The 288,358-nt window shown below is 44.0% G+C and overlaps 4 protein-coding genes, 3 non-coding genes and 1 pseudogene across 13 annotated transcripts; 4 read left to right on the top strand and 4 right to left on the bottom strand.

The window, feature by feature from the left end:
• Positions 1-16,590: 16,590 nt before the first annotated feature.
• Positions 16,591-28,476, top strand: EIF4G2 (eukaryotic translation initiation factor 4 gamma 2). 3 transcript variants are annotated; one of them, XM_027563277.1, is made up of 22 exons: positions 16,591-16,847; positions 18,197-18,323; positions 18,635-18,700; positions 19,326-19,466; positions 19,957-20,059; positions 20,735-20,866; positions 20,952-21,018; positions 21,588-21,739; positions 22,105-22,215; positions 22,372-22,455; positions 22,544-22,642; positions 23,081-23,222; positions 23,312-23,472; positions 23,864-23,977; positions 24,568-24,693; positions 24,857-24,961; positions 25,049-25,264; positions 25,343-25,601; positions 25,921-26,125; positions 26,283-26,494; positions 26,576-26,697; positions 27,643-28,476. In XM_027563277.1, exons 8-22 carry the CDS (start codon positions 21,656-21,658, stop codon positions 27,706-27,708), a joined length of 2,106 nt encoding a protein of 701 aa, XP_027419078.1. In that variant the 5' UTR covers positions 16,591-16,847; positions 18,197-18,323; positions 18,635-18,700; positions 19,326-19,466; positions 19,957-20,059; positions 20,735-20,866; positions 20,952-21,018; positions 21,588-21,655; the 3' UTR covers positions 27,709-28,476. The 3 variants fall into 3 exon arrangements, with proteins under 3 accessions (XP_027419078.1, XP_027419076.1, XP_027419079.1); XM_027563275.1 differs by having other exon boundaries at positions 16,596-16,847; positions 26,283-26,697; positions 27,643-28,412; XM_027563278.1 differs by lacking the exon at positions 23,864-23,977 and having other exon boundaries at positions 16,616-16,847.
• LOC113906075 lies at positions 24,030-24,181 on the top strand. Its single transcript, XR_003514770.1, has one exon. It is a non-coding gene; the product is annotated as a small nucleolar RNA SNORD97 (small nucleolar RNA).
• A 17,471-nt stretch (positions 28,477-45,947) lies between the features above and the next one.
• On the bottom strand, positions 45,948-70,962 carry CTR9 (CTR9 homolog, Paf1/RNA polymerase II complex component). Its single transcript, XM_027563274.1, has 25 exons — positions 70,729-70,962; positions 69,302-69,400; positions 67,231-67,470; positions 66,590-66,707; positions 65,603-65,692; positions 64,489-64,637; positions 63,299-63,406; positions 59,877-59,984; positions 59,534-59,770; positions 59,228-59,317; positions 58,994-59,122; positions 58,700-58,883; positions 57,145-57,233; positions 56,106-56,291; positions 55,938-56,025; positions 55,651-55,799; positions 54,010-54,126; positions 53,725-53,870; positions 52,168-52,239; positions 51,529-51,664; positions 51,234-51,380; positions 50,718-50,875; positions 49,608-49,704; positions 49,286-49,398; positions 45,948-47,016 (listed from the first exon to the last, which is right to left on the bottom strand). Exons 1-25 carry the CDS (start codon positions 70,771-70,773, stop codon positions 46,590-46,592), a joined length of 3,522 nt encoding a protein of 1,173 aa, XP_027419075.1. The 5' UTR covers positions 70,774-70,962; the 3' UTR covers positions 45,948-46,589.
• An 8,780-nt stretch (positions 70,963-79,742) lies between these two features.
• LOC113904875 lies at positions 79,743-80,057 on the bottom strand (annotated as a pseudogene).
• A 27,951-nt stretch (positions 80,058-108,008) lies between these two features.
• On the bottom strand, positions 108,009-108,081 carry TRNAG-CCC. The gene has a single exon. It is a non-coding gene; the product is annotated as a tRNA-Gly (tRNA).
• An 11,328-nt stretch (positions 108,082-119,409) lies between these two features.
• MRVI1 (murine retrovirus integration site 1 homolog) lies at positions 119,410-245,721 on the top strand. 5 transcript variants are annotated; one of them, XM_027563270.1, is made up of 21 exons: positions 119,410-119,814; positions 168,233-168,390; positions 183,917-184,017; positions 185,125-185,195; positions 187,538-187,711; positions 188,773-188,850; positions 189,559-189,611; positions 189,817-189,861; positions 191,277-191,894; positions 193,745-193,823; positions 202,426-202,549; positions 211,554-211,584; positions 213,930-214,070; positions 214,529-214,660; positions 217,022-217,163; positions 223,188-223,237; positions 224,270-224,377; positions 226,384-226,448; positions 234,315-234,434; positions 235,764-235,898; positions 242,183-245,721. In XM_027563270.1, the coding sequence occupies exons 1-21, from the start codon at positions 119,748-119,750 to the stop codon at positions 242,424-242,426; spliced, it is 2,736 nt and encodes a 911-aa protein (XP_027419071.1). In that variant the 5' UTR covers positions 119,410-119,747; the 3' UTR covers positions 242,427-245,721. The 5 variants fall into 5 exon arrangements, with proteins under 5 accessions (XP_027419071.1, XP_027419070.1, XP_027419073.1 ...); XM_027563269.1 differs by having other exon boundaries at positions 119,415-119,814; positions 189,814-189,861; XM_027563272.1 differs by having other exon boundaries at positions 119,787-119,887.
• TRNAG-UCC lies at positions 200,581-200,653 on the bottom strand. The gene has a single exon. It is a non-coding gene; the product is annotated as a tRNA-Gly (tRNA).
• A 3,550-nt stretch (positions 245,722-249,271) lies between the features above and the next one.
• LYVE1 (lymphatic vessel endothelial hyaluronan receptor 1) lies at positions 249,272-264,195 on the top strand. The gene is made up of 6 exons (XM_027563268.1): positions 249,272-249,501; positions 254,410-254,581; positions 254,688-254,827; positions 260,776-261,081; positions 262,171-262,249; positions 262,788-264,195. Exons 1-6 carry the CDS (start codon positions 249,417-249,419, stop codon positions 262,972-262,974), a joined length of 969 nt encoding a protein of 322 aa, XP_027419069.1. The 5' UTR covers positions 249,272-249,416; the 3' UTR covers positions 262,975-264,195.
• The last annotated feature ends 24,163 nt before the right edge of the window (positions 264,196-288,358 follow it).

Here is a 288,358-nt window from a genome sequence, read left to right as displayed (position 1 = left end):
GTAGGCTGGCAGGCTGAGACTTGGGTAAGAGTTGCAGTCTGGTGGCAGAATTTCTTGTTTCAAGGAGATCAGTCTTTGTTTTAGTAAGACTTTCACTGCTTGGGTGAGGCCTACCCACATTATGGACAGTAACCTGCTTTACAAAGTCCACCAATTTAAATGTTAATCTCATCCAAAACACACCTTCACAGAAACACCCAGAAAAATCCAGGCAGTGTGGCCTTGGCAAGTTAAAGCAAAAAAATCATCATCATCATCACAGCTGCTTTGATGATATTCAGACTCAGGTGGATGGTTTAGTGGCGTTAAACAAATACTATTTTTTAAATTATCTTAATTCTGAACACTTTATATTCTATTCAGAGATAAAGTATAAAAAACAACCACTGGAATAAAATTTTTAAAAAGATACGCACGTTAGTTAGCTTCCCCAAATCTCAGCTGCCTCATTTTTTCCTGCAATGAAAACATTGTTTAAAGTGAAAACTTTCAGTTCAGTTCAGTTGCTCAGTTGTGTCCGACTCTTTGTGACCCCATGAACCACAGCACACCAGGCCTCCCTGTCCATACCAACTCCCAGAGTCCACCCAAACCCATGACCATTGAGTTGGTGATGCCATCCAACCATCTCATCCTCTGTCGTCCCCTTCTCCTCCTGCCCTCAATCTTTCCCAGCATCAGGGTCTTTTCCAATGAGTCAGCTCTTCGCATCAGGTGGCCAAAATATTGGAGTTTCAGCTTCAAAATCAATCCTACCAAAGAACACCCAGGACTGATCTCCTTTAGGATGGACTGGTTGGATCTCCTTGCAGTCCAAGGGACTCTCAAGAGTCTTCTCCAACATAACAGTTCAAAAGCATCAATTCTTCGGTGCTCAGCTTTCTTTATAGTCCAACTCTCACATCCATACATGACCACTGGAAAAACCATAGCCTTAACTAGACGGACCTTTGTTGACAAAGTAATGTCTCTGCTTTTGCATATGCTATCTAGGTTGGTCATAACTTTCCTTCCAAGGAGTAAGCATCTTTTAATTTCATGGCTGCAATCACCATCTGCAGTGATTTTGGAGGCCAGAAAAATAAAGTCTGACACTGTTTCCCGTCCATTTGCCATGAAGTGATGGGACCAGGTGCCATGATCTTAGTTTTCTGAATGTTGAGCTTTAAGCCAACTTTTTAACTCTCCTCTTTCACTTTCATGAAGAGGCTCTTTAGTTCTTCTTCACTTTCTGCCATAAGGGTGGTGTCATCTGCATATCTGAGGTTATTGATATTTCTCCCAGCAATCTTGATTCCAGCTTGTGCTCCATCCAGTCCAGCGTTTCTCATGATGTACTCTGTATATAAGTTAAATAAGCAGGGTGACAATATATAGCCTTGATGTACTCCTTTTCTAATTTGGAACCAGTCTGTTGTTCCATGTCCGGTTCTAACTATTGCTTCCTGACCTGCATACAGGTTTCTCAAGAGACAATCAGGTGGTCTGGTATTCCCATCTCTCTCAGAATTTTCCACAGTTTATTGTGATGCACACAGTCAAAGGCTTTGGCATAGTCAATAAAGCAGAAATAGATGTTTTTCTGAAACTCTCTTGCTTTTTTGATGATCCAATGGATGTTTGCAATTTGATCTCTGGTTCCTCTGCCTTTTCTAAAGCCAGCTTGAACATATGGAAGTTCATGGTTCACGTATTGCCAAAGCCTGTCTTCAAGAATTTTGAGCATTACTTTACTAGCGTGTGAGAAGAGTGCAATTGTGCAGTAGTTTGAGCATTCTTTGGCATTGCCTTTCTTTGGGGTTGGAATGAAAACTGACCTTTTCCAGTCCTGTAGCCACTGCTGAGTTTTCCAAATTTTGCTGGCATATTGAGTGCAACACTTTCATAGCATCATCTTCCAGGATTTGAAATAGCTCAACTGGAATTCCATCACCTCCACTAGCTTTGTTCATAGTGATGCATCCTAAGGCCCACTTGAGTTCACATTCCAGGATGTCTGGCTCTTGGTGAGTGATCACACCATCGTGATTATCTGGGTCGTGAAGATCTTTTTTGTATAGTTCTGTGTATTCTTGCCACCTCTTCTTAATATCTTCTGCTCCTGTTGCTGCTGCTAAGTCACTTCAGTCGTGTCCGACTCTGTGCAACCTCTTAGACGGCAGCCCACCAGGCTCCCCCGTCCCTGAGATTCTCCAGGCAAGAATACTGAAGTGGGTTGCCATTTCCTTCTCCAATGCATGAAAATTAAAAGTAAAGTGAAGTCGCTCAGTCGTGTCCAACTGTTAGCGACCCCATGGATTGCAGTCCACCAGGCTCCTCCGTCCATGGGATTTTCCAGGCAAGAGTACTGGAGTGGGTTGCCATTAGATCCCTACTATTTCTGTCCTTCATTGAGCCCATCTTTCCATGAAATGTTCCCTTGGTATCTCTAATTATCTTGAAGACATCTCTAGTCTTTCCCATTCTATTGTTTTCCTCTATTTCTTTGCATTGATCACTGTGGAAGGCTTTCTTATCTCCCCTTGCTATTCTTTGGAACTCTGCATTCAAATGGGTATCTCTTTCCATTTCTCCTTTGCTTTTTGCTTCTCTTCACAGCTATTTGTAAGGCCTCCTCAGACAGCCATTTTGCTTTTTTGCATTTCTTTTTCTTGGTTCCTGTCTCCTGTACAATGTCACGAACCTCCGTCCATAGTTCATCAGGCACTCTGTCTATCAGATCTAGTCCCTTAAATCTATTTCTCACTTCCACTGTATAATCATAAGGGATTTGATTTAGGTCATACCTGAATGGTCTAGTGGTTTTCTCCACTTTCTTCAATTTCAGTCCGAATTTGGCAATAAGGAGTTCATGATCTAAGCCACAGTCAGCTCCTGGTCTTGTTTTTGCTGACTGTATAGAGCTTCTCCATCTTTGGCTGCAATGAATATAATCAATCTGATTTCAGTGTTGCCCATCTAGTGATGTCTTTGTGTAGAGTCTTCTCTTGTGTTGTTGGAAGAGGGTGTTTGCTATGACTAGTGCGTTCTCTTGGAAGAACTCTATTAGCCTTTGCCCTGCTGCATTTCGTACTTCAAGGCCAAATTTGCCTGTTACTCCAGGTGTTTCTTGACTTCCTACTTTTGCATTCCAGTCCCCTATAATGAAAAAGACATCTTTTTTGGGTCTTAGTTCTAGAAGGTCTTGTAGGTCTTCATAGAACTGTTCAACTTCAGCTTCTTCAGCGTTACTGGTTGGGGCATAGACTTGGATTACCATGATATTGAATGTTTTGTGTTGGAAACAAACAGAGATCATTCTGTCGTTTTTGAGATTGCATCCAAGCACTGCATTTCAGACTCTTTTGTTGACCATGATGGTTACTCCATTTGTTCTAAGGGATTCCTGCCCACAGTAGTAGATATAATGGTCATCTGAGTTAAACTCACCCATTCCAGTCCATCTTAGTTCTCTGATTCCTAGAATGTCGACATTCACTCTTGGCATTTCCTTTTTGACCGCTTCCAATTTGCCTTGATTCATGGACCTAATATTCCAGGTTCCTATGCAATATTGCTCTTTACAGCATCAGACCTTGCTTCTATCACCAGTCACATCCACAACTAGGTTTTGTTTTTACTTTGGCTGCATCCCTTCATTCTTTCTGGAGTTATTTCTCCCTTCATCACCAGTAGCATATTGGGCACCTACCAACCTGGGTAGTTCATCTTTCAGTGTCCTATCTTTTGCCTTTTCATGCTGTTCATGGGGTTCTCAAGGTAAGAATACTGAAGTGGTTTGCCATTCCCTTCTCCAGTGACCACATTCTGTCAGACCTCTCCACCATGACCCATCCATCTTTGGTGGCCCCACATGGCATGGCTTAGTTTCATTGAGAGACCAGGCTGTGGTCCATGTGATCAGATTGGCTAGTTGTCTGTGATTGTGGTTTCAGTCTGTATGCCCTCTGATGCCCTCTCTCAGTACCTACCGTCTTACTTGGTTTTCTCTTACCTTGGACGTGGGGTCTCTCTCCACGGCTGCACCAGCAAAGTGCAGCCGCTGCTCCTTACCTTGGATATGGGGTAGCTCCTCTCAACCACCGCCCCTGACCTTGGACGTGGGGTCTCTCTCCATGGCTGCTCCAGCAAAGCACAGCCGCCGCTCCTTACCTAAAGTGAAAACTTTAGCACTTTACAAAATATTATCATATACATAACCTACGTGCTGGACATGTGTACTTACTGCCCTCAAAAATATGATTAAATACTTGGTTTATTGCCCTGAAGTGTCTATTTCAGATTGATAATTTGCATTTTCAAGAACAGTGATTCTTTAACTGCATTGTTTTAGCATACTCTTTGCCATTAGTAGTAAGATGTACTGTGAATAAGTATCATCACTAATAAAAAAAGTATATAAAGTACCAAAGTTTGCAAATTATTTCCTTATTTAAAAAATTAGAGTGGATGCAATATTATCACTATAATAACATTCTTAGTAACTTGCATTCATATATGCTTTTTTACTTTGGAAAGAAAGGAATACTAGGAATCGCACATGAAGACTGTATCATCTAAGTTGCCATTAAGAATTTCTTTGGGCCATGCCACACAGTTTTCATGATCTTGAACCTGGGCCACTGCAGTGAAAGTATGAGTCCAGGGAATTCCCAACTACTAGTAATCTTGATCACTTTTAAGTAGTTTTTCTTGCAGGTTAACATTACCCATTCTCTAAATGTATTCTTTCTAAAGTAAATTATGGGGAATTCCCTGGTGGTGCTGTGGTTAGGACCCCATAGTTCCACTGCAGGGGTCCCAGGTTCCATCCCTTGTTAGGGAACTAAGATCCCTCAAGGCACCGGCATGCACCCCCCCAAAAAAAATTATGAAATACAGTGAACTGAAAGTATTAGTCATCCTCCTCTACTTAGAGATCAGGTGTGTCTCTGGCCCATCTAATACAGAAAATTTTCTCCTGAAATGGGCTTCCCACTTCCAACTTACAAGTCCAATATCCAAAGGAATACAAGGTATCCATTTTGACGAAGTTAAACGTGGGCATCTGACATGCTACTATCTATCCCTTTAAGAACTTTATAAACTAAACACTAGTTTAGACTTTTGACATAGAAAAGAAGTGGCAAAGGGAAAAATATTAACAGACAGGGTCTTGGTTTATTTCATTCTGTTGGCCTAACAATATGCATCATAAGTAAGACAATCACATACCTTTACCTGGTATAGTTGTAGTTTATGCCCTGTCTCCCAACACAGTCATTAATGACACCCTTTCTTACCCAAAGCATAAAGTGCTTACAAGTGTTTATTTATATATAATCATCAACACAATGGATATGAACTTGAGCAAACTCCAGGAGATAGTGGAGGACAGGGAAGCCTGATACGCTATAGTTCATGGCATTGCAAAGAGTCAGACACGCCTTAGCAACTGAACGATAATGACAACCCAATTTCTAGTACCATATACAGCATGCATTATATGCTCGCTAAATATTTATGAAATGAATAAATTGATGATCCAAGTAGAGAATGACCTGTGAAACAGAATTCCAAGAATTTAGCTCTGCACTAAAATGCTTTGAGCACTGAAGTGGGCTGAATGGCAGTCCCAGAAGGTATGCCCATGTATAACCCATGAAACTTGTGGATATTACCTTATGTGGCAAAAGATATAAAGTTTAGGATCTCAAGAGAAGGAGTGTATCCTGAATTATCTGAGTGCAATCGTTTGTATCCTCATAAGAGAGAATCAGAGGGAGTTGTGTGACATGCACACAGAGCAGGCAGTGTGAAGACAGAACAGAGAGAAATGTAGCCACAAACCAGAAGCTGGAAGAGACAAGAGATGGACTCTCCTCTAGAGCCTCCATAGGACTAATACAGCCCTACCGACACCTTGGTTTTGGACTTCAGACCTACAGAACTGTGAAGAAATTAATTCCTGTTGTTTTAAGCCACCTACTTTGGGACAGTTTGTTATGGTATACACAAGTAACTAATGTAAGCACCTTAAACACTGCATGCAAAAGTCATTTTTAAAGTGGAATATCCCTATTCCTATTATAATTACTCATGTTGCTATAGGAGGGATCTTGATCTATTTGGAAAAGAATGAGATTCTGCCACACACTAACAATTATTTTGGAAAAGTTACTCCTTTCAATTTCCCTATCTGTAAAATTGGGAAAATGACACTTCCCTACTTAACCCCACATGACTTGTACTGAGACTCAAATGAGAAAAGTATATTGTATTCAGTAAATATTTATTGATGGCTATCATATGCCAGGAACTATTCCAAGCAGTGTATATAAGGGATGTAACAGTGAACATGACAGACAAGTTACCTGCTGTCATTGAGCTTACATCCTAATGCAATAAGCAGATAATATATAAGAAAGAATGCAAAAAATTATTTCAGATAGTGATAAGAACTATGTAAAAAAATAAGCAGAGTAATGTGGTAACAGTGCCTAGAAGAGGAGACATTACATTGGGTGATCAAGGAAGTCTTTTCTAAAAAGCTTATTCAGCTGAGACCTAAATTTTGAAAAAGACCAGCCATGTGAAAAACTGGAATAAGAAATTTTGAGACAGTGGTATTTGAAAAACAAGTAGCCATATCCTTTGTATGTTTGAGGACTAGAAAGCTTTGCATGAACTGAATGTGTTTGAAGAATAGGGGAAAAAAAGCCAGTGTGACTGAAGCAGAGAGGTCAGACAAGGTCAGAATGATGGTCAAGGGCTGGATCATGTAAGGCTTTGCAGACCACAATGAGAAGTTTGGATTTTATTGTGGATGTAATGTACATCCATGATCAAGGGATCATGAGTGTGGTATTATCTGATTGACATTTTTAAAAAGATGGTATACTTGTGGGTAGAGAATGTAACGGAAAGCAAGAGATGAAGTTGAGAGACCTGTTAGGAGGCTATTGCAGGAATTCAGACTAGAGATAATGGTTAGATTCAAGGGAAAGCCATGTAGATCAAGAGAAGTGGACCAACTTAAGATATATTTTGGACATAGAACCAACAGAACTTTTGATGAATTGGATATGGGAGATGAGAGACAGAGGAATTAATTATGATTCGCAGGTTTCTGGCCTTAGCAACTGGCAGATGTTGATCAATGGAGGAAAACCTGTTCTGAACATGTTAAATTTGAAATGCCTATTATATATATCCATGGGGAAATTTCAGTAGCCAATTTGATATATATCTGTAGCTTGCATGGGGGGAGGGGTGAATCAGAGATGGAGATATGAATGTGGAAGCCATCATCATGTAAATGGTATTTACAGTCATAGGACAGATTACTTAGAGGGAAAGTACTTAGAGGGAAGGGGCATCCCAGGTGGCGCTAGTCTGCCAATGCAGGAGATGGAAGAGACGCCGGTTCGATCCCTGGGTTGGGAAGATCCTCTGGAGGAGGGCATGGCAATCCCACTCCAGTGTTCTTGCCTGGAGAATCCCATGGACAGAGGAGCAAAGTGTCAGACACAACTAAAGTGACTTAGCACACACGCATGCAATCAGAGGGAAGAGAAGACCCAGAATAAATCCTCTGATACTTTAATATTTAGAGGCCAAGCAGAGGAGGAGAAGCCAACAGAGACAGCTGAATTTGTGAGGCGTCAATGAGATAGAAGAAAATCCTGGAAAGTGTAAAGCCATGAAAGCCAAGAGGAAAAGGAACAAATAAATGTGAAAAAGATAATATGCACAAATATTTTCTCAGCTCCTGCTGTGTGCAAAGAACTGTATAGAAAATACAAGAGAAGTGTTCCCCATTTCAAGGACCTTACAGTTTTGGAAGGGAGATGAAAATATGGCCCATAAAAATAATACACAGTACATAGCCTTCTAACTGATCCATCTCCAGGTTTGCCTTTCAATTGATTTCCATAAGCCACAATGTTAATTTTCCCTAAAACAGCACCCTGGTCAGTTAAAAGTGATCAGTTTTAAACCAAAACTAACATGATCACAAGAACTTTCTTTGCCCGTGTTCAGTTCAGTTCAGTCGCTCAGTCGTGTCCGACTCTTTGCGACCCCATGAATTGCAGCATGCCAGGCCTCCCTCTCCATCACCAACTCCCGGAATTCACTCAGACTCACGTCCATCGAGTCAGTGATGCCATCCAGCCATCCCATCCTCTGTCGTCCCCTTCTCCTCCTGCCCCCAATCCCCCCCAGCATCAGAGTCTTTTCCAATGAGTCAGCTCTTCGCATGAGGTGGCCAAAGTACTGGAGTTTCAGCTTTAGCATCATTCCTTCCAAAGATCCCAGGGCTGATCTCCTTCAGAATGGACTGGTTGGATCTCCTTGCAGTCCAAGGGACTCTCAAGAGTCTTCTCCAACACCACAGTTCAAAAGCATCAATTCTTCAGCACTCAGCTTTCTTCACAGTCCAACTCTCACATCCATACATGACCACAGGAAAAACCATAGCCTTGACTAGACGGACCTTTGTTGGCAAAGTAATGTCTCTGCTTTTGAATATGCTATCTAGGTTGGTCATAACTTTCCTTCCAAGGAGTAAGTGTCTTTTAATTTCATGGCTGCAGTCCCAAAACATCATTCTAGCATTCAAGAAAGGAAGGCCCCAGCTTCATTCCCCATTATTCCCTTAATAAAATCTCACAGCATTTTGTCCTGGTTGTTCAGTTTAGCATTGATTTGATCCTTTCCTGCTCTTACATGTATTTGGAGTATGTATCTTTTTTGTCTAGATCGTGAGCTCTTTGAAAACAGAGATTAAGCCCAAGCTCCTTGCCTAGCCGTTAGTAGATTAATTTATTAGCATTATTTTCTCCTGCCAAGTAGAAAAAGACCACGCAAATTTGGTCATATAAAATACAGAAGATGGGTGAAAAAAAAATACAGAAGATGGGTGTTATAATGGAGCAAAATTTGAGTACCATAGAACTAGATTATGAATAACGAAAAATGGAGGAAGGATATGTCCAGGAACAGGGAAGTAGTCTGAAACCAGATTACAAAAGGAATTTAGGCCAAACAAAGGGGTCCTGATGCTAACTTAGGGGAAACCTACTGCGGTTTTTCAGCAGGGTTCTTAAATATTTATACCTATATTTCAGAAATGAAATAGTAAAGGGGATAAATAAGAATGGCCTCAAAATTACAACCAATGGAGCATTAGTGGGAATGAATTTTTGGAGGCAGCAATACCACCTGAACTGGCTCTATGAGAGATGACTGAGTGGGAATGGTGAAAAGGCCATCAGAAGAGGTATGATAGGGCCCACATATGAAGGGTTTGAAAGCCAGGCAAAGGCATTTGAACTGGGATCCCTAGGTTTTAATGCCTATTTCCCTACTTTGGCAGACTCCTTAATTACTTGTAGAACCCAGTTTCCTTTTCCTAGGGTTTTCTTTAATTTCATGCAGCCATGAAATTAAAAGACCCTTGCTCCTTGGAATAAAACTATGACAAACCTAGACTGCATATTAAAAAGTAGAGACATTACTTTGCCAACATAGGTCCATATAATCAAAGCTATGGTCTTTCCTGTTTGACCACTTCCAGTTTGCCTTAATTCATGAACCTAACATTCCAGGTTCCTATGTGAGATGGCAAGAGTGAACATTGACATTCTAGGAATCAGCGAACTAAAATGGACTGGAATGGGTGAATTTAACTCAGATGACCATCATATCTACTACTGTGGGCAGGAATCCCTTAGAACAAATGGAGTAGCCATCATGGTCAACAAAAGAGTCCGAAATGCAGTACTTGGATGCAATCTCAAAAACGACAGAATGATCTCTGTTCGTTTCCAAGGCAAACCATTCAATATCACAGTAATCCAAGTCTATGCCCCAACCAGTAACTCTGAAGAAGCTGAACTTGAACGGTTCTATGAAGACCTACAAAACCTTTTAGAACTAACACCCCAAAAAAGATGTCCTTTTCATTATAGGGGACTGGAATGCAAAAGTAGGAAGTCAAGAAACACCTGGAGTAACAGGCAAATTTGGCCTTGGAATATGGAATGAAGCAGGGCAAAGGCTAATAGAGATTTGCCAAGAAAATGCACTGGTCATAGCAAACACCGTCTTCCAACTACACAAGAGAAGACTCTACACATGGACATCACCATATGGTCAACACTGAAATCAGATTGATTGTATTCATTGCAGCCAAAGATGGAGAAGCTCTATACAGTCAGAAAAAAACAAGACCAGGAGCTGACTGTGGCTCAGATCATGAACTCCTTATTGCCAAATTCAGACTTAAATTGAAGAAAGTAGGGAAAACCACTAGACCATTCAGGTATGACCTAAATCAAATCCCTTATGATTATACAGTGGAAGTGAGAAATAGATTTAAGGGACTAGATCTGATAGACACAGTGCCTGATGAACTATGGACGGAGGTTCGTGACTTGTACAGGAGACAGGGATCAAGACCATCCCCGTGGAAAAGAAATGCAAAAAAGCAAAATGGCTGTCTGGGGAGGCCTTACAAATAGCTGTGAAAAGAAGAAAAGTGAAAAGCAAAGGAGAAAAGGAAAGATATAAGCATCTGAATGCAGAGTTCCAAAGAATAGCAAGGAGAGATAAGAAAGCCTTCCTCAGCGATCAATGCAAAGAAATAGAGGAAAACAACAGAATGGGAAAGACTAGAGATTTCTTCAAGAAAATTAGAGATCCCAAGGGAACATTTCATGCAAAGATGGGCTCGATAAAGGACAGACATGGTATGGACCTAACAGAAGCAGAAGATATTAAGAAGAGGTGGCAAGACTACACAGAAGAACTGTACAAAAAAGAGCTTCACGACCAAGATAATCACGATGGTGTGATCACTCACCTAGAGCCAGACATCCTGGAATGTGAAGTCAAGTGGGCCTTAGAAAGCATCACTATGAACAAAGCTAGTGAAGGTGATGGAATTCCAGTGGAGCTATTTCAAATCCTGAAAGATGATGCTGAGAAAGTGCTGCACTCAATATGCCAGCAAATTTGGAAAACTCAGCAGTGGCCACAGGACTGGAAAAGGTCAGTTTTCATTCCAATCCCAAAGAAAGTTAATGCCAAAGAATGCTTAAACTACAATTGCACTCATCTCACACGCTAGTAAAGTAATGCTCAAAATTCTCAAAATCAGGCTTCAGCAATACATGAACTGTGAACTTCCTGATATTCAAGCTGGTTTTAGAAAAGGCAGAGGAACCAGAGATCCAATTGTCAACATCCACTGGATCATCGAAAAAGCAAGAGAGTTCCAGAAAAACATCTATTTCTGCTTTATTGACTATGCCAAAGCCTTTGACTGTGTGGATCACAATAAACTGTGGAAAATTCTGAAAGAGATGGGAATACCAGACCACCTGACCTGCCTCTTGAGAAACCTATATGCAGGTCAGGCAGCAACAGTTAGAACTGGACATGAAACAACAGACTGGTTCCAAATAGGAAAAGGAGTACGTCGAGGCTGTATCTTGTCACCCTGCTTATTTAACTTATATGCAGAGTACATCATGAGAAACGCTGGGCTGGATGAAACACAAGCTGGAATCAAGATTGCTGGGAGAAATATCAATAACCTCAGATATGCAGATGACACCACCCTTATGGCAGAAAATGAAGAGGAACTAAAAAGCCTCTTGATGAAAGTGAAAGAGGAGTGAAAAAGTTGGCCTAAAGCTCAACATTCAGAAAACTAAGATCATGGCATCTGGTCCCATCACTTCATGGGAAATAGATGGGGAAACAGTGGAAACAGTGTCAGACTTTATTTTTCTGGGCTCCAAAATCACTGCAGATGGTGATTGCAGCCATGAAATTAAAAGATGCTTACTCCTTGGAAGGAAAGTTATGACAACCTAGATAGCATATTCAAAAGCAGAGACATTACATTGCCAACAAAGGTCCGTCTAGTCAAGGCTATGGTTTTTCCTGTGGTCATGTATGGATGTGAGAGTTGGACTATAAAGAAAGCTGAGTGCCAAAGAATTGATGCTTTTGAACTGTGGTGTTGGAGAAGACTCTTGAGAGTCCCTTGGACTGCAAGGAGATCCAACCAGTCCATTCTGAAGGAGATCAGCCCTGGGATTTCTTTGGAAGGAATGATGCTAAAGCTGAAACTCCAGTACTTTGGCCACCTCATGTGAAGTGTTGACTCATTGGAAAAGACTCTAATGCTGGATGGGATTGGGGGCAGGAGGAGAAGGGGACGACAGAGGATGGGATGGCTGGATGCCATCACTGACTCAATGGACGTGAGTCTGAGTGAACTCCAGGAGTTGGTGATGGAGAGGGAGGCCTGGCGTGCTGCAATTCATGGGGTCGCAAAGAGTCGGACACGACTGAGTGACTGAACTGAACTGATGATCTTTCCAGTAATCAGGTATAGATGTGACAGTTGGACCATAAAGAAGGCTGAGTGCCAAAGAATTGATGCTTTTGAACTGTGGTGCTGGAGAAGACTGTCCAAGAAGTCCCTTGGACAGCAAGGAGATCAAACCTAGTCAATCTTAAAGGAAATCAACAATGAATATTCATTGGAGGGACTGATGCTGAAGCTGAAGCTCTAGTACTTTGGCCACCTGATGTAAAGAGCTGACTTATTGGAAGAGACCCTGATGCTGGGAAAAACTGAAGGCAGTAAGAGAAGGGAATGACAGAGGACAAGATACTTTGATGGCATCACCAACTGAATGGACATAAATTTTAGCAAACCCTGGGAGATGGTGAAGGACAGGGAAGCCTGACGTGGGGTCACAAAGAGTTGGACACAAGTGAGCGACTGAACAACAACAACAGTTTTCTTCAGCTGTACATGTTTTCATTTTCTATAATACTATGACCTGTAACGGTGTTTCTCAAACCTTGACTGCACACTAGTCACTTGAAGAGCTTTAAAAGCTGTTGATGTCTGGATCCTACTCTGAGAGATTTGGTATGTCTAGTCTTGGATGCAGCCTGGACTTGAAGAGTTTTAAAATATTCCCCCAGGAGACTGCTGTGCAACCAAGGTTGAGATCAAACTGATGTAGAAAATAGTGAAGCACTAAAATTCTTTTAAGAATGATAATAATACATTGTGTTGTGGTGGGGAGTGTTTTAAAGGAGACCAATATGAGTACACAGCTAAGAAGGAAAAGATTCTAGGAGAACAACTGGAATTTTTCAATCATTCAGGAGGAACAGTTGCTAAGGCTAACCTTAGCATGCATGCAGTGACACTGTAGGAAAGAAGATGAATGTAGGAAGATTATTATTTAGAGGGAAGTAACACAAGGACTTAGTAATTGAATGTCATACCTGATCAAAGGGAAAGAGAAAATGTAGAGTCAAGTTTCTAGTATAGAAGAATCCTTAGCAAAACTAAAGTAGTTATGAAATAGTTGGATAATCAATATTATTGATAATTTGGTAACTGACATTATGTAATTACTACATCAGGGACTATGCTGTGTGCTTTACATACATTATCTTATTTAATCTTTACAACTCTGTAAATACAGCTATTCCCACTTAATAGATTCAGAAACTAAGAAGAGAGAGCAGTTAAATTTGCCCAAAGTTACACAGTAAGTGGCAGAGAAGATATTTGTACTAAATGGTCTATTCCTTTTCCTTTAATAGGAAGATAATCAGTTAATACCAAGTCTGTTGCATTTGAACAAATAACAAAAAAGAAAACTGGCTATAAGAGGCCATGAATGCATGTTCAGTTGTACTGTACTGCCAGGCTCCTCTGTCCATGGACTTTCCCAGATAAGAATACTGGAGTGGGTTGCCATTTTCTACTCCAGAGGGTCTTCTACTTCAAGGGATCTTCCCAACCCAAGGATCAAACCAGAGACTCTTGTGTCTCCTGCATCGGCAGGCAGATTCTTTACCACTCTGCACAACCTGGCCTATGAGTGAATCAAGTCAGTTTCACTGTGGTGGAATTTCAGGCCAGTATTGCCATATTTTAAGATTTTTTTCATTAAAATATGGAAATTTAGATTTGTATGGAAAAATCTCATAAAATTTCAATGTCAACTAATGCAAATGTTTAAAATTACCATGTGGCCTAAACTAAATATGGCTACAAGTTTGTGTTTCTGATAAACAGGCGTTAGAAACTCAGAATTCTAATAAGAGATCTGAGCTAGGGATGTATGACTGGGGAATCCTTAAGCACAGAGAGGATAGCAGACACTTTAGAAGTTAGAATGTTATAATAATAAAAAACATTTGATATTATTAAAATAATGCAATTATCTGTAAGTTAACAATTCAGGACTCTAAGATCTTCTCAATCTTTAGAAAACTAACATAAAATATAAGTGTTAAAACTAGCAGATTGAAGTGGGTGTATTTAAAATTCAATTTCCTATAAACTGAAAGCTAAATTCCAGATGACTTGAATTTTCATACATCCATGATGTGATGGAAACATTTCAAAATATGAATGTCTTATGTCTCCCACCTATTGAATATTGAAAGGTAATTTAAAGATTATATTTTATCCATATTTCTACTTTACTCCTCTTAGCCCAGTTTCTACATACACTTATCCTTCAAAGCCCATAGCAAAGGTTCACAATCAGCACAGATTAAATACAAGATTAAGTAAAACCTCTTTTACATTTAATTATTGAGTTTCAAGTTCCTCAATTAAAAGACTATCCAGTGACTTCCCTGGTGGTCCAATGGCTAAGACTCTGCACTCCCATGGCAGGGGGCCTGGGTTCCATCCCTGGTCAGGGAACTGGATTCCATATGCTGCAATTAAAAGATTCCACATGCTGTAACTAAGACCAAGTGCAGACAAATGAATAAATAAATATATATATATTTTAAAAGACCATCTATAGGCTCTAGGCTTCGGTATATTATTCTCTTTGAAGTCTAATCTAGTATAGTGTTTTTAAACACTATTCTATCAGATTAATGTCATGAAGAATGTAACCCAGTTATGTAAAAAAAAAATCAAACATATGAAAACATTTTTGCAAACTGTAAAGCCCTATAGAAATTATTTTGAAATATTGTGTTATTTTGAAGCTAAAGGGTCCTGATCCTATTTGAAATACAATTTTTGTCTTTCCTAAAAATAGAGTTTATTTTTTCTTTTAACATGTAACTAACTCCAAGGGTGGGAATATCAAGTTGTCAAAGTTCAAGTGAAATTAGCTTAATAGCAAAATAACTTTAGAAAAATATGAAGGGGAATGATCAGCCTAATAATATATGGCAAAGATCTAAAGATGTTACAAACGTTCAGGGCCCCACCGCACCCTTCCATATTCTGGTATAAATGCCCTAAGAAAAAAAGGCACCTCTCTTGAAAATCATATGAAGGACTAGGTACTTTCAACCCCAAAAGCTGTTTTCACATGTCAAACATGTTGGAAACCTTGAAAATCCTGGTTTATTGGACTTTCTTTAAAGGTTATCCATGTTAAACAAAACAAAACATATATATATGGTTTCTCTCTTTAGATTACACATTGTATCAAGAACAAAATTCAAAATGAAAATGGGGGCATTTTTGTTGTTGTTTGAGTATATGGAAACATGACTCCATTTTTGTATAGCTAAAATGTCGCATACGACGGAACACTTCATTTTACCCTTCCTCTCACTTAAAACATTAGCTGAGAAGTATAAATAGTTCAGCCTGACGCCTTTGAAAAGCCTAATCCTATTTGTTAGAGTGGACCTTATATAAAATGGAAAATACAGTCTTCAACGTGCTTTAAAAAAACAAACCAGGAGCTGGCAATTAAAATCCTCCAGACGCCCGCGCTCCGCAAACACTACTTCTGAAGAATTCTGGTATATTCTGGGTCTTCCTTGACTGTTGGACGGACATTCCTTTGGGAAAAGCTTTCTCCACAGTGAGGTACGAAGACTATAAAGCCCTTCCTTTCATCCTTTTCTCATTCACTCAGTAGGGGATGGAATAAATAGGGAGCTGAATAAAGCTTTCTTAACGCACTGAGTTGCACCGTCCAGTCTCCTGAACCCTACACTCAGGGCTTCCCTACCCAAAGGCGAAGCCGAGCACCTGAAAACCAACGATTCCCGGCGCTGCGCCCCAGCGGCGCCAGGCCTTAGCACTGCAGGCCAGTCCCAAGGAGGCTCAGCCTGCGAGGGGCAATCTCGGCTTCCCGGGGGCGCCAGAAAAATCAGTGCTCGCACACGCCAAGGACGGGAATCGGGCCGGGTGGAAAAGCGAGTTTCCTTCCCACATTCCCTGTGAGAAAACGAGGTGGAGGAGCTGAGGGCTGCATATCCCGAACACGGGATACGGACCCCGGGAACAAAGAGACAGGAGGAAGACGAGGCAGCCACACCAACGCAGACTCAGAGGATTCTACGAGTTTACGCAAGCGAGCCGCATCTCGACCGTCCCCAGTTCCCCTTACGCCACTGGCTTGGTCTCAGAGCCTTCGCGAATATGGCTTTGCGCACTGCGGCGGGGCTGCACCGCAACCGAGCTTGGCCCTGTGGCTCCTCCCCGTCGCCCTGCGCCGATTGGCGGTAGGCAGCAGCCAGGCCGCTGATTGGGTGGCGAAGGAGCCATTCGGGGTGGCTCTGGTGGGTTCGGCTGCCCTAGAGTGATAAGTTCGGCTTCAGACACGCCTCAGCGCCAGCAGCGAGTCGGAGCTCTATGGAGGTGGCGGCAAGTATCGGGTGGTGGTTGCAGCAGCGACTCTTCTGAGCTGTTTCAAGCCTGTTCCGACTCCTTCCTCCCCCTTCCCTCCCCCTTTTTTGTTTTCCGTTCCCCCTCCCCCTCCCTTCCCCGTCCCCGACGACCGGATCCTGAGGAGGCAGCTGCTGTAGCAGCTGCTGAGTTCTCGGTGAAGGTGAGTGGAGCTACCGCCGGCGCTGCCGCCGAGTGGAGCGCTCTAAAATGGCCGCCGCCCCTGGCCGCTTCTTCCCGAGCAGTACAAAATGGCGGCCACAGGCGGAGCCGGGCGGGGCGACCCTTTTTTAGCGTTTCCTCTGGGCTTCTGGCACTTGGAAATTCCTCGTCTTTGTTCTCCATTCCCGTCGCTGACGGAGTAGGAGGAAGTTGGCCGCCCTGGCGGTCTACGGCCGTCTTCGTGGCTGTCGGCGGCCGTCCTCCGCGGGGCCCGGGCCGGGACGGGCCAAGGCGCGAGTGTGCTCGGACGTGGAGAGAGCGTGGCCGGGCGGCGCGCGCGGCGGGGAGGGACGCGGGCCGGCGGGGGCAGGGGGCCCGGCCGTTGGCGCGGGACCAGCCGAGGCGGAGGAGTCCCGGAGCCCGGCCTCCCGGCGGGGAGGAAGTGTGTGGGGCCGGTGCCGGCGGGGAGCGGTGGGGCTGCCCTTCGTGGGGGAGCGGAGGGCCTGCCCGGCGAGCCCCGCCTGCGACGGGAGAAGGGAGGGAAATGGGGGTTTCTGAGATTTTGTCGATTGGGCAGGGAGCGGCGAGGCGGCTGTCAGTCCCTCGGGGATTTATGGGTGGGAGGGGGCCGCTGGAGGCGGCGGCGGGTGGGAAGGAGGCCGCCTTTCTGCCCGAGAACAAAGAGCCGGGCGCCTAGCCGCGGGGGCGGCCTCCGCTCCTCCCCGAGGTTTGCCGCCGGCGGCTTCGGTAGGAAGCTGTCGGAAGCACTTCCCTAACTCGGGCCTGGGTGAGAGGAATCCACTGCTCTTTTGTTCCCAGGAAGGGGAAAATGGGGCGGAGGTTCCTGCTGCCATGTTGTGGCCCTGGTTTTCCGCCTGCCCGATGTCAGCCGCTGTGTGCCTCACGTCTCCCTCTCAGGCCCTCTGCGCCCAGTTAAGGGGTGGACAGTGGGAAAAGCCGTCTTCAGTTACCCCTTACTCAGTGTTGCTCGTCGTTGAGGCAGCAAAATATTACAACGTTTTCACATGGTGTGCCCGTTTGCTAACATTTTTCCACTATTGATCTCCGTACTCAGCTGTAAAGGAGGCAGAAAGTGGCTTTTTCAAAGATTGATTCTATCGCTATGTAGTCACTTGCTGCGTCCTTGAACACAAGTGAATTTCCAAGTGGCCAACAAAATTTTACTGTTCGTTTGTGTTTTGAGTACGTTCTATTTTAGTCTTACGGGACCTGCAATGCAGTGTAAGTTCAATCAACTGCAGTGTCAGACTGAAATACATTGTAACTGAAGGAGGGTTTACAAATTTGTGTGTTAGCGGTGACTAATTTTGGTACTCTTTCTCATTCTAGGTTTTTCATTTCTCCCATCCTCTTCCCTCCCCACCCCATCCATTAATATTATTCTTTTGAAGATTCTTCGTTGTCAAGCCGCCAAAGTGGAGAGTGCGATCGCAGAAGGGGGTGCTTCTCGTTTCAGGTATGTGTAGATTTTGTTTTGGCAATTATTAGGACCGAAAGAATAACCACACCAAATAGTTCTGACTTAATTGTGCTGCAGGATTAATTTATAATGAGCATGTACCTTTCTTTAAAGCCCTTAAATTTCCACTGTTTTCTGTTAGCTATCTGAAGAATAAATGTAATTACTTGGCTTTCCATTGGGCCTAAGTTCAGTCTTCATCTGTGATGTACTGTAATGCAGAATAATTAAAGAGATCCTATATCTGTTTTGAGTGAAACATACTTGGGGTGTACTTTTTTTTAAAAAAAAGTTTTTCTTTTCAATAGTGCTTCTTCGGGCGGAGGAGGAAGTAGGGGTGCACCTCAGCACTATCCCAAGACTGCTGGCAACAGGTATAGTAAACAGTGAAAAGAGTGACTTATATAACAGGTTGAGGTTAAGGGTCTTTCTAACATTACAACATATAGTTCGTAGGACATCAGCAATCCTAATATTAATGGGCTTGATTTCTGCTACATATTTTAAATATAGACTATCAGTTCTTGATTATTCTTTAGCCAAATCATCTAATAAGAGTTGAGGCTCTCAAACTACTCTTTTATTCTCTTACTCTGGATTATTTTCACTGATGTTATTTCTTCAAACATTCACACCAAATTATAGTAATAAATCTGTAAGTGTATAACATGGTCATGAGACATTAGAAAATGTGGGTTTTCGCTATGTAGATCCTGGACCAACATCACTGGCATCACCTGTGAGCTTACTAGAGATGGGAATTAATCAGGTCTTACCCCAAGCCACTACAGCAGAGACTGAGGTGGGCGTGGGAGTTCCTTTAACAAATTTCCTCAAGTTATTCTGATGCACTGATTAAGAGTTGCTTAGTTGTAAGGGAGTTGAGAAAACCTAAACTTTTTTTCTATTTAGAAGGATTTTTGATCTGTATGATACTTGATATGTGACTGGATGCTGTGCTTAAGTTGTCTTATTTTAATTCTCTTTAATTTTTACTAGCGAGTTCCTGGGGAAAACCCCAGGGCAAAACGCTCAGAAATGGATTCCTGCACGAAGCACTAGACGAGATGACAACTCCGCAGCAAACAACTCCGCAAATGAAAAAGAACGACATGATGCAATCTTCAGGAAAGTAAGAGGGTAAGTTTATTAGGTCTGTTTTGTCTTTTAAAAAGGAGGGGAGACTGTATTAACTACTTCTGTGAAATGCCAATGTTGACAGTTTTAAGCTGAAAATCAGCACATCACTGTTTGGGGCTCAGTTAGTTGCTTTCGGTCATTAGATTAAAATGCAGAAACCTATTGTGCTGACATATTCTGTACCTGGTGTGTGAGCCAGTGATGGCAAAATATAACAGTTTAGCTCCTGTATCTAGCCTCGATATTAAGGAGGGAGGCTCTTGATCTGGGTTTTGAGAATGAGATCTTTTGCTCAGTAGCTGGGAACCCCCACCAGTTAGATAGGTGTTCTTAAATAGGTTTATTTCAACACTGCTTTGGTTAGATGGGTAAGAAAAATGTCTTGATGTTAAAGGGGAAAGTGATGAAAGGGAAAAAGCATAATTTAAAGGCTATTTTTTAACTATAATTTTGTATGTTGGTGATACCTAGTCTGATTCCTTTTTCATAGCATATTAAACAAGCTTACTCCTGAGAAGTTTGACAAGCTATGCCTTGAGCTCCTCAATGTGGGTGTAGAGTCTAAACTCATCCTTAAAGGGGTCATACTGCTGGTAAGTTAAATGTTGGCTTAACTGAAAGGAGGAGGAAAATACTTTCAACCCAGGTTGGGTTTTGAGTGGTTTTCTGTTGTTTGCTTTTGTTTTTATACACTTCATTGTTATTTCTAAAACTGAGGTGTGAGTTAAGTGTATGTATATTTGAACACTGTTGTTGCTGTTGTTTTTAATTACTTTTGATGGTATCAAACTTAAGAGGTCAATTTGAAATGGTATATACTGTGCTTGGGTTAATTGGATTATCAGGCTCTTGGGGGCTGGGGGTTGCTTTGGTTTTCAAAATACCACATTTTGAAAAAGTTAGTTTTATGGTGATTCCATTTTTCCAAGGTAATTTCAACTCCTCAAAGGGGAGAGGGTTTTATTAGTACGAGATACATGTAATTAGACTTTTTTGGTACTCTGTAATACCTAACATTTAGTGCTTACATTTTTCCGGCCTGTGTACTGGGCACTTTACATACCTCATCTTAAGTTCACGTAAGAAGCCTTCCAAAAGAGATGTGCTTATTTCCAGGTTACCAGTGAGGCATTTGTATAGGGAATTTGTCAGAAGTTTGTTGTGCGATTCAAGATCCTTAAGACTACAAGGAAGTATTAAGTTATAAAGAAAGGTTTTTCCAAAAGTTGTCATATTTAATTTTTTTTTAAATGGCATATTTTCTGTAGATTGTGGACAAAGCCCTAGAAGAGCCAAAGTATAGCTCACTGTATGCTCAGCTATGTCTGCGATTGGCAGAAGATGCACCAAACTTTGATGGCCCAGCAGCAGAGGGTCAACCAGGACAGAAGCAAAGCACAGTAAGTGGGCGTGTGTGCTTGCTTATTTTAAGTTGATTTGGAAGGTTTTATTATCAAACCCTGACAAATGTCTCGTTTCTTACAGACATTCAGACGCCTCCTAATTTCCAAATTACAAGATGAATTTGAAAACCGAACCAGAAATGTTGATGGTAAGAATTTAATACTTAGTAGTACAGGAGAAGGCAACGGCACCCCACTCCAGTACTCTTGCCTGGAAAATCCCATGGATGGAGGAGCCTGGTAGGCTGCAGTCCATGGGGTCGCTAAGAGTCAGACACGACTGAGCGACTTCACTTTCACTTTTCACTTTCATGCAATGGAGAAGGAAATGGCAACCCACTCCAGTGTTCTTGCCTGGAGAATCCCAGGGACGGGGGAGCCTGACGGGCTGCCATCTATGGGGTCGCACAGAGTCGGACACGACTGAAGTGACTTAGCAGCAGCAGCAGTACTGTGTAGGGCTTCCCTGGTGGCTCAGATGGTAAAGAATCTGTCTGCAATGCAGAAGACCTGGGTTTGATTCCTGGATTGGGAAGATCCCCTGGAGAAGAGAATGGCAACCCACTCTAGTATTCTTGCCTGGAGAATCCCATGGACAGAGAGCCTGGTGGGCTATAGTCTGTGCAGTCACAAAGAGTAGGACATGATAGAGCAACTAATACACAGTACTGCGTATGTTCAACTTAATTCTGAATGTTGTTTTTATTCTTCTTTTTAGTCTATGATAAGCGTGAAAATCCCCTCCTCCCTGAGGAGGAGGAACAGAGAGCTATTGCCAAGATCAAGATGTTGGGGAACATCAAATTCATTGGAGAACTTGGAAAGCTTGATCTTATTCATGAATCTATCCTTCATAAGTGCATCAAAACAGTAAGTACTGATTGTGAATTTAAGCTTTCATTAATCATCACGTACATCATTTTTGGGAGATGAGTCAATTACAATTTTGCCATCTGAGACTTGGTGTGCTAGTTAAATATTTTAGATTGCTGGCAAAACTGCTATTTAAATGTTGTAAATATGGAAGTATGCAGTATATTTTGCAAGATAGGGATAGAACTGATTCCCTACTTAGGTTTAAATTGCTCAATTTGGAGAAATTTCTTGAACAGAACCAGGTAAGAATAGTATGCTAGACACTAGGAACTGTATGCGTTAGTGGAAACTTATGGAAAAGTGCTACATCTAAACCAAGAAGAATTTGTAAACAACATGGCATTTATTTCTTTTGGTAGCTTTTGGAAAAAAAGAAGAGAGTCCAACTCAAAGATATGGGAGAGGATTTGGAGTGCCTCTGTCAGATAATGAGGACAGTGGGGCCTAGATTAGACCATGAACGAGCCAAGGTATGTGCGTTGCTGACAGAAATAGTGTAAATAGCCTGTCATAATTGTATTAAAATCAAACAGCTTATTTGGTGATATAGAGGATTGCCTCTAGTCATTTACTTTGATAATATCTTGAAGTCTTAAGCAGTACACATTTTTATTTTTCTCTTTTAGTCCTTAATGGATCAGTACTTTGCCCGAATGTGCTCCTTGATGTTAAGTAAGGAATTGCCGGCGAGGATTCGTTTCCTGCTGCAGGTAAAACTGTTTTCTTTAGGTGTGTTGGCAAGCTGACTCTTGTTTACTGTATTGAAATAATATTTATTAAAAACTTTTTATATTAAAGGATACCGTAGAGTTGCGAGAACACCATTGGGTTCCTCGCAAAGCTTTTCTTGACAATGGACCAAAGACGATCAATCAAATCCGTCAAGATGCAGTAAAAGTAAGTTTTGCTTTACTTTTTAATCATTAAGTGAGTTTTATGTTTATAATGGCACAAAAACCCTATTAAAACATCTTTATTTGAGACTTGTCTTGTCTTAACCAGTAGGGCTTAATGTTTTTGCTGTCTGTATTCTCTTTTGAGAGCAAGTTGTTTATAGAGAATGCATCAGTGGGGACTTCCCTGGTGGTCCAGTGGCTAAGACTCTGGGCTCCCAATGCAAGGGGCCCAGGTTTGATTCCTGGTCAGGGAACCATATTCCACATGCCTAAACTAAGACCTGGTACACTCAAATAAATAAATAAAATTAAAAAAAAAAAAGAATGCATCAATGGCACTCTTATCCAGAGAAGTATTTCTGATTTTCCCGTTGTAAGAATTTTCACTTTATATAAAATAGTGTCTAGAAGTAAGTGTTTATTCACTTTATTTCTGAAGGATCTAGGAGTGTTTATTCCTGCTCCTATGGCTCAAGGGATGAGAAGTGACTTCTTTCTGGAGGGACCGTTTATGCCACCCAGGATGAAAATGGATAGGGACCCACTTGGAGGACTTGCTGATATGTTTGGACAAATGCCAGGTGATTTTGAACAAAAGATAGTTTGGTTGCATTAAATAATGAGTTTAACAGTTTTAATGGTAAAGAGTTCTTCGTGTCTATATTTTAAGGAAGCGGAATTGGTACTGGTCCAGGAGTTATCCAGGATAGATTTTCACCCACCATGGGGCGCCATCGTTCAAATCAGCTCTTCAATGGCCATGGGGGACACATCATGCCTCCCACACAGTCGCAGTTTGGGGAGATGGGAGGCAAGTTTATGAAAAGCCAGGTAAGAATACATTTAAGGATGTTTAGGCAACAAGTAATTAAATTTTGGAATACATATGATTAGTATTGTGTTTTTGTTTTTGTTTTTTTAGTGTAAATGTTTTAGGTTTAGAAAACCTAAAAACAATGTTTTTCTAAACCAAATTTATATCTGTGACAGTTATTTCAAACTGGGTGAAATGATTTTATTAAGATTAGTAAAGTATTAGTAAAATCACATCACTTTATTTGACAGTTAGGTTAGAATTTTATTCTTCTGTTTCATCTTTTACTTTCTCTGGGCAAATGCAGTTAAGCTTTCTTGTGGCTTGGCCTCATCACTTTGGTACTTGATTACCATAATTTGTGGACCCCTTTTTATCTAGACTTTTCTTTCTCTCTTTCTGAAATAGGGGCTAAGCCAGCTCTACCATAACCAGAGTCAGGGACTCTTATCCCAGCTGCAAGGACAGTCGAAGGATATGCCACCTCGGTTTTCTAAGAAAGGACAGCTTAATGCAGATGAGGTACATTTGCCTATGTTATTTATATACCATAGTTTGTCAATTCAGAAATCTCTTGCCCGATGATTATAAAAAAAAGACGCATTATTAAGAGGACTTAATGCTGGAATTCTTTATCTTTACCTTCTTTCTCTCTTTTCTGTACTACTTTTTCTTTCTTTGAATGTCCAGCGTCCTATGAGCGAAGATTATGAGATATGAGGGCAAGTCTTCAGTTAGAGTAAGGAAAACGGTTGTCAAGATTTTGGTTGTGACTTCCCTGCAAATAGAATGACTCAGGATAAAGTAAAACGTTTTTTAAGCTCTGATTAAATTTTCTGGTTTTTATTTTCATGTTTTATTGATGCTAATCCTTGGAAAGTTGTGGTATAAATACAAGATTTATAGCCATGTTGTATTTTTGTCTGGATCAGATCTTTAGTTTTCTTGCTATAAATTAAATATGACAGTAACATTTTTAGTCGTTTAACTTAGATTTCTGCCACAGGTTCCATCATGTGTGTATATGCTGAATTAACTTTAGAGCATTGCAATTAATGTTAGTTTGCTGCTTGTTAACTTGGATATCCATTTTGCTTTGTTTTTGATTCTAGATTAGCTTGAGGCCTGCTCAGTCTTTCCTAATGAATAAAAATCAAGTGCCAAAGCTTCAGCCCCAAATAACTATGATTCCTCCTAGTGCACAACCACCACGCACTCAAACGCCACCTCTGGGACAGGTATGGGATGTATGTAGTAGGACATTTTCAATCGTTCTGGTAGCTTTTGAAGATGTCTGAAGACTGCTTTTTAATGTTTGCTTTCAATTTCATAAGCACTTTTTTTTTTAACGATTAAAAAGTTATTAAACATTTATACTTAATCATTTTGCTGTTCTTTTAGACACCTCAGCTTGGTCTCAAAACTAATCCACCACTTATCCAGGAAAAGCCTGCCAAAACCAGTAAAAAGCCACCACCGTCAAAGGAAGAACTGCTTAAACTAACTGTGAGTTTCAGACAATCTCATCGTTTAGCTCATGGGGGTGTACTTGAGGCAGGAAAACTAAAGATACTTGGATTTCGTTCTTTTCAGGAAACTGTTGTAACTGAATACCTGAATAGTGGGAATGCAAATGAAGCTGTCAATGGTGTGAGAGAGATGAGAGCTCCTAAACACTTCCTTCCTGAGATGTTAAGCAAAGTAATCATCCTGTCACTGGATAGAAGTGATGAAGATAAAGAAAAAGCAAGTTCTTTGATCAGTTTACTCAAACAGGAAGGGATAGCCACAAGTGACAACTTCATGCAGGTAGAACACTTTCTGATTCTATAAGAACTCTTAAATTTGAATTGACTATGAACTGACTATGTACTACATTCCTTTCAGGCTTTCCTGAATGTATTGGACCAGTGCCCCAAACTGGAGGTTGACATCCCCTTGGTGAAATCATATTTAGCACAGTTTGCAGCTCGTGCTATCATTTCAGAGCTGGTGAGCATTTCGGAACTAGCTCAACCACTGGAAAGTGGCACCCATTTTCCTCTCTTCTTACTTTGTCTTCAGCAATTAGCTAAATTACAAGATCGAGAATGGTTAACAGAGCTTTTTCAACAGAGCAAGGTCAATATGCAGAAAATGCTCCCAGGTAAGAGAATGCTGGGGATTTTTGTTTTTAATACTAGATCTAAAAGTCCTTAGTACTTTGGGTGAATTTATTATATAGGTCAGTGTGATTATCTTGTCTGGATAACAATAAGCATTACCACAGATAGACTTCACCTTTATAAAAAAGTTATTATGATGTGACTATTTTCATTTGGTCCAAATACAAAGTTTCCTTTGCTCAGTTCTTTCATTATTTTACATAAATCTTGTGTGTTTGGAAAATTGTTTGTAAAGCAGTTTTAAGAGGCCAACTGAGTAAAATGAACTACCTGATGATGGGAATGGCTTTGTCTCTTCAGAAATTGATCAAAATAAGGACCGCATGCTGGAGATCTTGGAAGGAAAGGGACTGAGTTTCTTATTCCCACTTCTCAAACTGGAGAAGGAACTGTTAAAGCAAATAAAGTTGGATCCATCCCCTCAGACCATATATAAATGGATTAAAGATAACATCTCTCCCAAACTTCATGTAGATAAAGGATTTGTGAACATCTTAATGACTAGGTAAGATAACAAAGTTGTGCTTTTCTGCATCGAAAACAGTTAGCCTGTGTTTAGTTTACTAGAAAGAAAGTCTACAAGGCAAGGGATTGAGAATTATCTGTTTCTTGAATTAGAAATTTTTCATTTGGAGTTTGTAACAAGATCTTTTTCTGTACAGCTTCTTACAGTACATTTCTAGTGAAGTAAACCCACCCAGTGATGAAACAGATTCTTCCTCTGCTCCTTCCAAAGAACAGTTAGAGCAGGAAAAACAACTGCTTCTTTCCTTCAAGCCAGTAATGCAGAAATTCCTTCATGATCATGTTGATCTACAAGTTAGTGCCCTCTATGCTCTTCAGGTGCACTGCTACAACAGCAACTTCCCAAAAGGTGAGAGGACTAGCATCATAATTACGACAAATGGATGGGCAGTTGTTGCACTAAATAATGGGGTTACATTTTGTCTTCTAGGCATGTTACTCCGCTTTTTTGTTCACTTCTATGACATGGAAATTATTGAAGAAGAAGCTTTCTTGGCTTGGAAAGAAGATATAACCCAAGAGTTTCCAGGGAAAGGCAAGGCTTTGTTCCAGGTAAATCTTGGAGAAATTTGTTGTGCTTTTTCCATTTTAACTGGTATTACTTTCATGAAGTTTTTAAAGTGAGATATAAGCAAAATAGCCCTGGTAATATTGCATACCATGATTTTCTAACTTAAAATGAATTCTAGCCCTGAGGAAAATTTTTATAATGTCAGGGGATTCCACAGCATACATCAGTACATCAGTCACCTGGAAAGTAATTTTCAAAGGAAGTTTCAGGTCTGATTGTAGACATTCTGACTTAGGTCTGCGTGTGGTATACAACTCAGGAGATTCTCGTACTACTATTCCCAGGGGCCAGGCTTTGAGAAATGCTAGTCTGTAGTAGTCTTCAGGAGGATCACCGTCACAGTGTTTGTCCTTAGTCTTGTCCTTGGGGAATCTGGTCCTAAAGTTCTGGGTGGGACTAGAAATTACTCTTTTGGGATCTTCTTGTCCCCCTCCTCCCTCCCCAGCATTGCTAACATTTAAGTTTGGGATGAGCCACTGTCCCATATTAAAACAGTTCTGAAGTGTGATGGGAGTGGTGTCAAAGAATTGACACCCGCGTTAACTGCCCATAAACAGCTTGTGTCAATTGTTTATCACTCAGTTGTGTCTCTTTGTGACCCCATGGACTGTAGCCCACCAGATTCCTCCGGCCATGGAATTCTCCAGGTGGGATTACTGAAGTGGGTTGCCATTTTCTCCCCCAGGAGATCTTCTCTACCCAGGGATGAAATCTGCTTCTACATTGACGGGCAATTCTTTACCCCTGAGCCATCAGGGAAGCCCCAAAGAGCTTGTATGCTAGGTTCTGAACACTGCTTGCAATTATAAGATGTGTGGTACTGTCTAAAAACTTTTGTTCTTGGGGCAGTTGGTTGGTTGATTGGGAATACTGCTGTTCTGTATATCTTCTAAGTACTACTTATTTTGTTAAATTACAAATTACAGGTGAATCAGTGGCTAACCTGGCTAGAAACTGCTGAAGAAGAAGAATCAGAGGAAGAAGCCGACTAAAAGAACCAGCCAAAGCCTTAAATTGTGCAAAACATACTGTTGCTATGATGTAACTGCATTTGACCTAACCACTGCGAAAATTCATTCCGCTGTAATGTTTTCACAATATTTAAAAGCAGAAGCACGTCAGTTAGGATTTCCTTCTGCATAAGGTTTTTTTGTAGTGTAATGTCTTAATCATAGTCTACCATCAAATATTTTAGGAGTATCTTTAATGTTTAGATAGTATATTAGCAGCATGCAATAATTACATCATAAGTTCTCAAGCAGAGGCAGTCTATTGCAAGGACCTTCTTTGCTGCCAGTTATCATAGGCTGTTTTAAGTTAGAAAACTGAATAGCAACACTGAATACTGTAGAAATGCACTTTGCTCAGTAATACTTGAGTTGTTGCAATATTTGATTATCCATTTGGTTGTTACAGAAAAATTCTTAACTGTAATTGATGGTTGTTGCCGTAATAGTATATTGCCTGTATTTCTACCTCTAGTAATGGGCTTTATGTGCTAGATTTTAATATCCTTGAGCCTGGGCAAGTGCACAAGTCTTTTTAAAAGAAACATGGTTTACTTGCACAAAACTGATCAGTTTTGAGAGATCGTAAATGCCCTTGAAGTGGTCTTTGTGGGTGTGAAACAAATGGTGAGAATTTGAATTGGTCCCTCTTATTATAGTATTGAAATTAAGTCTACTTAATTTATCAAGTCATGTTCATGCCCTGATTTTATATACTTGTATCTATCAATAAACATTGTGATACTTGATAAAGTTGTGTGACATTTAAAGTATGTTCAGTTGCTCAGTCATGTCCAACTCTGCAACCCTGTGGACTGTAGCACGCCAGGCTTCCCTGTCCATTACCAACTTCCAGAGCTTGCTCAAACTCATGTCCATCAAGTCAGTAATGCCATCTAGCCATCTCATCCTCTGTCATCCCCTTCTCCTGCCTTCAATCTTTCCTCGCATCGTGGTCTTTTCCAAGGAGTCACTTATTTGCATCAGGTGGCCAAAGTATTGGGAGTTTCAGCTTCAGCATCAGTCCTTCCAATGAATATTCAGGACTGACCTCCTTTTTCTCCAACACCACAGTTCAAAAGCATCAATGCTTTAGCACTCAGCTTTCTTTATAGTCCAACTCTCACATCCATATGTGACTACTGGAAAAACCATAGCTTTGACTAAACTTTGAAGTAGTACATACAAATATATGAAGTGACAGCTTTTGTTTTGAGCTAGGACTTAGGAACTTTAAATATACATTAGGAAATTCAAGGTGGTCGTTGCTCCTTATTTCAGGTTACTGTAAGTAACCAATATATAGTTCCTGTAATCAAGAACAGTGCTGGGAAGTCTCCTGAATTGGGAGGGACATTACTAATGCATAGCAACAAAACTTGAACTCGGCTGACATCTTTTCATCGTCATACTGAAATGCATGGTGAATGCATTCTCACTGATTGTCCCTCCCAGGAAGTTCCTTGAAACCCCACAGTAACCATTAAAACTGTCTGCCTACTCTTAACTGAAGCTAGCTTTTTCCTGTATTCTAGCAGACTTCATTGAAGTTACAACATTTATAGTTTCTGGTAGATAATTTTTAAATATGAGATTAAAACTAGGCGTATCAAGAAGCTGACTTTACTAGGCTATAGATAAAAATGGCATTCCTGGCACCTCTATTCAACCCTCCCCAAGGGGGAAACTTAGCAAAGTATTCAGTTGGCTTCATTTACAACCAGAATTCTCCCAATTCAGCTAGAGAATTGGGCCAAAAGAAGGTCCAGAGTTAAATCTGGTGTGCATTAGTTTGTCAGAGGGTACTTTGATACCTCCCTACCCTGATGCTTCAAGAACAAATACCTCTTAAAGAGTAATATTCCCATCTTGTGCGGGGGGGAAAAGAAAACAGCATTTTACAACCTGCCACACTATGGAATGACGGTATTTACATGTTTCTTGTATCAAGGACAGTGCTTTGGTATCAGTGTACAAATAGTTACATGTAACAGTTACATGTCCAAGATTCCACATCATACCCAACTTTGGTGTTCCTTTATGTATCAGCAAGATAGGTGGTCTTCGTTTTGTCAACTCCTTCACATTCTCTAACAGGCTGCACTTCAGTCCTACACCAGAACTTTGTTGAGATCACCAGTAACTTCAGAGCTGTTAACTAGTAGGTATTCATTATCCCATAAGCAGCATTTAACAATTTCTTGAGACTTCAGAACATCTCTTTTCCTTCTTGCTCTGATCTTTCTTAATCTCCAGTGGCAAGTGCCTGATGTCAAACCCAATGTCCAACTATCAAATCTTGTTGATTTTCCCTTCAAAACATTAGAAATTGAACAACTCCCCTCTTCCACTGTGGCTCTCATTTCTCACCTCGGTACCATGCCAGCCTTTGTTTTCACTCTCCTTTTAGTCTCTTCAGCAGTAGCCAGAGGATGAGGCATCTTCAAGAAAAATACCACTTAGCACAAAATCTACCAAAGTGACTTCCCACCTAGATTTTTAAATCAGTATTTAAAATTGTTCTACACGGCCCTAGGTCTGATTTAGTGTCCCCCACTCCTCCCTCTACCCACACTATTTCTCTGATCTAGTTTTCTGCCACTGACTCTTGCTCATTCTGTTCCCACGCCCTTGGCCTCGTTGAGGGTCCCGGGATGTGCCAAGCACCGGAGGCTTTCTGTTCCTGCTACCCTGTGGATAACTGGGTGATGGCTGTCTTCCCCTGCCAGGTCTTGGCTCAAATATCACTTTATAGGGTCCACACTGTCTATCTTAAGTATAATCTTGGGCATACTCTTCACCTCTTTCCTGCTGTAGGTATCTCCCATGTCTGCTGATGTTTTGTGATATGCTGCTTATTTGCAATTGACTATCTCCAGAATGTGAGGAGCATGACATTTTTGACTGTTCGGCTCACTGCCGTATCCCCAAAACTTGTTACTGCCTAGCACACATAGGGTTTCCTTTGTAGCTCAGTTGGTAAAGAATCTGCCTGCAGTGCAGGAGACCTGGGTTGGATCCCTGGGTCAGGAAGATCTGGAGAAGGAAATGGCAACTCACTCCAGCATTCTTGCCTGGAAAATCACACAGACAGAGGAGCCTGGTGGGGCTGCAGTCCATGGGGTCACAAAAAGTCGGGCATGCCTGAGCGACTGACCCTTAGCACACATAGGCATCTCAGTATTTGTTGAACAAAATCACCAATTATCCTACATTGGCAGGATTTGGACATAGAGGAATAGAAAGAACACAGGCTGGATGGTGTTCTAGATTGAGGGTTGGTTCCTATCACTAGCAATGTGGCTAGGCAAAATACTTGAGTCTTGACTTCTGTTGAAAATGAGACTAATGCTTAAGTATTGCCGTAAGATCTAAGTAAGGTGGTTACGTGGAAGTCGCTAGCAGAGGCCCTCACACAGCAGTCCTTCAGTGTACACGTGAATGACCTCAGCAGCTTTTCTACAACATGAGAACTGCTTCCCGCCTGAGCTTACAATCACCTGATCAGTCCAGTGGGCATTTCCAAGTCTTCCTGTTTGACATCAAAAGCATTCAATGATTGCTCGCTTTCCTATCGTTTTCCTCTCAGGCTTTTCCTTGGTCTCCTTTAAAGGTGCTCTTCTGTAGCCTGGTTCATGAGTGTTACTGTTCTGCTTTCCCCTCTGAACACTGCCAACTCACCCCAGTAGCTCCAGTTACCACCTATCTGCTGACACCTGTATCTTGAGTCCAAACGTCTTTCCAGAACATCAAACCAGCTTCTGGATATTTTATCTGAGTGTACCACAAGCACTTCAGACTCAACATGTCCATCACTAAACTTTCCCTCAAAGCAACACTTCCTCCTCTCCTGGCTCTCAATGATACCCCATCCAAGCCAAAAACCTGAGTCATTTTTAGCCCCCTCTTAGTTTCAACCAATCACCCCCCAGGTGCCCATCTTTCATTACAGCTCCTGCAGTCATTCACTTCCCATTTCTTCACTGTACCACCCTAGTCCAAGCACCAACATCTCATGGGTGAAGTGCTGCAATAGGCTTCTACATGGTCTCCCTGCCCTTCATCTTGCTCTCTCTCTAGTCCATTCTCCACATTATCCTCAGAGCAGCCTTTCTGTAAAAGTCTGATCCTTCCTCTGCCCTTCAGTAGCTCCTAGTTTTCCTCAGAATAAAACTCATATTTTCTAATAATCAAGGCTCCAAGTCCTCCTTTTGCCCGCTTTTGCATTCTCTTCATTTTCTTTCTCAGCCTTTGCACAGGCTGTTTCCTCTGCCTGGAACGTTGCTGTCACTGCTATACCCACCTCTTTGTGCCCCTTCATCTATCTTATTCATCCTTTAGGTATTAGCACAAAATCCCCACATTTGGGGAACCTGATATTTTCTGCCTAGGCTTTTAGGAGCTTGTGCCTGTCAGGGTTCTTGGTTGCAAAGAGAAACTTACTATGGACAAACTAAGAAGAAAAAGAATTGACTATAACTCAAGGGATCCACAGGAAGCACACTGCCTTATGATCCAGCAATCCCACTGCTGGGCATACACACTGAGGAAACCAGAAGGGAAAGAGACACATGTACCCCAATGTTCATCGCAGCACTGTTTATAATAGCCAGGACATGGAAGCAACCTAGATGTCCATCAGCAGATGAATGGATAAGAAAGCTGTGGTACATATACACAATGGAGCATTACTCAGCCATTAAAAAGAATACATTTGAATCAGTTCTAATGAGGTGGATGAAACTGGAGCCTATTATACAGAGTGAAGTAAGCCAGAAGGAAAAACATAAATACAGGATACTAACGCATATATATGGAATTTAGAAAGATGGTAACAATAACCCGGTGTACGAGACAGCAAAAGAGACACTGATGTATAGAACAGTCTTATGGACTCTGTGGGAGAGGGAGAGGGTGGGAAGATTTGGGAGAATGACATTGAAACATGTACAATACCATGTAAGAAACGAGTTGCCAGTCCAGGTTCGATGCACGATACTGGATGCTTGGGGCTAGTGCACTGGGACGACCCAGAGGGATGGTATGGGGAGGGAGGAGGGAGGAGAGTTCAGGATGGGGAACACATGTATACCTGTGGCGGATTCATTTCGATATTTGGCAAAACTAATACAATTATGTAAAGTTTAAAAATAAAATTAAATTAAAAAAAAAAAAAAACCGAATGGGGGACTTCCCTGGTAGTAGAGTGGATAAGAATCCACCTGTCAGTGCAGGGGACACAGGTTCGATCCCCGATTCTGGAAAATCCCACATGCTGCGGGACAACTAAGCCCGTGGGCCACAACTACCAAGTCTGCCCTCAAGAGCCTGCAAGTCGCCAACTACTGAAGCCCCTGGGCCTAGAGCCTGTGCTCCACAACAAAAGAAGTCACCACAATAAGAAGTCCTTGCACTGCAGCTAGAGAGCAGCCCCCACATGCTGCAACTACAGAAAGCCCACATGCGGCATGGAAGACCCAGGCTACCCAAAAATAAAACTTTAAAAATGAATAGACTAAGGGAAGGTAGGCAGTCCTGTATCAGAGAAATAGCCTGTCTAGGGCAGTGCTGTAAAACCAACCCTACAGACTTCAGAGCATCCCCTGCCTGTATCTGAATGAACTGCCTAGTGACACCATGTCTGGGTCAGAGGCCTGGGCAGAAGCCTGCAGTTGACTTAGGTCATATGTTCACCCCTTGCCACCTTGGTTTCCTTTAGTAGACCAAGGATCTGGCTTTTGCGTCAGGCAGACCCCAATTCCCAGCAATGCTGTGTGTGTGAGGGGGAAGGGAACTCTGGGAGAGATGTGGATGGACAGCTGGGGAAAAAAAGGTCATTGTCCATTGGGAGTCCTCTCTATCCCACTTCTCCACCTAGAACTTACTACACTGTATTGCGACCACCGCTTGCTGCTTTTCTTTCCACTCTCTACTCCAAGAGGAGGTGGGGAATGTCTCATTCGTTGCTCTATTCCCAGTGCCTAGCACAGTGCCGGGCAACATTCAGTTCAGTTCAGTCGCTCAGTCATGTCCGACTCTGCGACCCCATGAATCGCAGCACGCCAGGCCTCCCTGTCCATCAACTCCCCGAGTTCACTCAGACTTAGGTCCATCAAGTCAGTGATGCCATCCAGCCATCTCATCCTCTGTCGTCCCCTTCTCCTCTTGCCCCCAATCCCTCCCAGCATCAGAGTCTTTTCCAATGAGTCAACTCTTCACATGAGGTGGCCAAAGTATTGGAGTTTCAGCTTTAGCGTCATTCCTTCCAAAGAAATCCCAGGGCTGATCTCCTTCAGAATGGACTGGTTGGATCTCCTTGCAGTCTAAGGGACTCTCAAGAGTCTTCTCCAACACCACAGTTCAAAAGCATCAATTCTTCGGTGCTCAGCCTTCTTTACAGTCCAACTCTCACATCCATACATGACCACAGGAAAAACCATAGCCTTGACTAGACGGACCTTTGTTGGCAAAGTAATGTCTCTGCTTTTGAATATGCTATCTAGGTAACATTAGGGATCAATAAATAGGTATGGTGTGCAGCATGAATCTAGGTTTTGTGGAACCCAGATTTTATGCAGTTAAGGGTGGAGGAGAAGTTGTGGCTCTTACAGAATACAAAATTGGGTTCAGGGTCCATAGGAGTCCTATGTAAGGAATGGTCTTGAACTGTGAGCTTTGTTCTAGGCCAAACTTGGTAACTCTAAGTGAGAGACTAGAGTTTATACACTACATTATAATAATTTTCATACCTATTTGTACCCAGTAGGCAGAAACTAAAAACGGTGTTTATCAAAACTCCTTGTTGAAGGGACTTGACATTTTCTCATTGGTGACTGCCCTGGCCCTCCTGGGCTTCCCAGGTGGTGCTAGTGGTAAAGAACCCACCTGCCAATGCAGGAGACATAAGAGATGCGGGTTCAATCCCTGGGTTGGGAAGATCCCCTGGAGGAGGGCATGGCTACCACTCCAGTGTTTGCCTGGAGAATCCCAAGGACAGAGGAGCCCGGTGGGCTACAGTCCATGGGGTTGCAAAGAGTCGGACGTGACTGAAGCGACTTAGCACACATCGCACGGCCCTACCATTTCCCAGTGCTTCCAATCCAATCACAAAGCACCCAGTTCCCAACATCCCATTAACTTATTCATTTGTACATGCAAAAATAAGCGCCTCATTTGTGCCAGCCGGGCACCCGGGGCTGGAACATAGCATGAGTAAGATGCCATCTCTCCCCCCAAGGGAGCCCACAGTCCAGCAGGGGAGCTGACGGGAGCAGACCCTGTGGCCATGGGGCAGGCGCTGGACACACTGAGATGGGAGGATGGGACCTCCTGAGGGGCAAGGAGGAAACATCCAGAGAAGCTGAGACTTCAAGGAAGAATGGCTTTCCCAGCAAACATCTGAGGGAGGACTTTCAAAGGCACAAGTGGAGAATCCAACTCCACTTGTCTCCTGGCTCCACAGAGCTTCACTCTCCCTTCCACTTGACACCAGGACAGAGTCCACTTCCAAATGAGGGGATGTCTTTCATCTTCTGCTGGAGAACAGCAGCTGTTCAGCAGGGCCAGGAGGACAAGGAATCACAAAGCTCTTCACATTTATCCCAATCGATTTTGAGACTTCCAAGAAGCATCCTCCAAGGAAAACCAGAGCTCTTGCCAAGGGGACTTCTCAGCACGCAGCAGAGAGGAGCAAAAACAGGATGCTGAAGTCACATAGGCTGCCCAGACTTGCAGGCTGTCCTCCCAGCCTACATCACCTGGAGTTAGTCCAGAAGGATGGGGTAGAGCAAGGCCACCTATCAGGATGCTGTCTCTATCGCACCCTCTGCTGAGCTCCCAGGAGAAGACACTCCTTCTTGGCAGAAAGATATTGTATCCTTGTCCCCAAGGAAAGGCCAAGACCTGTTGGACATGCTCTTCAGTGGGAGAAGAGACAGTGAGAATTTTGGCCTCAACGCTAGACGGTGTAACAATGTGACTAATAAGCACTGAATCCTTGAGGGCTGTTCAGGTCTCCATGGGACATACAGAGTAATAGACCAGAGCCTGCATCCCAGCTTCCCCATTAATTAGTTCTGTGAGCTTAGGTCAATAGCTTTACCTCTCTGGGCTTCATTTTCCTTAAATGTGAAATAATCCTTGGTGTGTCCACCTCCTAGGGTGGTCGTGAGGAGACAGGCAATGAAAAACGGTGTTGTTCAGGTATGGGATTGCTCTCCAAGTCCACTCATCTCATAAATATTTATTGAGTCTCAGTTATGTGCCAGGCACTATTCCAGTGCTAGATATACCAGCAAATGAGGGAAAGTCTTCTTAGGAAGCAAACACTCTAGGTGATAGGAAAGAGAGAGAGCAAACACCTATATACTGTCAGTAGTGAAGAGTGCTTTACGTGAAGAAATAAAGACATAAGGAGGTACACACATGCTACTTGAAACAGGGAGGAAGTGACCTTTGAGCAAAGATCTAAATAAAGCGAGGCAGTGAACTATGCAGATATCTGCAGGAAGTGGGGAGGAAAGCCGCCAATGGCCCTGAGATGGGAACACTGGTGGAGTGCCTGCGGGTCAGTGAAGGGATCAGTGTGACGGAACAGACCAGGGGCCTGAGGCTGCAGAGGGGCAGGGGTGACCTGTAGAACTCGTAGGACATAATTATGGCTTTAGGTTTTTTTCTAAGTGGAGTGGACTGTCTTTGGAGGATTCCTATTATTATTTATCAATGATGTTAATAACATTAATACTATCCAGTGCTATGCTATGGCATATTATTATGATGATTCTAACTAATGGGGCTTCCCAGGTGATGCTAGTGGTAAAGAACCTGCCTGACAATTCAGGAGACATAAGAGACATGGGTTCAATCTCTGGGTGGGGAAGATCCCCTGGAGAAGGAAATGGTAAGCCACTCCAGTGTTCTTGCCTGGAGAATCCCATGGACAGAGGAGCCTGGCAGGCTATAGTCCACAGTGTTGCAAAGAGTCAGACGCGACTAAACGACTAACACACTTTCTAGCTAACATTTCTTGGGCATTTAGCCTATGCCAGGCTGGACTAGGTACCATTTCATCTTCCCGACATCCTTGGGGCAGGTACTGTGCCATTTCTATTTCACTGATGAGGAAACGGAGGCTCTGAGAAGTTAAACACCTTACTCAAGGACTTTCCTTTACTCAGCCCGTGGTTAGGAGCACCTTCTTCATGCTCTTTTGAAAGTTTGAAGTCACGGAGCTGTGATTTGGACCCTGCATCGCATCTCAAAGAGCCAACCCTCACCACCACATGCACGACTACATGTTGAGGGGACAGAGAAGGGGTAAGAAAGTAGAAGATCCATCCTGGCAGCAGTGAGCCCTTCCTCCCTGGGGGTGCGCAGAGCTGGTGTAGCACTTCTGAGGGCTGGGCCACAGGACAGAGGCGAGGAGCAGTCAGCCTCTAAATCCCCTGGTTATGGGGTTCAGTTGTGACCCCTCAAAAGATATGTTGATGTCCTCACTCTCGGTACCTGCCAGTGTGACCTCATTTGGAAATCAGGTCTTTGCAGATGTCATCAAGTTGTGTCAAAAAGCACAAAGAAATTTAACACAGATTTAACCATTATTCCTGGGGACATGATCACACAATCCAAAGAGTTAGGAAAAAAGGTAAACAAGCCATTTTAAGGATCATTTTAAAACTCCGTACTCTAAACAGAGTTGGGAAATACCCCACCTACTGGACAAAGGGGAAGGTGGAATATCCCCATGTGATGCTGACAGGCACTTGTAACTCAGGTGCCAGGAGTAATGCTGCTCCTGTAAGCCTTATGTTTCCCCCGGCAATGATGCGTGTATTACCAGAGCTGCAGGAGACAGTATCGTCCAAGGCCCTCCATGCAGCCTGAACTGGTTGCCCATCTTCCCATTGGGCCTCACCCCCTCCTCAGTTCAGCAGAAACCTGAAGCCCCCTGACATCCACCCTGGACCCCCCGCCTCTGAACTTCTCCATACATCTGCTCATCTACCCCAATTCAATGCTCGCCAAGCCCTCACTTCATACCCTCTAGGTCCTCGCCCCTGTTATCTGCAATCTCTCTCTGAACTTTCCTGCTACTTGTTCTGAGGGAAACTCAGCTGTCCCCGATGCCATCACTTCCCCTACTGTCCCCTCCTCTCAAGCCAATGGCCTCGGGGAGGCCAGTATCCACCTCGCTTCCCACGAGCTCTTTCCAACCACTTCTGCCCTTCTTTCTTCCAAACCCCAAGATCCTTTGAAGTTTGTACATAAGACATCACTAGCTCCCTGGCATGTTGACTTCACTGTTCTTCAAAATAGTAATAAAATAATCTCAAATCTTCTCCTCCTTCCCTAAGCTATATCTGAGTCTTTCCTCCCCTTCTCCATACCCCAGCCCTAGCTGGTGAAACTGCCTTGCCAGGTTTTTCAGCCCCAGTGGGAAAAAAAAAAAAACCACCGTGGGTGTTCCCCTGGTGAAGACATATTTAGACATATTTGTAATGATACACAACCTCGCTACTCCAAGTAGAGTCTTTGTTCTAGTATCACCTGGAGACTTACCCAGTCTCACTCCAGACCTACTGGATCAGAATCCCCATTGAAGTTTGATGAGCCTCGATACATAACCTAATAGAGCACCCCCCACCCCTTGCTGACCACCAACCTGTGGTGGCCTGGGACTCAGCTTCTAGTTCATTGAGAAGCAATTCTAGTCCTTCCAACTCTTCGTACCACTGAAACTATCGACTTGCCAACAATTGTCCCCATGTGACTCCCTTCCTTTTACTATGGATCAAAGGTCCCAGATCTTTCCAAAAGCCAAATCATCTCCCCATTCTTGGAATCCATTCCCTGGGGCCAAATAACTATAAGGCACTTGCAGTCCCCACCACAGGAAACAGGGCTCACTGGTCACAGCACGACTGTCCCTTGGAGTGCACTGTCAGCTCATACGACAAGTGAGAGCTTCAAAGTTGATTTGAGTAGGGGTTTTGGACAAGATCAGCCATTTGCAGTGTGCAACTCCAGCAGGAAGTGTCCCCGAATCAGTCTCCTTGGAATCAGAAGAGTGGAATACTGACTTCTGCAATTTCTGTGAACCATAAAAAAGAAAGATGCTTGCGACTCCAATGACGGGAAACTCAGACTAGACCAAAAAGAGGGTTGCAGGTGCTGCAGCAAGGTTTGAACATCCACTAAGCCAGCCCCAGCGTTGGTCCTTCCCTAAAGTGCTCATGGCCAAGGGATATGATGGTGCTGCCTTCTCCCACCTCCTTGCCTCGTTCCCATCGCTTCACTGCCACTGCGGGCTGGAAAGATAAGCAAGGAGCGTGTCTGCACCCAGCAGTGGGCTGCAGCAGGAAATGAAGTCTCCACTTCTTTCCAGCCACGGAAATTGGAGCACTAGTTCCCACTGGAGAAATCAAAGCAGCATTGTTTCAAAGAGCAAAACTGCCCAAGAGAGAACAAAGGTTTTGGCATTGAGCCCTTTCTGGAGAAGATGCTATCATGGACACTTCACCTCACTTAGAGGAACCCAGTCTGGGACTAAAAACCAACCCACAGTTTTGTTTATTATGCTCATGCTCAGAGGAGTCACCTTTTGGTATGTTCACTAGTGTCTGTGCCTTCACAATTGTCAAAATGAGAACAAAATCTGGTGAGCCAGATAAAGGTTTCTAAGAGGACTTCCCTGGTGGTACAGTGAATAAGAATCCATCTGCCAATGCAGGGGTTACGAGTTCAGTCCCTGTCTGGGAAGATTCCACTTGCCTTGGAACAACTAAGCCTGTGCAACACAGCTACAAAGCCCATGCTCTAGCGCCCAGGAGCTGCAACTACCGGAGCCTGGGCAATCTAGGGCCTGCACACTGCAACCACCGAACCTGTGTGCGGCAACAAGGAACACACTGGATTACTGTCCTACTAATACTTAGGAGATAGAATTGACAAGAAGGTAAATTCACAAATTTAGTCACCTTTGGATAAGAGGCATGAAAATCCAGCATAATGTCTTTTTACCTAATAAGTGTCCACTTCACTGCTTAGCTGTGGACTGCATTAAAAAAAATACAGATTTGCTCCCAGCAGTGTTGCCTTAGTGGCAATCTAGAATTGATCAACTATGTCAAGAAAAAATGCATTAAAAAGATATTTTTCAAAACTCAATATTTTTAAAATGAAAAATGTTACAAAACAGCTTTTGCTGTAGTAAACAGAATAAATAAAAGCAAAAGAGTAAATACATATATTTCATAAGCAAAACCTAAAAATCTGTATTGATGGAAAAGTTAGGTTTGAAATAGCAGACTTGATTTCCAATTACTTGACACAGAAAAACCTTAAGTTACTAATGCAGTTGACATAGACTAGACAACCTGTTTAAAATTTTCTGCAATGACCCTGGAATGTATAACTTTAAAGGGTCTCAAGAAAACAACAAAATTCTGTAAAGCAATTATCCTTCAATTAAAAAATAACTAAATTTTTTTAAAAAGGGTGAGCCTCAGACAACTTTATATTTTAGGTAGGTAAGGATACTGAAGCTGAAAAGTCAAGCATTTTGTCACATTAGTAGGGATGACAGTCAGGCTGGAGGCCTGGGAAGCCTTCCTATTGCCGGAGCTTGATGCAAAGTGAGTCTCTGATGACAAGCTGATTTGCTCCACCCAAATCAGTGGACACCCTGAGATCTAGATGAACTGGATTAGCCTGTAGCGTATACAATTTCCTGTGCTCCTGACATTATATGGCGAGCATCACAACTGACCTGCACTGCTCTAACATACCCAAACGACCAGAGCAGCAGAAACTACCTTTAGGAAAAAGTTGCTCTGCCCATGCTCCAAATTCTCATTTTAGGAGCTGACTCTAATCTCCTTTAAATAGTCTTTCCAGACTCTATTGGCTACCTACTCTCCCAGGGAATAAATTATTCATGCGTGGGATCAAAACAAGGGATACTTTAAAATCTCCAGGAAAGTCATATTTCCTGGAGATTAAAAATATTTTTCTCAACAGGAACTAGGAAGAAGCATGCAATTTTAAAAGGATGACCTTCGAAGGAGTAACTGACCCAGTCCCCCCTTGGACTGAACAAGCATCTGTGAGTTTGATGAATATTGTCAGACATTCAGAATTGATTCAGTGATAGCGAGGGCATTCCTGGGAATTCACCATAGGTTCATCACTGAATCTAACTTTATAATCCTCACAACAATCCTGTGAGTTAGGTATAGACCTCTGCTATATTGGAATAATTGCCCAGTTAGGAAACTTCATGTTATAAACATAGTAACTCCAGTGGAGGAAGTGAGTTAGTTTCAGAGTCAGACTAACAGTGGTTTTTCTTACCTCAATTTAAGCGAATTTTATTTTAAAGTTTAATAGCTCAAATAACGGTTGTGGAACTTGGTCTGATTCTAACCGTTTTTTGTTTCTTTTGGGCGGGGGGGGGGGGGGGGGGGGGGGCGGGGGGGCCACATCGCACAGCAGAACTTCCCTGACCAGGGATGGAAACTGTAACACCCTGCATTGAAAGGGTAGACTCTTAACCACTGGACCACAAGGCAAGTCTGGTTCAGTTCCGAAGTTGCATCAAAGTCAGTGTAAATAGCATTCTCTAATTGTGACAGATGCAGGTGAGGCTTTCAAAACATACAGGGAGAAGAAACGGCTTGTTAGACAGAAGGTGACTACAGGGAAGCAGCTTGCCCCAGGCCAGCGGCACAAACCGAGATTCCAGGGCTCCTGGACTGCAGGATCTCTGCTCTTCGGAACTATTCCCTGCTGCCTTCTGCTGACACCAAGTTCACTAAGAAAAAAGGTGTAACAGTCCCTCAGTCATGTCTGACTTTTTTGCAGCCTCATGGACTGTAGCCTGCCAGGCTCCTCTGCCCATGGAATACTGGAGTAGGTGGTCATTTCCTTCTCCAGGGGATCTTCCCCACACAGGGATGGAACTCTGGTCTCCTGCAATGCAGGCGAATCCTTTACCGTCTGAGCCATCAGTGAAGCCCAAGCCATTTCACCAATTCACCAAGTAAAATAGAAGATGAAGATTCCAGTTCAAGTAGGGGACTTGAGGGGTCTTGAATTCTTTCCATGGGTGTGCTGAATCTACAGCTACCTATGGAACGATTTTCTCTGGAAAAAAAAAAAAAAACACCCTAAAAACTAGCAGAACAACTCCTTTGTATTGGGTACATGAGAAAAAGACCACATTAAACTGGGTGGAAAAGGCTGAGACACAATTTCATTATAAACCCCCAACCCACAATGGGAAGGGAACTCCAACCCAGAGCTCATCCCTGAGCAGAGGGTTTGGACTCCACATTGTGCAACCCAACCTTTAAGACCTGCTCCTAAGGCAAGCCCCCAAATCATCTAGCTTTGAAAACCAACGGCTCATGCCCCAAAGACCCGTGGGGCCGTGGCATACTGAGAAGTGTCTCCTAAAGAGTTCGCATGCAGACTGCTTCACCCCAGGGTCCCGCAGAGAGCAGACTCTGAAAACTGCCCAGACTTGACGTGAGCAAGGCTCATTTGCTGATTTTAAAGCGTTGGACTGAGGGGCCCTGGCCTGCTGGGGTACTCTCAAGGGATGGTGGCTGGTGGATCCTTCAGCACTCCTTCTGCCTTGCTAAAGCCAGCAGGAACCCTCTTTTTCTTTTTATCTTAAAAAAAAAAATCCTTCTTTTAAAATCCTTTTTTTTTTTCCTGTGAACGCCAGCCCTGAACCTCTGCCGCCGGCCTCGCTCCAGCTGGACGCCATCTTTGCTCCCTCGCTGCCCTCCAGAGCCAGCATCTCCTGGAGGGGAGCTGCTACCCTCGTCTGGTGCCCGGGTTTTTACATCTGGTTCGCTGGCCCCCAACATCTGGTGACCCAGTTTTTACAGCTGTAGCCCAGGGGACGCCTCCTTCATCGCCTGGTTCTGGGGGTGGGGTTAGTTCCTGGGGCCCAGGGGGCTGTAACAATCAGATAAGTAGTTATCTTTGGCACACATCCACCCGCCCTCATTCCCACCCCCAGCGTCACAGACAACAGATTGAAACTTACCCCCTCTTTCTGGTGAAAGATGCCTATTTTCTTGCCCAGGAGCTGTGGCCTGAGGGGCAGGCACACTTCAAGGGCCATTCTAGGGAAGCTAAGGCCTGACGCCATTTTTGCATTCTCTCTCCGCCTTACCCCAGCTCATCTGTATCTTAAATACCTTCCACTGAGACACTGACAGGTGTCAGCAGACCCTCCCCTGCTAGGATCTATTAAAAATGAAGCAGGCTTGGACAAGCACCCAGGTTTGAGAGACAGCCAAGAGCAAGGGCAAGATTAACGATAAAGTTCATCTGTTACCCTGTATCATTACAAAACATTTTTTTTCCTTGTGATAAGAACTTTTAAGATCTCCTCTTTCAAATATGCGTTACAGTATTATTAATTATAGTCTCCATGCTGTACATTAAATCCCATGACTTATTTATTTTATAACTGGAAGTTTGTACATTTTGACTTCCTTTACCCTTTTACCCACATTCCCCCACACCTGCCTCTGACAACCACCAATCTGTTCTCTGTGTCTATGAGCTTAGGTTTGTTTGGCTTTGTGTTTTAGATTCTACATATAAATGATCATAGGATATTTTTCTGACTTATTTCATTTAGCATAATGCCCTCAAGGTCCACCTGAGTCGTTGTAAATGGCAAGACTTTTTTTGTGTGTGGCTGAGTAGCATTTCATTTTGTGTGTGTGTGTGTGTGTGTGTGTGTATCACATCTTTATTCATTCATCTGCTGATGGACACTTAGATTGTTTTAATATCTTGGCTATTGTAAATAATGCTTCATATTTACAATATATAACATGTGTGTGTGCTAAGCTAGTTCAGTTGTATCTGACTCTTTGTGACCCTATGGACTGAACCCTGCCAGTCTCCTCTGTCTGTGGTATTCTCCAGGCAAGACTACTGGATTGGGTTGCCATGCCCTTCTCCAGGGGATCTTCGTGACCCAGGGACAAAAGTGTGCTCCTGAATTGCAGGCAGACTCTTTACCGCTGAACCATGGGGTGGGGAGGCGGGCAAAGCGCAGGAACCCTTATATATCATAGTGAAGACATACATCTTTTTGAATTACTGTTTCATTTTCTTCTCATAAATATGCAGAAGTGGAATTTCTGGATCTGTATGGCAGTTCTATTTTTAATTATTTGAGGAATATCCATATTGTTTCCATTTTTGTAACAACATCAGATGACAGATGTTAGTTAGATTAAATGTGGTGATCATTTTGCAATACAAATATCAAATCACCTAAAAATAACATCATGTTATATGTCAGTTACACCTCAAAAAAAAAAAAAAAAAATTAGGAAGAAGGCTGATCCAGACACACAGGCTCCAGGCAGTTCAGCTGCTCTGAGTCCCGGAGAGCAGCGGCAGAAGAGCAAAGGCAGCAGGTCAGTCAGGTTTCCTTTGTCAGAAGGGTCTTCCCCATCCTCAGGGGCACCCCCTGCTCCTTGGTCATTTCCGTCATCTCCAGGCTCCTAACTAAGACCAGAGGGAGCTGGACCTGAAGAAACCACACGGTGCTTTCTGACATGAACAAAGTGACTGCAGAGAATATTCCTGTTCTGCTGATCTGAGGGCTTCCTGATGGAAGAAAGAGCCATCTTAAGTGGAACTGACTTAGACGTGCAAAAGTGCTTTGTAACTGCACTCCAAAACACCATCCTAGCCAAAACCTGCAGTGGGCAGTGGAATATTAGGGAAATCACTCTCATTAGGTTAAATCTCTCCATAAACGGCTCTCCAAGGGAACTTCTACCAATAGACTTGAGTTATTGCTTGAAGTGAGTCATCATTTAGGAAGTGATTACCCAGTAGTTGGATTTGTCATTTGGGGATTAACTATGTCACCCCAAGTTACACGTGACATATTGGAAAAAGCAGGGAGTAGACAGAGGACCTGGAGTATAGTCTGAACCTCACCTTTGCTATTATAGATTCTGAATCTCAGGCTTGTCATGTTTCACAGGGGGTGGGGTGGGGTGGGGTTGATAGCCACCTTTCCTCCTTTAGTTATTCTAGTTCCTAGAGTTGCACATGCAGAGAACACCTTCCTTAACTCTCCACTGGGTGAGTTGCTTCAAGTTGCTTCAGGAAACCTTCCCTTGACTTTGTTCTCCCTTTGCTCCCATAACCTGTGCAAACATCACTCCATTTGAGAATAGGAAAGACATTTGATCTCTGTTCTCAATGCCTTTTATAATGCATTTCATACTTGCTAATTTTAGTTCTTTTTACAAACTGTTCAGTGCTACATAAAATGATGATCCTTAAGTCATTAATCACAAAAGGTACTGAAAATAAAAATACTAGCATCTTGGTCTTACATATTAAAACATCTTTTTCTTTTGAAGTATAGTTCATTTACAATACTGTGTTAGTTTCAGGAGTACAACAAAATGATTCATGTATATGAATATATGAATATGTATATAATTTTTTAGATTCTTTTCCACTGTAGTTACTACAAGATCTCAAATATAGTTCCCCATGCTATACAGCAAATCCTGGTTATATAGTAATGTGTATCTCTCTTAAATCTCATACTCCTAATTTATCCCTCCTCTCCTTTCCCCTTTGGTAACTGTTTTTTACGTCTATCAGTGTGTTTGTTTTGTAAACAAATTCCTATTACTTTTTAGATCCCACCTATAAGTGATAGTGTATATTTGTCTTTCTCTGATTTATTTCACTTAGTATGATAATCTCTAGGTCTGTCAACATTGCAGCAAGTGGCAATATTTTTTATGGCTGAGTAGTATTCCATTATATATGCATTATACATACATCTTCTTTATTCATTCATCTGTTGATGGACACTCAGGTTGCTTCCATGTCTTGGCTTCCATAGTTTTTTTGTTTTTAATTTTTTGGCTGGGCCACACTACATGTGGGACCTTAGTTCCCCAACCAGACACTGAACCCACCCCTACTACATGAGAAGCCCAGAGACTTAACCAGTGGCCTGCCAAGAAAGTCCCTGTAAATAGCTTCTTGCATCTTTAAAAACACTCCAGAAATCTACAAAGAATTACAAAACTTTTGAGTAAACAGCCTTGTTTAATTCAGGTTCTTCCAAATATTTACAGTTTACTGATACTAAATTTTCATATACAAATGTACTGCTCCCCCCCTCCCCAAATGACACAAAGTTTACACATAAAAATTGGTAAAAGAATTTTATTATGTGGCTTAGGTAGGTCTTTGCATTCTACTAACAGAAAAGCATTTTTCCACATCTTAGTCAACCTAACGATATATTTGTGGTTTTATCTACATGGCTGCAGTATTACCCTATCGAAGAAACCTTCCTTTCATTTGTACTTTGGTGCAATTATACAGTAGATACCTCTTTCTCCAGAAAATAAAAATATTCTTGATCTAAGCTTGAAATGGAAAAAGACAATAACACCAAGTTTCTCACACCACTTGGTAAAAGATTGTAATAGAAATCCAAACAGTGTACTGCTTAACATACAAAGATGACACGTGTGCCACTGATGTAGGCACTCAAAACTCTGTAGGAATGCTTCAGCACGTGGGTTTATTTTTCTGGGGTTTTCACATGTAATAGGTGGAATTGTACCATAATGAAGAATAGTCACCTTTTGCTCAAGAGACTCAAATATTAGACTCTAACACGGGAAATATCTCTTGCGGTCATAGTAATGTACGAATGGATAGGGAAAAAAATTGCCTTAGCAAAAATTTCACCACTGACCAAACACCTGAAATGTTTTTATCACAGCTTTCATATGTAAAAAAAAAGTTTCCTGCAGAGATGAAGCATATTCATGAAATAAAGCCTAGTCGCTATCATCTGAACCACGTTCTGAGCCCCTATCCGAGGCCTCGTTGTTGGATCCCTCGGGTTCAGATTCATTTCCGGAACCTGGGCCGGAGCCCTCATTGTCAGATGCTCTTTCGGAGTCGTGGTCCGACTCAGCACTTGGGGACGCGGGCCGGGAGTCCATCTCAGAGCCTGCGGAGCGGCTCCGCCCAGACTGCAGGGATTCGTTGTCCGACTGTTCGGAGCCTGAGGGCCTGCGCTTCCTGGCCGGCTGGTCGCTGTCCGAATCCTCATCGGAGTGGGATCTCCGGGACCGCCGGGGGCTGCCGGCCTCGCTGCCGGACTTGTTCTGGTTCTCGTCAGAGTCGCTCTCCGAGGAGGCACCCTTCTTCCGCCGCTCGCCCTCATCCGAGTCGCTGTTGCTGTGGCTGTTGCGGGGATGCCTGGCAAAGAGAAATGCTTGTTACAGGCCAGGTCTCCGGACGACAACACCTGACAATCGGGGGTTGCCCTTTTAAAAGAGAAGGGCAGAATATTCTGGACCTGATCGGTGTTTTTACTGTAATATTTCTTTGGTGTACGTTTTTGCAAATGAGATGTTGTTCATAATAAAAAGGGGAGTACGTAGGCAAAAAGAATAAGGCACATTAGCTCTAAGACAGAATAAAAACAGTGAAGGATGACTCTCACTGGTCATACCAGGCACCTTTCATCAGAATGAAGCATTTCTCAATTTCACCTGTAAAATTATGTAAGGAAGGACTACATTTATCTTTATAAGCAAATCCATAGCAGCAGAGGTAAAACCTAGGACCTGACTTGGCTGCAGAGACTCTGGACATGAACCCTCTCCCAAGGGTTGGCCGAGTGGGGCTCCCCTGTCCCATCTGTGTAGGAGTCGGCCAAGGAGCCAAGTCACCATTCCTATTCTGGGATTTGCTTCTGCTCTGATGCCCTCTGACAGGACTAGACTTACTCTGCATAGGAAGCTGTGCTAAGGGGGTTCTGCTGCTTGCTTGTTTACTTTTGCCCAAGTTTCTCCTCTACATATCAGATGTTAAAGGAAAGGGACTAATGCTCGGGATGGTGGTGGCAAGGTAATCTTGGCTTCCTACAGGAACAAACGTTCCCTTAACCACTGTGACAGCTGCTACCTCCCCCCAATCCCCCACTGCACTGCGCTCACCAGGAGGGACATGCTTCTCCTCTGGCATATTCCTTGGTTTGGGTTTCCATGACAAATATACCAAGAAAGGAATATTAAATCCTACAGGGTCAGTCTAAGAAGGGTGATGGAGGTGAAACAGACTACTCTCCCCAGCAATGAAAACATCCCTGCAGACTGAAGAGAGGCTCTTTGTGCTTACATCTGAAAGAAATCTAGACACATATCATGTAACTCAGGTCACTCTGAAAGGATGTGAAGCGTGGAGAAGAGGATGCTGGATATTCCTTCTGTATATACACCAAGTACCAGTGGGCCCCTTGAATCTAATTCACTCCGTTCCATCTGGCTAAAGAAGGAAACACTTCCTGAGGGTTTAACCATCATGCCTCTAATCAATGGACTAGGATAACATTGTGGGCAAGGACCAGTGGAAAAGCAATCCAAATCTGTGTCAACCACTGTCTTCAGAGAAAATGGGAACCAAACATCTTCACAGATGCTTTACCATACCAGGCTAGCCACCCCACCCCCAGCCGCAGACCCCTAGCCCCTTCAACATGCTAACCTCTCACTGCTGCTTCACCTCTAACCCACCAGGACTCCCTCTCTTGCTTTTATTTTAAAAACTTTTATTATTTATTGGTTTGGTTTTTTTTTTAGAAGTACAGGTGATTAGGACTCTTTATTCTTCTAAAAGACTTAAACAGCCTTTTACAAAATTTATCTCAGTAATTACCCTCACTACTTCAACTCCAGATTCATTGCTTGCTTGTCCCTGGCAAGCAATAAATGGAAAATATAAGTGATAACACTTTCCCCAGTATACTGTAGTTTTGGTTTATCTGTCATTCTCTACTGTTTCTAAAGCACAAATTCCTTTGGGCGGGGTCAATGTCTTTTTCCTCTGCATCTCCAGCACTTAGCACTCACTTCATAACATGGATGTTCAAATATCTGTTGGATGAATGAATGAAATGATGGCCATCAGTGAAATGATGGCTATCAGTGAAATGGCCATCAGAAGAACAAGGCGTAGTACGGTATTAAGAGTTCTAGTCTAGGAATCCAAATGTGGAGCTTCAGGGGCAAGTTCAGGACAAGTACAACAGAATACTGTTTGACCAAGTGGGCTGTAAGCTAAAGGACTGCAGGATAAGCCCTCCACAGGCAGGTAGTGCTAAGTCATCCCTGCCTGACAAAGGACGGAATGGTCAAGAAAGTGCCTTTCTTCCTGTGACCAAGATCCAGCTACTCCTACTACTTTAAGCCAGTCAATGGCAGTGTAGCCAAATGATACATTTTGTGTAGGAGGATGTCATATAGAAAATTTCAACTAATATCCATGAAGAAAGAAGGTTTCAAAATAGGTTTCCTCCTGTAAGGGACAAATATTTGGTAGACAAAATGACAAGATCAGAATAAGGTGTGTGATAAGGTGTCTTCCAGTTCTAAGATTCTAAGAAACTACAGAGATGACATTCTGTCACAGTGACCACTCTCGGTTATCTTTCATTAGGAGAACACACCAAGCAAAAAATTCCTACCCTTCATCAGCAATTTTCAGTTTATCTTCATCAGACGAATCATCACTTGATGATATTATGGCTTTGGATTTTATTTTTCCCTTCATTGAAGGAGGCAGACGTTCTGGCTTGGGCTAAAGAAAGAACACACATAATAGATTAGTGAGGACTCTTCCGTTAGGATGTCATGTTAAATTGGGTTTGCACTGCAATGATACAATCAAACGGCAACCAACAAACTTCAAAAACAAGCGTCTGTGCTTGAAGACACTGCAGGAGAAGGATGTATCTAGCAGACATCTTTCATGCCTACCAGGGACAGAAAAACGTGTTGGACACTTACAGCCTTCTTCTTCTCTGCTCTTGGTGGACGGCGCTTTTTCGGTTTGGGGCCATTTTCTGTTTCATCATCATCAGATCCTTCATCTCCCTTCGGAGGTCTATAGTGAACACCAAAAGAACGTGTGTCAAGATTCACTCATATGCCTATAAAGCCCAAGACTTCTTCGCCATTCAAATAGTACGAGTCATTCTCAACGCCCTCCTCTACGGGTGCTGACTGCAACCAGACTGTGGGGCCACAACGTGCAGCCGCTGCACAAGGCTCAGCAGTCTGCCACACAGATAAATCATGGATTTATGCAGTCTGCTGACCACATGAGTCACTGCTGAGCCCTCTTAATGAATGTAAGATAAGCTCAGATCTTGCCCTGGGTGAGTGACAGAGGATGTGAGAAAAGATCCAGGCTCCAGACTCAGCATCCTCCCCCTCCTCTTCCTTCCTTCCCAACTACTCATCCTAGGTCTGCTAATATTCAGCCACAGCTTCAATTCCACAGGTCAGTGTGTCTGATTGAATCCCACAAGCAGAGTCAGCCTCGGTTTGGGAAGAACAGGCCTAGGTAATCCTGGAGGTTCCTGGACAGGGAAGCACCGTGAGAGGAGTGGGAGAGTTCAAGGGCCCCTCCAGGTAAGAGGGGACAAGGCACCACTTGTCCTCACAGTGGATGGCATGGGAGGATGAAAAGCCCTTCTTTCAGCTAAATTCACATTTTACACATCCTGTAAAACTTGAATTGAGCGATGACTCTCACCATTTTACAGAGAGAAACTGAGGTTTGGGGCTTTTGTAAGGTTATTAAGATAGACAGTTGGCACGGACCCACTAACTCTTCTCATTCTAAATTGCATAGGTTTTCCAATTAAGTGTTGCAATTTTATAGACGTAAGAAAGGCAATTATGACTGACTCATAGCTCTCAGAAGGAAATTTGTAGTGTTTGGTAATTGGGGTCCATTTTAGGATTAAAGCAGGAAGCAGGAGCATGAAAGGTTTCTGTCTGGGTGCATCAAGAGATTACCAGGTGTTCCCAAATTCTAGCCCTAAGATTCAGAAGGTGAGAGGCGTTCCCCACTTTCATGAGGTGATTGAAAAGGTTTTCCCATGATGCTACCTTCTCCTCTTCTTCTTCTTTCTCTCGCCGCCCTCCTCTTCCTCGCCTTCCTGCTCACTACCACTGCCCTTCCTTCGCTTCTTCTTTTTGGAGACAGGCAGGTCCTCATCGGTGTCATCATTGACAAATTCATCGAACTCTCCTCCTTTCTTGGAACGCTGAAATCCAAAGAAGACCACAGTCAGTGCTTTCCTGGCTGGTAGAATATGGCTGTATGAAATAGGCCTCATGCCACCAGCCCTCCGAGTCACACTGAAGAGGTGCATGGTGAGGCCCATACTTTAAAACTGCTAATTGGGATGAATGTTTCTCATAGCAAAGACCATCAACTGCAAGGTTGCTACAAGATAAACTATACTAAAACTAACACTGAAGTGCATTTCTAAAGACTAGATACCATTTAAAGCATTCTCTGTGTTGAAGACTATCCTTTAGCAAAGGAGGAAGCCAAAGCATGACTAAATATTGAGTGCATTTAGTCAGTTAACTTCATTTCCAGCTGGAGTCACATCTTACCCGTCCACCACCACCACCTCTTTTCTTTTCTTTTGTTGCTTCAGTCTCTCCAGTAAACATAAGAATATTTTTGGTCTTTTCTACATACTGGGCCCGCTGTTCCAAAAGTTTCTTTTGCTCTTCTTTTTCTCTGAGACGTTTCTCTTCCTATGAGGAAAAAGGGTAGGGGAAAATCTCATCAAAATGTTCTTATGACCATAAAATCATGGCTATCATCAAAAGAACTTTTGATGAACATACAAAGTGTATGTATGCCCACCTTTAATTCTAGTATCACCACAAACACAAGAAATACCTGTTCTTTGAGAAGTTTCTGCCTTAGCAGTTCTTTCTCTTGTTCTTGTTTGGCCCGCAACTCCCTTTCTTCTTCGTCTTGTTTGCGTGCCCGAGCCACGTGGTATTGCGCCTGGCTCAGTAAGTCAGAGCATTGCCTAGAACGTTCCCAATTTCGAGAAATATGAATGTAGCTAGTACACTTTTTATTTAAAAACTCAGAGCATTTACATTATTTACACATATTTAAAAGTTTGAAGCAGGATCATAGAAGTCTTAATTAGCAAAATTAACTTAATTTCTCATAAGCCAATACTGTCAACTATTTTAAGTTTCCAAATCATAACTGTCTTCCCAAAGCACAGCTAAAAAGATTCCCAACAATATCTTCACATGTAACTCAGCATTGGGAATTGTGTCTTGATTCTGAATCAGAAAAGTCTTTTCCCATATAATTTTAGGACTTAAACTAAATTAACTTTGGCATATTCCCCGAAAGAACCCTCAAGAAAAAGCCTTAGCCCAGGGTGGAACATCCCAGAGAGGAGTGTGAAAGACTGATGCCTAGAAGGTCAGAATCCCTCACTGCTGTGTCACTCTCCCAGCCCATATGGATATCACTACCTCACCCAAAGTCACCCTCCATAAACAGTAACATTACCTGGCTTCTGTAGCAGCGAGGGCCAAATCAAATCTCATTTTATCTCCCACTTTACTCAAGTAACTGAAATATCTAAATGGAATGAGAAAATAAAATACGTAAAAAAAAAATTAATGGAACAGACCCTTTAGATTAAAAACAGATTAAAAATCTGTTTTCAAAAAAAGTTTCAGAGAAGGCTTACATACTGACTGAAATTAATGAACACTTAATACTTAAATGTATTCACAAAGGGCTGTCATCTCAATAGGAAAAACACATATACAACTCACTTAAAAAGAACTCTCAACAACATACCACGCAATACCAGCAAGTTCATGAAGATAAAGTTATATTTAACATTATCAGTAAATTCACAAACAACCAAAAATCAATTCCAGCAACTAATATTTACTAAACACCAAGTTTACTAAATATGTCAGCATGGAGGTTAGGAGGCTTAAGCCATGAAAGCACATATAATTTATTAGCCAAGGCAAGAAATACTTAAAACAAGAACTCAAATAAGATTGGATAAAACCTGAAGAGATGTAAGATTTTAACTTTAACATACACTGAGTTACCAACTAAATACTATAAAGTTACATAAATTGCTGCTAAGTCGCTTCAGTCATGTCCGACTCTGTGTGACCCCATAGACGGCAGCCCACCAGGCTTCCCCATCCCTGGGATTCTCCAGGCAAGAACACTGGAGTGGGTTGCCATTTCCTTCTCCAATGCATGAAAGTGAAAAGTCAAAGGGAAGTCGCTCAGTCATGTCCGACTCTTTGGGACCCCATGGACTGCAGCCTACCAGGCTCCTCTGTCCATGGGATTTGCCAGGCAAGAGTACTGGAGTGGGGTGTCACTGCCTTCTCCCCATACATAAATTGAGTTGAGCCAAATAAACTTATTCAGTCATTTAAGAGAAAAGGCCTTAATCTTAGCTCGAGGAAAACTCATACCTCAAAGAAGACACTGGTATAACAGGTAAAAACAACATACTGCTACTGCTGCTAAGTCGCTTCAGTCATGTCGGACTCTGTGCGACCCCATAGACAGCAGCCCACCAGGCTCCCCCGTCCCTGGGATTCTCCAGGCAAGAACACTGGAGTGGGCTGCCGTTTCCTTCACCAATGCATGAAAGTGAAAAGTTAAAGTGAAATCGCTCAGTCGTGTCCGACTCTTAGTGACCCCATGGACTGCAGCCTACCAGGGTCCTCCATCAATGGGATTTTCCAGGCAAGAGTACTGGAGTGGGGTGTCACTGTCTTCTCCAAAACAACGTAAGTGGAGTCTAAAAGTTTCTAGTGTGTAAAATGCTGGGTCATATTACTCTCAGATTAATAAAAAATCTAGGGCAAGCCTGTAAAGCTAGCCAGTTATAGGGGTCGGACTATAGGATCCAATTCTAGCAGGATCCTAGCTATGGTTTGAAGTCACCTAGTGGCAGCTGTCTGCTTTGGTTTAAAAGTTGCCAGAATGATTCTACTAGAGAATGATTCTCCTTTGAGACATATGAGTTTAAAGAAACAAACAATTTCAAAGGTTGTTTGGAAAACAGGTACAAAATCTTACCTGTGTGCAAGCTCCAGTTCCTTCACAGCATTAAGTACTTCCTTCAGATTACTCTTTTCATCTTTCAGGACAGAGGTAGCTAATCTTTGTAGGACCAAGGCCACATTAAACATAAGAACTGTATCACTGGGTGCCACGTGTCTAGCCTATAAATAAAAACAAAGCAAATTTTTCATATGTTATAAAGACATGAAAAGAATTTTAGTTAGAGTATTAGGCATGTAAGCATGTGTAAAACAGAGTAAAAAATACAAACCAGCACAGAATTGAGTTCTCTTTTTTTACCTTCAGCAGGGTTTGTTTGCATTCCTGTAACTTGCCACATTTGAAGAGGGCCCGGGCCAAATATAGCACAACTTCTGTGTTCTGGTGCTTATAAAACTTTCTGAGGCAGTTTTCATACTACAAAAAGAGAAAAAGTTAATTAAAGCACAACAACAATTATATACTATTATTTTATAAGAAAATTTCAAGCGATTTTAAAGCTATGTGAAAAGCTTTAAATTAGCTTTAAACCATCTTCTGGATGGTTAATTTCAAAGACTAAATTGAGACTGATTCTTGACATTCACCAGCATACATTTTCACAACATAAAAACCTGGTAAGAAAAATTACATACTCGAAATAGTCTTTCCATTTGAAATGTGGACCAACACTGACAGGTGAAACAGATGGAAGGTCTTTTTGTATCTTTAGCAATACAATCTAGACAAGACTTAATGATGATTTATCAGAAGTCATACACCTGGCTCCTATGGGGCTCTACCACCTTTCTTTAGGGCTGGTGGAACCTACTGGCAATCAATATGAGAAGCCTCACAGTTCTGGTTGTTAATCTCTTAGTAAAACTAATATAGCAATACTGGTATTAATTTTGCCACGAACAAGTCAGTTTCTGACCATGCAATATCAGGAGTGTCGTAGGCAAGTTCTTCTCGGTGAAGACGGTTAGATGGTTTTTCCCTGATTATTCCTAGCAATTGATTTGCAGACCAAGAAGGCTGACCTCCAAAAATACAACCTCTGAGACTACCATATGCAATCAAGGTTCTGTAAGTCCTTGTGACAAGTTACCTTTCCAATAATACTACTACTACTCGTCCTTTTTAGAAAAAATGGTTAACTACTTCCCAGAGCCTGGACTGCTCATATCTTCTACCTTGGGTCAGAAACTTGTTTTTTTCTGGCCATAATAATTTCAATAAGAGCATTTTTCCTTTTTCACTAGGTATGCTAAAGATGCTCACTATGCTAAAGATGCTGGGCATGACTCTTTTACTTCAAGTAATCAACAAATATGAAAAGTATAACAAAAATCTCTAGCTATGAAAACTTATCCCCATGGAGGGAGTTTTTTCTTTTTAAATGTCTTTTAACCTTTCTGAAATGCAGTTCTCTCATCTGAGAAGGAAGAGGATAAAATGAGCAAATAATTGCTCAATCGTGCCCGACTCTTTGCGACCCCATGTACTATACAGGCCGTGGAATTCTCCAGGCCAGAATACTGGAGTGGGTAGCTGTTCCTTTCTCCAGGGGATCTTCCCAGCCCAGGGATCGAACCCAGGTCTCCTGCATTGCAGGAGGATTCTTTACCAGCTGAGCCACTAGGGAAGCCCAAATGAATAATAAATCCCACTATCTTCTGGCACTTACTGCTATGCTAGGCAAATTAGTGCCAAGTATTTTTCATTCTGGATCCGCATAAAATTCTATGAGATTAAGGTTACACGTATTTCTGTCTTATAGAGACATGCCCAAGACGTGCAATTAATGGTGGAGCCAGGACTCACATCTCTGTCTGGACATCAAAGACTGGTCTTAACCTTATAAAATTATAAACCTCTAAACAGACGAGGCCAGAATGGTTAAGAAAACTGCTCAACGATGACCACAAAATAAAAATATTTTGAAAAATAAAACATTACCATCTGAACAGCGCTGATATATTGCTTTTGTTCCACGTAGATGTGTGCTAGGTTCAGCCACACATCACTGATATCTGCTGTTGCTTCTCTTACTTGGGCAAATACATCACGAGCTTCACGGAAATATCCTTTGTGGGCCAAAACAGCTCCTAAAGTTATAAAAAGGTTCACAGAATTAGAACTTCCTATTTGTAGCCAGAAAAAAAACTAGAGAGAAAATCTGATCTATAAACATCCTTCCAAAAGCATTTATTTCACAATTATGGATATCCAAATCTTATAATTACCTATGCCATTAGCAGCGTATAGATTCTTTGCATCATTTCTGAGTACTTGTTTGTAGATAGCCAGAGCACGATCCTGATGACGCTTTTCCTATAAAAAGATTATTAAAAAAATTCAAATAAGAATCAAGTAAGAATCAACTTTGTTTTAAAGAAATGAAAAGAGATTACCTTTTCTCTATCTCGGGTGGGCTGATGCAAAGTCTGAAGCCAGACGTTGCCAAGGGCCAGCATAGAATAAGTGTCACTCTGAGTAGCTGGTTGTTTTAATATCCTCTCAAATTTCTTCTGGCCTGGACCCCATTCTTGTTTTGCTAAATGAAGATTACCAATCAAAGACCAAGCATCTGGATGGTCCTAAAAACACATATAAAAAGAAGCAAGATCTGTAATTTGGATTCTTTCCACAATAGGTGATTCCTGGAGAGGTTTATAGGCTACGTTTACAACAGTGTTTTTCAAACTGAGAGCTGAGATGGATTAATGACTTGTAAAATCAATTTAATGTTTAGTTATCAGCATAAGAAATGCAATAAAATGGAATACAGTAAAAATATCAATGTACTGTCTAGGACAATATGATTTTACAAATCATTATTAATTTATAAAACTTTGATCTCAAGTATAGGGATTACTAGTTAGAAAACCTGATCTCTTTGTTTGTATACACGTGTGTGTGTCCTAGGCTGTGACGTGAAATCTAATTCTTATTGTGGGCCACAATCCAAACATCTAGATGACTCTACACCCTTTGAAGTGAAGTGAAAATCGCTCAGTTCTATCTGATTCTGCAACCCCATGGGCTATACAGTCCGTGGAATTCTCCAGGCCAGAATACTGGAGTGGGTAGCTTTTCCCTTCTCCAGGGGATCTTCCCATCCCAGGAACTGAACACAGGTCTCCCTCATTGCAGGCGGATTCTTTACCAGCTGAGCCACAAGGGAAACCCAAGAATACTGGAGTGGGTAGCCTATCCCTTCTCCAGCGGATCTTCCCAACCCAGGAATCAAACCAGGATCTCCTGCATTGTAGGCTGATTCTTTACCAACTAAGCTCTCAGGGAAGCCCTTTAGTATCTTTAAAAAGTAAATGGGAAAAAAAAAGGGGAGGGAGATGCCAACCTAGACAGCCATTAAAAGAAAAAACTGATTTACTGAAGGAAAATGGTGAAGTAATTCTTTTTTCAAACCCAAGAGTTATTATTACCAACCTGATTAATCTGAAGAGCCTCCTTAAACCAATCTGAAGCCTCATAAAAGTTTCCTTTATCTCTAGCCATTGCTCCTAGGCGCAGATAGCCTGAAAATGCACAAGTTTTTATGTTTAAAATATTAGCTATAAAGTAGGATCATAATTTTAAAGTTGTACTTTTAAAATAATTGCTTTCAATTAACACATCACAGGTGAAAAAATATCAAGCACTGATACAGCTAATTAAATATCTAATAAGTTAAAGTACAACTTCAATACCATCAAACCTTCCTGTTTGAAATCTCAGATTCTCCCTTCTACTCCATTCCTCAAGCTGGTACTCTGGATCAAGTCATTATCTCAAGCTAAGTTATTTTAAAAGCTTGTCATCGTTTTGTTTCCAGTTTCTCTCTGATATACAGCACTGTGCTTGGCATATCACACAATAGTGAAAACACAGACTACTAAGGGATTATTAGTTAGAAAACCTGACCTCTAACTGTGTCTCTTTACCTTAAGTAATTTTAAAAGTGAAAGTGTTAGTCACCCAGTCCTATCCAACTCTTTGTGACCCCATGGACTGTAGCTAGCCAGGCTCCTCTGTCCATGGGATTCTCCAGGCAAGAATACTGGGGTGGATTGCCTTTCTTTCTTCAGGGGATCTTCCCTACCTAGGGACTGAACCCAGGACTCCTGCATTGCAGGCATATTCTTTACCATCTGAGCCACTAGGGAGTGCCACACAAATGTCAAATTGTTATTTGTTCCAGAAAATGTCACTCTCTCAAGAAACCAACAATGGTTTATAATTGCCTATCAACTCAGTTCAGATTAAGCCTGGAATTCAACTAAAATCTTATTTATTTTAAATCACTTTTTTATTCATAATAGTATGACAGGGGTCAAGTTACTAGCCCTTGATTTGACCAGAGTCAAAACATCATAGCTTTAGGTTCTTTTAAGGGAAGTACAGCATATAAATGATTTTTAGTTAGAAACTTTCCAAATTTCACACTGTTCAGGTTGCAAAAACTCAAGGTAGGACATTTTTAGCAATAATTATTTACAGGAAAGGCCCTGTCCTTTATGACTATTAAAAACACTGTAAATCAAAACAGAACCCACCATAAAGATAAACCCATAACCAAATACGTCAAGGAGTTGTTAAAAGCCTAGTAGAGGTAGCTGACCCATTGAAGATGGACTAGTCTATAAAATATGGTCCCACTGGTTTTCAGTTGTTTCCTTCTGTTTCCAGGATAAATTTAAGTGAAGCTGCATTTTTTTTTTTAAGGCCACAAATTTGCTTTGAAGAAAAGGTATAACCTTTAGAACAGTTGTTTTGTTTTTTCAATAGTTTTTTTTTTTTTTTGCTGCACTGTGTGGCTTACAGGATCTTAGTTCCCAGAACAGGGAGTTAATTTCCAGTGGAAGCAAGAAATCCTAACCACTGGACCACCAGGAAATTCCCTAAAACTGTTTATTATTAGTTCCAAGAAAGATTTTTTCCAGGCTAAATTTTTGCTGCTGTTGTGAGCATTTAATACATAAAAAATAAAGTTTAAAATTCTTACAGTCAACATAATTAGGATGTTCCCGTAAGATGTTTTTATATAGTTTTTCAGCTTCATGGAATTCACACATTGCTTCATACAGCCTGGCTAAATTGTATGACGTTGTAACAGAAATGGCGTTATAATAATGTTCATCATGCTCGGCTTCTGCCTTTGCACGATCCAAAGATGCCAAAAAGTATTTCTAGGAGAAAGAAAAGAAAATTACATTGTGAAAAGACTTGGTTGACACATCTAAAAAAGCATGCACTGAACTTGATAGTTCAAAAGAAGGAACTAGTCCTTCGTTCCTACCTTTGCCTCACCCAGATTTCCAAGTCTGAAATGAAGGGCACCCACATTATTCAGAATCTCTGGGGGGACATCAGCCTGCACTTTCTCCTGAAGGATGCGTGTTGCTGTTCCGTAGGCTGACAGGGCACCCTGTATTTTCATGGTGGACAGAATAAGGTGTAAGTGAAAAAGAGAGAAGCACTATACCAGGCTTACCAAAAACACATTAGGTAGATGAAAAATGTGATCAAATACCTGTATATCAGTCTGTTCTAAGATCTGTGCCAACTCAATCCAAGCTTCAACATCATCAGGATACTGTTCTGTGACCTTCTTCAAATGGCCCTGGGATAAAAAGAGATCATTAAGCTAAGGCATTCCAACTCTAGGCTATGAAAGTAAAATGTGGTAACTACTCTACCCTGTTTAATGTCAGTTGTTATTTCAACTGGAGCAAACTCAGCTATCAAAACCGAGTCCAATGTATTTCTATAAGCAATAACAAGAAATGAGCATCTAGGGATAGCTACCAGAAAATAACTAAGACTTTTAAAAGCGTACCTTGGCAATATCTCTTTTTTCTTGGTCTTCTGAAGCAGCATATAGAGAGCCAAGAATTTTCATAGTTTCATAATTATTAGGATAAGCTTTCAAAACTTTCTCGAAGCACTGAGATGCATTCTCTTTGTCACCTCGATAAATGTACATTTGTCCCAAACCAAAAAAAGGCAGCACAAAAGAGGATGAGGCAAACTGTGTAGCTTGATAGTAGTACTGGAAAGCTTGGTCATAATCTTCCTAAAAAATGAAAATAAAACAAGACCAATAATACATATAACAGTTTTTAAAAGACTTGGAAAACCATTAAAGAATTAAGATACTCCAGAGTGTAAAATTAACTTACCTGGACATGGAATGATCTAGCCAACTGATAGCAACTTTCTGCTTGCATGGCCTCCACTTCTGTATTATGGAATGCATGGAGAGCCAAGTGCTGGACTTTACTGTAATCCTGAACAAGGAAGACCCAAAAATCAATGGGTAAGCTCCAACAACTCTACTGGTCTCAGTCATAGGGTTCCTCAAATTTCACTTTAAAAATTTGTTAACTGAATTAACAATAACAGCACTGTACCCATATTTACAAATCACTCTCCTTATTCCCCTTGCTGATAAACTTAGGGAAGATGGGAACTAACATTTGTATAGTACTTAACATTTGCTCAGTATGTCTATTACTTCATTTAATCTCCACAATAATCCTTTGAAGCATCAGGCCTATTTTTGTGATGAGAAAACCCAAGAGAAGTTAAGTCCCTTATTAACAGTAATGGGAGCAGTTACAATTTAATAAGAACTATTATATCCAAGGGTTTCTCTTGTGGCTCAAATGGTAATCTGCTTGCAGTGTGGGAGACCCAGGTTTGATCCCTGGGTTGGGAAGATCCCTCGGAGAAGGAAATGGCAATCCACTCCAGTATCCTTGCCTAGAGAATTCCATGGACAGAGGAGCCTGGTGAGATACAGTCTATAGGGTTGAAAAAATCAGACACAACTAAGCGACTACACTTTCACTATATCCAAAGTACTCTGCTGCTGCTGCTAAGTCGCTTCAGTCGTGTCCGACTCTGTGAGACCCCATAGATGGCAGCCCACCAGGCTCTGCCGTCCCTGGGATTCTCCAGGCAGGAACACCGGAGTGGGTTGCCAGTTCCTTCTCCAGTGCATGAAAGTGAAAAGTAAAAGTGAAGTCACTCAGTCGCGTCTGACTCTTCGAGACCCCATGAACTGAAGCTTACCAGGCTCCTCTGTCCATGGGATTTTCCAGGCAAGAGTACTGGAGTGGATTGCCACTGCCTTCTCCAAAGTACTCTGCTAGGTATACTTATATTAGTTCTAAGCTTAATCAACCTTCCCTGGAAAGTATGTCATTATTACCATTTTATTGATGGGAAAACAGAAACTTAAGTATTAAGTTTGTTATCCAAAGTGAAAAGCTAGAACTCAGTTTACTTTCTTCCCCACTCCAAGGATATGTTCTGTCACATGAAGGTAACAAGTACCAGTGCCTGGACCTGCATTCAACTCTATTTGAATGCATGGGTCATGACCTTTCTACTAGATTTGACTTTCCTTTTGATTATTCTGCCAAGTGTCTCAGAGTTTATACATCAGGGGTAGAAACAACGTTTCAGTTTTAATAGGAAATGTGTTTTATTCATCTGACCAGAAATCTGGTCTGATGTAAAGTTTTTGACATTTTTAAAATATTATAAATAATAATGGGATTGCAGCTTTTAACACGGACTGTTTCCCATTAGGTAAGTATGTAATGTGGATATTACATTTAACAACCCTAACTACCACCCCTCAAATCCTATAAAGTAGGTATTATTACTGTTTTACAAGTGAAGCAATTAAGGTTTAGGGAAATCAGTATATTGGCCCAAAGCCAAAGAACTATATATAATGGTGATGCCAGAATCTGAACTAAGTGATTCAAACTCCACAGTTTTAATTACATGATACAGCCTTTAGCTAAATTTACATCTTGTTCACTGGAATGAGGGTTTGGAAATAGCCTGTGTACCTTCTAGAGTTGTTTTAATGACAAACTGAGAAAACATATGTAAACATGCTCTGTAAACCTTACAGACATATTCAGTGCAAGAGGACCTCATGACACCTGGCACAGCACTGATCATAGATCAGGTATTCAGTAACACTCAAATAGACTCCCTTGATTTACATATTTCACCTAGGTAATCTTTAAGGTTCTGAAATACGAATTGTGCTCAGTAGAAGCAAGTCTGTATCTTCAGCAGTGCAAGGGTGACTAGCATTGAAAATTAAAAATGCATTATTCTCATTTGGTTCAAGGAAGCTGTCCTAACATTTGTAAGCACTGACTACTAGATATGCACTCAAATATTTAGAATCATTAGTCCTCTGTTTTTTGTTGTTTTTTTCCCCAATAAAAACCAATATAACTTGCTGCTAAGTCACTTCAGTCGTGTCCGACTCTGTGCGACCCCATAGACAGCAGCCCATCAAGCTCCCCCGTCCCTGGGCTTCTCCAGGCAAGAACACTGGAGTGGGTTGCCATTTACTTCTCCAATGCATGAAAGTGAAAAGTGAAAGTGAAGTCGCTCAGTCGTGTCCGACTCTTTGCGACCTCATGGACTGCAGCCTTCCAGGCTCCTCCATCCATGGGATTCTCCAGGCAAAAGTACTGGAGTGGGGTGCCATTGCCTTCTTGTGCTAATGTTTTATCGTAAAACAGTAACACTTCATTTACTTTTAAAATACATTTCCATCTTCTCCCTAAGTAGTTGCCTTTTAGTACTGTAATAGTTATAGCATAAAGTTTAATTAATAATTCACTATGAAAGGGGAGTATGCTTCTATAGCCAGGGAGAATAAAGCACCATGGTTAACAGCTGTGTGACCTCGGGGTATTAACTCTGCTTCCATGATTCATCCACAAAATTAAGAAAATATTACCTACCTCAGAGGATTGTTTTGAATATTACATAAATTCATGGCATGCACTTTTAACAGTACTTGGCATTTAGTAAGGATAGAATGCATACCAATAGCAACAATAACAGCAATATAGCATCTATTACTAATAAGGATCGATGTAGTTTTGTGAACTTTTACTTAAATTGCTATTTAATTAAAAGTTCTTGGTATAATTTAGTACCTAGTTGCAAAATGATTAAACTCATGCTTACCAACTATATAAAAACTTTTCTAGTATTTGAGAAATCTAGAATGCCATTGTTCTACAGAATTAGTGGCAACTTTAAAAATGACATCATGATCAACATACAAAAATAAACAAGCAAAAAACTAAGACTATTTCATACAGCTGTGCCTCTCTTCTTTCAGCTACCTAGTGATCGTCTTCTAAAAACGTAGCTCAAGAGCGTTTTCCTTCTTGGTGGTAAACACTTTTCTTAACCACTTAATCATTTCCTCTTTCATTTCTCTGCCACAGCAGGGTAGAGACCTTTATTTTTACATTTACATTTGTTCACATGTCTGGGTTTTCTATGAAACTCAACTCCTTGAGTGTGAAAACTGTCTTACTGAACTTCACACCTCCATCACAATATTGGGTATGGTATACAGGGTCAATAATTATTAAATGATTGAATGAACAAACAGACATACCTAGATACTAATACAAACTCTAACTTGAAAAAAACTCTCTTGATTAAAATTTCTTTTGAAGTTAAAAAGATAAAGTGTCAACTACAGTGCAGAAAAGCAAAGATAAGGATTCAACATTAAACAACTTTAATAAATGATTTCTCCTACCTTTTTAAAGAAAAAGTGATTTGCTAAGTGGTTTAATACCATAGGGTTGCTAGGATCAATTGTATAGGCTCTGGAAAGAAGCTGGACACCATTTTTGATGGAATCAGCCTAAAAGAAACACAGTGATGGCAGGGATGAGTGAAACATTACTTAAATAGCACTTTTTCAAAGTTTCCTTTCTAGTCTGAAGAAATAAGATTATACAAATCTAAGTTCAGATACCAAAATATCGTTCTTTTTAACTTTCTCACCAGCAATAACAAGTTTCAAACTGTGATGGTGGGATTATAAATTGGCACAGCCACTAGGAAAACAGCATGAAGGTTTCTCAAAAAACTAAAAATAGAACTACCATACTACCCAACAATTCCACTCCTGGGTACACAGCTCAAAAACCAAAATATTAACTGGAAACACTACCTCAAAATACACGGCACCATTACTTATAATTGCCAGGATATATAACCTAAGTGTCCATCAACAGATGAATGGATAAAGATGTGATACACACACATATACATACAATGGAATACAACACAGCCATAAAAAAGAATAAAATTTTGCCATTTGTAACAACATGGATGGACTTGGAAGGCATTATGTTAAGTGAAATAAGTCACAGAACAAAAAATGCTGTATGAATCTAAAAAATACAACAAACTAGTGAATACAACGAAAAAGAAGCATACTCACAGATATAGAGAACAAACTACTGATTACCAGTTGGGGAGGGGAGGGACAATATAGGGGTTGGGAAGTGGGAGGCATAAACTATCAAGGTGTAAGAAAGGTTCAAGGATGTAATGTACAACATGAAGAATATAGCCAAGATTTTGTAATAACGCAAATGGAAAGTAATCTTTAAAAACTATAAAAATTAAAGGAAAAATAATAGAAATAAATTCAAATAGTGAGTTAAACTTTCAGAATTTAGCTTTCTTAACAGACTTAACTGCAGAAACACTGCCACTGGAAAGCATTTCCTGCCCTTTGAAATTGGTTGAATGTAATAAATATACCTGATATCACTGTCTTAAACCATTTACTGCTAATCCCCAAGGCAAATAATAGAAAAGACTCCATAAGATTGCATTTTTCAACAGCTCTGTTGAGATATAATTCAATATATAATTTAATACTATTCACCTGACAAAACGGTCAGAAACTAAACAGTTTTTTTAATCACACACCTCTTTATTATTGAGTTCTAGAACAGCCAGTCCCACCAATGCTCCTACGCACTTGGAATTGAGTTCCAGGGCTCTGCTGAATGCCAGACGAGCTTTCTCCAGTTTGTTAAGTTTCACAAAGCAATGGCCCATTCCTAAACGAACTTCCGCTACAAAAATAAAATCAAGTTATTTAGTCTGTCAAACTAAGGCATTCTTGGGTTCAAATTTTTTTAAATGCTTAAACACTATTTATAAGTTGCAAAATCCCAGAATTAACCTCAATATAATCCCACTATAAAATTTTTGGGTATATCACAATCTTGGCTTCACTGGAGGTCAGAAAAATAATGTTATTTTTCTTATCTTCCAATATGCCTGGCTATACTGTACCTTCAAGATCTAATTTTTAAAGAGCAATTTTTTAAACAGAGAGCTTCATTATAGGCTTAAATAAAGTGACTGGCTACATGCACATCTACAGAACTAAGCTTATAAATGCTTCCCAATTTCAAAGCCATGCCAAAAGTCAACCATGTTCTTATCAAAGGCCAACCTCTCCAGTGCTCATTAGATGTTACCCCTTCTCATCTAAGGTCACTGCACCAGCAACCCTCCCCTTTTTCCTGCATCATCAAAATTTCCCTCTCAACTAGATCATTCTCATCCATACACACTCCTATCCTTAAAAATCCTCTCTTGATTCCATTTCTCTTTCCAGTGTCTCTTCATTCCTACTTTCCTTAGAAAGTCAAGCTCATTAGACTCTATACTTGCTGCCTCCAATTTCTTTCCTTCCCTTTTCTCTCTGGACTCCACTCCGATGAGTATCTCACCTCTACCATTCCAATAGAACTGCTTTTATCAAGGTTACTAATGATTTGTACGTTGCCAGATCCAATGAGCAACTTTCATTCCCTATTTTACTTGGCCTAACAGAATTTGACACAGTCTGACACCCTGTCCTTCTGGAAACACTTAACATTTAATTTCAAAATTTGCTAAATGAATGTGATTTTGCAAAGGAAAAAAGTATAGGGCAAATACTAAGAACTACTTCTGTTCAGCCTTTGAATCAAATATCAATATTTTAAGTTGGATCATATACAGCTTAGACTTGAAGTTTTTCTCTTACCTGGACAACCTGGGTTAGTCCTCAAGGCTTTCTTATAGTAAGCTAGAGCGCCTCTGTAATCCTTCTTGTTAAACGAAATGCAAGCTTTACCTGTAATGATTTTTAAAAATAAACATGCACTTATTAAAGAACTCAAGTGTTATATACTCTCCACTAACTCACCTAGATCGAATATATCTCCCAGTAAAAAACGGTCAAAAATAGTAAAAACGATTTCATATTTAAACTTGCTTTCCATAAGGATGTATTAATCTATGTCTATAAATAGAACAGTCCTATATTTATGTGAAATGTTATAAAACAAAAATTAGCTTAGAGCTGTCCAAATAGGTTGTTTACTGATTCTCTAGAAGTAGATTACAAATTATGCTTAACTGGTATATATTTTATTTCTGTAATTTCAACAGAAATGATGATCTACTGCAATAAGTTTTTTCATTTTTGTTTTTTTGGCCACACTGGGTGGCCCTGAACCCAGGTCCTTAGCCATGAAAGCATGAAGTCCCAACCAATGGACCACCAGGGAACTCCCTGTAAGAGTTTCTTTGTTTTTTAAAATGTTATTTATTTTTAGCTGCACTGGGTCTTTGTTACTGCATGCAGGCTCTCTTCTAGTTGCAGTGAATGGGAGCTCCTTTATATGGTGCATGGGCTTCTCACTGTGGTGGAGTCTCTTGTTGTGGAGCACAGGCTCTAAAGCACTCGGGCTCAGTAGTTGAGGTACATGGGCTTAGTTGCTCCATGGCATGTGGAATCTTCCAGGACCAGGGATTGAACCCATGCTGCCTGCACTGGCAGGTGGATTCTTAACCACTGGACCACCAGGAAAGTCTCCTCCCCACCCCACAAGGGTTTTATTTTTACTAAGGTAAAGCTCTTCTACTTTGCTGCCCAGCCCAGTTACTAAGGAGCTATCAACAAAGAGATGTATTTTAGGCACATGCTGAAAAATAAAGATTCCTAAGATGGTTGCTGAAAATGACTTACCAAGCAGTGCTGGAATATTATTTGGAGACTGGTTGAGTACAAAATGAAACTGTGCATCAGCTTGATCCATTTTGTCACCTTCAAGAAGGCAGAAGCAGGCTCTTCCCAACAAATGGTTCTGAAAAAGTAACGTACCATTTTACACTTGACTCTACCCAGGACTAACCATGATAAGACAAATGTGTAATATGAAAATCAAAACCATACAGGAGAGCAGTCAAGCATCACACAAATTCCTCTATCACTATAGTGTGTTTAAACCATCAGTAATCACAAATTGAGAAATCTGAATCACAAATTGAGAAATTATCCCAAAATGCAAGCTGTCTGTGCCAGGAAAAATGACAAAAAGAAAAGTTCAAACTCCTTAAAATACATAAAATACATTTGAAATTCACCTGAGGATGTTAGAGTTATCAACTCAACATGTTTATAAATTTCTATGCTAAATCTGCCCATATTAATTCAACAGTATAAGAAATTTCTATTTTAATAAGGAACGCTTCTCCCTTTTTTACTGTTCTTATCAACCATATAAAAAAAAGTTTTTTCAGAAACTCTGTTGCCTATTACACACATTTTACTTTCATGTGGCAATTTTTTCCTCTTTCATAAATTCAAAGAAATCTGACTTAATTTACCTGATCATACATAATAATTTTATCTGCCATTGTATACAATAGGGTTGCCTGTGTAATAAGATCCTTCTTGTTGTCCTTATTCTTTTCCTTACGAGCCTGTTGAACATAATAGGCCGCCAATGTATCCAAGCAAGTCATCTGGTCTTTTTCATGGTCTCTGTAATCCAAATTGCCATCTATACGTGCTGCTTCCAACAACTTGACAAACTCTTCTGTTTTCCCTTGCTTGTAGTATTCCAGCTATAAGGCAAATAATTAAGTTAGAGTTATTGTATGTCCATACAAAACACTGTACACAAATGTTTACGGAGGTTTTATGTGTAATAGGGCCCAACTGGAAACAACCAAACTGTTGATGAAAAGGTGAATGGGCAATCCATGGTCTATCTGTACAATGGCTACTGCTCAGCAGTAAAAAGGAGCTACTGGATATATGCAACTACGTGAATACATCTCAAACTAATCTTCTGCGACAAAAAGCTGATCAGGGGTTGCCTGGGCACTATTTTGCTTTCATATGGCATTTTTTTCCACTTTCATAAATTCAAAGAAATCTGACTTAATTTACCTGATCATACATAATAATATTAATAAGTGCCTGGACACTATGGGAGGGTGGGGAAGGGAGAGTTGGGGGGAAAGTTTCAGGGGTGATGGATATATGTATTATTTTAAATATGATGATCATTTCACAGGTGTATATATGTGCTAAAACTTCTCAAATGTCTGTGTTGTATTCAGTAGCTCAGTCATGTCTGCAGTTTACTACAGTGAATTATATCTAACCAAGTTGCTTAAAAATTAAAATCATTACAAATGTTTCCATCTCCTTACTCAGTAATAATTAACTGATTTCAAAGTAAATCAGAGCCAAAGAGAGAAAGAAATAGTGAGAGGTATAAAGAATTCCAAACAAAAAACTTGGGTTCTAGTTCTAGATCCACCAAAAATTATCTATGACTTTGCGCCTGTTGAATAACTTCTGTGGATATTTGTTTCATTTGTTAATATTATAAGGAATATCCATCATTAGCCCCTTACTTTGGGCCACAAACAATGCCAGGAGTTTCATAGACATTATCTCTAATCTGTACAACTATCTTTTAATTCAGTGTTAACAACCCCCTATTTTAGATAAGGAAATAGGCTCAGAAGATAGATCATTTGTTGAAGGTCACGGAATTAGTTAGCAGCTGAGTTGGAGTTTAAACAAAGGCCTTTCTAATCCCAAAGCCTACATTCTTTCTTGTTTTAACAACCTGTAGCCCACAATGATTCATAAATTTATCTTACTACAGGTGTCATGCTAACCCTGCAAGACTCCAATTTTCATATAAGTGCTGTGAAAGGAGGCATTTGTACTAAAAAAAAAACTTAAGTTCCCTTCTGGTTTTAAAAAAATGAGTGACAAGCATTAATGGCCTGTTCTCTAAAGACTGAGAAAATTTAGCACTTAAGTCAGGAAGGCACTGCTTGTCACTGATAGTACCTCTCTGTAAATCCATGCCTAAGAAACTCAAGAGTTAGGCTTGAGCACTGGACACAAACCTAATTCCAGATCTATTTCTCTGACTATTCAAGATAACATTAGATGCCTTGTTTATATCCTTACATGAAAAGTGACCTGTGGCAAACTTGCTTAGGAATAATGATTAAAGTATTCACTGTATTTCACTACTATAATCATTTCCTATAATGTTCCCACAAAAAAGAAACATAATCATGCAGCTAGTACTGAGGAGGGTAGAGGGTGCTGGATTGTTTACATCGTGGCACCTTGTTTTTTCTCAGTTTATCCACAAATCATAAGCCAGTCCTCACTGAATAACCACTAAATAATCAAATGTTCAATACTGAGTACTATTTGGCTTAAGTGAATTTTGCTTTTACCAACATATTCTAATTTACCAGAGGCCAGCAGACCACTTAGGAAACTGGACTATAATATAATTAACTTCCACATACACGGTACTGTCATTCACCCAAGCTGGCTATTACTGTATCTGAAAACAGAAACCACATATTTTTTTCCAGTCGACATATAAAAAGTATTTGTTACACAAATACTCACCGCCAAAGCAATCCATATGTGCAGTTGTGTGTGTTCCTGTTTCAGAATACTAATAACTTCATCTCCCTCCGGTAACTGATCAAAATCAAGTTCAATGACCTAAAATACAAAATGTAGGTTTTAACTCTTATTTTTCTTTTTTTTTTTGGCCATGCCACCACAGCATGTGGGATCTTATATCCCAACCAGGGACTGAACTTGTGCCCTCTGCAGTGGAAACGCAGGGTCTTAACCACGGGGTGCCAGGGAAGTTCTGTTTCTCTTTTTGAAATTCATGTGTCTCCTCGGACTGCTCTTTTCCCAGAGATTAATGAGGCTGGTTATACGTAGAATTTTTTTTTTTTTTTAATACATAGGATTTGTGTTCACTTTCTGTAAGGCTAAAACAAGTATATGTTAAGAAATGTTTAAGGAGCATATGCCAAATACATTATATGGAATAGTAAAGTAAAAGCATAGCAAAAAAAATCCTGCTAGCTGTCTTCAAATCCCTAGAATTATAAAAAGCTTTGAAAAAAATGAAACGGAACTCTGCTTAATGCATAATGCAGGTAAAGTGTAGATAAGCACCCCAGACACTCTGGTGTCATTGGTCTGACAAGAAGCACAATCCTAGAAGCAAGGCAACCGTGAGTTGCCACTGCACACATTCTTCATGGAGGCAGCATTTGTGTCATACACATTCCTGACTGTGGCACAAAAATAACAGTAGAAAAATTTTCTAGAATTAGATCGTGGTGGTGGTTACACTGCTTTGTGACTATTACTAAAACCACTGTATTTTATGGTAAGTGAAACACATCTCAATATTGTACCTCAATCAAACAAACAAATAAGAATATGAGATAGCCAATAAGACAACAGCAATTCTGAGAGCTTTACTCAGACAAGCTATTGGCCATCCATAAAAGAGGAGACAAGGGAGAGGGGGGCAATTCTATCAGCACACAGCAGCGGCTTGGGGTCTCTATTTCGCTGAAAGAGCCTTGTGCAGCGACACTCGAGTTTCTAAGGGAGGAAGGGCGACATCCTACATATTCCCGGGGAGAGATACTTAGTTTGAGCAGCAGAGAGAACACAGTGACATCAGTGTCCACCTCTGTGGTCTGTGAGGTGCCTAACATTTGATCAAGCACACTCACACTCCCGCGCCTCTGAACTAGGAAGAGCAGAGTACTGTCAAATACGAGCAGGTTGGGGGGGAACTTTCAAGAACTCCTTCTCGGGGTGGCCTCAAGGTTTCGGGGACCTGATGCTCCCAGCCTGGGAGGGTGCCGGGGCTGGGGAAGGAAGTGGTCGGAGCTTCGGTAGGGGAGTTCGATCTGGGAGAGACAGTGTTCTTACTTCGGAAGCGAAGTTGGGAGAAAGGGGGAGGGGGAGATCGTCCAAGTTCACGGCCCCCACCCTCCCCCATGCTCGACACTTACCTCGTCAGTGTCCCGAAGGGGAATCTCAATAGAGCCCCGCGACATGGTGAAATCAGAAGGAGAGCGGGCGTCGGGCCCCGCCTGTCCACAGCCGGTACTCCTGGCTTACAGCTCGTCCGGAGACGAGCGGCGGCTCGGGCTCCAGTTGTGACTGCAGCCCCGCAGCGCCGCCGGAGCTTCGGCTTCTCCTTCCCGTCAGCCGCTCAAACAACGAACAGCAGACGGCGACCGGCGACTTCCGGCAGCCCCGCCCCCTGCCCCGGAAACTCTCCCCGCGGGAGGGCCTGTCCGTTGGGAACGCTCCTCCTGTGGTTTAGGTTCCCCGATTTTAAAGGCGGGTTCGGAAGATTCGTAGCCCCACCTGGCCGAGGGCCTGAGGCTATTGAACCTGAAGCCGCCCAGGAGCGGGGGTAAATAGGTGGAGGGCGTATCCGCCCCGCCCACCTTGGGGACGAATGAGGCTCGGATTCGGGGCCTGGCCGCTGACTGACGTGTGTGAAGTGAAGTGAAGTGAAGTGAAAAGTCGCTCCGTAGTGTCCGACTCTGCCAGGCTTCTCTGTTCATGGGATTCTCCAGGCAAGAATACTGGAGTGGGTTGCCATTTCCTTCTCCAGGGGATCTTCCTGACCCAGGGATCGAACCCAAGTCTCTTGCATTGCAGGCAGACTCTTTACTGACTGAGCTACAAGGGAAGCCCTTGTCGCCCGTGACTGGCATGGGAATTCTGGCCAATTATAGCCATCCTTTCCTGAGCCCGATTCCGCCCCCGAGCCCCGGATTTATCCTCTTCCAGGTTGGCCTGGCCAGTCTCATTTTCTACTCTAGATTACCATGAATGAGACAGTCGGTTCATTCCTTAACGCAAATTGGTGGTTCAGTTAGCAGCTACTTTTCGTTCGTCGTATCTGTGCTACCTTTGTGACGAGCTTAAATAGAAACGTTGCAGTGAATTCCGTAATCATTGTGCTAGTTCATGTATTTTGTGTGGGTTTTGTTTGGGGTTTTGGGGGGTGGGGGGTCTTTGAAGCATATGAGAATCTGCTAGATTTGTGATTTTTAATAAAATTGTTGAAGAATTGGATTAAATTTGTAATCAACGTTTTGATTATAGAATTTGACTAAGGACATTTTAATTAGTGTTTACATTAAATTATAGAATGTGATTAGATTAGCTTGTAATCACTGTTTTGAGTGAACAAGAAAAGAAACTGATTAAATAGATTTGTAACACCGTCAATTTTACCTAGTGCCTCTTATGTGTATGGGCTTCATCTCCACAACCTCCATTCTAGACCAAACCAATAGCCTCACTTTCCTGGAATAAATTCCTGTTTTATCCAGTATGTCATCCACTCTTGATCCCAAACTCCAATCCAGCTTCAGCATGTTACACATCTATCTTTAAAAAAAAAATACTAGTTTGATATTTGCATTTCCTCCCACCTCCCTCAAAACCTTTAAGTGGAAACTTCATTAAATTTATGTTTTGATTAGTTGTCCAATATAGACATAATACTGGGTATGTAGGTAATTTAAATTTTTCCACTGCTGCTGCTGCTAAGTCGCTTCAGTCGTGTCCGACTCCGTGTGACCCCATAGATGGCAGCCAACCAGGCTCCCCCTTCCCTGGGATTCTCCAGGCAAGAACACTGGAGTGGGTTGCCATTTCCTTCTCCAACGCATAAAAGTGAAAAATGAAAGTGAAGTCGCTCAGTCATGTCCGACTCAGCGACCCTATTGACTGCGGCCTACCAGGCTCCTCCGTCCATGGGATTTTCCAGGCAAGAGTACTGGAGTGGTGTGCCATTGCCTTCTCCATAAATTTTTCTAGTAACCACATTAAATAAATAAAAAGAAGTAGATGAATTTAGTTTAATAATACTGTTTTACCCAATATATAAAAAATATAGCTTCAATGTATAATCAATATAAAATTGAGATAGTTCACATTATTTTTCATAGTAAGTCTTGTAAATGCAGTATGTATTTTACACTTATATACTTAATTCAGTTGCTTAATTTTAATTGGAACTATTGGACCTGTACTTAAATTTCATAAAATTTGGCATTGAAAAGAAAATAGATCCAGGGAATTCCATGGCAGTCCAGTGGTTAAGACTTGATGTTTTCTTTGCTGGGGCCCTGATTCAATCTCTGGTCAGAGAACTAAGATCCTGCAAGCCCCACAGCACAGCCAAAAAAAAAAAATGATCCACATACTTGAATTTTCCAAACAAATTTATAAGTTTTCCAGTAACTGAATGAATTATCAGTTTAAAGTTAAAATTTTATGTTAATTAAAAATAAACAAAATTTAAAGTTCAGTTCCTTAGTTGCATTAGCCATTCCTTAGTTTCAAGTGTTCAATAGGCACATACGGTTAGTGGATTCTGCATTGTATTTTCAGGAAATACTGTTTAATACATTTTAAGGTTTATAAAGTGAGCATTAGACAAAAGTAAACTTAGTGATGAATGTTATTATTCTTGCCCAAACCCTCCTGGCCTTAAAGACCCTAGCAACACATTTGAGTTGGTGTTTCAGTTACTGGCAATCAACAGCATCCTAACTGACAGTGCAGAACACTATCATTGAATAACATGAGAGCCTGATTTAGAGTGGAATTTGAAGGAAGTGATATTTAGGTTGCCACTGGGAAGAAGAGTAAAATTTGGCTAGGTAAAGGCTCAAGTGGAGTGTATGCGAGACAGAAGGGACAGTATTCTGGGGAAGAGCTTTGTGAACCTGAAAGTCATATTGCTGGAATTCCAGTATGCTGGAATGTAAAAAGTGATGGGGAGAGTAGCATGAGTTGAGGCTTGAAGACATAAGAAATAGCCCAGTCATGCCCATGTAAAGCAAAACTGGTGCCTTGCCCTGTTTCCATGTAAGTATAGACGTCACAGTTAGAAAAAAACAAAACAACTGCACTCTGAGGTAACCAAACAAAATCTGTGTCACACTCTCTGTAGGTCTCCAAAGTGAATGAAACCTTCAATGTTTCCCATGTTATTGATTCCCTAACAAAAACAACTCAATTAATGACCTTTGCGTGGCTGACTTTTGCAAGTCTGAAAATACGCAAGAATTTGGGGGAATATCGAAGTCGTATGAGAAAACTGCTCTTCAGTCATGAATCAGCTGACTGTAAACCTTATAACCTTGGGTGCGGGGAAGAGTGTTTGATGAACCAGTCCTACTAAAGCCTTAACTCACTTGTAAAGTTTTGCAAGTATTTTTCTAAGGAAATTCTTTTTCTAATGCATGTGTCCATGAGACTTCTTTTGACATAAAGTAGGTTAAGGAGTTTGGATTTTATCTTAGGTGCAATGTAACTGAAAGTTTGAAGTGATGTATATGTATCATTGAATAGGTGTCTATGAAAGAGAATTGTTTTGTGGTTTTAAAGATTGTCTTGGCTACCTTGTGGAGAATGGATTAGATAGTGCTTGAGAGGATGTGGGTAGAATACATAGAAAACTACTGTCCGAGTAACATGATAAATAGCTAGGAATAGGTTTAAGGTGATGGAGGTGGCGTTAGTGGTAAAGAACCCACCTGCCAATGCAGGAGACATACGAGACGCTAGTAGGGAAGATGCCCTGGAGAAGGGCGTGGCAACCCACTCTAGTGTTCTTGCCTGGAGAATCCTGTGGATATAGGAGCCTGGTGGGCTGTCATCCTTAGAGTTGCAAAGAGCTGGACATGACTGAAGTGACTTAGCAGGCAAACAGGCAGGTGGTGGTAGATATATATAAATATAATCTCTTCACTTTTCTCCATTTCCACATGTGTATGTGTGTGTCTGTGTGTGTGTGTAATCTTGTGGTTCAGCTGGTAAAGAATCTGCCAGAAGTATAGGAGATCTGGGTTTGATCCCTGGGTTGGGAAGATCCCCTGGAGAAGGGAAAGGCCACCCACTCCAGTGTTCCAGCCTGGAGAATTCCATGGACTGTATAGTCCATGGGGTCGCAAAGAGTTGGACACGACTGAGTGACTTTCACTTTCACTTCTTTTGCTAATGAACTGGATACAAGGGTCATTGAAAAAGTAGTGTCAGGAAGCACTTCCAGGTTTCTGGCATGGAAAACTGGATGAATGAGGTGCCATTTTCCAAGATACATATGATTAGTGGAGGAGCACATTTGGGCAAGTGCAGATCCCTAGTAGGGTTTCAGGTGTGTTGCCTGCCCTGTCTCTGACATCTCTGAGACAGATATCAGACAGGCTATTGAATATACAGGTCTGGAGCTTAGAAGAGAGTTTCTAAGAACTGGAGAAATAAGTCTGAAAGCTCCTAGCATATAGATGAAATTTAAAATTATGGGACAGGTTGAGATAAACTCAAGTGAGAATGTAGAGTGACAAGGGAGGGCCCAGCCCAAGCTATGAGGAACTGTAGCATATGTAGTAGGCAGGTAGGGGAAGAAGTTCTGTAAGGAATTAGAAGACTAGAAGGAGAGAAAATCATGAGGCAACCATTGGGACTTGATACAGAGAGTGACAGGCAGCCTTTTGTTTTCCCCTAACCATAGCAGACATGGGTGAAATTCAACTTTTTTTAAAAGATGTATTTATTTATATATTGGCTGTGGTGAGTCTTCATTGCTGTGCGCAGGGCTTCTCACTGTGGTGGCTTCTCTAGTTGTGGAGCCGGCTCTGGGCCCGCGGGCTTCAGTAGTTGTGGCTCACGGGCTTTGGAGCCCTGGCTTAGTAATTGTGGCGCTTGAGATTAGTTGCTCTGTGCCATGGGGGCGGCGGGGGGGGGGGGGCGGTCTTCCCAGATCAGGGATTGAGCCCGAGTCCCCTGTACTGGCAGGAGGATTCATAATCACTGAACCACCAGGGAAGCCTAAAATTAGACGTTTTTAACCTGCAGATCTAGTTTGGTAGTGAGTACAGAGATTTTGCTTCAGCTGACATGAGTGTGCAAAGTCCGTTCACAAATGCTGTGTTCCACATTGGGCTTGAGTGGCCCAGATCAAGGTAAAGTAGTTAGTGTATTTGGTCAGTGTAGGTTTTGTTGAGTACGTATTCCAAATAGATTGCTAAGATTCTTCAGCTTTCTGATGTTGATTCTTTCTGTGGTTGGTTGTAGTGTTGGTAAACATGTATATTTAACCATTCTGAAGAGTGAGCTGTTTTACATGTTGATCAAATATAGTACTAATTGAAATATTTGATCTTTTGGTAAAGAATATTTGAGATCTCAAATTAGATATCTTTTATTTATTTATATTTTCTATTATGGGAGTATGATTGTTTTACAACATTGTATTAGTCTCTGCTGTACAACAAAGTGAATCGGCTGTATGTATACATACATCCCTTCCCTCTTGACTCTCCCTCCCACCCTGCCCCCTAAATAGCAGGACACAAAGGGGTATATATTTTAAGTAGTTTGTATATATTATTAAGAAAGAATAGGAATTGCATTCATTTGCTAGGGCTGCCACAAGAAAGTACCACAGGCCTGGTGACTTAAACAACAGAAATTTATTTTCTCATAATTCTGGAGGCTCAAAGTCCAAGATCAAGGTGTCTGCAGGGCTGGTTTCTTCTGAGGATTCTTCTCTCTTTGGGTTGTATGTGGTGTCTTCTCCCTCTGTCTCCACCTGGCCGTCCCTTGGGTGTGTGTGCCCTAATTTTTTCTTCTTTTAAGGAGGCCAGTCATAATTGGATTAGGACTAACCCTAGTGACCTCATTTTAACTTAATTACCTCTTTCAAGATCTAATTCCAAATAAGTCAAATTCTGTGGCACTGGGGGTTAGGATTACAACATCTGAATTACGGGAAGACACAATGCAGAGCATATCATAGGATATGTCTTTGCAGGTGAATTTTTATTTTTTAAAGATTATTTTTTATGAGGACCATTTTTAAAGTCTTCATTGAATTTGTTACAATTGTTTCTGTTTTATGTTTTGGTATTTTTGGCCATGAGGCATGTGGGATCTCATTTCCCTGACCAGGGATTGAACCCATGCCCCTTGCTTTGGAAGGTCAAGTCTTCACCACTGGACCATGAGGGAAGTTCCCAGGAGAATTTTTAAATTGTGCTTTTCCTTGTCATTTTTAAAAATAAGGCTTGTTTCTGTAGTAGTGGGACACCTGATCATTAGTAAAACTTTTTAGGCTTATAGTTTGTCATTACATTTTTCTGGGCAGTTGTTTTATGATCTATGTCACAGTTTCCTTTAGGTTTTTTTTTTCCCCCCTTATTATTCCCCCACCTCTAGGTTTTTAATAAACTTTCATCTCTAAAACATGAGCCTATTTTCAGGAATTTAAAACTATATAAAATGCTCCTTTAGATAAGAACTGGGAATGTAAAGATCAACAGAACTATTAATAATTTCATTGTCAGTAAAAAAGAAAAACTATGATAGAAATCTTAGTTCTGGCAAACTAAAATAACCAGAAAATCCTTCTGCTAGACATGTTTAATATGCTGCTAGATAACCTAGATATACTGAATTAACAAAAAAAAAAGCAATGAGAACATTATAGTATGGCATGTCCTTGTAAATGCACAGCTGAGAGATCTACTGATCTGAATGACAGAAACTAAAGCCCATGCTAAGACTACCCAGATAGTGGTGGGTAAAAGTAGGATTGTTTCCCATTACTTCAAGGCATTGAGTTTTAATGCTCACAGAGAGGGAGAATTAGAGGTTTGGGGCTTATGCTAGAATCCTTAAGAGGCTATTCTCTAAGTAAAAGAGGGTAAGGAAAGAAATCCCACCAATACAGATAACAGTCTGGTCTCAGGGTATAAAATTTGCAGTTGGTAGTGGGAGAGGGGTGGGAGAATCTCCCTCAAGAATTTGCAACCACAGAGTCTATATATCAGGTAGATTGAGTATCTGACATTTTCCTCTTGGTCTGGGAATTCTCAAGGCAAGACATTAGCATAGGAATTATCCATAAGTGTGTGGTGTCCCTGGCATGACTGGGCAAGTTACTTAATATTTTTGATTGATTGGCCCTTACTTCCCCTGCTGCTGCTAAGTCGCTTCAGTCATGTCCGACTCTGTGTGACCCCATAGACGGCAGCCCACCAGGCTCCCCTGTCCCTGGGATTCTCCAGGCAAGAACACTGGAGTACTTCCCCTACTAGAAATTAAATAGTAGTAACTAAGAGGTACTGAATGTTTGCTTGTTCCATTACTTGAAATGCCAAAACTCCTTTAATCTTCAGAACAGCTTTATGACATGGGTACAGTAATCTGTCAAAGGTATGGAGGCCAAGGCGGGTGGTCATATCTCTCTCCTGGGATCAGTGTGGAAATAAGATGAGGTATAAAGTGATGGGCCAACATGCATGTGACTCTACTTTGGAAACCACAACCATATGCTCTATCCCTTGGGGTTTTCTACTTCAGATCTTCTCTTCTTATTGTCCCCAAAGGTAAGAAGCACAAGGTCCCTTCTTATTTTAAGGACGTTATAGATTCTTGTTGAAAGAAGAAAAGAAGATGGACTTTGAAATGGGTAGGATTTGAATAGGCAGAATGTGGGAACCATTTCAAGCAAAATCTTAATGGCAAGAATAACACTCTTTAACGGCCAGTGACAAGTGAGTACATCCCAGCATTGTTGTTCTTTAGTTGCTAAATCGTGTCTGACCCCATGGACTGTAGCCTTTCAGGCTCCTCGGTTCCTTGGATTTCCCAGGCAAGAAGACTGGAGTGGGTTGCTGTTTCCTTCTGCAGGGGATCTTCATGACCCAGGAACTGAATTTGAGTCTCCTGCATTGGCAGGCAGATTCATTACTGCTGAGCTACAAGGGACGCCCACATCCCAGCATTAAAACTTACCAGTTCTTTGACATTCATTATGTGTATGTTGACAAATATTCAATTAAAAGTCACATTAAGAAGAAAAAAGAGGATTTTATTTGGGCCAAACTGAGGATTAGAACCCAGGAGACAGACTCTCAGAAGCTCTGAGACCTGTTAGAAGTTGAAGGCAAGGTCATATACATTCTTGAGACAAAGGATCGTACATCAAAATGATAGACTGATATATAACATTCACCAAAAATACATAGTCCAGGTAAACATGTACAAATTGAGCAGTAAGTTCCTACGACTGCCTACAGACTTGGGAAGGAATGTGAATCTTTTGGGAAGTTATGTTGCTAGCATCAGAAGAAAGAAGAAAAAAAATTGATGTTTAAGTTCGAGTAGGAATTTCCATCTTTGAGGAGCTCTGGTTAACTTGTAATGCAGATAGACCCACACTGCACATTAGGGAGGAAGGGAAGAGGCCCAAATGGAACAGAAAGGCAGAATTTTGTTTAAATGTTCTTGCCTGCCTTAAAATATACATTTTATTTCATGTCCCATCTCCTCCAAGAAGCCTTCCTTTCTAGCATCATTCAAGAAACTCTCTCCTTTCTATTTGTCTTATTGTCTCCAAAAATAGCTTGGCATTGAACTATATTCAGTTTTGTTGTTCAGTCGCTAAGTCCTGTCCAACTCTTTGTGACCCCACGGACTGCAGCATGCCAGGCCTCCCTGTCCTTCACTGTCTCCCGGAGTTTGCTTAAACTCATGTCCATTGAGTCAGTGATGCCATCCATCCATCTCATCCTCTGTTGCCCCATTCTCCTCCTTTCTTTTTGGAAAAAAGTATGTATCACAGTATACTAATTTATTTTTTTACATTAGAAAAATTGAAGTATAGTTGATTTACAATGTTTTGCTAATTTATACACACACATATATATATTCTTTTTTAAATATTCTTTTCCATTAAGGTTTATCACAGGATATTGAATATAGTGCCCTGTGTTATGCAGTAGGACTTGTGTTTATCCATCCTATATATAATAGCTTGCATCTGCTAATCCCAACTTCCCCTCCATCTGCCCCCCAATCCTCTCCCCCTTGGCAACCACAAGTCTGTTCTCCATGTCAGTATATCACAGTATATTTAAAATACTTTTTTTTTTTTTGAGGTAAACAATCTCAAACTTCTACTGTCTTCATAATAAAACTGTGAAGCTCAGAACGGGATCATTTGCCTCTTTCTCTTCTTATCTCCTCCCAGCTCAAAATGCTTGTACCTCTTTTTAGCCAACATTCTCTTGTAGTTGGGCTTTGTGCGTTCGAGCTGCAGCACAATCTTCTTTGTAGTTTTAGCCTTTTTCCGGAAAATCGGCTTAGTCTCGCCGCTGTAGTCACTCTGCTTCCTGGCATAATGCCGCTTTTCCTAGGCAGGCAGAGAATCCTTGCCCTTCCTGGCGTGTGTCACTTCATGCGGTTGGTGCTTGCCACACTTCTTATAGAAAGTCTGGTGGGTTTTAGAAACATTCACCATGTTTGTGAGAGCAGTGTCAGCATGGAAAGAGGCTAAAATACCAATTTTGTTTGAGTGGCAGGTGAGATCTTAATTACCCAACCAGGGAGCAAACCAGTCATCCCTCTGCATTGGAAGCACAGTCTTAACCCCGGGACCCCCAGGGAAGTCCCTAAAATACCTATTTTGAATGCAGTCTTTTCTCCCCTCCAACTCTTCCTTTCCTCAAGGTCAGAATACTTTTTGAATACTCCCCTCTCCCAGCTTAAGGAGCCTAGACGTTCTCAGTACATAAATAGATTTTAAACTGCTTGGTAAAAGCCACAGTTGGATGCACAGTAAAGGATATTCCTTTCAAAAGCAAATGTGCCCAAGGAATTTGGGTGCTATTGCTTTGTGTAGATGAAGCTTTCTGCCTGACTGTTTAAACAAAATTCTCAAGATAGTCTCAGAGCTTTGAAAAGTGAATACTTATCTTTGCATTCATTCCTAAAAATCGTGAGAAACATTTCAAATTCAAGAAAAAATGGATTATTTTGATGGAATTATCCTAGGTTCTGTATATTAAAAGATCCCCTCTGTTTATAAAATGAGTTTCAGTTCAGTTCAGTTGCTCAGTCGTGTCCGACTCTTTGCGACCCCATGAATCGCAGCACGCCAGGCCTCCCTGTCCATCACCAACTCCCGGAGTTCACCCAGACTCACGTCCATCGAGTCAGAACTGTTTAAAAATTACTTTAACCTGATTCTTTGTCCAGGTTTATGTATATGATAAACACATCACTGAATTCTGGGACTTGTTCAGGCAGAGAAAAAGTTAATGTGCACTCCACTGAGAATTCTTGTTACTTACCCTCGAGGTGACTTCCCGTCTAGAGAAGCATCACAGTTTAAGAAATTCTTTTCCAACTATTCTGCTGACTTACCCCCTTTATGAGTGTGGAAAATCAGCTCAACTGTGTAGTTCATGATTGGTCAAATTACTGGTTTACATGGTGTAACCAAAGTAAGTCAATTGATCAGTGCTTTTTGGCTGAGGGCATGCTTGCCAAGCCCAGGTCATACTGACATGTTTACTCCAGAATGCAGATGACTCCTGCCTGCGAAACCTGCTTACAAAGGCAATTGCCTTTTAAAAGTCATTTGGATCAAGATTTCAGCACTAATTTTATTTTATGGTGGAAAAAAGAGAACTTTTCAAGTTTTGGAGAGATTTCCCATTCTTATGTTTCAGAGACAAGACTGTTGCTTAGAGAACTGCTTTTCAAAGTCGTTCAAAGTCTTTAGTGTAATAAGCATCACCTGGAGAGCTAGTTAAACCTTAGATTTCTGGGGCCCAATCCCAGTTTCTGACTCAGTAGGTGTGAGGTGGGATGGAGAGCTTGCATTTCTAATGAGTTCCTGATGCTTGTGTTCTTGGTCCAGGGACCACACTCGGAGAACTGCTGCTGAGACACCCTGGGGTTAGAGAATCCTAGAGTTGGACCTCTGAATGTTGATATTAGGTCAGATACTGTCCAAGCCACTTTGTGTCTGTTAACATCTAATCCAGATGACAACCTTACAAATTGGGAACAATTATTGCTATTTTATAAATCAAGGAACTGAGGCTCAAAAAGTTAAATTGGTTATCCAAGATCACACAGCTTGTAAGTGGAGGAGCCAGAATGTGAACCCAGGTTTTTCTGTCTCTAGATGAATGTTACTTCTGTTAAAATATACTTTTTTGGAGGGGTGGGGTGGGAGGGAGACTCAAGAGGGAAGGGATGTATCTATACTTACTGCTGATTCACATTGTGGTGCAGCAGAAACTAATACAACATTGTAAGGCAGTTATACTCAAAACAAACAAACAAACAAACAAAAACAAGAAAGAAAGATGCTTTTTTATCTAGATTAAAGATCTTCTAGTCCCAGTTTCTTCCTCATGTAGGAATAATTTCTCTAACATCCCTGATCCATGACTCTTCAGCTTTTGTCAAGCCTCTCAGGAAGGGGCACTCACTGCTTCACAAAGGAGCTCTTATTGGGGACAGGCCCCATTTCCACCTACCATCCCACTGGGGGTTAGAACTATGTATGTGAATTTTAGGCGGGAGGAAATTCAGTCCATAGCAGTACGGCTCTGCGATGGGAGGGCAGAGAAGTTGGCTGACTGGGGCAGGCCAGAGCTGTTCTGGCCTCACTGGACAAGCTTTCCTACCTCCTGGAACGCAGGAGGGGGCATGTGTCACGAGGGTGGATGGTCTGGGGCCCTGGCTTAGGGAGGAGCCCTTTAGAATATGTGGCGGGGCTCAAGTTTTTGAGTTTTAAGGGAAGGTTATTCTACATAGGCTAAGGCTGCAGGGCTGCAGAGGGACAGTGCTCTGGGCCATGGCTGGGCAGGCTCTAGTCCCCACACCCACCTCCAACCCTGGAAATGACAGGAAAGCCTACTCTCTCCTGCGGCATCCCTCCAGTGCACTCAATTAAGAAAGTTTTCACATCCTGCTCACTTTAAAGGAGAAATGCTTAAAGGGATCCTGTTGTTTAGCACAGCACACGAAATGAAAGGGGCATTCGGAACTGAGGCCGTAATTCATTACAAACAGTTGAGTGCCAAATTTTTAAAAAGTGTTAAAAAATAATATAAATCCAAGGTGAAACTTTTCAAGTCCTTCAGCTTTACTCCAGAAAACACGAAAATGGAGAATCTTGTTCCTTCCCTTCCCATCCCATTTTCTCTCTTCAAAGGTAAAAAGCATAGTTTCCTATGATTCCTTCCAGAAAAAGATGCACTTACCCACTTATGTGTCAATGCCAAAAATTATACAAAAGGGATCATTCTCCTCTACAGAATGCTTTCAATAACAAAAGAGAATTAATAATTAAATAAAAGTAATTATTAATTAAAAATTAAAATATTAAAAATTAATATATTAAAAGTCTTTCCCCATTGGCATGTCCAGAACACCCATATTCTTGTTAATCTCTGCACAATATTGCTTCATCTGGGGAGGGAGGTGGGAGGGATGTCCAAGAGGGAGGGGACATGGGTAAACCCATGGCTGTTTCATGATGATGGTTGGTAGAAACCAAGGCAATATTGTAAAGCAATTATCCTTCAATTAAAAATAAAAGAATATTGCATCATGTGAATGATGGATAATTTATTTTCTTCCAGTTGTATTGAGATACAAGTGACACCAGTTCAGTTCAGTTCAGTCGCTCAGTCATGTCCAACTCTTTGCGACCCCATGAATCGCAGCACGCCAGGCCTCCCTGTCCATCACCATCTCCCGGAGTTCACTCAAACTCACATCCATCGAGTCGGTGATGCCATCCAGCCATCTCATCCTCTGTCGTCCCCTTCTCCTCCTGCCCCCAATCCCTCCCAGCATCAGAGTCTTTTCCAATGAGCCAACTCTTTGCATAAGGTGGCCAAAGTATTGGAGTTTCAGCTTTAGCATCAGTCCTTCCAAACAACACCCAGGACTGATCTCCTTTAGAATGGACTGGATCTCCTTGCAGGTATAACCATATCTAAATTTTTTGCTATGTGAAAGGATATGTGCCTTTTAAATTTTGGTATTTATCAAACTTATCTGCAGTAAGAAACTGTATCAATTTGCACCCTCCTTTCCTTAAAAGTCGGAGAAGGCAATGGCACCCCACTCCAGTACTCTTGCCTGGAAAATCCCATGGATGGAGGAGCCTGGTAGGCTGCAGTCCACGGGGTCACTAAGAGTCGGACATGACTGAGCGACTTCACTTTCACTTTTCACTTTCATGCACTGGAGAAGGAAATGGCAACCCACTCCAGTGTTCTTGGGGCGGGGGAGAATCCGTTCTTGAGTGTTCTTGAGAATCCCAGGGACGGGGGAGCCTGGTGGGCTTCCGTCTATGGGGTCCCACAGAGTCGGACACGACTGAAGTGACTTAGCATAGCATTCCTTAAAAGTGAATGAGAGTGTTGTGTGCCTGTGCTCAGTTGTGTCAAACTCTGTGACCCCCGCGGATGGTAGCCACCAGGCTCCTCCGTCCATGAGATTTTCCAGGCAAGAATACTGGAGTGGGTTGCCATTTCCTACTCCAGGGGATCTTCCTGACCCAGGGATCAAACCTACAGCTCTTGCATCTCCTGCACTGGCAGGCAGATTGTAGACACTACAGCCACCTGGGAAGCCAGAGTATTAGTTTCTTCATATCCCTCCCAGCATCTGAAAAGTCTTGTACTGGTTTGATAAGGGAAAAAAAAAAAAGTTTTCTTGCCATTTTGATGTGCATTTCTTTAAATATGTGTGAATTAGAGCATCTTTCCACATGTTTATTATCTTTTGAATTTGCTTTGTTTATGAACTCTTTCTATCCTTTGCACACTTTTCTATTGAGCTATTTTTAAAAATATTCATTTATATCAGTTCTATCTAAGTTAAGGAAAAGAGTTCTTTGAATTTGTTTTCCCTGTTTTGAAACTTAGCCTTTCATTTAAATTTCAGTTTCTGTCATTATTTTCCTTTTTTTTTTTCATTCCAAAGTTACATTGCTACCTAGAGAACTTGACTAATTCTTCCCCATATAGTTTCTAGATTTCATAGTCTTTTTAGAAAAGCCTCTGTCTTAGATTAGCATTTAGTTAACATGCTTTTACGGATATTTTTTGAGTTATTTTTTACAATTCATATTTGATATATCAGAATTGGGTATAAGGAGTAAGATCCCAGCTGTGTTTTTGTCTCAATGTATACAGACGAGTTGTGCCATCACTACTCACTTTTATTCACTAGCCTCTTTTCCCCAGCATTTTGAAATCTCACTTTTCCATCTTTACAGTAAATTCCCTTGTGCATTAGAGTTTATGTCTTATGTTTCTTAGGTTTCATTCATTTATTCTCATATCAAACTGCTTTATTAATTGAAGGCTTGAAATATATTTTGATACCATACAGAACTAGCAGTGGACATGCTTTGGACAGGGTAAACAGAGAAGGTCTTGCTGGTGGGTGACATTTAGGCTGACATTTGACGGATAAGAAGTCGCTAGCTTCATGGAGATGAAGGCAGAAACATTCAAGGTAGAGAGAGCTACATATCCAGAGGTTGGGAAATAGAAAACAGCTTGGCTTATTTGAAGAAGCTATTAAAAAAAAAAAAAAAGACCAGTGTGGTGAGCACAGCAAACACAGAAGAGAAAGACATGAGATGGGGTTGGAATGATAGGCCACATTTTGTTGGAGAGCTTGGTTTTGTCTTCAATATAAAGGAGCGCACTTAATGGATTTGAAGTAGGAAAGTGACATGCTCCAGTTTCCCAGGGTATAACATCGTCACTGGTTGTTATGTGGAGATTGGCAGGAGGAGAACAAAAGTTGCAACAAAGAAGTGTTGTTTTCCTCTTCGTGCAAGTAGCTTCTCCTTATTATATTCTATCCCAGCATCTTATTTATTCCTTTTTAGGGTAGTTTCTCTCTTAGTCCTTTTTGTGTCCTTAGGGTTAATACAGAGTTTAGCAAGTAGCCTGTGATCAATTTTTGAATCATGAATGAATGAATAAGTAAGCCCTTTCGATTTGCATCCTGGCCCTATGAAGTGAGAGTTTTAAATCCCATACACATTTTAAAAAATTAATTAAGCATTTGAGTAGCGATAAGTGGGTTAAATATTGGTTAGTTATATTCCAGCAGCCAGACTAAAGAGGATTCATCTTTTAAAAGAGTTGATTCCTGGTTGCAATGGCATCCCACTCCAGTACTCTTTTTTTTTTTTTCATTTAACACATTCAATAAATATTTATTAATGCAGTTCTAGGTAGTTCAAACAGTTTTTAAAAGGGGGGAATATTTTTAAAAAATTGAAACTGAAAACATGGTAACAATACCAAAGTTTTGAGTTGGAATTTAGTTTGCTTCCTAAGAAGCAAGCGTGCTTTGCCTGTTGTGTTTGTAGAAGAAAAAATAATATCCATATATTACATGCTTCCTTTGCCTAAATATATATATCCATATATATATACAAAAGAACAACTTCAGATAAATAATTACAAAATAAACCTTCAGGATTTAGTCATTAAGAGTTTGTCAAGATACTTTTTCTATGTAATCTTTTTGAATGGAAGAGATAAGATTCAAGGTGATGTATTCTCTAAATAGCACTTTAAATGAATTTTTGTGTTTATTAAGTTAAGTACTCAAGGACTTGGTTTGAAGAGTCCAAGAGACTAAAAGTCTGCTTTTCAAGAGCATTATGATCTTCCATCAATGGAGAGATTTTGGCATTTCTGTATTCTAATAGTTCACGATCCTTGCTTGACGTCAGTAACTCACTGTCGTCTACTCCAATAGCCGCATGTTCCACCAGAATACTTGCTTGGTATGCTCCAACTGGCAGCTCGGGCATTCCAACATAGTCATGATCCGCCACTACTGAACCGGGTAAGAGATGGAGACTATCTTGTTCACCCGATTCTCTGACATAGGGCTTCAGGTGGGACATCTTGATAGGTCGTTTAAGTCTAGCCCCAGAGCTGTCTCAAAGAACAGTGCCCCCGTTCTCCATAATGTAGTCTATGACACAAGGGCTGACCCATTCAGACCGGAAGCGACCGTCCTTCCACCAGTTTTTCCTCTGCCTTAACACTTCATTACCCACTTTCAGATGAAATGGATTTAGTTGCTTCGGTTTCTTTTTAACAATGATTTTGCTTTTATTTAGTTCATTACAATTGTTGTTCTCCATCTGGCCCACTAAAGTTGTCTTATTCTCCATTATTTTATCAGCTTCTTTAATTGCATCTAGAATTTTGGCAAACATACTTGTATTATCACCATCCACTTCATGAATATCTGAAGATTCAGGCATGTAAAGATTTCGATTAAACATTTGAAAATATGGTGTATTTTTAGTAGGTTCAAAGTGAGTGACATTGAAGGCGAATGAAACAGCTGGCAGGTGGTCATCCCAGTCGTTTGGGTAGTCCGCACAATGTTTGGAAAGAAAGGTTTTGATAGTGCTAGGTGTACTTTCAGCTGGATTAATTGTTTGGGAGGCATGAGAAATAACAATTTGCTTTGTGCCAAACAATTTATAGCTCTACATTGATCTGATGAATGAATTCATCTCTTTGGTCCATTATTATTTTCTGAGGAGGCCCATATAAGAAAAATATGTTGATACTAGCTTTAGAAATTTCTGATGCTGAAACATCCCAAAGAGGCAAAATCACAACCCATTTTGTGAACAAATCTGTCATGATTATAGCATATACATGACTTCTGTTACTTGTATGAAATGGGCCCATCAGATCAACAGTAACTATACTCCATGGATTCTCCACTTTGAGAAGGTGCTGTTTAGGTGCTAGAATAACTGTATTTTTTGCCACTTGGCAATGCTGACAAGCATATACCCACTGTTTGACATCATTGGTCACAGAAGTCCAGTAGTAACTGGATTCCACTAGAGTAAGGGTTCTGGATATGCCATGATGGGCTCCAGTGTCATTTTCATGACATTCTCTTAGGACTTTATTTTTTTCTTCTTCTGAAACAATTACCAAGCGATCCTGTTTTCTGTCTTTTCCAACATAAAACAGCCTCTTTTCTTTGAAGAAAAATTTTTTTGCTGCTCTTCTTATGCCACTTCTCTCACTAGGCAGTGTAGTTGGATGATATTCACCAGTTTGTTTGTAATATGCAATCTCTTTAAGATGAAGGTCACCGTTTTTTCCACTACGAACCATCATGAACCGAAGTGGTCCAAAAGGCTACCGTCAAGATTTAAGCTTCTTCTCGGGACTTTTGTGGTGCTGCCGAAAGCGGAACTATCCACGTGGTGGTTTACAAGGGGCGTGTTTCTGCCCCACTCCAGTACTCTTGCCTGGAAAATCCCATGGACGGAGGGCCTGGTGGGCTGTAGTCAATGGGGTCGCTAAGAGTCGGACACGACTGAGCGACTTCACTTTCACTTTTCACTTTCATACATTGGAGAAGGAAATGGCAACCCACTCCAGTGTTCTTGCCTGGAGAATCCCAGGGACGGGGGAGCCTGGTGGGCTGCCGTCTATGGGGTCGCACAGAGTCAGACATGACTGAAGCGACTTAGCAGCAGCAGCAGTAGCAGCAGCAGCAGCAGCAGCAGTGAATTCCAGGGCTGTGTAAGCAAAGCCCCAGCAGAGGGCAGTAGAGGGCCGCACATGGTTGTGGTTCTATGGTTGTGGTTCTGCTGGATTGGCCTGGCCCGGGGGATGAGGGAGGTTGGCTAGGCAGCAGGCAAGGCAGCTAGACCCGCCCCAGACTGGGGCTTGGGGAAAAGGTGACGAAAGTCACCGGTCCTTCATGGGAGCCTAAAGTGTGCTGATGAAGAGCGTGAGGCCATATTTCTGTGTTTAGACTGTGCTGCTTCTTATCACAGAGTATAATGAAGCTGATTCACTGTGGCCCGGTTGCTGCTGCGAAGGGCGGTCTCCCAGGCCGCAGTGATGGGGAAAAGGGGAAAGGAGGAGAAAGGAGGAGGGAGGAGGAGAAAGGGCCCTGAGGTGAAATGGTGAGCACAGATGGAAATTTTGGCCTGGGCTGCACGGGAACAGGTTTCCTGGAGACTGTTCGGCAAAGCAGGGAATTAGACGTGTCTCAGTCGCAGCCACGAGCTGGGAAGGAGCAAAGGCAGACAGCGCCTTGGGGTTAACAGGAGGTAATTATTGGCTCCTCGGTGGACATTGTCAGAAATAACTTTGAATATTTCTTATGCTCTCTGAATTGACTACTTTTCCTTTTTGTTAGTATAGTTTTCAAAATGTCCAACCTCTCAGCTGTACTTAGGGGTAAAGGATTTCGTACACAATTGGCCAGAGGGTCCCGGAGCGGGGCGAGGGAGGGGGGGGTGGAGGTGGGGGTGGGGGGGGTTGGGTGGAGCAGGGGGTGGTGAAGGGGAGCGTAGTGCTCCTTAGTGGCCATCAAGATGGTAGCGGCAGAGATCAGAGTGACAGGCCCCAAATAGAAGCAACACTTAATCTAGACTTGCCTGGTGGCTCAGATGGTAGCGTCCGCTTGCAATGCAGGAGACCTGGGTTCAGACCCTGGGTGGGGAAGATCCCCCAGAGAAGGAAATGGCAACCCACTTCAGTATTCTTGCCTGGAGAATTCCAAGGACTCCGGTGGGCTATAGTCCATGGGGTCAGGGTCACAAAGAGTTGGACTGACAGCAACTGAAGGACTGAGTGAGTTTCACTTAACCTGGACACTTGGATTTCTCAACACACACGTTTTGCATACACACATATATATACACAATTGCATAGCATACACACACTTTAAACTTTTCCAGTTTTATTGAAATATGATTGACATATTTGTTGTTCAGTCTTTCAGTCATGTCCGATCTTTGTGACCCCACAGACTGCAGCATGCCAGGCTTCCCTGTCCTTCACTGTCTCCCAGAGTTTGCTCAAACTCATGTTCATTGAGTTGATGATGCCATCCAACCATCTCATCCTCTCTCATCCCCTTCTCCTCCCACCTTCAATCTTTCCCAGCATCAGGATCTTTTCCAGTGAGTCGGCTCTTCCCATCAGGTGGCCAAAGTATTGGAGGTTCGGCTTTAGCAGTCAGTCCTTCCAATGAGTATTCAGGGTTGATTTCCTTTAGGATTGACTGGTTTGATCTCCTTGCAGTCCAAGGGACTCTCAAGAGTCTTCTCCAACACCACAGTTCAAAAGCAACAATTGTTCCACGCTCAGCCTTCTTTATGGTTCAACTCTCACATCCAGTACATGACTACTGGAAAAACCATGGCTTTGACTATATGGATCTTTGTTCACACAAGTGATGTCTCTGCTTTTTAATATGCTGTCTAGGTTTGTCATAGCTTTTCTTCCTAGGAGAAAGCGTCTTATGATTGACATATAGCACTGTATAAGTTTGGGTCTTCCCAGGTAGCTCTAGTGATAAAGAACCTGCCTGGATTGTTCCTTGGGTCAGGAGGATCTCTTGGAGGAGGGCATGGCAACCCATTCAAGTATTCTTGCCTGGAGAATCCCATGGACAGAATCCCTGGTTGGCTATAGTCTACAGGGTCACAAAGAGTTGGACACAACTAAAGTGACTTAGCACGCATGCACACAATGTATAAGTTTAAGGTGCACAACATGATTTGACTTGTATATGTTGCAAAATGATTACTAAGCATCCTTACACTTATAGACACACATCTCACACACAAGCTCACACAGACGCATCACGTACACATAGCACACTCATACTTTACACACAGTGGCATATCAAACATGTCACACACAACACAGCATACCTGCACCCACGCTGATAAAGGGGTTTTGTAGCAGATACTGTGGTGGCCTCGCCATCTCAGCATGTATAACCACCATGTGGTTTAAGTCAAGGGTCAAGCCAACTTTTGGTTTCAGGGGTAGGTTTCAAATGGCCTAAGTCATCAATCAACACAGTCCCAACCCTGTTGGCATAGGAGTGGGCATGCAACCACATCCATCTATTAGCTGTGAATGAGGAAGCGTGTCACCCTGGAAACTGGCAGCAGCCATCTTGCTACCCCAAGAAAAGGCTACTTTGGAAAGAGCTGATGGGGGAGGGGAAGAGAGAGGGGAGAGACTCATGGACAAACTGGGGTATAGACCCCCACATATTGGGAGCCTCTGAACAACCCATGCTAGAGCTCACCCTGTCTTTGGATTTTGTGAACCAATAAGTCGTCCCGGTGTTTAAGGCCTTCAGGTTGGGTTTTCTGTTTCTTATATCATAAACCTCAGAACAGAGCAGCTCCTCCCCGAAGTCCTCTATAGGAGGCTTTGGAGGAGTTCAGCCTCTGCTTTAAGAAGGAGACTGTTCCTTTCTATCCCCTCTTGGCCTCTTGGTCCTCTAAATGATTACTGTGGACCTGGAACAGTTCTCAGAGATTTTCATGGATAACAGAGAGGAAAATAGTACTTAAACCCAAGACCATCTGTAGCTTTTTTGCCTTCGAAGGAAAGTGACACAATTCTGATTTGTGCAGAAATAAATCTCTAAATGGATCTGGTCCCTGGCAGAGGCTGAGATGAGATTCAAGCCAGTGTTTTTGAATTTCAAAGGGTAGGCAACCTGGCTGACAACGTAGATTTTGTATACACAATTGGGCCTCTGAATCTGCTGGATTTTGCAGCTTCTGATTCAACCAATTGCTCAACCCTTGGTTGGATGAATCCATGGATAAAAACCCCATGGATACACAGGACTGACTGTATTGATTATCCTACACCATTTTATTTAAGAAACTTGAGGATACGTGGATTTTGGCATCCGAGGAAGCTCCTGGAACCAATTGCCTATGGATGCAGAGGCAAGACTGTATACATACATGTTTAGTCCCTTTAACCACCCTATGAGGTGGGTATCATTTATCCCATTTTACAGATAATGAGGGGCTCAGAGAGAGTGTCCCCTGCCCAGTGCTACACAGAGGTGGTGCTGGGCTACCAACCCAGGGCCCTTTGGCTGGAAACCTCTCGGTCTCCCTTACAGGGCAGCATACCACCCACCACACCCCTGGCTGCCTCCTGTGTATGATTCAGTCTGGGTGGGTCTCCAGGGGATGGGGCTGCAAAGAAGTGGGAGGAAAGTTATCCTTGTACATTTAACATTTCACAGGGGCGGTGGTGGGAATGGGGAGGATAGAGGACCTTTTACACCAGCGTTCCATTTGTGCTGGGACGTATCCTGAAATGGACCTTGAAAAGTCGGCCTCTGCCAGGGAGGCAGTGCAGCATGGTGCTGGCCACCCAGCTGGACCTGGGGTCAGGTCTCAGGGTCAAAATTATACAAGTTTTAGGTGTACAACATAGGGATTCACAGTTTTCAAAGACTATACTCCATTTACATTATTGTAGAACATTGGCTGTATTCCCCGTGTATATTCATTGTGGGTGTGTATGTGCTCAGTTGTATCTGACTCTTTGCGACTCCATGGACTGTAGCCCACCAGACTCTTCTTTCCAAGGAATTTTCCAGGCAAGAACATTGGAGTGGGTTGCCATTTCCTACTCCAGGAGATCTTCCTGACCCAATCCATGTCTCTTGCATCTCCTGCGTTGGCAGGCAGGTGCTTTACCACTCTGCCACCTGGGAAGCCAACAGTATATCATTATAGTTTTTTTTGTTTTTAATTGTATCCATAGAAGGGACAAGATAGGGGTAAGGGATTAAGAGGTACAAAGTACATCTGTTTACTAATGACTCTCAAATTAAGGGAGCTGGCATAGATGGGTTGACTTTCAGAGAGCCTGGTGCCTCTTCTGGTATCTGGCCTAGGAATCAAGCTGGAGGTGGCACCATGTGATTCCACATGGAAATCTCACCATGGTGTCCAGCCAGGACCTGTTTCCAGATTGTCAAGGCTGGGGGAGGAGTACAGGTTAGTCTCTCCTGGGAGGTGGCTGGAACTACGATGAGGCGAACAGAGGACTGAGTGCACAAATATTTAAGGAGACACTCACTCCAGGGGCTGACCTTGCATTTGCATGAGCCATAGAAGTGCCTCTTTCAGCTTTGGGCCTCTGGTGCCCATTGTCTCATTCCAGTCCTGGCTCTGCCTGGGGCCAAGGAGTAGGGCACCCATGTGTGTGTGGCCCAAATTACAAGGATGAGTGCTCAGGAAAGAGTCCCTACCTGCTGGGTAGGCCCAGTGGATCCTGACTGTGATGGACTCTCAGATGTCTTCCCTTGGATGGATGATCAAACCTCAAGGTGTGAGGCAAAAGAGATCTAGCGGGGAGCCAGGCAGAGGCCAGCCCTTTGCTGCTCCTGCACTTTCTGCTGGCACTGCAGCTGAGAGGCTGACTGAGCTTTCTCTGCAGGCATGAGTAGACATCCCGGGGTCCTGCCACAGTCTCATAGATGCTGGGAGGCCCAGGATTATGCATTTTGCCGCTGGCCTTGTAGCAGGAGCAGTGCTGATCCTGGAGCAAGTGGCTTCCCTGGTGGCCAGGATCTTCTTTGGAAGACTTTACTGCAAGCTCAACCTAAAATCTTTTCTAAATTCTTCCTAGTAGTCCTGTAAGACACTTAATATCCTGTCATAAATCCCTTCTTGCTTAATCTAGCTTGAGTGGATTTTGTTCTCTTCAATTCACCAATACAAACGGGATGGAGAGACTTTTACTGCCGGCTTCCTCTTAGCAAAAGATTGTGTGTGTGCTTTGGAAGGAGGCCTTGAGAAATCCTTGGAGATAGGGTAGTTCTCTTCTGCCACCAACCCTCGCCCCACCCACACCCCAGGCCTAGGTTTCAGCTGGACTAAGACCCAGGAACTTTTTGAGTTGCTTCTGAGAAAGAGGAGGAAAGAGACAAAAGTGTGGTGAGAGGGCACAGGGCTGGCAGAAGGCCAGGTGCTGTTTAATATGACTGCATCCCAGGAGCCGTTCTCCCGTATTTTGGGAAACCTGTGTGTATAAATTCTTGGTGTGATTGAGTTTTTCTTGTGCAAACCAGATGAGTGGCTGAATTTTGTGTTGGGGGAGGGGGTGTCCTAAGGGGACAGAAGTGGTGTGTGAGGAAGCTAGCATTTTGAGAGGTAGGAGGGCCAAGAGACTGAGGTCCCCACAGGGAACCAGCAGATATGCTGGAGAGGGCGTGGAACTCCTCGGTCCATGGGATTCAGAAGTCCAGGCCACCGCACTTGGACATCAAGGCTCAGAGGCCCTCAGCAGATGTCTGGAGGACATCAGAATGCATTTAGGACGGGCTCCTTCATGTTGTGCTTGACTCTTTACCTTACAGCTTGATCTCTCTCCCCCAGGAGCTCTCAAAATACTTAAACGCCACAATCCTCCAGAGCACGCGTAGCTGTCTTATCCTTATTTCTGTGCATTTCTGTCCTCTCATTTACGTTCTCTGTGGGACTCTTAGCTTCTCGAAGGCCTGTCTCTGACATTACTATGTGCACCGAATGTCATGTGTATGTGCTTGTGTGCATTTTTCTGGGGAGAATACCTAGAACTTTAATCACATTCCGAAAGAGGCCCAGGACCTTGGAAGCTGCATAACGAGGTCTTCTGGGGACACCTGGTCACAGATTCTTTACTGCAATTCAAAAAAGAGTCCTCTTTCAAAAGCCAAATCCGTTTCGTCCTCTTGCTTGTCTCCCACCGAGGCCGAGCACCCATGGAGATCTAAAGCGTACAGACTCTGCAGGAAATGTAGACTCGTTTCTGGTTTCAGGATTCTGTCAGTCAGGGGCTCAACCAAGTAGTGTGTGTTTATTGCCTCTTGCCCAGGACGCCTTGCCCTGCACTCAGAAAGGTTTACAAGCCAAGCTGACATAGGGCCAGTCCCACTGTGGGTGGGATCCATGGGTGGTGGTGTGGGCTTTCCAGCCAGAGCTATAAATATTTATCAAATGAATGTGTGATGTCAGTCTCTGAAGAGTATCTGGAGTGGTGTGTGTATGTGTGTGAATGTCTGTAGTGGGGGAGCCTGCTAGAGAACGAGAACCCCGCTGAAGCTGGCACGTGATGTCGGTACATTAATGATTGAAAACAAGAGCCGTAAAAACCCATTGCAAGTCAGCATCTCTGCAGCCCAGGACTGGGGGGAGGTGAACTCTGCTCTAACTAGCACATCCCAGGTACACAGCCCAGAAACCACGGGTAAACATCAGTTGCTGGCTTCCTGACAACTGCTGAGTTTATAGACTTTCTAAAGATCCCACATTTATCTCTTAAATGGATCCAGCAACACTTTCACTTGGCTGACAGCTTTGCCTGTGTGGATGGGTTCCGTGAAGGAGACAGTAGAAGACTGGAGAGGGCCAGCTTAAGCTTTTTGTTGACATTTCATGGTTTTTAACTTGGAGCAACTGGTTGTTAAAATGAAATGGCTTCACTCCCAGCTGTAGTTAAGGCTCCAAGATCCTGGCACTTTGCAAAGGCAGATCACCTCTGAGGGCCTGCAAAGGGTGGCCCCTCCCTCATTTAAGGATATGAAAGGGTAGAAGTTGAGGTGATCAGCAGACACAGGAGGGAGAGTTTGAGGCAAACTGTCCCTATGCTCTGAGTTCTTCTACTCCAACTCTAGATGAGGTTCTGGAAGGCCTGAACATTTTCTACTCTCAGGAATCAATAGCTGTCGCTCCAGAACCATCCCACACTGGCCACAGTCTCACTAGCAAAAAAGATGCCCCTCTCTCTGCCTTCTCTGGACACCCATGAGCTAGTGTCTGAATGCTGAGGCTGCTACCACACGTGCTGCAGAAAAAGCAAATACCTCCACACAAGCTTGACAGCAGAAATAGTCAAAGGGATGGGAGCTTGGCTCATGCCTGATTCCTGCCCTCTACATCATGTTTGTGAACCTTATGGGAAGAACCTAAACCCTATCCAGAGCGCTGCTTGCAAGGAAATCTGAGAAAAATAGTTTTATGTTAGCAGCTCCTGCAGTATCGGGAACACTGGAAGAAGGTTGCAATGGGGTTGAGCATCAGCTCACCTGATCTAGTACATTCCTACTCACACTGCGAGGCCCACATCAGATGCTACCTCCTTTCAGACTCTCCCCTCCCATGGCCTTCCCTCCCCAAGAGAAAACGTTCTCTGTGTTCCCATGGCTTAAGTAATCCAGGGTGACTTGTCAGTCTCCTTTGTTGAGCTGAAAGCTTCTTGATGACAGCAATTTCTTTTTTAATTGTGCATAGTTGATTTACAACCTTATATTTCAGACATACAACAAAGTGATCCAAAATTTTTATAGATTGTACTCCACTTAAAGTTATTATAAGGACTTCCCTGGTGATCCAGTAGCTAAGACTGCCTGCTCCCAATGCAGGGGGCCTGGGTTTAATCCCTAGTCAGGGAACTAGATCCCACACATGCTGCAAGTTAGAGTTTGCTCACTGCAACTAAAGATTCTGAATGCTGAAGACTGAAGATTCTGCATGCCACAACTAAGACCCGGCACAGCCAAATAAATAAGTATTTTCTTAAATTATTATAAAATATTAGCTATATTCCCTGTGCTGTTCAATATATTATTGTAACATTTATTTTATACATATTGGTTTATATCTCTTAATCCACGATTCTGAACTTGCCTCCCCTCCCCCTCCCCACTGGTCATCACTAGTTCATTCTCTGTATCTCTGAGTCAGTTTCTATTTTGTTATATTCATTCATTTTTTTCTTTTTCAGATTCCACATATAAGTGGTAAAATGCAGTATTTGACCTAATAAGTCTCTTATTTCCCTCAGCGTAATGCCCTCCAAGTCCATCCATGTTGTTGCAAATGGCAAAATTTCATTCTTTACTGTGTCGGAGGAATATATTTTATATGTATATAAATATGTATATATACATAACTTTTTGCCTTTTTCATACCTACCAGGTTGGTAGGTGAACAATATGCTACTGAGGTAGGGTGGAAAAAGTAACTACAGAAAGAATGAAGAGGCTGAGCCAAAGTGGAAACACTCAGTTGTGGATGTGACTGTGGTGGTGAAAGTAAAGTCCGATGCTGTAAAGAACAGTATTGCCCAAGAACCTGGAATGTTAGGTCCATGAATCAAGGTAAATTGGATGTGGTCAAACAGGAGATGGCAAGAGTGAACATCAACATTTTAGGAATCCGTGAACTAAAATGGACAGGAATGGGAGAACTTAATTCAGATGACCTTATATCTACTACTGCAGGCAAGAATCCCTTAGAAGGAATGGAGTAGCCTTCATAGTCAACAATAGAGTCCAAAATGCAGTACTTGGGTGCAATCTCAAAAATGACAGAATGCTCTTGGTTCGTTTCCAAAGCAAACCATTCAATATCACAATAATCCAAGTCTATGCACCAACCTCTAATGCTGAAGAAGCTGAAGTTGAACAATTCTATGAAGACCTACAAGACCTCCTAGAACAAACACCAAAAAAAGAGGTCCTTTTCATCATAGGGGACCAGAATGCAAAAGTAGGAAGTCAGGAGATATCTGGAATAACAGGCAAGTTTGGCCTTTGAGTACAAAATGAAGCAGAGCAAAGACTAACAGAGTTTTGCCAAAAGAATGCACTGGTCATAGCAAACACCCTCTTCCAACCACATAAGCGATGACCCTATACATGGACATCACCAGATGGTGAATACCAAAATCAGATTGACTATATTCTTTGAGGTGAAGATGGAGAAGCTCTATATAGTCAGCAAAAACAAGACCTGGAGCTGACTGTGGCTTAGATCATCAGCTCCTTATTGCAGAATTCAGGCTCAAATTGAAGAGAGCAGGGAAAACTGCTAGGCCATTCAGTTATGACATAAATCAAACCCTTATGATTATACAGTGGAGGTGGCAAATGGACTCAAGGGACTAGATCTGGTAGATAGAGTGTCTGAAGAACTATGGACAGAGGTTCATAACATTGTACAGGAGGTGATGACCAAAATCATCTCCAAGAAACAGAAATGCAAGAAGGCAAAGTAGTTGTCTGAGGAGGCCTTACAAATAGCTGAGAAAAGAAGAGAAGTGAAAATCAAAGGAGAAAGGGAAAGATATACCCAGCTGAATGCAGAGTTTCAGAGAACAGCAAGGAGAGATAAGAAAGCCTTCTTAAGTGACCAATGCAAAGAAATAGAGGAAAACAATAGAATGGGAAAGACTAGAAATCTCTTTAAAAAGGCTGGAGTTACCCAGGGAACATTTTATACAAAGATGGGCACAATAAAGGACAAAAATGGAAAGGACCTAACAGAAGCAAAAGAGATTAAGAAGAGGTGGCAAGAGTACACAGAATTATACAAAAAAGGTCTTATGACCCAGTTGACCTTAATAATGTGGTCACTCACCTAGAGCCAGACATTCTGGAGTGTGAAGTCAGTGGGCCTAAAGAAGCATTACTACAAGCAAAGCTAGTGGAGGTAATGGAATTCCAGCTGAGCTATTTCAAATCTTGAAAGATGATGCTGTTAATGTGCTGCACTCATTATGCCAGCAAATTTGGAAAACTTAGCAGTGGCCACAGGACTGGAAAATGTCAGTTTTCCTTCCAATCCCAAAGAAAAGCAATGCCAAAGAATGCTCAAATTACGTATAATTGCACTCATTTCACATGCGACTAAGATTATGCTCAAAATCCTTCAAACTACGCTTCAACAGTACATGAACTGAGAACTTCCAGATGTACAAGCTGGATTTAAAAAAGGCAGAGAAACCAGAGAATAAATTACTAACATACTCTGGATCATAGAAAAAGCAAGGGAATTCCAAAAAATCATCTATTTCTGTTTCATTGATTATGCTAAATCCTTTGTCTGTGTGGATCACAACAAACTGTGGAATATTCTTAAAGAGATGGGACTACCAGATCACCATACCTGCCTCCTTAGAAACCTGTATGTAGGACAAGAAGCAATAGTTAGAACCAGACATGGAACAATGGACTGGTTCATTGTCACCCTGTTTATTTAACTTCTGCACAAAGTACATCATGTGAAATGCCAGGCTAGATGAATCACAAGCTGGAATCAAGATTGCTGGGAGAAATATCAACAACCTCAGATATGCAGATGATACCTCTCTAATGGCAGAAGGTGAAGAGGAACTAAACAGCCTCTTGATGAAGGCGAAAGAGAAGAGTGAAAAAACTGGCTTGAAACTCAACATCCAAAAAACTAAGATCATGGCATCCAGTCCTGTTCAGTTCAGTTTGGTTCAGTTCAGTAGCTCAGTCGTGTCCGACTCTTTGCGACCCCATGAATCGCAGCATGCCAGGCCTCCCTGTCCATCACCAACTCCCAGAGTTCACCCAAACTCACATCCATCAAGTCAGTGATGCCATCCAGCCATCTCATCCTCTGTCGTCCCCTTCTCCTCTTGCCCCCAATCCATCCCAGCATCAGAGTCTTTTCCAATGAGTCAACTCTTCGCATGAGGTGGCCAAAGTACTGGAGTTTCAGCTTTAGTATCAGTCCTTCCAAAGAAATCCCAGGGCTGATCTCCTTCAGAATGGACTGGTTGGATCTCCTTGCAGTCCAAGGGGCTCCCAAGAGTCTTCTCCAACACCACAGTTCCAAAGCATCAATTCTTTGGCGCTCAGCCTTCTTCACAGTCCAACTCTCACATCCATACATGACCACAGGAAAAACCATAGCCTTGACTAGACGAACCTTTGTTGGCAAAGTAATGTCTCTGCTTTTGAATATGCTATCTTCATATTGGTCATAACTTTCCTTCCAAGGAGTAAGCGTCTTTCAATTTCATGGCTGCAGTCACCATCTGCAGTGATTTTGGAGCCCAAAAAAATAAAGTCTGACACTGTTTCCACTGTTTCCCCATCTATTTCCCATGAAGTGATGGGACCGGATGCCATGATCTTCGTTTTCTGAATGTTGAGCTTTAAGCCAACTTTTTAACCGTCCTCTTTCACTTTCATCAAGAGGCCTTTGAGTTCCTCTTCACTTTCTGCCATAAGGGTGGTGTCATCTGCTTATCTGAGGTTATTGATATTTCTCCCGGCAATCTTGATTCCAGCTTGTGTTTCTTCCAGTCCAGTGTTTCTCATGATGTACTCTGTATATAAGTTAAATAAATAGAGTGACAATACAGCCTTGACGAACTCCTTTTCCTATTTGGAACCAGTCTGTTGTTCCATGTCCAGTTCTAACTGTTGCTTCCTGACCTGCATACGGATTTCTCAAGAGGCAGATCAGGTGGTCTGGTATTCCCATTTCTTTCAGAATTTTCCACAGTTTATTGTGATCCACACAGTCAAAGGCTTTGGCATAGTCAATAAAGCAGAAATAGATGTTTTTCTAGAACTCTCTTGCTTTTTCCATGATCCAGGGGATGTTGGCAATTTGATCTCTGGTTCCTCTGCCTTTTCTAAAACCAGCTTGAACATCAGGAAGTTCACGGTTCACATATTGCTGAAGCCTGGCTTGGAGAATTTTGAGCATTACTTTACTAGCATGTGAGATGAGTGCAATTGTGTGGTAGTTTGAGCATTCTTTGGCATTGCCTTTCTTTGGGATTGGAATGAAAACTGCCCTTTTCCAGTCCTGTGGCCACTGCTGAGTTTTCCAAATTTGCTGTCATATTAAGTGCAGCACTTTCACAGCATCATCTTTCAGGATTTGGAATAGCTCAACTGGAATTCCATCACCTCCACTAGCTTTGTTTGTAGTGATGCAATAGTTTCCCCCAAATCCCGCAGCTCCTACTTGAGGCTCTGTTTTCATTCAGGGTTACTGGTTGGTATTAGCCAAGCCTGATCAATCCTGCCAAGAAAGGTGAGGAGGTATATCAGGAGCTCGGAATCCCCTCACCTCTCCTTGTCAAAAAGGAGCTTATGGTCCTGGTGAACCCCAGGTTTTTGGGCATGGCTCTCACTGGAGAAAGGAGAACCTATCAAGGAGGTGTCTTCTGGGTCCCATCCTACCCTGGTGCAATGCGGGTGAGTGATCTGGGAAGGCTGAAGGAGAAGGGTTGTTATTCAGCAGTAATGGAAGAGAGTCCAGCCTGGATCCCCAAGCAATGCCTCTAACAGGAGAGACCACCCTCTTTTGGCTTCCTGGGGCAGTTGAGGATAAATGAGCAAACTAGCAGAAGGTAAAAATTAGCTTTTCCAAGGGACTTCCCTGGTAGTCCAGTGGCTAAGACTCCATGTTTCCAATGCAGGGGGCCTGGGTTTAATCCCAAGTCAGGGAACTAGATCACACATGCTGCAAATAAGATCCATGTTGCCAAATAAATAAATGAATAAATACTTAAAAAAAAGAACTATGTTAAAAAAAATTTTTTTTCTTCTCCTTGAGGGCAGGGCCTTGGCAATCCTTGGCCACTTTTCCCATGCTGAAATCCTATGTATTTTCTTTCTGACTTACACAGTCAACACATTTTCTTTCTTTCTTTTTTTGTGAGTGTGTGTGACTGTTTTTCCTTTATTTATTTAACTCATTTTCATTGTAAAATAAAGTTCAAACAGTATGGAGTTAAAAAAAAAAAGAATGTTCTCCTTTATAACCTTAATCCCATTTTCTCCCCATAGGAAACAACAGCTAACAGTTTGACTCGCAGCCTGCCAGACCTCATGGATCTTGAGGCTTAAATGTATCTCAGATGTGCGATATACATGTATCACACTGTATTTATGACCCTGGAGCTTATTTGTTTGTTTGTTTTTTCATTTGATGATAAATCATTGACATCTTTTGCTCATGTCAGCACATACAGATCTAATCCTCCCTCTTTTCTAATAGCTGTTTAATTTCCATAGTATATGTGAAGGAAGGAATAAAAAACTGTGCTAAGAATAACCACTTTTCACTGCCTTCTCTGGAGTGGGGAATGAGAGTGTATTGAATGGAGCATTTGGCAGGTTTGAGTGGAGGAATGTTGGGGAAGCAGTTGTGGAGAGCAGAGTTATTCTTTATAACGGTGGTGGTAGGGGGGTGGATTTGGAGTCTCTGAGACCATGTGGGTGGAAAAAGGAAAAGGGGAGTCCAAGGTTGCTGGCAAGATGAAATACGCGTGTCCTGCACCGTGATCCTGCCACACAGCCCTCACATCTTTTTTTAAAATTAAATTTATTTTTACATTACAATTGTAATTTATTTTTAACTGGAAGATAATTGCTTTACAATGTTATGTTGGCTTCTGCTGTACGACAACGTGAATCAGGTATAGTATACATATATCTCCTCCCTCCCGAGCCCCCCTCATCCCACCCCTCATCTCACCCCTGCAGATTATCACAGAGCACTGGGCTGAGCTCCCTGTGCTATGCGGCTGCTTCCTGCTATCTGTTTTGCACAGGGTAGTGTATATAGGTCAACGCTACTCTCTCAGTTCGTCCCACCATCTCCTTTCCCTGCCGTATTCGTAGGTCTGTTCTCTATGTCTCTGTCTCTATTCTTGCCCTGTAAATAGGAACATCAGTATCATTTTTCTAGATCCCATATATATGCATTAATATACAATGTTTGATGTACTCTTTCTGAGTTGCCTTACTCTGTATAACAGGCTCTAGGTTCATTCACCTCTCTACAGGTCCTCACATCTTTGGCAAGCTTACAAAATTTATGAATGTATATGTTCCTCATCTCTTGTGCATATATCCTTAGAATGACTTTGCAAGGGTGCTATTACTGGATCAAAAAGTAGAATTTCTCTATGGTTCTTGTGACATTGTTCGTTAAACTTATCCCAAAGAGCTGTAAGAATTACATTGCTACTCATAAAATTTTGCTTTTTCAAAATGTATATTGGATTAGAATATACATCTAAGGATATTCAAAATGGTTATCCGTGTCCCACAAAAGATTGGTGAGGAAGTCCTGCAGCAGTGTGAACATGGGTGAGTAGAACCCAGAAGGGAAGCAAGTCCCCTGCCACCAGCTTCCTGAAGGCTGGCCTTGGTCCCAAATGATGAACCCATAAGCTCATATCTGGGACCTGAGACACTCCAGGAAGTAGTGGTGGCCCATTGATAGTGTCTGAGAAACACTCGGGAAGTGGCTGGGCGTTTTGGTACCCTATCTTGTAGGAAGTCAGGGCCTACAATCAGAAGAGAAATGAGGAGAGCATGTTCTGTCTAGAGCTGTTAAAGACTTCATGACCTTGGACGTGAACTAGACCTAGTAGCAGCAGAGGAACCCCAAGCGAAACTCAGGATGGCTGTAAGCCTGCAGCTGGGCAACTGCCTTATGCAAGATTTCTCCCATTTGCTTCATCTGCACATGAGGAGTTATTTCTCCAGTAGTTAGATGAAAAGCCTCTTCTCTTCTCTTTGTTGTTCCCACCAAAGTCAAGCCCATGACATCAGCCTCAGAGACCAGTTACTTCTGACTTTGAGCAACATCTTCCCTGAGGGGCTTCTGTGGCCTGTCCTTACCTTTTGGCCTTGAATTTCAGCTTCCCTGGTCTCTGTGGATCCCAGATCCTGCATTTCTGCCCCTGTCTTTTACTTATTCCTCTCCAGGCTCAATTTTTAATAACTACCCATCTATTTCTCGCCTGCATGGAATTCTTATTGGCTTCTCTTGGTCCCCAGTACCATCCACCTTGTAGATCCATGACTGAGCCTGTCAGGTCCATGAATACTGGCCCCACTTCCTTGTCAAATCCTGTTAGCTGGATCTCATCTGTCAGCCCTTGCTGACCTGTTGTCCACCCTAAATCCTGCATGGCCATCTGGAAACTGCCAAGTGTGGTCCATGCCAGTGGCATGTCAGGAAATCCATTGAGTTGACAACAGTGAGTTGAGCATGTCCACATGGGGAGTGCAGCTACCAGGCAGAGCTCACGTGAGCCTGGTTCCCACGATGGCATTATTCATAACTCTTAAGGCAGTGGTGGGTGGTATAGAAAATAACAGGGCTTTCAAAGTCAGGCAGCAGAAGTCAAATCTTGGCTCCATGATGTAATACTTTGGGCAAGTTTCTTAACCTTTCATAACCTTAGAGGCCTTGTTTGGAAAAATGAGGATTAAAAAAAAGTACCTAGGGACTTCCCTGGTGATCCAGTGGCTAAGACTCTGTGCTCCCAATGAGAGGGGCCCAGGTTCGATCCCTGGTCAGGCAACTAGATCCCACGTGCTGCAACCAAGAGTTCTCATGCTGTAATTTAAGATCCCATGTGCCACAACTAAAGATCCTGCATGCTGCTGAGAATCCCGCATGCCACAGCTAAGACCTGGCACAGCCAAAGAAAATAACTAAATAAAGATTTTTAAAAGTACCTGACTCATCAGGCTGTTGTAGGGCTAACTGAAATAAGTGATCGTGATTTATAGTGAGAATTTCTCAATGGTGAGAGTATTCGTTTGCTAGGGATAGCATTACACAGTACCAAGCACTGAGTAATTCAACAACAGGAGTATGTTGTCTCACAGTTCTGGAGGCCAGATGTCTGAATCAGGAGTCGGCAGAGTTGGTTCCTTCTAAGGGCTGATCAGGAAGGATCTATTTGAGGCCTCTCTCCTTGGCTTGTATATGTTCATCTTCTCCTGTGTCTTTTCACATGGTGCAGAGTATGTGTATGTTTGTATCTGTCCAAATTTCTCTTTTTATGAGGACACCAGTCACTGGATTAGGCCCACCCTAGAGACCTCATCTTAAATGATTACATCTGCAGCGATCCTATTTCCAATATGGTCACATTCTAAGAGGGTTAGGACTTTAACATAAGAATTTTGGGGTAATACAATTCAAACCATAAGAGTAAGTTATCATTATTTGTTAGGAGCTCTTGTAAAGCCCTGATAACTGATGGGATTTTAGTGGAATTCAATGGCAACCATTCAACATTTGAAGTGAAGTGTCTTCTACTGAGATAGCGGTTGTATCAGTCACACATTGGTAGTGGCAGGCCTGCGGGGCCCCACAAGCCTCCAAATTTATGTGTAGGACCTAAACTTGTAGATGTTCTTATTTTCCCCTTTTCCCTAAGCTGTGGTGATGGTGATGGTGGGTAGTGATGGTGGTGGTAAGCTCCTAAAGTGTCAGAGAGGCTATCCCCAAGCCCGCTGTCCATGCTGGATCCACAGAGCCCAGAGTTGAGGTCAGATCCCAACTCTGTTCACCTCCTTTCCCTTCTATTTTCAGCCCAGGACACTGTGAAGAAGCTTCATACCTCATGGCAAATTACAGCCTCACTGGTAATTCAATCCCTGATAAGTGAAGGGGATGTCAGCTACCTATTCTCCTTGCTCTATAGGAAATCTAGGTTCCTATGAAGGCTGGAGGACAAGCAGGGCCAAGAGCTGACAGCTGGGCCTTCTTTATGCCAGACCAAGGGAAGTGGGGAAGCTGAAAGCCAAAATGATGTCAGGGTGTATACAGAGTGGAACAGAAGACCTTTGATCACTGGTAACACTTATGCACACCCCAATACATTTGATGCTATTCATGGGAGCCCAAGGTCATGGCTGAGTCTCCCTGCCTGCTCCTTGCTCTTAGAAGGAGGCAAGAACATAGGTGCTTGAGTCTGGGCTGCACACTTTCAGCATTAATGTGTCAGCATCTTAACACCGAGGAGACCTGAGTGTGGACAGTTGTTGCTCTGCTTCTCACCAGGTCAAGATTCTATCTCTGAACACCGTGGCAGGATTTATGTGACTAGAGACAGTAGTGAGCCACTGGGATGTGGCCAAGCCCGAGGACACTGCAACCTCCTCTCCAACTTCATCCCTGGGGGCACACTGGCCTTGTGAGGACACAGAGCCAGGTTCTCAACTCTTTCTTTCTTCTATTAAAGGGAATCCCAGAATTCCCTTTCTGATTTCATCTTCTGGATCAGCTCAGATTTAGAAAATATTTATTGAATATACATACCATGATAGCAATTTATATGTCTTCTTTGGAAAAGCATCTATTTGAGTCTTCTGCTCATTTTTTAATTGGGTTGTTTGTTTGTTGGATGTTGAGTTGTATGAATTCCCTTCTGTAAATAATTGTGATTTTGGTATGCCTGTGGAAAGAGGTGGCTTCAGGGTCTTCCCATTCCATCTTGGCCACAAACCAGCAATCTTTTGCAAGAAATGGCATGGACTGTTTTTTTTTTTTTTTTTTTGAGAGAAGTTATAGGCATTTAGGGGATTCTAAAACTTCCATTTCACATGAGCTCATTAGTCTCTTTTTTTGGCCTGTCACTAGTTAGGGCAGTCGTTCTCAAATTTCAGTGGGAATTTCTTAGAAAGCTTGTTAGAAATGACAGAACCCCCTGCTCTACAACCCTCAATCTGGAATAGAATCCAGGAAATTCAATTTAAAGCATATGTAATAGGCAATTACATGTTGAGAAGCACTACTTTAGGAGAAGCCTTCCAGATGTAAGCCTGCCTTGACAGAGTAACTAGGGGAAGGCCCACAATCTCAATTTTATAGAATTACATTTTTGTTTATACAAGGGTTTTTGTTGAATGCAAAACCCGAATATAATAGTATTTTTAGGCCATCAGGGGACTTTTCCTTTAAGTACACTCACAAATCAGAAGAGAAACTTCTCTCAGCAAAGTGTTTTCCTAGTTTTGATTCAAAGCATACGGTCACCTTTCAAAGGGTAAACTTTAGCATGCCATTTGTTCAGATGCAGCGGTAATTGCTAATTTTCCAAATGCCAAGTGTGGGGCTGCTTAAGGCCTTGAACAATCCGGGCCTGCCACAGAAAGACTCTGGCACTTGGAGTATTTTCAATATTTTAAAATTCCTGTGTTGTTCTTTGCTGAATAGGTTTGCTTCTAGAAATGGGACCTCTCCTTGTGAATTAGGACAAATTAGCCTGTGCTCACTGTGCACTTGCTGGAGGGTCTACTTTGGGGCTCTGCCCCTTTCCTAGCAGAGCTGGGCGCTCCCAGTGCAGAACTGGGGGCAGAGAGTTGCCTTCGGAGATGGACTAGAGGCAGGTAGGTGGCCAGTCTTGGCAAATGAGGGAAGGGCATGGAAGCCAGGACGCTGCAGACAACCTTGACCTTTTGGGCTGGTCCCAGACAGGTTTAAACATTTCACCTTTCAGGATGTGGAGACAGAGAATGGGGATCTTTGTTTGGAGAGGCTCCTGGCATTGCAGTAGCAGGAGTGTACAAGAGAAAACAGGCAAAGACGCAAAAAAGAAATGGTGTCAAATTAGTAGAGGAAAAGGGCTGAAGAGATGATGTCAGAGCAAGGGCATCACAGGGAGGCAAGCAAATCTGGTTTTGAAAGAAAATTCTGGAGCTAAAGAGGTTTGGGTTTGAATCAGAGCTCTGCCACCTGCTAGCTGTTGGAAAGGATACTTCACCTTTCTAAATCTTAATTTCTGTAAAATAAGGGAAGAATACTATTTACTTATAAATTCTTGTGTGGGTGGTGGTAGTGGTTTAGTCGCTAAGTTGTATCCGATTCTTGCTATTTCATGGACTGTAGCCCACCAGGCTCCTCTGTCCATGGAATTCTCCAGGCAAGAATACTGGAGTGGGTTGCCATTTCCTTCTTGGGGATCTTCCTGAACCAGGGATCGAACCTGCCTCTCCTGCATTGCAGGCAGATTCTTTACCACTGAGCTACCAGGGAAGCCCCAAATTCTTGTGTAGATTAAAGTAATTCATATGAAGGGCGTAGTAGGGCTTATCTGGCATGCATTACTGTGGATTGACTGCTAACTGTATAACCATAAACCACCTTCACCTTCTTGATTTTGCATAAAATTGTTAGGAACTGCCTTCCCAACTTGGTGTACAAGCAAAGTCATCTTCTTTGAAATTTCCAAGTACCCACAATCCTGCCTTTTAGCTGGAAGTCCAGTATCTTCCACTCAAGATGTCTTTTCCCTTGAATTTTCTAATAACCTCAGAGGCTTACTCAGTCCAAACATACAGTCTTGCCTCCAAATCCCAAGCAAAGAACTCTAGAGCCTTATTGGTCCAATGATGATGTTGCTGCCCCTGTTTCTGTTTCCATCATATGGCGTCACAGTTGAAAAAAGTCTCAAATAGTTGTGATCATTGCCATAGCAATGCCTTCATTGGTCTAGAACTCTCTGTGGTAGATTGTCTTTACCCTCCTTGTGAAAGGGTTGTATTTTTCACTTCGCTGATGTCCAGCTTGGCCCTATGACTTGCTTTGGCCAATGAAACGAAAGTAACACAAGCTGCTTCCAGTCAGAAACTTCAAGAGCCATCACTCTCTTTTTCTTCTGCCACAAAATTGGCAATGTGGGGTTACTCCTTTAGTTTGAGTCCTGGAGAGAAGAGTTCATGGAGCAGAATGAAACCACATCCAGAATGTAACATGCCTAAGACATAAACCTTTACTGTTGTAAGCTGCTGAGAATTTGGAGTTTTTTTGTTACTATAGTATAACCTTCTCTAATTGACTGATATATCCTCTTGAGTCACAGGAGTGTCTCTTATTTAGGTTCTAAAGTTATAGCATTTTTGGAAAGATTTATTTATTTGGCCACATCAGTTCTTAGTTGTGGCACGTGGGGTCTTCAGTCCTCATCGTGCATGCAAACTCTTAGTTGTAGCATGGGGGATCTAGTTCCCTGACCAGGGATTGAACCTAGTCCCTCTGCATTGGGAGTGCAGAGTCTTAGCCATTGGACCACCAGGGAAGTCCCCTAAAGTTATAGTTCTTTTAATTCATATGTTTGACTCAGGCTTTATACCCAAAGCACACCACTACATCAAGGTGGCTTGGTTGAGAGGGGCCTGCAGCCTCCGTTACGAGCTCCACCCTCCCCAACCCCTTTTCTCTGTAACTACTGAGGCTCTTATCACAGGTCCCAGCCCAGACCCTCACGATGTGTGCCCCTCTGGGGCCCTTGGTATCACTTTCTGCTCACAGATTCCAACTGGGGCCCTCCCAATACATCAATGAGATTGCAATAATATTCCTGCAAAAAGAAAGGGTTAGGGGCTGAATGCCCTTGCTTCCTGTGCAGATTTACCACAGTGGACGTATCACAGATGTTTGGGAGAGATAGTCTTTGTCAGACTACAGGAGTTTGTTACATCTCTTTCCTGTGTACAAGAGCTTATTTGCCTTATATTAGTTAGGGGAGGTCACTTGGTTGATTTTTCCCCCATAGTAGATACAGTCTACCCCAATATAGTTTGCTATTCCCACTTCTAATGACAGCAAAAATTATAGGGTTTTTTTTTTGAAGTCCACATTAGCAGCCCCTCTGTTATTTGTAGATGTTATATGGAGGTCTTAATGAGAGGGCCTGAGGGCAAAGCGAAGAGGTAAATGATTCACAAAGAGGCAACATCATTTGTTCTACCCCATTCTCCTTTTCTCCTTCTGCTGCTGCTAAGTCACTTCAGTTGTGTCCGACTCTGTGCAACCCCAGAGACGGCAGCCCACAAGGCTCCCCCGTCCCTGGGATTCTCCAGGCAAGAACACTGGAGTGGGTTGCCATTTTCTTCTCCATTTCTCCTTCTAAAAACTCCAAAAAATAAGATGAAACTCTGAGAGTTCAAAGAACTATTCTAATGCAAAATCGAAGGCGACATCACTCAGGGTTTCATATTAACACAACTAGAAAAGGTATGTGAAGGGTCTATGGTCAGCAGTGGATCTGTTTTTTAAGTTTTGGCTGTGCTGGGTCTTCTTTGCTGTGCGGGCTTTCTCTAGCTGCAGAGAGCAGGGGTTACTCTTTAGCTGCGGTGTGGGGGCTTCTCGTGGCGGTGGTTTCTCTTGCTGTGGAGGACAGGCTCTAGACACACAGCTCAGTAGTTGTGGTGCATGGGCTTAGTTTCCCCATGGCACGTGGGATCTTCCAGGACCAAGGATTGAACCCGTGTCCCCTGTATTGGCAGGCAAATTTTTAACTGCTGTACCATCAGGGAAGTCCAGCAATGGATCGTTTAAGCACGAAGGAGGAGGGAAGACCTAGCCAGGCTCAGGGAGAGGAGCTCTCAATACAGGGAGTAGAGACCTTTCAGTCGCTGTTGTCTGGTCTCCCTCTGCCAGTGGGTGTAAGCAACAGAATGGCATTTTAGAAGTGTCTTTCTGGCTACTGAGGTGGGGGGACTGGATTGGATTGGACAAAGGCAAGAGTAAAGGCAAGCAGACTCGTTAGCAGGAAGTAGAAAAGACACATGTTTATTGAATGAATGAATGAATGAAGAAATGAATAGTAAGCTGTGGATTTTAAGCTGTGACTTTGAGTCCCTGAACATGTGCGTGCTAAGTTGTTTCAGTCATGTCTGACTCTTTGTAACCCCATGGACTGTAGTCCACCAGGCTCTTCTATCCATGGGATTCTCCAGGCAAGGATGCTGGGGTGAGTTGCCATGCCCACCACCAGGGGATGTTCCCAACCTTGGGATAGAACCCATGTCTCTTACATCTCCTGCATTGGAAGGCATGTTCTTTACCACTAGCACCACCTGGGAAGCCCCTTTCCATCCCTACTCTTGGCCAAAGGCCATTCTCTGTGGTGTGTGTCATGTTCCCTAAGGGCTATGGAGGGTCTTCAGACTTCCGGAAGAGAAAAACTCTTCCCTTACTGCTGTCCTCCACTGACTCTATGGATTCCCACTCTCTCCTTCCTGGCAGGTCCCTTGGACGGTAGCCCCTGAGATCCTCTCCTATTTTGCTTTGAGCAATTTGGAGTTTTTGGAGCTTGACCATAAGCTGGCATAAAGTCTGGTTCTAGGCTTTGGCATGTTCCCTCTTCTTCACCTCTCATAGTTCTGAGCCTTTTCTCAGAGGCTTTCTGGTTCACATCACAATTTTAGCCCACCAAAATCCTCACCCCATCCCATAGATCTACATTTGAAGCACAAGCAGATTCCTTTGGGTCATAGGGTGACAACTTCCATGCAGAGCCAAAGCTATGCACTTCCAAGGGGTAACTTATCCCTTTGGCCCTTACAGCTCTTAGGGAACCCATCACCCAGGGGCCCTGCCCTCAGGGTCCAACCTTACAGTTTTTCATTCCCAGAGTATTTTCAACATTCAGAAAAAAACAAAAATAAATCAAAACAAGGAGCAGCATTCCCATCCAAGAAAGACAAGGGAGGTCCCTAGCACCCCTCAAAACTAGCTTTTGGAGAATCCAAAACAAGCTGTAAGATGTCTTTTGCTTTTAATCCAGAAGAAGAAGGGATGATCACAAAGAAAGGCTCAGATCCAAAGTGAATTCTTTTGTCTAGTACATGGTTTATTTTAAATTTGAAAGTTCAAGGTTACACAAACAAATGGATTGGATGGGACATTTGTGAATTCTGAAGCATAGACATTTCTCCATGTTTGGAGGATGTGCTCAGATATGTGTTTGTGCAATTTTTGTCATTGTTGAAAGAAAAGAGGTAATGAGCCTGAGGATCACTGTACCCAGAATGTTGTGAAAAATAAAGAAATGATATTACAGGGCCCAGAATCCCAAGGATGGGAAGGAGGGTAAATATGGCCCTAGTTGGTTTTATCTTCACATGGCCCCAGGAAACCTGGTTGAACAACCTTTTTCGGATATATCACACCATAAGTTCGACAGAATGGAATTTACTGACTAAATGGAATAAATTGGGCAGATAAACTGCTGTCAAGATGATTGACCTACAGAAATGTTCCTCCTACTTTTCTTTCATTTTTACCTACCTGATTTTGTCTAAATCTCTTTTTATGAACTCGACTCTAGATTGCATTGACTTCATCAGGCAGCTTTGAGAGAGGGATTTCCTGAGGGTGAAAATCATATTATTCATCAGCAACTGGATTGAAGGAAAGAGCCTGGGACTTAAGGTGTTTAGGTCCAGCTCTTTCAAAGAAGAGCTGTGTGATCCTGGATAAGGAATTTCATTTCAGTACCTTAACCTGGAAAATGCAGACTGAACACTTTGGGAGAATTCACTTTGAAAATAAGTGATGGATATAAATCACTGTGTATAGTACCTGGTACAGAGTAAGTTTTGTAAGTCATGATATAACTCATGATGGAAAAAAAAATACTCTGCCTGTTTTGTAAGGGCAAAAAAGCAATTAGGAGGCAATTGCATTGATGACTGGCAAGAAATCATGAAGGCCTAGACCTGTAGTATTGATAAACATAGTAAGAAATGGTCAGATTCTGGATGTATTTTGAAAATACAGCCAACAGAATCTTCTGATGGATTCCCTGTGGGGTGTGTGAGGAGCAGGAAGGGAAATAATGAGCCATGTTTTGTGTTTGAGCAGCTCAAAGGATGGACTTGCCATTTACCAAGATGGAGAAAGCTGAAGGCAAAGCAGGCCCTTGGGTTAAGTTGGAGCTGACTGTGAGACACCCAAGGGAAGGTGTTGAGTGGGCAGTTGGATATATGACTTTGGAGTTGGGAGGAGAGGTCCAGAGTGGACATGAACATTTAAGAGTCTTCAGAGAGTTTAAATAAATGATATTTAAAATCATGAGCTCAAAAAGATTCTCTTGGGAATAAGTGCAGATAGAAAAGAATCTAGGCCTGAGAACCAAGGCCCAGAGAAGTCTAGCGTTCCATACTGGGGAGATGAGGAAGAACAAATGCACACCCTCTCTCTTCCTTCTCTTCCTCTTTTTTCTGCTTTTGTTGTTATGAAAGGGGACTGTTCTATTTAGTTCAGTTAGCCTTCACTTGAACAAAACTACTTGCAAGAGTTCTTTTGGGTTTGCTCTTAAAAAGTGATACATGCTCTTCACAACTTCAAAGTAGTTTTAAAAAGGAAAAACACCCAACTCTGGGCTGTGGAAGAGGCCTCGTGGTGCAGGCATCCAATCAGCAGTCAGTGCATCTGGAGATCAAGTTCCTCTCAGGATTAGTGAAATCGAGCTTTTGTTAGCATTAATTTAATGGTGGAATGTCAACTCACAAACCTCAAAAATCCTTTTATGCTTCACACCTTTTTTCTTTTTTCATAAAAAAATGCAAACTCCCAAATGTATGTGAAGCCTGAAAGGACAATCTGAGAAAGGTTTGTCTCTTCCTTTGGTGAAATAAACAATCTGTTGTGTCATGGCACCTGCACAGAAATCCTGTGTTTGAAGAACAAGTTGAGACTACACTGTTATTCAGGATAGTTAGTGGTGGGGGCAAAGTAGAGAGAGCTCTACTTATGTAAAGATCTGGGAGTCTCAGTGGACTGTGGATTTTCAATGAGCCAAGAATGACTTGGTTGTCACAGCACACTGTTGCCAAGTGCATGATGAAATGAGTCTCATTGCCTTCACATCCCAGGCCTCACCAAATCCCTGAAAATTGGCTTCTAATTCCATCTATTGACATGGCCCTCCCAAATATCCAATAGCTTATTTACAGTCTTCTTCACTTGTGATTTAAAGGTCTCCTAGAGATCCACATTTCTAAAGTCTATTCCACTAGTCTAGACATCTCTCAAGGAACAATCCTTGCAATCCTGTATTTCTAACCATCTTCTGGGCATCTCCATTTGAGTGTCTCCATCTGGGTATTTCCATCCAGGCATCCCACCAGCATCTCAAACTGAACTGATCTTTCTTGACCAGTGAGTGCCTGCTCCTGGCTGCCCTGTGGTATTAACATTCACTTTACCTGCCCAGGGATCAGGTCAAAATTCTGGAGCCACCTGACCTCTTCTTTCCACACCCCACATGCAGTTAGGTTGCAAATTTATTGAGTCTATGTCTTTCTTCCCACCCTTATCACTGCTGTTACTACTTCTGTGCAAAGCTTCCTGCGTTCAGTTATCCGTGTGTCATCTCCACGGGGATGTTTCATAGTCATCTACACACTTGACATGTCCAAAATGGGACTCTGGAGTCTATTACTCCTGTACCCCAGCTGGCTTTCACATCTCCATAAATGACTCCACTGTATATCCAGTTGCTCAACCTGGTTCTTCTCTCCTGAGAGCCACATGTCTATGGGGTGTTTCAGGAGCACCTAGGCTAATGTTTACCCCAGTCACTCCACTATAGCCATGTGTTGTTAAAATGTCAAGGTACCTCCCTGCCAGTTGGTAAACAGCTCCTACTCTGAGACCCCTGACTCTCCTCCACCACCTCAGTTGCCCTGGAATCTCCCCCAGAATTCCCTAGATTTCCCCATGACCTGGCAACTCAGATCATGAGGAGATCTAGTGTTGGTGCCTCATACTGCAGGGGATCTCTAGGATCCAGTGACTCCAGTAATATAGCCATTGATACCTATTACAATTGGCCAGCATGTGGGTCATAACAGATATTTTGAAGATAATCCCCAGTATTACCCATTTTGAAAAAGAAGAAATTGACACTGAAGAGATTACATAATTTCCCTATAATTCCTTGGAGTCCATGTGGCTCCAAAGGACTTTTATCAGTTATCTCTTGACTGGTCCCACTGTCCTACAACAATCGTCCCAAAGCCTAACTTTCACCACACACTAGTCCTGCTTAGAAACCTCCTGGGGCTCCCAATCCACATGGAGTTAAGTCCAAACTCAAGCCTGGGCTTCAAGTTTCCTTCATAGTCTGAACAACTCAGGTCAGCTCCATGACAGAAGCCCTGCCACTGCATTCCTGAGCACTTTCCTGCTTCTCCACTTAGACCCACACCACTTATTCCTCTAGGAACAATCTCCCTGACCCACTCTTCACATCTTGAAACCTTGACCTGTTTGGACACCTGACTGCCTCAAATGCCCACTCCTCCAGAATCAAACCTTCCTCATTGTCCCCGCTTCTTCTTCCTTGGAGCATCTGCAGCTCTTGGGTTCAAGTTCAGCAGCCCAGCCCATCCATGGTTGCTAACCACATTCTTCCTTACAGAACAGTTTTACTCTAATGCCTATGTAAGCACACAGAGAGAGTTTGTAAACCACTTTCACACACCTTGTAATCACAGATGTTACTTACCTTCTTGCATCTTATCCCATAAGCTCCTGGAGGACAGGAGTCACATTTTGCTCATCTGTATAACCTCACTACCAGCAGAAGTCCAAGCACAAGTCATGCACACAGAACACGTCCTTGAAACAAATGGGTCGGTCATGCTCTTGAGGTCGAGTGGAGAAAGTGGAGGATAATTTTTCTGGCGGCTGTTCTCCCCAGGACTGGCCTAATGCAGTCAGGATGCCAGGATCTTAGCCACTAGACCACCAAGGAAGTTCCCCAAGTCTGCTCTCCTGAAGTTGACACCCTGAGATTCTAGAGTGGCAAAGATAAGTTTTATAATTGTAAGGCACTAGCAGGCTCCTTGACCTCTCCATATCCCAGGTTCCTCATCTAGGACCTAGGGGTGAGAAGGCCTACATCACGTGGGCTTGGTGAAGACTGACTAGACCTTATATGTAAAGTTGCTAACAGAGTGCCTGGCACCACGTTCAGTCAATGACACCTGTCATTGTCCCTTGCATTGACACCTGGATGTCATTCCTGCCAATTTGGCCACTTATCTGTTCACTTACTCATCCAGGGCCTCCTAAGTACTGGGCATTTCACAGAGTCCCTACGTATAAAAGGGGCAGGGAGGCCAATACTCCCAGTGAGGTCAGCCCAGTCCCTGAGCTGGCAGAGTTCTTGGCAAGCTTCTGCTTCTCCTGGCTTGGCTTCCCTCAGCCCCAAGATGTGCTTTTGGCCTGGGATTTTTAAACTTCTTCCCTGGCTTTGAGTCAGAGGGCCTGAGGGGAGTGCGTCCCCCAGTCGTGTGCCAGTGCGCCTCCACTGGCCTACCACTTTGATGTTGAGGACATGTGATTGTCTCTGATGGGAATGAGTGATGGATGAACTGGAGATTTGGGTAGAGTGAGGCCAAATCCCTGTGTGGCTCCAGGAACAAGGATAAATATAGCCCGAGTAATTGCTCATGCTCTTTTAAGGATTAAAAGTCAGCTTTCAGGCAAGCTGTGAAGCTCCATGACCAGGACAGCAAAGGACACAGTGCCTTTTTTAGAGCTGTGTCAACACTCCTTGTATACTGCTGGGTCCCAGGCCTCCAAATACTGTTACTGTTTAAGTAAGGGGTCACCTTCTCTGGTCTATACTGCATGAGGGCAGGGATGGCTCTGAAGTGTCCCTACCACATCCCATCAGCCAACTCTAGCCTGGCACACCCAAAAAACATTTTAAATGAATATGTGAGCTGTGAGAAGGCTGCATTTTTAAAATAACTTTTAGAATAAGATCTATAGACATATATACACTACTATGCATAAAATAGATAATTGATGAGAACCCATTGTACAACACAGGGAACTCTACGCAGTGCTCTCTGGTGACCTAAATGGGAAGAAAATCCAAAAAGAGGGGATATATGTAATGGCTCAGACGGTAGAGCATCTGCCTGCAATGCAGGAGACCTGGGTTTGATCCCTGGGTTGTTAAGATCCCCTGGAGAAGGGAATGGCTACTCACTCCAGTATTCTTTCCTGGAGAAGTCCGTGGACAGAGAAGTCTGGCTGGCTACAGTCCATGGGCTTGCAAAGGGTCAAACACGATTGAGCAATGAACACTATATGTGTGTCTATAGCTGATTTGCTTTGCTGTACAGCAGAAACTGACACGGCAGTGTAAAGCAACTATACTCTAATTTAAAAAAATAATAAAATCTGTGATCTAGTTAACAATAAGGTACCAGTGCCCACTTTCTGGCTTTCATATAGTCGTATATGCTATCACCACTGGGGGAAGCTGGGGGAAGTGTACATGAGACTCTTTGTACTATTCTTGAACTTCCTGCATTTCTGTAATTATTCAAAAATAAAAAGTAAGAAACCCAAAATAACCTTTAGTCAGGCTCATGCCAATACTCTGACACTTGGGGGAGGCAGTGCTGGAAGATGAATTAACTAAATCCCTGTTTCTAGCAATGCTTCTGTTTCATTACTATTTTTGAATGTAAACATATGACTTATTCACATGATTCAAACTTTAAATGTATAAATAAAATACACAGTGTATACTCTTTGCCCCAGCCACTTAGATTTCCTCCCCATAGGCTACTACATGCTAAGTCACTTCAGTTGTGTCCGACTCTTTGAAACCCTATCGTCTGTAGAGCCCACCGGGCTCCTCTGTCCATGGGATTCTCCAAGCAAGAATACTGTAGTGAGTTGCCATGCCCTCCTCCAGGGGATCTTTCTGACCAAGGACTGAACCTGTGTTTCTTATGTCTCCTGCATTGGCAGATGGGTTCTTTACCACTAGTACCATCTGGCAATTAATGTTAATGTTATTTATTTCTTGTGTTAATTTTAGTGAGATTGTGTGTACACATACATATGTACTTGTGAGTATGTATGTGTGAATGTGACTATATTTGTGTGTGTGTTTACATATCTATGCTGTTCTGTTATCCTACTTTTTCTACTTAACCGTGAGATCTTGGAGGCTTTTCCTGTCCCTGCATTTCCCCACCCTGTGCTGTGGCTATACCCATCATTTTTACGGCTGACAGTTGGTGGACACTTACGTTGTTTCCAATCCTTCTGCTTTTATACACAAAGCTGCAGTGAATAATCGTGTTCATTTGTCATTTCCCCAAGCGTGGGAATATGTTTGCAAAATAAATTCTTAGGTGTGGAATTGGATCAAAGGATACAAGCCTTGTAATTTTGATCATGCTAAATTGTCTTCTATAGAGCGTGCTCATTTCACACACCCATCAGTGACGTGCTTTATGAAATGTGTGTTAATATAGTGATTTTAAATGTTATTTGGTGACCCTTTTGTGAGTCTGGTGAAAGCTGTAGGCCTGTACCCAAGAAAAACAGAAATCACACAGTATTTTGCACACAGTTTCAATTGGCTCAGAGACTCCTGAAGGCTATCCATAAACCCTAATTTAAGAAATTAGGCTGAAGAGAAGGAAGTATGGTACGGGGACAGACTTTTAGGGCCAAACCACCTAAGTTCACTTCTTTGCTGTACAGCTTACTGGCTGTGGAACATCACACAGGTCTTTTTGCCCCTTTAAACCTTATTAGTTTCCTTTTCAAAAGAATGGTATAATAGCTCTATTTCACGGGGCACATAGGAAGGTACATGCTTTTATGGAGAGTGTCTAATATAGTGATTAGAATATCGTAGATGTTCAATATAAGGTTTATATAACACATACAGACACATAGACACACAGACATACACTCACACCTCCTTCCTCACATGCACACAAACTGAAGTTTCTAGTTGTCTTTGCAGGAATTGCTGCTAGATTCATAAAATCAACTTTTGGAGTACCATTCCCTAAAATGGGGTTTTTGGACCAACTGCATAAGTGAGAATCACCCGAGGGCCTTAAATAAAATATAGGTTTCTGGGCCTCACTTTAGAGCCACAAGATTAGAATTTCTAGAAAAGGGGTCCAGAGAGTTTCACACTTGATGATTCTATTGCACAATGAAGTTGGAGAAACAGCAGTAAAGAGTTTGGTAATTCATTCTAATCCCTCTACTTGCAGTTCTAGTAGCTATCACGTTGTGGTTTTGCCAGTGGGAGCCTGTTCCCAGTCGATGGATAGGTGTAGGTGCCTGAGGGAAAGCATGGCTAGTACCCATGAGTCTTCTCTGGTTCCATCTACAGAAATAGTTATTTATGGGTTTGACAGACAGCATGTAGTATAGTCTCATCAGGAATCTCTTTCGTAACAAGCAAGGAGAAGAGACAGTCCAGGACTGGATGTCCGTGGAAGGGGCTGGGATAGAAGCACAGTGGGCTAGGTTTGGGGGAGAAAGCCTGCCACAGCCAGGAACTGAGGATAAGGACTGTATGCAGCCAGGCAGCTGTCACCAGGAGGGCTTGAGGCCACACGTCTCGAGGCACCGACACCTAGAGCCCTCAGCATGACTGGCGAACACTTTCTGAGGTGGTAAGTGATGGCCCACCACTAGAGTTGCCAGATTTAGCAAATAAAAATACAGGATGAGCCATTAAATTTCATTAAATTAGAATTTCAGATTTTATATATATATATATATACGTACATACACACATATATGGGGCTTCCCTGGTAGGTCAGCTGGTAAAGAATTCACCTGCAATGCAGGAGATGCCAGTTTGATTCCTGAGTTGGGAAAATCTCCTGAAGAAGGAATAGGCTACCCACTCCAGTATTCTTGGGCTTCTGGGGTGGCTTAGATGGTAAAGAATCCGCCCGCAATGCGGCAGACCTGGGTTTGATCCCTGGGTTGGGCAGATGCCCTGGAAGAGGGCATGGCAACCCACTCCAGTATTCTTGCCTGGAGAATCCCCATGGACAGAGGAACCTTGTGGGTTACAGTCCATGGAGTCACAAAGAGTCAGATACTACTGAGCAATTAAGCACACAGCACAGCATATATATGTGTGTGTGTGTATGTAAGCATGTCCTGTGCAATATTTGGGACATACTTATACTAAAATAGATATGTGTTATCTGAAATTCAAGTCTAAGTAGGTGTCCTGCATTCTATCTGGCAGTCCTACATAGGATTTCTCTGAGCTGCCTCTAACTGCTGAAAAGGGTTGGAGACCCCATGTGACTGGCCAGGGCCCACAGCACCATGATCTTTCTCTGGGTGGGGGGCTGCACCCAAGGTGGTGAGGAGCGAGTAAGGGCAAGGTGTGGACTTCAGGAGAGAGCAGCTCTTCCTCACCTGTGTCTGAGCAGGGGCAGGAAACTCACTGGTATTGATCAGCAAGTCTGAGATGCTAGCACTCTGCTAAGCCTTTCAGTATCATCTCATCAAATCCTCCTGCAACCCTAGGAGTTAGGCATTGTGATCCCAGTGATTCCCACTTTAGAGATGAGGAGACTGAGGCTCCACGAGGTTAAGACCACAGGGCTACTCAGTGGAGGAGCAAGGACCGAAGCCCTGGGGCGGGTGCCAGGTCTGGGATTAGCTGAATCTTCCAGGCCCTTCTCTCTGCTAATCCCGAGGGTTTAAGGTGGGAGCAGCCCCCACCTCCCAATCCCCGGGACAGGAAATGTTCCCAGTCTCGCTGGCGCTGGGCCAGGGTCTTGTCCAGACTCACATGCTCGCTGGAGACTCCAGGCTGGGAGGCAGATCGGCGAGTTCTCTTGGTCCCTGCCTGCCCAGGACATGCCCAGCAGCATGAGCTGCCTGTGGGCACTGCCCTCCACTGTGTGGGGGCCTGTGGGAGGGGCCCAGGGCCAGCCACTGCCTCTCAGGCCCAGCCTGCGCTGAGCCTCGGATGGCCTGGCCAGCTTCCCTGCCGTTTGCCCCCTGAGTTGGGCCAGAGGGGTCCCCGAGGAGCTCTGGGCTCTAAGTCCCAGCCCCTCTCCGAGGAGGCGGGCAGCGGAGCTCGGCAGCCAGAGGCTTCTCAGCTCCAAGCTCCGGAGCCAGATGTAACATTGACCTTAAATGGTAAAAGCTCCCCAGAGTGAAGAGAGGCTGGCCGGAGGAGGAAAGGGGAATAACTCAGTTTTAGGTAAGTCGTCGCTATCTCCAAGAATAACCTGCCTCTTCAGCTGGGAGCAAGGGAACTCTTCTCCTCCTTAAAGGTACAGGGTGTGCTGGGATGGGGGCGCCTGACTTTAACTTTCTAGGGGAGCTGGCTTGGTCGAATGGCATTTCAGCCGAGTATTTTTATTGTTGCTGTCATCATTTTAAAATAAGAAGTGAATCGTAGCCCGTCCTAACTTAACTAAATTGTGCTTCTTTTGCTTGCTGTTGGAAAGCATGCACAAGTTAGGGCGAAAATGTGGGTTCTGACTGGGGATCCCTATCCCCAGATTTCCTGTGGACCACTTTGGAGTAATAGAGGGTCCCCAGATTACGTAAGCCCACTGGGCAGGGCTCTTCACGCACTGCCTGCTGCCCCAGCCCTGCTCTGTGAGTACTTGTGTCTCTCTCTGCCACCGTCACCAACCCCCCCTCAACACTCGCCTCCTGTCCACTTTGGCCCTTGTGCTGGCCCAGCCCTGTCTGTCTCCCTCCTTGACCTGCCCCTGTATCTGTCCCTGCACTTTCTATCCTGTGTTCTGGTGGCAGCCCCGGTTTTTACCCCGTCCCCATCTCTCCTGCTTCCAGCTTTGCCCCTCTGTGACCTTTCCCTGCACCCTCGAGGGGTTGTGTGTGCCTGGCCTGTGCACTGAGCCTGCACACCTCTAGAAGCTCGGAGTCAGAGCTATTCCTAGAGTGGAAGGCACTCAGGCTGCCTTTTTCCAAAGGAAAGGCCGGTGGAAGCCGGAGGCCAGAGAGGGGCCCAGCTGTCTGTTCCCTCTTGTCCAGTAAACGGCTATAAAAGCCTGGAGATGCTCTGCAGATTGAGTAAACAGTGTGAGATTGTCAGGGACCCCTGGCTGGTGCTCCCATCCCCCAGAGTTCAGCAGCAGCTGCCCTCTTAACACCCACTTTTCAGGCTGCTCTTTGAGGGTCTAGGTGTGGGGGGAGTCAAGCAGCCCATGGATCTTCTGCAGGAAAAAGGAAGTTGCTTCCCAGGCTGTTAGGCTGGGAGTACTAGGGAGTCGGAGCCCGCCGGGGGTTCTGTTGTCCCCACCAGGTGGCAGTGACGTGTGGGTGACAGGTGGCATGAACTCCCCTCAGCTTCACCCCAAGGCTTTTATGGGGAGGAAACTCAAACTAAGTGACTTGTCTAGGGTCAGACCACTGAGGAGGAGCAGAGCTAGGAGAGCTGGGAGTCAGAGCCAAGTCCGTACGAGTCCAGCTGCAACGCCTGCCCCTCAACACAACTGGGAATATGAGGGTACACTTCTGCCTTGGGGAGTGTCTTGGGCTTTTTGTCCTTAATGGAAATTACAATTGTCATTGTCATGTCTGTTTTGTCCATGATTCAGTGGTGTTTGTGTGTGGGTGCGTAAGTCTATAGGTGTGTGTTGAAAGTGGCTGCTTGTATTCACAGCTGATGTACTTTCCTCTGTGCTTGGTAGTAAGCAGGATGTTCTTGCATACCATGTAAGATTGGGAGGTACAATCCTGTACAAATTGCTACACCATGATCAGTGATCCCCATAAACATGTTTTCTAGAAGAAGAAAAAGCAAACATGCCATTCTTACTATGCATGGAACACTGCTCTAAGCACTTGCCATGTAGCAATTCAGACCTCCACAACCCTATAAAGCACAGGTTATTATTATCCTCATCATGGAGATGGGACATTTTAGCCCAGAGAGGAAACACAGCTGGTGACAGGTGGTGCTGGCCTACGACCCCAGGCAGCCCATCTCCATAGGCTCTGCTCTAACCACTGTGCCCTGTTCATCTCTGGCCGGTGCCGCTTCGGAGCGGGTCGTGGGGAAGCACCGACTCTCTTCCAACACTGAGTGGCAGACTTTCCATACGTGATTTCGTGTGCTCTCGCCAGCAACGCTAAAGGAGATGTGTCTGCACCTCAGTTTCATAGGAGGACACTAGAACTGGGGGATGTTACATGACTTGTCCAAGGCCATCCAGCCACCAAGTGACAAGCAGGAGACTTCGTATCCTGGATGAAGATAGTGAAGGCCACGGGATGTCTTCTACTGGAAACTAACTCTCAGGTGGACCAGTGGGCTCATAATCTCAGGACGAGGGGTTGGTTCTGTGAATCTCTGTGTGAGGAAGCCAGATTTCTTGCCTGGTGGACTGAACCTCACAAATGGATTCTCAGCTTCCCAAACAATCCTTGCCTCTGTCCTATTAGTAACAAAGGTGGATGGGTGTGCCCACACGTTCAGCAGGAGTGGATACTGAGCTCTCTTAGGGCACAGACCCCATCTCATTCTGTAGAGTGTGTCCAACATTCAGAATAATGCCCAGAGTATATCAATACAAAGTTCTCAGGAGCGATTTTATTACTTATGAAGAAATGGACATAATGTTTATAATGTGGTTTCTGGTTAAACAGGGCCCTGGGTTTATTATGTGTGTGTACCTGATGATCAGATTCTTTTGGTGTATCTTGAGAGAATGCAAGGTAGTGGCGGGGGTGGGGGGGTTGTCTCAAGTCATCCACCCTCTCCTTACCCTGCCACCTCTCCTGGGTAGCCACATGTAACTTCTAGAGTGCCTCTCAGCTGCCCTCTCTATGGCTTGGTGGTCAGCAGAGGGACTGTTTGACGACTGAAGAGGAGCAGAGGCCCAGATGGGTGGGGAGGAGAGATCTAGGAGCCTCCAGATTCTGCTCTTTGAGCTCTTGGAGGCAGGGGGACAGAGATAGAGAACTGAGTTCTCTTGTAGCAAATGTAAAAGGAAGGAGGAGAGAAAATGGATATGAATTGACTTTGCGCCAGGCTCTGTGCTAGAGCTGTTATTTCATTTAATCCTGTGGTAGAGATGAGAATGTTGTGGTTGACGGAGGTGAAGCAACATGCCCAAGGGAACACGGTGGGTGGTGAGCGAGGACTCCAGCTCAGGCTGTTTGGTCCAAAGTGGGCACTTGGATGCCGTCCTGCCTCTAGTTAGTAACCAGGATCTCGAGCAGTTAGAGCATCACAGTCCAGGTGATGGGAAGGTCAAGGGGATTCCTTCTGCCCCGTGGACCTTGGAGGCCAGACCCTGAGTCCAGGTGACAGCCCAGGGCAGCCTCACTGGATGAGGAGCAGAGGCAACATGAGTCCGTGACCTTGGGCATGCCCTGACTTCTCTGTGAGGGCCTTCCCCACGGAAGAAGGCAAACAGGTGACAGTCAGCCAGCCGGACAGAAAACCTCTTCTGCCTCTCAGCTAATAAGCCACAGATGTGAAAAAAGGGTTAGCGAAGGCTGGGGCTTAATCTGCTCTGGTTACTTTCTTCCCATCCCAGTACTTTTTAAATTTATAATTCTTATTCAGATTTTTTTCCTAGTAATAAAAATAATGTGTATTCTTTGCTAAACTTTCATGGAAAGTATAAGTAAGAAATTCAGAAACAAATATAAATAAATGAAAGATCCCTGTGGAATCGTATCATTCAGAGATAAATACTGGGTTTTTGTTTTTGCCTGGGCTGCACGGCATGGGGGATCTTAGTTCTCTGACCAGGGATCGAATTTGTGCCCCTGCATTGGAAGAGTGGAGTTTTAAGCACTAGACCGTCAGGGAAGTCCCCATAAATATTGTTAATATGGTGTGTCTCTTCCTTTACATTTCTGTATATTTTATAAAACTAGGGTCTTACCATGGGTTTTATAGTCTGCTTAAAAACAAAACTGTTTTAAAGGAATTCCCTGGTGGTCCAGTGTTTAGGACTCAGCGCTTTCTCTGCGGTGGCCCAGGTTCAGTTTCTTTTTGGGGAACTAAGAGCCTGCAAACCACACAGCACAGCCAAAAAAAAAATTTTTTTTAAAGACTATTTTTTAAGAGCAGTTTTAGGGTCACAGCAAAGTTGAGAGGAAGGTCTGCACAGAAATTTCCCAGTTCCTCCCCACCCGACACATGCATAGCCTCTGTCAGGTAACAGCTCCACCAGGGTAAAACATTTGTTACAACCGATGAACCTGCATTGACAATCATAGTCACCCAAAGTCCATGGTTTACCTTAGGGTTCACTCTTGGTGTGGTACATTCTGTGGGTTTGGAAAAATTGTATGATGACATGTATGCACCATTATAGTATTACACAGAGTATTTTCGCTTGCCTCAAAATCCTCTGTGCTCCATCTAGTCATCCTTCTCTGATAACCCCAATCAGAGATCACAGATCTCTAGCAATCACAGATTTTTATTACTGTCTCCGTAGTTTCACCTTTTCCAGAATGCCATACAGTTGCAATCACACACTATGTAGCCTTTCCAGACTGGCTTCTTTCACATAGTAATAAGCATTTAAGATTCCTCTATGTCTTTTCATGGCTTGATAGCTCATTTCTTTTTAGCACTGAATAACATTCCATTACCTAGATGCACTACAGTTTATCCATTCTCCTACTGAAGGACATCTTAGTCGGCTTTTTTTCCCCCTAATTTTTAAAAAACTGAAGTATCAATGATGTGCAATATTATATGTTACAGCTTACAACATTCAGTCCAGTTCAGTCACTCAGTCATGTCTGACTCTTTGCGACCCCATGGATTGCAGCACGCCAGGCCTCCCTGTCCATCACCAACTCCCGGAGCGTACTCAAACTCACGTCCGTTGAGTCAGTGATGCCATCCAACCATCTCATTCTCTGTCGTCCCCTTCTCCTCCCACCTTCAATCTTTCCCAGCATCAGGGTCTTTTCAAATGAGTCCGTTCTCAGCATCAGGTGGCCACAGTATTGGAGCTTCAGCTCCAGCTTCAGTTCTTCCTGATTCACAATTTTTAAAGGTTATACTCCTTATATAGTTTCAGAATGCTGGCTGTATTCCCTATGTTGTACATTATATCCTCATAGATCATTTATTTTATACATAACAGTTTGCAGTTTTAATCCCTTATTCTTATCCTACCCCTCCTGCTTCCCTTTCTCCACTGGTGACCACTGGAGTTATTTGTGAATCTCTTTCTTTTTTTGTTATATTCACTAGTTTGTTTTTTAGATTCCACATAAGTGATACCATAAGGTATTTGTCTTTCTTTGTCTGACATTTCACTAAGCATAATACCCTCCAAGTCCGTCCACGTTATTGCAAATGGCAAGGTTTCATTCTTTTTTTTAATGTCTGAATAGTAGTCTTTTTTTAACCAAATGTTCTATCATGATCATTTTCTCATGTCATCAAAGATACTTCAAAACATGATGTTTCGGGTGTTGTGTACGACCAAGTAATTCTGCTGTGCAACAGTTAAATCATCGTTCCTCCCACTGGGCATTTACAAGTGTGGTTTTCCTTTGGGGCCCGTCTCAGTGGCACACACACGACAGCTTTTCCATCCACGTGTGGGGTTTGGGAACTCCGAGCTCCCGGGTGGGCTTGTGCGGTACGGCTCTAGGGTGTGGGTTTTTTCTGCAAGATGCTAGTGAGTGAGATACTGACTCAGCTCTAAATACACGGATTCACGTCAGAATTGCCTTTTATGTTCCTTCCCATCTATCTGCAGCAGCCCAGGAGTGCGGGCGTGCAGGACTTGCAGTACTAAAACCAGACGTCCCAGGCAAATCCGGGCAAGTTGTTCCCCTGGGTTTGGACCTAGTGTGCCTTCAACGTCTTTCCAATGCTTTCCTGTCTCTCTTCTTGACAAAAATGAGAGCAAGTCTTGGGCTTGGAGACTTCGTCAGGAATAGTTAGAATTTAATATCTGTTTTCATTAAGTTTATTTTTACAACTAACTCCTCTCTATTTGTGTTACAAATGGTACTGACTTTTCCATGGATGGTAGGGATATAAAGTTCCCTTTTAAAATAAGTGTGACGACAGGGGAGGCTAACACACTGGGCACTTCTCGTGTGCTTAGCAACATCCTATTGTTTTCCCTGCAGGACCTCATTTCATCCTCACAGCAGCCCTCTGACGTAGTTACAACTGTTCGCTCTATTGTACAGATGAGGAAACTGAGGGCCAGAGAGGGTAAAGAACTTGGCCAACAACCCAGAGGTGGTAAATGGCCCAGCCAAGATAGCAATCCTGGCGCTTTGCTAATCAAATGAAAAAAATTAAATCACTAAATATATAGGTGAGAACATGTGAGGGTGGGGTGTAGATGACTCAATTTTAGGAAACACAGGTTTTGTGAGCAGGCATATCAGTTAGTATAAGATGGGGCAGAGGGAAACTGAGCCACCCCAGCAAAACTAAGTGAAAATTAGGAGCCAACGGGCCCAGAAGAGGTGGGAAGGGACGGGGCCATCCAGTGATTGCAGCAGGGGTGCAGGGCTGGGACACGGTGCCGAAGGCATGGTGGTCACTCCGGGAAGAGACACACAGAGGCTACCGGAGGCTACCCACAAGCTAACCAGAGCATGTTTCCAGAGAGCCCAAGGTTCCTGGTTCAACAGAAGAGAAAGCAAGCCCGAAGACACCCTTGACTTTGCTCATACAGATGTGGTTAAAAGAGCGCCAGCTCTGAGTCAGGAGGAGGGCTCAGCTTTGACTGGCTCTTCTCTCTGACTCAAACGGTAAAGCGTCTGTCTACAATGCGGGAGACCTGGGTTCGATCCCTGGGTCGGGAAGATTCCCTGGAGAAGAAAATGGCAATCCACTCCAGTACTATTGCCTGGAAAATCCCATGGATAGAGGAGCTTGATAGGCTACAGTCCATGGGGTCGCAAAGAGTCCGACACAACTGAGCGACTTCAATTTCACTTTCACTTTCTTTCACAATCACAGTGGAAGCTGATGGCTGGAGCTGGAAGTAGCATCTTGTCTGGTGGAGAGCACAGGCCCTGGAGTGACCACGTGACTCCACCACTGACCAGCTGTACCCCTTGAGCCACAGTTAACCTCTCCGAGTCTCAGTTCCCTCTCCTGTAAAACAGGGATAATGATGGTGTCCACTTGATGGGGTTAAATCCCTCAGCTTGGTGTCTGCTCTCCGCGACCCCCTCCCATCCCACCCTTCTGGGTCAGGTCTTAGCTGTGGCATGTGGGATTTTTCGTTGTGGCATTCAGGCTCAGTAGTTAGTTCCCAGATCTTAGTTTCCCTACCAGGGACTGAACTCTCACCCTTTGCACTGGAAGGTGAATTCTTAACCACTGGACTGCCAGGGAACTCCCAGTATGTGGCAGTCTGTTTCAGGTCTCATAACCTTGTCCATGAGCAAGGCCCTATGTTCTGTTTAGTAGGAAAATACAAGTCTGGAACCATGAGCTTTCTATTAGCAGGAAATGCCATGTCCTATGTCATGAGTCCTGAGTCATTCTCTCTGACCCACCAAGGTTTATGCCCCAAAAGTTCCTAGACATGGCCAAAGCCACTCAATCTGCTATAGAGGCAGCATGGAGTACGGTTGGGACCTCAGGTGCTCAAATCAAATGACCTGAATTCAAATCCCTACTCCGTAACTTATCATGTGACTTTGGGGGAAGAATCTAACTACTTTTCTTACCTGTTAGATGAGGCTGAAGATGCTAATAATTTAACTTGCTCAAAGAGTTTTTATGAAGATGAAATGGACTGCTGTATCCATAGTACTTACATGTGTGTAAGTACTCAATAAATAATAACAGTTATTTAAGCTTAGATTAACATCAAGCACATGGAACACCTAGAGTTTTGTGGCTCTAGGTGGTCAGGTTTCACTAAGGGCTGTCTTGTCATGATATTTTCAACTTGTTTGGGGTTTGGATCCCTGGTAGAAAGACTGTGATGCCCTTCTGGACTTCCTACCTAAGACATCTTTCCTATTTCCCAGTTGAGGTCCAACTTGTCCCTGATGGAAGGTGATGACGATAAAGCTGAATATTGTCAGGGGGAATCTAGACTGGATGCCAAGAGGACTCCCTGAGGAACATGATCTTGGGGATATTCCAGGGTCCTGGACCTATCCCTAAGCCTGGTCTGTGGCCTGGAGTTAATTATGTATATGAGACTGACTCATGATAATCAAACTCACAAGAGACAGAAGTATGTAATTCTGAATGTCTGTGTGCTAATGTATGGGAAAAGATTACCCTTCCAGTGACCAAAATGTGTGGGAGACGGAGATTTAGCTCAGAAGGTGGAAAGTTGTAAGGGGTATTTCATGTGAGCCATAAAATGGCCTGATAGCCATCTCTGCTTATAACAAAGAGATTCCCCCAGAGCACTGGATGGGTCTGTCCCCTGGGGACTTTAGATAAGCGTTTCTCTTTGGAATTCCCTTTGTCTTCTGTAGAAAGATGGGATTTGTTGGAACATAGTTCAGAGAATCAAAGGAAGGAGGAGACCTGCCCCAGGAACGCCGCCCCCAGGCAGTGGTAGGGATGGGGCAGCAGGAACTTGCCAGTGTTTTCTTTAGAGCAGAGGTCTTCTCTACAGCAGAGGGTTTTGATGGTTCATCTCGCCAATTAAAATGTTTTTAGAATGGAGCTCTAGTTTATGTGTATATCTCTGTTTTCAGTTATGTTCATGAGCTACTGCATTCATGTTGTGCTTGTGCTCAGTCGTGTCCAAGTCTTTTGCGACCCCATAGACTGTAGCCCTCCAGACTCTTCTGTTCGTGTAATTTTCTAGGCAAGAATACTGGAGTGGGCTGCCATTTCCTACTCCAGGGGATCTTTCCAACCCAGGGATCAAACCTGTGTCTCTTGTGTCTCCTGCACTGTGTCTCCACTGGCAGTTGGATTCTTTACCACTGGCGATATGCAAGTTATTTTATAAAACTAGTATAAATAGAAATTTTAAAAAGATAAGAAAGAGAAAACACTATTTAAAAATCTTGCTTTGTGTTTTTACCAGTGCCAGCAACTTTTTTTTTTTTGCTTTCCTTAAAAGAGTATTCTTTAGTAAGAGAAATGTGATTACTTATGCCTCATTATGTTTTAAGATCTCAGCACTTTGGATAACCCCTGGCTTTAATAACTGTCATGGTTACATGAGACACGTACCAGTCTCCCGGTGAGGAACCAAGTTTAACTGAGTTGGCTCAAGAGATTTAACAAAAGAAAGAACCATTTATAGAGGTTTAGAAATCACGAGGGATGGTGCCCAGGTACTCCCCCAAACTAGCAACAGCAGGGAGCCATTACCAGTTCTAGCCAGGAGGGGCAAGAGGAGAAAATAGTGTGATTGGAAGCCAGTGACACCTGGAGCCATGGAGGTGGGACCATCCAGGTTGAGCTGTTATTAAGGAGGGTCACAGCCACTGCCAGAGATGTAACACTGAAGCAAGAAGGGTGCAGGGAAGGAAATGCCCAACCTCTCCCCCTACCCCCCACCTCCTACTGGTCCGTTGGCCAAACTCAGCAAGCATGGAAGCCCGCGTGATGCATCCAGTCTTAAAGGTGTCATCCAGAAGCCCAGAGCAGAGAGGATGGATCCTGGGGCAGGGCAAGGAGAGAGAGAGCAAGTGAAGGATAGCCAGCTCAGACAGCTGATGTGGAATAAAATTGTCCTTACTTGCAGAATTGTAAGTGAACTTTTTTAGTTTGATCCACCAGTTTGTAGAAACGTTTGAGAGTTGCTTGTGGTATTATTAGTGGTTATAGTATACTTACTCCACATATTTGCAGGAGACATTTAAGCCACTTGTCCATTTTATGATGATTGGTTTGCTTAAAACTAGATATGTTTCACGAATCCACTTGGTCATATATAAACTGGGTCATATGTCACTGAAAGCCAAGTAATACATGAGGGAGTGACATCAGTCTCTTAGCATTGTAGAATTTCCCGTATTCCCTCAGGACATCTCACAAACTGGATGAGACAGTGACCTTTCAACATGTGACTGAATGAAGGCATCATTGCCAGTCTGCTTATTTAATACTAAAGGAACGAAATAAGTAATTGTTCCCGATTGTCTTCCCGTATTCCATGGATCATCTCGGATATTCCCTGGGTATGCACCTCCCACCCAGAAGACCACTGCACTAGGGCTCAACTCCTATCTTAACCAGGTTCCATGGCTCCTCATCGTTGTCCGAGGTCTCAGGGGAGAGACCCTGATAGGCCCAGCTTGGTTGAGTCAGTGTTAATCAGCCACAGTCAGGTGACAAGATCGTGGGGTAGAGATGCGGCCATAAGGAGCCATTCCTCAGTATGTAAGGATTCCTCTTGCTGCTGCTGCTGCTAAGTCGCTTCAGTCGTGTCTGACTCTGTGCGACTCAGACAGCAGCCCACCAGGCTGCGCCGTCCCTGGGATTCTCCAGGCAAGAACGCTGGAGTGGGTTGCCATTTCCTTCTCCAATGCATGAAAATGAAAAGTGAAAATGAAGTCTCTCGGTCTTGTCCGACTCTTTGCGACCCCATGGACTGCAGCCCACCAGGCTCCTCCGTCCTGGGATTTTCCCAGGCAAGAGTACTGGAGTGGGTTGCCACTGACTTCTCCAAGGATTCCTCTTAGAGAAGGGGAAACTGCTGAGAGCAAAGTTCTCTCCAAAAGGTGTTATCACACGCTTATAATTGTCTTTCTGTCCTGCCCTCTGGAGATCCTGGTCAAGCCTGCCATCTCTTCAGCCACGTTTACAGGCAATCTCTTGGGTTACTCCCACAGATGACTAATCATGTCCATTGCATGTGGCTTTTCACATGGTTGTACATCAGAGGGCAGCCTTGTTTCCTTTGCAGTTGTCCCCACGTACAGCCAACATTCCCAACAATGCTGGGGTTCACAGGGCCTTACACTGGTTGGGGCAGACTGTTTCTCTGGTCAGCTGGGTTCAGCAGACAAAGATGGACGTGGTGATGACTCCAAGGATCTGGTACATTAGACCCAGAAACACTTGCAAGTTGTCCCTCTGTCATGAGTCCTATAGTTTGTAAACCACGGAAGTTGTGCACGCACGTGAACAAAGAAAGCCTGACTTTTCAGCCTTCTGGGTGGGGAGGTTCTACTTGCTGAAATCCCCAGGAGCTTGTTTCACTTGAAAAGAACAAGAGAATAATAATGTACTTATGATCATTACTATCACAACTGTCATTGATTGAGCACCAGCTACATAGTGTGTTAAATGCTTTACACATATTATAACATTTTTGCACCTTGTAAGATAGGTAATAATAATATCTCTATTTCACTGATGAGAAATGGAGGCTTTGAGTTTTGCTAGTTCACTTGGGTTTGCACGGTGGAAAGTGGCAAGATCAAGGTTAGATTGCCCTTGCTGCAAAACACATACAGCCCATCAACAGATAGAATCCCACACTTGGAACTATCAGGCTGGAGGACATAGAGGCTGGGCCAGTAAGACTCTTCAAAAGGTTAGATCATTATGATTTTATTGAGATGTATTAATGGAAGCGAGAACCATGTCAAGTTTAAGGTGGTTTTCGGTAGACAGTGAGTGAATGAAAGAATGAATCTTCCCAGGTTTGAAAACAGTAAAAGTTTGAAGGCAGTATTCCAGTATCCATCCCTGGTGCTGAAATGAAGACTGCATATATAAGCAGTGGTCCCAGCTGCTAGGCATGGCTCTGCTTCTAACTCACTTTGTGCCCTTGAGCAGATGACATGTCCCTTTTGAGACCTTAGTTTCCTCATCCATGAACAGTACACCGACCAAGGCCCAGTGGTTCACCCCAGTAGGTGCATGACTGAGGCCAAGCAAGAGCAATAATTGTGTCAGATGCATCTGTGACAAAGGAGGATTACAGGTGTGTTAGAGTCAGCTATCACTGTCCATTCTCTCAAAGCAAATGCAGTGCTTTTGGGGACAGTCAGAACTGGCATCAGGTCCAAATGGATGGCTGTGTTTTTAAGGAAACATTTACTGTTGAAGGGAATGCTTATTCATTCTCTTTCTTGTTACAAGGCATTTGACTCACACTTTGAACGTTTGCTACTTAGATTAGAGATGATGGTCTTGTGTTCGTCACTAACAAAAAATGCCTCTGGAGCCTGGTCCTTCTTCCCTTTCACTACAGGGCCAGCTGCTCCAAGCCCTCCAGCTCTGGGAGCACATGGGTGTGTCCTATGCTGTGGGGAGCAGGGACAAAAAGACTGGAAGTCTCTTGGAAGACTTTGGGACACTAGAATTCGAGGGCCTCTAGAAGGCATTGGGTACCCCTCAGAGCTCCCTAAGTGGAGATCTTGAGAACCTGAGGACACTCAGAAAAATGGTTCAAACGACTAACTGCATCTTGGTGACAAAGTCTAATGCAAATCGGGATGCCCACCTCCATCTTGTGGCAAGAAGCTCTAGAAAAGACCATGCTAAAAGGAATCAGCATTAAGTGAGTATGGATGCTAAGAATTTCTGGATGAGCCTGGCTGCCAAAGCCATTTTCTGTTGCCCAGTAACATGTTCTTATACTCTATCTCATGTGATCCTCCCTGCTGAGAGGACCACAGAGCCATTTTATCTGTGTCACCTTTCATGACTGCTCAAGATTTCACAGTTTTATGTACTGTAGAGGGGTTTCCAGAGAAGGCAATGGCACCCCACTCCAGTACTCTTGCCTGGGAAATCCCATGGACAGAGGAGCCTGCTGGGCTGCAGTCCATGGGGTCTCTGAGAGTCGGACACGACTGAGCAACTTCACTTTCACTTTTCACTTTCATGCATTGGAGAAGGAAATGGCACCCCACTCCAGTGTTCTTGCCTGGAGAATCCCAGGGACGGTGGAGCCTGGTGGGCTGCCGTCTCTGGGGTCACACAGAGTCGGACATGACTGAAGTGACTTAGCAGCAGCAGCAGCAGCAGAGGGGTTTCAATGATGGCTCATCAAGTAAAGAATCCACCTGCAATGCAGGAGACACAGGAGATGCAGGTTAATCCCTCGGTCAGGAAGATTCCCTGGAGGAGGAAATGGCAACCCACTCCAATAGTGCTGCATGGGAAATCCCATGGACAGAGGAGCCTGGCAGGCTACAGTCCATGGGGTTGCTAAGAGTCGAATATGCACACTTATATACACTATAGATGGCATAGCCCTTCCCACTGCCCCCCTGCCCTGTGTAGGATTTTGGTGGGGTCTAGGCAGTTTTGCCTTAATGAGGCCCTTCTTTTTTAAAAAAAAACAACTACTTATTTACTTTTACTTTTTTGCTGTACCTTAAGGGATCATATTTCCATGACCAGGAATCAAATCCATGCCGTACTGCAGTGGAAGCATGGAGCCTTAACCACTGGATGGCTTAAGGAAGACCCTGTGGGCCCCTTCTTGCTTACAAAGTCTATATCTCTGTTGGTGTAAAGATAAATATGTTAAATGTTACATATTAAAACATTTTCTTTGGCCTAAAAGCTTTTTTTTCTTCTGATTTTTAAAAGTGATTAAAACGTTTTCAAGGGCACTAGGCTCTGTTCCCGGAGACGGCGATGGCACCCCACTCCAGTACTCTTGCCTGAAGGAAATGGCAACCCACTCCAGTGTTCTTGCCTTGAGAATCCCAGGAACGGGGGAGCCTGGTGGGCTGCCATCTATGGGGTCGCACAGAGTCGGACACGACTGAAGCGACTTAGCAGCAGCAGCAGCAGGCTCTGTTCCTACCATATGTAATGGATGAGTCAGCCCTGCCCCCTCACCTTCCTATTCAGAACATAGTTTAGCGACCAGCAGCGTCAGCATTATCTGGGAGCTTGTTAGAAATGCAGGCTCTTGAGTGCTGCCGCAGAATTACTGAATCAGAATCTGCAACTTAACGAGACCCCTGGGTCATTTGTGTGTATATTGTAGTCTGAGGCATGCTGTCTGCCACACTGTCCCATGGTACCACTGGTATATCGGAATCACAGGTCACACTGTTCCCCCAAATTACAGCGAGAAGTTTAGTCACAGAAAGGCCCATATGGAAGGTACATCTACCGCTAAATGGCTGTGTAAATGCCAAGAATTCCTGGACGGCCCTGTGTGCAAACACTGTTCTCTCTTATCCAGCTGTTGTTGTTCAGTCACTCAGTCGTGTCCAACACTTTTCGATCCCATGGACTGAAGCATTCCAGGCTTCTCTGTCCTTCACCATCTCCCAGAGCTTGCTCAAACTCATGTCCATTGAGTAGGTGAGGGCCCCTCTTTTCCCCTTCCCCCTCACACACTCTCAGTGGAGAAGGCAGACCCAGGAGGAGGGGGTGCATCTGCTTCTGAGTTGGTTCTTCCAGCTCTTCTATGAAGCTCCAGGCCTCCAGAGCCATCTCAACAGGGGCAGAGGTAGGAGGCCCTGTCCTCGGTGCCTCCACTCAGAGGTGACACCTGGTCTCTTGGGCAGAGATAGTTATATGGCCCCAGTAAACTGCAAGGGAAGCTGGGAAATGCAGGGGGGCATGGTGGCTCAGAGGTTAAAGCATCTGCCTGCAATGAGGGAGACCTGGGTTCGATCCCTGGGTCGGGAAGATTCCCCTGGAGAAAGAAATGGCAATCCACTCCAGTATTCTTGCCTGGAGAATCCCATGGACGGAGGAACCTGGTGGGCTACAGTCCACGGGGTCGCAAAGAGTAGGACACGACTTCACTTTCACTTTCACTTTATGGACATATACAGAGTATGGACCATCTCCACTTCAGGTGAAAAATCAGTGAGACAAGCAACAGCTGCTGCAGAGCCTGAGGCTTCCCAGAGGCAAGAATATAATAAACTGGGATGTAGACCGCTAGAGACTCAGACTTGCAGAGAAGACTTTTAAAAGCTGAGAGAAATTAACACATGCTCTCCCTCAAGGTCTTGCTTCTCCAGTAAGAGGGAGGGGAGCATCAGCTGGGCAACAGAAAAAGGTTTTGGCAGCCAAAGTCATCCAGGAATTCTTGGTATTCACATACCCACTTAATGCTGGCCATATATTCCATATAGACTGGTCTCTTCTAGCACTTCTTGCTAGTGGAGGTGGGCATCGCAACTGGTGTTACACTTAGTCCCCAAGGTGTACATGCAACACCACTAAGATTTTAGGTCTGTTGCAGCAGTTACTGTGAATTCTCCTATTTTAGTATCCAAGTCCACTTGTCATATTCCCTGTCTCCCGCTTCCCCCAAAGGGGAAGACACACACCACCTGTCACCGGTGCTGTCCTCTGTGGCTTGGCCATCCAGCCTCTGTCTACTGTAGCCCCACCCACTCTGTGCCTTGCCCTTGGTTTAGAGGCTTGTTAAGTACCATGTTGTTGGGAAGGAAACTCCAGATCCCACTAGAAAAATAAATAAGTAGCATGTAGAATCTTGGTCTTCTGACTCTTATGTGCCTGTCTGTGAGGAAGAAAAATATCAAGTAGAAATAAAAGGAGCTTTTACAGCCTTCAAGGATAGGAAGGGTTATTCCTAGGGAGCTATCTTTTAATTGGCTTTGCATCATCTTCACTGAGAGGCTTTATAAAACACAAAAAAGGGTACTGTTGGCCTGGGGGCAGGGAGGCCAGGTGTAGACTCTGACTTGCAGGGCTCAAGAAGGATTGAAAATGCCAGCTGGCATCTAGTGAGTGCTGACTATGTGCTGAACATCGTTCTAAGAAGCTTACATGTAGAATATAATTTACATTGTTATCATCATCCATGTTTTACAAATGCAGAAATAGAAGTACAGATAGATGAAGTAACTTGCTTGAGGTTCATGCAGCTACTACACAGCAGGGCTGGGATGTGATCCCAGACAGCCTGGGTCCAGAGCCCACGGGCACAGCCATCATGCCCCCTCAGTTCTGCATACCGACTAATTAGAGGGCTCAGGGGCATCTCTGATCAGGGCTTTGAGGTAGACACATTGAGCCACTTCTTGAAAAAGGAGATATTCTGTTTGACATCCCATAATCAAATAAATTTAAGGCTACCTACATAACCTTTCTTAATAGTTTTTTTTCAAGTTTTCCTCCCTGTATTTTACTTATTATTTTATTTTTAAACATTTTTAATTGGAGGATAATTGCTTTACAATGTTGTGCTTGTTTCTGCCATAGGTCAACATAAATCAGTCATAGGTATACTGGTCTCCTCCTTCTTGAACCTCCCTCCCACCCACCACCCTTTCCCACTCCTGCCACCCCTCTAGGTAGTCACAGAACACCTGGTTGAGCTCCTGGCATCATACAGCAAATTCCCACCAGCTATTCCCATCTATTTTATATATGGTAATATTTATGTTCCAGCGCTACTCTCTCAACTCGCCCCACTCTCTCCTACCCCCGCTGTGTCCACAAGTCTCTTCTCTATATCTGGGTCTATTTATTTGTCTATTTATCTAAAGCTTTGGACCACACTGCAAGTTATGTGGGATCTTCGTTCCAGGAACAGGGATCGAACCCACATCCTCTGCGTTGGCAGTGCAAAGTCTTAACCACTGGACTGCCAGGGAAGTCCCGGGGCTATTTTGGCTTTTAAGGGCTGAGAAGGCCTACAGGACAGAAACCTGCCTCATTAGTGATATCCTCAAGTGTATCAAAATGTGGAACCTTTATTTTCAGAGCTCCTATTATCACCCAGAACACCAGGGTTCCAGAGGACATAACTTGGGCAAGGCTGGCTCGGACACATGTGCTTGAGTTGTGGTGAGGCAGATCCCATGGCCACTCTCAGGACTGCCAGGGCAGGGCCTGTCCCACTCCCAAAGCTTCTCCCTGGGAGGCAGATGGCGACCAGGATGTGGGACAGCATGGGCTCTGCTGGTGTCCAGTCCTGCCTGGCCACCCTCAGCTCTGCTGCTCTGGAGAAATCACCACAGGGCGCTGAGTCTCAGTTTCCTCATGTGCTGAATGACATCTGCCTTCTAGTGCAGCTGGGGGACAGTGTGAGCCAACAGACCAGCATCAGGGGCACAGTAGGCTCTGATGAATGTGAGTGTTGTCATCGTCGTCCGTCATCTATTTTGCTTTACAGTCTTCCATGTGGTTCCGCGTGGAAATAGGATTCTAGGGTTGGAGGCTTCCAAGCATAGCTGTGCCTCTTCTCTGCTCCAAAGAGATCAAGGGACTCCTCAGTCCAAGACAGTTTCCTCCTGAGAAGGGGAAGAGGATGCTCTTGGGTTGAACTTGAGTTGGATAAAAGAATGGGGAGGAAATGTCAGATTGAGCTAAGGGACACACTCACATTTAGCTTCAGCTCAACATCAAAAGGGAGTATTAACCCAGGATTTCAGCAGGTCCCAGAAGATCCAGAAAAGGAAAAAATTGATCTTCTTGCTACAGGCAGAATCTGCCCCAGGGAAAAAGTTCTGGTTATAAATGAGGTGCCAACTGGCAGAGTGTGTGAAGTCTGTGCCAGCACTGACTAGTCACCTAGCAAGGGGCATTTTTAAACAGTAATGTATCTGAGAATACATTTCAGATATTCAGAATACATTATTTCAAAAAAGACCTTGGACAGAGAGGGACACTGTGGTAGTATGGAAAGGGCTTGGCGCTGGGAATGAATCTCAGCTGGTCCCCTATGGTTGTGAACCTTGTCAAGTCACGTCCCTCCACTGAAACTCAGCCTCTTCACCTGAAAAACAGACGTCATAATATCCACCCTGCAGCATTTCTGTGATGCACAAATGAAACAAGTGGATCTGAACAGCTTCGACAATAGAAAAGTCAAAACAGCAAAAGGTTAATATTAAAAACTGGGAACACCCTTTAAGGATTGCTGTCAGGAGACAGTCATAAAGACGAAATAGCTTACTTTTAAAAGCTGACGGACTCTCCCAAAGTAAAGTCAGTTAAGCAGACTCAGGATATTGGTGAAATTAAAGATGATAAGTGTGAGAATTTTCCCAGTAGATGTAGAATTACCATGTGACCCAGCAATTTCACTCTGAGGTATATACCCCAAACTTGAAAACAGGTGTTCAAACAAAAACTTGTACAGTAATATTTATAGTAGCACTGTTCACAATCACCAAAATGTGGAAACAACCTAATATCCATCAACTGATGACAGATAAACAAAATGTGATGTATCCATGCGGTGAAGTATCATTCGGCCATTAGAAGGAATGAAGTACTAAATATGCTACAGGCTGGATGAATCTTGAAAACATGATGCTAAGTGAAAGAAGCCAGACACAAAGACCACATATTGTATGAGTCCGTTTACATGAGATACCCAGAACAGGCAAATCCATACAGACAGAAAGCAGACTAGTGGTTGACAGGCCTGGCGGGAGGAGCGGAGGAATGGGAAGGGACTGCCTAGCAGGTATGAGTTTCCCTTTGGGGTGCTGAAAAGTTCTGGAACCGGATCATGGTGATCGGTGCCCGGCATTGTGACGGCACTTAATGCCACCAGACTGCAATTTAAAAAAGTTTCCTGGTAAAGAGGAAATGTGACCCCAAGGCTACATTCCCTTCTCCTAGAGTGTGGTTGAGAGGAGGGGCAGGGGCCTCAGAGCTTGTCAGCTAGAAGCTGAGGTCTTGTGTCAACAAGTTTACCAAAAGCATATGGCAGCCAATCCTTCTGTGGGGGCCCCGGGGGGATCTTTATCAAGTATGACATGCCTCCTGCTCTCAAAATGTGTACATGTTATTCTCACTTAAGGACAGACTGACAAGTACTATGTATAAGCAGGGAGGAAGGGCAGGGCAGTGAGACATTCACTCTGCCTCGGTCATCTGGGCAGGCTTCTTGGAAGAGAAGATAGTTGAGGAGGTGGAATGTTGGCGGATTGGTGAGAAGGGGAACGTTTTCCAGGGACAGGGTGTGTGGGAGGGTGCAGGGGAGCATTTCAGAGTAGAGAGCTGGCAGCTATGGATCGGGCACAATATCTGTAAAGCAGCAGGTAGGGAGGTAGGGGAGAGGGTCCTGAGAGGGAATTGGGTCAGATTGCAGAGGGCTTTGAAGGTAGAGCTGTGGGAAGTGGTGACTTGCTGTCTACACAGTGGTGGGGGGAGGGCAGGGAAGGAGCCTTCTATGTGAGGAGTAATAGGACTAAGCCCTTGTTCCAGAATGGTCAGTGTGGTGGATGATGGACTGAAGAGGAGGCTGAGGACGAGAAGGTGGGCTGTGGTATTAGCTCTGCTGGCCTCAAGGAGCCCCTCACCACACCCTGAGCAATGGCAGGGGGCATGGTCAAACCAAATCTGGTGAGCAGTAGCCAGGATTCTTGTTTGCATGGAACAGAAAGGCATTTGAATTAGATTAGACAAGAACCAGATTTTCCTAGTCGCATAACTGAGATGTCTAGGGCAGTTCCAGAAATGACTGGACCCTTGGGGCTCGTTCCCGCCATCTCTCAGCTGCCTCCAGTATGGGACCTCTCTCCTCAGGCAGCCTCTGCCTCTCGGTCGCACCATGGTGCTTGCAGTTCCCAGCTTATATCCTCCTCTCAGAATCTTCCCTCATACCTCAGTTGGTAAAGAATCCGCCTGCAATGTAGGAGACCCTGGTTCGATTCCTGGGTCAGAAAGATCTCCTGGAGAAGGGAAAGGCTACCCACTCCAATATTCTGGCCTGGAGAATTCCATGGACTGTATAGTCCACGGGGTCACAGAGAGTCAGACACGACTGAGCAACTTTCACTTCACTTCACTTTCAGAACGCCCAGCAGCAAGAAGTCCCCCAATCCTTCCAATGAAAGTCACCAAGTTGAATTTATTGGCCCATTCCTTTTCTTTTTTTTTTCTGCAAGGGAAATTCATTTTATTTTTACTTAGTACAAAAAGGATTTTAAGAATGTCCATGGTAGTAATAGTTAAACACTTTCATTTTAAAATGGGCAATGATATTTTTTTCCTCAAAGCTATTCATAAAAACAATTACAATACATTCATTCACAGAAGGACAATTAGTGTGCAGCCACAGGTAAGCCCAGGTGAGAGAGTGTGTATTTGGTGTCCTAGTCCCTGGATAGGACACTGTTTCTTCCTCCAGTATTGGCTCATTCTGACATTTGGTGTTCATCCCTCAGTGAATAGCCAGGGCCAGGGGCGTGGGGTGCTCTGATGAGCCTGGCCTCATCCTTCCCCAAGCAAAGGGATGATGACGCGGTTGCTGCTACCAGAAGAAGGGGGACTTGCTGCAACGAGGGGCATAATTTGCAGCTGTCCCTCAAAGCACCAACTCTGAGCCAAGATGTTTACACATCTCATTTCATCCATGTAACCATCCTAAGGTGCCGAGGTCCAGCCCCAGCTGATCCAGGTTATTCGAAGGGGAGACGGCGTCGGCGACTTAATTTAAATATTCATCAAAGATATAAAGAGTAATAGAATGAGGATAGCTCAGTAGGAAAATTCAGTGGAGAAAAGAGGCTGAGTAGCTTGGTTTACACGGAAAATCAATATAACATGTGACACCAGGTTAGCTCTGACCACGGAGGCCGCAGGCGCCCTCTCGAATAGCGGAAGGTGCCCCACCTTAGACACCTTCTCCAGTGGGTCTTAGAAGCCCAGGCAAATAATTGGTCGCAGAGGACCTCCGCACTCCAGATGGAAACTCAGCTGGAAATTGAGAAAAAGAATGACATGGGGAGACCAAGCTTTGGCGAGCAAGGCCCGTAGCTTTATTTTCAACAGGGGCTTTTATAACCTAAGTTACACATAGAGGATAATAGGGGATGTGAAATCATGCAAAGTCAGCAGTCTTTGATCCTTATCAAAAACCAGGGTTTCTTTCCTGCAAATTTATCGTATACAAATGGTTTAGGTGATTTACATCATCTTCTGGCCAGAAGGCCTATTAACATTTTATGACTCTTGACAAAGGTTTGTCAACCGTAAGACTTATTTTCTCTAAGAGTAATTATTTTAAGGTTTGGTGCCATCTTCCAAAGGTGTTAGATAAAATTGCATTCCTATAGGGCAGAGGTGTAATGGGTTTACAACAAAGGAAAGAATTTATTACCTTAGGGGTCTAAAGTTGCTAACACCAAGGCCACTACTTATTTTTTCTACATACCAATTATATTAATTAATACACATTTAAGGATACAATACAGGGGATGTGGAAACTTGGCGGCAAGCATTGGCTCATCAATGAAATCCTTTACTAGTTTTATTCTGACAGTTTCTAACTCTCTGAGAGGCTCTAAGCTATTTGAATATCTTAAGCTACCCGTGCCTCTCAAGGCTGGGAGATTGTAAACAATCGTATGCATAGCTGTAGGAGTCCGGGTAAACTTGTCAGGAGAGTTAGAGAGCTATCTGAGGGGTTTGGATTTAAACATTCCTAATTGCCCAGGAACTTATTAATTGGAGCTGTAAGTTAACTCTTTGTTAGAGAGAGTGAGATGGTGGTGGGGGACAGCCCCCAGTAAAGTCAGAGGTGAGAGCACAAAGCAATAAAGTAGGCAGACTCTGGTTTTTTGGGGGTAGATGCTCGAGAATATCCAGGGGGACTCCTGCGGCTCGATCCCACCTTTGCGTATGCTGAGCCTCCTTCCTCATGACCTTTGTCATGAGTGGAGTGCCTCTCGCCGGCTCCCAGCACTAAGGTGGAATCAATGGTCTTCCTCTTGCAGAAGAGGAAACAGAGGCATAGGCTAACTCGTCCTCCCTCCCCACTCCCCAAGCACTTTCTCTGTTCTGTGCCACGTGGGCATCTCTTAAGGAGGCAAAGTGGAGCCACTAAGGAGGCTGACAGCCAAGAGAATGAGAAGTAAAGCACATGATCTTTAAGCGGAGAGACACTCAGACTGCATTCGGTCAGGCAGCTTATGCAGTGTTGGAGAGCCTGACCACTTCATTTTTGGAAGACTGGAGGTCAGTCCGGTTGTTGGAGATGCTCCTTCCCTGTGTCCCTCCTGTTCTGGGGGAAAGGCAACCGGGAATTCCTGTTGGTCGAGAGGTGGGTGAGTCTGGGGTGTGCATCTCTAGACATGGAGTACAATCTGATGGTGATTCAGGAGCATTCATTGCAGACAAACTTCACGCACACCATGGCTTCCCAGTCCTTAGCAAGACATTGCAGAAGAGGGCAATGGGGCATTTGTCAAGCAGGGAAGAGGGGGTAAAGGAAATTCATACTTAGAGCAGAGGATGTAGACAGGCACTGAGGCATGCTTGGTATGACAAGTCTTCCTGATGATAAAGTTCCCTGGGAACCCAGAATCATTTTATCAGAGAGAGATAGGCTGTCATGGAAATGTCTTCCTTTGGCATCAACATCAAGCCAGAAGCTCTGCCCCCTACCAGGTGATTCTGCTTTCCTGGTCTTCATTTTTAGGGATTAGTTTGGAATTAATTCACAGCTAATGACATACTCAAAGCTGTGGTTTTTCCATTAGTCAAGTCCAGATGTGAGAGTTGGACCATAAAGAAGGCTGAATGCCAAAGAATTGATGCTTTTCAAATTGTGGCATTGGAGAAGACTCTTGAGAGTATCTTGGACAGCAGGGAGATCAAACCAGTCAATCCTAAAGGAAAGCAACCCTTAATATTCATGGGAAGGACTGATGCTGAAGCTGAAGTTCCAATACTCTGGCCACCTGATGCGAAGAGCTGACTCACTGGAAAAGACCCTGTTGCTGGGGAAGATTGAGGGCAGGAGGAGAAGAGAATGACAGAGGATGAGATGGTTGGATGGCATCACTGGCTCAATGGAGATGAGTTTGAGCAAACTCTGGGAGATAGTAAAGGACAGCAGAGCCTGGCGTGCTGCAGGTCATGGGGTCGCAAAGAGTTGGACATAATTTAGTGACTAAACAATGACAGTCAGCCAGGCCACTCTTTGCCCTTCTGAGCCATGTGCCAGGTTAAAGGCCTTTGACCTGGTGGCAGCAAGCAGCATAAATCTAGAGCATTTCCTGTTTGGGAAGCAGGACAAGTGATGTACCATCAAGAAGGCCTGGGCAGGAGTGAATCCAACCAGCAGACTTTAACGGTTGCCCAGATCCCCACTCGGGTCTGACACAAGGCACTCTGGGTGAATGGGGACATTCTAGAAATACTGACATCCCCAGGGGACTGGCCCAGCCCAGGGTGGAAGGCAATTTTAGATGCTCTGAATACTATTTTTGGAGCCTGGATCACATTAATTCACTACCGTTCCAAATGGTGGCCAGCTGAGGAGGCCTTCAGGGAACCAAGCGCTGTTTCCCAGCACAGTTCTGGTTCAGCCTGCCCAGAGTCTGCAGGCCAGTGCCCCCTCCCCACATGCCTTGGGTTTTATGAATTTCCTACTTCTCTGCTGGTACACAGTGCCCAAAGCACTCAATACCAAATCTCCCAAAGAGAATCCTTCACATACTAACACAAAGGATGGATGGGACTTCCCTGGTGGATCAGTGGTTAAGACTTCGCCTTCCAATGCAGGGGATATGGATTCGATCCCGAGTTGGGGAACTAAGATCTCACATGCCTCAGGGCCAAAAACCCCCACAACTTAAAGCAGAAGCAGTATTGTAACAAATTCAATAAAGACTTGAAAAATGGTCCACACCAAAAAAAATCTTAAAAAAAAAAGGGGAGGGGGGATGAACTACAAATTTAGGATGACTCAAGACTATTTCAGGGATGTTACGTGGCTTGGACTCTGGCTAACTTAGGAGAAAAGGGATCAGAGCCAGGACATCCAGAAACTTCCCTGCCTTCCTTTCTAAATCAGGCAGGAAGCAGATTCTGTGGAGGGAACAGTCACGTTTCCTGACGAGCTGAGATCTCTCACGCGCTTGTCAGCAGTAGAGGGGACAGAAGACAGGAGAATGGGCAACATGAATGTCTTTATCAGGCTAAATCTGAATGGATGAAAGGACAATTATAACAATGTGTTCTGGGAACTTTCCAGCTGCAAGCCCAGAGGAGCAGTCCTGGTGTACTTGTTACCGTTCATATTCCTCTCTGTTTCCAAAGCCAGTCCTTACAGATGAAGGGGAAGAGTACAAGGAAGCTCCTGACTGAGATGAATCCTATCCTTGAGACTCTTTTATGGAAACTTTAGGAAGAGAATAAAAGACGCCATTCCCATTTGTGCCTGTGCTTGTAAAAGTACAGCATATTTGAATATTTGAATGTCCTTGCTAGCAGAATCTTAAACGCTTCAGGTGAGAAATGATGTACAGGGCAGGATGATTTGACTTTTGGGAATGTTGCCTGTGTTGCGTGCGGTCTGGAGTGAGCATGTGTATATGTCTGTGGACCTGTGTACTGCATCACAGCTTTCCCCATCCATGCCTGCGAGTGCCTGATGGCGGCTCTGTCTCTTACCACGGAACTCAGTGACTCGCTCTCCCTGGTTTGCTAGTATATACAGAGCTTGGCTTTGTAGATGCGCAGTAAATACCTGCTAAGTGGAAGAATCGGTGCATGATCTGCACATGCACCCTGTGTTTCTCTTTCTTTTCAGTGCAGTCTTGTCTCCATGTCTCCATGTGTCTGTCTCTCTCAGCTCATGTCTCTGGTCCCTACATCTTTTCCTATTTCTTGTCATCATTTTGTTGTCTCTTTCTCCTTTATTTCCCCCCACCTAGCCCCATACACAAACAGATATTCCATCTGTTTTCCTCAATCTGTTTTCTTAAATTCTTTGTTTTTTCTTTTCTTTTTTATGGCAAAATTTTATTTTTTAACAGCTTTATTAAGATATAATTCCTATATCATATAATTTACCCAATCAAAGTGTAAATAAATAAAATATACAATTCCAATGTTTTTTATATGTTCAGAGAATTGTGCAGCCATCACCACTATTTAAAAATTCCAGAAAATTTTCACCAGTCAAAAAGAAATTTGTACCTACTAATAGTTACTTCCCATCCTCCCACATCCTGTGAGCCCTGCTGCTGCTAAGTCACTTCAGTCGTGTACGATTCTGTGCGACCCCAGAGACGGCAGCCCACCAGGCTCCCCAGTCCCTGGGATTCTCCAGGCAAGAACACTGGAGTGGGTTGCCATTTCTTTCTCCTCTGTCTCTATAGATTTCTCTATTCTTGACATTTCATATGACTACAGTCATATTTGGTCTTTTGTGGCTGGCTTCTTTCACTTAGCATAAAGTTTTCAAGGTTTGTCCATATTTTAGCATGCATCAGTACTTCATTCCTTTTTATGGCTGAATAATATCCCATTGTCTAGATATACCATATTTTATTAACCTGTTAATCAGTTGGGCATTTGGTTTGTTTCCACTGTCTGACTGTTGTGAATAATACTACTATGAACACTGTGTAGGTGTTTTTGTGTAGATGTAAGTCTTCATTTCTCTTGGGTGTATACCTAGGAGTGAAACTGGCAGATCGCATGGCAAATCGATGTTTAATCTTTCAAGGAACTGCTAATTATTTTCCACAGTGGCTGTATCATTTTACATTTCCACTAGCAATGTGTAAGTGTTCCTACTTCTCCACATCTTTGCCAATACTTGTTCTTATCTGTCTGTCTTATTTTAGTCATCCGAATGGGTATGAAGTGGTATCTCATTGTTCTTTTGATTTGTACTCCCTGATGGCTAATTATGTTGAATCCCTTTTACATGTTTATTGGCCGTTTGTATATCTTCTTTGGAGAAATGCCTATTCAAATATTTTGTTTATTTTAAAATTGTTTTTTGTCTTTTTATTATTGATTTGTAAAAGTTCTTTGTATATTCTGGATACAAGTCCCTTATTAGATATGTTAGTTGCAAATATTTCTCCTATTCTATTGGTTGTATTTTCACTTTCTCGATCATATCATTTGCAGTGCAAAAGGTTTTAATTTTGAGGAAGTCCAATTTATTTATATTTTCTTTTATTGACTGTGTTTTTGGTGTTGTATTTAAGAAGGTATGGCCTAACCCAAGGACACAAAGATTTATTCCTATATCTTTATTTAAGAGTTCTATAGTTTTATCTCTTCCATTTAGGTGTTTGATCTATTTCAAGTTAATTTTTATATATGGTATAAGGAACAAGCCTGACTATTATTTTGAATGTGGATATTCACTTGTTTCAGAAATATTTGTTATAGAGACTATTCTTTCCCCCATTGAATTATCTAAGCACACTTGTTGAAATCAATGGCTATAAATATAAAGCTTTATTTATGAACTCTCAATTCTGTTTCATTCACCTTTACGTCTATTTTTGTGTAGTATCTGATATCACACTGTCTTACTGTAGTTTTATATATTAAGCTTTGAAATTAAGAAGTGTGGATTACCTATTTTCTCCCTTCTTTTTTTGAGATTGTTTTGATTATTCTTGGACCCTTGCATTTCCATATGAAATTTAGGATCTGCTTGTTGGATGTTGATAAGGATTGTTTTATATATATATATATATATATATATATATATATATCTCAACTGGGGGACTATTCCATCTTAGTATTTAGTCGTCTGATCTGTGAAAATGAGATGGCATCCTGCTTATTCAGGTCTTCTTTAATTTCTTTCAACAATGTTTTGTTGTTTTCAGAGTATATGTTTTTCATTTCTTTTGTCGAGTGTGTTCCCAATTATTTTATGCTTTCACATTTTCAGATTGTCCGCTGCTAGCGTATAGAAATATATAGTTGACTTTTGTATATCAATCTTATATCCTGCAACCTTGCTGGACGTGTTTATTAATTCTAATAGATTTTTTAGTGGATTTCTGAGGATTTTCTACATATAAGATTGTGTCTTCTGTGAATAGTGATACTTTTACTTCTTTAAAGCTAGAATTCTTCGGGCCTACTTCAGAGCATTTTAATTTTATTAGAGAGTCTTGCAAGGAGATTTGTGGCTGGCCTACAAACATGCTAAAGAAATTATTCCCCAAATTTCACTGATACCGAAGACTCACTGTTTGAAAAATAATTGATTAACTTCAGCCCTGACATGACTAAGAAATCCTATCAATGGCTGTATGATTTTGCTAGGTCTCCCATAACAAAATACCAAAGATTAGGTGACTAAAACAACAGAAATGTATTTTCTCACAGTTCTGGGTGTCAGCAGGCTTGGTTTCTCCTGTGGTCTCTCTCCTTGGCTTGCAGAAGGCCACTTTCTTGCTGTGTCCTCACATGGTCCTTCCTCTGTGCATGTACAACCCTGGTGTCTCTCTGTGTGTCCAAATTTCCTCTTCTTATAAGGATGCAAGTCAGACTGAATAAAGTCCTAATGGCTTCATTTTGATGCCCTCACCTCTTTGAAGACACTATCTCCAGATACAGTCACATTTTGAGGTGCTGGGGGCTAGGGCTTCAATATATGAATTTTTTGAGGACACAGTTCAACCCATAACAATACCCTATTTCTTTTCTGAGTCATCTGATTTCTGGCTGGTTGCAACGAGTGAAGTCAGAATTTGTTTAAATCACCCATTCACAAGACCACCAAATGACAGGACCTGCAGCCAGAATTAAGAGGCACTGCCTCTAGTCCGTGAGCTAAAGGGCCCTCACTTGTGGTCCTGGATGTTCCTTGAGCTCATTTTAGCCAGTTTGCCCTAGAGCCACATCAAGGACAGTCAGTGACCAGCCATCAGACTCACACATGCATATAACACCTAGAACCTCTGTTTATACTGCCTGCTTTAAAAAGAAAACAACAACAACAACAAAAGTAATTCCAGATCCTGCTGTGTAACAGCATGAGGACATACTTGAAGAAGGAGTCCTTTTGTGAAGTGAAATTTGAAGTTCTTAAATGGAAAGACTCCTGTGAAATGAACTTCAAAGTTCTGAAGTGCAAAAGCTCACTCTAATTTTTTTTTTTTTTTTTTTTGAGCAAGAGTCAGTTTTGAAAGTTCAAGATGTTAACTATTCTTTGGTCTTTGTCTTCGCTCTTTAATTCTTATAGTAGCCCAAAGCAAAATTAGTTATGTCTATAAAAACTGAAAATCAAGCTTTCTCTCCAAGTCATCTGAATGGAAGACACATCCCAAACTTGACTGGTGAAATTATCCCCTCTTTCCTCTGCTCTCTTTTTCAGCCTTTTATTTTTAACTCTCTTACCCTCTGTTTGTTTTTATTGACATCTGGCCACACACCATTTTAGGAAGCAGGCAGTTATAAATCACCCACAGGGAAATCAATAAAATCCAGCTCAATCCATAGTAAGACTGATTTGCTCCCAGATAACCAGGATTCTGCAGGCTCAGGAGTTAAGTCCATGGGGGGATCTGCAAGAAGGGTGAGGGGTAAGGGGTGCGTTGTGTTCTGAAACAGGAGGTGGGCAGCCAGCTCCCAGAAGCTCAAGGAAGGGATGGACTTTGGCCTCTGTCCATGCTCTTCTCATCTGGCCTCCAGGGAAAGCTCTGTGTTTCCATTTCATCTAGCTCAGATTTTTCCAACCACATCAGTGGCATTTTCTTATCTTCCAAGGATCAGCTTCAGAGCTAAAGTATCTTCTCTAAGCCTCAAGAAAGGGCAGTAGGAATGAACTGCTGGATTTGCTGGAGAGTGGGGAGAAGACAGAGGCGGTTACTGTAGCACAGAGGTGGGAAAGAAGAAAGAAGTTCTATAGAGCTGTCTGATGTCAGGCCACTGCTTTCCATCCCCGCCCAGGGAGTCAAAAGTCTGAATGTTATTGGGCAGAAGCTGAAAGCTAGGCCCAGAGAAAGGCATGACTGGCCCAAGGTCACAGAGTGGTTTCATAACAAGGTCACAAAGAAATGGCCTCTCTGCTTTGAAATCCTAATTTTCTTCGCAAAAGGAACTTTGGTCAGGAAATGCAAACTCACGAGCAGTCAGAACTAAAAGAGAAGACTAGAAAGAAAAAATATCAGCTAGTTCATTTATTATTTAAAGAGAATATATCAAATTGTCCGCTGTAAGGGGCAATTTGGACCAACCATTTCTGCCCTCTTGGATAATGGGAGTGCACTAACTTTGAAAAGAAAATTTCCTAGAAGGAGCTTCTCCTCTCCTTCCATCAAGGAAAATATTCTAACTGCAAGGCCCAGGTGCTGGAATTGGGTGATGGAAGTTGGTGAGACCATCTGTGGGAGCCCTGAGAGCAGGGCCTCCCCTGCCTAAGGAGGGAGAATCAGGCTCAGAAGTAGGACCATGAGGAAAAATTCAGAATGCCTGATTTTACTCCCCAGGTGGCCCTGGTTTCCTCAAGTCGCACATCTCTGACCTTCCCAGGAGTCTTGTCCCCTTTCTCCTTAGGAGTTTTCAGGAGATGTATGCATTAATCTGGGTTAAAGAATTATTTGATTGAGCTCAACTTTCGCCATATCCTAATTATATCTGTATCTGTTGCTGGGGATACATAGATAAGGAGACTGGGTTTTGAAGGATGAGTAGGAGTCTGCTATGAAACCCACTGAGTTGCTGTCTGTGAAGTCGGGGAGACCAACCTGAAAACAAATAACTGGAATTGTGTTACAGCAGGGTTGGTCAGCTTTTTCTGTAAAAAACCAAATAGTAAATATTTTAGGCTTTGTAAGTCAGATATAACAGTATATGTCTTACCTACTCGACTCTGTCCTTGGAGTGCAAAAACAGCCATAGGCAAGGCAAAAATGAATGGTTGTGGCTGTGTTTCAATACAATTTTATTTACAAATGGAGTCAGTGGGTTAGATTTAGTTCACTGAATCCTGAGTTTGAAAGTGTCATCATAATATGGGAACCAACCCTCTCAAGGGTCCGTTTTCTGATTCGTTATCAGTTTCTCTTACCTGGAAGTGCAGATGAGAAATTTTCAGAAGCTTCTTAAGAATGACTCAGCTTAAACTCTGCATTGAACTCTATGCTGCGTACCTGTTAACTTAAAGACTTAACCAACTGCAATGTAACAGACAGAAGCTATGTGAATCTGACATTAAGGATAAAACCTTCTCCATGATGAATCAGTGAATCCTTGGCCAGAAAAATCTCTTCTGCTCCAGCATTGGTGTTTCTTTTGTGCCACCACCGCTGCTGGGTTCTGTAATGCCCTCATCATGGTGTGTTGAACAGAACCCTGGGCTTGGAGCCAGACTATTCTGAGCTCAAACTCTGCTTACAGTGCTTGTAGTGCCTGGAGCAAATTGCTTAGCCTTTCTGAGCTTCCCATCTGTAAAATGGGAATAACAAGACCTTGCAGGGTTGATGTAAGGACTTTTTAAAGGATGTAAAGAGCCAGGAAGAGCACCTCATGCAACAAATGTATGTTCTCTTCTGTTGATGCCTGGGTATTGTTGTCATGCATTTGCCATCTTTCCACTGTGGGAAGATGACAACTTCCCTGGAGAGAAATCCTTTATGGTCCTTCCTGTCTCAGATCATTAAGCAGCTGTTGTTGCTCATGCCTGTTCAAGTAGCAGCACAATGAAATCTATGTGCCGCAGGCCACCAAAGTTTGCTATTGGGATAGCCATTCCCAGGCTCCTGCCCTTGCCCTCCCCACCCCCAGCCTCCCAGGCCACTTCACATCACTGTTTACCATAGTCTGTTCTCAAGCTGTGCTTGAAGACTCAAATCCCACAGCTATTTGCATAGATCTGGACACCAGGGGAATTGCTGCATTTGACTTAAGCACATGGCTTCTTGTGGCCACAGCCCCCACCCAAAGGGCATCTTTTGAGTTGACCAAACTGCAAAAGCAGTTTGATTCAGATTCTCTTAGTGAAGATAAGACCCCAACCAAGATCCAAAACTACTCCTGTCTCCTCCACAGGCCTCAATGAATGAGAGGTGTGAGCTACTTCCTTGTCCAGCAAACTGGGGTCCTCATCCCAAACTATAGGACTGGGGTCCGGGGCAGAGGGTGGAAATTGTATTCACACAGCAACCCCTTGCTGGGGCCTTGGTATCTGCTCTCCTGGGGAGGGTTAGCAGTCAGATCCCATCTGCCTCTGAGCTGAGGAGTGGGTGGTGGAAGGTCCTGGTGGTCAACCACAGGAGGCAATGACGTTTGATATGACACACTGCTGTACGTGTCAAAATGGATACCCACCTACTGTACAGGGCAGGACCTCTGCTCAATGCTATGTGGCAGCCTAGATGGGAGCGGAGCTTGGGGGAGAATGGATACGTGTATATCTATGGCTCAGTTGCTTTGCTGTCCACCTGAAACTCTCACATTATTGTTAATCAGCTATATTCCAATATAAAATAAAAAGTTTAAAATGTGTCAATCAAAAAAAAAAGAAAAGACAATCATGAAATTTGATTCAAACTTGTTTTTATGTTCATCATGCCATCTTTTAGGCAAGAACATGCTGGCTGCTCAAACGGAGTCCCTCCCACCTCTGGAGCCTGAGTTTAAGACAGAGAGAGAGAGAGAGTGTGTGTGTGTGTGTGTGTGTGTGTGTAGTAGGAGATAGGGTGGGAGACAGGCCTTGTGCAAGAGGGCTTTGGGCTGGGGGTTCTGGGAGGGTGCTGAGCCCATCAATGAGGGCAGGGAATGCAGAATGAGGAGCAGGTTCTGAGGAAAGGGGCATGGTGATAAGTTTAGTCACCAAATAACTTAGGGCAAATACATTTGCTCCAGATCTGAGTTTTTCAGATCAAACTCCTGTGTAGGCAGCAGAACAATAAGAAGAGAGAAGCCTTTGGTGTTGAGAGAGAGACCCTGTACAGCCAACTTTACAAAGACTCAGCTATTTGTCCCAGTTGGAACTCTTTTTTGCAAGAGACAAAAAAGTCAACATAAGCCAGTTTAAGCAGAAAGGGGTATTCATCAGTTCTTGAAACATAAAAGGCCAGGGATATCAGGCATGGGTTGATCAGGGCCTTAGATGATAGCCTTAGAACTTAGTTTCTTTCTGGATCTTTGCTGTGCTTTCTTTCACACTGATTCCATTCTTAGACAAATTCTTTACCTTTACAATGAGAATTCTGTTTTCACCCTCTTACACTCAAGGTCTGCACTTAAGAATCTCATTCCAGAATGACCAGCAAAGTCTTACTGTATCTCATTGGCTCTGGCTGGTCACATGCTCACCCTTGAACCAATCACTGTAATAAGGGAAGTGATACAAATATGGCCTCAGACTGCTTCTGCCCTGAGGTTGCCAGTTAAGACCCCTCATCACTGGTTGTCTGATTGCTCTCAATAGGCTCCATGGACCCCAAAATCGTGGGGTATAGTCCAGCAACATAATCAGACCCTTACTGCAATGGGGAGACTGAGGGCTGAGTGCTGAAGGAACCCATCCCCACACAGGCTGGGGACGTCACAGTCAGCTCTCCATTCTCCCAGAAGGCTCCTTCACCAACCCGTCGTAATTCCTTCCTTTGGCCTTCTGAAGCACTTATGGAGCCTGACTCTGCCGTGTAGCTCAGTCCAGGTTCTGGGGCCTGTTCCCACAGCTTCTGAGAACTGGGATCCCAACGTGGAGATACACAGGGGACAGGTAGAGCTCTGTCTTCTTTGCCTCGGGTTGTACAGCTACTTCCTATCTACCCCCGCGGATGCTGCGAGGAGGACTTTTAGTTCTGCACCTCAGCTAGGGTTGCCCTTGCTGGCCCTGAGGTAGGGCTGTGACCTGGAGCAATCCAGAGCCTCTGTCTGGAAACCTCTCCCAGTGCTCTTGTCTGTCTCCGTTGAGGTTACAGAGGGACAGAAGTGACTTTGCTCTTGAGAAAAAAAAAAAAAAAATACCCCATTTTGGGCACAGGAGGCCCAGGTTTTGGTCCTGACTCTGTTCCCCAACGGTGTGACCCAGCACAAGTCACTTTACCCCTCTGACACTCTATTTTCTCATTTGTGAAATGGAAAGGTGAAACCCTTCCTCACAGAGCCGAGAGGGTTCAAAAGCTAATAAATAATGTTTACATAATGTGCTGTGTGTGAAGGATGCCAGATTAAAAACAAGGTTTGATTCCTAGAGTCCTTTCTTTCTAAAGGAGGATCCACCAGGTACTGAGTCCTGGACACTGCTGATTCCCACAGCTGGGGCACAGATGAGAGCTCTCTGCCTTCAGGCTTGGCAGATGCGGCCAGGATGCAGGGAACCACTGCGCAGCAGATGGGGACAGCTGCACAGTGCTATCACGGGCCAGAGGGCACACAGTATCCGGGACAGGCCAGGACAACTTCCTGGGGAGGCAGCCGTGAAGGATGCGCTTGGAGCCCCAGTGCCCAGCACGGCACTGACACTGAGCAGGCATCCCATGGCGTTTCCTGAATGAATGAATGATTTAGACAGGCACCATGCAGCCCATCTTTTCCTTCTGACTTTCCCAAACCAGTTCCTGCAGGTAGACCCTGATGGTCACTCCCCAGAACAAAGCTGGGAAGGGAGAGGAAGGAGGGGCCGTGGAGGGAAGAATGGCAAAGAGAGGCAAGCTGGGACCTGGACATTCACTTATTATTTTTGTCTGGGGATAGGGGTGTTGCTGAGTCAAGGAAGAAATTTTGTTTTATTTTATTATTTTTTTTTTTTTTGGCCACATCATGCAGATTGTGAGATCTTAGATCCTCGACCAGGGATCAAACCTGGGCCGTTGGTAGTGAAAGTTCGGAGTCCTAACCTCTGGGCCACCAGGGAAATCCTAAGAAATTTTATTTTTGTTTGGAACAAAATTCCCAAGGTGGTAACGTGCTGTTCCTGGCTTTTCAGACAGGTTGCTGCTGTGGTTTCCTTTAATTTCTCAAGACACCAAAGAGAGTATCTTTTCTTCCTTTTAACAATTCCATTATTTATTATGCAGGCAAGTCAGGTTCAGTGTAGAAAAAAAAATGGGAAAATATACACATAAATATTTAAAAGATGTTCAGTTCAGTCGCTCAGTTGTGCCCAACTCTTTGCGACCCCATGAATTGCAGCATACCAGGCCTCCCTGTCCATCACCAACTCCTGGAGTTCACTCAAACTCATGTCCATCGAGTCAGTGATGCCATCTAGCCATCTCATCCTCTGTCATCCCCTTCTCCTCCTGCCCCCAATCCCTCCCAGCATCAGATGTTAGATTGAATTTATTCGTGATTCTACTTGAAAGTGTTAGTCACTCAATCGTGTCTGAGTCTTTGAGACCCCATAGACTATAGCCTGCCAGGCTCTTTTTGTCCATGGGATTTCCCAAGCAAGCATACTGGAGTGGGTTGCCATTCCCTTCTCCAAGGTATCTTCCCCACTCAGGAAACGAACCCAGGTCTCTTGCATTGCAGGCAGATTCTTTCCCATCTGAGCCACAAGGGAAGCCCATCCTACTTGAAGATAACTGTTTTTAACATTTGGGTTTTAACCTTCTTGACTTCTGCTCCCCACCCTCATGAATAGACAGAGCCATATTTTGATCTACATATATTTCACAAAAAAGTATATATATAAAAATATATATGATTTTAAAATAAAAGTAGAATCATGCCACCTGTTCCCCCCCACACACCCCCAGTCAATATTTTACAAACAAAAATGTCCAAACCATCAAACTTTTATGCCTTTGAACCATTTTGGACAGAATGTTCTAAAATGGGACTTGTTCTCCAGTCTTTCCCAAGGAGCCAGATGCAAGCTCTGCTTCATCCATACTCACTGTGGACATTCTAGCTCTGTAGCAGGGCTGAACACAAGGGATGTGTTAGTTGCTCAGTCATGTCCGACTCTTTGCAACCCCATGGGCTGCTCCAGTGTCCTCTGTCCATGGAATTCTCTGAGAATACTGGAGTGGGTTGCCATTCCCTTCTGCAGGGGCTCTTCCTGACCCAGGAACTGAACCCAGGTCTCCCTCATTGCAAGCAGATTCTTTACCATCTGAGCCACCAGGGAAGCACAGGGCCTGGAAGGCTAAGACAGACCCAGACCCAGTGACTCCGGGTCTGGGCCACACAGAGTGCTTGTGTCTGCTGTTTGGCTGCTTCCCTCCTTGTGGTCAGTTGTGTCTTCTCACTGTTTTTGATCTGCCGTGAACTGGAAAACCAGAAAACCAAGCCTGGAGAGGAGCTTATGTAGGTTTGAAGTCAAACCCTCTGTTCCATGAGGTATGGGTGATAAGTGTTATCAATATTTTCTTTCTCAGATGTGAGTAAATGAACATTCTTGATACTTTCCATGGCAATTGTACTTAAATCTCATAACAACAGTTTGAGACGAACCTTAATTCCATCTTACAAACAGCAGTCTGATCCCATAGAAGTTCATTGCTTTGTCAAGAGCCACTGAGCTGCAAGTTTCAGAGCTGCAGTGGAACCTCTGGTCTGTTTCACCCCTAAATCCCAATTCTTCTTGATGTACCACATCTCATGTTTGCTGCCAGTCCTGAGCTGGGTTTCATTTGATGTCCTTGCCAGAGGCAGGGCCACTGGACTGGGGAGATGCTTCTGCGTGGAGCAGGCCTTGGCCTCCATCAAGGTCTGAGGCCAGGCAGAGAACTGTCTCTTCAAGCAGCAGCTCCAGGGCCTGGACAGCAAGGAGGGACCCACAGACTCACAAATCACCCAAAGAACCCATGGGATGGCGCCTCTTCAGTCTTTGAGTGAATGAGTGAGTGAAGTCGCTCAGTCATGTCCGGCTCTTTGCTACCCCATGGACTGTAGCCCCCCAGGCTCCTCCATCCATGGGATTCTCCAGGCAAGAATACTGGAGTGGGTTGCCATTTCCTTCTCCAGGGGATCAGTCTTTAGGAAGAGCCAATCTCCACTTAGCTGGCTGGCCTCCTCAGATGGTGCCCGTAGTTGGCACTACTTATTGGACTTGATTTGAATTAGGTTAACTAGCAGGAAAAGTCAAGGGGAACACGTTCGCAGGATATAAATCAGAGGTGATAATTTGTGGCTGCAGACTGAATCTTGACCAGGAATGTGTTTGTTTTGACAAACATTTATAAATTGGGGAGATTTAATATTTATACACCTGGGATTTAGGCTTTTCTTGAACAACTGGGAGATACAGCTAACAAAGATGGATATTTTTTCATGACCGACCCCCACCAGTTGAGTAGTAGTAACTGCCCCAGATAGATGGTGCCTGTGCTCTGTGGTTGGCCACTCACTATGATGGCTCTCTTTCATCTCAGCTGCCTGGCCCCTGGAGGATCTCAATCTGCCACCTTTGCATGAATCCTATTTTTACAGAAGCTAGGTGCCAGTTAAAGCAAACCCTTCTTAATCTGTTTATTAATGATATGATTTCATTCATTCATTCAACCAACATTTAGTGGGTAGCCATTTTGGGCTTCACCCTGGACATGGGTCATAAAAGTATGAAGACTTATTAAAGACAGTCATAAAAATATGAATAAGGTATAGTCCCTGCTGTTGAGGTGCTCAAATTCTAGCTGAGTTGAGGCCTGTGCAAATTGCTCAGGGAGAACAGAGAGAAGTGTGGTAAACTGAATACTCCTCCCCCGCTCCCCGCCAAGAGGTCTGTGCTAATCCCTGGACCCTGAATATGTTACCTTAAATGGAAAAAGGACCTTTGCAGATATGATTAGATTAAGTTTCCTTAGATTTGGAGATCATCCTGCATTATCTGTGTGGGCCCAGTGTAATTCCAAGGGTCCTTATAAGAATGAGGCAGGACAAAGTCAGACAAGAAGGAAATGTGAGAATGGAAGCAGAGGTCAGAGAAGAGAAAAGATGCTACACAGTCGGCTTTGAAGACGGAGAAAGGGCCACCAGCCAAGGTATGCGGGCAGCCTCTAGAAGCAGGGAAAGCAAGGAGATGGATTCCCCCCTAGACCCTGCCGAAGGAACACAGTCTGCTGGTATGACTTTAGTCACTGAGACTGAGTCGGGACTTCTGACCTCTGGAACAGTAAGATAATAAATCTGCGTTCTTTTAAGAGACCAAGTTTTTGATAATTTGTTACAGGAACCATAATACTAATATACGAAGGGAGAATTTTTTTCTGGGGTGAATGAAGGACTGTTTGAACTGGATGAATAGGAGCTCATCAGGTATAGAAAGGGGAGGAAAGGCAGCCTACGCATAGGGAAAAGAATGGTGCAAAAGTGTAAAAAAGCAGGGCGTGTTAGGAGGTTAGCTGCTGGTCCATTGTGGTTGGATCATAAGATGTATGACGGCTGAAATAAGAGATGAGGCCAGTGAGAGGGGTTGGAATCTCACCTTAGATCTCGTCCTGTGGGAAAAGGGACCAGTTCTAAATCAAGATTTCTTACCATCTCAAGGATTAAAAGAAAGGAAAGGGTAATCCAAATTATGTTTTAGAGAGACTTGCTCTGGCAGTTTGGGGAGGGTGTTTGGGAGGGGCCAGACCAGAGGTAAGGAGGCCAATGAGACTGCCGCAGTGACTCAGGTCCCACGGAGCCATGGCCGGGATGGTGGCCATGGGAAGAAGGCAAGTGACCAAAGACACCTAACTGGGATTAACAAGACTCGGAGTCTAACTGAACGAGACCAGCCCTGCAGGAGAGATGATGGCTGGGTTTTGAGCTTGAGTGTGTTCACTAGGACACACGAGTGGGCTTGTGGGAGGGCAGGGCTGGGGGCGGGAAGAATGATGGGTTCTGTTTGGGGCATGGTGAGTGTGCAGGGCCCACAGTGCCTGTGGGAAGAGTTGTCCAGAGGCAGTCGGCAATCACAAGTCCATAATCCTGCTCTCTGGGGCGATGTTCAAGTCATCTGCATCCTTTCTGCTCCCGGCAAGAGGTGAGAAGCAGGGGGCTTGCGACTGAGGGGCTCAGTGGTGTCCTGGGAAATGTTTAACAGCTGGCTCTTAGGGAAATAAGACTTTGATATATAACATTTGCTGATTCCTGTGGTAAAAATACTCCCATCATGACCAATTTTAAGCTATTAATTCAACATCCCTGAACATGGGGTTGGGAAGAGGTATACAGTAGCAGGTCATTAGATAGTGTTCCCTCCATACAGATACTAGGAAAAAGTCATCTCAAGACCATAGATAATAGTAAAATGTAGTAAACCAATCAAGGCATCATTATTGTGGGTATTTATTTCCTTTGTTTCTAAGGTAATTTAATTTTTCATAATATCTGTGTTTAATGACCAGCTCACAAAACACTTGACAATTTTACATTCGGCTCTTATGACCCCATACTAGCAGGCACCAGCACAGCGCTGGAGATGTTCCCATGAAACACAAGATGGAAGAGCCTGGAAAGCCACCTCCTTCCCAGAGAGGCTCACCGATTCCCCGAGGTCACACACCTGAGGAGGGTAGAACCAGGTCCGAGATCTAGGAGGCAGTTTCTGGTCCTCTGTTGCTGGAGGCAGCATCGGGTCTCCCTGCTGGCCCTTCTACGCCCTGGCCAGCCCTGCAGCCCCAGGAACACGGTGTGGTACTTAACCCCAGGACGATGACTCATGTCACTCTGGAGTGAGTGACTCAGGGAAGAGGCTGCTGGGCGGCCTGGAACAAAGAGAAGCAAGCGAGATTTATCTCTCCTGGGAGCTCAATGCAAGACTCGGATATTTTTCTGCTGTTCCCGGTACCTTTGAACTCCCTCTGATGAAGCAATCGTACATATTTCCAAGAAGAAAAAATTTTTTCAAGTGGACTTATTTTTAAAGAAAGGATTGCTGAAGTGAACAAGCTGGAGCAGCAAGCTGGGGAGATGCTCTGGCTAACTTCCTGTCCTAGCTGGGGCAGGGAGTGCAGGGTGGGGGCGGGTGGATAGAGGTCTGGCTGTGACTTGACCACTTTTTAGGGGGTGTAGAAGCTGGATCCCAGGCACTGATGGGTCTCCAACCCTCCACTTCTTCCTGAGCAGCATCTGAGTTCCAAGAGGCTTCCCGTGTGAGGAGGGCACCTGTCATTTGACAAGACGGGCCCCTGCTTTCAGGCCTTACTTAGGAGTAACTTCTGATCCGCCTTCTCAAGGTAGCTTCGGGTTTGGCAGCTCTGCTCCTAGGTGGGCAGAAATCACTGTGCTCTCAGACCCATGCCCCCACCCCACCCCAGGGATGTAAAAACTCCAGTGACGATGTCAGAAGGGCTCATCGAGCAAGTCACAGCAAACAGCCATCCCTTCTCTTCTGAGGTGTCTGGGGAATGTGGCCCAAGACCTCTCAGTTCTCAGATTTGGGGATCTTTGCTCACCTCCCTAGGGAGGAAGGGCACAGGCCCCTTTCTCAGGGACTCACCAGAGCCTAACTTCTCGCTGTTCCTACTTCACCTCTCCTGTCTCCCCCTCATCCCGTCATCTTCACAGTCTTGGGTGGAGAGAGACTTACCCTTAGAATGCTTTGGCCCCATTTTTTTTTTTTTCTGAGCACACACACATACCATGGAGAACCACAGCAGCTGTACCAAAATACAATCTCATCAAATAGGACACAAATTTGCCCTCACCAGCATTTGTCAGCTCTTGTCTTTCTGATGATAGCCATTCTAACTGGTGTGGGATGATAGCTCATTGTTTTAATTTGCATTTCCCTCGTGACTCCTGATGTTGAGCATCTGTTTATGTACCTGTTGGCCTTTCATGTGTCTTGGCAGAAATGTTTATCCAACCCTTCCAGTTTCCCTAAGGGCTAGCCCTTTGTGATACATAAGGCAGAGACAGATTCCCTCTTCTCTACCTCCTGCTGCCACCACAAGCCCCCTCTCCCCGGACCCCCTTCCCAAGCAATGGGCACAGAAGGGCCTCACTGTTTACTGGAGGGGAAAGGCAGCGGGGGAAAGGAGATGTGAAGGGAAATGAGGAGTCTGTTATGATTCCAGACGTGCCATCTATCTGCTGTGGCCCTCCTTTCTGCCCCACCCCAACCCCGGCTCCCGTCAGCTGAGCATCATCCTCACTCAGGTTCTCTTCCTCTGGGGACTGGCCCTACCCCCACTCCTGGATGTGGTGCTGGCACTGGTCTCAGCAGATGCTGGCTCACTCTCAGGACTAGACTGGAGTCTGAATTAGGGGAGGAAGGCACCCCCAGCCAAATGGGCCCATAAAAGATCCTCTGGGCTGGACAACACAGCCAGACCCCAGGGAGTGTCAGGAGTGCTCAGGGCCCCCTTGCCCAAACACTGCTAGGCTGAGGCTCCTTTGCTCCTAGTCCTGGGGCCAGAAGGGTTGTGGTGAGGATGAGAAGTAACTGAGGGGGTCCCTTCCAGTTCCTCTTCCTCTCTTCTCTGTTGCCCTCAAGGCCTCTTGCTTCCACCCTTCTACACACAACCTTTGCTCTTCACTCCTGCTTTCAATCCAGATCTGCCTCCAGGATGGAAACCTGGGGATCCTGCTGACTTGCTGAGGGCTGTGCCCCGTTCAGCCATCCGTTCTCTTATTTACCCTCTACAGCCTGAGCAGCTGCTCCAGTTCTCAAGCTAGGTGTCATCTCTCCCTTGCAGAATGACAACCTCTGTACTTTGGGAGTCAGCACCAGGGTAGCTGAAAAGTCTGGGGCTTTGGAACCAGATATGGGCTTCCCAGAGGGCTCAGTGGTAAAGAACCTGCCTGCCAATCTGCAGGAGATGTGAGTTCAACCCCTGGCTTGGGAAGATCCCCTGGAGAGGGCACAGCAACCCACTCTAGTATTCTTGCCTGGAGAATCCCATGGACAGAGTAGACTGGCAGGCTACAGTCCATGGGGTCGAAAAGAGTTGGGCATAACTGAGCATGTACTTCCTTTGGAATCAGATAGACTCAGGACTGACAACAGCCAGAGCTCAGACAGCCACAGTACTACACACTCTTTCTGTAAATCCACCACTGTAGCCACTGGCTGCCCAAGAACAGAGAAAAATGTCAGCAGCACCAGAGTGCACAGCCCCTGATGGTCTGCTATCTATGTGTCAGGACACAGGAGAAGCCCTGTCCAGGCCAGGACTCTGTCTCCTTTATCTGCCAGGGACAGAGCTGGGAACTCTGCCTCCCAGGATGAACACCAAACTCTCTGGGCCTTGGTTGGGTTTTGGTGATGTTGCGACTTGGAGAACTCAGCTGTCCAATTCAGAGAATGAGAAAGGAACTCAACGAGGGTATACTCTGTGTGGGTACCATGTGTATTTCCTAATTTAATCCTTTCAACAACTTGAAAAGGTAGGTCCTGTTCCCTCCATTTTACAGATGAGAAAACTGAGGCCAAGAGGAGACCAATCCAGCAAGAAAGAGGCAGAGGGAGAATTACAATCTAGTCTGCCAAGGTCCAAAGCTCTCTCGCAGCATCCTGAGGTTAGGAAGCAGGATGGAACTATCCTGGCGAGACCCCCAACTTGCCCTCACTTACTCAGGATACAGGACCTAGGGGCTTCCCAGGTGTCACTAGAGGTAAAGAACCTGCCTACCAATGCAGGAGACGTAAGAGACACGGGTTCGATCCCTGGGTTGGGAAGATCCCCTGGAATAAGGCATGGCAACTCACTCCAGTATTCTTGCCTGAAAAATCCCATGGACAGAGGAGCCTGACAGGCTATAGTCCACGGGGTCACAAAAGAGTCAGACATGACTGAAGCGAGTTAGCAAGCACAGGACCCAACTCTGCAGTTGGCCAGGTCTAGGGACCCACAGAGGCACCTCTCAGTATTTTGAGCTGATCTCTGATGCCCAAGGAGACTTTCCAAGTGTGTCCAGGATTGCCAGGGGCAAATGCAGGGATCTGGGGGCATCTTCACTCTCCCATGGAGAAGGCAATGGCACCCCACTCCAGTACTTTTGCCTAGAAAATCCATGGACAGAGGAGCCTGGTAGGCTGCAGTCCATGGGGTCGCTAAGAGTCGGACACGACTGAGCGACTTCACTTTCACTTTGCTCTTTCATGCATTGGAGAAGGAAATGGCAACCCACTCCAGTATTCTTGCCTGGAGAATCCCAGGGAGGCGGAGCCTGGTGGGCTGCCATCTATGCGGTTGCAGAGAGTCGGACACGACTGAAGCGACTTAGCATTAGCATTAACATCACTCTCCCAAGATCAGAGGCACTGCCAGGGGACTCCTGCTTTCACGGCAGAGACACATCGACTTATTATTTACTAAAAGCAAACCTTCAACATAAGAGGCCAGAAGGCTGACGTGTGTAGTAGGGCTGAGGGGCAGGGGTTCTGGGACCTTCTCTGGCTGCTCTTCACCCACAGGTGTGGTTTTGGTCAAGTCCCTGCCACTGTGTGGGTTTGTCGGATGGGAGTAGGGACACAACTGGCACTTCTCCAGTGGCCTCTCTGTCATCCTCTGAGTTTGCAAAGAACTGAGAGGGATGTGTGTGCAGCCACCCCAAACAATTCCCTCCATCGAATTCTTCATCTAGAGATAGACCAGTGGTATTAATAGCAACCTAATCTCTTTCAAATTCTTTGTGCTGCTAAAATGAAAGCAAAAATTCAAAGCTGGAAGAACAAAAAAAAACCACCCTCCCCTTCTGAGAGTTCTGAGTCACTCCAGAAAGGTCAGTGGAGTCTAGGTTAACCCATTGTTTCCCAGAAGTGCCTCTGGCTCTTCCTCCACCCAGAGATTAACAGAGGGAATGTGAGAGCCACTCAGTAGGCAGGCTGTGCTCCTGGGATACTGTGGTCTCAGAGAGGGGTTTGGGCTCTTCGGGACTGGTCACAAGGCTCAGGGAGAGGCAGCCCAGGGGCCATTGTTAAGAGGTCATGCTTACCAAAAACCCGTAATCCAGTGGACGTGACCCTGCAGGGAGCTGGGGAGTCAGACAGACCTGTGGTTGACTTCCAGCACTGCCGCTCATGGGGGACATGACTTTGGCCAATCTTTGAGCCTCTGTTTACTCATCTGCAAAATGGGACCGATCATGATGTTAATAATAATAGTATATACATTACCGACCTCAAGGGCTGCTGAGAACACCAAAGAGGTTGTAAAGGCCCTTGTGAAATCACGCCTCCTGACAGTGGCCCCCATGCCTGCTGGCACAGAGGCAGCCCCACAGGAAGCCACCCTCCTCCCATGGCTGAGGTGTGCAGGATGGAGGTCTTCTGCCAGTTGTGGGTGGCAGGACTGTGCCTTATGGCCACTCTGTCAGAGAAGCCCCCTCCTGCCCTCTCCCCTCCGCCTGCAGGGTCCTGCAGTGACCATTCTCAGGGGCAGAGTCTGTGCTGCTCACCTAACAAATGTGGGCCTTCCTAGGGTGAAAGATTGGATGAACAAACTAATGGACAGTTGTATAAGTAGAAGATTAAGAATACGAGTGGGTGAACACGTGGACCCACAGACTGATGGATGGGTGAATGGTTCACCCTACACAGTGGGGGTCACAGAACCTCTAACAGTGGGCCCAGTCTTTTGGCCTTATAAGACCCCTGGCCCGACACACTGTTGCTTCTGCTATCTTATCTTATCCCCGCTGGGAATGCACTTCCCATCTCTCCCCTGCAGGCAGTGTGCCCGTGCTGGGTTTGGTGGCTACACTCTAGCAGAACTCCTGATGGAGGAGACCAAGTAGAAGAGGGAACAGATGAGGGGCCTTCGACTCAAACTTGCCTGGGTTATAATCCTTAGCCTGCCACTTATTAGCTGTGCGATCTTGAGCAAGTTGCTGCACCTCTCTGATCCTTAGCTCCTTAACACATAAGATGGAAATAACAAAAAGATAGCATCTGAAATACACCTAACATAGCGTCCAGTACTCAGCAGACAACCTAGACATGTCTAATGAATAAGAAGGAATAAAATTATATTAGTTTGCTTTCTTTAATGAATAGCCAGGGGGAAATTAACATACTTAAATGAGGTTTAGAGAATTTTGATTTTTTTGGTTATGCAATGATTGTATAGTTATTCCCGCAGAGACTTAGATAATTTGCACCAGGTACAAAGGTAGCTAGACCAATCAAGTTGCTTCACTACACTGCACCTCAGTTTTCCTTCCTGTAAAATGGGCCAAGCTACATAGTTAAGCAACATCTGGGGGCTGAAAGAGTCAAAAGAGCTGATGGTTTTTGGCAATGATCCACCTAACCCTTTACTGACCAGGTTGGAGAGGCAGCAAGAAAGGTCCTGAAAACGGGTTAAAGAAGGAGCTGCTCAGAGACCAAACATTACTAAATATTTTTTCCTTTTTTGGGTTGGTGCTCTAGATCACCACTTCCTGGAGATTATATTCTAAACTTGCTGTGATGGATGAGAGGTCCGCGTGCCCACGAGCTCCAACGGAACCCAGATGTCACCCTGAGGGAGGGACTCTGCTTTTACCTTGCTATTTTAAGCAGCGAGTTTATAATAATGGATGGGAGAGAAAGCAACAGGGCAGGAGCAGCGTGGGAATGGCCTGGGTGGGCGGGGCTGCTGGGGCTCCCCCTGGAGAACTTGGGGATCCATCCTGTCAAGCGTGGGACCTCAGCCAGCCTCCACTCTGCTTTATCCTGCAGCAGCTGACACCTCTTGGTGCTTGTCTCAATTTGTTTCTGTTTTACTTTGCTTTCTGACCCAGGGACTGACTGAAGGTCTTTCTTAAGGAGCAGGAGGTAAAGGAAAGGAAGTGGCGATATTTCTGATGCAACTTTGGAATACTGTGGCCCCAAATCCTATGGGATGGGTCCCTCAGGTCTGTGGTTTGCTGTGATTAGGAGGAGTTCAGGATTTCAGGGACTCCTAGGGTTGGAGAAAGCCCCTGAAGTAGGTTAGAAATCCTATGACCCTTGCCCCAGCCTTTGATGAGACTCTCCCAGGAATGGGGAGCTCACTATTTTAAAGAGCAGCCCATTTCATGTTCTGATGGTTCCAACTACTAGAAAGCTTGTCCTTGCCTTGATCTCACTTTTCGGTCACTGGCCATGCATCTGCCCTTCTGCAGCAATAGAACTACCATGGATGGCTTTCAGATATCTGCAAATAGATTTTATTTCTTCCTGTACCAGCTCTTTTCCAGGCTAAAGATCATTAGTTCTTTTTTTTATGACTTTTTTCATGTGGGCCACTTTTAAAGTCTTTATCGAATTTGTTAAAAATATTGCTTCTGGTTTATGTTTTGGTTTTTTGGCCACTAGGCTTGTGGGATCTTAACTCCCCGACCAAGGATCAAACATGCACCCTTTGCATGGAAGGTGAAGTCTGAATCACTGAACCGTCAGAGAAGACCCTTTAATTCTTTAAACACAAATTCTTGTCCTGCTTCCCCTTTTTTGAATATGCCCCGCATTGTCTGAATCTCTTTTAGCATGCAGAGCGCAATGCACTTCATGTAGATTAAGACAAAAGAAATGTGAAACTGTTTACCTCCCCTGTTTTGGAAACTATACCGTTAAGACAGCCTGGAGACCTGCACACACATGGCATATCATTTAAAAATTTTTCTTGGGACATGCAGTCTACTTTGCAGGTAGAACTGGGGTGTGTGGATCTTTTTCTGCTGCCCTCAAACCCTACTACCCTGTACTTAATCCAGCACCACCGTTGTCCCTGGGCTTCCCTGGCGCCTCAGATGGTAAAGAATCCACCTGCAACGTGGGAGACCGGGGTTCGGCCCCTGGGTTGGGAAGATCCACCGAGGAGGGCATAGAGACACACTCCAAAATTCTTGCCTGGGGAACCCCCAAGGACAGAGGAGCCTGGCAGGCTGCATTCCATGGGGTTGCAAAGAATCAGACGCGACTGGGCGACTAAGCACAGCACAGCATTGTTGTCCCTGCTGCTGACACCCAAGTTGGGGTGATGGGAATTCATCACAGAGCTCATCTTTGGGCAAACCTGTTGCTCAATTTACTTATACAGAAACCATTTGGGCTGGGAGGCACAGCATATCCTGGTCCCATAGCTCTTGTTCCCAAAAGTCAGGTTAAATCTGTCCTCTTGGCAATGACCCACCTTCCTGTCTCACCTCCTCCAGCTATTCTGTTCAGAGAAATCCCATCAGCATTTCAGTATTTATGGCTCAGTCTAAATGCCATTTCTAATGTGAAATCTTCCTTAAAACGGTATTCCACTCATCCCAATTTCCCGAGTTAGGGACCCTTTTCTGGGAAAGCATCTCACTTTCAAAGTGTTTACCCTCTTCATCTGGTTTTCTGGCTGTCTCCCCTGCCCCTGCCCCACTGGACTCCATGCTCCTTTGGGGCCAAGACCACATCTTCTTCATCTTCATGGTAGAGTAGATGTGAGTGTTTGTGGTGAAGGAGGTCAGCTCACAGGTCCTCTACTTGAGAGTTCTTGAGCTGACCAGCAGGGGTCAGCCAACTGTTTCAGAGATGAATGGGGTTCCCTGTGCAGTGAAGAGAAGGACAAAAGTCAAGATGGTGGTCACAAGGACTAAAACTCCCAGAGATAAAGTTCTCCAATTCTTAAAATACAGCTCAACATGAATTTCTGGGTATCTGTGATCAGTCGATACCTGTGGTATCGTGATCTGGGTATCTGTGACCACCTTGTCTGCCTCAAGGAAGCTTGGTTTAGAGGTGTGTATTGGTGGGGGGGGCGTCAGTAAGAGCTGTGGCTGATGCCACATCTGAGCCACCCCATAGCTCAGTGACACTAGCACCTTCCTGAGCCCTTTCTTGGGACAGGTGGAACAAGAAGAACTCCTGGTGTTGTGGGCGGTGGCAGGGCCTTCTGGCTCCTTCTCCAGTAGTCTCCAGCAAACAGCACCTTGCATAGGGCCTGGCGCATAGTAGGTACTCAGTAAATGGCAGTGTCTTCCATTTCCCCTCTGTGTCCCGGCAGCTCCTGAGTGGCCTTGGCCAGGGTCTAAGGATGACATCTGCCTCTGGTGGCTTTCATCTGCTGTCTCCCACAGCAGCTCCTTCAAGGAACCCCCGAAGTTGTATAATCAGACTGGTTGTTGGTTCTTCGGGTCCCTGGAGGCATTCCTCACCTTCCAGGGCAGGGGAACCTAAAGGGGTTTAGGGATGAGAAGAGGTCAGGCAGAGGCCCTGGGCTCAAGCCAAGCTTCTGGATTGCAGACCAGCATGTAGGTGGCCTCTGTGAACACCTACTCCATGCTGAGTGAGCTCTCTTTTCATCTTGGGACTATTCTGCATGGGAGGCATTCTTATCTCTGTTCCCTGATGAGGAAACCAAGGCTCAGAGGTGAAGCCAGGCTTCTAGGCTAAGCAGCCAGTGAGGGGCAGAGTGGAGCCTCAAATCCAGATATCCGGTTCCCAGCCTGTGTTCCTTTGACCTTGCTGTCCTGCCTCTCCAGATGGAGACCTGACGTGACTGGTCCCCTTTTCTAAGAGGAATCAGAGGAGCCTGACCCATTGGCTCAGGTTTATTGCCAGATCTTGGTCCTACACCTCTTAACAGCCAGGAAATGTGAAAGTGCAGTTCGTACTTACAAGTAACAGTACTTAGTAGTTAAAAGTAACCCCAACTCAAACTGATTTAAACACTCTGAGACTAAATTCTTTGTGTAACTGGATAATTAAGAAATAGTTCCGGCTGCAGGTGAGCTCTGACCAGGGCTCCAGCTCCGTTTCTCTGCAGATCTCCTGTCTCTGCTCTCCTCTAGGTGTCAAGTTTTCTCCTCAGTCTGGCCTTCCTCATGGAGGCAGAATGGCATCCATAGCACCAGACCTGCACACTCCACCACCCAGAGCAAGAGAGAGCATCGGGGTCCCAGATCACTGCCTCGTGCTCCTTGGCTCAGTCTGGATCTATTGTCTAACCCTGAGCCGATCTCTGCTGAGATGGATGAGATTATGCTGACTGGCGTCAACCCCAACCAGATCTCAAGGCTGCTACCCCATGGGAGAGGGTTCAGTTCAGTTCAGTCACTCAGTCGTGTCCAGCTCTTTGCGACCCCATGGACTGCAGCACGCCAGGCCTTCCTGTCCATCACCAACTCCCAGAGTTCACTCAAACTCATGTCCATTGAGTCTGTGATGCCATCCAACTGTCTCATCCTCTGTCGTCCGCTTCTCCTCCTGCCTTCAGTCTTTCCCAGCATCAGGTCTTTTCCAATGAGTCAGTTCTTCGCATCAGGTGGCCAAAGTATTGGAGTTTCAGCTTCAACATCAGTCCTTCCAATGAATATTCAGGACTGATTTCCTTTACAATTGACTGGTTTGATCTCCTTGCAGTCCAAGGGATTCTTAAGAGTCTTCTCCAACACTGCAGTTCAAAAGCATCAATTCTTCGGTGCTCAGCTTCCTTTATTATTTTTTCAGAAAGCTGAAAGAAAAGGGGAGGGAGGGTTAAGTGTGGCTTTGGGGCAGCAACCCAAGGTTGCTGGGGTTGTGTACTGCACAAGAGATCCACCCTGGCTGAGCCTCCAGAACCATGACTTTAGCAGAGTCCTGGCAGGTCCAGTGAGGGCTGTTCCTCAACTGAGGATCAGAATTGCTGCTAAAGGGCCTGAGGTGAGGCATGGGGCAGGACTCAGGAACCACCATCCCTTCCTCCTCCCGCATCTGACCAAGCAAGGTTGTAAGGTATAGTGGCCTCCAAATCAGGAAGATCTTGATTCAAAAGCTTGGTCTTTGTATGATTTGGGCAAGTGGCTTCCACTCTCCAAATAGTTCTCTTATCTATAAAATGCAAATAGTAATGTCTACAGAGTGAGGATTAAATTAGGTGATGTTTGTAACGTTCCTAGATAATGCCTAACACCCAGTAGCTGCTCAATAAATGGCTGGCAAACACAAGTCTGGCTCCCATTGGAGTATCTTCCATCGGTTATGGCTTCGAGGCGTTCGAGGCACCCTTCTGGGATGGCTGTTTCCTGTACAGCCTAAATTAGATGCAAAATCTCTAAGGTCGCCTCTGACTTTGTAAACAGAGCGAAAGAGCAGGAGGAAATGCAATTCCAAATGCCCTCTGCTCGCCTATTTTAGCCCTTGTTGCTGTAAACTCAAGCAGGCGCTCTCTGCGGTTTGTGGCTCCTGGAAATGGGACCCGGCGTGGGTCAGGGATGGGACTGGATTTGACTTGTCCTTTTGGCGTCTCCTCAGCCTGTGGAGCCCAGGCCTCTTGGAGCATCTTTGGGGCTGACGCAGCGGAGGTTCCGGGCACACGCAGTCACTCCCGCCAGGAGGCTGCCATGCCCCACATTCCCGAGGACGAGGAGCCCCCCGGAGAGCCACAGGCAGCCCAGAGCCCCGCCGGCCAAGTAAGTGCCTCCCTTCCTGCAGCTTGCCTGGCCGGGGCCACGCCAAGTGCCCTGGGCTGAGGCCATAGGGTGTGCCACCAGCCTTTGCAGGCGGCAGGGGGCCCGGGGAAGGTGTGTGGCTTCCACACCAAGGAATACATATACAAAGGTCATTTGAGTTGGCCCCCACATACCCTGAAAGTGGAACCTCCTGGGCTGTGTCTGACTGAGGTCTCCTGGGAAGTCAGACTGCCCTCCTAGGATGGAGAGATACCTGGAGGAGAACCACCAGCATGGAGGGCCTTGTCCTGTCAGGGCTGTGGGCACCAGCATCAGGTCACTTAAACTGAATCCTCTTAAAATGAAGATCAAAGTTTCTTAGTAAATAGTGAAAAAGGGTTTCAGTAAGATTTTATTATAAAAAAGGCAATGATGAAACTAGATTGAAAGGTTTCATTGAGGTTTAACTGTACAAATGATATTGTGAAGATAAACTTTTAACCGTACATATTACAAAATATAGCTTATATGCTAATTTTTAGAAGGAACAGAGAATTAATCAAGTATGTTGATTTTTGTATTACATATTTTCTATGCCAGTGAAGCGATCTGTTCACATGATGTCACAACCTTTACATTTTACTTTATAGCACGTTCATTAAGAGATTCTGCTTGTTTAATATTGAAGGGCTTCATTCCTTTTCCTAAGGACCTCTTTCGATCCCTCAATATTCCCTCATGAAGAACCTATCTTTCCATCATCCTCATAATTTTGAATTCATCTGTTAACTGGTCCAGCTCCATGAGCTCCTCATTGATCTAAGATCTTGTATGTGAAGGTCTCCGACGTGGTCTTTTGAACTTGATGAACTTTGCAGTTGGTTTGCACTGAACTTATCCATCCTGTTGTATCTGACAGTTCTCCAAATGTCCCTGAGACTGAGGGAGAGATACTTGTTAAGTAAGGGAAGGATATATGAGCTGGCATTAATTTGATACGTTTGAAAAGTGGGCAGATTCTTAGTGAATAGTTTCATGTTATAATGACATTTGTTTTCTTTTCACATCGTAACTGTGGGAACTAAGATAATAAAAAGAACAGATAATTAGAAAAGAACAGCCTCTTGTATCCCCACATCCCAAGCTCTTAGGATTGAGATGCTGTAGGACTTGGCAGCCTTGGAGAGCCCTTGAATTTCTCAATGACAGTAAGCCAAGCCCCCATGCCCTTGGCCGTAGGCACCAGCTCAGGGCTTAACTGAGCCCCACTCCCAGGAGTGTCCTGGGCTATGGTGGGTGCTGCGGTCCAGCTCCTTTCAGTGGCTCCACACTGTTCCTCCACTCCTCTGCAGGTGACATCTAGCCTTCCCCAAACTGTGTGCTCTGTTGTTGCCCTTTTCCTGCTGCTGCTCCTAATCACGTGTGGACAATTCCCCCAAAGTGTTACCAACAGTGACTGTAAGGTTTACCCAACAAAAAGTTTGCTAATCTACTGAAATCTCGGAGTTTAAAGAAGGGAAGTACAACACAAAGTGAAACACTTGTGTGTGTGTGCTCAGTCATGTCCGACTCTTCTGTGACCCTGGACTGTAGCCTACCAGGCTCCTCTGTCCATGGAATTTTCCAGGCAAGAATACTGGAGCAGGTTGCCATTTCCTCCTCCAGGGGCTCTTCCTGACCCAGGGATCGAACTCTTATTATCTGCATCTCTTTCATTGGCAGGCGGATTCTTTACCACTGAGCCACCTAGGTAGCTAGACTAAAACACATCTGGATTCCAATCTGCTCCCAATCCTCAGGTCATTCCCTTTCCCAGATTCTAGTCCCTTAGCATCTCCACCCCTCAGTCCTGGATCACTTCTTGCTGTGGTCATCCCTGACCCTGTCCACTTTACTCACAATGATAGTGCCCTTAAGACAGGTTCTGATGCAAAATCTAGCACCCGAATCCTGGGCAACTCCCCTGAACGGCTGCCATGCCCTGCTCCCCAAGTATTCAAGTGTTCCTAAAAAAATAAATTAATGAAAGATGGGCAGAGACACAGCTCCAACCTCAGAGAAGAGATCCTTTTAACACTGAGTTCAGTTCCTCTTGGTTTCAAACCTCTCTAATTAAAAGACACTTCAAACCTCCACCAAGACGCAAGACCAGATGGCACAAAAGCCTGCTGGCCTTTCTCCCCATCATGGCTTCAAACCACACGTAGGTGTAACTTCACTGGGTCAGAGGTGAGGGTGAATTTCTAGGGATAACTAACAGGGATAGGGTGCCAGGAGCTCACCACACAGCTGAGGGTCAGAGAGCCCCAGCTGAGCAGCAGAAACTCCAGATTCCAGCCTCCACAAACTCACTTTCCCAAACCAGACTTCTACAACAAACACCCTGGGCCCTCAGGATCTCTGAAGATCCTCTATGTGCTCATGGGGAGATAAGAAAATAAGGAGACTGTTTGTGGGCCTCAATAGCCTCTGCAGTGCCAGAGTCTATCAGGAGAAGGACCCATGAGGAACCCAGGTGAGCTGGAGCCAGGATGCCCGGATCCTGTGAGAGGCCCATTAGCGCAGGATTTCAGAACATGGACTCTGGAGTAAGGCCAACCTGGGCTGAAGTCATAGCTCTTCCATATGCTGGTCAAGAGACCTGGTGTTGAGTCTGTTAACTTTTACACACCTCTGGTTCCTCGTCTTTTCCCCAGGGTGAGTGTTAGTGGCTGCCTCTTGGACCCTGTCTGTTCAGCCCAGCCCTTGAGGCCCTGCTTTGGCCTGAGGGACTGTGGAGCTGGGACAGGTTAGACCCCAGGCTGGAGGCCACATCAGATTCATTATCCTTTTATTCTCTGCCCTGACTGACAGGCCCTGGGCCTCCCTGAGTCCTCCAGAAACCCAGAGGCATCCTAAGTAAAGAGCATCTTCCTCTGCAGTGCCCATCAGACAACCCACATGGGGCTTCTCTGACAGCCGCAGCCTCAGGAGACAGTTAGGTCTTGAGAGTTAGACTGGAGCCTTGGGGGCTGGAGCCTGAGTCGCTCAGAGCAGCAGAGGCCAGGAAGACTGGGCTGGAACTCCTGGTGCTGTGTGAATTCCCACTCTGTGAAACAGGCAAAAACAGACCATCCTTCTGAGTTTACGGCTCCCCGGGGTCCGGCCCTACTTCTGGTTCCTCAAGTCCCAGCCCCCACTTGCCATCGCTGACACGAGCACTAGCTGAGGCCGTCTCACACAAAAACACAAAAGATCCTGTTTTTCCTTCTGCACACGCACACATACACACACACACTCATAAGCACATGAACACTCATACACATGCCAGACCTAAACACACTTTCAGACACGCACAGACTTGGACAGATAGACAGAGATATATACTGTTTAAGATCCCAAGCAGAAGCTATAATCAAAATGCACAAAGAATTAAAGCCTCCTGGCGACGCCCTCTGGTAAGGCTGTGTCCTGAGCAGTGTTTCCTGGGTTGGCCTTTGAACAGGGAAGGGCCGGAAGGGATGAGCTGGTAGCCAAGAGGCTCTGGCAGGAACAGAAGTTGTGAGGATACAAGTCTATGGGATCACAGATCAACAGAGCTGGAAGGGATCTCAGGTCACATCTAAGCCCCTTCCTCTAAAGACAGGCAAAATCCTGCCTGGTCTAAGTCACCTGGGAGCTTGTTACCCCTGGATTCCTCTGCCAACCTACACCCGCTGGACCAAAGTCCCTGGGGTGGACCCGTGCGTGGTTGGCAGCTCTGCTTCCTGGTCAGGCTGGAGCCTGCCTCCCCCGACTCCCTCAGTTCTGTCGTCACAGCGGCCTGTTGTGGGTGAAGACCCACAGACGCATGAAGGAGGTTTCTGCGTCTTCCTAGAGCCTCTCTGCCTCCAGTTCCTCCAGGCTTTGATGCCATGGCACATTTCAGAGCCTCCTCCAACCCCTCCCCACACATACCAGCCTCTCTCTGCCTCCCTGTGGGGCACCAGACCTACCCCCAGGCCCTAGAGGCAGTGTAACCAGGACATCAGCCCTTTCCAGGCCTGTGACCAACAGCCGTATTAGCAACTCCACTCACTGGAACTGCATGGCCTCCTCAGAGGGACCTTACAAACCTCAAGTACGGAGACATTCATATTAACTATAAGAGCCCAGTTCTCACTGGATCTCACTCCTATCCCCCTATCCTATCCCCTGGGTTTTGGAAGGCCCCAGGGGCAGGTCAGTGTGAGCTCATAAGCTGACCTCACATCTTTCACATCATCTCTTCCAGCATCACTCTGATCATCATTCTCTAATCACTCCCTTACTGCACTTCTCCATTATCCATAAAGCCAGTAATAACAGCTAACCTTGTGCTACCAGGTACTACGCTTTTCATTGTTGTTCAGATGCTAAGTGTGTCTGACTCCTTGCAACTCCATGGACTGCAGCACACCAACCTTCTCTGTCCTTCATTATCTCCTGGAGTTTGCTCAGATTTATGTCCATTTAGCCGGTGGTGTTATCCAACCATCTCATTCTCTGCCGCCCCCTTCTCTTTTGCCTTCCATCTTTCCCAGCATCAGGGTCTTTTCCAGTGAATCCACTCTTTGTATCAGGTGGCCAAAGTACTGGAACTTCAACTTTAGCATCAGTCTTTCCAAGGAATATTCAGGGTTGATTTCCTTTAGGGTTGACTGGTTTGATCTCCTTGCTGTCCAAGGGACTCTCAAGAGTTTCTCCAGCACCACAATTCAAAAGCACTGATTCCTTGGCACTCAGCCGTCTTTACGGTTCAACTTTCACATCTGTACATGACTACTGGAAAAACCATAGCTTTGACCAAATGGACCTTGTTGGGGTTACTACTCTATTAACTCAGTTAACTTTAAAGCCGCCTTATGAGGTAGGCATCATCAGTTCCGTCTCATAGCTGAGCAAACTGAGGCACAGCATAGTTAAGCACCTTGCTCCAGGGTCACACAGCTTGTAAGTGAAAGGCCCAGGACTTGCACCCAGGCAGCCTGGCCCCCGAGCCCACATTCCTGGTCTATGCCCTGCACTGAGCATTCTCAGCTTTGGCACTGGGGCCTCTGTGGGGGGTGCTAGGACCAAGGGAACGCTGTCCTCTGCTCCCAAAACCACTTGTCAGAGGCAGCCAACCTGGGCCCCGTAGAACTTACCACCTTACAAACCTGAAGCGCCACAGCGTGGTCCCGATAAAACAGCGCGCTTGGGTGTGTCTTGAGCCCTAGAAACCCAGGCCACGGTGCTGTTCCCTCTTCAGGCCACACACACGTGTTCCTCTCAGTCCAGGCCTCCCTGAGCATCTACTTGATCCAATAAGTCCCCTACGTATGCAGGAGTTCTGTTCTGAGAATGCATTTGTAAGTCTAATTTGTTCATAGATCCAACAAAGTTAGCCTAGGTACCCAGCTAACACAATCAGTGTAGACTACTGTGCTGTAATAGGTTTATAATACTTTTCACATCAGTAATACATAAAAAAAGCCCAGAACATAATGAGCTTTTATGCTTTTGGACATCCTGGGCTTGAAATAAAGCTACTGTACTCCTGCACTCCATACAGTGCTGTACAGTAAAGTACACAAAAGCGTAGCTGCTCATAGAGGATGCGTGCACGAGACAAAGTACACTGCCGCTAAGTCGCTTCAGTCGTGTCTGACTCTGTGACCCCATAGACGGCAGCCCACCAGGCTCCCCCGTCCCTGGGACTCTCCAGGCAAGAACACTGGATCGGGTTGCCATTTCTTTCTCCAATGCATGAAAGTGAAAAGTGAAAGGGAAGTCGCTCAGTCGTGTCCGACCCTTAGCATGGACTGCAGCCTACCAGGCTCCTGCATCCATGGGATTTTCCAGGCAAGAGTACTGGAGTGGGGAGCCATTGCCTTCTCCGAACAAAGTACACTAGATGCGTGAAATAACGTGATCTTACGTGCAAATACACGTTCCCATCTTTGAAACTTCACAACTTGAAGGTTCATATGTAGGGGACTTACTGTACTGCACTTTCTGATCCTCTAGACAGAAGCTGATGTTTAACCCTCACATACAGCAGCATCTGGTTGACATGATCATGGGGACACTCAACTAACCAGCAGTATCCTTGCCCCAATTATTACTTAACTGAAAATGAGGTTGGAGTGTTTTTTGGAAAAGCAGCCCTCTGCATCTAGCCCTAACAAGAAAGGATCTGTTTGTGGAGCTCCTAGAACCTCCGACCATGAAGCTGCGGGGTCTCCCCATCTTTTGGCCCAGAATTGGATAGCCTGGTAGCTGCCACTATAACAAACCTGGAACTCTCTCCCTGCTTAGCGTAGTAAGAGACACATCCAGACTCACTACCATCATCCCGCATGGCTGTCCTGTTAGAAGAGCAGAATTCCAAGCAGGGTTCCCCAAGCAGCCAGGGAGCTCCGGAAGGCACAGGAAATGCTTCTGTTTCATAGGAACATGAAACATTCGCCATGTGGCAGAGTGAAGGGGGCCTGCGCTTCATCCCTGAGTGTGACCCTGGGTGGGTTATTCATCATGCCTCAGCTTCCTTATCTATAAGCTGAGCGTTCCAGTAATAGCCGCTCACACCAGCTAACTTTTAAGGCAATTCCAGTCATGTTGCTAGGTTTATGTCTATATTATCTCATTTAGTTTTCACACTGACTCTGTGAGGTCGGTATTACTGCTATTCCTATTTATAGATGAAGAATTTAAGCACAGAAAAGAAAGCAAGGTGCACTGGGCAACACAGCTAAGGGGTTTGATTGTAAGAGCCTAGACCCAAACCTAGGCGACTTGACTCTACCAGGATAATATATAGCCAGTGCTAGGTAAAGTACTCAACTTCACTTAGTATTCAACAAAGTTCTCAGTCTTTCGTGCAGCACAAAATGGTCCATTAAAAAGTTTTCACAGGTATCACTGCTGTTAGTCCTCTAACGCCACTGTGGGGACAGAGATCATCATCCCCAGGAAACTGGAAATCTCAGAGCACATAGGTGTTATAGCTGGATGCAAGGAGAGAAACTAACATGTGAGGCTCCTACTGTGTTCTAGGCTACGCTCTTTACACTCACGATCTCAGATGGCCTTTATAATGGCCTGTAAGTTAGCAATGCCTGTACCCGTTTTATAGATTAGGAAAGTAAGTCTTGGAGAGGTTAAGCCAGTTGTCCAAAGTCATATAATGAAGAAATAACAAGGCCTGAATTTCACTGCCTCATGGCTCGTAGCTGAGAAACAGGCCTAGAATCATGGTTTTTCTTCTTTCTAGTCCAGAAAACACCCCATTGCAATGCAGTGGAGTTTGAGTACACAGGAAAGGGATGGCAGTTCACTGACGTGTGGTAGGTACTCAGCAAATATAGAACTGAGTTTAATTTACTCAATAAATGTTTATTGAATTCATTCGCCAAGCGTTTATTGAGCTCTAACCAACCAAGGCCCCACTCTCAGGGAGTTCACTTCCTTGTGGATTTACAGTTGAATGACAAGTATCTCTGATCTGATTTGCTCTCATGACCTTCTCTGATCAGGAACTGGAGGATCTTTGTTCTATGCCATCCCCAGAAATATCTAGACCTTAACACATATGACTCTGTGAGGTGGATTGCCAGCTTCACTCTCCACTTCGCCTCCCCTTGGCTGTTCGGACCCTGTACTCACTGGTCAGTGGGCTAGGGTTCCATCTATACCCCAGTGGAGGCCCCTGGAGAAATGTGTGCTCTACACTGGTGGGAAAAGTGTTCAGGACTCAAAGAATCAATCCTTTGTCAGGAATGAGATGAAGGCGAAATAGATAATGCATGTTAAATACTTGGAAACTGGTAAGGACTGTGTAGAGTGGGGAGGACCCCCTCCCCAACTAACCCTATGAGAACCCTCTTACTTACTGTGCTGCCTTTGTGACCGACAGTGCTCTAAGCATTTTACATCAACAATTCTAGGAGATCAGTATGGTTATTATTCATTTTACAGATGAGAAACTGAGACAAGGAAGTACACTCTAACCACCAGAAACTGAGGAGTACCTTGAATACTCCACTTGAAGATTTTGAATTCATCCTTATCTCATCCTGCCCTTTGCAGAAACAGGCTCAGTTCAGATCTTCAGTGAAGCATCTTCAAATAAACTGTCAGTAAAGCATTAGAGTCTGATGTATAAGACATTGGAGATATCTACTGGGAACCCCTAAAGTAGACATTATTATTATCTGTTTTTTGTTAAAGAGGTTACATAATTGTCAAAGGCCACATGGTGTGTCATGGCTGAGTGGAGATTCAAACCCATTTCTGCTGAGGTGTTCCCACCACCTTGGCCTCCTTCCCTGGTCCTACCCAGCAGTAAATCCAGTGTCTTGGACACCAGAAACCCCAGGCATGGGAGGTAGGTGCTTGACGCCCCATCCTCTATGGAAGAGAAGCTCAGAAAGGGTCAAGAGGACTGTTCTATCAGGATGGCTTCTAATGGTTTGGGTCAGAGAGTAAGAGCTGTGAGGTTATAGCTGTGCAACTGTCCAGGACAAAGCTGAAAGTGCTTTAGAAATGTTGGTTATTGCAGATGGTCAGGAATGTATATTACAATTATTGGTCCTATTATAAGCAATGGAGTAGCTTGTCTTTTTTTTATATCTCTGAGTACCCTGTCAGGTTGCATTCCTTTAGGGTCAGGGGCTATGTGTGTCTCTCCGACCTTCAGCATAGGCTCTTGCATATGTAAGAGCTTAGGGATGTCTGGTTGTGTGATAGGCTGGGTGCATAATTGGCTGTATGGATGATTAAATGCCTGGACTTAAGGGAGGAGGAGATGGACAGGAAGGAGGAGGAAAGGATGGAAGATAATCATGGATGAATGGCCAACTGGTTGAGTGATACCCTCCTCCCTGACAGAGGAAGGCTAACAGACACTCTATGCACTTTCACACTTCAAAGGCTGATGGCATAAGAATAAAAACTGTGACAAAGAAGTAGGATAATCTGGGGGGTGGGTGACCCCTGACTGGGGCTTTCCTGGTGGCTCAGCCATAAAGAACTTGCCTGCCCATGCAGGAGTTCCCAATCCCTGGGTTGGGAAGATCCCCTGGAGAAGGAAATGGCAACCCACTCCTGAATGCTTGCCTGGGAAATCCCATGGACAGAGGAGACTGGCGGGTTACAGTCTGTGGGGTCGCAAAGAGTCGGACAAGACATAGCAACTAAGCAACGACCCCAGACTGCTAGGAGTAGACCGGACGATGGCCGGAAAGAGGATCTACAGAGGCAGGGCAGGCCGTGAGTGACGGGGAAATCCACACAGCGGGCAACGGGGAACCTTTTGGGAGCCAGAATCTGATCCTCCACGCTTGGCAGGGAGGAGCCCCATGTCCAGCCGAGCTCAGCAGAGGCACTTCTGCTCTCTCCCATGCTCTTAGGACTCATTGCTGGAATAATCATTTTCTCGGAAGTCCCCAGAGAATCCTTTTATCCTGTCACGGGAGTGCTAATCCTCTTTGCGGCCAGGGCCGTCCTCTCCAGAGACAGTCCTTATTTGCCCTTCGGGCTGTGAGAGAGGGGCCTGGGGACACAGCTACAGCAGTGCCCGCCCTCTGTCACTACCCTCACTGCCGCTGTCACCCTTAAAACCAGCCTGGAAAATGGGGATTATTTGCTCCAACTAATGTTTGAGAACAGGAAGCCCAGGGAAGTTAAGTGACTTGCCCGAGGTCCCCGAGCAGTGTAGACCTCCCAACTTCACCACCCCACACTGCCTGCCTGCACAGGCCTCTCCCAGACCCGCTGCCAGGGTCCCAGCGCAGGAGCTAAACTCCCCACTCCTGCCTGGGCTGGGGCTGGTCTGCTGCTCAGAGCTTCCGAGCCAGGGCTCGTCACGTGACATGGGGGAAAGGAAGCTAATATTCCCGTCTGTGACACTGGCCTATATTTATCCCTGCGCCCAGGCAGTTAGGAAACTGTGGTGCATTCTTGGGAATTTATGAGCGAAATAAACATTTAAATGTTTCTATAAGGCTTATTTAAAGAGAACAAAATGTGACCCGCTGGCTTATTAAAGGGCGAGCTTGCTGGGAGATGGCCCAGCTCCCGCAGTGCTCGGCTGACTCCAGGGAAGGGGAACGGATCCCTGGGGAGGCTGGGCCCTGGAAGGTGAGAAGGGTGCCCCTGCTATCTTTCCTCCAGCTGTGTATTCAGCCTGAAGGGCTTCCTGGAGGAAGGGGCTTACTGGGTAGGGTACAGTTTGGAAGAATAAGAGAGGCACGTCAGAGGCTTGCAGGGCACCAGAAATCAGGGAAGGTGAGACCCAAGACCTGGAGACAACTTGTACAGCCAGCGTGTGTGGCAGGAAGGCCAACAGGCCTGATATTTGTCTCTTCCCCAGGGTTATGCAACCCTGGACAGTCTGGTTTTTATTGTTGGTTAAGTGGGAATTGAAATGTGAAAAAAGGAGAAAGAAAAGAAACATATTAATCCCCTATTTCACACTCAGGGCTTTTGCTTTCGTCGTCTTATCTCCCCTGCACGATTCTGTGAGATCAGGAGACATTCTCACCCCATGTTGTTCGTGGGCGTCCTGAGGTTCATCCTCAGAGATGCGGGAAGGATTATGAGAAAACACACAGGAAGTGCCTGGGGCAGGGCCCTGCAGGCAGTAGGTGGGACTAATTGTCACTTCCTTCTATCCATGTTTGTTTCTTTGCTTCTTCTGTAGGTAAGAGTCATCTCTACTTTGTCTGAGAGGCAGGTGGTGAGAGAGGGAGTGGAGCCAGGTGAAGGAGGCCTTTGATGTAGGCTTCCCTGGGAGTGCTTGATTACTTGATTCTGTGGGTGTCCCATGGAAGATATTCCGTGGCTCCATGACCAGAAGTGCAAGGTCCTCCTAACTGAACTCCAAAAGTTCGTATAGATGCAAAACTAAGAACAACAGTCTTCTCCAAACCAAATTCCAAAGTCATTAATTTAGCCCCAGCGGTACCAATAACAGACTATAACATCTGACACTTACTGAGCATTTACTAGCTGCCGGGTGCTCTTCTACAAGCTTACTGTCTGGAGCTGCCACACTTAGCAAATGAAATAGTTATGTTCATGCAATATTTGGGACATGTGTGTTAGTCACTCAGTTGTGTCCGACTCTTTGCTACCCCATGGAATGTAGCCTGCAAATCTCCTTTGTCTATGGGATTCTCCAGGCAAGAATACTGGAGTGGGTTGCCATTCCCTTCTCCAGGGGATCTTCCTGACCCAGAGATCGAACCCTGGTCTCCTGCACTGAAGGCAGAGTCTTTACCTTCAGAGCTCCTTTACACTGAATACTTTAGTGTAAGTATTTGGGACCTACTTACACTAAAAAATTAATTGTTGTTTATTTGAAGCTCAAATGTAACAGGGTGGGCTGCCGTCTATGGGGTCCCACAGAGTCAGACATGACTGAAGCGACTTAGCAGCATCAGCAGCAGCATCCTGTATTTTATCTGGCAATCCTATTTCTACATCAGTCTGTGGAATTGTAATTATATTGTGAGATAGCTATTTTATAGATGAGGCACAGAGAGGTGAGGTCACTTGCCCAAGGTCACACAACTAATGTGAAAAGCTGTATCGTGAATTAGTGTGGCTCCAGAGCCTGAGTCCTGAAGTCCTGGAGCCAGGAACTTGCCTGGTAGATTCTGTTTGAATGCGCCGCCCAACAAGCTTTCTTGAGGCCCTACCTTCTGTTTTGGCAGCTCAGAGCGGGAGCAAGGATGAGTATTTACACGGCATTAAAACCTGGCAGAATTCACCAGCAGGGCCTCTGGAATCTTCCCACACTCTCTCCTGATTGCTGACTCCCCCGTTAAAGTGAAACCCAGCCAGCACAAGACTAAATGTTCCACAAAAACAGTTTTGCAGAAAATTAGATATTGCCTGGAGCTTTCTGTGAGCTGATTAAGGAGAGAACAATTTGATTTTATTAGTGTATATTTTGTACACTTTGGAAGGAGAGCATGAGGACTTTCCAGGGCATTCCATCAGGGGATTAGAGGATTTCTCCCTGATTGCTTTGTGCCTCCTGGCTTTTAAGCAACTTCAAATTGTGTGTGTGTGTCTTTATTTACTGGAGAAGGCAATGGCACCCCACTCCAGTACTTTTGCCTAGAAAATCCCATGGATGGAGGAGCCTGGTAGGCTGCAGTCCATGGGGTCGCTAGAGTCGGACACAACTGAGCGACTTCACTTTCACTTTTCACTTTCATGCATTGGAGAAGGAAATGGCAACCCACTCCAGTGTTCTTGCCTGGAGAATCCCAGGGACAGGGAAGCCTGGTGGGCTGCCATCTATGGGGTCACACAGAGTCAGACACGACTGAAGCGACTTAGCAGCAGCAGCAGCAGTCTTTATTTACACACTTGGCACTCGCCGCCAGGAGCTCGTTTCTGCCTTTCTGTGTGGGAATCTTTGCCCTTGACCTTCCTCTGGGTGAGGGTACCAGCAACCCTGTGGATGACAATCACCTCTGGATAGTGACTCATATTCATCACTTTCACCAGGAGTCAGGGAAAACTCCACTGGAAAACAGTTCCTCCAGTGCCTTGGAGACCAGTTACCTCACAGCGTCAACCTTGAGGGCACCCAACGGGACTGGACCGGTGAGACCCTACCTAGGATGGGTAGCGGTGAGGAGGAGGCTACTTCTACCTCACTCCCCTCCCACTGTGCTAGCTGGGGGGAGCGGAGTATTTCAGAGGTCCTGGTTCACCTTTGTCTGCGTAGGCCCTAGCACATAGTAGGCATTCAATAAATGTTTGCTGGGTGAATAGACAGAATAAAGTGTAATAATGTGCAAAAGTTTACAGACTGGCCGCTCTCTTAGACTCTAAGACTTTTGAAAACTTTTGTGTCATTCATTAAAAAAAAGGGGGGTAAAACAATCTACACCATGAATGGAGCTAAGCTGGGTTGGGGGGAGGAACAGAGAGAGGGAGAGAGGGAAAGGGGTGGGGGAAGAGTAAGCAAGTTATTTCACCTACTCCATAGTCTATGCTCCAGCTACCCTCATGAATCCTTAGTGCTGTTATGCCTTTTACTAATGCTGTTTCCTTTGCCCAAAACCTCTCCCCTAATATCTTACTTTTAATTAATTAAATTTGTCTGGGTCGGGTCTTAGTTGCAGCACAGGATCTTCACTGAGTCATGTGGTATCTTTCGTTGTGGCACACAGACTCTCTAGTTGTGGCTTGTGGGCTTAGTTCCCCCATGGCATGTAGGATCTTATGTTCCCCAATCAAGGATCAAACCCCCATCCCTTGCATTACAAGGCGGATTCTTAACCACTGGACCACCAGGGAGGTCCCTCCTCTAATATCTTTGTATTGCAAACTCATATTCATCCCTTAGGAGCTAGCTTAAATGTCCCCTCCTCTGGAGAGTCTTCTCCAGCTCCCCTCATAAGAGAGTTTGCTTTGCTTTCCTTTGAGCTTTCAAAGAATGTGGTTCATCCCTTATCACCTTATATGTATTATCAGTATGAATTACTTCTCTGTATCCCTTGCTTGTCTGTGAGCTCATGAGGGTCTTTGTATCTCAAACTGCTTCTGGCTCATGATGCATAACTAAAATGTGTTTGTTGAGCGAGAGAGAAAAGTGATTTGACAGTGGTATGACTGTTTATTTATATATCAGTCTTGTGCTAAGGTACTTTCTCAACATTATTTTTAATCCTCACATCAGCCTTGTGAGTTATCATGGGGCATAGAGAGGTCAAGTAGCTTGCCCGAGGACACACAACTAGTGGATGACGAGCAGAAATTTGAGGGTGTGAGTCTTCCAAAGGAAAAGGAAAAAGGCAATGCTGCTTCCTACTCCTACCCAGCCAGAGTCCTTGTCTGAAGTTTCCTTCCATGTGCTCAGGGATTCTGAGGGCTTCCCCCTGTCTCATCACTACAGCTCCCTCCTGCTGAAAGATCGTGGAACACAGGGATCTGGCGTTCCCTGGCTGGACTCAGAGACTCTTCCCCAGCTCACCTGGCTTCATGTTTGAGGCTAAGGGAGGGAATAGACGCAGATGAAAATGGAAGAGCTGGTTTCACTAAAAGTTGTGGGAATCAAGAAGTCCAGATGACTCTGTATAGTACCCACTTGACAAGAAAGAATAATGTGAAAAGGAGAGAGGGCCTCCTCCCCACCTTGCTAAAAGCCAACTCCTGCATGCCAAGGACTTAAGAACACAGCTCAGCCTGGCTCTGTGAGGGCAGCCCCCAGGCCATGGCTTCATCGAGGCCAGTAGAGGTAAGAGCACTAATCTCCAGGGACTCTAGAAGGACATGACCTCCACAGAAAGTGGCTGTGGGGACCCACTTCTCTGAAGCTCCAGGAAGCTGCACTGATATTGTAGGTGGTGTGACATGCTCAGGAGCATGGGGAGACAGGCCTTTGGTAGGGGGAGTAGGGCATTTGCAGAGGGCTGGAACAGCACACACCAGTGTGGGAGAGCAGGGCAAGGAGAAGGAAAATGATGAAGGGTCATAAAGAGGACCCCCAGAGAGTTTCCCAGATATAACTGGGAACAATTCTGAGGTGGGTACACTGGGACAGCAGGTGGCAGAGAAATCAAAGACATTATTGTTCCTGTTCACTGGTCCTATTTCTATCTCCAGATCCACAGGTTGACATGTATCTTTATGAATTTTGTTGTATATCCTATACAGCATGCTTTTATTTCATTCATTCATTTACTCACTCAACAAGTACTTATTATACATATTTGGAACATACACATTTGTATGTTACATTTGTATACGTAGGGTTTTACCACTCACACAGCCATTAGCAGCATAACAGTATACCATTTTCACTACAGCTGCTCCAATCTGCAGTGTAATAACTTTCATTTTGATGATTAGAAGTTTTGTTCTATTTTGCTTAGTAGTTGCAAACTATCTCAAAAATTTAAGGATTGGCCTGTAACTTTTGTTATTATTTCAGAAATGTTTGTTTATTTATATAAACATTTTCACAAAGATAAAAGTTAAACACCATGTTCCATTACCCCTGGAACAAATCACTTTATTGAAATGTCACATCAGCCACATGGAGGACTGTCACTGGGTGTCAGGAACACATATGTCGCCACCTTTTCTGCTGGCCTGCATCCTTCCCCAAGCAGGCTGCTTGCAGCCTGAGGACTCCACTGTTCTTTTTCTATTAATACATTGTTAGTGAGAAATATGGAGAAGGCAATTGCACCCCACTCCAGTACTCTTGCCTGGAAAGTCCCATGGATGGAGGAGCCTGGTAGGCTGCCGTCTATGGGGTCGCACAGAGTCAGACACGACTGAAGTGCCTTAGCAGCAGCAGCAGCAGCAGTGAGAAATAACCAGGGATTGCTTTGTGGCTTCCTAATCTTAGTGCATAAAAGATAGACCAAGTTAAGCTAGGTGAATGATGGAGAAACTTTTTTTCTTTTTCTTTTTTCTGGATAATCCAAATAAACTTCCTTTGGCCCATTTCAAGAAGGCTCTGGTATCATGACGCTGGAATAAAGGTTCCAGCTCCTGGAAGCTTAACTCCATTTGTGTTCTTGTTCTAAATCACCAGGACCCTGCCACCACAGGAATATCTTGCAGTCCACCCACCATCATCCTGACTGGGGATGCCAGTTCACCAGAAGGAGAAACTGACAAAAACCCGGTCAACAGGTACATCCTCTGTGCCTAATCTATGCAATAAAGGGTACTACTTCCTAGCATGTGGGATTAGACAACTCTTTTTTTTTTTTTTTAAATAAATCTTTTCTTCTTTCTTGATGATTTTATTGATGAAATAAAACCAAACGGTTTTTCGAAATGAGAGAGAGAGCATGGCATTTTTCCATTATCTCCCTTTCCCCCATATTATTTTCTCTCCTGGATTCAGATCTTTGCACTTGGCTAACCTTTAAGAAAAGCACAAGTCATAGCAGGGGAGTTTCCTGTAATATCTGTCCATATACTTGCAAACAGACCTGGAAGATGTGGATTCTTGACTAGTATTCTGCCTGTGTGGCAGATGACCTCGTGGGAGGAATACTGGCTCACAGGCACAGAGATGTCACTGCCTGTCTTACACAGCACTACCTCATGCATTTGTCTACCTAGAATGAGATGGCCTAAGTATAATTTCCAAAAAGTTATGAAGATAACCCTAATACAGATATGTAATGAGCATGTGTCAAAGATTTATGTGTCAAAGATTTATTTAACTCATTAATGGGGGTGGGGGGCCAACAGGAATACAAAGCTGGTTCAAAAGAGGATACAAGAAATGGACATACTTAATATAATCAGTGAGGAGGACAAGAAAGCTGGAATAAGATTGCTTCAGTTAGATATGAAATAGGTTAATGTTTCACGGAACAATGAAACCTTACTTTTTTAATCTTTTTTCTCCAACAGAAATCATCTGCATCTCTACCAGGCAATTATTCACATTTTATGAGTTTTCTGCAAGTTAGATGCTCAGAGTCTGAGCCCTGATAAACAGTTACCTCTCCTCAGGGAAGTGGTTTAGCGAGCATCAGAAGCCCCTGGTGGTGGAGGATGGGACTTGTTCAATCAATCACCGGGTGTTGGACCCCATCCCCAGAGTTTCTGATCCTGTTGGTGGGTGGGGCCTGAGAATGTGTATTTCTACCAAATCCCAAGCTTAGATGAGATTGAAAGCCATGATCTAGGATGACTTAGAAAGCATAGGCAAGCATCTAGACACCTATTTACATGCTCTGTGGACCAATTTTCTTAACAAGGTGATTCTGTCCTGTCTTTCAGAGCCCACAGTCCCCACAGGAGGCTTTCTCACCGACACTTGAAGGTTTCCACTGCTTCACTGACTTCTGTGGGTAAGGGCTAAGCTGATTTCTCTTATTTCTGCAACTAGAGGTAGAGGTCCAGCTGAAGGTCTGTTTGAGTAGGAAGGCTGAGGTCTGGCAGCTTGGCCAGCTTCCCCACTCCTGTTTCTCAGATAAGTCCGTCCCTAGAAGCCCAACAGGGCAAAATCGATGAGCCCTCTGTGTCTGAGCCCAGAAGTATTATATCTGATTTTAGTTTGTTTTGGTAAAAAGACAAGTCCTGGGCATACAGAGGAAGCTGAGGCAAAGGGAGACAGATGGGCTGGGTGAGGCACTCTGCCCCCAGCTAGAAAGGCCCACATCCAGGTAGGTGTGTGCTTAGCTGCAAGGCTGGCTGCCCCAACCACCTTCTCCTTCCGCAGTGTATCTCAGAGCCTGCTCTGGACCATCACAAATACAGGTGTGGTCTCTGCTTGCATGTCACTCACTGTCGGTGAGGAGACTGACAAGTGAACAGATAGAATCAAGACACTGTGTGGCAAGGTCCTTCACAGAAGTGTTAGGGAAACTGAGTCAAGAAGGGGACCAGTTCTGGCTAGAGACGGGGAAGGCTGGATAGGTATTCCAGACGGGAGAGTACCTGAGTTGTGCCTTAGAGAGGTGGACAAGAGGAAAGGTCATCTGGATGGAAGAAGCAACATTGTTGGGGAACAGGAACCTTAACAGAGCAACTGAATGCTTTGCTGTGGTTATTAGTTAGGACTCTCACATCATAGAAATACTTCTTATACTACATAAGAAATATGTATAAGAAATACAGCTTATACTACTTCATGCCAAAAAATAAAAATAAAAGCCAGGGTCTGTGTTTTCGGGGTGTGCTAACCCCAGGTGCTCACGCTGGGTCATGAGCAATCATCTCATCTCCTCTCCCAAGTCTCCTCTCTTGTGTGTTGGTTTACTTCTGGGAAAATGTCTATGAGCAAGTTATACCCCTTCAATGAAAAGAGAGTTCCTCTTTCCCATATACCCAACACCTTTCTCAGAATTGCCTCTCACTGCCTCACCTGGCCATCTCTGAGCCAGCCACCCAGGGGGACTGAGCTTGTTGGCTGGCTGAGGATGGTACACAGTTCCATTACTGGTACATGAGACGAGGTGGGCAACAGGGTTTAGCTCCTTCCTAATTTCCCAACATGACTGAGACTCCAGTGAGCTTCACCCAGTAGAGACTGGGGAGCTCTGACTGGAAGGAGGAGGAAAGGAGGCTGGAGAGGCACAGCGGGAGCCGTTCACCACAGAGGGGCTGGAGGAGAGGAGTATGTGGGATCAGGAAGAGCGGTTGGGCCCAGCTGGGTATCTGATGTTACCCTGGAGACCATGAGGACTCCTGCTGAGCTGAGGCGGGAGAACTGCATGGTCAGAGGAGGCTCTCGGGATGGTCACTCTGAGAGGCAGCAGAGGATGGGATGGTGCAGGTAACCCGGGGGTGGAAAGGACCTGGGAGGTGCTGATGTAATTGAGCAAGTAAGTTACAGCTGATGAGCAAAAATGGCAATGAGGCACAGGTTCTAGGGATATTTACTTGATGATGAGTTGGTGGGACCTGGGTGGACTGAGAAAGAAGAAAGAGTGTGGAGTGTCTCTCATGTTTCTGAGCAGCTGGGTGAGAGGTGGTACCACTCACCCAGGGAAAGTCTCCTGGAGAAGGGGCAGCTTTGGAGAAGAATAGGGGTAAGTTTTGGAGAAGGATAGAATAAGGATAGAGGGGCTCCCCAGGTGGCGCTAGTGGTAAAGAACCCGCCTGCCAATGCAGGAGACGAGACACGGGCTCAATCCCTGGGTCTGGAAGATCCCCTGGAGGAGGGCAAGGGAACCCACTCCAGCATTCTTGCCTGGAGAATCCCATGGACAGAGAAGCCTGGTGGGCTACAGCCCATCGAGTCACACAGAGTCGGACATGACTGAAGCGACTTAGCACAGCACAGGGCTGAACAGTGTGAATAGAGGGCAAAACGATGGAAGGTAGCCATAGAATTGTGTCCTTGGCTCGTTAAAGGAACAGAGACCCAAAGGAAGGACACTAGGGGAGCAGACAGCACGGGTGGGGCTCCTGATGGAAGAAGTTAGGACAGGGAATTTCATGGGGGATTTCATGGCCATTTGTGGCAGAAGGCATGCCACTCCATGGGCTGGTGGGGCTAGGCCTGCTGAGGGAGCCTGTCTGTCCCCTCGGAGCCCTCTCCGGGGCCTGGAATTGGGCCGAAGTTTGGCTGGCCGAGTCCACTCTGGGCAGCATCTGTGGGCTGGGGGCTTGGGGTTGGGGGCAGGGCTGAGGCCCTTAGGGACCAAGGATTCCATGGGTCTCACCTGGAGCTCACTTGCCTCTGCAGACCCTGCAGGGCACGTCATTGACCTGGTCAATGACCAGCTGCCAGACATCAGCATCTCAGAGGAGGACAAGAAGAAAAACCTGGCGCTACTGGAGGAAGCCAAGTTGGTGAGCGAGCGGTTCCTGACCCGCCGTGGAAGGAAGTCCAGGAGCAGTCCCGGAGAGTCCTCACCAGGTAGGAGGCCAGGTGGCCGCTCTGAGCCCCTCTGAAGGGTGGGGGTGGGGAGGGCTGGGCATCAGTTGTAGCAGGAGCCCTGGTTCTGAGCGGTGCCCTCAAAGCACCTGCCACCAGGCCTCTAAGCCCCAGGAGGACTGAGCCTCATGAAGAGGATCCTGTGAGGGGAGAGCATCTTGCCCCATATCAGAAGCTCTGAAATACGCAACTCTAGCCCAGAAAACTCTCTTACCTTTCAGTTTTGGGGGACTATATGTTACCATTGTGTCCTCCTGCTTTGCCAAGAAATACTAGCCCATATGATACTGGTGAACTTGACCTGGGCTCCCCAGTCCCTGAACCCTGAAAGAAGAGAAACCCTTTTGTGATGCCAGTGTGCACAGACCCCTGGGCCACCCCGCAAGTCAGGTCTGTATGGCATCTCACCATCCCCAGGAGGCCTGCTCTATGGGCACCTCCTCTGCGAAGGTCAGGAGAGGCCGGCACTGGGCTCCCTCTCCTTGACCTCCAGCTGGAGACCCTGGGAAGGATCCTAGCTACTAAGGGGAAGGGAAGGTGGTCTTTGGTGTTTTTATGAAATTTCTGGATTAGAAGGTTTTCCTGGACCCTGAAATCCTCCTGTTAACCCTTTGGCTAAAGTCACTCTTTTTTCTTGAGCAAGAATTTGGGTCAGTTAGACAAGTCTGAATGTACTTAGGAGACAAGGGGTGCAATTAAAATCAGGGGCATCCTGACAAGCCTAAGAGGTACAGCCTTTGGACCTATACCTGCCAAGCGATGCCAGGCCCTCTGTTTCTAGAAGGTACTTTGGGTTGAGGCCAGGCAGACCAAGGAGTAAGATCCAAATTGCCGTCTGTCACCCCTAAGTGACCTCAGTGCCCCCTCTGTTGGGGCAGGGAGGGGTTAGGCTATGGCAGGGGCCTTGTATAGAGTTGAGAATCAGCCTGTGAACCCGACGAGGCAGACCCGGTCCCCAAGGGTGAGACGATCTGAAAGGATGTCTTTGTCAGACTGAAGTCCTGAGCCTTCACTAATGCTGGCCAATCTGTGTGTCTCCACAGCTGTTTCCCCAAACCTCAGCCCCGGAGCTTCTCCTGCGTCCTCTCAGAGCAACTCCCTCACCGTCCCCACGCCGCCTGGTAAGGTCCAGTCCCCGGAAGTCACCTGCCCTGGCTCCTCCTGCTGGGTGGTGGCTCAGTCCCTCCCCTGGGCCCCAGGGCTCCCATCCTGCGGGCTTCCCAATCAGGACCCTCTCTTGGCCCCTTCCCCCGGGGCCTGGCTGGGCAGCCTCAGAGGAGGATATGCTTTCTTTCAGGGCTTCGAGCTAGCACGTGGAAGTGGGCCTGGCCCAGGGTGAGGATGCGTGCAAGGTGGTGGGAGTGAGCTGTGACTGGGGCCCCTTGTCCAGAGAGGCCTTGGAGAGAGGTGACCTCAGAGCTTACTGCAAAGGCCTCTACTTGGGCCGCAATTTGTATCTTGACTGCTTCCCCTCATGAGGCTGTGTTCAGAGCCATAACTGAAGCTCAGCCAGGGAAGGAGTGAGGTGCCCAGGAGAGCAGGTTGCCCTGGTCAGAGCTGCAGGGCAAGCTCAGGCTCAGGCCAGGCCACCCAGGTTCAGAGCCCAGTGCTGACTCTCTTGGCTGTGTGGCCTTGCTCTCCCTCTGCCCCAGCCTGCTTATGTGGTTTCTGTGATGATTAGATGAGGGCTCCCTGTAGAGCAGCACTGTGAGGGGTATTCAACAAACACTGGCTCCAGGCCTGAGGGACCTAAGGGAGGATCTTGTGGGGAGGACAGCTGAGAGTCTGGGGGCGCTGGGCATCACTCAGCAGCTTCTGGACTATTTTAGGTTTGGATGTGTGCAGTGGCCCACCGTCCCCTCTGCCCGGAGCACCGCCACAGGTAATGGGGCTGCTGTGGGGTTTCTATGCCAGCTAGTCTCTTCTCTTACCCCTTAACTCCTGAGAGGTGCCCTATGACCCCCTGGGGGTGGGGCTTCTGGGTGGGGGAGGCATTGACACCACTGTAGGGTCTCCTTGAGGGTGTTTCAAGAGGAGATAGGGTCTCTTCACGTGGCTGGCTAACTCGTGTTTACTTTCTCCAGCAGAAGGGGGATGAGGCCGAAGTCCCTTCACCTCACCTTGGAGAGTCTGTGAGTTTGAGCTCTGCCCAACTGGGATGATTTGAGTGTAGGAGACACGGTGTCCCAGAAGGCTAGGCCCTGGGCAGCCTGCCAGTGGGTGTGCGTGAGTGGAAGGTCCAGGCTGAGGAGGCTAGAAGTTTCCTCTGCCCCGAGTTGACTAGAATTCTGAGGAGGAGGGGTGAGGAGGTGGGATTTAGTGGGGATGACCTCCATGGTGGTCCTGCTCATAGCCCTAGAGCCCCAGTCAGGCTGCTGCCGGAGACCTGCGGGACCTCTGGACCCAGCAAAAGCTGGGCAAGTCTGCTGTTCCAGTCAGCTTGCATGAAAATTGCAGGGAAGCTCCAGCCCCTAGTTGAGGCTCTTCTTGGGGGTCACCCGGAAAACTTTATCTTGGCTGATGAGCAAAGGAAGAGTCCCACATCTGCTCAGAGTCAACTGCTCAAGGTGGTGTCAAGGGCAGCATAGCATATAATCTCATCTATTAATAGAACTGGGTCTGGGACAGAGTCTTCTATTAGAGTGTCAGTGCACACACAGGACAGCCACACAAATACCCACACAGACCCACGTGCGCCTCACAAAGCAGCTTTCCCTGGGAAATGAAAGAATGTAGAATCTTAGAACTTCTGAACAGTAAAATATCAGCTTGCAAGAATCACCTCATTCAGTGATCTGTAGCCTCTTTTGGATCATAGAACTCTGAGAAATTGTTGAAAGCTGTGGATTCTCTTCCCAGAAAAATACATACAGCCCATGAACAGCACATATACATTTGCATATAATTTCAGGGAGTTAGGACTTCCCTGGTGGCTCAGATGGTAAAGAGTCTGTCTACAATGAAGGAGACCTGGGTTCGATCCCTAGGTTGGGAAGATCCCCTAGAGAAGGAAATGGCACCCCACTCCAGTACTATTTCCTGGAAAATCCCATGGACGGAGGAGCCTGCTAGGCTACGGGGTCCATGGGGTCGCAAAGAGTTGGACACGACTGAGCGACTCCACTTTCTTTCTTTCTTTCTTTCTTTACAAACCTGATGGGAAATCTGAGGCCCTAAGAGTTAAGGGCCTTGACAGGCAGTCAGGGCTAGAATCTGGGGCAGTTGAGTCAAAGCCAGAACTTGTGACTGCCCCCATGCTGCCCTCCGTTCCACTGTCCTCTGCAGCTCCTAACCCTCGGGAAGTTCTTGGCAGGTTTTGAATGGCAGGTCCCCTTGTCCTGTCTGTTTTACAAACCTCCAGCTTGTTTGTAGGTTCCCTTTACTGGCTCAGATGTGACTTTGCAGTCCTCACTTTCTACCTAGCCCACCCGCTACGTGTAGTCCCCTTAGCAGAGTCTGTGGGGTAGAGACCCCACAGCAGAAGTGAACTCACCCTTCTTCTCTCCAACCTGCCTCCGGGGTCCCAAATTTACCTTGTCTCTTTCAGAACGTCCTCAAAGGGCTAGCTGACCAGAAGCAGAATGACCAGAGAAAACTGTCTCAGGGCAGGCTGGCTCCCCGCTCTCCCACAGTTGAGAAGTCCAAAGAGATTACAATAGAACACAAGGAAAACTTCGATCCCCTCCAGCGCCCGGAGGCCATACCCAAGGGCCCAGCTTCTGGCCCAGGCAGTGGTGGGAAGATGGCCCTTAACAGCCCCCAGCCTGGCCCCGTGGAGAGCGAGCTGGGAAAGCCGCTGGCAAAGACAGCCAAGGAGGGCAACCCTCTGCCCAGAGGTCCAACCCAGGGCTCTGGGGGGGTGGCTCCCCAGGCCTCCCAGGGGAAGAGTACAGTTGGAGAGCCCGCAGGGTCCAAGGTTGGCTCCAAAGCTGAGCTGTGGCCCCCAACGTCCCGGCCGCCCCTGCTGCGGGGAGTGTCCTGGGACAGCGGCCCCGAAGAACCCGGCCCCCGGCTGCAGAAAGTGCTTGCCAAGCTGCCGCTGGCTGAGGAAGAGAAGCGTTTTACAGGCAAAGCTGGCAGCAAGCTGGCTAAGGCGCCCGGACTCAAAGACTTTCAGATACAAGTGCAGCCTGTGCGGATGCAGAAACTGACCAAGCTTCGTGAGGTGGGTTTCTGGGGCCTCCTGGGGTGGGCTGTGCGTGCAGGTCCCCACCCTGGGCTGAGGACCGCTGGGCTGAGCTGGGGTGGCTCTGGCCCAGACGTGGGCCTTGTAGAGCCCTAAATGTCCCCACCCTGATAAGCCAGGCCCGCTGGGCTGTGCACTCTGCATAAATATCATCTTTGAGGGCTTTTGCCCGCTCACTCGGGCGAGGTCAGTTGGGAAGTAGCTGCCACACAAAGCCACATTTTGAGGGGAAAGTGGGTGTAGGCAGGGGTACATGGGCCCTCAGTGCTGGGCTGTGTTTCCCCGCTCCAGCCAGAGCCGATGCCTTATGAGCGAGAAGCCTTTGATGGAGTGCCCTGTCACCTTGGACAGACAAGGATGGGATGGCTTTTCTTTCTGTCATGCCCCTAAGTTTTCCTCCCTGTTGCTTGTTAACAAAGGGCCTCAAATCCATCATTCCCAGCCAGGAAGGGCTACTCCCTCTTTGTGAATTTCTTCCAATATCTGTGATGTCCCCAGCTTTCACTGGCCATCAAACCAGACACAACTGTCTGTCATGAGGCTGCCACCCTAAGCAGGGAATGACTGGGGGAGAGGGGGTGGCATCCAGAGATGGGGGGAGAGAGCCCTGGATGTGAGGAAGAAAAGAGGTTACTAAAAGAAATCCTTACCTGAGCCCTCCTTCCCCAGAGGGCCAATCCAGACCACAGGCTAAGGCAGCCATGACTCCATAGCGTGGAGTGACACCAAGGAAGCCAGTCAGGCATTTGCCTTCTTGGGCTTCTGGGCATCAGAGGCCAGGCCCAGGCAACAGGCCACCCCCAGACCCCTGCATGTTTCTCTCTGCAGCAAAGTAGAAAGAATCTGGAAGCCCCATTTCACTAACCACTGCCCTGCCTCTGACCTCATCCCCAGCCCCCACCACTACCCCAAGCCAGGGTCCTGAGAGCTGCTCGGTTGTGGGCGGCTGGCTAAAGAAACAGGTAAAGGGCCCTGGCCTGTGGCTCCCATTTGGGCCAGAGCTCCCTCTGCTGGCCTCTTCCTCTCCTTCACCCAGGAGGCAAACCGCCCAAGTGGCCTCTGCTACAGGGACACTGAAAACCCTCTTAGAAAGCACAAGTCCCAGGGCCAAGGAGCCCTGTCCGGCAATTCCTCTTGGGGGCACTGGTCTTGGACTTGGTACAAGTGTGAGGCTTCCTGTGCCACATACCTGGAGTCAGCAGCCCCATCTCTTCCCAGCTCCCCTGGTAAGGCCCCCAGCAGCAGGGGCTGCTGGCTTGCTGCCTTGGGGCGGCAATCTGCAGTCCTCACTGGTCTGGAGAGTTAAACATCTCAAGAGGTGCCATCACAGGCCACTGAGGAGCTGGGGGCAGGAGAGGCCACAAGTCCCAGAAGTGGGCACTCACTGCCCAAGAACAACAAGGCAGGAGGCTCCAGCCAGCTCAGAGCACAGCCGTGAGATCACAGAGATTGTTTCCATCTTTGGCAGCTCCGTATACACCCAGGGGACCTTCCTTTCCCCAGAGCCCCGGGCCTGCTTCTGTTTGTCCTCCAGCCTTCAGCCACCGTGTGGCTGGCAGCTCTCTCGCCCTGAGGCTCACAGGCCGATTTTAAAAGGCAACCACACCAAGGACAATTCCTGACTCAGGGAATGGGGTGCTGAAGCTGGGGTTTCTAGCACATTTACGGGCCGGGAGAGAAGCAGTCTCCCTACTGCCCCTCATGTGTTGTGACTATCCATGTTCCTAGGGTCTGCTCCGTGAGACTGAGCAGTCACAGAGCCATACAGCCAAGGGAGGAGTCCAGCCTGAGGTCACCATCTGAAATGTTGTCTTTCTTTCCCTAAAAAGGAGCACATCCTGCTGAGAAATCAGAACTTAGTGGGGCTCAAGCTTCCAGAACTTAGTGAAGCGGCTGAGCAGGAAAAAGGTAGGTGGGATTGAAGAGACACTTTCTTCAGGCTAGGGCTGGATTCATTTTCTCCAGATCAAAGAAGCTGAACGTGTAAACACTGCACTTCCTGTCAGGGCCTTTGTCTGTCCGGTGGCTAGTGTGGGCCGGACGCAGAGCAGGCCCTTGCTAAATATTTGCAGATGGATGAATGAATGAATCAGATGGTGTTTTCCTGCTCACTCAGAGAACCTCTAAACTTGCCTCCTTCCAACCAGCCCCTGTTCCAGATCCTGCCAGTCCTCCCTGAGTCTCATTAGCACCTAGTGGGTTGGAAGGGTGACCCAGGCCTGAACTTTTGATGCTTCCTTTTCCTTTTCCTCTTACACCCAGGATGTCACCAACTATAGCAGTTCCTCTTTTTGAGACATTAGAGTCATCACCTGCTTTCTAATCTGCAGTCACCACAGAGTTCAGACCCCAGCCCCTCCTTCCTGGGGACTGTGAGGCCCCACCCACCCTCTTGCCAGACTTATCTTCAGAAAGGAAGACTTGGGGGGAGGTCTTGCCTCCCCTCCAACCCAAGCTCCCTCTCCTGACTTACCTCTCCAGATGGCTGATGCTCATTCAGTCATTCTCAGCACAGAAGCCCTCTGCTTAAGGATTGTTGTGTGTTCATGTCCATGGTGCCACCAACTGTGTTGGAAGCCCCCAGTCTGACATAGGGGTTTCCCAGGTGGTGCTAATGGTAAAGAACCTGCCTGCCAGTACAGGAGACTTAAGAGACATGGATTCAATCCCTGGGTCAGGAAGACCCCTGGGGAAGGGCATGGCAACGCACTCCAGTATCCTTGTCTGGGAAATCTCTTGGACAGAGGAGCCTGGCAGGCTACAGTCCACAGGGTTGCAAAGAGTCGGACACGACTGAAGCTACTTAGCACACAGTCTGTCGTATAATAACTAACACCTACCTATTCAGCATTTTTGAGCATTACTTGCGTGTAAGATGAGTGCAATTGTGCAGTAGTTTGAGCATTCTTTGGCATTGCCTTTCTTTGGGATTGGAATGAAAACTGACCTTTTCCAGTCCTGTGGCCACTGCTGAGTTTTCCAAATTTGCTGGTATATTGAGTGCAGCACTTTCACAGCATCTTTCAGGATTTGGAATTCCAGCTCAACTGGAATTCCATCACCTCCACTAGCTTTGTTCGTAGTGATGCTTTCTAAGGCCCACTTGACTTCACATTCCAGGATGTCTGGCTCTGGGTCAATGATCACACCATCGTGATTATCTGGGTCATGAAGATCTTTTTTGTACAGTTCTTCTGTGTATTCTTGCCATCTCTTCTTAATATCTTCTGCTTCTGTTAGGTCCATACCATTTCTGTCCTTTATAGAGCCCATCTGTGCATGAAATGTTCCCTTGGTATCTCTAATTATCTTGAAGACATCTCTAGTCTTTCCCATTCTGTTGTTTTCCTCTATTTCTTTGCATTGATCGCTGAAGAAGGCTTTCTTATCTCTTCTTGCTATTCTTTGGAACTCTGCATTCAGATGTTTATATCTTTCCTTTTCTCCTTTGCTTTTTGCTTCTCTTTTTTCACAGCTATTTGTAAGGCCTCCCCAGACAGCCATTTTGCTTTTTTGCATTTCTTTTCCATGGGGATGGTCTTGATCCCTGTCTCCTGTACAATGTCACAAACCTCATTCCATAGTTCATCAGGCACTCTATCAGATAGAGTGCCCTTAAATCTATTTCTCACTTCCACTGTATAATCATAAGGGATTTGATTTAGGTCATACCTGAATGGTCTAGTGGTTTTCCCTACTTACTTGAATTTAAGTCTGAATTTGGCAATAAGGAGTTCATGGTCTGAGCCACAGTCAGCTCCTGGTCTTGTTTTTGCTCACCGTATAGAGCTTCTCCATCTTTGGCTGCAAAGAATATAATCAATCTGATTTCGGTGTTGACCATCTGGTGCTGTCCATGTATAGAGTCTTCTCTTGTATTGTGGGAAGAGGGTGTTTGTTATGACCAGTGCATTTTCTTGGCAAAACTCTATTAGTCTTAAGAGTCTCAAGAGACAAAATTCTCCAAGCCAGGCTTCAGCAATATGTGAACCGTGAACTTCCTGATGTTCAAGCTGGTTTTAGAAAAGGTAGAGGAACCAGAGATAAAATTGCCAACATCCGCTGGATCATGAAAAAGCAAGAGAGTTCCAGAAAAACATCTATTTCTGCTTTATTGACTATGCCAAAGCCTTTGACTGTGTGGATCACAATAAACTGTGGAAAATTCTGAAAGAGATGGGAATACCAGACCACCTGATCTGCCTCTTGAGAAATTTGTATGCAGGTCAGGAAGCAACAGTTAGAACTGGACATGGAACAACAGACTGGCTCCAAATAGGAAAAGGAATACGTCAAGGCTGTATATTGTCACCCTGCTTATTTAACTTATATGCAGAGTACATCATGAGAAATGCTGGACTGGAAAAAACACAAGCTGGAATCAAGATTGCTGAGAGAAATATCAATAACCTCAGATATGCAGATGATACCACCTTTATGGCAGAAAGTGAAGAGGAACTAAAAAGCCTCTTGATGAAAGTGAAAGTGGAGAGTGAAAAAGTTGGCTTAAAGCTCAACATTCAGAAAATGAAGACCATGGCATCCGGTCCCATCACTTTATGGGAAATAGATGGGGAAACAGTGGAAACAGTGTCAGACTTTATTTTTCTGGGCTCCAAAATCACTGCAGATGGTGACTGCAGCCATGAAATTAAAAGACGCTTACTCCTTGGAAGGAAAGTTATGACCAACCTAGATAGAATATTCAAAAGCAAAGACATTACTTTGCCAACAAAGGTCCATCTAGTCAAGGCTATGGTTTTTCCTGTGGTCATGTATGGATGTGAGAGTTGGACTGTGAAGAAGGCTGAGTGCCGAAGAATTGATGCTTTTGAACTGTGGTGTTGGAGAAGACTCTTGAGAGTCCCTTGGACTACAAGGTGATCCAACCAGTCCATTCTAAAGGAGATCAGCCCTGGGATTTCTTTGGAAGGAATGATGCTAAAGCTGAACTCCAGTACTTTGACCACCTCATGCGAAGAGTTGACTCATTGGAAAAGACTCTGATGCTGGGAGGGATTGGGGGCAAGAGGAGAAGGGGACGACAGAGGATGAGATGGCTGGATGGCATCACTGACTCGATGGACGTGAGTCTGAGTGAACTCTGGGAGTTGGTGATGGACAGGGAGGCCTGGCGTGCTGGGATTCATGGGGTCGCAAAGAGTCGGACACGACTGAGCGACTGATCTGATCTGATTCAGCATTGACAAGAAGATTCACAGAAGTAAAATATCCATTAATTTTTTAAAAATTAATCATGTTTATATGATATCTTTGGAAAAAATATGATATAGTCTCTACTTTTAATTTCTAACTTCTTTATTAAAGCAGGTCTAAAACCCTAGGAAAAGACTTGTCTTGAAATTTTACCCACAACCCCATAAATTCTTAAAAAGCAACAACTTTTTATTCTCTCCAGTGTATATGTGTTAGTCATTCAGTCATGTCCAATTATTTGCGACTCCATGGACTATAGCCCACCAGACTACTCTGTCCGTGGGATTCTCCAGGCAAGAATACTGGAGTGGGTAGCCATTCCCTCCTCCAGGGAATCTTCCTGACCCAGGGATCAAACTCAGGTCTCCTACATTGCAGGTGGTTCTTTACCATCTGAGCCACCAGGGAAGCCCAATTATTTCTCCTTAATTGGGGTAGCAAATCTGTTTTCAAGCAGTTTATATATAGTTATATTTGTATTTATCTTACTAATACTTCTGAACTTTGTTTTATTTAATAAGATATATGTATCTGAAGATTTAAGATTCTGTTACCCCAAAGATTGGGCTTCCCAGGTGACTCAGTGGTAAAGAAACTCCCTGCCCAGGAGGGGATGCAGATTTGATGCCTGGGTCGAGAAGATATCCTGGAGGAGGGAATGGCAACCTACTCCAGTATTCTTGCCTGGAGAATCCTATGGACAGAGGAGCCTGGCATACTACAGTCTGTAGGGTCACAAAGACACCAGACACATTGAAAGACACCAGACACTGTTAAGTGGTATTTGGCCATGAAGTCCAGTCTCCTGAATTCTTGTCTAGTTGCTCTTTCTATTCTCACTGAATCTTTGTCTAAAATATAATGAATACTCTTCAAAAAAAAAACAAAAAACAGCGAGAGGGGAGAAGTAACTGACTGTATACTTAGAATATATTATAAGGCAGTAGTAATTAAAGTGGTACAGTACTTATCAGAATAAAACAGAATCAAGGGCCCAGAACCAGTCTTTGATACACATTTAAAAAGGATGCAGTGTATGATTATCTAAGCCACAAAGTAACAAGAAATATGAACACTTTTAAAATATCATTGAGGTACTGTTGCTGTTGTCTGTTTGGTCACTAACTCATGTCCAACTCTTTGTGGCCCCATGGACTGTAGCCCCCCAGGCTCCTCTGTCCATGAAATTTCCCAGGCAAGAATACTGGAGTGGGCTGTCATTCCCTTCTCCAGGGGATCTTCCCGACCCAGAGATTGAACATGCCTTCCTGCATTGGCAGGTGGATTCTTTACCACTGAGCCACCAGGGAAGAAAGTCCCTTGAAAGAGAGCTTGGACGGTTATACATTCTGGATCTCTCTTTTCCCCAGATCTTTATAAATGCTCCACTGTATTCAGTCTTGCCAAGAAGTCTTAAGACCAGCTTATTTACAGCACCTCTCAATCCTCACCTTTCCCTGTAGGTGGCTTACTCTTTCTATGAGGGTAGTTGGAGAAGATATATAGATACAGATCTATATAAGATATATCTACATACATAGAAAGAATAAGATTATATATACATGTGTTTTTTTCTGTAGTGGTGTGCTTTTTCAGTCTGCAAATTTGGCTTTTCTCTCCATGGAGGAAATTTTTTCTTCTCTCGTCTTTGACCCTGTTCTTTGTTGCTTTTGTTTTTCCCCTTCTTCAGAGCCACCATTATCTGGAAATTTCTCATCAGTGTCTTCACTGGAGGTCCATTATTCTGCCTCTCAATACTTTAATCTTTCTTTCCTTTTTTATTCCTTATGCTCATCTCAGTTTCCTCCACTAACTCAACTTGAGGCTTTGTTTTTATTTCTTCATATTTCCAACATATTGGTTAGATCTACGTTTTTAGAATTTCTTGCTTTATTATTTTTGGTCTTCAGTTTTATTTTCTTAGATTGTAATCTTCTTCCATTTTATGCCATCCTCTAATTTCACCTCTGATTCTTTTTTTCGTTTTGAGGGGGAGTTCTAATTTCTCCTAGAGTCAAAGCACTTGTGCCATGCCCTTTACACAAAAATGCATTTTTGACATGTTCTTGCATCTCTGTTTCTATCCTGACATCTGTGGCCTGTGTGTTTCCTTTCTTCTTTCCTTTACACCTTCCTCCCTGCTTTCCTTCCTCTTTTCACTATTTTTGTGTAGTTGCCATGACATTTGTTTTCATTTAATTTATTTTTGATGAGAACATTTGTACTTGAAGTTTCTCTTGACCTAGATATATTGTGTAGATCAATTTTCATTGACTTCTTTCTACCTTTTCTGAGATCTCTGTCCTCCTGGCTGCGCTGAGTTGAGGACTGGGTGTTTTGTGTCTGCTTGGTCACTGCCTGGAGAATGGGGAAAAGAGGAAGTTCAGATGGAGCTGTGGGTAGTGGTGGTTGCGGGTTGGTTTCTGCTCTTTTTCTATAATTTTGTTTGTACCGTAGCACTTGAATTTATGACACCGAAGTTGGGGTATATCTTATTCCCTTGGGTGGCCAGTAGTAAGGCATGGATTATTTCACCAATTCAGAGTAGAATTATAGGGACAATCTGCCCAGATGTTTGTTTTCCACACTTGACCCATCCATTGCCAGCAGCCACTCTCACTCTTCTGCCAGAGAAAGGAAGGAAAAGACAGGCAAAATTCAAAGAGTTTGGCCACTCTGCTATTTCTCAGAAGTGCAGGATGGGTGGGTTGATTTTCAGCTGGGGTTTTCCATGTGTCTTCTGCCACTCACTCCATCAGTGGGACTTGTTTGATTTATTTTCTCATGTATCTTCCTTTCTGGTAAATCCCTTTATATTGTTTGAGATTATCAGCTGGTAGAATACCATGCTGTCATTCTGCTTTTCCTTTCTTTTCCTCGCCTCCTCAGTATGAAAAACAAACAGCCGCACAGGCAATTTTTCATCTTCTTGGAGTGTTGTTTGGTGGTGTGGAGATCTTTCTACTCCAGAGAAACTTTCTGAACACCTCTTCATCTGCCCACTCACCCCTTGGTCCTGTTCTCTTCTGGCTCTGTAGTCACAAAAGTGACTACAAGAGTTTATCACAACCTTACCACTACCTCTGATATCTTCCTCTCAGGACTGATTCTTTGAGGGAGGAAGAAAGGGTTAACAAGGTTGGGAGCTCTACATTTATTTCTAGGAAATTTTTTCTCTGACCATTATTTTTAAAGATTATTATCATTTCCTGTATTGAGAGTTGTGATATATTTTTAGTTGACTTAAAAATTTTGTGTTGGCATTGTTGTCAGTTTGGTTGCAATCAGGAGGGTGGCTGGTTCTGAGAGCCACTTGTTCTAGGACCACCATTTTAAAAAATAATATTTACTTATTTATTTGGCTGTGTCAGTTCTTAGTTGCAGCATGCAGGATCTTTGATCTTCACTATGGCATGTGAGATCTTTAGTTGACGCGTGTGGGGTCTCTTTCCCTGATCAGGGATCGAACCTGGGACCCCTGCATTGGAAACCCAGAGTCTTAGCCACTGGACCACCAGGGAAATCCCATGGGATCACTCTTAAGACAGCCATTTTAATGGGTGGGGTTCTACCTAGGGGACTTTTCCAGGCAAAAAACCCCCTCATATGACTTCACTATGATGATTAGACCTTGTATAATTCTATCAATCCTACAGATTTCCTCAGGAGCCCAGTTCTTCATTATCTCTCTGCTGGGTGAAGTGGGGATACATAAAGGCAGAGTGAGGCCAAAGGCACCACAAGGTTTGTCCTCTGTCACGTGGAAATGTCAGAGAGCAGTGCCAGGGCAGAACTCAAGAGGTGACAGGTAGCTAAGAGAAGTAGCTACCTGATATGAGTAGAATCTCAGATCCCAAGAAGGATTGCTGGCTGCCGTGGCTCTGATAGATGGTTCTCCAGACTTTGCTGGATGCCTTGAGGGCCAGGAACATCATCAACACTGTTCAGTTGTTGGAAGGATCTAAGTATGTAAACATTCTTCACCTAGAGCCAAAGTATACCTAATCATCTCACCACGTGATCTCACTTGAGGAGGCTTCTAATTCATGACTCCCAATCTTAGCTCCATTTAGCTGGCTACCACAACCTTGCCCACAGTCCTGATCGCAGGCCTTGACTATAGTTCTAGAAATCTGCTGGGCCCAAATCCATGAAAGATGGTAAGGGATGGATAACTATAAAGTCCTGCAATGGAAAGTAAGCATTGTATGAGACATAGATATTTGATTTAGCTCAAGTAAAAGAGATTTGAGACTTTTAATTTGAAGTGTGCTATGAGCCCATAGGGCACAGCAAGTCTATGCCAAATGAATAACTGAGGTCAATGCAAAGGACATTGCCAACATGCTCCAGAGATAAGAGTTTGATGGAGGACATTGGAGCCTCTGGGGTAGCAACAACCAGAATGTAGGGGCATGGGATGTATCTAGAGGCCACGCTGAACAGTTGGGAAAATGGAGAAAGGAAGCTTTGGAGCTGTCTGTGAACATGAGAAAAATTTGTGGCAAAGAGAACACTTGGCTTATTGTTTCTGCCTTCAGAGCACAGACCAAGGAAGGTTAGGAGATATTTGGGGGAAAAAAAATTTTTTATTGGTCCTGAGGCAACTCAGGACAACTAACTCAGAGGCAACTATTTCAGAGGTCCACAAAAGATCAAAGATCTAATGACCTTAGCTTTACTCTGGAAAAACCCTGTTTCTACTCCTATCTGTGGGAATATGGAAGCAAATTCTTATTTCTAAGTGGGACACAGATGATAGAATTCACTTGAGGAAGATTAGTTGGGCAGCCAGCCTCCTGAGAAGTCTGCCAAAGAGAGGGGACTTTTCTAAACATTATAGCCTACGAGCCAACCAGCTTCCAATTGCCAAAAACCAATCTCAGACCCCAGACAAAGGAGACTGCTTGGTACTGTGGGGAGCGGTGGGAAGAACAGAGAACTTGGTGCAGATAAAACTGTTTATAGTCCATGCCATTTACCAGTTCTGTGACTGTAAGCAAGTTACTGGGTTGGTCAAAGGGTTTGTTTGGATATACCCAAATGAACTTTTTGGCCAACACAATATTAATCTTGCTGAGTCTTGGTTTACCCTCCTGTAAAATGGGATGATTAAAGTCTAGCTCATTGGATTATTGCGAGGATAAAATAACAATCATGAAGCCCCTGGCATATAACCAAGCTCTAATAAATGTTAAAGTTCTTCCTTACCCCCTGAAGCAAATTGCCAAGAATATTACTGTGATTTCAAACAGACATTTTATAAGTTAAATACTTTTTTCTGTTTTTCCAGGACACCCTTCTGAACTCTCCTCAGCTATTGAGGAAGAAGAGTCAAAGGGCGGGCTGGATGTCATGCCCAATATTTCTGATGTGCTGCTTCGCAAACTGCGGGTCCACAAGTCCCTCCCTGGAAGGTAAAATCAGGGCGTGGGCTGCACAAGAGCCCACACTGGGGGGCCCCTGTGTTCGATTCTGGATGGAACACAAGAGCACCAGACTTGAGCTTTGACCCCAGAAAGGCCAAAGTCCAATAGTCCAGGCAGGGCTAATGCACCCAAAACAAAGGGAATAATAAAGGGCCACGTGAGGTGGTTCCAACTCAGCAAGTAAGGTTCATAAGTGATGCAAACAACGCCATCGAGAAAGTGAAGAGACAAACCACAGAACAGGAGGAAATATTTGCAAAGCATGTATATGATAAGGGGTTTCTTTCTATAATATATAAAGAACTTATAATTCAATAACACAACATTTGTTAAATTTTAAAAATAATTTAAAATTTTTTATTGAAATATAGTTGTACAATATTATATAAGTTACATATATACAGTATAATGACTCACAATTTAAAAAGGTTGTACTTCATTTATAGTCATCATAAAATACTGACTATATTCCCTGTTTTTGTACAATATATCTTTACAGCCTTTTTTTTTTTTTTTAACTATAGTTTGTACCTCTTAATCCCATATTCCTATATTGCCCTTCTTCCTTCCTCTTTCCCTCTCCCCTACTGGTAACCCATATCTGTAAGTCTGTTTCTTTTTTGTTGTATTTACTAGCTTGATGTACTTTTTCAGATTCCACAAAAGTGAGATCATAAAATGTTTGTCTTTCTCTGTCTGACTTATTTTACCTAGCATGATGCCCTCCGAGTCCATCCGTATTGCTGCAAATGGCAAAATTTCAATTTCATTTTTTATGGCTGAGTAGTATTGACAACTAATATCTTTAAGTGGACAGAAGATTTAAATAGACATTTCTTCAAAGAATGTGTATGAGGGGTCAATGAACACATGAAAGTATGCTCAGCATCATTAGTCATTCAGTTCAGTCGCTTAGTCATATTTGACTCTCTCTGATCGCATGGACTGCAGCACACCAGGCTTCCCTGTCCATCACTAACTCCCGGAGCTTGCCCAAACTCATGTCCATCAAGTCGACGATGCCATCCAACCATCGCATCCTCTGTCATCCCCTCCTCATCCTGCCTTCAATCTTTCCCAGCTTCAGGGTCTTTTCAAATGAGTCAGCTCTTCGCATCAAGTGACCAAAATATTGGAGCTTTAGCATCAGTCCTTCCAATGAATATTCAGGACTGATTTCCTTTAGGATGGACTGGTTGGATTTCTTTGCAGTCCAAGGGACTCTCAAGAGTCTTCTCCAACACCACAGTTCAAAAGCATCAATTCTTTGACGCTCAGCTTTCTTTATGGTCCAACTCTCACATCCATACATGACTGCTGGAAAAAATATAGCCTTGACTAGATGGACTTTTGTTGGTAAAGTAATGTCTCTGCTTTTTAGTATGCTGTCTAGGTTTGTCATAGTTTTTCTTCCAGGGAGCAAGCATCTTTTAATTTCATGGCTGCAGTCACCATCTGCACTGATTTTGGAGACCAAGAAAATAGTCTGTCAGTCTTTCCATTGTTTCCCCATCTATTTGCCATGAAGTGATGGGACCAGACACCATGATCTTAGTTTTCTGAATGTTGAGTTTTAAGCCAGCTTTTTCACTCTCCTCTTTCACTTTCATCAAGAGCCTTTTTAGTTCCTCTTCGCTTTCTGCCATAAGGGTGGTATCATCTGCATTATCTGAGGTTGTTGCTTTCTCTCCCAGCAGTCTTGATTTCAGCTTGTGCTTTATCCAGTCTGGCATTTTGCATGATTTACTCTGCATATAAGTTAAATAAGTAGGTAGACAATACACAGCCTTGACGTACTCCTTTCCCAATTTGGAACCAGTCCGTCGTTCCATGTTCTGGTTCTAACTGTTGCTTCTTGACCTGCACACAGATTTCTCAAGAGGCAGGTAAGGTGGTCTGGTATTCCCATCTCTTAAAGAATTTTACACAGTTTGCTGTGATCCATACAGTCAAAGGTTTTAGTATAGTTAATGAAGCAGAGGTAGATGATTTTCTGAAATTCTCTTGCTTTTTCTATGATCCAACGGATGTTGGCAATTTGATCTCTGGTTCCTCTGCCTTTACTAAATCCAACTTGAACACCTGGAATTTCTCAATTCAAGTACTGTTGAAGCCTAGCTTGGAGAATTTTGAGCATTACTTTGCTAACGTGTGAAATGAGTACAATTGTGTGGTAGTTTGAACATTGCTTGGCATTGCCTTTCTTTGGGATTGAAATGAAAACTAATCTTTTCCAGTCTTGTGGCCACTGCTGAGTTTTCCAAATTTGCTGGCATGTTGAGTGCAGCACTTTCACACCATCATCTCTGAGGATTTGAAATAGCTCAGCTGGAATTCCATCACCTCCACTAGCTTTCTTTGTAGTGATGCTCCCTAAGGCCTACTTGACTTCACATTCCAGGATGTCTGGTTCTAGGTGAGTGATCACACCATCGTGGTTATCTGGGTCATTAAGATCTTTTTTGTATAGGTCTTCTGTGTATTCTTGCCACCTGTTCTCAATATCTTCTGCTTCTGTTAGGTCCATACTGTTCTTTCCTTTATTGTGCCCATCTTTACATAAAATGTTCCCCTTGTATCTCTAATTTTCTTAAAGAGATCTCTAGTCTTTCCCATTCTATTGTTTTCCTCTATTTCTTTGCATTGATCACTGAGGAAGGCTTTCTCATCTCTCCTTGCTGTTCTTTGGAACTCTGCATTCAGATGGATATATCTTTCCTTTTCTCCTTTGCCTTTTGTTTCTCTTCTTTTCTCAGCTATTTGTAAGGCCTCCTCAGACAATGATTTTGCATTTTTTGTACTTCTTGTTGGGGATGGTTTTGATCACCACCTCCTGTACAGTGTTCTGAACCTTGGTCCATAGTTCTTCAGGCACTCTATGTATCAGATCTAATCCCTTGAATCTATTTGTCACTTCCACTGTATAATTGTAGGGATTTGATTTAGGTCATACCTGAATGGTCTACTGGTTTTCTGTACTTCAGTTTCAAGCCTGAATTTTGCAATAAGGAGTTCATGATCTGAGCCACAGTCAGCTCCTGGTCTTGTTTTTGCTGACTGTGGAGAGCTTCTCCATCTTTGGTTACAGAGAATATAATCGATATGATTTCAGTATTGACCATCTGGTGATGTCCATGTGTAGAGTCGTCTCTTGTGTTGTTGGAAGAGGGTGTTTGCTGTGATCAGGCAAAACTCTGTCAGCCTTTGCCTTACTTCATTTTGTATTCCAAGGCCAAACTTTCTTGTTATTCCAGGTACCTCTTGACTTCCTACTTTTGCATTCCAGTCCCCTATGATAAAAAGGACATCTTTTTCTGGTGTTAGTTCTAGAAGGTCTTGTAGGTCTTCTGCGGGGAGCGAGCTCCGCCTCTGGCAAAGGTCATGAGGAAGGAGGCTTGGCATACGCAAAGGCGGGATCAAGCCTCAGGAGTCTCCCTGGAAATTCTCGAGCAATCTACCCCCAAAACCAGAGTCTGCCTACTTTCTGCTTTGTGCTTTCACCTACACCTCTGACTTTACGGGGGGCTGTCCCCCACTACCTCTCTGAAAAAAGTTAGCTTACAGCTCCAGTTAATAATTCCTGGGTGTGACAGTGTTTAACCTACAAACTCCTTTGGAAATCCTCTAGCCTGCCTGAATAGGTTTTTCCGGCCACATGTGATTGTTCAGAGCCTCCCAACTGGGAGAGGCAGGAGATGTTCTAAACTGTCTAAACACAGATTCTTTTGAGTAGTTAAAAGACTGATTAGAAATTGTATTGGTGAAGGGATTTTCACTTGTTGGGCCAATGTTTGCTGCTAAATTTCCATATCCCTTACCTGCTGTGTCCCTGGCAGTGTATTGATTCATATAATTGGTGTAAGTAGTAGCTTTAATGTTTGTAACCTGGGACCCTTGAGTTAATTCTTTTTCTTGTTATAGCCCACCACACCTTTGCTCTGTAGGAATGCAACTTTATCTAATGCTTTTGGAGGGTGGCTCCTGACCAATCACCTTTAGAGAAAAATAAGTTTTCTGAAGAAAAGGTCTTAAAATGTTAACAGGCCTCCGGGCCAGAAGATGATGCAAATCACCTAAGCTTTTGCATATGATAAGTTTGCAGGAAGAAAGCCTGGTTTGCTGCAAGACTCTACCCCTTCCCCCATTATCCTCTGTGCATAACTTAAGGTATAAAAACTACTTTGGAAAATAAAGTGCGGGCCTTGTTCACCGAAACTTGGTCTCACCATGTCGTTCTTTCTCTTACCTTCTGGCTGAATTATTCAGCCTCTCTTCTCCACTGAATTTCCTCACTGAGCTATCCTTATTTCAGCCTCTTTTCTTCACTGAATTTTCCTACTGAGCTATCCTCATTCTATTACTCTTTATATCCTTAATTAACATTTAATTAAGCAATTGTTTCCTGATCTTCGCCTACGCCGTCTCTCCTTCGAATACCCTGGATCAGCCGGGGCTGGTCCCCGGCAGTCTTCATAGAACCTTTCAACTTCAGCTTCTTCAGCATTAGTGGTTGGGGCATAGACTTAGATCACGGTGATATTGAAAGGTTTGCCCTGGAAACAGATCATTCTGTCATTTTTGAGATTGTACCCAAGTACTGCATTTAGGACTCTTTTGTTGCCTATGAGGGCTGCTCCATTTCTTCCAAGGGATTCTTGCCCACGGTAGTAGATATAATGATCTTCTGAATTAAATTCGCCCATTTCAGTCCATTTTAGTCGACTGATTCCTAAAATATTGATGTTCACTCTTGCCATCTCCTGTTTGACCACTTCCAATTTACCTTGATTCATGGACCTAACATTCCAGGTTCCTATGCAATATTGTTCCTTACAGCATCTGACTTTGCTTCCATCACCAATCACAACCACAACTGGGTGTTGTTTTTGCTTTGGCTCAGCCTCTTCATTCTTTCTGGAGTTATTTCTCCACTCTTCTCCAGTAGCATATTGGGCACCTACCAACCTGAGGAGTTCATCTTTCAGCGTCATACCTTATTTGACGTTTCACAATGCTAATAGGGTTCTCAAGGTAAGAATACTGACGTTGTTTGCCATTCCCTTCCCCCCGTGGACCACGTCTTGTCAGAACTCTCCGCCATGACCCGTCCGTCTTGGGTGGCCCTACATAGTTTCATGGCTCATAGTTTCATTAAGTTAGACAAGGCTGTGATCCAAGTGATCAGTTTGGTTAGTTTTCTATAACTGCAGTTTCCATTCTGTCTGTCTCTGATGGATAAGGATAAGAGGTTTGTGGAAACTTCCTGATGGTAGGGACTGGCTGTGGGGGAATCCTGGTCTTGCTCTGATGGGAAGGGCCATACTAAGTAAATCTTTAACCCAATTTTCTGTTGATGGGTGGGGCTGTGTTCTCTCCCTGTAGTTTGGCCTGAGGCCAAACCAGGATTGGGGGTCCTCCTTCAAAAGGACTTATGCCAGGACTGTTGTATTCAGTGCCCCGACCCCACGGAAGGCCACTATCTACCCATGCCTCCAATGGAGACTCCTGGACACTCATAGGCAAGTCTGGCTCAGTCTCTTGTGGGGTCATTGCTCCAGTTTGTGGGTTTGTCTGCTCGGTGGCTCTATGGTGGGGCTCACAAGCCAGGCTTCCCAGGTCTGCTGCTGCCAGAGTCCCTGTCCCCGCAGCAGGCCTCCGCTGACCTGTGCCTCCACAGGAGACACTCATACACTCAAAGGCAAGTCTGGCTCAGTCTCTTGTGGGGTCCCTGGGTCCTGGCATGCACAAGGTTTTGTTTGAGCCCTCTGAGCATCTCTGGAAGGTATGGGCTTTGATTCTAAATGTGGTTTTTCCCCTCCTACCCTTGTCGAGGCTTCTCCTTTGCCCTTGGATGTGGGGTCTTTTTTGGGTAGGCTCCAATATTCTCCTGTCAATGGCTGTTCAGCAGTTAGCTGAAATTTTGGAGTTCTCAGAGGAGAGGATGAGCGCACGTCCTTCTACTCTGCCATCTTTAAGGTGCCTGCCTTTCCTCATCTTTTAGTCATTAGGGAAATGCAAATTCAGATGGTTTATCATGAATAATAACTTCATTGAATGATTTATCATTTATCATAAATGAGATATAATTTTAAATCTCTAGAATAGTTATAATAGAAAACATGTGCTGTGCTATGTTTAGTCGCTCAGTTGTGTCCAACTTTTTGCGACCCCATGGACTGCAGACCTCCAGGCTCCTCTGTCCATGGAGATTTTCCAGGAAAGAATACTGGAGTGGGTTGCCATGCCCTCCTCCGGGGGATTTTCCCAACCCAGGAATCGAACCCAGGTCTCCCATATTGCAGGCCAATTCCTTACGGACTGTGCCACCAGGGAAGCCCAATAAAAAGTTGGGCAATAGCAAATGTTGGTGAGGATGTGGAAGAATTGAAATTCTCAGTAAAATGGTACAGCCAATTTGAATAACAATTCCTTGAAAAGTTAAACGTACAGTTATCATCAGTTCAGTTCATTCACTCAGTCGTGTCCGACTCTTTGCGACCCCATAAATTGCAGCACACCAGGCCTCCCTGTCCATCACCAACTCCCGGAGTTCACCCAAACTCATGTCCATTGAGTCAGTGATGCCATCCAGCCATCTCATCCTCTATTGTCCCCTTCTCCTCCTGCCCCCAATCCCTCCCAGCCTCAGAGTCTTTTCCAATGAGTCAACTCTTCGCATGAGGTGGCCAAAGTAGCCCAGCAATTCCACTCCTATATATATAGCAGAGATGAAAATATGTGCCCACACAAAAACTGGAATGTGAATGTTCAATAACAAGTATTTTTCATAATACCTAAAAATGGAAACAAACCAAATGCCTATCAACTAATAAACAGAGAAGTAAAATCTGATATATCCATAGAATAGAATACTATTCAGCCATAAAAATGAAGTATTTGTATATGCTACCAGGTGGATAAACCTTGAAAACATTATGGTAAGTGAAAGAAGTCAGTCAGTATTGTATGACTCCATTTATATGAGATATCCAGGATAGGGACATCCATAGAGACAAAGGAGATTAGCGGTTGTCTAGGGCTCAGGATGGGGGTTGGGAGAGTGACTGCTAATTGGTTCAGAGTTCCTTTTGGGGATGATTAAAAAGTTCTAAGGTTGACTGTAATGATGTTTGTACAATTCTATGAATTACAAATGTAAGAGAATGAAAAAAAGGGAAGAACAGTAGATGCAAAGGCCGCGGGGCCACATGAGATAAGTGTGTTTGAAGACGAAACAGCCTTCAAGGCTGAGAAAGAGAGTCTGGTAGGGGACAGTTCACAGAGGCCCTTGATTTTATTCTAAGGCCTCTTAAGGCAGTTTGAATTCTGAGGCACACAATGATATCCAAACTGGTCTCCTCATACGTCGCCACCTTTTTGGAGGGTAATGGCTTTGCCCCCTTGCCTGCCGGTGACAGTTCATGAGGTAGAGCACTCTGCTTTGGGAGCTGGCCTTGTCATGCAGTTTCTTTACCTAAACCACACCTCCCTGAGCCCTCAAGGCCTTGTACATTAAAAAAAAAAAAGTTTTCTATAGCAAAAAGAAAAGCAGCCAATGAGTAATCAAGGTTGAAAAATAAGTTTGGTTAATAATTGATGAAAACATGTAATTTTCACATAATGTCCAAACAAAGTCAAGAGTCAAAGGTAAGCTCAATGAGTTTTGTTGCACCATATAAGCAAGACATGCATGCTCTATAGGAGAGTTGAGATTGTTGGCTGGCCCCCAGAGGAAAGGGCCTGACGGATGGGGTTGTGGCAAGAATTGCAAGCATCCAACATCTTTGCAGTTGTTTATCTCATGCTCTGTACTCTGCTGACTGGATGGCCATGGGGTCTTGTTGTCTCATCCTGACAGGAAGGTTCTCATAGTCCCTTGTCAGGGGTGAGAACCAGCCCCTTGCAGAGACTGCTGACCCCTACCTTTGCTCTCAGGGTCTCTCCGCACCCGTCAAAGGGAGGAAGCTGTGTTTCCTGAGAGCCTTATCGATGACACACTGTGTTGCCAAGTCCTGTGACGCCGGTGGGACTCCTCGTCCTCCCCAGCACAGGAAAGGGCCCGTGTGTTGTTTACGTTGTCCAGGTTTCTGAGCTGGGCTAGCTGTAGTCACCAGCCAGAGCGGTGTCCGCGCGAGCGTGCAGAGTGGAGGGTGCTTGCTGGGGAAACCACGCCCTCTGCACCAGCTGGGACTCTCTCTCCTGATCTGATTCCAGCCATCAGAGGAGGCCCTTGGTAGGGAGAAGAGCTCTGGCCACTCTTTCCTGCCATTCATTCTCTGGCTCACATGCGCCCTCATCACAGTCCTCAGGGGCAAGAGAAGGGCCAGGCTTTACAGACCTGAGCAGCCCCGGAAAGATGACAATGGATGTTCAGATGTATACAACTCATAAATTGTATAGCTTGTGTATTCTCTCATTAAGACTTCACAACACGCCTGTTAGTCATAGTAATAATCAACACTCCTGAGTGCCCACCACGTGTAGACATCACATGTATATACACAGATGTACCATACACGTATATACATACATATATGTGCTTGTATACGTATATACACATAAACAACTGTGTAGATGTCACATATGTATGAATATAAGCCCGCATATATATGCATGTATTGTACATATATATTTACATACATACATGTATTCCTTATAAGACTCCTGCAAGATAGATATTATTCCCATTTTATAGATGAGCAAACTTAGATTAAAGAGCTCACCCAAAGTCACCGTTAGTGGAGGCACTTGTAGAGCACTGAGCCCAGAATCTAATATTTTCCAGCACACTTCCTCTGTAGGAGTCAGCGTCCGGGCAGTCTCTCGCAGGTTATAGAACTCACGCAAAGTGCACCCTGCGTCTTCTCCATCTCGCCAGCCCTGCTTACTCCAATTCCTGGAAACACCTGGTCTGCTGGTTGGCCAAAGGTACCTTTGGGTTTATTTCGTGGATTGGACAAAGTTCATTTCTGTGTCTTTTTCTTTTTCACAGTGCCCCTCCACTCACTGAAAAGGAAGTCGAGGTAAGTAATTCTAGTGCTTTATGAAATTGAGTACTTGGGCATGAGTGGCTTTATTCAAAACATTCCCTTCTCCAGCCTCTGCTCCTGACATTTTCACACAAACATGAGAACGAGTGACCATGGAGGAAATATGGGCACTGTGATCAGACCAACTGAACCAGCCATCCCGCCTCCCCCACCCTAGTTAATGAAGATTTTAACAACTTTGGTCAGGGATAAGAAGGTAATTGGCAGTCCCACATTTCTTCAAAGATTGTTTTCTTTAAAAGCATGACTTAAGTACACAAAGTCAGCTGGGAGGCTGCAGAGTGAATCAAATTTATTTTTTAAATTATTAAAATAGGATCAGATTTCATGTTTCAAACTTTGGAAGATGAAGGTGCTTTCCTTCTAAGTGTTTCAGATATAAGGAAGCCAGTTCAGCCATGGTGAGAGACTGTGGGGGCAGCTCTCTCACCTCGACTGATCCCCCCCAGGGCCTCCTCATCTTTGTAGAGACGCTGTCCCACTGGGGGCGGCGAGAGAGCTGAGAGGCATTTCATTCTGGTGAAGGGGTAGATGGACAAAGAGAATGCATCGGAGGGGAGACAGTGAGGACCTCCAACACCAGCAGCAGTTTGTTTCCATGACAATTTTATGTCGATGCTGACAGAAGGAAGGGAGCAGGAACATAGATGATTCCAGAATTTCTTTTCACTTTGGGTTAGGAGGATGGAAGGTTTTACAATCTTATAGCATGGTTTACCCCTGATAACAAGAAAGTGAACATACCCTTCCTGAGACTCAGTGGACCACATAAGCAGAGAGAGAGACAACGTGAAATACTGGCACAGATAGTAACAATTGCCTGGCACACAGACAGGGCACTTACAGCCCGTGACACACACATGTCCATGCTTTCAACTGACCCGCTCATCAGCTCTGAGAAACAGGTAGAGTAGGAAGCAGAACAAAGGAGGAAACTAAGGGATTAAATGACTCATCTGAGATCCCAGACCCAGTGCTTCGCAGAACCAACATTTGGATCCTCGTCTTCTGACTGAATTTAGGGCACTTTATTTTGCACTGCCTTTAAAGGGGATAACCCAGGTATAGAGAACAAAACTTTGACCATTACTAATAAACTTGATTGAGGTTTGGGCAGGGCAGAAAATCCCCACCCACTCACATTGGTGGAGATGGCCATGGGTGGTTTGGTTAACAGCGTGCTCCTGTCCTCCGTGTGTTCTGACACAATCCGTGGTCAGCACAGTGAAAGGAGCACGGGCTTTGCAATCAGAGAGTCTGAGGCTGAATCCTGTCTCTGCTACTCCCCTGTGGCTCATTGAGCCAGTTAATGACCTCTCTTCGTGTCCGTCTCTTTACCCATAAAGTGGACACAGCAGTTCCTGACACAGAATGTGGTTGAGGGATGAAATGAGCTAAAGTGCATGAAAGTCCTGGCAGTGCTGGCGCAGAGCAGACGTTTGCTACAGAGAAGATTTCGATGTTGCTCTCATCATCTTATTGAGTAGCTCAGGGTTTTCGGTTCTCCATCTGGAGATGTCTACCCACCGTGGACCATGTTACATGAACCTCAGACGCTCAGGCAGAATCAGCTCACCCGAGGGTGGAAATCTGCTACCACTTGATGCGGGCAAGGCACATGAAGGCCATTGTTTACTTCCTGTGTGGAGTCCATCTGTCTGTCTCTCCTCTCCAGAAGTTTCCTACTAGCCCAGGAATTCCATGTGTGATGAACCCCACCTCTCAAAGTTCATTCATGCAGGCTGCATTTTTGGCATGGAATACTCTTTCCAGAAAACTTCTAACAGAATCATACCTGGTTTTATTTAATCTCCTGGCAGCTTCTAAAAGCTGCTTTCAGGATTTGGTATATTCAGATAAGATGCTGATTGAAATGTGCTTTGGATCAGCAGGCTTACATCTCAAGTAGAGTTTCTTTAAATACAGTAGTTTCATGCGAAACCTCCAAAACTCACGTGCCATAAATCCTAGCATGAATCCACATTGCTTACACAGTCAGCTATGTTGGCCTGAGTTTATCTAAACCCAAATACAGGATGTTATTTTCTTGACATTTAGGAAAAAGCAAAGTGTTACTCTCTTATTGTTTATTAGTAAAATGCGTTTGGTCTTCTGGTCCTGGGAAGGAACTGTACGGACCTATTTCACCATCTTTTGTGCAGTTTGCTCCAAGAAGGGAGAGTTTCACTTGTACTTGGCTGCTTTGGGCGGGCTGATTCCATGAGACGATGTAAATGCTCATGCAAAAAACTCACCGGCAGCCTTGCTCCCTCCAGTACCTCCTCCTAGCGCTTCTTCCACATTCTTGTTCCCAACAGAACGTGTTTGTACAACTGTCCTTGGCCTTTAGAAATGACAGCTACACCCTGGAATCTAGAATTAACCAGGCAGAAAGGGAACGCAACCTGACAGAGGAAAACACAGAGAAGGAACTGGAAAACTTCAAAGCTTCCATTACGGTAATTGCAAAGCCTGACTGGAGAACCCTTGCAGGAGGGACTGTCCCCAGGGACTGGGCCAGGTGTCCTGCTTTTCATAGTCACCAAGAAGAGTCTCATGAAATGAGAAATGAGGCTGAGGCCCTGAGCCAAGCAGAAGCTTCCTCAGAGAGCTGAGACTGAGATCCTGAAGACCTGGTTACCTCAGGGCTGTGTGTAAGGCCTGCGAGCCCTCAGCAGCTTTTCAGGAAGGGGACTGGGTGACCTGGGATGGCAGAGGGAGCACCTTGGGGACAAGAGACACGGATGTGATTGCCTTCCTCTGGGCTGGCCAGATATATAGTGTCCACACTGGGCTTCTTCAACCCCAGAAACAGCTGCAGCTGGTGGCCTACAGAGGCCCCTCCTCTCGGTCAGGACAGCACAAGTCAAGTCTTGGTCTGCGAGGACCCCAGGTGATGTTCCTTCTCCCTCCCCAGTCCTCAGCTTCCCTCTGGCACCACTGTGAGCACCGGGAGACCTACCAGAAGCTGCTGGAGGACATTGCTGTCCTGCACCGCCTGGCTGCCCGCCTCTCCAGCCGTGCCGAGATGGTGGGGGCCGTCCGCCAGGTGAGCTCTGCTCTGCCTCTTGTAACTGGGGCTGAGTGTAAGCGCTGACAACTGCAGACACCACCAACTGATGCCTTCCTGTGGGCCGGACATCCTATGTCCCCAATTGCGATTGTTTCAGAGTATTTTTGGCAGACCACTAAACTCTTGAGGTGCTCCCCCAGAAAAAACTTTTATGCCAGTGGTTAAGAACCCGCCTGTCAGTGCAGGAGATGTGAGAGATGATGGTTCAGTCCCTGGGTTGCGAAGATCTCCTGAAGGAGGGCATGGCAACCCACTCCAGTATTCTTGCCTGGAGAATCCTAAGGACAGAGGAGCCTGGCAGGCTACAATCCGTGGGGTCACAAAAAGTCAGACACAACTGAAGCAACTTAGCCTGCACGCATGGATACCTACTGCATGGGAACTGCTGCGTGCTACCTTTCTTGGAGATTTCTAATGCTTGTTGGCATAAAGGCTTTGAGAAGTCCTGTATGAAAAATCCTGTTTAACGTTACCTATGTATTTCTCAAATGTATTTGAGTAAAGAACCATCCCTTCCTTCTTTTTTTTCTCCCTATAAAATACCTACTCAATTCCCATGGAATTTAGTGTTTGGCAAAACATGCTTTAGGAAAACCCGCTTTGTTTCATTAATCCTCCCAGTAACCTTGGAAAGATATTCCTCAACAAAAATGTGAAGTCTCAGAAAGGTAATAACACAGTGATGGGCAAACCTGGGATGAAAGCCCAAGTGTGGCTCCCTTGCAGCCACTTTGAAGTCCTGAGTCACACAAGGTACTGCCCCAACCCATCGTGGTGTTGTGGGGCCAGATGGCCCGAGTTTCCATTCTGATTGTACCAGGGTTCACTGTGTGACCTTGGGTCAGTTAACAAGCTCTCTGAGCGCCAGCTGCTCCAAATGTAAAGTGCGGTGTCTGCCGTCCAAGGCTGCTGAGACACTTGTAAAGCCCCTGGATGTTGTTGTCAGTGTTGCTGTTGCCATGGATCTGTGTACCATGTGTCCTGCCTCGTGGGTTGCATGACAGGGGTGTTCCTGGGGCCCAGCCCTGGGCGGTTCTCATAGAAAGAAAGAAGAACAAACCACAGGCCTGTCCCACCTATGTCCGTCCAGGGAAAAGTCACCCAACTTTCCTGAGTGGCAGCACCCAGAAAGCTCTTCCAGCTGGGAGCAGCACAGAGGGAGAGCTTTAGGGAAGTGACTGGTCTCGGCTCAGGGCTACGGGGACTTTGTCCAGGGTTTGGTCACTGAGCATGCCCCTCCACAGACAGGCAGGTTGTGGGCTCTCTGAGGGATTGGAGAGGTGTCAGCAGAGAAGACTCTTCACTTTGCACAGTCCTTGTGAACGTGCTTCTCACTCCAGCCTTCAGCCTTCTCCAAGTGGCTTCCTTGTCTCAGTCCTCAGAGTCCTCTCTGGTTCCGATGGACTGGTTCAAGCACTTATCCTCATTTTCCTTGTTGCTCTAGCTGCCACTCATCTTGTTTCCTTTAGACCAGTCTCCATTGGTGGACTGATTATGACACGCCTTTAAGACATTCAGTGGCTCCCCTCTTCCTTCAGAATGAGTCCAAAGCACTCAGTTCAGCTCTAACTCACCTTTTCATCTTGTGAACAAACCCAACCATTTGCTGATTCCTATATAAGCAGGACGACCTGTGCTTTCTTGGCTTTCCAGACAGTTCTGGTATATGCCTATTGCCCCAGCACAATTCCTGATAAGTAAGTGAAAGTGACTCAGTTGTGTCTGACTCTTTGCAACCCCATGGACTATAGCCCGCCCTGCTCCTCTATCCATGGGATTCTCCAGGCAAGAATACTGGAGTGGATTGCTATTTCCTTCTCCAGGGGATCTTCCCAACCCAGGGATTGAAACTGGGTCTCCCGCATTAAAGGCAGATTCTTTACTGTCTGAGCCACCAGGGAAGCCCTCAATTCCTGAAGGCATCCTCTTTACTCTCCAAAGGATTCTGTCTGGAGGGGGAATCCTCACGTTGATACAAGCCTGGTAATGTCCTGCCTCTAGACTTTGGCTCTTGGAGTTCCCTGAATGCGAACTGTCTCTCACGCCCATAGCTACATGCCCAGATGCTGCCCATGCCCTACATCACTTCAGCCTGTTTCATGAAGCCTCCCCCAACCCATTCTTACAGGGAGGACTCTGTTCCTTCTCGTCTCCTGAGGCTTTATGGCTGGGCTTGTTCTTGTTCTCCTCGAGGGCAGGTGCCTGAGCCCCTGTTTCAGCTCACACCCCAGACAGCAAACTCTTAGAGTCATATCACTGTAACCTTTTGAATTCCACAGCCCAGATCCTGGCTCAGAGCAAGGAGGGCTGATGAGCTTTTCCTCTGCGTCCCTGCAGGAAAAACGCATGTCGAAAGCAACAGAAGTGATGATGCAGTATGTGGAGAACCTAAAGAGGACGTATGAGAAGGACCATGCAGAGCTCATGGAGTTTAAAAAACTTGCAAATCAAAATTCGAGCCGCAGCTGTGGCCCCTCTGGTAAGAAACTGGACTCCTGCCCACTGCCCCACCTTGGCCCTGTGATTATGGGTCCCTGATGGATCCAGGCTAGGATCACACCTATGGGGCAGTCCCAGGGCCTATGTCAGGGTGAGCAAGGCTTGCTGCCCCACCCAATGCTGTCCACAGGGGCCTTGCAGCCACTGCTCCCGTGAGCCCCGGGGGCCTGGAACCAGAAAGCATGAACGGCCCCCAAGCAACTCCTGATAAAAATAACCAGAGAAGCTGACTAGTGATGCAGAGCCCTTAGGCTGCAAGAATTTAACCTCCTTTATGAGACTGACTGGTGGCTCAGCTGGTGGAGAGTCCTGGCTGCAATGCAGGAGACCTGGGTTTGATCCCTCTGTTGGGAAGATCCCCTGGAAAAGGGAAAGGCTACCCACTCCAGTATTCTGGCCTGGAGAATTCCATGGACTGTTTCATCCACTGGGTCACAGAGAGTCAGACACGACTGAGCAACTTGCACTTCACATGAGACTGCCAGACCCCAGACCTTAGAGGCTTTGTGCTGTGGGGTCCCCACTTTGGGCAGCACATGCTAAGGAATTTGCATTTTTATTCTGGAAAGCATTAGGGATCCAACCAAAGATTTTAATCAGGGAGTTTCCATCATCATATATAGTTTAGAAGATTCCCTCTGGCAATAGTGTGACAGTTACATCACTGGGATAAAGACAGAGACAGGGAAACCCACGAGCCGGCTATTACAGGAGTCCAGATAGAGGTGGAGTCTGGGCAGTGGGGGTGGAGTGAGAGCCTGGCTAAAGGAGTGACTGCTAAGATAACCAGCAGAACTGTGGGCAAGACAAGTGCTTTAAAGAAAGACTTTTTTTTTTAAGTTCAGGACAGATTGCTATAGAACCACAGAGAGACGCCACCTTATTTCACTTGATACTGAATTGCAGTGTTTTTTTTTCATCTTTTATTGAAGTGTAGTTAATATACAATGTTGTGTTCATTACTGCTGTACAGCAAAATGACTCAGTTTACATACATACGCATATACATTCCTTTTCATCTTCTTTTCCACTATGGTTTACCACAGGATTTTGAATGTAGTTCCCTGTGCTATGCAGTAAGAGAGCTGCTATGTTTTAAAGTAAAAATAGGAGTTTTCCAGACTAGAGGGGGAAATGCATCACAGGTGGAGGAAACAGCATGTGCAAAGATGTGGAGGTTGGGGTGAGAAGACTCTGAAACAAACCATCTTCTGTTTGGTTGCGGTGTTGGAGTGGGACAGTGACAGGCTGAAGGTAAGACTTAGACCAGGCCACGTGCCAGGCCTTGAGAACAGTCTGGGTGTTTGCCCCACAGGCAATGAGACACCCGTGAGTTTACTCCAGCGGCCATAGTCAGATCTTATTTTTAGAACATTGCTCTGACTTCAGAGCGGATGATGTATTAGGAGTGGACGTTGAGGAGTGGAGAGATGCGTTTGGAGGCTTTGCCGCAGTCCACGGGGAGGAGGATGGTGCTTTGGGCCAGGATCTGTCCTTGGGAGCTGCCAGGGTTTGAGCTCTGGCTGATGAGGGTGGTGTTAGTAGGAGAAAACAGACCTTTTAGTGACAGGAATCCCTATGGAATGCAAACATCCGTATTACCAAGAGCAGGAGGAGGGAAAGTATAACAGATGGAGAAACCTTTATAAACAGGAGGTTTCACAAGTTTCCTGGGGAATATCAGTGATACTTCCCAGAGTCCGAAGGCAGCACACACTCACTCCAGACCGTCTGTTTTGGATCTTGGCAGCAAGGCTCCTGACCCACATGCATCTGGGCCTCTAACAAACATCTCTCTGTCAGAGTTGGAAGTTGGAGAAGCTGCCACCAAAGAAATCCTAACACGCAGGCTCTTGCACTGTTGTCCAGCAAGGTGCAGGGTCTCTTGCGTACCACGGAAGTTGGAGAAGCTGCCACCAAAGAAATCCTAACACGCAGGCTCTTGCATTGTTGTCCAGCAAGGTGCAGGGTCTCTTGCGTACCACCTTACCCACAATTTGTAGAATGAGCACAGTTGCCCATGAGTCTCATCCATTAGTTCTACAGACATTAACTGAGCACTGAGATGTGTGCCATGTGATACTGGACTAGAGAGGAGAAGGGTAGCCTGTGCCTGACCCAAGAGAGCTCCCAACCTGTGGTGAGGGCAGGGCAGGGAAAGTGGTGCCGTGACAGAAGCAAGCAGACTTTACGGGGCGCATGGCAGAGGCCCACGTTCAGCCTGGGGACACAAGAAAGTGCTTGCATTAAGACGGGAGGTAGCTGAGTGTTGAATGGTGAATGTGTGGTTTTCACAATCTGGTTCCACTCCACTGTTTTTCCAAGCTACACTTCAGTTTGGGCTGGTACAGAGGGGCCAGACGTGCCCGAGACCATTCCCTGATGGTGCTTGTTCCTTAAGCTTTTATATGACTTCTTTGTTACATATGTAATCTTTCTCTATGCCTGAGACTCTGAAGACTACAGGGCAAGAAAAATATCTCTGATTTCAAGAAAGGTGATACACATTCAAAAGAAAAATATAACATCTATTTTTTTCTGAATGTGAAACATGTCAGTTGTCTGCATTTTGGATTAAGGTAGATTTCCAGAAGTATAAATACTGGCTCAGGGGAAAGGAATATTTATAAGGCTCTTAAAGCAAATTATTTCCAAATAACCCATTGATATCTCCATTTAATGGGTAACAGTAATGCTCAATTTATCATACCATGGACAATCCTGTCTTTTTTTTTTTTTCTTTTTAAAAGTATTTTTGACTTTGAACCAATATTGTACCTCTTCTCATAGTTTTAATTTGTATTGCTTGACATTCATTTTCAAATGTTTGTTGGGCCTTCGTATTTCTACTTGTGTAAATTCTTTAATTCTTTGCCCCTCTTATGAGATTGGTATTTTATTAATTGCATTAACTTTTCATATACAAAGAATATTTTCTGGTACTGCTATTTTGGCTGACTAGAAAACTTGAAAATCCTTTGACTACAAATACTTAGAAATTTCTGCTGGATAAAGTGAATCAAACATTACCCAAAAGGAATAGCTGAATCCACAAGAAATACTCAGATACTAGAAAAGAAAAGAGAACTGAAACCAAGCTGACCCTGCAGTTTCCTTGAGGATAAGAGTCAGCCTCAGCTATCTGGACTCTGGGCTTTTGCACTCACGTGCAATCTGAGATGAGGCCTCAGAGACCCCATGGCAGGGAGCTGACTCTGAGCCTCCTATACAAAGTGAAGACTTTCCAAGGACTGCATCTTTGAAACAATCACCAAGTCACAATGGAACAAATCAAGGAAGTTTATCTGCTTCACCCTGGACTCTGATAGGAAAAAAACTTTCTCCTTCCTCATAGGAAAACTGCAAACCCACAAAGTACATGCTATAATAGAAGAGATGATGCAATATGCAGAGATTCTGAAAAGAACATCACAATGGTGCTGCTAGGAACACTATTGGAAATAAATATAAACCACTCTGGAGAGACACACCCTGTGCCCAGGAGACAAAGAATCCTCTAAATAAAACTTCACAGGAGATGAGTTGACAATATAAAATTATAAAATAAAACAGTCTACCATCAGTGAGAATCATCAGACACCCAAACAATAGGACTGTATCCTAAACACAGCAGATAATAAAGCAATCTTAAAATTTTTTTCAAGTTGTGTATAAAATTAGAGGCATAAAAGAACAAATAAAAAATATGAGAATAAAAATACAATTATAAAAAATATAATCCTAGATATGAGGAATAGAGGCATGAAAATTAAACACTCAGCTGTTTAGGAGTGGTAGTTACTTTTAGTTCAGCTGTTCGGTTGCTCAGTTGTGTACGACTTTTTGGTAGTCGGACCCTTTGGTAGCTCCTATAGTTGAAGCTGTTTCTCAGTATTCTCCTGGACACACTTCTCCATCCCCTTGAAGTTAGGTGAGCAATGTGATTTGGCATTAAATGTCAGTGGCAGGACATGTATCACATTTGAGCTGAGATCCCTAAGACTAGTATGCAGTTTTTCCTGTGTTTCCTTCCACCAGACATTGTAATCATCCCTGCTCCAGAATAGTAGAAGCTCCATCAGCCTGAGTCCTGAGTGAGGAAATGCAGAGCAGAGCCTGTTGCTGACTCATAAGCAGTGTAGCAAAAGCGAGTAATAAATCTTAGTTGTTATAAGCCACTGAGACTTTGTGGTGGTTTATTATTGTAGCATAACCTTGCTTATCCTGATTGGTGTAACATTTATATCAGATTAGGAATAGTTGAGGCAAAAAATTGTTAACCAGAATGCAGATTTGAGGAAGTCACCCACAATGTGGTTCAGAGGGATAAATTAATTTAAAATATGAAAGAAATGTTATAAGATATATGACATGGGATATAAAATAAAAAAAGATTTGAAATACACTTATTAGGATATACATCAGGAGAGAAAATATTCAAAGGAATTTCCCAGGAACTGAGGATTTTTCAGAACTAAAGAAAGACATGAATTGTTGCATTAAGAAAGTACAGAGAATCCCAAGCGAAAGAAAGAAAAACACATCAAAGAGAAACTTTATGGAACCCCAAGGGCAAAATGAAGATCTTAAAAATAACCAGAGAGAGAAGACAGATTATCCACAAAGGAGTGACAATTTCCACAACCAATACCGGTACCAGGAGACAACGAAGTCAAGTGTTGAAAGAGCTGAGAGAAAGTAACTGTTAACCTAGAGCTAATACGACCAACTAAACTGTCATGCAAGCTTAAGGGCTACGGAAAGACATTTTATGACAAAAACTGAGACAGTTTACCTCTCACAGCCCCTTACCAAAAGGACAATTAAAGAATGCACTTAAGGAAAAATAAAATGGAGATCGAAAGAAGGTTGAATGCAAGAAGAGATGGTAATCAGACATTTGTAAACATGTAAGTAAATCTAAACAACTAGCCACTATGTAAAACAGCAGTCACAATAATTTGAGATTACAAAAACCAAGTGAAGTAAAAATATTGAAAAACAGTAAGATTTGAAGGCACGTTCATTGTTTTAAGGACGATTCAGGAAGAATAGAGATCTTGATTCATTTAAATCTAAAGTCAAATAACATGTTAAAAATTTAAGGGGGCACACTAAAGATTACAACTAAAATATATAAATTCCAAATCAATTTAGGGAGGGGGCAGTTAGAATAAATTTGATTTATGAAGCAAGGTAATTAGAAAATACAAAATAAGGTGGTAGAAATATATCAATTGCAAGAAATATAAACAGTTTAGAACTGTTGGTTAATAGAAAACCTCAGATTAGATTAAGAAAATGTGTTTAATTATGTGCTTTTCAAGAGACACACCTAAAGTACATGAATGTGAGAAATAGACAGCCATACAAGCTGAAGCAAACTGAATTGAGCTGTCAAAAGCCTTTCTCTACGCATACTTGTGTTTTCTAGTGGCAGTATTATCCATGTGTGGTGCTAAATATTTAACACAAATTTTATCACTTAATATATGTACTAAGCAGAAGAAAATCTGAGTATGCTGGTTTCCTTTGTTCAAAATTATTTTGTAGATGACATTAAAATTACTGTTGTCAAGTTTCCACTTTTTATTGACACCACACCTTCCTTGCTCATAATTTCCTTGACTGTCCACACCTTGAATGAGCAAGATGATCCAGTAAACCCTGGTATTGCTACAAGGAATCCTCACACACTCACCAGGGCATAATCCAGAGATGGTACAGTGGTGTCACGTGGAGACCAGAGGGGCAAGACTGAGACTTCTCATTGTGTCCAGAGGAGTTAGGATGAAGGTTCTGTCCCCTAGAAACCCTACTCTGCAGGTGACTGTCTCAAAGGGTCAAGTGTCAAAGTCAGTGACCTCGGCACCTCGGCCCTTGAGGCATCCCTTGAGGGTCAGTTCTGGTCCGTAGATACCTTGACTCAGTTTCTGTGATCTTCCTGCTGGAGCCTACTCTGAAAACTCATCTAGCTTCTCTCCTCTGTTTCCTCCTCCTGCAGAAGATGGAGTCCCTCGCACAGCGCGGTCCATGTCCCTTTCGCTGGGAAAGGTATGCATATTCAAGGAAAACTGGGGAGAGAAAGAAATTTCTACAGATTACCAGGAAATCATTCATTCTTGGATCCACAGGTGCCAGAGAACCTCTAGACAGAGTCTTTCATGCAGCTTCCCACACTTGATAGCTCATCCTCCAACCTTCTCTTGCTCATGGCTTCCCAGACTGTACCATCTCTTTAATGAACATGAAATGATGCACACACTTTGCTATTGTCATAGATAGTTTTCCTATGCTAGTCAGGTTTCATACACTGTACAATGACTAGAGGTCATTTTTGTTCCATTTCTTTAGGATCTGATTGATTAAAATCAGAATTGGGATTTCCCTGGCAGTCCATTGGTTGGGAAACTTCACCTTCCGATGCAGAGCGTGTGGGTTTGATCCATGGTTCCCTCCTGGCTCAGTTGGTAAAGAATCTGCCTACAATGCAGGAGACCCTGGTTCAATTCCTGGGTCGGGAAGATCCCCTGGAGAAGGGAAAGGCTACCCACTCCAGTGTTCTTGGGCTTCCCTTGTGGCTCAGCTGGTAAAGAATCTGCCCGCAATGTGGGAGACCTGAGTTCGATTCCTGGGTTGGGAAGATCCCCTAGAGACGGGAAAGGCTACTCATTCCAGTATTCTGGCCTGCAGAATTCCATGGACCATATCGTCCATGGGGTCACAAAGAGGCAGACACGACTGAGCCACTTTCACTTTTCAGGGAGCCAAGAACCCACATGCCTCGTGGCCAAAAAACCAAATCATGAAACTGAATCAATATTGTAACAAATTCAATGAAGACTTTAGAAATGATTCACATTAAAAAAAATCTGTAAAAAATCAGAAGGTGTTGAGAAATCACTCCTCACTAATAAAAAAATTTGTTAATTTTGGCCACTCTCTCCACCCCAGCCTCTACCACCATCATTACCTTAAAGCCAGAATATCCAATGAATACAGCATTAGGAATTAGTAGGCATTTCCCAGGCCTTTCTGAAGTTTGGGTGCTTCCTCTGTGACGGTGGATCCATTCTCTTCCCACAGAACATGCCCCGCCGAAGGGTCAGCGTTGCCGTGGTGCCCAAGTTTAATATCCTGAACCTGCCGGGCCAGTCACCCAGCTCATCCCCCATTCCTTCCTTACCAGCCCTGGTGAGTATCATGATGCTTGCCTCCCAGGCCTCAGGCTCACAACTGTGGGGGTGACCTGGATGCGGCAGCATCAAAGAAGTGGGACAATTCAAAGCACAGATTCTGTGCTATAGGTTATAGGCTGAGAAACCTCAGCGTAGACCAGGCCCCATGTCTTGCACCGCCCAGAGAAGAAGACATAGTATCCCTGAGCAAGGTGCTGGCCACTCAGAGAGTGTTCCTTGCAAAGTGTATCTCTCTTCATGCTTAAACCAGAACCCTCCACTCTACAGTGGGTTTAAACAGCTGAAAGTTGCATTGTGGAGGAAGTAGTAAGCTGAGCTTTGAATCCTAGGTGCTCTGATCCCAGAGCCTGAGTTCTTCAACCCAATGTTACCCTACCTTGATTCATTACTGCATTGTTTACAACATGGAAAGATTGGACATGACCAGAATTTCCATTAATAAGAGATCTATTTAAGTAAATTATGAATAGCCCAATAAGGAGTTTCTATGCAGTTGCTAAATATAATGATTAAAATGTAAATTTTTATTTATTGGCATGAAGAAAGTCCATAATTTATTACAAACAAAAAGCAAAACCCCAGTATTTCCAGTGTAACTCTGTTTTGTAGTTTTAAAAAAGGGTTTGTCTGTCTATGTGTAGACATAGAATATTCTGAAAGAATATATATGGAACTACTAATAATAGTCATTTCCAGGCAGTGGTAAAAACCCAGGTAATTTTAATTTTTTGATCCTTTTTATATTTCTATAGTAAAACTGTATTACTTATAATTAGAAAATAATGCATTTCAATGTTTTTTAAACAAAGACTGCTCCTGTAAACAGTTCCCAGAACTTTGTGAATCTGGTTAATCCTATTTAAAACTCTTTAATTATTTCTCCAGTTGTTTCTCTATGCCCTGTTCGTGATCAGCACTATTCTACAAAGAGCCAATCTGACTGTATAAGCAATAAAAAGCTTTACTGTACTAATAATAGGTAGCAATAACTCTAAAACTTCTTTCACTTCTTCTGATCTTGAGCATTTTAATCACCCACAAGATCACTATAAGCTCCCAAATCACTCACTAAAATAAAGCAATTTGAAAACAATTTTTTGAAAAGGAGCCTCAGGAGTACCAGTTAGTATGTTTTCAGTTCAGTTCAGTCACTCAGTCGTGTCCGACTCTTTGAGACCCCATGAATCCCAGCACGCCAGGCCTCCCTGTCCATACCAACTCCCGGAGTTCACCCAGACTCATGTGCATCGAGTCGGTGATGCCATCCAGCCATCTCATCCTCTCTTGTCCCCTTCTCCTCCTGCCCCCAATCCCTCCGACCATCAGGGTCTTTTCCAATGAGTCAACTCTTCACATGAGGTGGCCAAAGTACTGGAGTTTCAGCTTCAGCATCAGTCCTTCCAATGAACACCCAGGACTGATCTCCTTTAGAATGGACTGATTGGATCTCCTTGCAGTCCAAGGGACTCTCAAGAGTCTTCTCCAACACCACAGTTCAAAAGCATCAATTCTTCGGTGCTCAGCTTTCTTCACAGTCTAACTCTCACATCCTACATGACCACTGGAAAAACCATAGCTTTGACTAGACGGACCTTTGTTGGCAAAGTAATGTCTCTGCTTTTTAATATGCTGTCTAGGTTGGTCATAACTTTCCTTCCAAGGAGTAAGCGTCTTTTAATTTCATGGCTGCAATCACCATCTGCAGTGATTTTGGAGCCCAGAAAAATAAAGTCTGACACTGTTTCCACTGTTTCCCCATCTATTTCCCATGTATGTTTTAACAGAGACTATTTCCCAAACTATACTAAATGTACATTGCAGTTTCCAAATATACATTCCTTTAGACTAGGGATTGGCAATCAGGGCTCTCCATTAAAATCACACAGGATACTTATAGAACATTCAATGCCTAGGCCCTACCCCAGGATTCAGAGACTGGTCAGCCCTGGCTTCTCCCTTCCTAGCTCATCCTCAATTCAATATCTCCTGTTTTCCATTCAGTCAGAATCATCCAATGGGAAAGGCAACCCACCTGTCTCCTCAGCACTGCCTGCACTTTTGGAAAAGTAAGTATGTCCATTTTCTTCTTAACTTTGGGGATCTCAGAGGAAAAGTTCTCCAACTCACCTTCCTCCCATCCTCACTCACAAAATGCAGTGGGAGGCAAATTAAGTTCTAGGGGGAAATGAATGGTACTCTGAGACCCACAAAGATTTCAGACCCAGTTTGCAAAATTCCTGGACAAGGAAGATGCTGTAGATGAGTGCAAGTGTGCCTCAATCCTAGAAGAGCCCAGAGGGGACAGAAGCCTTCTTTATTCATTAGGATACTTTGAGCTACAGATGCAAGAAAGCCCCAAATCAAAGGTATTTAAATAATAGGTGAGGCTTTTCCTGGTATGGCAGGGCCCCAGCTCAGCCTCTATAGTTTCCTTGTCTCTGCCCACTATGCATGTTGACCTCATTAGCAGATTTGTGACAAATGGCTAATGCCAGGTGTTTCATCCAGACATGACAACATCTTGAGGAAGAAAGGGACCATCCTGTCCCATGTTTATTTCTTAGGAACCAGTCTTTCAGTCTTCCTTTTTATCTTGTTAGCAGATTTGGAACATGGTCCCTTTCTAAACCAATCACAGGCAATGTGATTGACAATGAGATTGTCATCATAGTTTTAAACTATACCCCGGAGATGGGAAGAGAAGATCAGCTTCCCATGGAGCAATTGGATCCATGAAGAAGAGTAAATTCCCAGGCAAAATCATGTTGCTGTTAGGAAATAGGAAGAATGAATAATGGGTTGGCAACAAACAGTTTCTGCTACATGTAACTTTTCTAGGCCTCTATGCTGTTTGCAGTTCTTTTCATCCTTAGCCGAAGCAAGGCAGGCTATTTCTACATACTCAAGAGAAGTTTATAACTTGCTTTTCCAATTCTTTCATTTACTTGCTGGAAACATCTGGATCACAGCTGCCACCTCTCAGAACTTTCCCCTTATGTCTTTCTTCATTTGGTAGAACATACACCTCTATTCTTCCTTCTTCCTTGCCTTGAGACAGCTTTAGTACTTCATTTTTCATTGCTGTTAGAAGAGTTTTGCTTGACCTGGCAAGGAAGGTCTGTGTCGTGTGCCTTTTTTTAGTACAGGCAAGCTCCCAGCTCCCCACCCCAGACTCGGCCTGTTTTCCTCACTTCTCAGTATATGCAACCACCAACATATCACTCAGTGATTCATTCTCTGTCCATTAATCTTGAAGTTGGTTGGGCAGTTCTTCACCTTTCCACCTAACCCAGAGAAAGCTTAGAGATCCTTCATGTTGAGTAGGGTGTTTTGTTTGTTTGCTTGTTTTTTGATCACTACAGGGACATTGTAAAGGGGTGACAGACTCACAACCGTGTGGAGGTAACGGAGCCTACAGAATCTTGCCAAGTCCCTAGAGTCATGGTGTCCAGTCCATGGTCTCTGAAATCTCTCCAGAAACAGCCATCTGATGCCCTGAGTGAGAAGCATGCTAAAATTCTCCCCCCAAGTCCCACCTTAGGACACACCAACCCCCTTTCCAAGAGGGCCCTAACAAGGCTCCATTCTCAACCCTCAGCCTGTAGAGCCAGTCAAGGCAGAAGATCTACATCCCCTTTCTCCCCAGCAGACTTTCAGGATGGGGCAGGGCCTGTACTCTGTAGAATGAATGCTCAGGCCAGCTGAGAGCTTCCATCTGAGGCAGCAGAGATCATCAAGGATCTGAACTATCCTTAAGTAGGAGAAAGTGAGGTACGAAACTGGGGACAGTAGGTAGCAGCCCTGAATCAGGAGTGGCAATGAATGAGGATCAATGGTGACAGCACCATTCCAAGGGTATAGAACCGAGAGAGACAGGGACAGAGTGAGGACTGAACCTAGTCGAGCAAGAAACCCTAACGAAGCAACTGCGTGCTGCTCATTCTTATGGGCTATTCAAAAAGACCACTGTGATACATTTCCCATGCTGTGGTTGACTTGCCTGTTGGGAATACACCCAGTCTATAAAGATGACTGCAGAAAGGGGAAGGGCTATTCAAATGAGGAGGGATTCAGATTAACAACAACTCTCCGTTCTGGATTTCTAAAAGATGCAAAGTAATTTTGATCTAAATTTATGGAACTGGAAATATCTAATAGATTGCCAAGAGATCGGCAATGAGACAATCTGTGAGTGAAAATGAATTCATAATTTCCATTCTAACAGAAATACAATTGTTTATAACTGCCTTTTCCATACTGTTAAAGAGAAACAATGCATTATTGGTTAATATGTATTACTATCTAGATTGTTGTGTTTAAATGATCTCACATTTCCCTAAGCATACAGTGATTGAGCAGGAGGGAAGTTGGCTAAGCACAAGAAATATGATGAGAAGATCATATTGCCTGCGGATAGTTCAAAAGCAAATATCTGATCACAGACTGCACTCCCAATAATAACTTGAAAGAATTCTGAGCCTTGTTCTTCCATATGACTTCATAGAAACCTGTTCTTCACTCAACAAGGGTCTAGGAACCTGTAGACTTAGAGAAAAATAGAGAGAGATATTTAAAATTAGTATTAAAGATTAAAATAGAATAAGGCTCAAGAACAGTTTCATTTTAACTTGAAACAGTTTCAGTTTAACTTGAAAAAGCTGTTTATTCATAGTCTTTCATTTCTTCACCAATTAATGACCAAGACCCAGGTACCTGGAATGCACTCAAGGAGCTCACAGTATAATGGGAAAGACAGATGGAAAGCAGCCTATTGTAATATAGTGTGATGAGTGATATCAGAAGGAAGAACAGGCTATAAGGAAACAACATACAAGAAAATGAGCACATCACCCAGTTTTGGTAATCGGGGTTGCTTAGAAAACATTTCCTCTAGCAATTTATGTTAAAAGTGAAACCTGAAGGTTATAATAGTTAACCAGGTAACTAGGAGGTTAATAACATTCCAGGAACTAAGGCAATAAAGTATGGAGTAATCAAGGAATAATATTGAAGATAATGAGAATTACTCTTATTATTTACTGCATGCTTACTTTATGCCAAGTTCTGTTCTAATTGCTTTACATTAATGATCTCCTTTAATCCTTATAATACCATGAGGAAGGTATACTATTAATATAGATGAGGAAACTGAAACTCAGAGAAACCATCACATACCTGAGGATACACAGCTAGTAGATAATAGATCGCATGCACTTAACCTCTTAATAGACACTCCAACTGGACAAATGGGAAGAAATTCAGTGTGACACACAAGAAAAGAGTGGATTTAAGGGCTATTTTTGAAAAAGCTCCTGTGAGCTATTGTGAAAGAACTTGGTGACCAGGCATGGAGTGGAGGGCGGAGTAGATGGGAGTGCAAAGTTCACACAGAGCCATTCAGTGAAGGCTCAGCACCATCATAAATGTGGGTGGTGCACAGGGCTGGTTTCATAAAAGTGGCCATTATATTGCTATAGCACAGAGCGATTTTCTCTTTGATCTGTAAAATAACCATTTTCTACATTTTTGAAGCAGTCAAGATAATTGCTTACAGGTTTTATATGACATAAATATATATAGTTAAACAGTTCCCCTTTGCTGATAGTCTTCTGGAATGGATTAGCCCTCAATCAACCTATTAGTGAACTCCAGGAACCTGGGACTGAGTAATGGAGACTCAGGGAGTTCTTGTAGCCAAGGTCCCCCAGGCTGGACTTGTCTGAGGGAACCTGGTAATGGGGGTGGCTTACAGACATAGCTGAGTCCAAGAAGGTAAGATCTCTCCATGGGAAAGGACTGGAGTCGCTTTCAAATACCGTTGACCACGTGGGAAAAATAGAATCTAATATATCTGCAGGTCAAACAACACATTTTGACTAAATATCTCTTCACATTACTGAGAGCTAAGCACAATGACAAACATTTTTGACCCAGTGGATGTGAGAGAACAATGAGCCTCATTCTAATCAGTCATCTCAGGAAGAAAGCACACAAGATTATGAACTGGGGACAGATGCCAAGATCCATGAGTGTCTGGCCCAGAAATCTCAAGGTGGGCACAGGCTGTGCTCAGCTCCAGGTTTACGATCATGCGTAGAGATTCCTTCAGCTCAGTTCAAACACAGAGTTCTCAGGAAAGAGTCATTTACATAGAGGACCTGCCCATTTTGTAAGATTAACTGACAGGGATGAGCCACAGTGAAGGCAGTACAGCTCAGCAAACACTTAGAGGCACTTCCCATGTGCTAAGCATCATTCAAACCGAAACACACTCTGCAATCACAGTCATACAGAAGGAAGAGCATGTGTATAAAAGTGCCATAGCTCTGAGTTATGCTGTAAAAGAGGTTTCCTGAGGATATAAAGGGAGGGAGAGATCAACTTTAACCAGAGGGTATGAGAGAGAGGAAAACATTAGCAAGAGTTTCACAAAGGAAAATATATTTGAACCAAGCCTTTGAAGTGCATGGGGAGAAGATTCCAGATAGTTGGAGAAGATATTTAAGGAACTATAAGCTCAGTCTAGGGGCTTCCCTGGTGGCTCAGATGGTAAAAAATCTGTCTGCAGTGAAAGAAACCTGGGTTCAATCCCTGAGTCAAAAAGAACCCCTGGAGAAACAAATGGCTACCCACTCCAGTATTCTTGCTTGGAGAATTCTATGGACAGAGGAGCCTAGTGGGCTACAGTCTGTGGGATTGCAAAGAGTCAGACACAAATGAGCAAGTAACACACACACAGACTCAGTCTAGGGGTCAGGAAATAACTGCAAACATTTTACACCCTACCATATTTTGTAAGGGCTTCCCCGTAGTTCAGTCAGTAAAGAATCTGCCTGCAATGCAGAGACTTGGGTTTGATTCCTGGATTGGGAAGATCCCCTAGAGAAGGAAATGGCAACCCACTCCAGTATTCTTACCTGAAGAATCCCATGGACAGAGGAGCCTGGTGGGCTACAGTCCATGGGGTCGCAAGAGTCAGACACAACTTAGTGACTAAACCACCACCACCAAATTTTGTACAAGAATGGCTTTCCCTGCCCTTGGCTGTAGCTCTGTTTTTCTGCTCTTTTCCCAATCATTTGGAAAAATAAGAAACTGTACGTTAGGCAGAGGTCACATAGAAGGGAGTGGATAATGTGATTTTAAAAAGGAGAAATGTTATGAATAGCTGATATTTTTAGAGTGTTCTTTCTTGTTCACAATGGGTTTTGGTTTCCAACCTGATGAAATGTAAATTTTGCAAGGCCTGAAGGAAACTAAGACAAGGAAACTGATGCTGAGAATGAGGAGACTCACTCAGGAAGCCTGGCCGAGATGTCAGGGAGGGTAGCAGCTGTGAGCTTCAGAGTCCTGGCTGCAAAGCCCTAGTCACTGTTCTGCCTTGTTTGTGGTCTCCGCCATGACAAGACTCCCATTGGAATTCCAGGCCCTTAGGTGAGCTGCAGGATACATAGAGAAAGCACAGCCATCAGGATATTTCCTTTCAACTCGTGATTTCATACCTCAAATGGACTCCTGGCATCATCAGCTATCCTACTTTAATCTAGCACATTTGTCCCCCTTACCTCCACCTCATGATGCTTATGCCTTCTCGACCCTCCTCAAGATTGCCTAGCCTCCCTACTTCTCACTTTTAGTAGATGACCTTGTTTTTCCATTTTATAGAGAAAATTTAAGCTCTTGGAAGAGAAGATTCCTCTCATCTTCCTTTGCCAGATTCCCAGCCCACCATCTCCATTGCCTTCCTGCCTTTGTTATGAGTAAGGAGAAGTTTCTCTACCTTTCTAAGATCTGTCCCTACTTTCCTTTTCAAAGGATTTATTTCTTTGGTCTTCCCTTTTCTCTCATCCCCTCTACTGAACCATTTCTATCCACATTCACATGTGCTTCTGTCCTTTGACCCACTGCTTCAGCTGCACAGTCCCCCTGCTCCCTGGCCTTGTCAGTTTCCTGTGTCCACATCTTCACCTTTCTCACTTCCCAGTCTTCACTCAGCCCTTTCCAATCTGGTTCTTGCCGTGTCACCAGAGCTCTTCTTGCCCTCCATGGTATCCAATCCAAGAGTCACTTTTCCTATACACATCTGAGTCAGATTCTCAGAAGTGTGTGTGTGAGAGACAATGCTCCCTCCTTGACACGCTTTCCATGTTAGGGGCGGGCGGGGGAAGAGGGTCCCATTGCTCGCCGCTTACAAAATTAGTAAAATGGTAGAAAGGAAAATTCCTTTCATTGGAATGCTGGTAGTCTGTGAAGATGGACTCACTGTCCCCCAAAAACACCTCCAAAGATCCTGCATGGCCAGGAAACCTTTAAGCGGAAGGAGGGAAGTCATCTCAGTTAATTACTGGGATGCGGGTCAGAGTGGTCACTATCCCCCCACTGCATGTAGTCTCATTGACTCTAGATGTTATATTGTTCACACAGTTTGGTCACATGGTTGTTTGGGAGATGACTGAATGGGGAGCTAGGGAATAGATCTGGTCATCTGTTAACTTATTCTTCATTTCTACCTTTTTGATCTATAGGAGGAACCAAAAAGTTAGGCAAGTTGTGCTTGAGCCAGAGATAAGTAGAGCATGGTGGTGCCTGGTTTAAAAATTAGTTACAGGGACTTTTTTGGCAGACCAGTAGTTAAGACTCTGAGCTTCCAACACAGGGTGGGATGGGGTGGGGTGGAGTGAAGTAGATTGAATCCTGGTCAAGGAACTAAGATCCTACATGCTGTACGGCATGAATAAATGAATGAATGGTTAGTTTCAATATAGCTTTGCTAAAGTGACAAGGAAAGGGGCTTCCTGCTGAAGGAGGTTTCCCACAAAGAGCTGCTTACACTTTCTCAGCTCCCAGGACTCCACACTCTCCGGATTCTCCTCTTACCTCTCTGGCTGCTACTTCTAAGCTCCTCTGCAGGTTCCTCCTTCTCTACCTGAGCTAAGGGTGGATATGCACGTGGCTTGGTCCTGGGTTGTCTTCTCATCTTTCCTCATACTTGTCCCCAGACATTCTTTTCCATTCCTCTGGCATTAAATACCAGCTATCTTCTGAATATCTCCAGTCTAGAGCTCTCCTCTTAAGCACTATGGTACATACAACTACCAACTTGGCATCTCCAACTAGATACCTCACAGGCATCAAAAACATATCTTATCCAGAAGTTAACTCTTACTTCATTGCCTCTCTTCAGTCCCTCAAACTTCACATCTTTTGTATCTCAAGGTCTTCACACATCTGTATCCTCTACCTGGGATGATCTTCCCTCTGCCATAGACGTGCTGGCTTCTCATCTTTCAGGTCTGCTATTCCATTTCCAAGAGGTCTTTTGTAGCCATTCAATCTAAGCAGGTTCTTCCCTTGTTATTTTCTGTCATTGCACAGAGTTTATTTCTCTCATAAAAGTCATCACAATTTGTAATTAATTTTATATTTTTTCTTGATTTTTGTGGGCGTTTTCTCCTGCTGTGCTCCATGTTGGCTAAGACTTTTTCTTTTGTTTTCTAATGTCTCCCCAGCACATTACAAGGTGCCTGTGACTTAATCCTGGGTAGATATTTAAATGAATGAAGCAGAAGACGGACTGCAGGGATGGGATGACTCTGAACATTTGGTCCACCCCGTCTTCTTCCTCTTAGTACCCTGGAGCTCCCAATAGCTGGCTGTCTACTCACAGCATCTCTTGGAAAAAGAATGGAAGTGGGTTTGAGAGCAGGAGGGAAAAGGGGAGCTGGTACAGTACTGGATGTTTGGGGGTCTAGGGAGGATTCATGGACCAGAGCCTTTAAAAAAAGAATCTTATCTCAAGATAGAAAGATTGAAATAGATTCAACCCGAATGAGCTTCCTCACTTCTGTCCAGGAACAGGCCAAAGACATGGTTTGGTTTTCAGATGCCCTATCTGTCCCTGAAAGGATGTCCTGTCCTTGCCTTCTCACTAGTGGAAAGACAAATGGCGACCCAGATTGTGAAGCCTCTGCTTCTGTGCCAACTCCGAGCTGCCTGGAGGGGATCAGCCAGGAGGCTAAGGCCAGGATGGAGGAAGAAGCTTACAACAAGGGGTGAGTCAGCTGTCAGCAGCCCTAAGGTCACCTGGCACGTCTCACAAGATACCTTCCCACAGACCTTTCCTGTTTCTTAATGGATTTAGGGAAGCAACTCATGGCCCCAGGACCTCCTTGCCTGAGTAAGGAATTATATAGAAAAGAGCAGTACTGTTCCACAGGAAAGACAGGAGGAAATGGGGCAAGAGGGTGTGGTTAGATAATAACCAGACTGCCCTCTTTTTAGGCATAAAGCCACCAGAATGATCTGGAAGTCTAAGGCCCTGGGTGGGTTCCTCTTGGTGGTGCCTGAGACTTCCTGACACATGCCCAGAGCAGTCACGCCGCTGCCAGCAGTGTCCAGGAGCAGCTGCAGCCCCACTTCCCAGAACTGCCTCAGTCATCCCTTCTTGCCACAGGAGTCCCCTCAACTTCTAGCCACTCCCTTCTCCAGTTGAGCTGCAATAGCACCTTTGGCCTGTTGTCAGTCACTGATGGGACAGAATACTGAGCAGGGCCCCAGCCCAGCCAGGTAAAGAACTACCTCTGACCAGGCACTGCATCCTGAGCTTCTTGCCCTGTAGCCCCTGAGGGAGATGCAGCCTCTCTCTGACATGGAACCTGTGGGCTTTGGTGTGGTGGCACCTACAACCACAGTGGGGTTTGCCCCAGCCCAACTGTGCTGGCCTTAAACACTCAGTTGTTAGATGAGCAAAATGTATGTTCAGGGTAATATTAAGACTGGGAGAAGGAAGTCAGAAGATTTCTCTCGAAAAGCCTGTCTTTTCACCCATACCTATCCTCTGTACTTAGAATGGAGGGGAGTGAATGCTTCCATTGCCTTTGTGACCATTTACAGAGAACTTGTGTGCATTTCACTTCCACAGAGCTTCCCACCAAGCCTGTGTATGAGCCCCACCTTCCCCAGGCCAAGCTGTACTCTTGTCACTTTCTCAGAATGTTCCATCACCTGTGCAATGGGTGCCAACCCCTCCTTCTCTCAGGGGAGTAGCCAAGGCTCCAAGGCCACACAGAGAGCACATGCAGTCCTTAGCCCTCCCAAATGGTTTGTTGGAGAAGAATCTAGCCAGGAGACTGCACCCACATTTTTTGCCCATCTGTTTTGTCACACTTTCACATAAACAGGAAGGATGACCGGGGGGTGAAGGGAAACCGTCCTGATATGAGCCACTGTGGGATGTGGTGGCTTTTCCCTATTGTGTGGAGCCACAGGAAGTGAGTGCAGAATCCCAGCAAGTGCTCAGAGTCCCTCCTCTAGCAACTCGGGGAAGGATGCTCTGCATCTGCTGGCCTTTCCAGACTCAGTTGTTCATTGTTGCCTTCCAGATACCAAGAAGGTCTAAAGAAAACCAAGGAGCTTCAAGGCCTGAGGGAGGAGGAAGAAGAACAGAAGAGCGAGAGCCCAGAGGAGCCAGAGGAGGCGGCAGAAACTGAGGAAGAGGAGAAGGAGCAGAGAAGCAGGTTGCAGCCCTCACAGTTGCTAACTTGGGCCTCAGTCCCTTTCACTGCACAGCATCCCTGGAGGGGCCAGTCCAAGGCCGTCCAGGGCCCAAGTGAGCAGCCAACAGAAACCAGGAGGGAACTCGTGTTGGAGGAGGAGGCAGAGGGAATCCCAAAGAGTCCAAGTAGTTAACAAGGAGGGGGTTGCCAGGGTTTAGGGGTCAGTGGTGGCCAAGGGTGGGGTCAGGAGTTCCTAAGAGCTGAGAAAATGCAAGGGACCACAGTTAACTCACTGCCCAGCCATTCCCATGAGAGATCCAAGGTCAAGGGAGTTGACCGCAAGCCCTAGAGGAGGATAGGGGTGGAGAGAACGCGTAGAGATAGGGGACAACTCAACTTTGTGGCAAACATGAGTCTCCAAAATGTTTCTTCCATGGTGACCAAATATATTTTGTATTTTAAGCGTATTTTCCACAAAATCATGAAAAATCTATGTAACATGTAGATAAAGGTAATGTAGGTCCAGCATCTTGCCCTACCTGTACCTTATGGATATAGTGACAAATTGACATCCTGGGTTTTACCAGAGGGGCCCAATTTTGTATATCCGGCCCTATTATCTCTATTAGCACATTTAAACTAGAAGTCTTGAGTTTTGGATTTTTAAAATGTAGTTACAGCTAACTTGGAACACTTCACCAAAGTTACTGCTTTTAGACTCCCAGGCTACCTTCAGTCCAGGATGACTTCAGTCAAAAATGATCAATTAATCTAATCAGCTGCTTCATTTGGGATAGGGTATGTTGTCTGTGTCTCATTGCTAGCAGACTCTGGAAATCATATGCATGCAATGAAACATGTAATAAAATGCAGATTCAAAGTGAGATGGATATGCTTCAAAGCACATAAGAACAAGCAGCAGAGCCCAGTTGGAAGATTCAACCAGAGTAAGAGACATTAGCCTTCATGAGTCAACTCCAGCGTTCATGGGAAGAGAAAGTGTTTCACAGCTGGAAACAAATGTGTGCTAGGATGCACTACCTCTTCTAGGGAGAGAAGCCCAGTGTTCACAATCAAAGCACAGTCCCTGCTCTGAGCGACTGGGTCCTGTCTTTCTCGGTCTTCTGTCCCTCCTGGGGGGTCCTCTGCTCTCATTTTGTTGGCCACCACACTATCTCCTCTCCTTTAACGCAGTCAAGCCCAGGCCTGACAACAGCCCTTTCTTTCAGTTCAGTTCAGTCGCTCAGTCGTGTCGGACTTTTTGCGATCCCATGAATTGCAGCACGCCAGGCCTCCCTGTCCATCATTGGCTCCCTTCAAAACAAAAGACAGGCTGGGCCTTCTAAAACTTCCAAACACCAAGAAAGAACAAAAGGAACAGACCACAGAGAGTACATGGAATATAAACAAACTGGTTTACAAAGTACAGGGCTAGAATCCTTATCTAGCTGGTTTGATCTTGGGCCATTGGCGGCTCCCTTCTAATTCGTGGAATCCCAGCAGAGGAGAGGCTGTGTCCAGCTCTCCCTCTCTCCAGCTCTTGGTCAGCAGTGCATGGCAATGGTTGCCCTTCACATCCATCGTCCAAGAGTGTTCTCTTGGTCCTGCTGATCCTGAAAGGCCTTCTTCTCTCTCCCAATCCCTGCTCCCTCTCAGATTCACTTTCTGGTCTTAAGAACATGCCTGGACCTCGGGGGATGGATACCAGGCATCAGCACAGCCTCAAAAGGGTCCTTAGCACATGGTGCAGCTTCACCTGTTCAGGCTCAGCAGTGTGGCATCATCGTCTCCATAACGACTGAGACTGCTATCAGAGAAACTGCCCACTCACAGTCACAGGATCCCTTCCTCACGGGTCACCCAACCCAGACCAATCCCAAGAGCCATTGTCTCGAATGCCAGACAATGCATTCATCCCCAAGTCCCTAACACACACAGTTGCCTGCAGGCACCTCTACTCAAGCACAATTCCCACCACTAAATTTTGGCATCTCACTAACAAGCAAGGTCTGAAGTTGTGAAAAGTTCCATGTCCTATTTGCTGCTGCTGCTAAGTCGCTTCAGTCGTGTCCAACTCTGTGCGACCCCATAGATAGCAGCCCACCAGGCTCCCCCGTCCCTGAGATTCTCCAGGCAAGAACACTGGAGTGGGTTGCCATTTCCTTCTCCAATGCATGAAAGTAAAAAGTGAAAGTGAAGTCGCTCAGTCGTGTCCGACTCTTAGTGACCCCATGGACTGCAGCCTACCAAACTCCTCTATCCATGGGATTTTCCAGGCAAGAGTACTGGAGCGGGGTGCCATTGCCTTCTCCAATGTCCTATTTAGTACATTTGAAAAACACTAGAATCACCCCAGCAGCCAACCCTTTATTGAAGACTTTCAACCTGAAACACTGAATCTCTCCTCTATTATAATAATATAATCTGTTCTCAATATTACTTTCTGGAGGATCAGCTTCAATGAACTTATTGGGTGAATCAACCCAAGATCTTAACTATATTAAAACAGAGAACATTAGTCTTCTGACATTTATGTAATGCACTGAATGAATGAGACTCATAAGATGCAACAGAAAACTGTTGTCTTGGCTCTCAGTGTCTCTGCAGAACTGTTCCATGGGGTTAAGATGATATTAGGCAGACTCCTTTATTTTTCCAATAACTATCAGAAAATAGAAGTCCTCTGATCAACTTGAAGTCCCAAGAATAACCTCATTTCAGTCATTTAAATGGCTAGATCCCTGAAATAGTCAAAATCCTGAACTTAAAAAGTTCAACCTTCTACCCATCCCTTCCTGCCTCCAGTCAGCTTGGCTCTGCTTCAGGAAGGAAGCCAATAGTGGGGCCAGAGTTGACTTCTTGCTCTCTGTCACTCGTGCCCTCCACTGAGCTTAGTAAATGTAGTGCCTGACCTCTCCAGGGCTGGGCAAGGGGATGGAGATTAAGGGTAGGGAAGGTATTACTTCACTGGTCTTATTGTGAGCAGGCTCAAGGCCTCAGCAGGGATTTAAGGCTGATTTTTTTTAATATTTATTTTACTAATTTATTTCAGTACTCTTGCCTGGAAAATCCGATGGACAGAGGAGCCTGGTAGGCTGCAGTCCACGGGGTCGCTAAGAGTCGGACACGATGAGCGACTTCACTTTCACTTTTCACTTTCATGCATTGGAGAAGGAAATGGCACCCCACTCCAGTGTTCTTGCCTGGAGAAGCCCAGGGACGGGGGAGCCTGGTGGGCTGCCGTCTATGGGGTCGCACAGAGTCGGACACGACTGAAGTGACTTAGCTTAGCTTACTAATTTATTTGGTTGTGCCAGGTCTTAGTTGTGGCATGTGGGATCTATTTCCCTGACCAGCAATTGAACCCGGGCCCCCTGCATCGGGAGCTCAGGATCTTAGCCACCGGACGAGGGAAGTCCCCTGACTTTCTGATTTTGTTCAGTGTGGTGTTTTAGGGAACCTTCAGAGAACCCCACACCACCGCCCCCCTCCCACACACACACACCATTACTGAGGATCTCTCAACTGCAATTCCCTTTGTGAGGTCAAATGCAGGTCTTCTGGCTGGCTACTTATAATCTCTCTCTCAGTCCTTGGGCAGCTGAAAGTGTAGCTTCCGTACTCAGCTTCTTGGTAGTGTTTCCAGGTCTATGACATCGGGTGCCAGCTCTCCCTCTCCTGCCTATACCCAGTTAAAATGAAATACGCATCTCTGGCCCACTAGCGGCGGGAGGATGGTTCTCGGTCTCATGGCCCCGTGTTCTGATGGCATCAAGTAGTTCAGCAAGATTCTCATTCTTCAGATCCCTCAGGTGGGAGTCACACACCAGCCCACTCACCATGTGCCCAAACTGCGAGGTATTGAGCTCCCCACGCAGCATCTCCTAGCCCAGGTGACGGGGGAGCAACCTCACTCCTCCCAATGGAGGAGTAGGTAGAACTCAGAGCAACCAAAAATTGATTTCCGAAGGAATTCTATTTCTAATCAATAATTCTATTTCTAATCATTTTTATAGACTTTAAATAGGTAACCAGCTGAGAGTCATGAAGCCTATCTTACCCTCCTCCTTCCCAATCCCTCTAAGGGATGAAGTGAGAGTGGGATTCTTCCAGCTCCAGCAGCTTGTTTTGGGGCCCAGAAAAATACAGCCCAGAAGAAAGACTGTGCCATAGCATCCAACTGTATCTAAATAGAAGTTAAAGAATCAAAATGGTGCCAAAAGAAAACAAGCTTCCATTTCCAAATTCTCTCTCCCCTACAGTTATGAAAGTAGCCAATGATTTTCCACCTTGGCTCATGTGCTCACTGTTTTGCTTTGCTTAACTACTTCTGAAACAATTATCAGTGGTTTCCCATGTGGAAAAGAAATCAACCAATGCTTTAACATCCAAGGCAGGTACTCTGAGCATCTGATCCCTCTGTACAGAGGGTATTTGTTTAATCTTTCTACCCATTGTAAGGCAACTAGAGCTGTCTACTTCTCAGCAAGTGGCCTGCATATTTCAGGGTCTATGTGAGCTTCAGGATCTGGAGAAGGCCCTCCTGTCACTTCTCACCTCCTCCATTTGGTGATGTTCAGTATTCTCAGTTTTAGATGGATTGATTGATCAATCTGGGATTAGAAACAGGAAGAAATTCCAGCTTAATGAGTGTGTCCAGGGCTTCTCCAGAGAACTTTAAGAATGGACTCTTCCAAGTGGGCCATCTGACCAAATGTCTTTTCAGTTCAGTCATTCAGTCGTGTCCAACTCTTTGCGACCCCATAGACTGCAGCATGCCGGGTTTCCCTGTCCATCACCAACTCCCAGGGCTTGCTCAAACTCAGGTCCATCGAGTCAGTGATGCCATCCAACCATCTTTTCACTGTGCCACAAAAAAAGAGTGGAAAAGTTGAAAGGCAGTCAGGAAGAGAAGAAAAAGGAAAGGGTGGGGAGGTGGGAAGAAAGGGGGGCTGGGAAGAAATTCCAGCTTAATGAGTATGTCCAGATAGCTTCAAGAATGGACTCTTACAAGTGGGCCATCTGACCAAATGTCTTTTCAGTTCAATCACTCAGTCATGTCTGACTCTTTCCGACCCAATGGACTGTAGCCTACCAGGCTCCTCCACCCATGGAATTTTCCAGGCAAGAGTACTAGAGTGGATTGCCATTTCCTTCTCCAGGGGAGCTTTCCAACCCAGGGATCGAACCTGGGTCTCCCACATTGCAGGCAGACGCTTTACCATCTGAGCCACCTGGGAAGCCAAGGATGCGGGGGGGACACAGGCAAAAAGCAGAGGTGAGGGGATGAATGGCAATGAGAGAGGAGAGAAAAGTGTGGAGAGACCAGACAAAGTGGAGGAAGAGATATTTGGGAAGGAAGATTTATTTTATATTTATATATAAATATATATTTTAATTGAAGGATAATTGCTTTACAGAATTTTGTTGTTTTCTGTCAAACCTCAGCATGAATCAGCCATAGGTATACATATATCCTCTCCTATCTCCCTCCCCATCCCACCCCTCTAGGTTGATACAGAGTCCCCATTTGAGTTTCCTGAGCCATACAGCAAATTCCTGTTGGCTACCTATTTCACTGGGAAGGAAGATTACTAGGACTGAGAAAATACTTGAATAAGTCACCCTGAGGTTGCCGGAGGCTAGGAGTTCTCTGGAATCCCCTGGGATGGTTTAAAGTGAGCTCTTGAGGTTACTGGTTCCATGTCATTTATTATTCAACGTCTTCATTTATTATTCAGGAGTCTTCTAGGAATTTATCACAGTCCTTCCACTCTGGACATGGTCATATGTGGAGCTGAGCACAACAAATTATGCCTCTGAACATGGAGGCAGGGGACAGGTTATAACGTGGAGCTGATCTCTACATTAGTGACACTAAGTACAGATAAGATGCTGGGCCTGCGTGGATGCATGGGAGTCTGGGTCAGCCAGCCTGGATCTCGGGCCTTAGGGGAGTTCAGATGTCAATGACTGTCTCATGAATAGATGAGGGCATGTGTCAGAGGCTGAATGATCACACAAATAGAGTGGTCTAACCCAGTCACTCCTAATATAAAGGTTATAGACTTAGAATCACCTGGGGAAATGTTTTAAACTGCAGACTCTTGGACCATACCTTTGAAGATTCTTAGTCTGTAGTCCTGGGGTATTTTGAATAATTACTGCTAAGCAATTCTGCACAGCTGAGTTTGAGAACCATGGCTCAAGACAACTTGGAAAGTATTCCAGGCAGAAGTATGGGTTGGGGCATCTTATATGTGTCCAATATACTAAACCCTCCACCTGTTTTTTTCATTTGACAGCAAACTTGAAGAACTGGTTCATTTCTTACAAGTCATGTATCCCAAACTGTGTCAGCATTGGCAAGTCATCTGGATGATGGCCGCGGCGATGCTGGTCTTGACTGTCGTGCTGGGGCTCTACGGTTCCCATAACTCTTGCGTAGAGCAGGCCGACGGGTCCCTTGGGAAATCCACGTGCTCGGCAGCCCAACGGGACTCCTGGTGGAGCTCAGGACTCCAGCATGAGCAGCCTACAGAGCAGTAGAAAACCCAACGCTCAGGCAGTGCCCTGCTCCAGCGCACAGCCTGTCGCCCTCTCCTCAAGCGTGACGCGTCAGGCGTGGGCATGGGCATGCCACTGCTGCCATCAGGGGAACAAGCAGGGGTTCTTTCCACTTGGCACCCCTGCGGGAGCTATTCACACACAATAGCTGATGTTCCTGGAGGATCAACAGAAAGCATCAGTGGACAAGGAAGTAGCCGTCACCAGGGGACTTGAAGAGGAGGGAAGGTGGCTGCACCAGTTCAGATGGCTGGGGAGAAACAAAATACCTTCCTCACAGGCAAACATGAAAAGCCCACTCTCCTTGGTTTTCCTCTCTACAATCGATTGGAAATCAGGAACAATTGTGCCTAAGGGCTAACTCTGCCCTGAGGATCAGACCTGGAATTTGGAATAGCAACATGAGTATCTTCCCATTTCACATCTCATTCTTACTGACTCTCCTTCAGCCTCCCCTCCTCCTCATTGCAATCAGAGTTTTTTTTACAGAAGATGGAAAGATTTCTCAGAAAAATATTTAGGCTGATTTTAGCTCAGTGCTTGAAATGAAATGGGAAGATGTAAATTAATACATATGCCTCTGTACACATACAACACACACACACACACACACACACACACACAGCACACACGTGCATGAAGTCAACTGTCCTCCAAATGTGTGCTCTGGGTGTGTGTTGTGCATAAAGCCAACCCACAGATTTTCACATGTGGGGCAGTCACCAGGCACTTACCTGTTCAGTGAGCTCTCCACATGGGTTTACGATGTTTGAGAAACACTGAAAACTCATGACTTGCATGGTGAACTTGCTGGTCTCCATTTCCAGTGTTAATTCTAAGCTGCTATACAGCATGGTGGGGGCTTCCCAGGTGACTCAGTGGTAAAGAATCCACCTGCCAATGCAGGAGACACAGGTTCGATCCCTGGGTTGGGAAGATGCCCTGGAGGAGGAAACGGCAACCCACTCCAGTACTCTTGCCTGAAAAATCCCATGGACAAAGGAGCCTCACAGGCTATAGTCCATGGGGTCACAGAGGGTCAGACACAGCTGAGCGCACATGCATGCTTACAGCATGGTCTGTCCCCACTTTGTTCTCTCTGGGAAGGGAAGAAACATGGTGTGCTTCAACTTTCCTGTGCCCACGTGCAAGTGTGCATCTCTGCCACAAGGCTCCAGTTTCGGTGGGATTCCCAACACAAGTGTAGGTCTTGGAGCTTTCCCATTATTTAGCAGAAAACAGAGCAAATCCCACCTGCAGCTTGACTTCCTGCTCCACCTGGATAGCCACTGCCTGCCTTCTTCTGCATCAGATCTGGGGAGTGCTGGTTTCTGTGTGGCTTTTATGGTGGTGTCTTTGCTTTTGTTTTGCTGTTGTCATTTGCTTTTATTGCTGACCCTATGTAGAACTTACTGTGGGCCAAACACTGGTATTATATAAGGATTCATTCACTGTGTCCTCACGAAAAAGAAAAAAGCTATGGCTCTTCCCATTTTCACATAAGGAAACTGAAGCACAAAAACACAAGTAACTTGCCAAGGATACCCATGGGGTTGGAAGTTAAACCCAGCCAGGCTGGTCCCAGAGGCTATGCTCTTACCCCTGCACTAAATTGCCTTTTCCAAAGGTCTTCTATCTAGTCATGTTCTGTTTCAGCCCCACACCCCTAGGTAGCCCTTCAGCCACTCCAAGTCATTTCTGGTTCCCAAACTAGACTGTTTTCTCATGCTCGTTTTTCTTCTGCCGTGCTCCTCTTTTCTTCTGGTCACTCTTCAGGACCAAGTACAAAAATCACCCGCTCCAGGCAGCTTTCATGGCCTCCCTCCAACTCCACACCAGACCACATTAATAGGTCATACCCTTCTCTGTACTTTTCAGCACTTTTAAAACATTTTCATTACTACTACTAATGAGCATTACTATAGTGTATCATAATATTAATAACTTATTTATGTGTCTGTCTTTCCAAGCGTTTATCCTCAAAGACAAGAACCATGTCTTACCCATTCTCTGGGTAAGTGCCTAGCATGGTGGCTGATGCTTGGGAGGGTGTCATTTAATGTTGGTCAGAAGAATGAGTGTGCAAGGTGGTGGAGAGCAGTCTGGGAACAGCTGACATTTTTCATACTTCCCAGCACCAGCATCCTCACCACCACCATCTCAAATGGTGAATGAGAGAAATCACATCTTTATTAGCCTCAACTTATTCTAGTATTTTTTCAATCTACTCTGTGACCTAACATCATTTCCAAACTAAAGGGTTGGGCTTGAAGCAATCACTTCTTTCAGAAAGACCGACCTAGATCAGGACCCCTCGGTAAAACAGCTTTTTTTTTTTTTTTTGGAGGCGGGGAGGGGGCACCCTTTTCAGTGTCGAGAAAACCACTGTGAGAGAAGTCCAAGCCAGGGTTGACCAAGGATGTGCCATTAAGGTAAAGAGGCGCAGATCAAGGCAGACGGACATTGGATTCACTGATGGATGGTTTGCCCTACCTCTTCAAGGGGGAACAGACACACCGAAGGAGCTTTAGGCCCTCAGAGCCAAAGGCAGGATGTAAACAGAGCTCTGGAGAGTGTGGCTGTGAGCAGGACTCTGGGCTGGCCAGTCTCAGCCTGCCCCGAAGAAGGACTGGGCCGAGCTGACCCATTGCCCCCTTGGCCACAGGGTTCCCACCTTTGTTTCCAGTTGAGACAAAGGCCAGGAGAGGAGCTGCCGTGAGCTCTTGAGCCTCCAGCTGCTTCATGGAAAGGCCTGCAAGAATGCTTCTAGACCAGGCCCTCAGCCAAACGACTCTATGAGTAAGGGAAGTCAAGGACAAGAAGTGATCAGAAGGAGCAAACGAGTAATTGCATTACCAAGGGCATTCCTGAAACAGGACTCCTCGGTATTTCTTAAAAGCGAAGATGGACCTAATGCAATTGGAACTGTTGCCAAAGCAGCAGTGAAATGGAGAGAAACAGGCCCTGTATGTCCAACAGTGAGTGATATTGATCAGAAATAAAAGTTCCCTTCCTTCACCATGCCTCTGAGGTCTGACATTTCTGCTTGGCCCTAGGACTCTGTTGTTGGTGCCGCGATGTCCCCTCCTAGAGGACCTTCACTTTCTGTGTCACTCCCATATACAGCCTGGCGGAGTAAGAGGAGAGGGAGATGCGGGGCTTATGTATCACTGGCTGGCAGTTCCTAATGTTGTTAAACCTCACACAGGTGTGCTAGCATTGAACTATAGAGTGTCACGTACCTGAGTTTGAAAATAAAAGCACATTTCCAAACCTTTGGCAGCAGCCAAATGCCTCCTAATTTTGTGGAGCTGAGTCAGAACCTTGCCCAACCCTGAACTAGAATCTACCCTGGGTGACAGTGCCTCCCAGGCCCCCAGGCCCTGGGTTACCAGATCCCTTCCAGGGGCTCCATCAATTCCTCTGCTTCTCATCCTCATTCCTGACCCTAGTTTCCCATATCTTCCTGGTCTGTGTGTGTGTGTGTTGTTGTGTTTTTTTTTTTTTTGATACATTTTTCTGTGATAGAGACTGCTACATTTTCACCAATCTGATTTCTACAGTTAGACAATCTTTTTTTTGTCTTTTCTTGCAGCAAGGGGCAGGCGAATGTGAACCTTCCAGATCCAGTTTCCTAAACAGACTCTCCTGCCTAGTACCTTGCATTCCCTGTAGTCCCCTTTCTGCCTGCCAGATTCAGGGCATTCCGTTCAGAACGTGACGTCCAAGAAGTTGCTGGCCCCACTCAGTAGAAGCTGAGTCTTCTTGTGGGCGTTCCCAGAATTCAACTGACATAAGCAAGAAATAAGATGTTAGCGTATTAAGCCACAGAAATTCAGGAATGTTTATTATAGCAGTTAGCCTACCCTGACTAACATATACAGAAGCAGTAATAGGGAACTTCAAGAACAAATTTTCAAAATAGGAGACACGGACTTCGCGTTCAAGTGGCAGGAAACCAGAACACTGATATCACGGACTGGAAATATGGTGACCTGTGCTGTGAATAAAACAAAAATAATAGGTAAAGTCTTACCCATGATAACTTAAAAGACAGTCCATGGACAACCTATAGCTCTAAGAGAAGCGGCTGAAAAAAATCAGAGTATTGAAGTATGTGAACTCTTTTTGTCTAACTTTTGAGAGATTGCAAGAAAAAGAAGTACTTGGGAAAGAAGTGGATAAATTGAAACAGAAAGGGAAAAGGATACAGAGTTCCTAGACTGAAGGGTTAGAAAACCAGACTGCTTTAAAGCCCAATTAGACTGAAAAGAGCTTTGAGTGAAAAAGAACAAGTAAAATTGTTAGTTGAATTCAGATCAGACCAGCCCTATGGTAAAGTTCAGAGTCAGGATATGGTCCTTCCATCTGTGGTTTCAAATGAACTCAATAGCCACCACTAAATTAGAGAGAGGGGCATGGGGCTGATATTTTATATATTTATATATTTTATATATTATATATAAATATATTATATATTTATAATTTGGGGTATGATTACTAGCACGTGAAATCAAATGGAAGCAACTAGACCAGAATCCTAAGTTTGGGAAAGAGTAGTATTTACAATGGTACCCCACTCCAGTACTCTTGCCTGGAAAATCCCATGGATGGAGGAGCCTGGTAGGCTTCAGTCCATGGGGTCACGAAGAGTCCGACACGACTGAGCGACTTCACTTTCACTTTTCACTTTCATGCATTGGAGAAGGAAATGGCAACCCACTCCAGTGTTCTTGCCTGGAGAATCCCAGGGACGGCAGAGCCTGGTGGGCTGCCATCTCTGGGGTCACACAGAGTCGGACATGACTGAAGCGACTTAGCAGCAGCAGCAGCAGCAGCATTTACAAAGAGATACAAGCCACGACTAAAAACTCCTTCGATTGTTAAGTTAGAAAACAACTTTTGGCATCCTGAGCTTACTTCAGCAGAAAGCAGACTCTACAAGCTGTGCTACCCCCAAGAAGCCTTGGGGGAATTTGTAATTCCCACTACAAATGTGGCCAAGGAAGATTCTATCCAATGAAGAGCTACAGAGAACAGTAGACATGGGACGTGGGCTTTTCTCCTAGGAAGCAGAATCAGGATCTAAATGAAGGTAGGGAACTGTGGTTGACAGAACGTCTAAAGTGTCTCCCCTCAAGATGTCCCCTACACCTCACTCCCTGGAACTCTTGAATGTGAGACGTCACTCCTGTTATTTTGCATAATGCAGTTGACCTTGAATAGGGAGATCCTTTCGTAATTCTCTTTTCCTTTCCCGTCTTCCTTCCTTCTTCCTCTTTGTAATACTTTATCAAAAGCTTGAAGGCTAACTCTCTTTCAGGTGTGATGCTAGCTTTAAGCATAATGATGAAGAGGACACAGTTCCTGTTTTCCTGTCTCCCTGGCTCCATGGTGATAGAGTCGTTTATGTTTCTGAGGTCCCTGTAGCCTAGGTCTTGTGCTCACCCAAGTAATGAGGTCTAAACTACAGCTATTTAAGGTGTATTAAGGTAAGTCTCCTGGTCTCTGGGCTTCTCAGGTGGCGCTAGTGGTAAAGAATCCACCAGTCAATGCAGGAGATCCAAGAGATACTGGTTGGATCCCTGGGTCAGGAAGATGCCCTGGAGGAGGCATGGCAACCCATTCCAATATTCCTGCCTGGAAAATTCCATGGACAGAAGAACCTGGCAGGCTACAGTCCATGGGGCTGCAAAGAGTCCAACATGACTGAGTGAGCACAAACAAACCCTATTTACATAGAAGTGCTCTATGCCTGTGCAGAGCAGATTCTCCTTTCATATTGGTATCTTCCACACCAATATCTAACTTCATGACCAATACCATTTGTAGAGGAAAGAACTAGTTACCCATATACTACTCCTCTTTTTTTTTTTTTTTTTGCCACACTCGAGTCACATGGGGTCTTAATTCCCCAACCAAAGATCCAACCCTCATCCCCTGCTTTGGAAGCGTGGTATCTTAAACACTGGAACCACCAGGGACATCCCTATACACTGTTCCTGAAAATGACATTCCTTTTGGAGAAAACTAGTAACCTTTTGCTCAAGGCATTACTCTCAAGCCAGAATCCCATAATTACCATGGAAGACAAACCACTGAAACTCTAGCTGGGAAAAGAGAGCATTCAGACTGCTCGTACAAGTGCAGAAAAATCTCACACTCATCAAACCAAAAAGGGGAAGTCTGAGTTGAATTTTCACCTACCAGAATATGAGAAATTATTCAAGAGAAAGTTATATAAAGGACCTCTGTGGTGATTACTATTGTAAAGTATTACTGATTTTATAAATTGCCACCCTAGTCATGTTTTGTATGAATCTTCAATGTGTCTGATTTCTTTGAAGCAGGAATCACCTATAGTGGGGTAGACATTTCAAATGATAAAGAAATCTTGAAAGGGAGCATGAGGATTCTGTCCTCAGTATTTAAATAATCATTTGTTTTCATGAGTCTTAGCCTCATTTCCCTACAGATCACAAGGATATGCAGTTGGGGGATTAAAAAAAAAAAAAAAACCCACTGATTGTAGGAGGAAAAGAAGCACAATCCATGTTCAGTTATATAAATCAGCAGCTACACAGACAGTAACAATGAACCAGGTAGGAACTGAGCTGGTGGGGGACATGGGTGGTGGCAGGGGATATGAGAATTGGGGAAACCTCCAGCAGTTCTCCCTGTGCTATCTGCCTTCCTCATTCGTGTGTTTTCTGAGTCAGCATTAGCTAAATTTTCCAGAAAGCCTTCCACAAAGTACAGCCTGGGCTTTCAAGGACGTCACTCATTTCCCCCTAGTGACCTTGACAAGTCAGAAGCTTGAAAGCAGGGAAATCCGGATGTCTCGGTTATGAAGCAGAGCAGTGGGGGCCCCACATATTTCCAGAAGTCTCCATCCACTGGTGATTATTGTCTGCCTTTGATACTACCAGTGCTCATCTGACCTGCTTCTCTGGCTCTGAAGGTGCTGGCACAATGGCCAAGTTCTTCAGCCTGGGGTTGCTTCTTGCCTCCATCTGGACCACAAGGCTCCTGGTCCAAGGCTCTCTCCGCTCAGAAGGTAGGTTTCTTACTAGATGGCCAGCCTGAGGCAAAGCAAGATGCTGCATATTGTCCTAAGTCTACTAAGTTCTTGATTGAATTTCTGGGGTGGGGGTGGCCCTCAGTGTCAACAGAAGATCTCGTTGGCAGGAGTGTTCTGGCAGAAATGTTTTCACCATATTGTCAGCTTCACCAAAATGATTCTCACTTACCTTTATGTTATCTTGACTTTTATTTTTGGCTATGGGATATTTTTAATAAAAATATTTTGACACAATGAAGAGAGATCACTTGATTTTAAAAGTGCTTAATTGAAGGAGCAAAGAATGATTGTGAAAAATTTTAAGCAATCATGAAGCCTGGGAAATGGTTAACTTTCACAGAATATTGGCCTGTTTTATGTCTTTGGAAGTGTCAATGTGATTGTTTTAATTTTAGTTTTACTACACTATCATGGGATACATACATTTTTAATATGCAGTAAACAGCAAATTAACTGAAAAAAAAACCTGAAAAAAATACAGGTTTGAAAATTAGCTATCAGCTTCCTACCAAAAGAATGTCTTAAATGATTTCTGGGCTTTTGAGATGCCTAACTGGTAACTTCACTCTGCACTGTAGGCAAAAAATAAATAAAAATGTGACCACAAATCACTCATTACAGCTCTGGGCAAATGAAAATATGAGCACTTTAAAAGGAAAATTACGTGTTCCTCTATTGGGAGATGCTCTGAAGTATAAAATATGTTGGGAACAGACATCCAGACTTAATTTAGATATTGTTGCATTCCATTTTATAAAGGTTAGAGTTACAGGACTGGTTTTTTTTTCAAATGCCAGAATATGTTACTTTCAAATAAGTTTGAAAGTAACAAACTTATTTGACATCCCCCTGGGGAGACTCTTCACTTTTCCCCAAACTACTGCCATTAATATTCAAACTATTATGGAAATTGTTCTTTGACCCTGGTTCATCACACTCTTCAGACCACCCTCAATAATGACAAAATTTTCCTAAGGAAATTAAGATTTGTAAACAACTGAAAGTTGTCCAGAGCCATGATTAGGGAGGAGGGGCTTGATGAAGGTAAATGGATGGGAATGGGCACTAGTATTTTTGAGGGCCTATTTTTATATATTGTATATACAGTATGTAAAAAATATATAAAAGAAATGTATGCATATATATTTCTTTTTTTTCATATATATTTCTTAAGAATACATTTTATAGATGAAGGAACTGGGTCAGTGAGGCCAAGCAACTTGCCTAATGTCATAAAAGCAGTAAATAATAAAGCTTGGGTCTGAATTCAGCTCTGTCTGATTCCTAGGTATATACTCTTTCTACTACACTTGTAATTTTCTAAGAAAGCTTAAGGAAGGGGTTACTGGAGGATCCTTTAGGTTCCAGCTCCCTGTTTTTGTCCTTACATAGGAAAGCATAAAATCTACAAGTATTTGTCAACTGCCCACTTATGCACCCAGCCTCCACTAGGTACAAGTTATATATTTAACAATTCTGACAAATATTCTGTAAAGATATAACCATCCCCCTTTTACAGCTGAGAACACTAGCTTCCCCAAGGTTACACAGCCAATTAACAAGAGAAGAAATGGTCAAAGCTAGGTTTATTGCCCAGAATAGGTCTGTCGTTACTTATAACAACAATATTTAGAGTAAAAATGATGTATGATGAGAAAGCATCAAGACCACTTTACAGTGTAATTAACATACCTTCTCTATAAGTATTCCCAAAGACGCTGCTATAAGCAAGCTTATGAGTTAAATGAGCCAAATTCCAGGACAAATGGTGTGTTGCAAGAGTTCAGTTCTAGCTCTGTGTGTGTGTATCTTCCCCTCATTGCACAGTGAGAAGCAGAACAGTGTCCTGGTTTGCCGGGGTCCAGCCCCGGCTGATCCAGGGTATTTGAAGGAGAAACGGCTTCAGCGACCTATTTATTTATTTATTTATCAAAGATATAAAAAGTAATAGAATGAGGATATCTCAGTAGGAAAATTCAGTGGAGAAAAGAAGCTGAGTAGCTTGGTTTACACGGAAAATCAATATAACCCGTGACACCAGGTTAGCTCTGACCACGGAGGCCACAGGCGCCCTCTCGAATAGCGGAAGGTGCCCCACCTTAGACACCTTCTCGAGTGGGTCTTAGAAGCCCAGGCAAATAAATGGTCACAGAGGATATCCGCACTCCAGATGGAGACTCAGCTGGAAATTAAGGGGAAGAATGACATGGGGAGACCAAGCTTTGGCGAGCAAGGCCCGTAGCTTTATTTTCAATAGGGGCTTTTATACCCTAAGTTACACATAGAGGATAATAGGGGATGCAAAGTCAGCAGTTTTTGATCTTTATCAAAAACCAGGGTTTCTTTCCTGCAAATTTTTATCGTATACAAATGGTTTAGGTGATTTACATCATCTTCTGGCCAGAAGGCCTATTAACATTTTATGACTCTTGACAAAGACTTATCAACCGTAAGACTTATTTTCTTAAGAGTAATTATTTTAAGGTTTGGTGCCATCTTCCGAAGATAAAATTGCATTCCTATAGGACGGATGTGTAATGGGTTTACAACAAAGGAAAGAATTTATTACCTTAAGGGTCTAAAGTTACTAACATCAAGACCACTACCTTTTTTTCAACATACCAACTATATTAATTAATACACATTCAAGGATACAATTCAGGGGATGTGGAAACTTGGCAACAAGCACTGGCTCATCAATGAAATCTTTTACTAGTTTTATTCTGACAGTTTCTAACTCTCTGAGAGGCTCTAAGCTATTTGAATATCTTAAGCTTCCTGTGCCTCTTGAGGCTGGGAGACTGTAAACAATCGTATGCATAGATGCAGGAGTCCGGGTAAACTTGTCAGGCGAGTTAGAGAGCCATCTGAGGGGTTTGGATTTAAACACTCCTAGTTGCCCAGGAACTTTTATTAATCGGAGCTGTAAGTTAACTCTTTGTCAGAGAGAGTGAGATGGTGGTGGGGGACAGCCCCCAGTAAAGTCAGAGGTGAGAGCACAAAGCAATAAAGTAGGCAGACTCTGGTTTTTTGGGGGTAGATGCTCGAGAATATCCAGGGGGACTCCTGAGGCTCGTATCACGAATGGAATGTCTCTTGCCGGCTCCCGGCACTGGTTAAGTCCTGAGGTTTTCATATCAGTCATGGTTGGATTTGTGCCTCCAAACTTCCACCCAGATGCTCTATATCCTTGGGTTGGGAAAGTTGCTTATCTCCCTGAACTTCAATTTTCTGTCAGAAGAGTCAGGGTTTGGCACAGAGTGTCATATACAGATGATAGAAGCTGGAATTAATTAGTATTAATATCAGTGCTGGTGTAGGTATTAGCATTAGTGAACACAGTCATAAGAAGCTGTTCTGTCACAAACACTCATAAGGGTGTTGGCTCTCTAGTCTCTCTTTTGTTAAGAGCAGAGTCTGGAAGCAAATAAGGTTATCCACAAATGCCATACATCTTATTAATTTCCTTTCCTCCAGTCCCCTGCTCCACAACAAGGTCGCCTGGAGTACTTAGAAATGCTCTTTGCATGTTTGCAAGAAGAAACTTCCTTTAAACACCAACTAAGACAGTGGTCAAACATTTGACCAGGTATCCAATGCACAGATCTGTGTTTAAGCAATTACTCAGGAAATGCCCTTTCGTGAACTTTCGAGGGTGAAGCCCAGTAGGAATAAAGTACCTGAATGCAATGCAACTTTGCAACTTCATACAGGTCTATAAATCCCAGAATCCAGAGAGAAGGGATCAACAGAACTCTCGGATTCATTAGATTTTGAGTAAGATATTATTCACATATTAACTGTTCAACTGCCTCAGCCTCCCCAGGGAGATCAATCGTTAGCAAACTAAAACTAAAGTGCTTTGAAGATGATATAATGAAACTATGTTATTATTTATTGAGCACCTACTATGTGACAGGCACTGTGCTAAGCACTTTTACTTGAATTAACTCATTTAACTTTTCATTACCCTATGCTGTGGGCTTCTCTGGTAGCTCAGTTGGTAAAGGATCTGCCTGTAATCCAGGAGACCCAGGTTTGATTGCAGGGTTGGGAAGATCCCCTGGAGAAGGAAATGGTAACCCATTCCAGCATTCTTGCCTGGAGAATCCCATGGACAGAGGAGCCTAGTGGGCTACAGTCAATGGGGTCACAAGAGTCGGACACAAGTTAGTGACTAAACCACCACCACCTTGTACAGTAGATACTGTTGTTCTTTCAGTTTTCTAAATATGGAAACTGAGGCTCAAACAGGTGAAGTAACCAGCCTAAATTCACAGAGCTGACAAGCAATCTAGAATTCAAATCCAGGTCTGACTCTAAAACTCCACTTCCTTTATTTAGTTTCTCTGCCATGCAAGCTTTTCTATCTGACTCCTCCAGGAATTTCTGCGTAAGCCTGCCCCCCAATGGTCAGAGACGACCTGGGACTGAGAAAGTTCACATTCCATTATAACAAGTACAACATTTTTCAGCCCATCTCAGAAATAGTGCTGTCTCCAACCCACATTAGTTGGGAGTATTGCTATCGTGTTTACGCAGAGCCCTGGATTTCATCTTTCTCAGTCTCAGACCCCTCATTTTATAGACTCCAAAAAGGTTTGCAGCAGCTGCATCCCCTAGACTTGCTCTTGCCCAGGAACTAGGAGCCAAAGTCTCCATGTAATGAACAAGGCACCTGAACTCAGTGAGGGGGGATGGACTTGTACCCGGTGAGAGGTACAGCACGGATCAAGGCTAGCACCTACCTGCCTTATCTGGGTCTTCTTATTTCTGAGCTCCAATCCCAGCTGCTGTGTTGACAGTGAGGCTCTAATCAAGGGAGAGCCCGAGGGCTGAGACAAGGACAGCAGCACGCTGAGGGGCTTTGTGATTCCTTTGCAGAAATTTCCATCTTGGGACCATGCAGAATCATGGGGGTCACCCTAGTGACCAAAAAGACACAGCCGCTTCTGAATTTCACAGAAGCCCAGGAGGCCTGTAGGCTCGTGGGACTCACTTTGGCCAGCCAAGACCAGGTTGAAGAAGCACGGAAATTTGGCTTTGAGACTTGCAGGTGAGAAACAGACTCACAAACATGGTGGGAGCTTTGTTGGCTCTGTGTTCTTGCTCAGCAGCAAGAGATCTGTGTATCCATTCAATTCATGTGTATTCTGTTACAGCTATGGATGGGTTAAAAATCAGTTCGTGGTCATCCCTCGAATTATCTCCAACCCCAAGTGTGGGAAGAGTGGGGTAGGCGTCGTGATTTGGAGAAGTTCACTCAGCAGTAGGCACAGGTCCTACTGCCACAACTCATCTGGTGAGTTAGACATGCGGTCTCTCCACGCGGTGTGTTGTGTCTGGATTTCAATAGCTCTATAACCAGGACTTCTCTGGTGGCTCAGAGGTAAAGAATCTGCCTGCAAAGCAGGATACGTGGATTTGATCCCAAGGTTGGGAAGAGCCCCTGGCAAAGGAAATGGCAACTCACTCCAGTATTTTTTCCTGGGAAATCCCATGGACAGAGGAGCCTGGCAGGCTACAGTCCATGGGGTCACAAGAGTTGGACATGACTTAGCGACTAAACCACCACCACCATGACCAGTCTGAGAAGAGTAAGCCTGAGCAGCAGCAGAAGCAATCTCGGTGATGGCCATTGAATCCTCCCAAGACTGCCTCTTTGACAAGGCTAGAGGTGGCAGTGTCCCCCTCAGAGGAAAAATTTAGGGGAAATATGACAGATTGGCAATATAGGGAGAGGGTACCCCTAGAGGCTCCATCCTCTCCTCTCATCCCATAAGATAAACAGGAAGAAGGGAAGGAAACACCCATGGACAAAGCAATATACTAATTTATCTCACTAAACCTTGACAATGTCCATAGGAGGTATGCTTTATCATCCCTATTTTGCAAATAAAAGCTTAGATTAGAGGACGTAAGTACATTTGTCTAAGATTTCCTTACTATGAAGACTCACACGCAGATCTCCTTCACTTATCCCACATTCCTTTACAGGAGTGGAATTTCAAATGCTACATTAGATGTTTTTAAGAACAAGACCCAATTTTCATTTTATGAAGGAAGGAATTGAAGCTAGAAAATAGAACTGATTTGCTCATGGTCATCCCTTTAACCTTGTTGGAAAACCTTGGCTGCCTTAGCCCAAGTGCCTTACCCAAGTAACTTCTCAGAAAGCTTTTGACTAAACACTTGTTCTCCACTTATCATAAGAACCTCTGTCTCGTTTATTACTTTTCACACATACTCATAAATCTGACCTTCTAAAGGTCAGGAGCTCAGTGGTCATTCTCTAAGATCCAGGAGGTAACATTGCACCAGCACTGTTCTGTTGCCCAAAGGCAGCAATTAGATCCAAGCAATTCTATGAACTATGGGGCCTCGGCCTCAAAAAGTCTCGAGACTTTTCACTTCCCTTACTTCGCAGATGAAATGACTATAGCTCAGAATGGAGGTCTGTCTTGTTCAAATTCTTACAGTGAGCTTCCAGCTATGTAAAGACTAGAACATAAGCTTTTTACAAACTCTTTTCACGATCCTCTTCTCCCCATCTCATCCACCTATCGCTTTTGGCTGGGGAATTGGTGGTTTCTTTGCCTGCTTATATGACAGCCAATGCACATCTGTCAGATGGCCTGGCCTTTCAAATGCCCGCCCTTCCTGCCAGCTGTCAGTGTGATAAACAAACACCCAGTCCTCTGGACTAAACGAAAAGAAGTCCAGGGAGATGACTCAGGTTTGCGTGTTCCCTCGTGGTTTCATTTAACTTATACTTCCATTCTCTATGCTTTCTATATACTTAGAGTTAAGTATAGAGGCTTGATTAGACACACAGCTACTAGTTTGGGCAAAAATACTTGATAGGTTAGATATTGTGTACTTTAGATCATATCCCAACAAAAGGCACTGAATGTCGGTATATCCCACTATTAACATGCTAACTTTCATCATCTGAATAAGATGGTGACTGCTGGACCTCCCTAATGAACTCAGATTTGTTTTCCCTTTGGCAATGAGGAAGGAACCTCTAGTGTGATATTTTGGCACCATGCATACCCCCAATGATATTTTACCTAATAGTTCAAGCAGACATTGATGATCCTTGCTGGAATCAGTTATATGCAGGGCTACAAAATGTTAATTTTCTAAATACATTCTTCCTTCTACATCTATTAGCTGGCATTCTTTGATAAAGAAGAATCTCTGTCTTTCACACACACACATACACACGCACATCTTCTCTCTCCCCCTAATACTATAATTCATATAGTACTAATATTATAATCACATAGATGCATAGCATTACTTAGTCTGTGTGTTCAATATGTTGTCATCAATTTTAGAATTATTATTACTTTATTCTTTTTGATGCTCAAATTATCCCACATTTGGCAAGTGGAAACCCCTGCTAGTTGACTTTTGTGTCCTTCATCCCATTAGTATTTGAGCAAGTCATTGCTTTCTGTCATAATAACATGTCACTTTGTACTTCCTTTATCCTAGACATGGAATCAGCCATTTATAGCTATTTCTCCAAGAGACCTTTTTAATGGGGAAGGTTAATTAGAAACCAAAATCTGCATGCAAGTTGTTCTAATTAATACTCTCATTTTCATTACTTCTCAGCCCTTTTCAGTGGGCAACTAGGAATATATATGTGTGTATGTATATACACTGGCATCTTTTTTCTCTTACATGGAAAATTATTGTTTTCAATAAATAATATGAATAATTTTCTTATCCTATAATATTTTCAAAATTATAAAGACAACATTATTAAGATAATAAACCTACTGAATGGAATTTGCAGTTCATTTGCAGTTCTTTTAGTCCTCAGAAGGTATCTCTCTGAGAATGTACTGTCAGAGAATTATATATAAAAGTGACTTGAGAAAATTTGCTACCCTTTTAAAATAAATTAGGTTCACTTGCTTCTGTTTGCCATCTATGTGAGGATCAGAGTTACCCTAGCCCATCTTACACTGACCTGGATTTATCTCATGCTTCTTTGTTTTCGTAGCTTTCTTTTTTATTGCTATCTGACAGGCTCTGAGGATCAGAGTAACCTGAAACCTGACTCCAAAGGCTGTCCTCTCACTGCTGCCTTTGTGAGCTTTGGGAATCAGACCAGCGTGCTCTTAATGCTTGGCAGGTATCATGTGTTTCATGCTGTTCCCTCTGCCACGATGCTTATCCTCTCATCACCTGACTGACTTGTATTCTTTATTCAAGTCTGCATAAAGACTTCCTTCTTCAGGAAGACTTTCTGTACCCCCGATTCCTAATCTTTCCTCTTGTACGCCAACTACACTGTGTTTAATAATCTATTGAAGAATTTGGCATATTCTAGAGAAACTATATTTACTGCTTGGAGGGAAGAAGACCCAGGTCCTATCACTTCCGGGTGAGACACACTGTACCCTCAACTGGTAAGGAGCCAGCTTGCTGCTGCTCCCTCAACGTGGCAGCCTTCTTGCCTTAATGAACAGGGAGTCAAAGGAAACCAATTCTTATAGATCTTACAGATCATGTCATAGATTATGCTGGGCTCTACACACTTACTGTCTCACCACTCCTCGGTGAAATCACACGAGGGTACCACTACTGCTTTCCAGGAGAAGTAACTTATGCCTAAAGTGTGCTCTGCTGTGTCAACAGTCACTGAGGGACAGAGCTAGGATTTAAATCCTGGGCCTTGGGTGACTTCGTCGTCACCTTTCCTGGTGATTACCACATGACAGTAACATTCCAGGCCCAGGGTGGGTCCTTCACATGAATATGTTTTCAGAGTTCCCCAGATGATTCTAAGCTGCAGTCAGAGTTGAAAACTGTTTCTCTTGCCAGCATCTCTAAAATGTAAGTTCTAGAATTCCAGGTACTCTGGATTCTCCTATTTCTGTACAGTTGCAGTAACCTCTTTGTTGGCTCCTGAAAGTTAAGTAACAATGACCATGTTTACTCTCTCATCTCTATTTCATCCTCCACACAGAGCCTCCTCTGCTCCAGAGCTTTGGGTGGCTTCCCATCTGAGAACCTAATGTGAACTATGAAGACTTTTTTCACATAAAACTGGGTGTAGACGAGAACTTCTATCAGTTGGAAAGTTTGCTGACTCCAGTTGAAGAGTTCTCCTACAGAACAAATTCCAAATTCTTTACCACGGCAGTTTTAATACCCTCCCACCTATCTTGTCAGTCTCATCTCCTCCTTGCGGGCTTTCACGCTCCCAACATAGGCACACCTGTGCGCCAGCCACACTGCGTGCCCTCTCATTTTCTGACATGCCTACACGTGCAAATTCCTGGAATCTTGGGTCACGCCCTTTTGACTGACTGGGATATCCTCTTCCATATTAGAGGAGCTGGAGCTCAATCCCGGCTGTACTGGCCTTCTTATCATCAAACATGCCCAGATTATTCACTTTCTGGCCTTTGAACTGTTCTCTTTACTTAGAATGCTGTTGTCCGAGATCTTCAATGACTCACTACTTTTATCATTCAGGTTCCAACTTAAGTATCATCTCCCCAAGGAGACTTACTCTTATCACCTTATCCAAAGTATCTATTCCCATTTCTGCCTCTTCCGGTTTGATTCTGTTTAATTATCCTCTTCTGAAATTTCTGGCTTATTTTGTGCTTTTTTATTATCTATATCCTTCTTTCCAGTAACATATAAGCCCCTTATGAGTAAGCACTTTGTCTTATTTGCACTACGTCCCTATTGCCTAGCACAGAGTTGGAGCTTATTAAATATTTGTTGAGTGAGCACATTAACCCTCCACATGCTGTTCATACCATCTCATCTGTGAATCCCCAGTTATCTCCCCCTACTCTCATCAAAATACTTTTCCAGGAAACAGGAATCCCCCCTTATTTGATTCTGTATTCTCAGTTCCAAGCACATATATCGTGTTCAGTATGCTTTTCCCCCTGATATTTAAAAATGTTCATTTTTTGAAGGAAGAACTTAGCACGTGCTCAAGAATAGAAAATGTAGCTAAAAGTCCAGGGCAGCATTAGTGGTATAGTGGTGAGCAAAGCTGCCTTCCAAAGTCCAGGGCAGAGGTCAAGGATGATGCCTATTTGAATAGAGGTCTTTTCAGAGTAAAAAGAATAGTATAAAGCACTGGGGGAGTCAAAACGTTTTTTCACATTCACCACAGACTTGGTTGGTAATTTTTACTTAATTTTAAAAAATAATAGAATAACTTTTCCTTTATGGCTAACATTCCAGCCGATGCTACCCACTCTCACAAATAACTAGGGATTTAAAAGAGATACAAATGCATGTTGGAATATATTGCATGGCTCTAACACTTACTGGCTACATGACTTTGGGCAAGGTGTTCAATTTCTCTGAATTTCAGTTTCTCTTGTACAAATGAGGGTTTTATAAAATTGTAAATGAAGTACCATGGTTGACTCAAGAGTAAGATATTCATCAAATGCTAGTTTCCTCTCTACCACATTCAACAGATTGGAGAGAAAACCAACATCCCTCCTCTGTCCCCCACCTCCTTTAAAAACATTTTTTTTTTTTCAACAAACACGGAACAATCTGGTTTTAGTAGATCTTTGTCCTGAAGTGGTGTCATGTATGTATGTTTGGCCTCCCCATCTACTCCTTTCTTCATTTCACATTTCCTTCCTTCCTTTAATCATCAGATATTGAGCATATACTATGTGCCAGGCATAGTGCACAGACCATGATGACCAAGACAGACAGGAGTCCTGTTCCAGGGAGCTCATGGTCCAATGGGGAGCAGTATAATGAGAATCATGACAAAGGAAATACCAGGAGGTACAAGACTGCAAGTCGAGGGATTCAGACTGGCCTTCACGTCTGTCTAAGAAAGAGGTAGTCAGTTCGAGACCTGAAGGACAAGGAAAGCTTAATAAAAAGGGGCTTCTTACAGGTGAAGAAAGTATCCTGGTCAAAGACTTGAATGTGAGAGAAAGCACATCAAAGAACTGAAGGAACTCCATTATGGCAAGGGGAATGAGAGAAAGACCGATCAAGTGAGGCAGGCCATGTCAGCAGGATCCAGGTCATGAAGGACTTCATAGGCTGTGCAGTATAGTGAGGGAAGGATTCTAAAGAAGAAAGTGATATGATTAGATTCACATTTTTGTAAGACCATTCCAGTTACAGTATGAAGAGAATGGAGGAAAGTAAGATTAGAGGCAGACAGATCACTTAGGAGGCTATTTCAATACATACTTCTTATTTTACTTTTCCTTCCCTGGACAGATATTTGGATTAACTCCTGCCTTCCAGAAATTATCACCACCGATGATCCCTTATTCAACACTGAAACTGCAACATACACAACAAAACTGATGGTCAGTGACAGTACACACTCAGAATTGTCTACTGATGGTCCTGACTATGTTACAACGACTGTGGCTCCCCCTCTGGCTTCCACGTCTACTCCACGGAAAAGAAAATTAATTTGCATAACAGAAGCTTTTATGGACACTAGCGCCGTAGCTACAGAAAGAGAATCAGATATTCAAAATAGACCAGCCTTCAAGAATGAAGCTGTTGGGTTTGGAGGTAAAAACTTTCTGTCTGTATTGTGCGTGTGTGTGTGTGCATTTAACAGACAATACATAGAAACTAGCCTGTATCCAGATTGGGCACTCAGGACCTGACAAATACTAATGCAAATAAAAGCTTGATGCAAATTCAAATTTCATATAGTCACAGAACTTGAGGTCTCTAGAGAACCTTAATGATTAAACTAAACATCATGAGTCTAAAGGGAATCCCTGGTGACTCAGCAATAGAGAATCTGTCTGCATTGCAGGAGATGCAAATTTGATTCCTGGGTCAGGAAGATCCCATGGTGAAGGAAATGGTAACCCACTTCAGTATTCTTGCCTGGAAAATTCCATGGACAGAGGAGCCTGAGGAGCTAAAGTCCATGGGGTCGCAAAGAGTCGAACACAACTTAGTGAAACCACCACCACCATGAGTCTAAAATAGATTCACTTTTCAGTAGCTTGGAATAAAATTCTAGTGACAACAGCAAAACACTTTTCTAAGCAGTATATATATCCCCTAAGTTTTCATAGAATTGTATTGTATGAGATATCCAGATATCAATGATTTTGAGAAAAACAAATGGACTCCAAATATGAAGAAGTTTTAGGGGGATCTTAACCAATTATTTTTATTCTTATACATGTACAAGAATGATATGTAATAAAAATCTACATTTAAAAAAATAAAATAAGATAGCTTCACTTTTAAAATATAAAGACTTTTCAGAATAAATTACTATCTATTCACATGCAGAAGTTTTAAAAATATATCCAGACACCTTAAATGCCTATGACCAGTAAGTTGGTTTTCCTATTTAAAAGGAAGGATCTTGCACTTAATTTGCTCCAAACTAATCATCTTCAAGGCCACAGACAGGAAACGGACTCTGTCATATTGCAACTAACGAGCAGAGAATGTGAGAGACAAGACTAAGGATTCTATAGGCAAGAAAGAAAGAAGTATATGTGGGCCTAACACCCTGTGTGGCCCCTGTGTGGTCACAGAGGAGGCTCTTCCCCTGCTCTGTGGTCTCCATCATGTGTAAGGATGCGTCGTGAGAAGACCAGCCCACAGCAATGTCTGTCTCTGTCTCCCCAGGTGTTCCCACTGCCCTGCTGGTGCTTGTGCTCCTCTTCTTTGCTGCGGCAGCTGGCCTCGCAGTTTGCTACGTCAAAAGGTGGGGTTGTTGGCAGATGGTCGGTCTCATCATTTTTGTCGCATCTGTATCTCATGTTTATCCAGGTTGCCATTAGCATTTCCCTTTCCCAAATGGAGATGGCAGTGCTCATACACTGTACATGTTCCTCCCCACCTCATTTGTCCTCCCTACCACCCAAACTTCCCTACTGTTTCAGCACATGCGTGTTATCCGGCTTGAAGATTTAGCTCAATGGCTGTCCCTTTGAATATCAAGAAATGAAAAGACTGGCATCTAGGAGGAAATGGATATGCTTTATTTGATTTTCAATTCTTTGCTTTTGATGAGAGGGTTTTGAGACCAGGCTAAAGTTTGGCCTGTGAACCTACCATCCCATCTAAATGAATCCATTCAGGTCAGGATGGGTGGGGGTATTTGAGCATGCATGCATGTGTTGGCATCTCTCTGAAATAGAGGAACCCAGTGTACTCCGCCAGTGTAGGTCTTTACAAAGTATCATCTGTTGTTCTATGTGTTATATAGAAGTCTCATTTTAATTTTGTGTTTATGCCCACAGGTATGTGAAGGCATTCCCTTTTACAAATAAGAACCAGCAGAAGGAAATGATAGAAACTAAAGTAGTAAAAGAGGAGAAGGCCGATGATAGCAACCCTAATGAGGAATCAAAGAAAATGAATAAAACGCCAGAGGAGCCCAAGAGTCCACCCAAAACCACAGTGCGATGCCTGGAAGCTGAAGTGTAGATGAGCGAGAAACGAGAGGACACACCTCAGGCTTATTTCCTTCCTGATACACATCCTGGTCCCAGACGGGGAGCCTAAAAGGACCAGAGAACCAAGCAAGCAAGTTTACCCTTGGTTCCTGACTAGACTCAACTCAGGGCTACCTTTCAACTCCGGAGTACACCAAAGGAAATTCCCTTTTTCTTACTGCAGTCCTTTCTGGATCCTACCCTCCTACCTCCAAAGCTTCCTACAACCTTTCTAGCCTGGTGATGTCCTAATAATATCCCAGTGGGAGAAAGGAGCTTGTGCAAAACACCAGGACCTAAACCGCTAAGCAGAACATGTTTGTCAAGTGGCCTTTATGCTGCCTGGGAATAGGTGAGTTGAGAGTCAAGAAACCATTGAGATCAAGGCTTTGTCTATTGATTGACTCTACAGCCCAGATCCTTTCTTCAGCTCTGGAAAGGAAACACTTTTACCACCTGGCATGTTCTTCTGAGCCAGGCAAGAGTGAAAGAAGGAAGAAAAATTTAGCAACTAAAAGACATAGATTCCCGTAATGTGAGACCTAATCTCTGTAAAGCCAAAATAAATAGAGAAAAAGAACGAGGCTGGGGATGTTGGGAGCATTTGTCAGTAGGGACTATAAATACAGTCAGAGCAAATGTTCATCTCTGAATAATTTGAATTGAAATCACTTATCAGAAGCTACACACACTTACTTTTCTCTCTTGAGCTGCTGCTAGTTTCTCTAGAAGAATATACTGTTACAAGAACCTGCCCCCCCCAAAAAAAAAACTCTTACAAATTTCTATTTTAATCCAAATTACAGAAATTATTAGTGAATAAAATCACTGTGTTAAAAAGCAGTAAATAATAAACATTTGCTGAATGTCAGGTGCTGTGCAAGTCCTTACATTCCATAATTGAATATTATTCATCAAAATTTTCATATAGTAGAATATATGAAGATAATTTTTTCACTGTTAATATCCCAGCTTGTCTACTTCCAAAACCCAATTATTTCTTTCGGATACTAACCTACTCATTATTTTCTCATTAATATGGCAACCATTAAGCCTTAATTTATTATTAACGTACCTGAAAAATACATCATTACCTCTATATGCTTTTTAGATGTCACTACCAAATGTATCGCTAGCTCTCCTTCTTCCAGCAAAATAAGCCTGGGAGGTGCAGAAATAATTGTACTGAAAAAATAAAAACATTTATAAAGTTTCTTTGCCCTCTTATTTACACTGACGCCTTATAACTTCCATGCAATGAAGTAACCTGTTGTTTGCAAAAGTAAACAACTTTGGTTGTTGAAATAAGCAAAGCCAATAGAACCTACGTCACCATGTGGGACTTTACTTGTTTCAGATGAGCTTATTTTCAGTAGGTCAATTATACACACATAAATTAGTCTTTTACTTAGTATTCAGGTAGTATTCAGGTCCTACATTCCAATATGTTTCAGAGTTTACATGAAATTGGGGATTCAGGGCCTCTCCTTTGTCCTGTGTCTCTAACTTTCTCTCTCTCTCTCTACAGTCTTTCTCTCTTAGACTGCTAATATCTTCTTCCCCTCATCAGTAACCCCACAATTCCATGATCCTTTCAGCTCAGAGACCATAACCTGTTGGCATAGTCTTTTATGGTTGCCCCACAGAGTATTCTCTTAAAATTAGGTTTAATTGCCAAGAATTAAACATCAAGAGATTTCATGCTTATACTTCTGTTCCCTTGAAAACTGGCAAGATGTGGAACTAGAGAATGCTTACTGCCTCATTGTTGCTGATCCTGAGCTGCGGCTGCCCCCTTAAGTGGACAATGCTCTCTGCACCTCACCGCAGTCCTCACCATTCCTGACTGCAACCTCACACCAAAGTAAAGGTGCCATTTCCTATGAATCTTATAGTACTGTTGCCTTTTTGTTTTTCACACCCAGTCCATTTCATTCTTTGACAACATGCCTGGCTGGCCCTGAGGTCTACTAATTTAAAACCCTGATTTGTCAGTCCTTAAGCTTAATCATGGAGAAGGGCATGGCAACCCACTCCAGTATTCCTGCCTGGGAAATCCCTTGGACAGAGGAACCTGGCGGGCTGTAGTCCATGGGGTCATGAAGAGTCAGACACGACTTAGTGAATAAACAACAACAACAAAGCTTAATCAGCCTCAACCAGTTCACAAGAGGTGAATAAGAAAAGGGGAGAAAAGCCTCAGTGGGGGCCTTCCATCTGTGGGGTTTAGCTGGAAAATAATCAGCTCTTCTACATTAGGTCTTCCATCCATGAGTACCTACCACACTTGTTGTTTTAGTTTCTAAGTCGTGTCCAACTCTTTGCAATCTCATGGACTATAGCCACCAGGCTCCTCTATCCATGGGATTTCCCAGGCAGCAATACTAGAGTGGGTTGCCATTTCCTTCTCCAGGGAATCTGCTCAACCCAGGGATCAAATATTCTCGACCCAGGGACCCTCATCTCCTGCTTGGCAGGTGGATTCTTTACCACTGAGCCACCAGGGCCCATCTACCATACAGGATCTTGTATTAATTTAGACAAGACTATGCCCTACTCACTTTCACTTTTCACTTTCATGCATTGGAGAAGGAAATGGCAACCCACTCCAGTATTCTTGCCTGGAGAATCCCAGGGACAGAGGAGCCTGGTGGGCTACAGTCCATGGGGTCGCAAAGAGTTGGACACGACTGAAGCGACTTAGCAGTAGCAGTATGCCCTACTCAGGAGGAGGGAGGAGGAGAGACTAAAACTCTACCCAGCCACATATAACTGCTAGTCCAAATGTCAATTGCAAAAATACTGATGAAAATGTGTAACTTCCATCTTTATGGAAGAAAGGAAATAAGAAAAGAAAGAAGGGAGGGAGGGAGGAAGGGAGGAAACTATCATTTACTGAGCACCTACTAAGTGACAGTCATTTTCTCATGTTGTTCTATTTAATTGCCACATCTTCCCTGAGAAGGATTATTACTGTCATTTCTTATTATTAGAAAGTTGGATTTTCAAAGGAGTTTAGTCACTTTTCTGAGATCACAGGCCTAGTTAAGTGGTGAAGGTAGGGTTCAATTCCAGGTCAGAATGACCACAGAGCCCACACTCCTTCCCCTACAACAATGGACACCCCTTGCAAATGACAATGTAGGGATGTAAACCATTCCAGTATGCAAGGTTGAAATCAGTCACTTGCCAAAAAACACAGAGGTGAAATAAGAAAAATGACTTGGGATTCCTGTCCCAACTTGAGGGAATTTTTCTTAAAATCCATTGCAATAACAAGGGGAAAACAGAAGCATTAAAAGACTTTGAGAACTGCTCCTTCCTTGAGGCAGATACTGACCTCAGCAAAGACTTACCTGATTCAGTTCATAGAATCAGAAAATGTAAGACTCAGAAGGGCTCAAAATAAGCTTCTCTAAACTCTGTTTTCATAGTTAAAAAAAAAAAAAAAATGGAGCCCAGTGTCACAACCAACTAGAAGTAGATCCTGGTCTAGAAGTTTCCTCTTTCCTAGTCAGATTCTCTTTATTCTCCACTGAACAAAGAGAAATTGGAAGAATGTGAGGGGGCATCCCATGTCAGACCTACAGACCAGCCTACCAAAGCCAGTTTTAGAAAGAGGCTGGTAGATAGCCATGTGATTACATTTGCAGGTGATGCAAAGGATTTCCCTGCCCAGAAATGACTTCTCCAAGCATGTCTCACAGGCTCAAATACTATAGATGCACTCCTTTGGACAAAGTCACTCTGTCTTGGGAAGGAGTCCTCTGTAATACTGCATGCTTATGAAGTCCAGGCCAACTGTCAGATATTAACACGCCAATGTCGGTCCAATGAAGACAAGCTGATTTCCAAATGTAGAAAACTGGAGTAAAGCAGATGGCTTGAGATCCAGCACATGTTTGCATGTAGTGGGAGTTTCTAAATATCCATTGGCTTGAACAGAATTGAACCATATTGACTTTCAAGCCAAAGAATGCTACATTTTTACATTTTATTGTACTTCTCTAGACCTTTAGCTAGTACCCAAAGCTCTGGGGGAGAACAAATTTCTAAAGACAATAATAATAATATGCAAATAAATAAACTCTTCTAAGGAATGGAAGAGTCACTCACACACTGAAAAGAAAAGGTTTAGGTATCCAAACAGGAAAAAAAGCAATTATTTGTCCGTTCAATCTCCTGCTGCTGCTGCTGCTACTGCTAAGTCACTTCATCGTGTCCGACTCTGTGTGACCCCATAGATGGCAGCCCACCAGGCTCTCCTGTCCCTAGGATTCTCCAGGCAAGAACACTGGAGTGGGTTGCCATTTCCTTCTCCAATGCATGAAAGTGAAAAGTGAAAGGGAAGTCGCTCAGTCAAGTCCGACTCTTTGTGACCCCATGGACTGAAGCCTACCAGGCTCCTCCGTCCATGGGATTTTCCAGGCAAGAGTACTGGAGTGGGGTGCCATTTCCTTCTCCATCAATCTCCTAGTTCAGTGCAAATAAAATTTAGTTGCTTACCCCATAACAGTCTATATGCAAGGTCAGGTTTTACCTCAGAGAACTTTTAAAATACTGAAATCAGCCGAGAGCCTTCTTTTCCCCTTTCTACACTGTGCTCTTTGGAAAGAGGTCACAATACACAGCCCATACTTAAGTAGGGGAGTTATGTTCTGCCTCCTTGGAAGTAAAATGTCTACATAAGTTACTTGTAATTCTCTTGCACAGGATACTGACTTAATAATCTCCTTAATTTATTCAGTAGCTTATTTCTATCAAAATGGACTAATGAATATTTATTACTTTAGTATAATCCAATACTATTCACAAGCTTGTGTGTGTGCGTGCTTAGTCGCTTTGGTCATGTCCGACTCTTTGTGACCCTATAAACTGTAGCCCACCTATGAACAAAGGACAGGCTCTTCTGTCCTTAGGATTTTCTGCTGCTGCTGCTAAGTCGCTTCAGTCATGTCCGACTCTGTGCGACCCCATAGATGGCAGTCCATCAGGCTCCCCCGTCCCTGGGATTCTCCAGGCAAGAGCTTCTCCAATGCATGAAAATGAAAAGTGAAAGTGAAGTCACTCAGTCGTGTCCTACTCTTCACGACCCCATGGACTGCAGCCTACCAGGCTCCTCTGTCCATGGGACTCTCCAGGCAAGAGTACTGGAGTGGGGTACCATCAAACATTGGAGTGGGTTGCCATTTCCTATTCCAGGGGATCTTCCCAACTCAGGGATCGAACTCATGTCTCTTAAGTCTCCTTCAATGGCATGCAGGTTCTTTACCACTAGCACCACTTAGGAAAACTCTGGTACTATTTCATTTCTTTTTTTTCTCAAATTGCTCCAGTTTTGACCATTAGGAACTTTTTCATCTGCTCCTGTGTCCCTTTGGCCTACTCCCGTAATTGTGCTTTTATTGGTCACTTCCTTACTTTCTGGGACTATACAATGATCCAGGAGCTAGAAGGCAGAAGGAGGGAGAGACCAGCTTTGCACAACTTCAGCAATTGGCTACAGGCAAGCATGACTGTGGATCGTGGCTTTTCTGCGGCAAAGTTCCAGAAGCTAACCTAACTTTATGGGTGGTGGGAAGCAGCTACAGTTGTAGCTTTCACACTTAGGTTCTAAGTCCTTCCAACAATACCTAATTCCCTATGTTAAGGTTTTCCTGTTTAAAACAATTGGAGAGATTTCTGTTTGCTGTGAGGACACGCTGACTGATACAAATGATTCTTGAACACATTTTACAGTTTGGCTTCAATCCTTATCTCAAACCTCTTCTCTAGTCATTTCTGCAAGAATCCTTCATGATGTAACTGCAAGAATATTTGCTATTCTGGAATGTAATTAGTGTCATGACCTCTCATCTTTGCAAGTGCTGTTCCTTCTGTTTCAAATACCTTTGCTTTTTTTCCCAATTGTATTTGTTATCTGTTGCTGCATAACAAATTACCCCTAACCTTGTTGTTGTTATTGTTCAGTTGCTCAGTCACGTCTGACTCTTTGTGACCCTATGGATTGTAGCAGGCCAGACCTCCCTGTCCTTTACTGTCTCCTGGAGTTTGCTCAGACCTAAGTCCATTGAATTGGTGATGCCATCCAACCATCTCATCTTCTGTCATCCCCTTCTCCTCCTGCCTTTAATCTCTCCCAGCATCAGGGTCTGTTCCAATGAGCTGGTTCTTCACATCACGTGGCCAAAGTATTAAGCCTAACCTTAATGACTTGTAGCAACACTTGTTATCTAGAGTTGTTGTCTGTCGGCAGTCTGGGCATGGCCAACTGGGTCCTTTGCTTCAGGGCTCTCCCAGAGCTACAGTGTCAGCTAGGGCTGTGTTCTTCTCAGAGCTCCTCTAGGGGCAGAATCACTTTCAAGTTTATTCATGTGGTTGTTGGCAGGATTTAGTTCCTTGTTTGCTATCTGCCAAAGGCTAACCACCGTACTTTCCCATATGGAACTCACTATTGGGATAAGCTCACAAAATGGCAACTTGCTTCATCACAGCCAGCAAGGTTGAAGAGTCAGAGAGTATGCTAGCAAGATGGAAATCATCTTTTACACCTGATCTTGGACGTGATATCCCATTACTTTTATATATTCTATTCACTATAAGTAAATTACTATGTCCAGCTCATACTTAAGAGGAAGGGATTATGCCAAGGCATGAATGCACCAAGGTAGTTCCCCGGTGGCTAAGTGGTAAAGAATCTGCTTGCCAATGCAGGAGATGCAGGTTCAATCCCTGGGGTGGGGGAAGATGCCCTGAAGAAGGAAACGGCAACCCACGTTATTATTCTTGCCTGGGAAATCCCATGGACAGAGGAGCCTGGTGAGCTACAGTCCATGGGGTCGCAAAAGAGTCACACATGACTTAGCGACTAAATAACATAAACAATGAATACCAGGAGGTGAGGGATCACTGGGAGTCTTTTTAGAAGGCTGCCTCCCACAAACATTAGTCATTCTTGTCATTCTTTCTCTTTGCAATTTGTTTGTATGTCTGTTAGCTTATGCGACATGGTATCATTCTTACTTGTGTTAGAAAAACTGCGTGTCTTTCCTTTACTCTCATACTATTGCCACACTCACAACACTTCTGTCGTCACATATGTGTGAGGTTTTCCCCACAACAAGCAATTCTCTGGGATACCAGCTAGGTATCATGCGTGCGTGCAAAGTCGTGTCTGACTCTTTGCCACCCTATGGGCTGTAGCCCTCCAGGCTGCTCTGTCTTTGGGATTCTCCAGGCAAGAATACTGGAGTGGGTTGCCATTTCCTCCTCCAGGGGATCTTCCCAATGCAGGGGTTGAACCCACGTCTCTTCCCTCTTCTGCATTGGCAGGCAGGTCCCTTACCACTAGCTCCACCTGGGAAGGACATTAATTCAATTCTGACAAAGTCCACCTGGAGATCGCGTCAGATCCCTCTGGTTAAGGGTTCAGTTCCAAAAGCCTGTCCCTCCTTCCCACTTCAGACACCAATCAAAGTCTGGTTGTTACCCATGCTTCTGACAGGAAAGGAAAGGAAAGTCAGTCGCACAGTCGTGTCCGACTCTTTGCGATCCCATGGACGGTAGCCCACCAGGTCTGCTATCCATGGAATTCTCCAGGCAAGAGTACTGGAGTGGGTTGCCATTCCCTTCTCCAGGGGATCTTCCCGACCCAGAGATCGAACCCAGGTCTCCTGCATTGCAGGTAGATTTTTTACCAACTGAGCTACTAGGGAAGCCCTTGCTTCTGAACCATTGGCTATAGAACAGAGGTTCCCAGAACCTGCTCCTCAGATTTGATTAATTTACTAGAACGGCTCACAGAGTGCAGGAAAACAGTTTACTGCTTACCAGTCTATCTAAAGAGAGATGATAAAGGATACAAAAGCACAGAACAAGGAGGAGATGTGCAGGACAAGGTATGTGGGAAGGGGTGCAGAGCTCCCGTGCCTTCTCCAGGTACGCCAATCTCCCAGCACCTATGCATCACAACCTGGAAGCTCTCTGAACCCCGTACTTTGGGGTGGCTCTTTTGGCAGTGCTGGGTCTGCACTGCTGCGCATGGGCTCTTCACTGCTGCACTCCGGCTTTCTCTAGTTGCAGGGAGTGGGGGTTACTCTCTAGTTCCAGTGTAGGGGCTTCTCATTGAGGTGGCTTCTCTTGTTGTGGGGCACTGGCTCTCGGTAGTGCATGGGCTTGAATAGTTGTGACGCCAGAGCTTAGTTGCCATGTGGCATGTGGGATCTTATTTTCCAGACCAGAGATTGAATCCATGTCTACCAGCAACACCACCCCTGCATTGGCAGGCAGATTCTTAACCACTGGGCCACCAGGGAAGTTCCTGTGGGGATTTTTATAGAGGCTTCATCACATAAGCATGATCACTCATTAAATCCATTTCCAATTCCTCTCGGGATGATAAGGAGTGAGACTGAACAGTTTCAAGCTTCTATTCATGACTGGTCTTTCTGGTGATCACCCACCATCTAGAAGCTTACCAAAAGTCATGTCATTAGAAGAAAAGACACTTCTACCACCCAGAGAAAAGATTCCAAGAGATTTAGGAACTCTGTGTCAGGATACAGGGTCAAAACACAAATATTAGAACAAAAGATGTTCCTAGTAGGTGCTTTTATCACTTAGGCTATTTTAGGAGTTCTGTGCCTGGACTTAAGGATACCATATATATTAGCACATACATGGCTGGCTCTTAGTAAATGCTGAATGACCACATTGCATACACCTTCAGATTTCATGAGCTCCAAGTCAATATCTTTATCCAACTCTCTGTATCAAGGCTGAAGATCATCCATTACAGGGCCGATTGTTCCTGACCATCCAAATATTGTTCTTCCTGATGACTCTCTTGGTACAGAATGCAGTTGTGAACAAGCCAGAAGAATACATAAAGACTATAATACTTGAACTTTACGAGTTGTGCATTGACTCACCTTTATGAGTAATCTCATATTCATATTTATTTTAGCAGGGAAACTGCAGTGTGTTTTGGACAGTGGTCAAGTTAAAGAAAGTTGAGCTCCCTCAGCAACTACAAAACCAATAAATATTAGCAAAAGGTGGCTCCTCTCTAGATTTTCTATTTTAGTCTTTGAAATCTATGGTGCTTTTTAAAAATTTTTATTCATTTGTTAACTGAAGGACAATTGCTTTACAGAATTTTGTTCTTTTCTGTAAAACATCAACAAGAATCAGCCTTAGGTACTCCTCCCAAACTTCCGTCCCATTTCCCTCCCCATTCCACCCTTCTGGATTGTTACAGAGCCCCTGTTTGAGTTCCCTGCGTCATAGAGCAAATTCCCATTTGCCATCTATTTTACATATGGCATTGTAAGTTTTCATGTTACTCTCTCTATACATCTCACCCTCTCCGTCCTCCCCTCCCCCCATGCCCATAGGTCTGTTCTCTAAATAAATTCATCAGTACCATCTTTCTAGATATATATATATATATATATGCATTAATATATGGTATTTATATTTCTCTTACTTCACCCTGCATAGTAGGCTCTAGGTTCATCCACTTCATTAGAACTGACTCAAGTGTGCTCCTTTTTATGGCTGAGTAATATTCCATTGTGTATATGTACCACAGCTTTACCCATTCATCTGCCAATTGACATCTAGGTTGTTTCCATCTTGTAGCTATTGTAAATAGTGCTGCAATGAACATGGGGGTACACGTGTCTTTTTCAATTTTGATTTCCTCAGGATGTATGCCTAGTAGTGGGAATGCTGAGTCATACGGTAGTTTTATGCCTACTTTTTTAAGGAATCTCCATACTGTCTTCCACAGTGGCTGTATCAGTTTACATTCCTACCAGCAATGCAAGAAGGTTCCCTTTTCTCCACACCCTCCCCAGCATTTATTGTTTGTAGACTTTTTGATGATGGCCATTCTGACGGGTATGAGGTGGTATCTCATTGTACTTTTGATTTGCATTTCTCTAATAATGAGTGAACATGGAATAGCTCCTCTAGGCCCTCCTGTGCCCTCGCAGCCACTGCTCCTTGGAGATGGGGTTGCTCCTCCCGTCCGCCGCCCCTGGCCTCAGACATAGGGTAGCTCCTCTCGGTTGTAGCCCCTGACCTCAGATGCAGGGTAGCTCCTCTCAGCTGCTGCCCCTGACCTCAGACGTGGGGTAACTCCTCTTGGCCATCTCCTCTTGGGCATGGGGTCCTCCCGGCTTCTGCTCCTGACCCCGGACATGGGGTAGCCGCTCACGCTGGTCGCAGCCGCCCACGCTAAATGCCCACCTGACCTGCCTCTTGAGAAACTCGTATGCAGGTCAGGAAGCAACAGTTAGAAGTGGACGTGGAACAACAGACTGGTTCCAAATAGGAAAAGGAGTACGTCAAGGCGGTATATTGTCACCCTGCTTATTTAACTTCTATGCAGAGTACATCATGAGAAACGCTGGGCTGAAAGAAGCACAAGCTAGAATCAAGATTGCCGGGAGAAATATCAATAACCTCAGATATGCAAATGACACCACCCTTATGGCAGAAAGTGAAGAGGAACTCAAAAGCCTCTTGATGAAGGTGAAAGAGGAGAGTGAAAAAGTTGGCTTAAAGCTCAACATTCAGAAAACAAAGATCATGGCATCTGGCCCCATCACTTCATGGGAAATAGATGGGGAAACAGTGGAGACAGTGTCAGACTTTATTTTGGGGGGCTCTAAAATCACTGCAGATGGTGACTGCAGCCATGAAATTAAAAGATGCTTACTCCTTGGAAGAAAAGTTATGACCAACCTAGATAGCATATTGAAAAGCAGAGACATTACTTTGCCAACAAAGGTCCATCTAGTCAAGGCTATGGTTTTTCCAGTAGTCATGTATGGATGTGAGAGTTGGACTGTGAAGAAAGCTGAGGGCCAAAGAATTGATGCTTTTGAACTGTGGTGTTGGAGAAGACTCTTGAGAGTCCCTTGGACTGCAAGGAGATCCAACCAGTCCATCCTGAAGGAGATCAGCCCTGGGATTTCTTTGGAAGAAATGATGCTAAAGCTGAAACTCCAGTACTTTGGCCACCTCATGTGAAGAACTGACTCATTGGAAAGTCTCTGATGCTGGAAGGGATTGGGGGCAGGAGGAGAAGGGGACGACAGAGAATGAGATGGCAGGATGGCATCACTGACTTGATGGACATGAGTCTGAGTGAACTCTGGGAGTTGGTGATGGACAGGGAGGCCTGGCATGCTGCGATTCATGGGGTCGCAAAGAGTCAGACACGACTGAGTGACTGAACTGAACTGAATAATGAGTGATGTTAAGGATCTATTTAGGGTGCTTTCTTGGCACTCTGACATTCTGCATACTAAATTTTAAGCTTCTCTAGAAATTAGAAACATTTGGGTGCATTTCCAGACTTTTTTTTTTTTTTTTACTACACATTAATTTTTATTTTGTCTAGCTTTTTGTCTTCAGGTAAACTGAAGACATTCTTTTGTGATTTAAAAAAAAGACAAAGTCAATTAAAAGTACAATCTCTATAAATACCAAAATATCTAACAGAATACTCTATTGTGCATATTCTTTTACCTATGAAGATTATAATTTCATCAAAAGCTAAAATGCAAAAAAGCAAAATGGCTGTCTGAGGAGGCCTTACAAATAGCTGAAAAAATAAGAGAAGCGAAAAGCAAAGGAGAAAAGGAAAGATAGATCCATTTGAATGCAGACTTCCAAAGAATAGCAAGAAGAGATAAGAAAGCCTTCCCCAGTGATCAGTGCAAAGAAATAGAGGGAAACAACAGAATGGGAAAGCCTAGAGATAATTTCAAGAAAATTAGAGATACAAAGGGAACATTTCATGCAAAGATGGGCACAATAAAGGACAAAAATGGTATGGATCTAACAGAAGCAGAAGATATTAAGAAGAGGTGGCAAGAATACACAGAAGAACTGTACAAAAAAGATCTTCACAACCAAGATAATCACGATGGTGTGATTACTCACCTAGAGCCGGACATCCTGGAATGTGAAGTCAAGTGGGCCTTAGAAAGCATCACTACGAACAAAGCTAGTGGAGGTGATGGAATTCCAGTTGAGCTATTCCAAATCCTGAAAGATGATGCTGTGAAAGTGCTGCACTCACTATGCCAGCAAATTTGGAAAACTCAGCAGTGGCCACAGGACTGGAAAAGGTCAGTTTTCATTCCAATCCCAAAGAAAGGCAATGCCAAAGAATGTTCAAACTACTGCACAATTGCACTCATCTCACACGCTAGTAAAGTAATGCTCAAAATTCTCCAAGCCAGGCTTCAGCAATACGTGAACCGTGAACTTCCTGATGTTCAAGCTGGTTTTAGAAAAGGTGGAGGAACCAGAGATCAAATTGCCAACATCCGCTAGATCATAGGAAAAGCAAGAGAGTTCCAGAAAAACATCTATTTCTGCTTTATTGACTATGCCAAAGCCTTTGACTGTGTGGATCACAATAAACTGTGGAAAATTCTGAAAGAGATGGGAATACCAGACCACCTGATCTGCCTCTTGAGAAATTTGTATGCAGGTCAGGAAGCAACAGTTAGAACTGGACATGGAACAACAGACTGGTTCCAAATAGGAAAAGGAATTCATCAAGGCTGTATATTGTCACCCTGTTTATTTAGCTTATATGCAGAGTACATCATTAGAAACTCTGGACTGGAAGAAACACAAGCTGGAATCAAGATTGCCGGGAAAAATATCAATAACCTCAGATATGCAAATGACACCACCCTTATGGCAGAAAGTGAAGAGGAACTAAAAAGCCTCTTGATGAAAGTGAAAGTGGAGAGTGAAAAAGTTGGCTTAAGGCTCAACATTCAGAAAACGAAGATCATGGCATCCGGTCCCACCACTTCATGGGAAATAGATGGGGAAACAGTGGAAACAGTGTCAGACTTTACTTTTCTGGGCTCCAAAATCACTGCAGATGGTGACTGCAGCCATGAAATTAAAAGACGCTTACTCCTTGGAAGAAAAGTTATGACCAACCTAGACAGCATATTGAAAAGCAGAGACATCACTTTGCCAACAAAGGTCCATCTAGTCAAGGCTATGGTTTTTCCAGTGGTCATGTATGATGTGAGATTTGGACTGTGAAGAAAGCTGAGTGCTGAAGAATTGATGGTTTTGAACTGAGGTGTTGGAGAAGACTCTTGAGAGTCCCTTGGCCTGCAGGAGATGCAACCAGTCCATCCTAAAGGAAATAAGTCCTGAATATTCATTGGAAGGACTAATGTTGAAGCTGAAACTCCAATACTTTGGCCACCTGATGTGAAGAACTGACTCATTTGAAAAGACCCTGATGCTGGGAACGATTGAAAGTGGGAAGAGAAGGGGACGACAGAGGATGAGATGGTTGGATAGCATCACTGACTCAATGGACATGACTTTGAGTAAACTCTGGGAGTTGGTGATAGACTGGGAGGCCTGGCATGCTGCAGTCCATGGGGTCACAAAGAGTTGGACACAACTGAGTGAGTGAACTGAACTGAATATATTTAGTAATTATAGTAATATTTATATGTATTTTAAATTATAGCAATAACAAAGACAGATGTTACAAAACTGAATAAAGCTAAAACATTATAACAGATATGTTAAAGTCATGTCATGTTTTCTCATTAGCAGAATTCCTAAAAGATCCTATTAAAGGTATACTATCAAGTGGAATGTCTGGGTAGTAGAGGTTATGGGAAGGAGATGTCTAAATCTGAAGTCCAGCATGGAAACTGTTTGGGTTATAAGTTTGGAAAGGGGGTGGGATGGGGCACATGGCACCCGTAGATATCAGAGACGATGTGAACTCACCATGGGTACTGACTAGTGTCTAGGTGGAGGCAAGAGGCAAAGCTGATGCCAATTCGGGCTGAAATATGGCTTTGTCTGTGGGACATCTTGACCAGTGTCTGAAACTCCAGTACAGGTAGATCAAGAATTCAATTCTCAGTGCAAATGACACGGTAATATTTCAGTGTGTAAGCTGGGTGGTCTGCACCTACATATGGAGAAATGCCATGTGGAGACCACCAGAGCTGGGAAACACTTCAAACTTTAGCAGAAGCAAGAGAATATTCCCAACCCTGCTTCTACCTCTATGTTTCCCCTCCCCACTTTTTATTTTGCTGCACCAGATCCTAGTTGCACTACATGGGGTCTTTCTTGCATCATGTGGGATCTTTAGTTGAGGCATGCAGGATCTAGTTCCCTGACCAGGGATCAAACCCGGGCCCCTTGCATTGGGAGCATGAAGTCTTAACCACTGGACCACCAGGGAGTCCCTAGATGTCCCCTTTCTAATACCCCCTCATGAGAAGAGCCCTAGAGAAGGAAATGGCAAGCCACTCAAGTATCCTTGCCTGGAGAAGCCCATGAACAGAGGAGCCTGGAAGGCTGCAGTCCATGGGGTTGCAAGAGTCGGACACAACTTAGTTACTAAACCACCACCATGATGAGAAGAGCCATTGCTAACCTCATTGATAAAGGTCAGGACCTCTATTAGCCCTTATTTCACTGGGGTGTAGAGTTATTCTGCCTTAAAACTCAGGAATTATTCATGGCACTCAACTGTCCACTTTCTCAGACTCTGGCAAGGCCTTGTCCCTAGAGGCAGAGCAGCCATCCGTCACTTCCACACTAAATACATGGTTAGATAAGTGGACTTGTGGCTCCCTTTGCATCTTCTCTTTCTGGATAATATTTAGGCCTCTAGCCTTAAGCCCTGTGCCTAAAGTAGCTTCCACGGAGAGCCCTGCTTTGGGGGTTATTGGCTGATATCAGTAAAGTGTGGGCAGAGGCAGAGATCATTATGATACTGTCTATACTTGTGACACTGTCTGTACTTTCTTTATTCTCCTTTTCTAGAATGATGGTTTGTAAGGAACCAGCATAATCTGCATTTCTCTGGCTCTGTTGAAGCAGAGTCCTACTCCTTAAAAAAATAAGAAGCATCTCTTTAGATTTATCCAGAAGCAGACACCTGAAGTGTATACACTAGCAAGTGTGGTCATCATCCTTTTGGCATTGTTCTTCCCACTGCTCTCAGTCTAATTCCCCTCCAGGGAGTGTTGTCATATCTTCCATTAGAAACTCTGGCCACTTCTGCTTGTTGCTTCCTTTTCCTACCAAGTACTATGACTATTTCCTCTAAGGTATCAGTACATCTACCAGGCACCACTGTCTGCACTGAGCACTGCTTCTGTCTCCTCTGGGAACTGCGACACCCACAGGAAACCAGTGACATTGACAGACTCTGCTGCTGCTCCCTGATAACATCCTCTGTGGCATCTATCAGCTAACAGTGCTACTTCTCTAGATGGCAGTTGTCTATTAGAGATGGCTGCTTTTCTCTCCAGCCGCCACAAAGCTCTGCAGGCACGGCCCTCTCTGCCTGCTATTATTCCAGTTGCCTGACACCAGCACTGATGGGCTGAAATCCCTGAAGTACCAAAGCTAAGGAATGTGCTAGATAGGCACGCTGAGTTTAGCAGGACAAACATCAAGATACCCTGTTAAATTTAAATTTATGGTAAATAATAAATAACATTTTAGTTCCATATATTGGTGTGATGTAAAATTTAGGACCTATTTATACTAAAAAAAAAACCTGTTGTTTACCTGAAATTCAAATTTAACCAGGCATCCCTGTTTATCTGGTAACCCTTGTGTGGGACAAGCAGAACCCTTGTGTGAGAATTAGTGCTTCTTTCTCCAATTGCAATTGGAGAAATTCAAATTTAACCAGGCATCCCTGTTTATCTGGTAACCCAAGTGTGGGACAAGCAGTACCCTTGTGTGAGAATTAGTGCTTCTTTCTCCAATTGCAATTAACTTCATTTAAAATGGACCAAAGCAGTACTTAACATAACCTAAAATACTGACTTTTTAGTGCAGACAGCTTTTGCAGTTTTTATTAACATCCTTTTATAAATCTATGACATGGATTTGATTCCATGGGAATTGGTTCATGGATTAAAATCAAGTTAAAATCACCTCACTCCAACCCACTCCCCATCCCTTGACTAAGGCTTTATTAGGCAAACATTCATAATGGCCTGGCTTCCTTTCCCCTTCAGATAAGTTCTCTCCATTGAGAACCAAAAGAGAGATAGAGGAGGAGGTTATCACAACCAGATAGTAAAACATATTATAAATCCCCTGTAATTAAAACAATGCAATACTAGTACATGAAAAGACTAATCAAGATTTTAAATCTTTTAAATCTTGAACTAGGAACATCAGTATGAACTCTAGATTATTATTTCCTTTTTAATTTCCCTAACTCTGTACACTGAAAATGACTAGAAGTAATGATAGTCCAATAGCTATGGATATATCTAGTGACAGGATTGGACCCTGTATACCATTCTCCAGTAAAAGGATCTAGAATTCCTTGGAAGAATGGCTAGTTCCAGATCTGGAGCAAAAAATATAGAAGATAAGCCAGGGACCAGAATGCAAGGAAGCTATCAAAGTCTTGCCTAAAAGACTGTATACTGTGGTTATCACTGGCCAAAAATGGGACTATATAAACATCAAAACTAATAATAAATTCAACTGATCAAATATTTAAAACCCACAAATTGATAATTATACTGAAAAAGTAAAATTCCACATCCTGGACACAACTGTAAGGAGCTAGTTACCAACTCCTTAAAAGGAAGGAATTTGGTATTACTTGTGTCTTTCCTGTATGAACAGTATTTCAGGGTAAACAAATAGCCTTTTTATACTTTTTACAAATGTGATGCTACTAAGTGATAATTTAGTGATAACTAAGCTACTAATTTATGATAACTAGAAAATCAACACTTTGTAATCCCTAATAAAATAGATTCAGGCTACCATCATAATGGATAAAAGCATTGGATGAAATATTGATGGGAGTCCTGGTGATCAGTCTTAAAGCAGATACTGTGGGCCTCCTGATGTGATGCAGCATGAAGCACACAGCAGAACCTAAGAGGTATTCCTGCCCAAACAGTTGATTGTGAGACAAATCAAGCCTCTAAAGCCAAACTACTCATACAGGAAATGTGGCAAGAAAAGGGAGCAAGGTAAATGGAAGAAAACAGATAAATCCAAAATGAAGGGATAGTCTATGCAACAGCTAACCCTGAGTGACAGTCCTTATGCATTAATGTAGCTAAATCTTGTTGTTCAGCCACTCAGTCCTGACTCTCTGTGACCCCATGGACTGCAGCACACCAGGACTCCTTATCCTTTACCATCTCCCGGAGCCTGCTCAAACTCATGTCCATCGATTCAGTGATTCCATGCAACCATCTCATCCTCTGTCATCCCCTTCTTCTCCTGCCTTCAATCTTTCCCAGCATCAGGGTCTTTTCTAATGAGTCAGCTCTTTGTATGATGTGGCCAAAGTATTGGAGTTTCAACATCAGTCCTTCCAATGAATAGTCAGGGTTAATTTTCTTTAGGATTGACTGGTTTGATCTCCTTGCATCAATTTTTTGACGCTTGGCCTTCTTTATGGTCCAATTCTCACATCCATACATGACTACTGGAAAAAACAGAGTTTGACTAAATGGACCTTTGTTGGCAATGTCTCTGTTTTTTCATATACTGTCTAGGTTGGTCATAACTTTTCTTCCAAGGAGCAAGTGACTTTTAATTTCATAGCTACAGTCACCATCTGCGCCATTTTGGAGCCCCCCCCCCCAAAAAAAAGTCTCTCACTGTTTCCATTGTTTCCCCATTATTTGCCATGAAGTGATGGGACCTGATGCCAAGATCTTAGTTTTTTGAATGTTGAGTTTTAAGCCAGCTTTTTCACTCTCCTCTTTCACTTTCATTAAGAGGCTCTTTAGTTTCTCTTAGTCCCTAGTTATTCAAATACTAATCTAAGTGTTTCTCTGAAGGTATATTGTAAATGAAATTAAAGTACTGATCAATTGACTTTAAGTAAGGGGTTACAAAGAGTCCGACAGGACTTAAGGACTGAACAAGGGAGATTATCCTAGATGATCTGGGTGGGTCTGATTCAATAAGCTCAAAGAATTTGAGAGCAAAACTGAAGCTTCCTGGAAGAAGAAATTCTACCAGACTGCCAAAGAATGCTCAAACTACCGCACAATTGCACTCATCTCACATGCTAGTAAAGTAATGCTCAAAATTCTCCAAGCCAGGCTTCAGCAATATGTGAACCGTGAACTTCCAGATGTTCAAGCTGGTTTTAGAAAAGGCAGAGGAACCAGAGATCAAATTGCCAACATCAGCTGGCTCATTGAAAAAGCAAGAGAGTTCCAGAAAAACATCTATTTCTGCTTTATCGACTATGCCAAAGCCTTTGACTGTGTGGATCACAATAAACTGTGGAAAATTCTGAAAGAGATGGGAATACCAGACCACCTGACCTGCCTCTTGAGAAACCTGTATGCAGATCAGGAAGCAACAGTTAGAACTGGACATGGAACAACAGACCAGTTCCAAATAGGTAAGGAGTACGTCAAGGCTGTATATTGTCACCCTGGTTATTTAACTTCTATGCAGAGTACATCATGAGAAATGCTGGGCTGGAAGAAATACAAGCTGGAATCAAGATTGCCAGGAGAAATATCAATAACCTCAGATATGCAGATGACATTACCCTTATGGCAGAAAGTGAAGAGGAACTAAAAAGCCTCTTGATGAAAGTGAAAGTGGAGAGTGAAAAAGTTGGCTTAAAGGTCAACATTCAGAAAACTAAGATCATGGCATCTGGCCCCATCACTTCATGGCAAATAGATGGGGAAACAGTGGAAACAGTGTCAGACTTTATTTTTGGGGGCTCCAAAATCACTGCAGATGGTGACTGCAGCCATGAAATTAAAAGATGCTTACTTCTTGGAAGGAAAGTTATGACCAACCTAGATAGCATATTGAAAAGCAGAGACATTACTTTGCCAACAAAGGTTCGTCTAGTCAAGGCTATGGTTTTTCCTGTGGTCATGTATGGATGTGAGATTTGGACTGTGAAGAAAGCTGAGCACAGAAGAATTGATGCTTTTGAACTGTGGTGTTGGAGAAGACTCTTGAGAGTCCCTTGGACTGCAAGGAGATCCAATCAGTCCATTCTAAAGGAGATCAGTCCTGGGTGTTCATTGGAAGGACTGATGTTGAAGCTGAAACTCCAATACTTTGGTCACCTCATGCAAAGAGTTGACTCATTGGAAAAGACCCTGATGCTGGGAGAGATTGGAGGCAGGAGGAGAAAGGGACAACAGAGAATGAGATGGCTGGATGGCGTCACTGACTTGATGGACGTGAGTTTGAGTAAACTCCGGGAGATGGTGATGGACAGGGAGGCCTGGCGTGCTGCAATTCATGGGGTCACAAAGAGTTGGACACGACTGAGCGACTGAACTGAACTGTAGAAGTTTCAACTCATGCCCAAGAGTTCCAGCCTTCCTTCCTGACAGCTTGCTCTATGGATTTCCAGCTAGCCATAACAGCCCCGACAACTGAGTCAATTTCTTGCAATAAATCTCTCAGAATATATTTCCTACTTGTTCTGTTTCTCTGGTTGAACCCTAACACACCCAGTTTTTGTAACAAGTTGATAGCATGAAAAAAGCAGAATGGACAGACTGTTCCAAATTTTAAAACTTAACAATCAAACGCAAGGAGAGGCCATAAACAGTTATGCTGAGATCAGTGATCATAGAATATAGTGATGAAGGATTGTTAGCATTCTAATTCAAAACAAATTAGTACAAATTTATTATCTGTGAGAAGACATGTTTCACATAATCTGGAAGTATAATAATGAGCCAGCTGCTTCTAGTCTTTGTTTTCCATGTAGCAGAGTGATAAACTGACCTGAGTTTTGCTCTCTCAGGATAGACTTTGCCATTTCCCATTAGTCTGTCTGACAATAAGGACCCAAAAAACCAAGGTGAATAGCTTCCAGGATTGGAGCAAGTAATCTCTATGTTGTTCTTGAATTTTCTCACTTCGTTTCCCCTGGCCCTGTCTGTATGCATCGGATTGATTTTTCCTTGCATTATACATGATAGTTTGAGGCTCATATTTGCATAAGAAGAAACATGACTTTCATCTGTATTATTAATAAGCACAGCTGGTTTAGGAAAAAACAGACTTCCAGAGGGAAGAGCTTAAAGAAGTAAAGATGGCCGATATGGTTTAGTAGCTAAATCGTATCCGCCTCTTGCCAGGCTCCTCTGTCAATGGGATTTTCCAGGCAAGAACACTGGAGTGGGTTGCCATTTCCTTCTCCAGGGGATCTTCCTGACCTGCACTGGGTCAGGAACCCGGGACTCCTGCTCTGCAGGCATCAGGATGGCTGATTGATAGTAGTAAAACATTTATAGCAGTAAAACATTGTGGAAGGACCTGATAGCTAGGGAAGAAAATGTTAACTTGTCTCCTAGCCAAAAAAATGTCAGAGAGGTGAATTCCTCTGGTTTCAGTAAGGCAGAGAGCCGTTCAAAGAAAAAGCAGATGGCAGAGGAGATGTTGGCAGGAAAATCGGAATTCCTGGGGTCAAATTGAGATGGCTGAGGCAGAGAATAAACTTGCCTGAGGTGAGGGATGAGTTATGACAAAGGAAGGTGGGCAGTGAAGAGTTCTGTTAAGATTAGTGATCACGGTACATTGCAATGAAAGGTTGTGTGGGAGGATGTTAGGAGGTGGCTTGGATTAACATAATAACCCTGGGAGTAGGTAGTCTAGAGAGCTATCTCTCCCCCAGGACCCACATAGATCTTTAGGGTATGGGGTGGTAAAATCACTCATTTAAAACTGTTGCCAAACACTAGGGTCCATTTTCTTGACCTGCTCTGGCTTAATATTGAGCACTGGCACCTCATTAGAAAAGTTATGACAAACCTAGACAGCATATTAAAAAACAGAGACATTACTTTGCTGACAGAAGTCCATATAGTCAAAGCTATGGTTTTTCCAGTAGTCTTGTATGGATGTGAGAGTTGGACTATAAAGAAAGCTGAGTGCCGATGAACTGATGCTTTTGAACTGTGGTGTTGGAGAAGAGTCTTGAGAGTCCCTTGGACTGAAAAGAGGTCAAACCAGTTAATCCCAAAGGAAATCAGTCCTGAATATTCATTGAAAGGATTGATGCTGAAGCTGTAATACTTTGACCACCTGATTCAAAGAACTGACTCATTAGAAAAGACTCTGATCCTGGAAAAGATTGAAGGCAGGAGAAGGGGATGAAAGAGGATGAGATGGTTGGATGGCATCACTGACTCGATGGACATGAGTCTGAGTAAGCTCCAGGAGTTGGTGATGGACAGGGAAGCCTGGCATGGTGCAGTCCATGGGGTGGCAAAGAGTTGGCCACGACTGAGCAACTGAACTGAACCTTTGTGGTATAGACTTGAGAAACATATATTAGATATTAGAAGCTAATATTAGAAGCTAATATTTTAAGTTGCTTGCTCTGACAGCAAGATACAGAATGGACTGAATAAATATGTTTCAGGATAGATTGATCAGCTAAGGTATGCTAATCTATCTGTGGCCATTGATCTAATATGAAACTTTGGCTGAGATGATAGGAATAAACAAGAAAGGGTTATACCCAATAGAAAGTACAGTAGCTAAGACATGAGGTTCTGAATTCAGACAGTGGGTTTGAATCCTTGCTCTGCCATGTATGCACTATGTGAACTTGGGCAAGTTATTGCACCTCTCTAGGACTGTTTTCTTGTCTGTAAAACTGAGATGATATTAGTATCTTTAACATCTGTCTTTGAGGACCATTGTGAGCCTTATAGGAGATAATACATATAGAGCACTAAGAACTCAAAAAAAAAAAAGGATTAAAAAAATGAGAAGAAATTTTAACGAAGGTACAGAATACCAGAATGCTTTAAGAGACAGAAAGATATCTCTTCGTATGATTGAGTCTGAGCGACCAGAAGAAATATTGAAGCCATTTTGATATAGAAATTGTTGCATTTGGGTGCCATTACTGTAATATTCATTCCTATAGAAGAGAGCCTATGTAATTAGGGAAGTACAGGATTGATACACCAATGAAAGTTAACATTAATCAATATTGACTTGGGAATCATCTGTAAACAGGTGATGATTGCAGCTTTGAGTGCATGAGCTCTCTGAATGTTTAAAAACAAAAGCAGAGGCTGAGGCCAGAGATTGAGAAGCAGCAGCCTGAGAGGGGGAGTCAGTCAAATATAAAAACCTCAAAGTTCAGTATCCTGGAAAATGATGATGCTTTCATCTTAACTGTAGATGACCCGTTCCTCTGTGTTCTACCTCGATCTAATTAAACGCAGTAATACGTTGTGAGGGAAAGCACTAGTGGCCAGAAAATTTCTGGAATCTAACCCAGTTTAGTTAACTTGCTCTTTAGCCCTTAAGTGAATCATTTCCCACCTTTGGATCTCAGTTTCCTCATCTATGAAAGAAGAATGTTTGATAAGAGGACTTATTAGTTCTTTCTACTTTATGATTTTATGAATTATATACAGGAAGTTAAAAATGTTTACAACCCGTAGCCACTGAAAGCCTTCCTCATACATTCCCACAGCCCTATCACAGATGTTTAGTGACCTTATGAAAAGCAGGAGACACTGGACATACTTTCCTAGAAAAAATATTTCAAAATTCTCTCAAATTTTCCTGCTCTTCACTAAAGGACTGTGTTTACTACAATTTTATCAAAGCCTCTGTTTTAACTGGAAAATACGTATACAAACTATGGCCACCTGAATACACATTACAAACTGCAAGATTCATTACAAGAGGATCCTTCTTCTTATAAAAGGATTAACTTAGAGATTTCTTCTCCCATAACTCTTTTTAAAATCTTTTCTTAAAACTGTCATTTATTTACAAGTTTGTATTAGTTTCAGGTACACAGCAAAGTGATTCAGTTATATATAGATTCAATTATAGGTTATTACAAGATATTGAATACAGTTGGACCTTGTTTATCTATTTTGTATAGTATCTGTTAATCCCAAACTCCTAATTTATCCCTCCCCCATAACTGTTTATATTTATGGCTTCCTACAAACATTTTTCCTCGACTTTTTCTATATATTAAAGAAAAATAAAGGCTTCCTTATCTTGCTACAAAACAACTTCATAAGTCCTATTCCAGAGAGAACTTCTGATCTCTTTTATTTTGGTTTTTAAGATAATCCTTATTACTAACCTATTGGTTTACATTCTAACTAAATTATTATGCTTGTGCAAAGTTAAGAAAAGAGCTGTACTGATGAGACAGAACTATCTAGAGATGTCTGTAATAACACCAATTTAATGTTGATTTTAAAATATTTAAGTCTTGTGATCTTGCCAAAAGTCCAGTCCTTATTATATTCTCCATGAGCTATATAAGAGTACTGGCCCTATTTCATAAAATTGAAGGTAATTTGTAGAAGTGATTTTCCTAACTTCCATGCTCAGATCAGATTGAAATATAAAGTCTCTTAGAATTTAAACAGATATGTTTTTTTCCCAACATCATTAAGGTATAATTGGCATCGTTAGGGTATAATAAACTGCACGTGATAGAAGTGTACAGTTTGAGAGATTTTGACACATGTATACACCTATGAAATGTGTGTTAGTTGCTCAGGGTACGACTCTTTGTGAACCCACAGACAGTAGCCCACCAGGCTCCTCTGTCCATGGGATTCTCCAGGCAAGAGTACCGGAGCAGGTTGCCATTCCCTTCTCCAGGGGATCTTCCTGACCCAAAGATCGAACCTGGGTCTCCTGCAATGCAGGCAAATTCTTTACCATCTGAGCCACCAGTGAAGCCATACACCCATGAAACCATCACTAGAATCAAGAAAATGAACCTATCACCCCCAAAAGTTTTCTCTTGCATCTAAGTAATTCCACCCTTCCACTCCTCTCTACCCTGGCCCCTTTTCATCCCTCACTCCAAGTAAACACTGCTTTCTGTATCACTATAGTTTGGATTCTTAGAATTTTATATCAGTTAAATCACTGTGTGAATTGTCTGATTTCTTTCACTCAGAATAATTATTTTGAGATTTATCCATGTTTTTAAGATTCACCCATGTTTTCCTATTTGGGCCTGTTACAAATAATGCTGCAGTGAATATTCATGTATAAGTCTTTACGGGTAAATACCTAGGAGTGGAACGGCTGGATCATATGGTCGGTATGTGTAACTCTTTTTAAAATGGCCAAGTGTTTTCCTAAAAATAGTTGTATCATTTTGCATTCTCAACATGCAGTCTATGAGAATTCCTGTCGTTCCACATCCTTGCCCACTTTATATGATCAGTCTTTTTCATTTTAGGCATTCTGTTGACTAGGATGTGCAGCGATATCTCATTGTACTTTTTAACTTGCATTTCCTTGATGGCAATGGTGTTGAGCATATTTTTGTGTTCTTATTTTGTCATCCATGTATTTTCTTAGGTGTGGTGCCTATTTAAATTTTTTGTCCATTTAAAAAATTGGTTGTCTTATTGAATTTTAACAGTTCTTTATATATTATAGTTAGAAGTCCCTTGTCAAATATATGTTCTGCAAATACTTGCTCCCAGTCTATGGCTTGCCTTTTCATTTTAAGTGTGCTTTGAAAAGCAGAAGTTTTAATTTTAAGGAAGTGAAATTTAGTAAATATAATTTTTTCCTTTTATAGATTGTGCTTTTTGTGCTATTTTCTTAATCTTTGCCAAATTCGAGGCCACTAAAATTTTTCTATGTTCTTTTCTATAACATTTATAATTTTAGCACTTAAATTTAGATTTATGATCCATTTTTAGTTACCTTTTCATATGGAATGAGGACAGGATCAAGATTCTTTTCATTTTTTATTTTTATTTTTATCATATGCTATCCACTTGTTTCAGCATCATTTGTTAAAAGGATTATCCTTCCCGCATTGAATTGCGTTGGCATATTTGTTGAAAATCAATTTACCATATTTGTGTAGGTCTATTTCTGCACTCTATTCTGTTAACTCCGTTTTGTCTGTCTCTACACTGATACCACACTGTATTATCACTGTATCTCATAAAGTCCTGAAGTCAGGTAGTGTAAGTCCCTCAACTTTGTTGTTTTTAGTCAGTTTTGGCTACTCTAGGTGGCATTTTCATAGACCATTTAGAATCAGCTTTGTAATTTCCACAAAATGAATCTGCTACGATTTTTATTAGACTTTCCTTGTTTATATATCAATTCAGAGAAAAAAACGACATTTTAAAAATACTGAATCTTCTGATCCATGAACATGATATATTTCTGTATTTAGATGTTTAATTTCTCTCACAGTATTTCAGTTTTCAATTTATATGTCTTTCACATTTTGGTCAAGTGTATCCCTAAGTTTATGTATGTGTGTGTGTGTGTTTGGCATTTTTTTTGCTGCTAAAGGGTACTTTAAAATTTCAAAGTCT

Source organism: Bos indicus x Bos taurus, chromosome 15, assembly GCF_003369695.1.
Source record: "Bos indicus x Bos taurus breed Angus x Brahman F1 hybrid chromosome 15, Bos_hybrid_MaternalHap_v2.0, whole genome shotgun sequence".
Taxonomy (NCBI): Eukaryota; Metazoa; Chordata; class Mammalia; order Artiodactyla; family Bovidae; genus Bos; species Bos indicus x Bos taurus.
Note: the sequence above shows the minus strand (reverse complement) of the source record. Positions and strands in the feature narration are given on the sequence as shown.

Bases quoted from the DNA above. Each gene is read 5' to 3' on its own strand.
- CTR9 (XM_027563274.1), bottom strand. From the start codon at position 70,773: ATGTCGCGGGGCTCTATTGAGATTCCCCTTCGGGACACTGACGAG. The intron at 59,771-59,876 runs GTAAGTTAATTT...TTCATTTTTTAG, and splicing joins CTAGATCATTCCATGTCCAG to GAAGATTATGACCAAGCTTT. The intron at 51,665-52,167 runs GTAATGTTACTG...GGAACGTTCTAG, and splicing joins CTCGCTGCTACAGAAGCCAG to GCAATGCTCTGACTTACTGA.
- MRVI1 (XM_027563269.1), top strand. From the start codon at position 119,748: ATGGTAAAAGCTCCCCAGAGTGAAGAGAGGCTGGCCGGAGGAGGAAAG. The intron at 119,815-168,232 runs GTAAGTCGTCGC...GCGTCTCCTCAG, and splicing joins GGGGAATAACTCAGTTTTAG to CCTGTGGAGCCCAGGCCTCT. The intron at 226,449-234,314 runs GTAAGTATGTCC...CCTTCTCACTAG, and splicing joins CTGCCTGCACTTTTGGAAAA to TGGAAAGACAAATGGCGACC.
- EIF4G2 (XM_027563275.1), top strand. From the start codon at position 21,656: ATGTTGGGGAACATCAAATTCATTGGAGAACTTGGAAAGCTTGATCTT. The intron at 22,643-23,080 runs GTAAGTTTTGCT...TTATTTCTGAAG, and splicing joins TCCGTCAAGATGCAGTAAAA to GATCTAGGAGTGTTTATTCC. The intron at 26,698-27,642 runs GTAAATCTTGGA...TACAAATTACAG, and splicing joins AAGGCAAGGCTTTGTTCCAG to GTGAATCAGTGGCTAACCTG.
- LYVE1 (XM_027563268.1), top strand. From the start codon at position 249,417: ATGGCCAAGTTCTTCAGCCTGGGGTTGCTTCTTGCCTCCATCTGGACC. The intron at 249,502-254,409 runs GTAGGTTTCTTA...ATTCCTTTGCAG, and splicing joins AGGCTCTCTCCGCTCAGAAG to AAATTTCCATCTTGGGACCA. The intron at 254,828-260,775 runs GTGAGTTAGACA...TTCCCTGGACAG, and splicing joins CTACTGCCACAACTCATCTG to ATATTTGGATTAACTCCTGC.